Below are 288,358 nucleotides of genomic sequence, written 5' to 3' on the forward strand. Positions count from 1 at the left end.
GTGGAGGTAACATGGCAGTGCTGTAGAGTAAAGGCTTTAGATATAGACAGACCTGGAACCATGTCCTGTTGTACCATTGACCAATTGGGTGTCCTGGGGCAATTTATTGGACCTCATTCAGACCCTCAGTTCCTTCATATGTAGAATCAAAGGAGATCATGAACACAGAGCACTTAGCAATGAGATTGGCATGTAGAGATAACTGAAGCTTAAAAGCAGTACTACTGACTTTAAAAAGACATTGTTAGATGTTATGGGCTGAATGTTTGTGTTCCCTCAAAAATCATATGTTGAGACCCTGATCCTAATGTGATGGTATTTGGAAGTAGGACCTTTGGGAGGTGATTAGGTCATGAGGGTGGAGCCCTCATGAATGGGATAAGTCTCCTTATAAGAAGATGCCAGAGCTCTCTTTCCTCCATGTGAGGACACAACAAGACATCGGCTGTCTGCAACCTGGAAGGGGGCCCTTGCTGGAACCTGATTGTCCCAACACCCTGACCTTGAACGTCCTATCCTCCAGAACTTAAGAAATAAATTTCTGTTGTTTATAAACCACTCAGACTCTGGTGCTTTGTTATAGCAGCCTGAACTAAGTTGTTAGGTTAAAAAAAAACGTACAGTACTATGACACTCTTGTCAAAGATATATGGATCCATATATCCACCCAGTAGCTATATATCTATTGAGCATTTAATAACTGACAAGCACTTTGTTAGGAAAAGGGACTACAATAATGAGATTAAAAATTAGACCCTGTCTTCATGGAGTTCACAGTCTACTACTGGTGACTGATTGTGACCAATTGAGTTTAAAATCCCAGCTTTGATACCAGAGAGGAAGAGGGTAACGAGAGCCTGCAATAGTAGGATTTGATCTAGTCAGGAAGGGCAGGAAAATTTCCTAAGGAAATTGAAGTTTAGCAGAGACAGAAGGATGAAGAGGTGGTGACCAGCTGAGATGGAGGTGAACTGACAGCAGTGAACGTAACAGTTCAGCGCGTTGAATCTGGACTAAGCCCAGTGCCGTTGCAAACCTTACTCTACCCGCCACAAGTTGTTGTGATTCTGGGCTTGTCACTCAATCTCTCTGTCCCAGTGACCTCACCTGTAAAATGGAAATAATAGATTTTCTAATTTATATGATTATGAGGATTAAAGTAGGTAATATGAAAAAAATTTAGCATAGTGCCTAATATATATATAGCAAATATTCAGAGATAATACTAAAGAAAGAACAAAGAATGAAGATCCAAGTGCAAAGAGGGAACAGTATATGCAAAGGCCCTGTGGTATCATGATGAGAAAAAGGGAATGAAGTGGTGCTGTATATCCTCCTTTTATTCTAAAAGCTGCTGGAATCCTTGAAGGTTTTCAGCCAGGCTCTCCATGGCCTCCATCACTCTCCCTCTCAACCTTTGTGCTACAGTCCCACCTGCCAACTCTCACTCTGTGTACTTGTCACAAGGTCTGTGCACCTGGTGTTCCCTTTTCATAGACTGTTCTTCCCACCTGTTTTCTCCTACTCCCTTCAACTTTCAGACTAAGTGTCACTCCCTCAGACTAGCCTTCCCTGACTTCCCAAATATGCAAACCCTTAATTAATTAGCCCCCCTAGTATCCATGCTTGCTTTGCCTGATTGATGTCTATCTCATCCACGAGATGAGATATTGTCTGTTACTGCACATAATTGTGTCCCAAGCCATCAGCATAGTGGTTGGCCTATAGTAGGTGCTTATTTCATGTTGCATAATGAAAGAGAGAAAGGATGGGAGAGAAGGAGGAAGGTAAAAAAGTGGAGAAAATTGAAGTGGGGTGAAGCGGTGATAAAGTCAACTCAATTTTAGACTTGATTTTAATTTAAATATTTAAAAATCAATTTTAACTGATTTTGAGTGGAACATCTAGATATTCTAAAAACAGGGAAAACTGATTTGGAGTTCAAGAGAAAGATCTGAGCTAGAGAGATATAGACTACAGAGTTATTAGAACATGAAAGATAACTGAAGTGAGGGAATGGGGAATAGCAGGGTCTTTAGAGACAGATGGTTTGGGTTCATTACCTGTGTGAATGTGGGCAGGTTAGTAAGTCTCTAAGTCACCAGACAGATACAGAGAGATAGGTCCCTATCACAGCCAGCCAGACTCCCAATAGTGTGTTTCCCACATCCCCAGGCTGCCTCACACCCAGCTGGTCACTCAGATTACCCTGAACATTCATCATACAGAAATCATACAGATTTTGATCTTCTATTTGTTTAGCCTCTGGAGTTGATCGGGTACTTACTGATACCCAGCAGTTATAGATAGGGCTGTTTAAAAACGCATAATCATACCTTTCCCCAGCTCCCTCACTGGGTTGTTGCAGAGATCCAAAGAGAAAATGCGTATGAAAGGACCTGCAAAATATCGTGTCAAACAAATGAAGATGACATTATCATGACAGAGAACAAGTCACAACATTCAGGATGGCTTTTTCTTCTCCCTAGAAGAGAGAAATGCATTCCACTGGAGTCCATCTTCTCAGATATCTTAGTAATTAAGAACATGGGTCTTGGAAGTCAGACAAATCTGGGTTTAAAGCTGGTTCAGTTATTTCCTAGTTGCCTAGTCCTGGGTCAGGGACTTAACTTTCCTAAGCCTTTGTTCTCATCTGTAAGATGATAATAGTACCTCTTCCCAAAGTTGTTTATCAGATAATGCCTATAAAGTGCTCTGCATAGTGCCAGAAAATAGTACTTAATACATGGTAACAATTAATATCGTCTTTAGAAGTGTTCTGGAGAGCAGCAACCAAATGGAAGAATCACTGCATCTTTCCTAAATCTTTTTAGTATCCTCTCGTCTGGGCTGTATTGCTATAGATCCAAGATGGTGAGTTAGACTGCAAAGCTCCCGCAACCCAGCGGAGTTTTACTTCCCCCACTCACTCTTCAATGAAGGACATACATTAAGCGTAGCTGTCCTAGGCAAGGGGTCTCAGGAGAAAATTAGATATAATGTGGGTCAAGTTATATACAAAAAGGCAAATCCATTCCCAGCCGGTACTGAGGGATCTACACTCTTTGGGGGACTGCAGAGGAAAGACATAACTAGCATTCATTCCAGGACTGGCTCTTTTCTTATCTTGCTGTGTGACCTTGGGTAAATTATATCACTCCTTTGGTTCTCATCATTCTTAACTGTGAAATGAGGGAGGGGAAGTGTGGGGAGGGGATGGAGTTGGGAAGTACCTTTTCCCCCAAGTTTTAGTTGTTGACTCCATCCTTATAGACTAACTGATGCCTGTCCATCCTTTGTTTGACCCTGACAAATGTTTGTTAAATGCTGTCTCTTCCCCAAGAAAATTCCATTTTAAAAAAGTCATTTTCTTATTACTTAATTCCCTATGAAGTTGCTAATTATCCTTCAATTTAAAAAAAACAACCACTGAATTGATGATAAATGTGCTTTTAAAAAAGGAAAGAAAGCATTAATAACTAATTTACTGATCACTGGTGAACGTCACTTAACTGTCAGGTAGAACCACCCTGGAGCTGTTAAGTCATGTAGGAGCAGAGATTGTGAAAGGCTGTCCTGCTTGTAGTAATTAGAACCAGGTGAGGCTGTTACCGGGTCCAAGACAAGGTGTTGAGGCAAGGAAGATGACTTTATCCGGAAAGCCAGCTGACCGAGAAGGTGGCAGACTAGTGCCTCTGATAAACCATCTTATCCAGGTTTGGATGCCAGTTTCTTTTATAGTACAGAGGCAGGGAGGAGATGAGGAAGTAAAGTAAAAAGGCCATAAATTTTGCAAATATCCCCTGGAATGGCCAGCCTTGTGGAGGGGATGTGTTCATTTCTTGTTTCTTGCAGCCTTCCACAAGTGCGCCTGGTCAGGTTGTCTCCCTGTGAGCTGAACAGAGGCACTTTAACATTCAGGCAGAGGGGCAGGGTTCCGAGGCAGGCCACTATGTATGATGATAATAACAAAAGCAACGAAAAGCAAAGGTTAAAGTCAAAGAAACATGGAGTCCGACTTAGCTCTCCCCTGTTACAAGGCTAGTGAGGGTTTTTTTCTTTCTTGGAAGAAAGTTTTGAGCACTGTATTGTTATAATAACTGGAAGAAAGATGTCACTTTGGGAGAGTCATGAAGATCTTCTTGAGGGGCTGTAGAATAGGGCTTCTCTAAATATAGGTTTATTTGAGCACAAGTCATGAGTGTGCTTATGGGCATATCAGAATGAAAAACTGAAATCAGGCTTATTTCAGAAAAGAATCTGAGGGATAATGATGAAGGATGAGTAATAAGCATCCCATGAAAGACCTTAAATTCTATCCACAGGCAGTTAGAATGTATATGAGAGACACTTCGGAATTTATGTGGTTCTGGAAATGGAAGACGTTTTTCCCTCTTTTCTCTAATTGGCAGAGTGTGGGCATTTACCAGCAACTTCTCCACACCCGTGAGGAAAAATAACCCATTCAACATAGAAATACCGAATCTGAGATGTTGTGAGAAGTCACTCAGTTTAAGAAGTCACTTCCGCCAGGGAACTCCTATGCTGCTGCTGTTTGTAATCATTTCATTTTAATCTTTGCACTAGTTTTATACTTTATTAAGTAAAGAACACGGTCTTTAAATTTTTTCTACAAGTTCTTTGGAGGCTTGCTTTCTCTATTGTCCAAGTGGTTAATGCCCTCATAATTGCTAAATGCAGGAGACAATTTTCAATTGTCTTTTTAGCACTGAAGACAGTAAATACCTCCACCTCTGGCTCCTGATTCTCTCCGAGTTCCTCTCATACATTTTTGACTGCTCTTTCTTGTGTTCTTTTGTTTGTTTCAAATTTGTTATTAGACTTTATTTTTTAGGTTTTAGATTCACAACAAAATTAAGCAGAAGGAATGGAGATTTCCCATATACGCTCTGCCCCCAGCACATCCTAGCCTCCCCCATGATCAATGTCTCCCACAAGCATGATACATTTGTTACAACTGATGAACATACACTGACATATCACAATCACCCAGACTCCATAATTTGCATTAGGGTTCGTTCTTGGTATTGTACATTCTATGGGTTTGGACTATGGACAAAGAAATATTGCCTGACATTTTAGTAATCAAAGAATATTGCCTGCCATCAAGCCATCAACCACTGCAGGTTCCCGCAGTGGTGCACCCTGAGAGGAATTCAGGATGGTGAAAAACAGGATACTGGCCCTAGATATCAAAGGAATGATTTTAATGATCTCTGACTCTTGCATCTTCCCTACATAGAAAAGCACTAAACTCATTAACTTGAAATGTCTGTTTTTGTGATTAGCAGTAATCTTTTGACATTCTACTACACTCGATTTAATTGAAGTTTCTGTTTTTTTTTTAATTTATATATTTTATCTTTGGCTGTGTTGGGTCTTCTTTGCTGTCACGCGGGCTTTCTCTAGTCGTGGCGAGCAGGGGCTACTCTTCATTGTGGTGCATGGGCTTCTCATTGCGGTGGCTTCTCTTGTTGCGGAGCACGGCCTCTAGCTGCACAGGCTTCAGTAGTTGTGGCTCGCGGGCTCCAGAACACAGGCTCAGTAGTTGTGGTGCACGGGCTTAGTTGCTTCGCGGCATGTGGGATCTTCCTGGACCAGGGAAACTCGTGTCCCCTGCATTGGAAGGCGGATTCTTAACCACTGTGCCACCAGGAAAGCCCGAAGTTTCTGTTAATTAATTTTTTTATGCTTACTATCTCTATATCTTCTTTGGTGAGGTGTCTACTAAGGTCTTTGACCAATTTTTTTTGTTTTTAAGTCTTTATTGAATTTGTTACAATATTGCTTTCATTCTATGTTTTGGTTTTTTGGCCACAAGGCATGTGGGATCTTAGCTCCCCAACCAGGAACCGAACCTGCACCCCCTGCATTGGAAGGTGAAGTCTATAACCACTGGACCGCCAGGGAAGTCCCCTGACCAATTTTTAAGATTGGGTTGTTTTCTTATTGTTGAGTTTTAAGAGTTCTTTGTATATTTGGGGTAATAGCTCTTTATCAGATACATTTTTTTGCAAATATTTTCTCCCAATCTGTGGCTTCTAATTCTCTTGAAATTGTCTTTCAAAAAGCAGAAGTTTTTAATTTTAAAAACTTTAATGAAGTCTAGTTTATCAATTCTTTCTTGCTTGAATCACGCCTTTGGTATTTTATCTAAAAAGTCACTACCAGGGACTTCCATGGTAGTCCAGTGCTCCCAGTGCAGGGGGCCTGGGTTCAATCTCTGGTCAGAGAACTAGATCCCACATGCTGCAACTAAGGATCTCTCATGCTGCAACTAAGATCTGGTGCATAGTAAACAAAAAAAGTCACCAACAAACCCAAGGTCCTCTAGATTTTGTCCTTCGTTATTGAAGGGGAGCAGAATCTGTCACCCCAAAATATGCCTCTTTGGCAGGAGAATTATTTTAGGCTGATACTTTTAAGAAACAGCAAACATAGGAAAAGCCCTGAAAACTGAGTAGAAGTACAAAAGCACCTTTTGTAGGAGACATTTATATTTCTAAGGGAAATCTCTATTTGTACGGGTATCTCCCTCTCTGTACCTAGAAGAGAAGGGTGATTCTAAATCTCTGGAAACACTTATTAATGGAGAAGGCAGTGAATTAAATCTGCAGAACAACCTTACCCTTGTTTACTGTGCTTTTGCTGGTCACCTCCCATAACTGGCCTGGGTGAGGGGGTAGGGGGAGACCGCAACATCTTTCGTCTTTAACTACAGACGGCATCTAAGGTGGTGACTTGGGCCATTTTGGAGAGTTATTCAGTGTTCTTGGATATCTCCCTTGAATATAGAAGGTATACAATTTACTAAATGTGTTTGTTTTTCTCCCATTAACCTGTCTTTTCATTACGGAGGGATCTCAGCCAAGAACCTAAAAGGGGAGAGGAAAAATTATTTCTACTTCCCCACATTATCTTCTAGGAGTTTTGTAGTTTTGCAGTTTACATTTAGGTCTGTGATCCGTTTTGAGTTCATTTTTTGTGATAAAAATATAAGGTCTGTGTCTAGATTCACTTTTATTTTTTAACATGGATCTTCTTCCTACCTCTTATTGGATTTATTTCCTTAGATTTACCTCTAGATGAATATTCACTTCTTTTTCTGATTGATCTCATTCATTCACTCTCATGGCTTCTCCCATCTTCTAGAAAGGTTCTCAAATACCAGTCCATTGAATAGTTTCATCAGAGTCAACCAGGGTGCTTCTCAGTAATGCAGTCAGCCCTCTGTATCCACAGGTGTTGCATCCTCAGATTCAACCAACCACAGATCAAAAATATTCGAAAAAAATTCCAGAAAATTCCAAAAAGCAAAATTTGAATTTGATGCGTGCTGGCAACTGTTTACATAGCGCTTCCATTGTGTTAGGTATTATAAATAATCTAGAGGTGACTTAAAGTATATGGGAGGATTGCGCACGTTATATGCAAATACTAATGCCATTTTATATAAGTGACTTGAGCATCCTCAGATTTTGGTATCCATGGGGAGTCCCAAAACCAATCCCCCTCAGACACCAAGGACGAGACTGTACAGCTTCCCAGGTGCCCCTGAGATAGAAACTTCTGGGACTCAGAAAGAGAGTCATATTTAAGGATCTCTAGGAGATTCCAAAGAGCAATCTTAGCGATCACTGTTCTAGGGGAAGCTGATGATATTTACATCTACTTCTTTTTTTAAAATAAATTTATTTATTTTATTTATTTATTTTTGGCTGTGTTGAGTCTTCATTGCTGCGTGCGGGCTTTCTCTAGTTGTGGTGAGCGGGGGCTACTCTTCGTGTGGTACGCAGGTGTCTCATTGCAGTGGTTTCTCTCGTTGCAGAGCACGGGCTCTAGGCGCACAGGCTTCAGTAGTTTTGGCACGCAGGCTCAGTAGTTGTGGCTCACGGGCTCTAGAGCGCAGGCTCGGTAGTGGCACTCTGGCTTTGTTGCTCTACGGCATGTGGGATCTTCCTGGACCAGGGCTCCAACCCGGGTCCCCTGCACTGGCAGGCGGATTCTTAACCACTCTACCACCAGGGAAGCCCTACATTTATTTCTTTATCAATTCTGAGGGCTTCCTGAATTCTAGCCCAATTTTTCTAATAGTTGCTGGTCATCTCACTAGATAACCCTTAGTCAACTCAACCCAATCCTGTTGGAACTATGTATGCTGCCTATGTTTCGTTTTCAGGTAATGATGCTATCTATAACCACATATAGCCACCCAGGCTAGAAATCTCCATTACTACAACTCCCCCGCTTTCTCACCTCTATAGCTGACACAATCATCTAGATAGATGACATAGTCCTGCTGTGGAATACCATTGGAATCTACCTGCCTCTTCACTTACTGTGACCATTTACTTCATGCCTCATCTCTTTCTCAGAACACTGCAATGGTTTTCAGACTTGTCTAACATTCTGATTCTCTTATCTCTAAACCATTCTCTACATTTCCGTATGAATCATCATTCTAAGGCAACAATGTCTTATAGAACTTTCTGGAATGATGGCAATGCTACATATCTGCATTGTCCAGGAGGACAGACACTACTCGATGTGGCTATTGAGAACCTCAAACGTGACAAGTATGACCGGAGAATTGTATTTTAAATTTAATGGAATTCAAATTTATATAGCCACATGAATCTAGAGGCTACCATAAGGGACAGAGCAGTTCTACTGTGGATTATTTTATATCCTACCCTAGTGCTTTCCAAAAGCTCTTTACCTACAGGATAAGGTCTAGAGTCTATAGTATGACATTGAATGACACTCATAATCCAAACGTCTTTTCAGTTTCTGCTACCTCCCCTGCCCCCATTCCACATGTTCTACTCTAGCACTGTAGAAACTTGCTTTTCCTAAACAAGCCATAATTTTTAGATCTCTCAGCTTTTGAGCCTGCTCTTTGCTCTGCCTAGAATGCCCTTCCCTTATTTCCTTCCTTTCAAAAGTTGCCCCAACTTTCCATGCCGATAAAGAGTGTATGGGAGGATGTGTGTAGGTTATATGTCCTGCATGCATCCCCAACATAGGAACCTCCCCTTAGCCTTGACCTTTGACCTTGAACAAGCTGTTTAGCATCTCTCTGCCTGGTTATCTCATCTGTAGAGTGGGGATGATAATATTTTCTCTCTAACAGAGTTGTTGGAGGATTAGATATTGCAGTATTCAGACTCCACTGCTGAGAAAGCACTCAATAAAAAACGTATTATTTTCTGTCCTCCCGTAACGCTTATGACGTGGTATTTGAGGCCTTTCCAGGTGGGACTCATTCTCTCTTTCCTCAAGACTGTGAGCTCCTTAGCAGCAAAGACTTGATCTTGTTCATCATTGTCCTCCAGCAGCCGCATATTGTAGCTATTTGACAAATGCCTTGACTGGGGGACAGATAACTGAGTGAATCAATTATTCACATAGGGTGTCACAGAATTTTTTTTAAAAAGTACTCCTTTTGTGTGTGTGTATCTTTAGCAAGGAGCAAAAGAGGCAGATAGTTGGGGCAAGAATGAGAAAAGAGGGTGCCAACAACTTTTCTTGTAAAGCATTAAATCTTTCTTGTTACTCCCAGAAAAACTGGCGTTAAGCCTGTTGTTGAATCTGTATCCTTTCTCCTTGCTTGACTAGAGTATAGCTCTCACATTTTTGCCATTTTGACTTTCCTTTCTGGGTCCTCTGTCCCTCTCCCGCCATGGGCATTAAGCTTCCATCACTGTCACCAAGGAAACAGCAGGGATGCTCATTCCTCACAGCTCTGCATATCTGAACTCTGGTTGCCTTTGTCCACTGAGCTAACTAAATTCTTCGTGTGCACACCACTAAATCAACTGTCTTCTACACAGAACTTTAACATTATTCTACGTTAAAAAAAAAAAAAAAAGTGTAACTATTTCTTCTCTTGGGAATGGTCTTTTTCCAGACCTGTCAGTACTGTTGAATGCAGCGGACATTTTCGGTCCCTAGGAGTAAATATAAAAATTGCCTGTTTAGCCCTTGCACTGTGTGCACTGTAAGTGCGGGTCAATTTTAAAGCACTGCAACAGAGCATTCATAATGGGTTTCGCTTTTAAAAGCACTGTAGACCAAAAATAAACCTGACAAAGGGCAGCTGTAGAGTTTTAACATGTGGAAAACTCCACAGGCGGCAGTTATATAACTGGAAAGAAACATGATAAATATTTCACACCGTTAGATGAACTTCTAACTCTGACACGTGAAAAGCAAAGAACACAAAACACACCTCAACTCTCCAAAGAAGCAGAAAGCTTACACCGAGAAGAGACCAAGGCGATTGCTAAAATCTGAGTCCTGCCTTCCAGCTCGAGTCTTGATTGCTTTTTCCCCCCTTCGCCTCCAAGGCGGAGCCGGCGAACCCCATCTCCCCGGAGCGCCTACCCCGCAGGTTCGCGGGTTGGCCAGAAATTTTCCAAAGATCTCCACCCTTAGGCTGAAAACCCCCAGAGAAGTTTTGTGCCAAGGAGGGGAAGAGAGGAGTCGGAGCAAGGCAGGCGCAGTCCCCCCTCCTCCGCGCCCCACCCCCAAGCCCTGCGGCCAGCGCCTCCCGCGCCCGGGCTCCTCGCCCTGGGGGACAGCTGGCAGCCCCGCGCCGGACCAGACACAAAGCCGATCAATCCCGGCGGCGCGGGGGCGGGGGCCGCCCGCCCCGCCAGGGCTTCCCTTCCGCCCGTCGCCTCCTCCGGCCCCCTCCTTAGGACCCAGCCGACACCTCGTCCGGCTTCCTCGGCCCGCCCCGTCCCAACCTCCCCACACGCCCCCCCCCCGAAAGAAAAAGAACTGTCCAGATCCCCCCAGGTCCCCGGTTAGGCCAGACCCGCCTCTAGGGAGCCGGTTAAGAAGACGCCCCTGGAAGGGGGAAACTGACATGCCATCAGGCCCCGCCCCTCCCCTCCCCTGCAAGAGTGTCTCTGCTCCCGCCCCGAGAAGTTTAGTGCCCCCCCGGGCTGCCTCCCGCGCTTCCGCGCTCCCGCCGCCGGGACCCTCGGCTTCCGAGGAGTCGGCAGCTCCCGACCCCGCGAAGATGGCGAGGAGGAGCCGCCACCGCCTCCTCCTGTTGCTGCTGCGCTACCTGGTGGTCGCCCTGGACTGTAAGTTGCTGGGGTACCGCCACCCTCCCACCCACTCCTGCTGAGACCAGCTCCCCCAAACCTCCAGCCCCTACTACGCTCGGCGCTGGCGGAGGGCTTTCTCTGGGGTCCCGGACGGAAGGTCTGCCGCGGGGCAGCTGACTTGACACCCAGCGAGCCCAGAATTCGAGGGTGCCGTCTGCGGCGGGGGGCCGGAGGTCTTCAGTTTAGTGTAAATCTCATCTGATTTTGTTAGTTCTAGTTAGAGAAAGTTAAGGGTCCACACCAGCAGGTTCTCATCTTGCAAAGTTGGGTTGAGTTTTCAAAGACACGGAAACGTGAATAGAATGCAAAACTCACTAACTCCTTAGAAGATGCTAAGATCCCAAGATGGCATCACTCGGAGGCAGGCGCCGGCCACACGCTTAGCACTAGAGCAGGGGGCACTATTAGAATTGTCATGGCTTTTGAGGGTCCCAATTGTGCCGCTAATGTGCAGTGCACTTTTGGGACGCGTGGTGGGAGGGAATTCCTGGCTGTTGAGCCAGAATTACTTGTATCCTCTCCACCTGTACATCTACATTCAGTTAGAGGAGTCTGGTCTGGGCGCTCCAGCCAGCTGCTGTGTCCTCAGCGTACGTCAACGGGATTGTTAGAAAGATACAGAAGCTCTGATGCAGTAGCGGGAGACGTCCCAAAGCCAACTTCACGGGATGGTTCTAAACAGGATTTTCACGGATTCTGGGCTCATAAGATTTAAAATCCTGGGAATGTTTCCTATTATTTTGTTTTTCTCGCATTAACTTTTTAGAAAAAAATGGAGGAGATTACAATAGATCTTTAGCACACTTAAGAAACGAAGTTTTCCTTTTTCTTTCGTTTTTCCTTTTTTTCTTTTTACTTTCCTTTTATTTATTTTTAATAGAATGCATTATTGTTGTTGCTATTCAAGTTCTGATAATATGATACTTAAAATAACCTGCAGGTTGCGTGTCTAATAGCATAAAACAATGACTCTTTCTCGAGCTCTCATTGCCTGAGTATTGCTCAGCTCAACGTGGTGTGAGTTTTTGTCCCTGAGTGGGGAAAGAAGGTGCAAGTTGTCTCAGTGAAGGGGGCATGTGCTGACCTATATTATAGGAAATCAAACCAAGAAGTCAAGGCTTCACAATAAAAACCATTACGCAATTTTGACATATCAATTGGTATCATGTTGAACACACAGACAAAAAAATCACTAATGCCGAAAGGCAACAAAGAGGCAGACTGGAGGAATTGTAACAAAACTACTGGAAAAGTTATGTATTTCACTGACAGTCTTAAATTTGAAATAAAAAGGACTGACTTTAGTGTAGAATTATCACTAATTAAAAACAGAGAAAATTATTTTACTCTGGTATTCCTACACAGTAATCAAAATAGAAATAATACACCCTAAGTTTGAAACTGTAGCCAAGAATAACCCAGAGGCAAACACAGGCTTAGATGAATAGGCAGAATAAGCGCTTTTTCAAGCTTTGGGTAAAGCTAACACTTTGGCCCTCCTAACCCTGACTCCTACAGGGGATTAATTTGGAAGTGTGCAGGGATCTTTTCTGTATTGTTCCTGGGATGCCAAAAGGTGTGGTATTGCAAGAATGTTTTATTTGCTTTTTTAAAATTTTTATAACAGTTTAGACTTAAAGAAAAATTACAAAGATGGTATAGAGAGTTCCCATATACACCACACCCACTTTCCCCTATTATTAATATTTTACATTAGTGTGATACATTTGTCACAATTAAGGAACCAATACTGATACATTATTATTAACTGAAGTCCATACTTTTTTCAGATTTCCTTCATTCTTCCCTGATGTTCTTTTCTGCTCCAGGATCCCATCCAGGACACCACAGTACATTTAGTAATCCTGTATGTATCCTTAGGCTCCTCTTAGCTGTGACAGTTTCTCAGACTTCCCTTGTTTTGTTATTACCTTGGCAGGTTTGAGGCGTATTGGCAAAATATTTTGTAGAATGTCCCTCAATTGGTATTTCTCTGATATTTTTCTCATGACTAGACTGGGTTTATGGTTTTTTTTGGAGGGCGATCTCCGAGGTGAAGTATCATTTTCATCACATCATATCAAGGGTACATACTGTGACCATGACTTATCACTGTTGATGTTAACCTTTATCACCTGGTCGGGTAGTGTATGCCAGGTATCTCCATGGGTTACCTTCCCCCCCACTTTCCATACTGTATTTTTTGGAAGGAAATCACTATGTACAACTCACACTTAAGGAAGAAGAGTTATACTCCACCTCCTTGAGGGTGGAGTAGCTCCATAAATTACTTGGAATTTCTCTGCTTGAGAGATGTCTCTCCCCCCACTCCATTCATTCATTCATTCATCTATTTTTTTTTTATGTCAGCATAAGCTCATCAATATTTATTTTGCACTTTGGATAACAGTCCAATACTATTTTATTTATTTTAGATTGTCAGCTTTGGCCATTGGGAGTTCTTAAAATTGGTTCCTGTGTCCCTTTGACATCCCCCCATCATTGTGTATATATGTGTGTTTGTTTGTTTGTTTTTGGCACTTCCTTACTTTCTGGTCCCACAAAGTGCTCCAGGCTGATCCTGTATATTTTCTGCTCCAGTTCCAGAATCAGCCACTGCTCCAAGGAGCCCTGGTTCCTTTGACTGGAGAATGGTATTAGAAACCAAGATCTGGGCACTAGGTACATTCATTGCTTTTAGGGTGTTGTTGAAAAAACAAGAATGTTCTTCGAGGCTAAGTTTCACCCCACCGTCCTATTTTTGATTTATCCACTCAGGTTTCACATCCAGGTCCAAAAACTGTACTGAAGGCTTACCTATGTATCACACTGTTCCTAGGACTTTCCTGTATGTTTTCTCTTTTTAAGTTCTCAACAAATGCATGAGATAGAACATATCTTCAACTTACAGGTAGGGACCCTAAGGCTCAGGAAAGCTAAGTTACTTGTCTGGGCTCACTTATCTAGGCTGGAAAGAGGTGGCACTGGGATTTGAAGATCAGAGACTTTGTTGCATAGATAGCTGGCCTTCACTCTCATTTTTCTGAACACTTAACTCTTTTTATCATCTTCATTCAAGAAAAGACAGTGGATTCCTTATGCTCTAATTATATCTCATCTTCTTGATATTCATCCCAAATACGACTGTACCACTCTTTTGTCTCAATCCTAATATGTATAATATCATGCTCATTCCCATTCTTTCCTTTTACTTCTATCTGTCAATATTCTTTGTTTCTTTTTGGTAGTCAGGAGGATTGCTTTTTGTTGTTGTTACTTAAATTATGATTTCAGTGTACCTGTTGATAGATGGACATTTATTTGTGTGTTTAGTTGAATTATATTTTTCTTTCCCACTAAAATAGAAGCTCCATGTGGGAAGAAATTTCTTGATGTTTGCTCACTACTGTATGTCCAGTGCTGAGCAAAGTGCTTGGTTAATAGTACGGGTAAATATACACCTGTTGAAGGGGAAGGGGATAAGGTGGAGTGGGTGGAAGAAATGTATGGATAGAGTTAATGATTGTATTATAAATCATGAAGCCCTAACTTATTCTGCGTAGGTGAGATGTCAGAAAAGGAGTTGAATGTGAATGAGAGCAGTGTGCTGTTCTTGGCAATACACATCTGGTGGCAGCTTGTCCTCAGATCTAGACTGGAACCCAAGCCAGGCAACTTGGCCTGAGTTTGTAATCTCTCATCAACTGACAAGGACCGTGGAGGCAGAGAGAGGTTTGGATCTTCTGCAAAATTACAAGGTTCTGCCTCTATGATGGAATTGACCCAAAACAGCACTCCAGGAAACCGGTGCCAGGAAAATTCTGCCCTCTGTCAACATTGTTAAGAGCAAAGCATCATAATCAACTAGCTGAAGAGAACTGGTTCCATCTTGACATAGTCAAGATGAATGCAAAGGTCAAATTGTGCTTGCTGGTAGACCTGATAATCATTTTAAGACAGTAACAGACATGACATTAAAAAGGAAGATGTCAAAAGCAAAAATATCAGCATAAAGAGAACAGTGAGTTCCCTATGGCTGAGGACACTCATTTACCCCTCCACATGAGCAGTTCAATGAGAGAAGCCCATGTGTATTTACACACATTTGCTCTGCGCATGGTTTCTATCACACTCTCTTCCTCCAGTGGGCCTATTTGGTGGAGAAGATGTATTAGACCATAGAGGCAAGAGCCACTGTGTTTGTTAAAGTCAGAGCAGCAGAAATCTGTAAAAGCCATTGTTTAAAATAACATTTCTTTACATCCCATAACAATGTAGTGACACCACTGCTGAGCCGATACTACAGGCTACCTGTATTGCCAGATTGATGTTTTTTTAAAAATAAATTTATTTATTTTATTTTTGGATGGGTCTTCGTTGCTGCGCGTGGGCTTTCTCTGGTTGCAGCCAGCAGGGGCTACTCCTCGTTGCGGCGCGCAGGCTTTTCACTGCAGTGGCTTCTCTTGTTGCGGAGCACGGCCTCTACGCACGCAGGCTTCAGTAGTTGTGGCACGTGGGCTCAGTAGTTGTGGCTCGTGGGCTCTAGAGTGCAGGCTCAGTAGTTGTGTTGCACGGGCTTAGTTGCTCTGCGGCATGTGGGATTTTCCCGGACCAGGGCTCGAACCCCTGCCCCCTGCACTGGCAGGCGGATTCTTAACCACTGCGCCACCAGGGAAGCCCTCCCAGATTGACGTTTCGAGGAAGATGAGGGTGAGTCAGAATCTGGGTCAAGTGCTTTCTTTGGCAAAAAAAGAAAAAGAAAACTTAAAACTGAGCACTACTTTCTTGGAAGGTGTTACTGAGGTTAGAACTCAGGGAAAAAAAGCCCAACTATATTAGTTTCCTATTGTCACAGTAACAAATTACGATAAATTTAATGCCGCACAAATTTATTATCTTAAATTTCTAGAGGTCAGAAGTGTGAAATAGGTCTCACTGGGCTAAAATCGAGGTATGGGGAGGGCAGTGTTCCTTCTGGAGGGTCTAGGGGAGAATCTGTTTCTGTGTGTTTTCCAGCTTCTAGAGGCCAGCCATGGCCCCATTCCTCCAGATGCAAAGCCAGCGATGCCAGGCTGCCATATCTCTGGTTCTCTCTCTTCTGCCTCCCTCTTCCACTTATAAGGACCATTAAAATTGCATCAGGCCCACCTGGGTAATCCAGAATAATCTACTCATCTCAAGATCAGCTGGTTAGCGACTTTAATTCCATCTGCAACCTTATTTCCTATTTACCATGTAAGGTAACATATTTATAGGTTCCTGGAATTAGGATGTGGACACCTTGCCGGGGGTGGGGGGGATTATTTTGCCTACCACAGGAACCAAAATTAGGATGTGTGTAATCGGTGTTGTGGCCAAGAACATTCTAGAGCCTATGGAGCAACCATAACTCTTCCCTTTAAATTATACTTCATAGTGTTATAGATTTGCATTTTTTGAGCTGTATTTCAGATGGCATAGTGTAGTGGTAAAGAGGACGTACTCTGATGCTGAACTCTGCTCACTTACTAGCTTTGTGACTTTGTACAAGTTATTTGACTTTTGTGTGGGTTAGTTGACCCATCTGTAATGGTGACAATCCCAATAACAGTACTTACCTCATAGAGGTTTAGGGAGAAAGAAATGTGTTCACATGTATAAAGCATTTAAAAAACTGTTACTGTTGTTATTGTTAAAATTTGGGGGCAATGAAGTTAAACATTCATATTATCACTTATAATGGATTTCTGACATTTCTGAGAGTCATAGACAAAGAATAGGCTGTTTCATAAGTACTGTACTAGTTTAAACAGCCTGTTTTATTTACTTTTATTATTTTAAGAGTTTATTTTAGGGAATTCCCTGGCGGTCTAATGGTTAGGACTCCACGCTTCCACTGCAGTGGGCACTGGTTCAATCCCTGGTCGGGAATTAAGATTCCACAAGCCGTGCAGCATGGCCAAAAAGTAAAATAAAATAACTAAAATGTTAGATTAAAAACTTTAAAATGTTAAAAAAGAATTTTTTTAGAATGTGTTTTTTTAAGTTTTATTACAGAATACACACACATACATCTCTATCTATCTATGAAAAGATTATACTCGTAACCAGGTAAAGAAGATGAGGGAGACCATTTCTGATGGTGCCAGCAGCATGCACAGATGTCCCTGGGGGAGAGCGTTCAGGAAGAGGGTGAAGGAATAAAATAAGTTCTTTAAGGCCAGAGTATGGAGAGCAGGGGAGGGTGAGAGGCAGCAGCCAGGCGGTGGAGGGCTTTGTGAGACACAGTTAGGATTTTGAATTTATCCTAAAGTAAGGAGAAGCCATTGAAGGCTTTTAAACGCTGAATATCCGTCAGATTTGCATTTCAAAAAGAGAACCCAGTGGATGGAGGATAGAGAATGGGCAGAATGGGTAGGTGGGAAGTTGGAAGTGGGGAGACCAGTGATTGGAGTGGTCCAGGCAATTACTTCCTAAGTATGTCTTTTATATAGTTTACTGAAATATATACATACACAAACGTATATCATTAAACATATACATATACCCACAGAAAATTGTTTTATTATTTGAAATGTAGTTAATTAATCAGGGATTTGAGAAAAATTGTTCTTTGGTTTTTAAGGATTTTTTTAAAAAAATCATGTATACTGGAGGTGTTTCCAACTTTCTGTTCAGCTCCCAGCATATAAACGTAAAACAGTAGCTCTTTGGGTTACTATTTCTCTTCTTTCAGTGTTGTTCTCTTTTCCAGTACCTGAGTTTGTCTTCCATCAGTATTGTTTTAAGTGTTTTTAGAGTTTCACCAAGTTGCCACCCTTTGGAGGGTGACTTGATTAGCTGTGATGGCCTTCTATATTACTAAGGGTATGAGTGTGTGCATGAGAGAGAGAGAGAGAGAGAGAGAGAGAGAGAAAGAGAGAGAGAGAGGATGTGTGTGCTCAAATGAATGCCTGCTGACAGGCCCACAGAACCCTACTGAGGATCTTCAAACCAATGAGTGGGTCAGCAGTGTTCTGCAGTTTGAATTGTTCTTATGTTTTATGAGGAGAGAAGCAGAACACTGTCCTGGACCTAGTCCTGTGAAGTAGGTCAGGAACTGCTCTCTTAAAGGGAACCCTCCTACACTGTTGATGGGAATATAAATTGGTGCAGTCACTATGGAAGCAGTATGGAGGTTCCTTAAAAAACTAAAAATAGACTTACCATATGATCCAGCAATCCCATTCCTGGGCACAGATCCGGAAAAGACAAAAACTCTAATTTGAAAAGATACAGGCATCCCAGTGTTCATTGAAGCTCTATTTACAATAGCCAAGACATGGAAGCAACCTAAATGTCCATTGACAGATGAATAGATAAAGAAGATGTGGTAAATATACACAGTGGAATATTACTCAGCCATAAAAAGAATGAAATAATGCAGTAAGTCAGACAGAGAAATATAAATAGCATATAATATCACTTATATGTGGAATCTAAAATGAACTTATTTCCAAAACAGAAATAGACTTACAGACATAGAAAACAAACTTGTGGTTACTAAAAAGGAAGGGCGGGGAGGGATAAATTAGGAGTTTGGGATTAATAGATTCACACTACTATATATAAAATAGATAAACAACAAGGACGTACCATGTAGCACAGGGAACTATATTGAATATCTTATAATAAGCCTATAATGGAAAAGAATCTGAAAAAGAATATATATATATATATACTTTGTTGTATACCTGAAACTAACACAATATTGTAAGTCAACTATACTTCAATAAAAAAATAATAATTTAAAAAATATATTTTTCGGAAACAATTTTGAACGGTTCCCGAAGTACAACCACAGAACTGTATAGTGTTCTAAAGGACAGAATTCGACGAGTACTGATTAAACCATAATTTTCCTCCCAGAAATTCTGTAAAACTATTGAAAATAGAGGTAAACACTTCATTTTGCTCTGAGTAAACGGGTCATTCATGCCTGTTCAACTGCGTTCTCCAGGTCTTCAAAGGATCTCCTACTGCTGTTGTTGACATTGCTAACAGCCCACTGGGAAAGAAACTTTGTGGAGAAAAATGTCAAATATTTCCTTCTAGAAACTGGAAGTGGGGAAACGTACAAGAGGGGACTCTATGTGAGTAAATAAAGTGCTCTTGAATGATTTAAAAAAGAAAAAGAGCCACTCTCTTAGCTTTCCACTGTCTGGGCTCCAAAAGCCCTGAGCATCCTCGTGAGCATAACTGACATGAGTTTTAGTCCTTAACTAAAGAGTCTTGTCTTTCTCTCTCTCTCATGTCATTGGACTCAAGATTTTATTTGTTTCGTTGGATTTTCTATTTTGTTTTAGTCTTCAAAGTGCCTCACAGGGACATTTTGGGACAAATTTGTCTTTATATTTGTACAGAGTGAAGAAGCCTAGCTGGTCTCTCTCCTTTATGCAAGGTGTTTCCGGTTTGCTGGCTCACATCTTGTGAAAAGAGTCACCTGCTGTTTTCAGTTTTAGCTTTTCTCACACTATGAAAACTTGCTCAATACTTTATGATGGACGTGATCAAAGACAAAAATAGATCACTGTTAAATGCATCTACTTACATGTTCAACTAGCATAATTTATGTATATGGTGAATTCGAACATCACAGAAAAGTCATCAAATGAGAACTGTCTCCTTTACAGTCCTCCTGATTTTTATTCCACTCCCACTCTTTTAATCTGATTGTTTAATTGAGGTATAGTTGATGTACAATATTATATAAGTTTCAGATATACGACATTCACAATTTTTAAAGGTTATACTCGGTTTATAGTTATTATACAATATTGGTTATATTCCCTGTGCTGTACAATATATCCTTGTAGCTTGTTTATCGTATGCATAGTAGGTTGTACCTCTTAATCTCCTACCCCTATGTTGTCCCTTTCCCTCACTCCCTCCGCTCGTAACCACTAGTTCATTCTCTATACCTGTGAGTCTGTTTCCTTTTTGTTATATTCACTAGTTTGTTTTATTTTTTAGATTCCACATATAAGTGATATTATACAGTATTTGTCTTTCTCTGATTTATTTCACTAAGCATAATACTCTCCAAGTCCACCCATGTTGTTGCAAATGACAAATTTTCATTCTCTTTTTATGGCTGAGTAATATTGCATTGTGTTTGTGTGTGTATGTGTGTGTGTGTGTGTGTGTGTGTGTGTGTATGAGACATCTTCTTTATCCATTCATCTGTTGATAGACACTTAGGTTGCTTCTATATCTTGGCTACTGTAAATAATGCTGCTATGAACATCGGGGTGCATGTATCTTTTTGAATTAGTGTTTTTGTTTTCTTCAGATATATGCCCTGAAATGGAATTGCTGCATCACATGGTAGCTCTGTTTTTAGTTTTTTGAGGAACCCGCATGCTGTTTTTCACAGTGCTTGCACCAATTTACATTCCTACCAATAGTGTATAAGGGTTCCCTTTTCTCTACTTCCTCATCAATGAAGTAGCCCACTCTTAAGTTTCTTGCATGTGATTCCAGAAAAATCGTGGGGCGGGGAATGTAGTTCCAGCATATATGAGCATACCTGTATAGTTTCTTTAAAAATAAAAATTACTGTGCTTAATGTTCTGCAACTTCCAACAGATCAAATCATATTGTGTATAATATTCTGTGCTTTCCTACAAAGTATCTATTTTTACCAGTAACTAAAGCCACAACCCAAAGCTGGGTCACCAAACAGGACTCATGATAACATCTTGAAGAGGCCTTTTTAAAACCCTATGCCAAGATGCAGTAGGGTCGATCTTCTAGTTAAAACCACTAAATATAAGTAGTGAAACCAAGTGCTATAACAAAACAGAGGGAAATAAACTCCCAAACCAGTGATCAAAACTAGAAAGAGAAAAATTCCAACCGAGACCCAGTGAAAAAATCCAAAGGAGAAAAGAGTAAGGGCCAGAGAGGACAGAGACAGCAGCACCAGCTAGGATTTACAGACAAGTGAAAGCTGCTGCTATTTTTAAAGGAGAGGAAAGAAGTAATGACCATGAATAAAATTGGAACACATTGAGCTACTGGGAAAGTGCTAAATTTGAAAAGAGAGAATTGTGTTTATATTTTAAAAAAATGCTCTAGAGTCACTTTAAAATAGGAGTGGATTCTAATCAAAAGTAGAATGGACATATGAAATAAACAATGACTCAAGTGTAAATAAACACTGATCTATTCAATCCAATAATTTAATTACTGGTTATTATTATTTAATCCAATAATCTAAACACAGTGAGCTCTGCCATAAAATATATAAAAGTTTTACATAAACTGATTGGAGCTATGGTATCACTGTACTATGACGCCATATAATGCTTTCGGTCCCAGAAGAAGTCAGGTTCTTTTGTGTTTGTGCCGTGTGTGTGTGTGTGTGTGTGTGTGTGTGTGTAAGGGAGTGAACCTCTATGGCATTTTATCTAGATACAATGTTTCTCCTCCCAGCCTCCATCTCTTCTACTGTCATTGTCCTCCTTGTTCAAATGTTCTCCATGTTGCCAAACGCAAGTCCTCTCTGAAAGTCTAAGTCCAAAATCCCTTACCTCTTCTTTTTTTTTTTTTTTTTTGCGGTACGCGGGCCTCTCACTGTTGTGGCCTCTCCCGTTGTGGAGCACAGGCTCCGGACGTGCAGGCTCAGCGGCCATGGCTCATGGGCCCAGCCACTCCGCGGCATGTGGGATCTTCCCGGACCGGGGCACGAACCTGTGTCCCCTGCATCGGCAGGCGGACTCTCAACCACTGCGCCACCAGGGAAGCCCTCAAACTTTTTTTTTTGATTCCATATTCTACTTTTTTTTTTTTAAAGAGCGTATGCCCCAATGTAAGTTTTTGGTTATAAATTATATACATGTATTTTTGTATCAATATATTACATTAATTATAAAATATACATAAAATAAATATTATATTAGATGCAAACACTAATACCTTTGGGCAGAAATGAAGTGGTGGTAGCCCTATATTACAGAGTTTGATAAAGGCTCTGTAATTAAAACACTGTGGGACTGGTACATGAAGAGACTGACAGACCGATGGAACAGAATATAAAGTCCAGAAATTGGCGCAAGTTCATTTATAAATTTAGGATAGACAGGGATAAAAATAGAGATCTATCTATCTAAACCTACCTTTCTATATGTCTGTATTTATCTATCTATCTATTTATCCACATATAAAATGGTAGCATCTCAAACCATTGAGAATTCTTATTAAATGTTGTTACAACAGTTGTGCAGTGATTTAAGGTAAATTGGATCTGAACCTGATAGTGTACATAGGGATAAAGTCCAAATGAATCAGAGATCTAAATGTAAGTAAGTAAGCAAATAAATAAGACCATTGCCCACAAACAAAACAAAACAAACAAAACAAAACAGAACAAAGCATGGTACGTTCTTCTATGAATTGGACTATATATCCAAAGAGCATCTGCATGAAAAAAATAAAACACTATACACACATCAAAAGATAAATGTCTAATTGGGAAAATATATTTGTAGTTTAATCCTCAACCAAAGAGTATTATCACTGATATAACAAAGAGCCCATAAAAATGGAAAGAGAATAAAAATATAAAGAACAAAATAGAAAAATGGCACATGGGCATGCCAACACACACACACACACACACACACACACACACACACAAGCAAACCCCAGAGAGTTCCCAGAAGAAAAATTCAAATGATTCTTCAAGTATGAAGCTCTTTGGAATTCACTGGCCGTCTAGTGATAGGACTCCTTGCTTTTACTGCCAAGGCTCCCGGGTTCAATCCCTGGTCAGGGAACTAAGATCCCACAAGCTGCGCAGCCAAAAAAAAAAAAAAAAAAAAAACTGATAAGTATGAAGCTCTGCTCAACATAACTTGAAAGGTAAATTATTAAATCTTCACAAAGACTGCATCTCTTGTCTACCAGATTAGCAAAAACATATAACTCATCTGCATGTTCCTTTACTGAGGTTGTATGGAAATAGGCACTTTCACACACTCTTGATGGGCAGTGTAATGAGGTGTCTGCTCTGGAGTGGAATTCAGCAGTGTGTAGAAGAATTACATATCTACCCTTTGACTCATCCACCCCACTACTGGGAGCTTGTTCCAGAGCTGTATAAAACAGGACATGATTCATGCATAATATTATTTGTTAAAAAAAGACTGAAAACAATCAAATACCCATCAGTAGGGGGTTGACTGAATAAATAAAATGGTGTGCAATGTTGTCATGAAAAGGAATGAGGGCAGTCTCCATGTATGGATATAGTAAGTGAAAAAAGCAAGGTACAGAACTGTATAGCTTCACATGCTACATTTTTCGTAAGAAAGAAATGCTGGGAAGTTAAATGAAAACTATTCACAATGGGTAGAAGAGACAGGAATAGAACAGATTTCTCTTAATAACTTATTACATAGATTTGATTTTGAAAACTTAAAGGTTTTATTTAAAAGATAAAATTCATTAAAGCATCCATCTGTGAAAATTGAAAACAGATGGAAAGAGATGAACCTACTGTATATCAAATCAGTGATATAACCACATAGAGGAAAGAAGCTCCAGTCTGAGCTTAGAAAATAATATTCCCCTGAATAGTAGGATATACTTTAGGGATGAATAAAGCTACAAATACTTTGTAAACTAAAGTAATTTAAAATAGTGGTTTTGTTCTTTTGAAACTACTTTGTATTACAGGACAATTCAAATCAGTAATTATATCGATATAGAAAGATAAAGATTTTCATTGTAGGAAAAAAGAGATACATGTATAATGTTTTTTAAAAAGGTAAGTTAAAGCCCTATAATGGTATATTTGATTTGAAAAATCACTATGAACTCATGATGCTTTTTTCAGATGCAAGAATCTGAAAAAGAATATATATATACATAAACATATATATGTATATATATATATATATATATACAGTAACTGAATCACCTTGCTGTATACCTGAAACTAACATTATAAATCAACTGTATTTAAATTTTAAAAAATGAAAGAAAAAGAAAAATACAAAAAAAAAAGAAAGAATGACACATTTTCTGTATCTGTCTACTAAAAAGGCCTAGATGAAATCACAACCTGTATCAGTCAGCTCTTATGAAGTAACAAAACCCACCCAAATCTCAGTAGTTTGCAACTATATGCATCATTTTTGCTGCTTTTCAATTTTGGTGGCTCCAGGTCAGCTGCAAAATCTCTGCTTTACATGTCTCATTCCTGGCCCCAGGCTGAAAGAGCTGCCCCTATTTGGGAGAGACAGTCCTTGTGGCCAAGGGCAAAGGCAGGAGGCAGAGCTAAATCATGCAACAGCTCTGAAAGCATCCACTTAACATGATGGATGTCCACTGGTCAAAGCACGTCACATGGCCAGACCTGGAACTGGGGTAGGGGAGTGTATTCTGCCTGCCACGATGCCCTGGAAACCATGCGATAATAAGTGGGAAGGGAATGAGTAGTTGGGAATAATAATATAATCTATTCTACAACCCCATAAAAATGATCACAAACAGACTGTGATCTAGATACCATTCCACACTAGCAGTGACTCGGGATCTTTGGAGGAGCATCTGATTCCGTGTTTAGAGTTGGGCATATATGAGTGTGGGACATTTTGTTGCACCAGAAAGCAAGTTAGAACTCTCCGAGCTACTGAGGTTGTGTCTAAAAGACACAGGAATCAACATAAAAGGGCTCCCTTTGGCCAAATTAGAGGCAATTTGAGAATCAAAAAAATTTTTTTAAATATTGAATGCAATTGATTTAAAGATGTTGAATATATTTTTTTAATGTATTAATTATGCAGATACCAAAAAGAGAGAGAAAGTCAATTAGAAAAAAAAAAAAAAGACACAGTTACCACGCTTTGGTCACCATCTGAACTAAGTCAGTTTCTTCTTACTCTGATATTTGGCAGTCAATAATAAGGCTTTGTCCTGCTTGCCTTTATGTTTGCATATGTAACCACATCCTTAATTGACAAGGAAAAGTTCTTCTTTTTAGAATTCAAGCTAATAAATGCACAAAGATAATAGAAAAAATAGAAACTAATTATCATTATCCTGAAACTTGTAATTGGCTTAGGATATGATTATTAATGCGTAAAAACAGAAAAAATGTTGATGGGAAACTTTACAATGGAGGAATCAGTCTCTTTATCACCTGAAACCACTATTTAGTCTTAACGTCATTAAAAGTGGCACAACCAAACATTCAGTGATATAATAGGAAGCATATAACATTCCCTATGTAGTATTTTTACCATCCCTCAAAAAAAATAGTGACCTTTCCTTGAATCAACCCTCTAGACAAGCTAACTTCTTTTTGAAGGAGAGTAGATACATAGATTAAATGACCCCACAAGGCCACACACAAACTCAGAAACTGGGCTTTTCTACAGAATAACTGACCAGGTTTCTGCAACAAGTCAATGGCATGAAAGGAAAAAATAAAAGGGAGGAAAGAGCAGGTTAGCTTTAGATTAGAACAAACCAAGACAAAAAGCCTACAAAGCAAATGTAATGTTGAGACATGGTTTGGATCCTGATTCAAATAAAACATCAAGCAAATTGGACTAGGGCTGGATATTAGATTATACCAAGGAAGTATTTTAAATTTTGTTAGTTGTTCTAATGGAGTTGTAGACATATGTCTTCAATTTGAGTTGATACCTACTTAAATATTTAATAAAGAAAAAAATTTTTATATATATGATTTGCTTGAAAATTCCTCAACAACAAAAAGGGGTAGATGAAGTAAATGTGGCAAAGTCTTTATAACTGTTGAATCCAAATAATGAAATATGGGGGTTATTGTTCTGTTCTCTCCACTTTTATGTCTATTTGGAAATTTTTCATAGTAAAAAACTACTTAAACCCATAAATACAAATAAAGAGAAGAATGTGACAAATATATAGAAATTCTAATATTTTTATTCACCCCTCTGGGTTTTCTTATACATTCTACCTTAGAGTCTACTGGTTTACAGAGAAAATAAAAAGACCAAAGTGAGTCTACATAAGATATCTGAATTGTCTGTTTTCTTAAACTCCACATCTTAGCCAGGGTAGTCAATATAAGAAACCCACATTCTGTTTAAATAGCCCCCTTTTAAATCTAGTTTGTCTCTTTCACACTAATAAAATGCCTTCAGACAAACAAATGAACACCCTGCCACTAACTGGAACTCCACGATCCTGGGTTACACTGCAAAATCTGTTAGTAAATCCACTGCATAACAGCCGTTTTTCTTCATGATGTAGTGTGGATCTTTCGGTTCATTTATTTTGAAAGGAACTTTAATATTTTATTCCCTAAAATGTGAAAGGACCCATTAGGTGAGTGCATGTCATATTCATAGACTGATGGCAAGAAAAGATGAATGTAAAAAGTGAGTTGATTAAATTCCTAAATATTTAAAATTTTTTCTCCTGCATTTATTTAATGCAGGCTGACTCAATCAGGCCTTTCTTATCAAGCATCTGGCTCTTCTGAACAACAAAAGAGAACACTTGCAGCCTTCTTATAGGGTAAGGGCATATCCAGCATTTGACATTATCAACTCTTTCAAAATTGCTCATACTTTCTAAAATATTTAATGTTCAAACCCATGTCATTAATAACTTAATGTCAAGTTCCAAATGAGTTCTTTTATTTATTTATTTATTTATGGCTGCATTGGGTCTTTGTTGCTGCGAGCAGGCTTTCTCTAGTTGTGGCACGTGGGCTCAGTAGTTGTGGCTCACAGGGTTAGTTGCTCCGTGGCGTGTGGGATCTTCCAGGACCAGGGATCAAACCTGTGTACCCTGCATTGGCAGGAGGATTCTTAACCACTGCGCCACCAAGGATGTCCCCGAAATGAGTTCTTTATATGATTTAATTTCCCATAGTTCCTCGAACCCTGAAGACTCCAAAGCTCTAAAGATTCTCTAGAGAAGACTCTGGTTGTGGGGAAAAAATGGAAGAAATAGGGGCGTTTGGAAGCAACCTAGAGCCTGTGTCAGCAGCTTATGCACACTAGCAGTGTAGTCATTTATGTCAGAAGCTATTTTCAACACTTTCCCCCAATGCGCCATGAATTCATGAGCAAGAGAATGTAGATGTTAATAGAGGAAAGAGTTTCACTTCACCTTCCATTCTATTATTTCTTGGTTTTAGAGTGCAAGCAAGATTGCATCACAACCCTCTAATCGATTTTATATTTAGAGTCCTAATTATTTGAACAAACAAGTCGTATCTCTCTAGCCTGTACCATTTTACACGTTCAACTATTTATATGTTTAGTGGTGAGACACCCAAATCTGCTGAGGAATGATGAGAACAGTCAAAACTAGCCTTTTGCATTACATGGGCTAGAATAGCTGAAGAAATGTATTTTTCTAATTATTAGGGAAAAAAAGGACAAGTAATTTTGGAAGGGGGACACAGAGGTACTTTTTAATAAAGCTAAGTTACCTCACCAATGAGTGTGTAGAATAGTAATATTTTTGTTCCCAGAGGACAGTGGATTCCCATCTTTTACTTGAAGGAATATCCATTACATTTTCCCTGACAGGGTGACTCTGGGGCATTTTCAAACTGACTGGGATGATGGGCAGAATCACCTTCACTTTTTAAATTAATTTTATGAATTATATTTCTAATGTATATTTGACAGTGATACATTATCAAATTTATAGGTTAAATATCCATGTGAAATGTCTCTACTGGATGGTTCAAAGAACCTCCTTATATTTTAAACCATAAATGTCACATTTGTTCACAAAGAAACAAAAAGTATGATGTAAATAAAATGGAGCTTGGGATCCAAGGAACTAAGATTGTGTCAGTTCTGCTCTTAGTAATGATATGGCTTTAGAAAACGGCTTAATTTTATTCAGGTCTTATTTTCCTTATTTGTAAAATGAGGGAGGAGATTTGATTTAGTGATGATAATGTTCTTTATAATTTAACGTTTTATATTTTTTAATGGGGGAAATGTACCATCCTTAGCCTGTGATGATAAAATTATGTGGAGTTGTGAACATGTTTTAATTCTAAACTGCCTTTTTTAGAGTTCTTATTGGTTAAAACACAGAGTTTGTTTTGAAAAGAAGCAAGACATGGGCTCCAAAAGTGGCTTGGTATTCATGGAGCTCATATCTTCATGTATATTATGTTTAGTTTCTATTTGATGCAGTAGGCAACAGGAAGTTGCTGGAAGTTTTGATGAGTGAAACAATATGCCAGAAAATTGGTATTTGAAGTAAACAATAATTTTGACCCCTACATGTAGGATAGACAGGAGGAAAAATGTAACTTTAGCCCAGGTATTAGGTAATAGAGTCCAAGATTAAAGTAGCTGTCAAAAAAATTGTTTAAAAAGAGTTAAATCCAGAAGACATTTAAAATAGAAATTGGTAAGTCTTAGTGCTTGATTAAATATAGGGGACATCAAAGAAATCAGAACAATACTTCTAAGTATTGTAAACATGAAGAACCATAGAAATCATAGTATTTAAATGGAAAAGGAGTGATTATTGTCTATAGTTCGGGAGGCAACAAAATAGCCAACTAAAAATGTCTGTATAGACTATTGGAAAGAGGGTGAGAAGTGACTACAAATAGAACTACCATAGGACCCAGCAATCCCACTACTGGTCATATACCCTGAGAAAACCATAATTCAAAAGAGTCATGTACCACAGTGTTCACTGCAGCTCTATTTACAATAGCCAGGACGTGGAAGCAACCTAAGTGTCCATCATCGGATGAATGGATAAAGAAGATGTGGCACATATATACAATGGAATATCACTCAGCCATAGAAGGAAACGAAATTGAGTTATTTATAGTGAGGTGGATGGACCTAGAGTCTGTCATACAGAGTGAAGTAAGTCAGAAAGAGAAAAACAAATACCGTATGCTAACACATATATATGGAATCTAAAAGAAAAAAAAAAGGTCATGAGGAGCCTAGGGGTAAGACGGGAATAACGACACAGACCTACTAGAGAATGGACTTGAGGATATGGGGAGGGGGAAGGGTAAGCTGTGACAAAGTGAGAGAGTGGCATGGACATATATACACTACCAAATGTAAAATAGATAGCTAGTGGGAAGCAGCCGCATAGCACAAGGAGATCAGCTCGGTGCTTTGTGACCACCTAGAGGTGTGGGATAGGGAGGGTGGGAGGGAGGGAGACACAAGAGAGAAGAGATATGGGAACATAGGTATATGTATAACTGATTCACTTTGTTATAAAGCAGAAACTAACACACCATTGTAAAGCAATTATACTCCAATAAAGATGTTTAAAAAAAAAAAAAAAGAATGTAAAGGAGCAGAGACAATGAAGAAAAAGTGCCCAGGGAAATAATAGGCAAGCAACAGAACAGTGTCATGGATGAGGGGAGGAATTTTGCCAAGTCAGTTGTTATCTGGAGGCTAAGAAGGATGAAGAAGGGGAAAGATCAGAGTGAAGTAAGGGCAACCTGAGCGATTAAAAAGTAAAGAAAGAACAAAATTAGCATTTGAATAGAACTCTAGGATTAAAAAAATACTTTCACTGGAATTATGGTATTTAAGTCGTGTTAACATCCCTTTGTGGTACCTAGAACTATTTTTATCACGGTTTCATAAATGAGAAACAGAGGCTTAGAATGTCTTTAGGGATACAGTACTTAGAGGCAGGACTTGAAGTTAGAACTGCTGACTCCAAATCTCATTTTTTTTCCTCTGTGGGTGACAAAGTATCAGGAAAGGTAGAAGGCTGAGGAGATTCGGGGGGAAATGAAGATGCTCTTTCCTGGTGTTCACTTCAGCAACATGATGCACGAGGCAGGGAGAGAGGGAGCTTCCCTCCGTCTTGTTATGTACAGATTTAGAATCAGCACACAGTGGCCTGCAGGCGCAGTGCAAAAATGACTAATTGTTTCTATCGTAATAAGAAAATAATTTGAATATACTATTTGGAATGTGGTTCATGGTTTAAATATCTTAATGAGTTAATAAATACTTTTTGATATTCGTATATTTGCACTGTGGTTGTCTTAACATATATAAATGCCTTCCATGTTCACAACTCAAATTGAATTCAGAGCAATATTAACCCGAAGGGTAACCCATAAGCCTGCAATAAATATTTCATGATCTGAAAATCTTGTTTAAGTAAATGGGAAAAATATCCAAAAATGAGCATATTCAATATCATCAGGGATTTATTATCGAATTTAGTCAACCTAAGAGCATCACAGATCATTTTAAAGGGAAATGGAAAAAGTCCCCCTAATTTCTAGCCTTTTTTCTAAAAGTTAATATTATAAGATCTTTAAGAATGTTGAGTCCAGGATTTCTAATTAGGCTTCGGGCACTTATAGCTTAATTAATATGAGTCTCTGTGTTGTATCTTTTTTTTTAATAAATTTATTTTTATTTATTTTTGGCTGTGTTGGGTCTTTGTTGCTGCGCACGGGCTTTCTCTAGTTGCGGGGAGCGGGGGGCTACTCTTCGTTGTGGAGCGTGGTCTTCTCATTGCGGTGGCTTCTCTTGTTGCAGAGCACGGGCTCTAGGCACGCGGGCTTCAGTAGGTGTGGCTCATGGGCTCTAGAGCGCAGGCTCAGTAGTTGTGGCGCACAGACTTAGTTGCTCCGCGGCACGTGGGATCTTCCCGGACCAGGGCTCGAACCCGTGTCCCCTGCATTGGCAGGCAGATTCTTAACCACTGCGCCACCAGGGAAGCCCTGTGTTATATCTTTGAAGGTGGAAAAAACTGGGTTATGATTTCATAATATGCTTACCTTTTCAAAGATTTTTATTGAAGATGTGGATCAGAGATCTTAAAGATCATTTAAAAGGGTGATAGTACATGCCTGAAAAAGAATAAAATAGTTTTGGGCATACTGTTATTGAGAGATAAGAAGACTTAAGAGACATCAATTATCCCAGTTAAATTCATCAAAATTAGTTAAAGTTTTCGTAGCTGAAAATGTTATCCTTTGAAATACAGCATATTGTGAGTAGGAAGAATTATATTGGGCTTCAATTTGGAGCAGTGAGTAATTCAAAGTTGAAAGAGGTAAGATAGAAAGTAACAAAATTGAAAAGCCTCCAAACTGTGTAAAATAAGTCTTGAATAAATCCTGTATCCTCTCCGGTACCCCATTTGCAGTTTTGTTGTGAGGACAGGTACCACCAGTGTATCATGATACTGATTATAAGTTTCACTCTTGAAAAATTAACTTTATGGTTATGTTACATCAGCTGTATAAGTGGAGAACACTTTCAGTTTATTAAACAAAGCTTCCAAATTTCCGTTAGCTCAGAGTGTGTTCAAGGAATTCAATTGGGAACTAGCCCCAGGAGCGGTGTTCCTGCCCCAGGGGGTGTCATGGAGTTCTGTAGGACCTATTTAATTGTCACAGTGATGGGTGGTTTGTGGGGCAGGAACCAGGCTGATAAACATCTGTGTGCCAAGCCATGCTGCAAAATAATTTCCCTGTGTCCCTCACCTTTCATCCTCCATGACTTTCTCAGATTCCATTGCATGTTCATATAAGTGCAAACTTTTTACCTATGAACACAGTTTTTTTGTTGTTGCACAGCCTTAATATATATCTAAATATACAATTTTCTATTCTAATGTCCACAGTAACCTGGTTCTTTATTTTTCGGTACCATTTGGGATGGCTTCTGGTTTTCTTACTTCTCTTAAATGCAATTTAATGTTATTATTATTTTTTATGAGCTTTTTTTTTTTTTGGCTGCACACCATGGCATGCGGGATCTTAGTTCTACGACCAGGGATCAAACCTGCACCCCCTGCAGTGGAAGCATGGAGTCTTAACCACTGGACCACCAGGGAAGTCTGTTTTATGAGCTTTTTAAGAAATTTTATTTTTTTTAATATTCTACATATAAGAGAGGTCATATGGTATTTGTCTTTCTCTTTCTGACTTATTTCACATAGCATAAGGTCCATTTATGTTGCTGCAAGTGGCAAAATTTCAGTCTTTTTTAATGGCTGAATAATATTTATTCAGCTTCTTTATGCATTTGCCCGTCGACAGTAGTTTGCATATCTTGGCTATTGTCAATAAGTGTAGATTAATATCTGACTTCTTCACTGTGTCTTCTAGTGTAGTCATGTACAAGCATTTATAAATTGAAATATATATTATGTTACTATAAATTGTTTTCCTTTTATTTCTCCTTAATATTAAAGGAATATTATATTTATATTTAGTTCATATAAATATTATATTTATATAATATATAAATGTATTTATTATATATTATAAATATATAATATATTTATTATAAATATTATATTTAGTTTTCCAAATTCTGTATATATAATATAAATATATAATGTTAATTATCTATAAATTTTGTTTCAGGATAATAAAAGAGGCATCAAAAATTTATTATGGGGCTTCCCTGGTGGCGCAGTGGTTGAGAGTCTGCCTGCCGATGCAGGGGACATGAGTTCGTGCCCCGGTCCGGGAAGATCCCACATGCGGCGGAGCGGCTGGGCCCGTGAGCCATGGCCGCTGAGCCTGCGCGTCCGGAGCCTGTGCTCCGCAACGGGAGAGGCCACAACAGTGAGAGGCCTGCGTACCGCAAAAAAAAAAAAAAAATTTATTATGAAAAGAGATTCTGATAGTGCTGAGAACCAATGAGTTAAAATAAATAAGTGTAAATTACATGTATTTCATCATTGCACTAAATTCTTCAGTTTGTGGCAGTTGAAGGTAGGAAATTTATTATATATTCTATTTTTAGGGAGCCAACTTTTCCCTTTCCAAGGTCCATTTTTAGCTGACATGAGGAAAAAAAGTGAAATGGGAGAAAAACGTTAAAAATAATGACACTACAGAATGCACTGCAGGAAAACCATGTGTGCATATATGCACATTTCACCAAAATATGCTAAAGTAGTTTCTTCCTTTTATATGTAGTGAAGGTATTGCTAGTTTAGAGTTATGCAGTGTCAGTATTTTAGATTTTTGTAAAAAGAGGCTATAAACCTTTAATACAATCAAAAAATGTTAAAAAGCTTAATACTTTATTTTAATTCAGCTAGTTTTATTCATTGGTCTAGTATGTCAGGTATTGTGCTAGATTAAAAATATATATAGTTTAGGGACTTCCCTGGTGGCGCAGTGGTTAAGAATCCACTTGCTAATGCAAGGGACACGGGTTCAAACCCTGGTCTGGGAAGATCCCACATGCTGCAGAACAACTAAGCCTGTGCGCCACAACTACTGAGCCTGCACTCTAGAGCCTGGAAGCCACAACTACTGAAGCCTACGTGCCACAACTACTGAAGCCCACGTGCCTAGAGCCCATGCTCCTCAACAAGAGAAGCCACAAGAAGGAGAAGCCCGTGCACCACAATGAAGAGTAGCCCCTGCTCACCGCAACTAGAGAAAGCCTGCACTCAGCAATGAAGACCCAAAGCAGCCAAAAATAAATAAATAAAATTTAAAAAAATATATATATATAGTTTATAGTATATTTAAAATATGTTCTACATTAGGTATATAGTTTATAGTACATATAAAATACTGCAAAAGAATTTATAATACATCTGATTTGAAGACAAAACATGTTCAGTCTTGTCTACAACAGACATTTAATTATCTCCTTTTGTGTGTTAAGCACAATACAGGTACAGTTCCTAATATCACCATGTGCCAACACTACCCAATGGAAGAATCAGATATGTAAGAGACAGTTTGTAAAAATAAACAAATAAGGGCTCGTAAAAAGTGCTGTGTCATATAGGAGAATGGATGAGTATGTATAGAAGGACAGAGGGGCTGGTGAAGACTTTACCTTTCCTGATATTTCAGCGGTGTGTTGAATTATACAGAGAAATTCAGCATTTCTCAGGAGAGTATTGGGGAGCAGGGATTTGAGGCAGAGAGCCTTTGAGACTGCAAAGTTTTTTGGAGTGAAAAGAGCCCACGTGAGTGGGAGCCCCATGGTGGGTGACTTGAACATAGGGTATGGAGGGGGGCAGTGATTGGGGGGGAGATTGAAAGACAGGAGCTAGTTCTGAAAGGCCATTTGAAGGAATTTGGAATTCATCCTGAAGGCAAAGGGGAAGCCTCTGAAGGAAGCTAAATATGATCAGATTGTGTTTTCAGAATCTAACTCATGTAGGAGGGAGGCAGATGAATTGCAAACTTGTCCACATCTGTATTCGTACTTGGCTATTTCCCTCCTGAATCAAAGGAAGTGGAGTGTCTCCTGTCGAAAGCTAATTCCTTACTTGTGCTCATGATGCTCTTCTTCTAGTCTCATTGGGTCCTTTTCTTCAGCAGTTATTCCCTATCTCATATATCTTCAACTTATCTTCATTATTAACTCTTTTATCACAGGCTATAGACATGTTCAAGTCTGCAATTTCGAGAGGGAAAAAGATCCACCATGATTCTATAGTCAAACATCTTGAATTGATGCTCTACATTTATTTTCTCCATTTTTTACTGACCATTCAACCTGCGGTCAAACTGCCCTTCCCACGCCATTGAAATTGCTATCATTGTATCACCAGTAACTTATTAGTTCCTAAATTCACAGCTTACTTTCATCAAAACCTTACTTGACCTCTGAGACTTCAGACGTTGTTGATACTCCCTTCTTGCAAGTCTGCCCATCTTTGATTTCCATGACATCATTCTTTCCTGGTTTCTCTTACTTCTCTGATTGCCTTTTCTCAATCTTCTACATACTTTTCTCTTGGACTTTTTCTCTCTTATTCTACTATAAATTATATCCCCCCCTTGGAAAGTCACAATAATCCTTAGCATATTAAGAGCTCTGTAAAGTTCTACAGTAGATAACTTTGATTTAACTTGCTAACCCAATGTTTGTCAAATCTTTATGACCATGAAACCTTCATCTTCTATGAAATGCTAAAAGTCAATGGCCAATCTGAGGGATGGGAGACAGAAAAGGAGCATCAGAAAAAAAAAAAAACAGGAGGGAAATGGTGTCACAAAAGCCACCAAATGAGCCAAATCATAAAATGCTATTTAATTTTATCAAAGTAGGTTGGAAAGGAAAGTTCCATGGGTAGTCAAAATATCATTCAGAGCTTTCACAGGAGAAGTTCCTAGAGGTGGTAAGACTTAAGAGGGACCTTGAAGATTGGAAAGAATTTTAGTGAAGAATTTTAATGCCCACACCTCCCCTCCAAGTGAAGACTTATGTGAAAATAATAAGGAAGATTAAATTAAACATGTCTTGAAGATATAGACATGGCTCTGAGAAGGGTGTTTGTTAAAGTTTAAAGAGGAGTGGTTGACTTTGTAAGTTTATTCTAGATGAGCTTTCTCAGAACATAAATGATTATGGAACATTTCTTAAAATTACAGTGTATTGCTGAACCTCCAGAAGGAACTCCTAAGATACAAAGAACACTTGTATTGGGCTTCCCTGGTGGTGCAGTGGTTGAGAGTCTGCCTGCCGATTCAGGAGACACGGGTTCGTGCCCCGGTCCGGGAAGATTCCATATGCCATGGAGTGGCTGGGCCCTGTGAGCCATGACCGCTGAGCCTGTGCGTCCGGAGCCTGTGCTCCGCAATGGGAGAGGCCACAACAGTGAGAGGCCCGTGTACCGCAAAAAAAAAAAAAAAAAAAAAAGAACACTTGTATTAAATTAGACACTCCAAAATTAATTTAGTACTGTAATTCATTATGATGCTTGTATTAGTCAGAATTCTCCAGAGAAACAGAACCAATAGGATATGTGTGTGTACATAGATATAAATATATAGATATCTAGATTTATTTTAAGGAATTGTCTCATGCGATTAAAAAGACAGGCAAGTCCAAAATCTGCAGAGTGGGCCAGCAGGCTGGAGATCAAGGAAGAGCCAACGCTGCAGTTCAAGTTCCAAGGGTGTCTGCTGGCATAATTCCTTCTTGCTTGAGGGAGCTCAGTCTTTTGTTCTATTCAGAACATCTACTGACTAGATGAGGCCCACCCACACTATGGAGGGCAATCTGCTTCACTCAAAGTCTACCAATTTAAATGTTAATCTCATCCAAAAACAGCCTCATGGAAACATCCAGAAAAATGTTTGACCGCATATCTGGGCAATGTGGCACAGCCAAGTCAACACAAAATTAACCATCACAATGCTATTTTAAATCATACATCAAAACTTTTAAAAAGCAAGTAATTTTGTTTTAAAAGATAAAACTTCTCACCTTTGTGGTTATTAAAATCAGAAATTTTTATTAAATTTACTTTTAGTTGACAAAGATGTTTTTAAAACAAGAATGGTGATTTATGGCATTTAAAATCACATTTAAGGCAACTACTCAGAAAGATATTTTAGGAGTTGACTCATCATTTTTAGCATCAAATATGTTTAATTTTTTGTTGCAGCATAATATGAAAATTGATTCTCCACAGTGATGCACTAAGTGTTTTTAGTTTCAAATTGGCTGCTTCAAAATTTTTCATTGTTTAATCTTGTGCGTCTCATCCCTTAATTTAAAAAATTAAACATAGCTCTTTATATTCCATTTTCATTTTCTCCATAATTAAATTCATTTCCATTCATTTGGCAAATATTTATTGAGTATCTACTACACATCAAGCATTATTCTTAGCCCTTGGGCTATTGATAAAGAAATAAAGGCCCCTGCCCTCAATACATAAGTACATTATATACTATGTTAGAATGACAGGTTCAATGGAAAAAAGAGAAATCAAAGCAGGATTAAGGGAAGCAGGAGTTTGAAAGGGAAAAGGTCAGGTGCAGGTGAGATTGTGATATTAAACAGGGTCATCAGAGTAGACTTCATCAAGGAGGTATATTTTGAGAATAAACTTGAAAAAGTGAAGGATTTTGTAAACCTCTGAAGGAAGAGGCTTTCAGGGAGAGGAAATAGACAGAGCCTGGCCTGTTTTGAGGAAGAAGAAGGCCATTGTCCCTGGAGCAGAGCTCAGAGGGAAGAGTTAAGAAGGTCTGAAAGGCAATGAGGCCAAATTGTATAGAGCCATCTCGGCCAATGAAGGACTTTTACCCTTACTCTGGTGAAATAAAGAACTAATCCAAGGTGCCACGATCTGATTTAGCATTTCAAAGGATCACCTTAGTGTATGTGTTGAGATTAAATTCTGCAGGAGCAGGATAGCGTAGAAGGCCAGTCAGGAGTTTATTGCAGTGATCCAGGCAAGAGGCAGTGGTGCTCAGATCAGGTGGTAGCAATGGAATTAGTGAGAATGGACAGTTTCTGGATGCATTTTGAAGGTAGAGCTAATAGGGTTTGCTGATGAACTGGATATGGCATGGGTTTGGGGAAGTGGAATCATTAAAGATAACTGCAAGATTTTTGGCCAGAGCAACCAGAATAATCATCTGAGGTGGGGAAAGTGGAGCAGGTTCATAAATAAAGATGAGGTTTGGACGTAGTGTTTGAAATGTCTGTTAAACCTTCAAGGTTGAATAGGCGTTTGGATCTGAGTCCAGAGTTCAGCAGAGACACCTAGACTGGAGCTATGTATTTGGGAGTTGTTAACATCTGGGAGTGTTTAATGCCCTGAGTTTGGTTCACATCATTCAGGAAGGACGTATAGACAGAGAAGAGGAGATGTCCCAGGATAAGATCCATGAGAAGGAAACCTAGACAAGTGTATTGTCCTGGACGTTAAGTGCAAAAAGCATATAAAGGAGAAGGGAATGATGAATTCTGTGAGATTAAGGTAGTTAGGGAAGGTGTCATCATAAATCATGTATTACAAATGACAAAACACAATCCAAAGAGACTATAACTGTCCCAAGTATGTCAAAGCAAGAATTTAAACCTAGGTCTTCCCTTCTCTAGGCAGCCACTGTAATGAAGAAGTCAAGCTAGTCATTTTAAAAAGGAAGAAAAATAGGAGTTCCCTGGTAGTCTAGTGGTTAGGATTTGATGCTTTCACTGCCATGGCCTGGGTTCAGTCCCTGGTGGGGGAACTGAGATCCCACAAGGCAAGCTGCGCAGCCTAATTAATTAAAAGGGAAGAAAAAGTAATAACTCTAAAAATTCATTCTCTATTTTTATAGTCCATCCTAATACATTATTACTATGGAGTCATTTATGAAACACTAAATCTGCATCAACCCATTGGATAAAAAACAATGTGGAGTGAGGAGAGGGAGAGGAGAAACAAACTGTAGAGATTGGACCCTTGCCAGCATCGAGGCTAAGCAATTACATATTTTAATTTAATCTTTACAACCTGTAAGGAAGGCATTGGTAGCTTCATTTTACCTAAGTGGAAACTAAGGTTTAGAAGATCGAGGCTGTAGCTTGCCCAAGGCGAAGTAACTAATCATTCATAGCAAAGGGTTTCCAACCTAGATAGATCTCATTTCCTCTCTGTCAGTTCTGACTTCCTGAAGACAAAGAATGATTCTCTTTTCATCTGGAATAAAGACTTAGGTCACATTTCGATCAGACTACCCTTTCTGCACCCATCTGGACCTTAACGTTGCTTTTTGTTTGCCTTTGGATGATATTCAGTCAAAAAGCCAACCTGTGGAAGGTGGTGGTGTTGGTGATACAATACTATTTAGCTCTTTATCCCCATGGGTGAGAAGTCAGTTCTAATATCTCCTCATCAGAAACTTGAAATGCTGAGACTGACTCTACATAATTCAAAATATCTCGCTGATTCTGCCACAAATTCAGTCTTCATCATGCTGTACAGGATGTCAAAGCCATTTCGCTTGAATTATGTTATGGCAATTAGACTTTTTTTTAAATTTATTTTTGACTGTGTTGGGTCTTTATTGCTGCACGCGGGCTTTCTCTGGTTGAGGAGAGTGGGGGTTACTCTTCATTGCGGTGTGCGGACTTCTCATTGCGGTGGCTTCTCTTGTTGCAGAGCATGGGCTCCAGGCGTGCGAGCTGCAGTAGTTGTGGCATGCAGCCTCAGTAATTGTGGCTCTCAGGCTCAGTAGTTGTGGCTTGCGGGCTCTAGAGCGCAGGCTCAGTAGTTATGGCACACAGGCTTAGTTGTTCGGCGGCATGTGGGATCTTCCCAGACCAGGGCTCGAACCTGTGTCGCCTGAATTGGCAGGTGGATTCTTTAACCACTGCACCACCAGGGAAGTCCCAGCAATTAGACTTTTGCATGCCGTATTTGGACACAAATACCTTTGTCCATCTTTTTAATACTTGATCTGAATAAGGGTCAAAAATTGGATCTCTAATACTCATTTTACGACCATTCCAGGATGTAGCTCTGTAGGCCCCACTGATTTGAATGCATGCAGATTGTCTTAGTTATGTTGAGCTGCTATCACAAAAATACCACAGATTGGGTAGCAACAGACATTTATTTCTCATGGTTCTGGAGGCCAGAAGTCCAAGATCAATGTGTTTGAAGATGCGGTGTCTGTGAGAGCCTGCTTCCTTGTTGCAGACTGATACTTTTTTGTTTTGTTTTTTAAACAGCTTTATTGAGATATAATTCACATACCATACAATTCATGCTTTTAAAGTAGATAATTCAGTGTTTTATTTTAACATATTCACAGATTTGTGCAACTGTCACCACTATCCAATTCCAAAAGATTTTCATTACTCCCAAAAGAAACCCCATACCTGTAACAGGCACTCTCCCCAGCCCTTGGCAACTACGTACTGTTTTCTGTCTCTGTGGATTTGCCTATGCTGGAAATTTCATAAAAGTGGAGTCATAATATATGGCCTTTGTGACTGGCTTCTTTCACTTATAATATTTTCAAAGTTTATCCATGTTGTGTCATGTTATCTTAACTTCATTCCTTTTCATTGCCAAATAATATGCCATTGTATGGCTAGACCTCATTTTATTTATCCATTCATCAGTTGATGGACATTTGGTTTGTTTCGACTTTTTGGATTTTACTAATAATACAGACTGCCAACTCCTCGTATCCTCACATGGTGGAGAGAGAGAGAGTGCTCTCTGGGGTCCCTGTTTTTTTGTTTGTTTGTTTGTTTGTTTTTCTGTACACGGGCCTCTCACTGCTGTGGCCTCTCCTACTGTGGAGCACAGGCTCCGGACACGCAGGCTCAGCGGCCACAGCTCACGGGCCCAGCTGCTCCGCGGCATGTGGGATCTTCCAGGACCGGGGCACGAACCCGTGTCCCCTGCATCGGCAGGCAGACTCTCAACCACTGCGCCACCAGGGAAGCCCTCTGGGGTCCCTTTTATAAGGACACTAATCCCATTCATGAGGGCACGGCATCCTCAAGACCTAATCACCTCCCCCAAACCCTACCTCCTAATACCATCACATTGGGGGTTAGGATTTCAACATATTAATTTTGGGGAGACACAAACATTCAGTCCATAACACAGATGTTCATTAAATCATTTCTTTCAATTGGCTTAGTTGACTGGCCCTAAAAAATTCATTCTGGTGTTAGCTCACAGTTGGATGTGTAGGACCAGTTTTGAAATAAAAGAATGAGTCAGAGAACTGTCTTTAATAAAAGAAAGGGGAAGTTATAGTTCTTGGATTTGAGCACCCTAGAAATCAGGGTAACTAACCCTGAGCAATCTTGCCTGACAGTAGTAAAATATGACAGTTAAGCAACGCCAAGCCATTGTTTCCATGTTCTGCACTTCAAAATAAATGGTTCTTGTTCCTTTGGCTTCCTGAAGATTAATCAAGGAAGCATGAAGCAACAATAAACTGGGAAGCTTTCCCTTAGTTTTCAGATCTCTTCTGGAAGCATTTATGGTAATAGAATTTAATTAATAGCACATGTATGAAATGTAAGGGCTAAAGCTTTTATGAATCATCATACAGCAGGAGAGTTAAAAACTAAAATTTATTCAACTGTCATATTTTAAGAATTGAAATTTGAGAAAGAGAATACAATTTACTTGGTCATATAAAATCTTAGTGTTTTAGGGGCTTCCCTGGTGGTTCAGTGGCTAAGAATCTGCCTGCCAATGCAGGGGACATGGGTTCGAGCCCTGGTCCGGGAAGATCCCACATGCTGCGGAGCAACTAAGCCCGTGCACCACAACTACCGAGCCTGTGCTCTAGAGCCCACGAGACACAACTACTGACCCCATGTGCCACAACTACTGAAGCCCATGCGCCTAGAGCCCATGCTCCACAACAAGAGATGCCACTGCAATGAGAAACCTGTACACCACAACGAAGAGTAACCCTGCTCACCTCAACTAGAGAAAAGCCTGCGCACAGCAACAAAGACCCAACACAGCCAAAAATAAAATAAATTAATTTTTTAAAAAATTTTTTAAAAATCTTACTATTTTAAAGGTTGAACTATCAGACAGTTAGTTCAGGACCCTGGAGACCACTTTATTGTGGGTGGTCAAATTTAGAAAGCTAAGTAAACTCATTAATAAGGAGCAGTCCATAAGTGTGTGCCGGGATAGATTATTAAAGTTCTCACTAAGAAAAATTATACAAAAAAATCTTATCCTTGCAAATTTTACAAAATGTGCAAATTACTAGGCCCTCTTCACTTCACTCCCAGGCCCTTAGGAGGTGTCCAGGCAAGGGAGGACCCCAGAGCTTAAGCCTTATTAAACTCAGTCAGTCTGTCTCCTGTTATGTGTCCATTCTTTGTATTCTATAGATCTTCTAATTCAGAAAAAGATTGAAAACATTAGCTGTGCACTATCTTCATTTTGAGAAATGCAAAGATAACTTCATTTGCAGATTATAAATTTAACAGACTGGTGATATTAGAGATCTTTTTGATACTTTTTATGCTAGTCTCTGTAAAACATAATTTGTATTCATAGCTGCATGTTCACTCTTTCAAAACATAACTTTTACTGCATTAAACGATTGCTATTGATTCCCGAAATTCAGTCAGTAAGGTGGAGAAATAAAACTCTTGAAGTGTAAAGAAAGTTTAAAACAAACATCTATATAGAGTTGGGGATAGAGAGAGCTTAACAGATGGTAAAGAGCTGTCTTCTCACATATGTTGCTTCAGTGGATTTATAGATATCAAATGACTGTAGAATAACCATTTCATTGTCCCCTGGCCCAACCAGCCACTGAATAATCTGTTTTGTCAGTTGTTAGGACTTTCTGTGCAGATTTGCATATTGTAGAGATTCAGAACCAGAGTTCAGAATCCAGATTCAGAAGCTTCGTTTTAGCTCTTTGCTCAGAGCTGATCAAAATTCTGGAGAAGTGACTAACAATACGTCTTCTCAAAAATTGTTTACTTGACAATTATATTAGTATGTTTATTACTGCTGAGAAACGTAACTATCGAATGCTGGTGGTGGGACTTTTAATCTTGAAAAACTATATTGAAGTTTAAGAATTAGCAACTATAATTTTGCATTAAAGGGCAATGAATAATCTTAAATTAAAGTATCATCAAGTTCTCAAAGCCTGATGTACCATCTATATTTTAAGGATGTTCCTGAGACACAACCCAGACTACAAATCAATTAGTGAAGAGAGACACTCAGGTTTATCTCCCATTTTAGTATCTTGGCCATTGTCTGTTTTGATACTTGACATCTTTAGTAACGATTTCTTATTTTACACTAACAGAGTGTTAAGGCCATTGTTTTCTGGCACCTTAATCTTAGGGAGAACGAATTAGGACATAGAATGGTTAATATCCATGCCTTACATTGAGTATGTGATTCCTATTAGCATCAGTGTTGGAAGACAGCATTTCCTCATCTTGTCTGAGAGTCTGCTGGATTTGAGTTGACTGTTGTTGTCTATCTAAAATCTATAGTCAATGCCACTGGTGAACAAATTGTGTTTGGCTGAGGTTGTCACTTGGGGAGTGTCAAAGAAAGACCTCAGAATGCTCAAAGGGCTTCTTTCATGTCCTAGTGGTGAGCATCTGGTGAGAAATTCAGCTACTGATGGCTTTCTGATGCTGTTGGCCACCATTAAACATTTGAAGATGTGCTTGAAGAACATTTCTTTGAAATTTTTGAGAATTTATTTTACTGTAAGAAGTTAATTTATTTACTTCATTGCAAATATCACATGAAAAATTGAATCGTCCAGTGGTTTGGGTAATGGAAAACTGTGAAAGTTTCCCTAAATTTACTAACGCATATAGTTTTTTTTTTTTTTTAACATCTTTATTGGGGTATAATTGCTTTACAATGGTGTGTTAGTTTCTGCTTTATAACAAAGTGAATCAGTTATACATATACATATGTTCCCATATCTCTTCCCTCTTGCGTCTCCCTCCCTCCCACCCTCCCTATCCCACCCCTCCAGGCTGTCACAAAGCACCAAGCCAATATCCCTGTGCCATGCGGCTGCTTCCCACTAGCTATCTATCTTACTACGTTTGTTAGTGTGTATATGTCCATGACTCTCTCTCGCCCTGTCACAGCTCACCCTTCCCCCTCCCCATAACCTCAAGTCCGTTCTCTAGGAGGTCTGCGTCTTTATTCCTGCCTTACCCCTAGGTTCTTCATGACATTTTTTTTTTCTTAAATTCCATATATATGTGTTAGCATACGGTATTTGTCTTTTTCTTTCTGACTTACTTCACTCTGTATGACAGACTCTAGGTCTACCCACCTCATTACAAATAGCTCAATTTCGTTTCTTTTTATGGCTGAGTAATATTCCATTGTATATATGTGCCACATCTTCTTTATCCATTCATCCGATGATGGGCACTTAGGTTGTTTCCATCTCCGGGCTATTGTAAATAGAGCTGCAATGAACATTTTGGTACATGACTCTTTTTGAATTTCGGTTTTCTCAGGGTATATGCCCAGTAGTGGGATTGCTGGGTCATATGGTAGTTCTATTTCTAGCTTTTTAAGGAACCTCCATACTGTTCTCCATAGTGGCTGAACCAATTCACATTCCCACCAGCAGTGCAAGAGTGTTCCCTTTTCTCCACACCCTCTCCAGCATTTATTGTTTCTAGATTTTTTGATGATGGCCATTCTGACTGGTGTGAGATGATATCTCATTGTAGTTTTGATTTGCATTTCTCTAATGATTAATGATGTTGAGCATTCTTTCATGTGTTTGTTGGCAGTCTGTATATCTTCTTTGGAGAAATGTCTATTTAGGTCTTCTGCCCATTTTTGGATTGGGTTGTTTGTTTTTTTGTTATTGAGCTGCATGAGCTGTTTGTAAATTTTGGAGATTAATCCTTTGTCGGTTACTTCATTTGCAAATATTTTCTCCCATTCTGAGGGTTGTCTTTTGGTCTTGTTTATGGTTTCCTTTGCTGTGCAAAAGCTTTGAAGTTTCATTAGGTCCCATTTGTTTATTTTTGTTTTTATTTCCATTACTCTAGGAGGTGGGTCAGAAAGGATCTTGCTGTGATTTATGTCATAGAGTGTTCTGCCTATGTATTCCTCTAAGAGTTTGATAGTTTCTGGCCTTATATTTAGGTCTTTAATCCATTTTGAGCTTATTTTTGTGTATGGTGTTAGGGAGTGATCTAATCTCATACTTTTACATGTACCTGTCCAGTTTTCCCAGCACCACTTATTGAAGAGGCTGTCCTTTCTCCACTGTACATTCCTGCCACCTTTATCAAAGATAAAGTGTCCATATGTGCCTAACGCATATAGTTTTATGAAAACAACTTATACTTAGTGCCAAAGCATCGTTTGTTCTTCTTGTATTCAAATGATTAAAAAATCAGAAAAGGGAAGGAGCATAAAATTTTTGTGCAGTATATAATATACAAATATATACAAATATACAAAGTTTGTATATTTGTACAAAGTTTGTTCAAATTAATTCATTCACCATAAACATCTGTCCGTTAACACTTTCTCTGTTAAAATGGCAATTTGTTATAAACTCTCTGAATAATATTTTTACAACCCTAAAGATTGATAGTGGATGTGAAGTTGTCTGCAGAGTGCCTGAGAGTAGCATTGTTTGGTACTGATTTCTCCCAATGCCTTGCACAGATTTGAGAACGGGGGATGAGGGGTGGGGTGGGAGGAGGTCTGTGGAGCCGGACTAAACGTATCTGTAGGTAGATTCACATCTTGGCTTCCCTGCTTTCTAGTGTTGTGACCTTGAGCAAGGTACTTAACCTCTCTCAATTGTCACATCTGTCAAATAAGGATATTAACAGAGTGGAGTCACATCTTTGTTAGATGCTAGGTTCTTAAGGGGAAAATTTACTCATTGTCAAAATCACCGTTAAATTCTTCAGGTCATCACTAACTCACCAGGACATCAGCCATGGGTAGCTCCAAAGTCAAACATGTCTTTTATTCCTCCTTGCCCTTTGGTGTGTCTCCCCTTTCTCTGAACATAGGATGCCAATGTCTCATTAAGAAGAAGGGCCAGAATGGCCCGAGACTAGAAGAACGTGTCCGTCTGTGTGTCTGTCTCTCTCTCCCTTTCCCTTACTTCCTTCCTCTCCCTCCTCCGCCCTCTCCTCTCCCTCCCCTTATTTATTAGTTTTTGTTTGCGGTACGCGGCCCTCTCACTGTTGTGGCTTCTCCTGTGGCAGAGCACAGGCTCTGGACGCGCAGGCTCAGCGGCCATGGCTCACGGGCTCAGCCGCTCTGCGGCATGTGGGATCCTCCCGGACCGGGGCACGAACCCGTGTCCCCTGCATCGGCAAGCAGACTCTCAACCACTGCGCCACAAGGGAAGCCCTCTCCCTCCCCTTCTATGACCTATTATGGTTGAATGACAGATAGTGAGAGAGATGAGTATATTATCTAATATATCCTAATTCCTACCTCATTAGGTTACTTTCTATCCATATAAATATTTATCTGTAATAAATACTGGATGGTATTATTGTTACTGCTAGCCCTATGGATTTTTAAAATATTTGTTACTCTAATAATTGTATATAAGTGATTAAACCACATGGTTAAGGGCTTCCCTGGTGGCGCAGTGGTTAAGAATCCACCTGCCAATGCAGGGGACATGGGTTCAAGCCTTGGTCCAGGAAGATACCACATGCTGCGGAGCAACTAAGCCCTTGCACCACGACTACTGAGCCTGTGCTCTAGAGCCCGTGAGCCACAACTACTGAACCCGAGAGGCACAACTGCTGAGGCCGTGTGCCCCAACTACTGAAGCCTGCACACCTAGAGCCCATGTTCCACAACAAGAGAAGCCACCGCAATGAGAAGCCACTGCAATGAGAAGCCCGCGCACTGCGACAAAGAGTAGCCCCCGCTCGCCGCAACTAGAGAAAGCCCGCATGCAGCAACGAAGACCCAATGCAGCCCCCCAAAAAATAATATAAATAAATTTTAAAAAAGAAAACACATGGCTATTAATTTTTATTTTTGAAAACTTATGAAATAATTTATACCCACAGTTTTTATGACTTGCTTTTATGCACGGTATTCTCTCTAATGTACTTAAAAAATTATTTTTATTAGGGTATAGTTGATTTACAATACTGTGTTAGTTTCAGGAGTACAGCAAAGTGAATCAGTTATACATATACGTATATACACTCTTTTTTAGATTCTTTTCCCATATAGGTTATTACAGAGTATTGAGTAGAGTTCCCTGTGGCATACAGTAGGTCCTTACTAGTTAGTTATTAGTCCTTATTTATTTTTGGCTGCATTGGGTCTTCGTTGCTGGACGCGGAATTTCTCTAGTTGTGGCGAGCAGGGGCTACTCTTTGTTGTGGTGTGCGGGCTTCTCACTGTGGTGGCTTCTCTTGTGGAGCACAGGCTCTAGGCGCGCAGGCTTCAGTAGTTGTGGCTCACGGGCTTAGTTGCTCCACGGCATGTGGGATCTTCCCAGACCAGGGCTCGAACCCGTGTCCCCTGCATTGGCAGGCAGATTCTTAACCACTGCGCCACCAGGGAAGTCCTCTCTAATGTATTTTTTTTTTTTTTTTTTTTTTTTTTGCGGTATACGGGCCTCTCACTGTTGTGGCCTCTCCCGTTGCGCAGCGCAGGCTCCGGACGCGCAGGCTCAATGGCCATGGCTCACGGGGCAGCCGCTCCGCGACATGTGGGATCTTCCCAGACCGGGGCACGAACCCGTGTCCCCTGCATCGGCAGGCGGACTCTCAACCACTGCGCCACCAGGGAAGCCCTCTAATGTATTTTTAAAACAAACAAAACCTCTGTAACATATCGGTTTTTCCTAATCATGTTTTCAATGAAAAGTGTTCACTTAAATAACACTTTTATAGTAAATTTTTAAGTTGTGATAGTGTGAATACATATTTATTCTTAGTCAAACCAAATTATTTTGGACGGGTGATAGACATATAAGAACTTTCATTCTTACAGTGGGGGGGAGAAAAGAATCACAAAGGTTTTATTTGACTAGGAATTACTTGACTTGGAGATTTAGAAGTTATGGAAATAATCATCTCTTAATCTCATTTTATGAACTGCCAGTGATTTTGGAACACATTCATAGCTATGAAAGACATTTTGTAACTAGGTTTAAAACAATTTTTGACCTTAACCAGCGGCCCTACTTGACAAGTTTTTGTTTATTTTTCTACTTAACTTACTCAAGAAAAGTGAAGAAAGAAAATCAGTTCAAGAAACCAGCCAGCAGCCTGCCAATGCAAGGGACACAGCTCGAGCCCTGGTCTGGGAAGATCCCACATGCCACGGAGCAACTGAGTCTGTGCACCACAACTGCTGAGGCTGTGTGCCACAATTACTGAAGACCACGCACCTAGAGTCCATGCTCCGCAACAAGAGAAGCCACCTCAGTGAGAAGCCTGCACACAGCAACGAAGAGTAGCCCCTGCTCGCCGCAACTAGAGAATGCCCGTGTGCAGCAACGAAGACCCAACACAGCCAAAAATAAATAAATCAAATAAATAAATAAATAAATAAATTTTTTAAAAAAAGAATACGGCCAACAGATCCTATTCCTAACATCTGCTAGTGAAATACTGATACAAAACATTTTGTTTTCATAAATAGAGTTATTGGGTTCAAGTTAGAAAAATAAAACTGAATTTGAAGACTTAGGCTGGAAAACAGTAGAAATCTTATATATATTTTTTAAGATTTAGAGCTTTCTGTTTAAATAAGTTCAATGTAAGTGACTACACTTTAAAAAATATTTTTACTTAATTAAAGGCAAACCTTGAAGTAAATGGAATTAGAGGAAGCAAGACAGCTAGGAGAAGATGCTTAAAATCATTGGAGGAAATATTCAGCCTACCAAGAAATGCTATCTATTCATTAATTTAATAGTACTAAGCCCCGTTATAATTGTTTTGCCTTCATAGCTTTTGCAATTCAACCAATCCTTTCTTTTTCCTTGTCTGAGACACATTTTTTTTCTATTCAAATATATACATACAAAAGTTATGAGGAAATTAGTAAAATTCCTGAAGTTAACAGCTGTTATTTTCCATAGAACTTTAGAAGTGATTTTTGAAAATTAAAGAAATAATTCTCAAAGGAAGTTTTAGCAAGTAGAAAACTGGAACTGAGAAAAGGGAAGAGGGACTTCCCTGGTGGCACAGTGGTTAAGAGTCTGCCTGCCAATGCAAGGGACACGGGTTTGATCCCTGGTCCAGGAAGATCCCACATGCCACGGAGCAACTAAGCCCGTGCGCCACAACTATTGAGCCTGCGTGCCACAGCTACTGAAGCCTGCATGCCTAGAACCAGTGCTCTGCAACTGCAACAAGAGAAGACACCACAGTGAGAAGCCTGTGCACCGCAACAAAGAGTAGACCCCACTCGCCACAACTAGAGAAAGCCCGCACGCAGCAACAAAGACCCAACGCAGCCAAAATTAATTAATTATTAATTTTTTTAAAAAAAGGAAAAGGGAAAGATGATGCAATCTGGTCCTAAATCTTCCAGTCTCAGATTGGACTAATGTTTGCCTCAAATGAAAGAAGGCCCAAGACTCCTAAAGAAAATAAACATTCTCAGTAGGCAATGTGGTGTTTGAAAAGTTCAAAGACATGAAGTGAAGGGAACAAAGATTATCTTTTCCTATTTTGCCAACATTGTCCTCTCAACTGGTTTCTAGGGAATATGAATCTTCATTGTTTTGTCTAAAAAGTATACTAAAATAGTTCAAAAGTCATGAGAAATGCCAGTCATAATTGGAACTTCTCTGAGCACACTAATTTACACATTTCTAAAGGAGAAAAGAGACTCTTTCAAAGTGTACTTCGAAAGTTTCACAGAATAGTGGTTTAGAATCAGAATCACAGGAAAAACATTCAGCGATCATGTCATTTAAACGTGGGTGTAATGCACAAGGACCCATGAGACCCTAACTTTTCTCCAGCTCACTTAAGAGGATTCTGGCTTGGCCAGCTTAGTCTCTTCCCTTCCTCTGCTCTCTGAAAATCCAAACCCTCCTTTTGGACTCTACAAAATAAAATTGAGGCAGGAGAGGAGAAGCTGGAAAAGAAAGGCATGAGGGGCTGGTGGGGGGAGCAGTTCAGAGGACTATGGGACATATTCTAGTATGTGACAAAAGTACATGGAAAAGGGAAAATAGAGTATTTTAAAAGACTTCTTGGACCCCTTCATGGTTTTTGAAATATGCAAGCAAAAGAGTTATTTTGAAATTACTCTTTGGTGGCTCCAATACCTCTCTAAGACTGAGCCAAGTGGGTTACTGCTTTATACAAATATATTTACAAGGGCAGTAAAAAGGATCAGTTCAGGCCTACATTCTTCACATAGATTGGCCAATTTCCTTAGTGAAGATGTTTGCAATTTAGAGATATGTAGAACCTGAATATTTAAACAATGTTGAACAGTTGAGCTAGACATTTGAGGTTTATAGTTTTCTGAGATTTTTAATTTCACAATTAGATTTGCTGTCCAGGCTTCCAAGAGAAGAGAGAAAGGAAAAAAGAAAAAATTATCCAGAATAGCATGTATTCTTCAGGAGTGATAGAATCCGGCACAGTGGAAGATTCATTTACATGTCAAGGTACTTATAGATAAATGATTGAAAGATAAGATGCCATGTCATATGAAGGATTTTTCTCTCCTTCACAAAAGTGTAATAAATTATTTCATAGTTAAGAAATTCTGATCTTATAGGAACTTTCCAAATCCTTGAACTCATGGTTCCTTGCCCTCCTTAAGTCTATTCCTGGGTTGTCAAACCAGCCTAGCTGTAAGTCTAGAGCAGTGGTTCTCAACCAGGTAGGACTTCCCCATCCTACACTCAGGGGACATTTGGCAATATCTAGGAACATTTTTGGTTGTCATGACTTGGGGTAGGGGGCTAGGGATGCTACTGGCATCTGGTGGGTAGAAGCAGGTGATACTGCAAAGCATCCTACAATGCACAGGACAGCCTCCCACAACAAAGAATGATCTAGTCTCAAATGTCAATAGTGTCAACATTGAGAAAGCTTTATCTAGAGCTTTCCTCTGACATTACCTTAGTGTCCTACCTCTCCAGTCATAGTCTCTTAGCTTCCACCTTCCTGTTATTCTTCTGAGCCAGTCCTTGCCTTGCTTATTACCACCAATTTCTCAACCTATGCCGTCTTCATTAGACCAGTGGACTTTTCCACCAGGCACCTTTGTTAATCTGCAGTCCTTCCTCATAGTTCAGCTTGGGAGGAACGTGATGTGAGGCCCAGTACAGAACAGTAATAAACAATGTGGGCTTTGGGTATAATTTAGGTAAGTTAAAATCCCAGATCCACCACTTACTACTAATATAACCTTGGCCAAGTTTCTTAGCCTCTCAGTGCAGTGAAAAAAATGTGGATTTCATCAGGTGGGGAAACTGATAGTATCGCCACCATCAGTCATCAACATCATCATCATCATATCAGATCCCATTAGGGATTTCAGTCTTATAGATCAGTGATTTTTCCAGGATTGGAAAATCATGGAACTGTTTAGGGGGATAACAAAGGTGTTCTGCTTGCATTTTTTATCAGACCTTTATTACACAAAGTTCATAATCATTATATATTATGTATATACTATGTACATATATACTATGTATATATCATGTACATACCATGTATGTACTATGTACATTTCATAGTAAATACGTTGAATGACTCATTTCTATATGATATAGGTATAGTCAGGGATAAGTTCATAAAGCAATTTATGTCCTTACCTAAAGCACTAAAAATAATTAGCTTTTATTTGCAGGGGGCAATACCTGTGACAGTACTAGATCGCACATTAGGCTGAATTAAGGACATAAACTCTTGTTTAACAGTTGAGCTTGTGAGAGTGTGTTGTCTGAGGGGGCAGCAGGGGGGAGGGGCGCAAATAGATGCATGAGTTCTGCTTTGGGAAATGCTTAAAGGGCAAAACCACAATATAGAAAATGGAAAAAACGTACAGTTTGCCTGAGCTTTTCCTATTTTGATACTTGAAAACTTATCTGTTATGAATTGTGTGAAACTGTCACCAAACTTCAGGCTAGTTTTCTTTAATATGGCATCCCATTCAAACATGTGAAAATGGCCTTTTGCACTGTTTTAATTATCCTGTCTGTTTTAATCTTTCAGATCATAAGGCCTATGGATTCTCTGCCTCAAAAGATCATCAAGTAGTCACAGCAATAGAGTATCAAGGTAGAGTACCTTACTGATTTTCACGGTCCGTATTGTTGAAATAACTCACAGAGATGACACACGTTAGTGCCTTTCTGTTTGTCAGGAACCTCTGTCTCACTTCACGCTAACTCCCCTGCTGAAATGCTGCTCCCTGCTGCTTCCCCCTTGAGAACCCTTTCTCCACCTCCTCAGTAGAAATTTTGGACATTCCGCGAGAGACCTGATGTACAAAGAATGTCTCATTACATAAAGTATTTGCAACAAATCAAATCTAATTTGTAAAACTGGGAGAAGGAGATCTTGCAAAGTTTCCAGTCAGCTAAATTTGGTAAATGGGAATTAACACTGCAAACCCCACTCTATGTATTTAAGAGAACGTTAATATAGCCTACTGTTGGGGTATCATTTTGCTATTTATTTTAGCCTCTTAAAATATTTATAAGGGAGGAGTTGGTATTTAACAGGTGTAAAGTTTCAGTTTTGCAAGATGAAAAAGTTCTGGAGATTGCTTGCACAACAATGTGAATGTATTTAACACTACTGAACTGTACAGTAAAAATCATTAAGAAGGTAAATTTTAAGTTATGTATATTTTATCACAATTAAATTTTTTTTAAGGATCTAATAACCAAAAAGAATTATAAGCCTTTACAAATTTACTTCAAATGTTGACTATCTACTACTTCTCTGAAGGGTTTTTACCTAGAACACATTAATAATACTGGGCAACCTGAAAAATTACTGTTTCTTAAATGTGATGCTTCTTTAGACCATAAACATTTAAGAAACTGATTTCAAATGTCTGATCCCTTTTCTTTAGGCATGTCTTAGTTCCCTGCAGTTGGAGAGAGATAGGTTTGGAGTAAAGAGAAAAAGATTTAAAAAGGGGGCCTGATGTGAGAAGAATTAAATGATCTAGTATTTAACCAGTCATGCCTGGCATAGAGTAAGTTATATGTGCTTGTTAAATAATAATATGCTATAATAAGAATCAGTGAATCAGTCATTCACTTAAATAATTATTTAGGTTATTCAGGTTCTTTGAAGTCCTAATATTTTACATGATTAAGCTAATAAAACACTCTTTATCATGACGTAGCTTTAAATGGGGAGAGGTGGGAAAAAGAAATTAATGATTGGTAGTAATTTGGGACTATGGAGTACTTATAGGGAAGACAAACACGGCTGGGTGAGATGCCAAAAAGGAGACTGGAAAAGCCAGTGAGTGAGCACAGTGAGAGGACAAGATGGAGCAGGATATCCATGTGGGACAAAGGAAACAAAGTTAATTTCTCTCACTTTTTACTTTTCTGGAGGATCTTACTGTTGGGTCCAGCTGGATACCGTGGATATTCATCCCTGCCTCCCCAGGCCCTACGCCATGATATCTGAATTAGGATGCCAAGAGTATATTCTTTAGTCTTACATTACTTTAAAAAAATGTATTAAGGCGAAATTCACATAACATGAAATTCACGATGTTAAAGTGAACAATTAAGTGTCATTTATTATATCCACAGTGTTGTGTGACCACCACCTCTATCTAGTTTCAAAGCATTTCCAACACTCTAAACTAAAACCCTGTACCATTTTTGTATCACTTTAAAATGTGTGTTTTATTTTTAAAATAAATCCTTCTACAGATAGGAAATAGAAAATCCTTCTATGTTTATTGCAATCAAATGTTAGTCTTATTTACTCCCAAGTAAGTATTTTCTATTTTTTTAATCTCGCCTCTGCTCCTTTTAATTAAAAATTACATTTTGCTTCTATTTTATATGTGCTCCAATCATTCCAACTTGGCTTTCCATAAAGCAAAAATAAATTTCTATCTATCTTCTTCAACATTTCACTTTTAGGATATTTTATGCAGTAACTTAATTTTACTTAAAGTCTAAAATTTTTTTTTGTTTTTACTTTTTTAAACTGAAGTATAGTTGATTTACAGTGTTGTATTAATTTCTGCTGCACAGCAAAGTGACTTGGTTGGTTATGCATATGTACATTATACATTCTTTTTTATATTCTTTTCCATTACAGTTTATCCCAGGACATTGAATATAGTTCCCTGTGCTATACCTTGTTGTAGGACCTTGTTGTCCATCCATTCTATATGTAATAATTTGTATCTACTAACCCTAATCTCGCAGTCTATCCTCCCCCACCTTCCCTCCCCCTTGGCAACCACAAGTCTGTTCTCTATGTCTGTGAGTCTGTTTCTGTTTTTTAGATAGGTTCATTTGTGTCATATTTTAGATTCCACATGTAAGTGATATCATATGGTATTTGTCTTTCTCTTTCTGACTTACTTCACTTAGTATGATAATCTCTGGCGGCATCCGTGTTGCTGCAAATGGCTTTTTCTTTTTTTTAATTTATTTATTTTATTTTTGGCTGTGTCGGGTCTTTGTTGCTGCTCGCAGGCTTTTCTCTGGTTGCAGCGAGTGGGGGCTACTCTTCCTTGCAGTGCGCGGGCTTCTCATTGCAGTGGCTTCTCTTGTTTCAGAGCACGTGGGCTTCAGTAGTTGTGGCACTTGGGTTCAGTAGTTGTGGCTCACGGGCTCCAGAGTGCAGGCTCAGTAGTTGTGGCACATAGGCTTAGTTGCTCTGCAGCATGTGGCATCTTCCCAGACCAGGGCTTGAACCCATGTCCCCTGCATTGGCGGGCAGATTCTTAACCAATGCGCTACCAGGGAAGCCCCCTGTAAATGGCTTTTTTTTTTTTTTTCATGGCTGAGTAGTTAGTATTCCACTGTATATATGTACCACCTCTTCTTTATCCATTCATCTGTCAATGGACATTTAGGTTGTTTCCATGTCTTGGCTATTGTGAATAGTGCTGCTATGAGCATAGGGGTGCATGTATCTTTTTAAATTATAGTTTTGTCGGGATATATGCCCAGGAATGGGATTGCTGGATCATATGGTAATTCTATTTTTAGTTTTCTGAGGGACCTCCATACTGCTTTCTGTAATGGCTGCACGAGCTTACATTCCCACCAGCAGTGCAAGAGGGTTCCCTTTTCTCCACACCCTCTCCAGCATTTGTTATTTGTAGACATTTTAATAATGGTCATTCTGACCAGTGTGAGGTGATACCTCATTGTAGTTCTGATTTGCATTTCTCTAATGATTAACAATATTGAGCATCTTTCATGTGCCTCTTGGCCATCTGTGTGTCTTCTTTGGAGAAGTGTGTATTTAGGTCTTCTGCCTATTTTTTGATTGGGTTGTTTGTTTTTTTGTTGTTGAGTTGTACTAAAATATTTTATGATTTGTGTATATGTGTGTTCCCCCCAACTCATTCAGTTTTTTGTCTCTTGTCTCTATGATTTCAAACAATTATGAATTAATTAATTCCTTCTTTTCAGTACTGCTTTTCTGTATCACCTCCCATAGTGATGCCAAAAGCAGAATGAGAGTAAAGCGAGCGCTGCTCTGCCAGGCTTGTAAGTTACATGAGCAGCCTTATGCAGAGAGCACAACCCTGAGAGAAATAAATCAGAATTTAATAGCATGCTTTTCTCCACAGAAGTAATAATTTATGGTAATTCTCCAGAACTACTTTGGTAGTATACATTGTCTTCTTGCATTATGTAAGATTTTGATGATTTTTAACTTGAGCACAGAGAATGAAATCAAACAAGAGTCAACAATACAGAATCTTAGAAAAATTAAAATTCACAGTGATTCTAGCTGTGTGATTCCTTAAAGTGATTATTTTGCTACATGTTGAACAAATGCTTTTTCCAAACAAAGAATTATCTTTTCTCAATCCAAACTGGAACAGATATTTTTGGCAATGTAATAATCATCTTAATAGAAAAACTTGGCGCATTTTTCTGTTCTAATATGCCTTGCTTTGAGAAAGTATGATTTATGTCTATATTATTTTCTTTACTGTCTCAAACACAGGAAACACTTTAGCTCAAATCTGAGTAATTTGGGGGTAGATTTATGATGGTACTAAGTATGGATTTCTACCATGCCAAGGCAAGCTTATAACTACAAGTAAGAGAAGTGCCTCATGGGTAAAAGTAATAATAACCATTTATGGAACATGGACTATATACAGAGTACCATGTGCACCCAAGTATGTAAATATATTATCTCATTTAATCTTTACCACAACTTTGCAAGATGAGTAATGTTGTTCTTGTCATTTTACAGATGTGAACACAATCACATCTTTTTTTTTAAAAGTTAAATAATTTGCTCAATATCACACGCAGAGGTCTAACTTCAAAGCCTGTGCCTTAAACTACCATATTATGGCATAATAATGCCGAGGGCTAGACACGGAAAATTATGCTGGCCATGAATGTTGAATTTGGGCTGAAAAGAGAGAGGAGAGTCCATGGTAGTTAGCTTCTCAGTTCACTTGGTTCTCTATCCTCAGATGTTGACCCCATGGTTCAGTAGATTTACTGTTTCTCACAGTTTTTGAGGTCAGGGTGTTCCCCTGCTTGGAACACTCCCAAAGAACCACAAGGCGAAATTCAGATTCCAGGAAATTCAAAAATTCAAATTCCCTCTTTTAAGTCTTTGGTTAATTATCACCTTCTAAATGAGGTGAACTCTGACTACTCTATTCTTTTAAAACTGCACCCCCATTCCCCAGATTCCCAAACTTCCTGTACTCTGATCTACTCTTATTTTCATAGCACTCATGACCTCTTAACGTACTATATAATTCACTTCGTGATGTTTCTTGTGTGTCTGACCCCCTGCAAATTGTAAGATCCCAAAGGGGAGGGATCTTTGTTTTGCTCACTGCTATAGCTCAAGAACAATGCCAGACACACAGTAAATACTCAATATATTTTGGACAAATTGCATAGACCATTTCTCCACATTTTATATGGTCAATGAGATTGAGGCTGGAGTGGAGTCACTTCACTTAAGAGAACCATTGGTTACATTTTTAACATAATTTCTGCAGAGGTTTTCCATAGAGTAATGAGTATAGAAATCAGGAAGAATTCACCAAAAGGAGTGTGTGTGTGTGTCCAGTTAAATATGTGAAACAATTTGATTATTTGAGTGTAAATTTATTCCTAAGACCTAGGAGTGTGAGCTAAAAATGAGTGTGGGTGTGTGTTTAATTGCTGGAAACTCAACAAAATACGGGAAGGAAACCTATCTAGAGCTCAAGACTCCGGAAGGCCACCACCCATTCTCCTTAATCAACAGAACAGAGCCATGTTTCCTCAGACAAGTCCCTCGGCACACATTTGTCTGTGTAGCATAATTGTAAACATGCCTGTAAAATGATGTCTGTTTGTAACATAAAACTTTTTAAAACTAGGCATCCAAAAAAAAAAAAAAAAACCTAGGTATCCTTAAAAACAAATTTTGGATTATTTTTCCTTGTCTTTCTTTTCTCTATCCTACTTCCTATCTTCCATTACCTGTTATTCTATTTCTATATTTTTAGCAATGTGTGTGAAACTAAAAAAAAATTAGAAACTACATTTTAACAGAAAAATCATAATTCTGTCACACAGAAATCATCACTGGGTTAATATTTTCATACATATTCATACAGGCTTTTTGTCCATATCTATGTGTATACTTTTAATAAAACCTGGGATAAATATTATAAGTATTGCTTTCTAATCTACCATGTCATGTAATATCCTGAATTATTTTTTTTTAACGGCATTAAGTCTGCTTAACATCAAAATCAGAGGTATAAGAAGGATTTTAACATAGTTTCTCTTCTAGTCAAAGATACTGTGTTTTTTAGGTCAAACTGTATGCATTGTGGAGGAAAAAAAGTTTCAGAAATATGAAGTTGAGGGAACTCTGCCCAGTACTCTGAAATAACCTATATGGGAAAAGAATCTGAAAAATAATCGATATATGTACATGTATACCTGAATCACTTTGCAGTACACCTGAAACTAACACAACATTGTAAATCAACTATATTCCAATATAAAATAAAAACTTAAAAAAAATATGAAGTTGACACTCCAGAGAGCTGGCTGAAACATACTTTAAAAATAGTTAGAACTAGGGCTTCCCTGGTGGCGCAGTGGTTGAGAGTCCGCCTGCCGATGCAGGGGACACGAGTTCGTGCCCCGGTCCGGGAAGATCCCACATGCTGCAGAGCAGCTGGGCCCGTGAGCCATGGCCACTGAGCCTGCGCATCCAGAGCCTGTGCTCCGCAACGGGAGAGGCCACAACAGAGAGAGGCCCGCGTACCGCAAAAAAAAAAAAAAAATAGTTAGAACTAGAGATTTCCATTTGGCAACTTGAAGTAGTTGGCAGGCAAGCCCTGGGTTTTTCTTCCGTCCGTCATCTTGTTTGGACAGTTAAAGGAGGGGGCTCCTTGGGTAGTTCCAGGAATCCTTTAATGACATAAGTGCAGTAAATTGCCCGTGGTAAAGTAACCTTAGTGAGCTACATTGAGGCGGTTAAACCTGATGCCAAGATGAAATCTTTGAATAATTTTTCTGGATTGAGGTGAGGGGTGGGAGTCAATGATTTATTAGGAGACCATATTGGGTGTGTATTAATGTATTTTCAGAGAAGGTTATCAAAAAAGGGATCTGAGTGAGGATGTAGTGTGTTGAGGGACCATTTGGGGTTCCATAGCATGGCCTGGGCTGGGCTAAGTGCCTTTCTTAGGCAGTAGGGTGAACCATCCACTATTTACCTCCATCCTGGCACTCATCACCTTGGACTGAAATTACACTGTCTTACTTGTCTCTTCTACCAGACTGTAAACTCCTTGAAGACTGAGATGGGGAAGAAAAAGATAAATAATTAATCGTAGCTGCCATTTTTAAAGACTTACTATGTCCAGGCATGTGTGCTTTGCATATATTATTGTATATGAAGACTCAACAACTCTATGAGATACTATCTTATTTTACAGATGATAACTGAAGCTCAAGAACTAGGGAAAGTAGCATAGTGTCACAAAATTATTTTGCGAAATAATCATAATGCTTTCAATTCATCTTTGAATTAAGCCGACCTGTTGAGGAAATTTATGAATAAATAAATGAATGAATGTATAAAATAATAATTTAAGGATGTTAAAAATTTATTAAGTAAAATATTATTTCAGAGGGACAATTTTTTAAAAAGTATTTTTATTTATGTTCCTAGAGGTTATTTTAGCCTGTAAATACCCAAAGAAGACCATTTCCTCCAGATTGGAGTGGAAGAAACTGGGGCGCAGTGTCTCCTTTGTCTACTATCAACAGGCTCTTCAAGGTAAGATGCTGGGACTCGATAAGGTGAGAGCAAGAGAGCACCAAATACCCCAGGTTCTTTAATTAACCAATGAGGGCAGGACATGGCTGATGACTGAGAATGTGTTTCTGTAAGTGTGAGATGAAACCAATAGAGACTGAGACCCAAAACACAACAACCACAAAAACAGAGGACAGGGAACAGAAGAAGTTCACCTCCATGGAGGCCCTGGACCCCTCATTTCTCACCTCACTTCTAGAGGATGTAAGATGCAATTGTTCTTGCTGGCCCAGTAGATTAAACTCTTGCGGGAAAGGACGAAAAGATGGTGTGGGGTTAGGATGGAGGGTCACTGCTCAATTGTAGTAACTTTACCCTATTTCCATATCACCATTGAGAAAGCAAGGCCATCACTGAGAAGTTTAGGGAGTTAAGACTTAGGGGAAGGTAAATACAGCTACCCTTATCCAGTGCTTTCTTTTTTACATTTTTTATTGTTATACATTTCTTTATACTCCCTATCCTTCTTGTTGAATATATAGTAAGCTTTTAATTTAAAGTATTGGTAATGATAGATAAAATGCAATGGTGTCTGTGATTTAGTTCAAAATAATCCAGTGGTTAAAGGTGCAGATGTAGTAAGACAGGCGTAGCATTGATTAAAATTACAGTTGGGTGATGGTTTGTTGAGGTTCATTTTACTATACTCTCTAATTTTGTGCATGCTTGAAATTTTCCATTATAATTATTTAAAAAGTTGGAAATATAACTTAAGTATAATAAACAGGTTATTATTTTAAAATATGTTTTACTTTAATTTTAAAGAATTAAACAAGTGAGCAAATGTTTAAAGTTCATAGAAAATTTAAAATATCCCTGTGGTTCTTACCTGTTAAGATAGGATTACGGGCAGCAGAGGCCTAATAGCACAGCTGTTTTTACTTGAATTTTCTGTAATGCTAATCTAATGTGATACAAAACACTATTTTAATTCCGTACAAATTACTATCAAAAACTAATCCAAAGAATGTTTTTAAAGACCCCCTCACCTTCTTTTTTGTGGCAGTATCATGCAAGCCACCACACATAAAGTTACTGTTCCAGCTAGTTAAACTAGGCTCTCCAGTATCTTTTGAAGATGTGAATCTATTTATTCTAGCATACTAGAAAGGGGATGAGGCAGGAATGAGGGTTGAATTCTTTCAAATAAAATATGGGAATACGGAACTGAGTGTTCTTTTGTGAATAGTATGACGTTCTAAAAAAGAAATAGAAGTTTGAAAGAGCAGCACTCATATACAATTTTAAAATTTTTAAATTGAGTTTATTAATAGGAAAATAAATGCAGTGGTTACTGAATGAAGTGACTAGAGAAAGGTAGTATATAGAAAATTATTATATCATTATTAACATCATTGTCCTCTTTTTCTAAAAGGAGATTTTAAAGATCGAGCTGAGATGATAGATTTCAGCATACGGATCAAAAATGTTACGAGAAATGATGCCGGGAAATATCGTTGTGAAGTTAGTGCCCCATCTGAACAAGGTCAAAACCTGGAAGAGGATACACTCACTCTAGAAGTATTAGGTGATGTGCTTGTATCTGTGTGATTACTGTTCCCACCCTCATCCCCATCATCCAACCCTGGAGCAATGAGGCAACTCAGGGCCCCAGCGAGTGAAGTTATAAAGGTGGACCACCAGCACCGCTGTTCCTGCAAAATCTTGGCTATTACTCCTTCTCACCTCGTTGGCTGCTTAAATGTTAATGTTACTAACTTATTATGACAAAATCTCTTTTCAATTAAGATTCAGGTAAACTTTAATGGTCCTCCACCGTACATAGAAGCATTTTCCCTAAGAGTTTATTTTTTAACATCTTTATCTGAGTATAATTGCTTTACAATGGTGTGTTAGTTTCTGCTTTATCAAGAGTTTATTTTTCAACCATTTTCAGCATAGGTAGTAATTCTCTTACCATATAAAATAGTCTCTGGGCTTCCCTGGTGGTGCAGTGGTTGAGAGTCCGCCTGCCGATGCAGGGGAAACGGGTTCGTGCCCCGGTCCGGGAGGATACCACATGCCGCGGAGCGGCTGGGCCCGTGAGCCATGGCTGCTGAGCCTGCGTGTCCGGAGCCTGTGCTCCACAACGGGAGAGGGCACAGCGGTGAGAGGCCCGCATACTGCAAAAAAAAAAAAGCCTCAAATGAGATGATAGAAAAGCAATAAAACAAAAAAAAGTATTGGAATTAGCAGATGCAAGCTACTATATATATAGAATGAATAAACAACAAAGTCCTACTGTATAGCACAGGGAGCTATATTCAATATCCTGTGATAAAACCATAATGGAAAAGAATATGAAAACCAATGTATATACATGTATAACTGAATCACTTTGCTGTACAGCAGAAATTAACACAACATTATAAATCAACTATACTTCAATAAAATAATTTTTTTTAAATGTAGGCTGGGGAAGTATAGAAGTTATTTTGATAAAGAAAGGAAATTAGCATTTATTATGCAGCTAGTATGCATTAGGCTCTTTCACATGTGTAATTTTACTTAATCTTCACTGACAACCTGATTTTTACAGATGAGGAGATAGATGCTAAGTGATTTTCCTAAGGCTGCAGAGCTAGTAAGTATCTGGGCCAGGATTTGGATCCAGATGGGGTTAACTTCAAAGCCAATATATTTAGTTACTCTAAGACTCACTGATAGATAGTAACTGCCCATGATGACAACTGGTGGAGGAAATGATCAGTTCTTCTCCATAGATGTTACTATAAACTACTAAGCAAAGAGAATAAAACGACTCCTCTTCCTTTTTCTACATAGTCCAGGCTCTTTCTAAAATTCTAATGATGTACTTACTGTTGTAGAAGAAATTTCATCCAGAAAACCTTGCGGGAGATTCAGCTGGTGTATTAGTCTTCTGCCACATACCAAATGATCACAAACTTAGCAGCTTAAAACAACCACCCATTTATTAGCTCACAGTTCTGTAGATCAGAAGCTCAGCAAAATGTGGCTGGGTTCTCTGCCCAGGATATCACAAGGCTGAGATCGAGGAGTCAGCTGGGCTCAATTATTGACTGGAGACTCTGGAAGCAAATCTGCCGTCAAGCTTATTTATTCTTGTTGGCAGATTTCAGTTCCTTACGGTTGTAGAACTGAGGTCCCCTTTCCATGCTGGCTATCAGCTGGAGGCCACGCTCAGTTCCCAGAGCCACCACATTCCTTGCCATGGCGCCTCTCTATCTACAACCCAACAAAAGCATGTTGAATCCTTCTTGTGTTTTGAATCTCTGAATTTCCCTTCTGTGACCAGCCAGAGAAAACTACTTTTAAAGAGGTCATGTGGGGACTTCCCTGGTGGTCCAGTGGGTAAGACTCGACGCTTCCAATGCAGGGGGCATGGGTTTGATCCCTGGTCGGTGAACTAGATTCCGCATGCATGCCCGCAACTAAGAAGTCCGCAGGCCACAACGAAGATCCTGCATGCCACAAGACCCGGTGCAGCCTAAATAAATAAATAAATAAAATATTAAAAAAAAAAAGAGGTCATGTCATTAGGGCAGACCCATCTAAATAATCTCCCCTACCTTAAAGACAAGAGATTTGGGACCTTAATTACATCTCTAAAATCCCTTCAGAGTAGTACCTACATTTGTGTTTGATTGAATAACTGAGAGAACGTGTACATACACCAGGGCCGGGGAATTGGGGGACCGTGTTAGAACTCTGCCTACACAGACAGTTCTGGGTTTTCCTGGATTTAAGTAAAGTCTGGTTTACTTTACAAATCCCTGGGACCAGAATAACCTTAATTCAGGTATTCTCTGTCTTGGCCTGAATGGGATTTTAGTTTGAGTACTGATCCTGAAAATATACTCAGGTTTGACTTTGTTGGAATATAGTTGATAATAATACATGAAAATCATTGATGAGGGGAGAAGTAGAGATTGTTTATCTAGAAAAGAATAGCTGTTGTAGTAGCTAATGTAGTGTTTGCACGTGTAACAGGCAAGCCCTGAACTCTCAGTGAGTGGCTTACATAATAGAAGTTTCTTTCTTATGTAAGTAAAGTCTAAATAATTGGAGACAGAGATAGCAGTGGTGGAACTATATTGCCCTACTTAATGAAATCAGTAGGGACCCAAGCTAATGTAAGCATGACATCTTTGATACATAGCTTTCTGAGGTCACCATGGGTATTGACACCTCCTTGGTAGTGGGAGGGGGAGGGGGAGGGAATGGATGGAGAATCATACAGGAAGCTTTTATGGATCAGGCATGGGAATAGCATATATGACTTTTCCCCAGATTCCATTGGTCAGAACTCATGCATGTGATCCCATCCGGCTACAAGGGGGCTGACAAATGTGGTCTAGCTGTGTGCCTGTGAGGAAAGGAAGTGGGTCTCTTGAACAAGTAGCCAGTCTCTGTCACAGGTGTCCAATAAATTCATCTTTAGCTGGCTGTTAAAATCCTCATTTAGCTTGTAAATAACCAATGCCATTTGACTTCCATCCTCCAGTGGCTCCGGCAGTTCCATCATGTGAAGTACCCAGTTCTGCACTGCGTGGAACTGTGGTGGAGTTGCGATGTCAAGACAAAGAAGGCAACCCGGCTCCTGAATACACGTGGTTTAAGGATGGCATCCGTTTGCTAGAGAATCCAAAACTTGGCTCCCCAAGTGCCAACAGCTCATACACAATGAATACAAAATCTGGAACTCTGGTAAGGTCATTTCAAGCATTGGCCTAATAACTGTCTTGCATTTGGAAAAAAAAATATTAGAACTAAAATAATGGAGAGTAGAGGGCTGATACCATTGCTCGTTAAGTAGAGAGAGGAAAGGATAGCAGGAAAGATGGCAGCACTCATACAGAGAAGTGATGGAAAAGGCTGCCACAGGAGAGGAGAAGACAAAACAGAGAACTAGGGAGTTGGACAGGGGTCTGCACCAGGGGCCTGACGCAGGCCAAGATGGAGTCATGATGATGGATCAGGCCTGGAAAGGTACTAGGTGCAGTCTCGTATTTATAATACCAGGGAAATGCATGAAAACTCCCTTGGGAAGGGGACCCTCCTACACTGTTGGTGGGAATGTAAACTGATGCAGCCACTATGGAAAACGGTATGGAGGTTCCTTAAAAAACTAAAAATAGAACTACCATATGATCCTGCAGTCCCACTCCTGGGCCTATATCCAGAGAAAACTAATTTGAAAAGATACATGCACCTCAGTGTTCATAGCAGCACTGTTTACAATAACCAAGACATAGAAGCAACCAAAATGTCCATCGACAGATGAAAGGATAAAAAAGATGTGCTGTATATATATATACACACATACATACATACACACATATATATACACACACACATATATATCGCATATATGTCATTATTTTATATTTATATATAAAAGAATGAAATAATGCCATTTGCAGCAACATGGATGGACCTAGAGATCATCATAATAAGTGAAGTACGTCAGACAGAGAAAGACAAATATCATATGACATCACTTATCTGTGGAATCTAAAATGTGATACAGGGCTTCCCTGGTGGCGCAGTGGGTAAGAATCCGCTTGCCAGTGCAGGAGACACGGGTTCGAGCCCTGGTCCAGGAAGATGCCACATGCTGCAGAGCAACTAAGCCCATGCACCGCAACTACTGAGCCTGTACTCTAGAGCCCGCAAGCCACAACTACTGAAGCCCGCGTGCCGCAACTACTGAAGCCTGCATGCCTAGAGCCAGTGCTCCACAGCAAGAGAAGCCACCACAATAAGAAGCCTGCACACCGCAACGAAGAGGAGCCCCCGCTCACCGCAACCAGAGAAAGCCTGCGCGCAGCAATGAAGACCCAACGCAGCCAAAAATTAATAAATAAATAAATATTTTTAAAAAAAGGTAAACAAGAAGGTCCTACTGTTTAGTGCAGGGAACTATATTCCATATCTTGTAATCAACCATAAGGGAAAAGATTCTGAAAAAGAATAGAGATATACATGTACGTATAACAACACCAGAAACAAACACAACGTTGTAAATCAACTATACTTTAATAAAAAAAATTTTTTAAATAGAAAACTCTCTTGGGGATGCCCTGACCTCAGTACCAGCCGTGTGAGAATAGTGACTCTTGCCAACCTGTGATAGGATGTCTGTGTCATTAAACTCTTCCATGACTAGCTCGTCAACAATTGACTTTGTGACTTGAGTATCTATTACTTTAGATTTAGTCCAGATTGTCTGATCGATTGAAAATCCTTTCTAAGGAATCCTGTTGGAAATCTGTAAATAAGATCTTTAAAGTTAATGACATTTACAAATAAAAGTATTTTTACTGTTTTTGACGCTGACTTTTTAGGGTAGAGGTGGGAGTAAAAAAAAGAATTAAATTTGAAGCTTTTTTTTTTGGATTCAAAGTAATATGTCAGTTTAAAAATGCTGCATTTCCAGCAAGGCAGAATCACTATCACAACCACTATCAAAAGAATCTTAAAGGCATGGTAATAAAAATTTTAATAAATTTTTAGAGGAGGTATAATATTTCCTTTCATCCCTTCAATCTACAAGTGCATGATAACATTTAAAAACTAGATCCTCTGGTAAGTAATAAAGCATATTGATAAAGTGACTGAAAGATAAACATATCGGTGGATTGATGTGGCTACTCCCTGAGGAAGGGATGCTCTGGCCCTTTCAGCATCAGCAGGCTCAGTCAGCAGGTCCAAGTGATTTTACACTGAGAAATTGGGTAGAAAACCTGCAGTCACACTTGGCTATATTTACTTTTCAAATTTGTGTTTTCTCAGAGCAGGTGATGAAAAGCCCCAAGCCAAGTCTGAAGAGATATAGATTCACTTTCCTCAGCTCAACCCTTGAAATATCTGTGATGTCAAAGGGGTGCACCAGGGCAGAACCAGCATGAGTTATTTTCTGAAAAATGAGCAAAACAAAGACTCCAGTGTATGGAAGACAACGGCTTCCTTTTAATCACCAGTTATAATATCCTGGAAGATCATTTTCGGTTTTAGTCTAACTTTTGTTTATACATAACCTTGGCTTTGAGTTCATGGTGAATATCTTTAAAGGAGTCTGGCTCTTGGGACTGACGATTCCATAAAGTGAGAATACACAAGGGAATGCTTTCTATTGCACCATGTTGAAGGATACAGAAAGAACAGGTATATGGGTAGTGGGTAGGGAAAAGAGAGGAAAAGGCCGTAAATAGATCAAAACCCTGGCTGTTTTTAGGCACATATATTACATGAGGATACAAGACAATAAGGAAGTGCTCCTTAGAGGTTCATGGCCCCTCTTGGATGCAGTCAGCAGTGACCACTGTGGTACTGAGGGTGTGACAGGAGGATACTGAAGGAATGGGTCTGAGCACCCCTCTCACCCTCCTTAGGTCCTGGCAGGATTCTTGAAGGTGTCCAGAACACACTGAGTTCCCTCCCTCCTACTAACTACCTAACCAACTTCTCTCCTTTTATCCATCTATCTACCCATTGTTTCTTTCCTCCTGTCTACCCGCCTGCCTCCCTTCCTTCTTTCTTTCCTTCCTTCCTTCCCTCTTTCCTTCCTTCCTTCCTGAAACTCTCCGAGGTGCTAAACTACTATGAAGCCTGTTACATCAAAGTCTTGCCTTTCAGTTGCTTTGGCACAGAGTAGACAGAACAAGGGTTGGTTGGACTTTATCTTTTCATAATTTTCACAAATTCTACAACTGATAGAAGTTGTAATCCTATAAATGACATTAAGACTTTCCTAGGCCCTATGCTACTTCCTGGTAGTAACTCTGGCTCTTTAGAGGAAGTGTTCATTGTTTGCTGCTGCAGTGAACTCACTGTGACTTAGAAAACTGCCTTTAAGGCCAAGGAGGCCTTTATTTATAAATGGTGTTTCCTAGGACTTAGAACTACCTACAATACTTAATACTACCATGTGCTGTAAACTTTTAAAAATGCCCACTGTCTTCCTAACTGTACTACTTTTTCAGTATCACACACTAAAAAAGACACTTCCTGTATATATTTAAGTCTTTCTCTGTCAAATTAAACAGAGGCCTAGCTAATTACTCCTTGAAGACATGGCAGATTTCTGAATTCACTGTAAAGATATAAAGTCCTAGGGACTTCCCTGTGGCACAGTGGTTGGGAATCTGCCTGGCAGTTCAGGGGTCATGGGTTTGATCCCTGGTCCGGGAAGATCCCACGTGCCGCAGAGCAACGAAGCCCGTGCACCACAACTAGTGAGCCTGCGCTCTAGAGCCCGCGAGCCACAGCTACTGAGCCCACTCGACTAGAGCCCATGCTCCGCAACAAGAGAAGCCACCGCAATGAGAAGCCTGCGCACTGCAGAGAAGAGTAGCTCCCGCTTGCCTCAACTAGAGAAAGCCTGCGTGCAGTAACGAAGACCCCACTGCAGCCAAAAATAAAGTAAAATTTTAAAAAAAATGTATAAAGTCCTAAGTCACTGAAAAGGAAAGACCGACTTAATGATAAATTTAAGGAACACAGTTCTTTTGGGAGTCTACTGATAGATTTATTGTTTAAGTAAATATGTATTTTTTTCTTCTACAAATAGCAATTTAATACTGTTTCAAAACTGGACAGTGGAGAATATTCCTGCGAAGCCCGTAATTCTGTTGGACATAGCAGGTGTCCTGGGAAACGAATGCAAGTAGGTAAGCACGATATATTGGGAGGAACAAATGGTTTAAAATTAGTATGTGCAAATATTTGGGGGTGGAAGGAGCAAGGAGTAAGTAAGAACTGAGTGATTTGAAGTATAAATGGAAGGGAATGTTTAAAATCAGTTTGACATAATATTACAAAAAGCAAAGACGCTGTTTTAATCCAGCTTCCAAGCAAGACAGGAATATTTATCATTGTATTTTATAGATTTTTGAATTTTTCCAATAATTAATTTTAAAATATGCTCATCTGAGCAATCCTCTTTGAAACAAAAGCTAAGAGTCCTGTAAGTTGCTCAGAGTCAAGAATTCAGAATGGGGGTTCGAATTCCAGCTCTGCCACTTATTAACTACGGGCTCTTCGGCAAGTTAATTAACCTCCATGCCTCAGTCTCCCCAAAATTGAAGTTATAATACACTGTCCTCATAGAGTTGTTAGGAAGATTAAAATAATTAATATTCAAAAGTGTTAGAATGGCACTGGTGTATTTTGAGCACTATATAGGTACTGGCTATTTTAATGGTTGGTAATTTGTTTCAAACCCCTGAAATAGTATGTTTATACTTATTGCAGAGTAGGCTGTCCAAAAAGACTTTTTTTTTGGCCATGCTGCGCGGCTTGCAGGATCTCAATTCCCCGACCAGGAGCTGAACCCGGGCCACAGTAGTGAAAGCGCCGAGTCCTAGGCCACCAGGGAACTCCCAAGACATGTTGAATATAGTTATGGATCTAGTTTGCTATAAAACATAGCTGCCATATATTATATTCACAAAATAAGTGTCTTAGAGTTGAATAAAATTCAGGCTCAATTATCTTTTCAGATTACATGAGTTTCAGAGCAAACATTGTTTTTCATTTTACTTTTAACAATTTGGTTAAACTCGTTCTTGTATGAAAGCCGTGTTTTGAAAATGGTTGTGTAGTAGAGAGGGATGAGCTGGAGATGGCATCCGAGGGGTTAAAGGTCACTCTGGAGGGGGCTGCACCCTAGGTTTCAGGAGCTTGTCCTCAGCTTTGTGGGGTCAGAAATTCATTTTTTCAACACGTCTTGAGCTATGCAGATACGTGGGCAGTAATTTATATTGTCTGTGTACAGTTAACTCTTAGCATGATATTTTAAAGAAAATATAATCTTATTAGACTTCAGGATATCCTAAAGTATAAGATATTCAATAGTATACTCTAATTTCCACAAGTAAGTTTGAATTTCAGGGTTTTTTTTAAAATTCGGGGACACATATTATCTACCCAACCCACTCAAGTGTTGACATTTAAAGTCAAACATAAGCATTTGCTTAAATTATCAGAAAATATCCCTCTCAATGCCGCTTTGGAGTTATTAGAAAATTCACTATCACATTTTATTTTTTCTTTAAATGATCATGTTTAATTTCAGTGCCTAATTTAGTTTTATCTTAAGAAATAATATAGGTGAAGTCATGGTTTTGACATACTAGTTAAATTTTTCCTAGCATGCAGTGAATAAATACATAACAAACTTTAGATTTCTGTGTTTTGCTAGTAGTATCACTTTAATTTGAACATGATTTCCACATATCTATTCTTTCTGGTATAAGTTGACTTAAAAGTTAGAATTGCTTTGTTTAAAGCTCATCCATTGATCCTCGATGTTTTACATCCTTGGTTTGGAATTCAGATCTTTGGAAATACATAATTCATGAAGCCTCATTTCCAGTTTTCTTTGTGAAGTATCACCAACAACTTGTAACCAAAACCAGATCTGTTTACTGTTCTAAATAAATCCTTTCTGAAGTACAGAAAGAAAGTAAATCATGGGTTTGCTGATTATTCCCAGGCTGCTTTATTGTACAACTCCAGAAAATTCTGCTCACACTTAGCATTTGGTTCCTTTCCTTTTATTTTAGAATAATGATACCCTCCTTTTATTGTGGCTTTTTTATTAAGAAAGAACACACAATATTTTCATATGTGTTATTACATTTTCTCTTTAGTGAGGCATAATAAGGCGGGCATATTACTTGCTCAGAATCTCACAGTAATTACAAATGGGATGAACACAACTTACCTCTAACTTACAAGTCTTCTATCTTCTACTTTTTTGAAGAAAATAAAATAACATTTATACCATGACTTAGTACTTACTGGATAAGACAGTTTTTTTTGTTTAGAATTTGCCTTTAGCTTGAATACTTCATGGATGTCAGATTCATTGACAAACTACAGGACAGTTTTTTGTCAATGAAAATTTCAATCTAAGGGTGATTATAGCCCTTAGGTTAAACCCTTTGTAGGTGTCAAATCATTGACTATTACAAAGAAAATTGTAGGCAGTTTGGTTCTCAGGAGTTTTATTTAGTTATTAATTTAATTTTGCCTTAGATTATGATTATTGTGTAGTTCTTTTTTTCCTCTCTGCTATTTTTTGTCCAAGTGAATAAATAGATGAATCTCCACCTCCCAATACCCAAGCAAATATGAACCGAGTTTATATCAAGCAATAATTAAGGTTTCCTACTCTAGTCAAATTACTCAGCCTTTCGAAAGATTGACCCAGTTTCCTTTTTTAAAAAAAAAAATCAGTTAATATTTCAGAGGCATCTGGAAAAATTAATAACACTTGGCATTAAGAAAAAAAATTAAGACCAGGAAATTTTACGATAAGCAGACTCATTCAAATAATATTTCTTAAAAAATCATTCCCAAAATGTGCACTGCTTTAAAATATCTAAAATTACTAGTGAGAAACTGGTACCTAATATTTTCTCCAAGTTATTTAACCATATGTTAATTAATACTTGCTTTTAAAAAAAGAACCCTTTGTTCCTTTAAAAAGTGTAGGAATTTGCATATTAATCAATACATAAGAAGTGTCTAAATGACAGAAGAGTATGGCTCATGAAATCCTCATGGACAAGATGGAAAGATGTGACCCAAATTGAATGTGTAGATGGATTCACACATGGTTGGATCCCTCACCCAGAGCATGCTAGTAAATTTTGTTATATGAAGAAATATGTCTAATAGCCTGTTAAATAGTTCTTTCCCAAAGTCATGTTTATCATTTTATTAATGACTTGAATGTATTTTTGATGCAGTTCCCAGTTGCAGAAATATTAACCTCAGAAGGTTAATAATCTAATGCTTCGGCAACAGAATCAGTAACTGGAAAAACCTCACAAGTTGGTAACATGGTAGTGATTTTTCAAAGTTAGGTCCAAAAAATGCAGTTATGTTGGGTTAGAGGAAAGATGACTTAGTAGTAGCAGGAAAAAGCCTGGGGAAGTTTAATTCATTTTTAACTTAATGGGATAACAGTTTAATGGCATATATGTATGTGGGTGTGTTATGTGTGCGTATGTACACACACACACGCACAAGCCCATATAAATTCAAGAAAGAAGATGTTTCTGATACTTAGTTTTATAGAGCAACAGTGGTATGGGCTTTCTTTGGGGTTGAATGAATTTTCCGTATTTGTGAAATTGACCCAGATGACGATGTAGAGGAATTTTAAGGAAAATTTGAGGGGAGTGTTGTAGTAATACTTGAACTCACTGAATTTCAAAGCTCACTTCCAATCTGATATTTAATCATATGGATTATTGCGTCTCCAAATGCATGCAAGAGAATACCATACATTTTATTTCTGGATCATAGAACTTTTTAAAATTTAAGATTCTTGCAAGACGTAGCTCTGCTAATATTTTCAATCAATTTTGAACCGTATCCGTGGAAGTGAGTTAGTGGAACAGGCTTAAAAAGCATGAAACTATCTGTATTTATGGTATAGCTACAAAGGGGAGCTTTTATTTGTTTTGTTTTAATTTATTTATTTTTGGCTGTGTTGGGTCTTCGTTGCTGTGTGTGGGCTTTCTCTAGTTGCGGCAAGCAGAAGCTACTCTTCAATGCAGTGTGCAGGCTTCTCATTGCGGTGGCTTCTCTTGTTGTGGAGCACGGGCTCTAGGCGCACGGGCTTCAGTAGTTGTGGCACGTGGGCTTAGTAGTTGTGGCTTAGTTGCTCCGTGGCATGTGGGATCTTCCTGGACCAGGGCTCGAACCTGTGTCCCCCGCACTGGTAGGCGGATTCTTAACCACTGGGCCACCAGGGAAGTCCGAGGGGAGTTTTTTGAGCTTTTTCGATTTAATAACTACATCGGTCCATCTTTTTGACATGAATTCATGCATGGTTTATTTTGCATTCCAGATGATCTCAACATAAGTGGTATAATAGCAGCTGTAGTAGTTGTGGCCTTAGTGATTTCTGTCTGTGGCCTTGGCGTGTGCTATGCTCAGAGGAAAGGCTACTTTTCAAGTAAGTGAATTTCACTCTTTGCCAGACAGCTTCCTGTGGATATAGTTTTCTTCTGAGACACTGTTTCTCCTAAGATGTTCTAACAGACACTGGAGAATATTTTTCGTTAATTTTCCTGCAGTAGAAAATGTCCAAGATGACATGAAGGTGAGTCATGAAGCATCCCGGCGAATATAGGGAGGAAAGGCAGAGGTGTCTCATCACAACATTCCAGGAATCATCACAGAATATGTGAGAGGCACCGGGGAGGGGCATAGCGCAGCGATACCGAGAGATGTGCAATGTGGATGGATATTTATAGCACATGTACATGTATTTAAGATCCTTTTATTTTAAGTAAGGGATCGTATATCTCAAGATGAAAATTAATTTCTAGTTTTATGATAAGAAATTTCATTGGAATAAATCTGTGAAATGTTTTATCAGTATAGAACAGTGGAATGTTGAATGTCAAATTTAGCACAACTGTATTTAGAAGACAATTGTTCAATTAAAAACTAGAAACCTATTGTATTATGGTTGCTTCTGAGGTTTTTAATTCTTCAAGTTTAGGTCTATTGGAACTCGCGTTTGGTGATACAATAGGTTTGATGTAAATGGATAAGATTTTTAAATGTTTTACTCTCTTAATGCATTTCTTTACTTCCAGTCTTCAAAATTATCTGAGACCTTCAAAGTTGCACAAATCCATCAAGTCCACTAAAATTAGTGTATAAAGTAGAATTTTTAAGGATAATACATTTATAGCATGAACAAATTTTAGACCTGCTGTTTTTATAGTGAACATTAATTTTGAAATTTAGGTTTAAAAAATATCTTATATCAAAATAAAACTTAAATGTAAAGGGGGTTTCTAATAATACCTATAAATAGGTATTGTAAAATGTTTCCATGAATGTGGTTTCAAGGATATTCCCTGTAATTAAGAATAACTGCTCTGTGAATGAATAGTAGCTGTTGTGTGGTGCTCCTATCCAGTCCAGTGTAATGTAATCCGGCTGAGTCCCCCTGCTGGTCAACAGTGGAAGTACAGACAGATAAGGTTGCTCATTCAAAATTCTTGTCTTTTCTCTCTACCTGCAAAGAATACCTGTCTGAGTGTTTTTATTAAAGACTTGGTAAACGGTTTTTCTTAAAATGCTGAATTAATTAAAGATTTTACGTGAATATTATTAGTTCATTAGCTAAGAATGTTACTCCCGTTTTCATCTAGCAGAAAATCTATCTAAGAGAACCATTTTCTTGAACTTGCATTTCAGACAGGGGCTGGCAAACTATGACCCATGGACCAAATCTGGTCTGCCACTTGATTTTCTATGGCCCACGAGCTAAGAATGGTTTTTACATATAAACATTGCAGTCTATTTGATAATAGGGAACCCTAACATTGAACCCCTAAATAAGAGAAATGTTATCCCTCCAAAGAATTCCATTCTTCTAATTAGTAGACCTGTATTACAAGACTTTGATTATTATTATATTTTTAATTCATTGATAAAAATTTTTGAAAATTTGTTTTCTCTTTTGTTATGTAAGTACTTACTTAATATCCTCGATTTTACCTCTTTGCCCACAAAGCCTAAAATATTTGCCATGTGGACCTGTTGGCAAACAGAAAATGTTTGCCAACGTTTGATTTAGGAGGTATACAATGTCAGCAAGTGAGAATCAAAACTGAGAAAAAGGAATTAAGCTCAAACTCATTTTTATATGAATCTGTATCATACCCTATTAATTTTTGCATTAATGATATATACTTGTTCTTTTGTAGAAGAAACCTCCTTCCAGTAAGTATACTTTCTTAATGCATGCCTTCCCCCATATCAACTACTTTTTTGTTCATCATCCGTTTAAAGTCAAAAGTGGGAAGTTGGGTTGTTTGTGTGGGTTTAATTCTATGGGCGGTGACTCGAATTCATCAAGGAACACATCCCACCTCATGCCTAATGCCAACTTGTCAACGATGTTTAGTTACCTAGAGAAGAAATATAGTCACTAATTTGACTTTTTAGGCATTTCCATAGTACTACTTGAAAAACTTTTTCTGTGTTTTTCTAAATTTAAAATGTTCCAATAAATTTTTCCCTAAAAGTCATTTTACATTTCATTGAATACCAAATATATGTCCAACCCTGTTCTAGGGACTGATAACAGAGCATCAGTTAAATAGACCAAAAATAGACCAAAAAGCTCCTCTGCTCCATGGAGCTTGCATTCTAGTAGAGTAAGGCAGAAAGTAAACAATTACATGAGTGCAACAGTATGTCAGATTGTGATAAGTATTACGGAGAAAGATAAAGCAGGTAAGAGAACAGAGAATGCACAGGGGAGGAGTGGAAATTGCCCTTGTAAATAGGTGGTTAGAGAGGGCCTCACTGATGAGGGGACGTCTGAGGGAGTGAGATATGCAGATAAGCAGAGGGGAGAGAACAAAGGGAAAGATCTCGAGTGCCTGGAGTATCTGAGGAACAACAAGGGGACCGGTGTGGTTGGAACAGAGTGAGAACAATGCAGGGAGGAGATGAGTGAACACAAATAGTGTAGTAGGGGCCAGATTATATGGAGTCTGTTCCAGGCAGTTGTGAGGAGTTTGGCTTTGGTTCTGAGTCAGATGGGACATCATTGGAGGTTCTTGAACAGAGGGATAGCATCTCATTTAATTCTTAGAAGCTCACGCTGACTGCTGTGTTGAGAATAAACTGTAAGGTGACAGAGGGTGGAGGAAGCAGGGAGAACAGTTAGGAAACTACTAACTAATCTAGACAAGAGAAAATGGTGGCTGGTCCCAAAGTGATGGTGTCAGAAATGTTGAGAAGTGATAGGATTCTGGATATATTTTGAACAGTTTGCTGGATGATTGGATGTGGGCTGTGAGAAGAAGAGAGAAATCAAAGATGGCTCCAAGGCTCTGGGAAAGATGAAGTTACCATTTACTGAAGTGTGAAAGGTTTCAGGAGGAGCATGTTTGAGAGTGGTGGTGGAGGTAGGTAGAGAGGTCTGTCTGGAGTGCTTTGAAATTTTAATATTTGAGATGCCTGTTATACTGCCAAGTAGAGTTAATTAGTGAGTAACTGAATATATGAATCTGGAGTTTGGGAAAACATCTTAACTAGAGTTAGAAATTTAGGAGTCATTGGTACGTGAGATCTGGATGAGATCACCAGAGTCTCCAGTGTATTTGCAGTTGATTTGTGCCTGTCTTTGTATGTATGGAAATGGCAGACCCAACCTCGACTCTATGGGCGTTCCCCTCTACTCTCAGCTGCCACGCTTCAGAGACTTTGTCATCTCCTAAGTCTTTTGAAGACCAAGAAGATGCCATTGATTTCCTGTTTCTAGACTTGCTCCTCAGTGATGGTCTCTGAGCCTCATAATATCCCAGTGCAAGTCCAGGATGAGGTCCAAGTTAACAGGACTAGCAGTAGCCAGGTCAGGAGTGAGTTCTGAAAAGCAGGGTAGCCTGATGGTGGTATGGCCAATCCCCCATCGCACTCCAGGCAATTGTGAGGATTCCCACTTTTATTGAGTAAGATGGAAAGTGATTGGAGGGAGGGTTATGAACAGAGAAGAGACATCATCTTATATATGGAGAAAGGCTGGCAATGCTAGGGTGAGGGAGGTTATTCTTTCATTCAGTCCCTATTACTGTCTCTATTAACCCAGGGAGGCAATATCTTTATTCCTAGACACACCTTCCGTTTGTCAAATTCATGCTCCTCAAAATTTGTTGGACAATGAATTGGATGTTGTATTAGTCTGCTAGGGCTGCCTTAAAAGTGCCATCAACTGGTGGCTTAAACAACAGAAATTTATTTTCTCATAGTTCTGGAGGCTAGAAGTCCAGGCCTCTTTCTTTGACTTAAAGGTGGTGTTCTCCCTGTCTTCACATGATCTTATGTTTAAACATCCCTGTTTATGTCTGAATTTCCTGTTCTTATAAGGATATCAGTCATATTGGATTAGGACCCACCCTAATTACTTCATTTTAATTTAATTACCTCTTTAAAGACCCTGTCTCTAAATACGGTCACATTCTAAGGTACTGGGAGGTTGGGACTTGAACCTGTGAATGTTTGGTGGGGACACAGTTCAGCCCATAACAGGTAACTGGAACCGTAGTCACCACATAAAATTTTCCTTCCATGGAAAAAATGAAATTTGAGATTATAATGATTAAACTTTCAAAATAGTAAATGTCAATGAGTTGAGTTAAAAGTTAGTAAGTCTCTGGTTTGCATATTCCGCAAAAGTCGTTAGTATCTAGCCCTAGGCTACAAGTAGACACACAGAGCTTCACACATATAGATATTTTGTTACATGGTTTTCTCTATGAATATTGTCTATAAATACAAGAAATTCAGTTAGGATTTCTGGGGGCTTTTGTACCTTTTTTACTAAGATAAATGTTCATCTTCCTGTTGAGAAAATGTGTGGAGGTAACATTAACTAAAAGAGGATACATGTTTTAGAATTGGAAGCAATAATATAGTAAATGCTGTCTTTTATGTTCCACAAACAGGAAGAGTAGTTCTGCATCTAAAGCCACTGCAATGAGTGAAAATGTGAGTATTTTTAAAGCATATTTCACTTTTAGTATACCTTGTACTAGTGTCTACCGCTGGTCTTTAGAAGGAGCTAAATAAACGTTAGCTCCCATCCCCTGTCTGGGAAGGCAGCATTTGTAGAGCAGTGGGGCTTCACCATCCCATTATTTTCTCTCATTGTGTTTTCTATTATTAGTCGGCCTCCTTAGTATCATTAGATCTGGCATTATCAGCTCCATTTTATAGATGAAGAAATTAGGACACACATTCTCACAGTATTACAATGGCCAAGCTGGGACCCAGGTACCTTGATTCTTGTCAGCTTGACCAAGCAGATCACTTCCAGAAGATCTGTGGTTCCAGGACTCTCCTGTGGTTATTCAAAGCACTTGGAAATTTTAGGGATATGGAATATCCTCTGCTTTTGCAGAAAGGAACATTTCAGAAATCCTTGAAAAGATGCAAGAATTACCTAATTCAGATTGTTAAGGGAACATAATTTAGATGCTTGGACCCTTGTGTACTTTTGCATTTGTAAGCACTACATTGAAGCAGTAAATACCATCATTGCTCAGATTTTGTAGCTCTTTGCATGGTTATTCAGCCTTCTGGACTATTTTTCAGCAATACAGTGAGGGAAGGGAGGTTCCCCATGTTTTTAGAAGTCTAAGCCCTTTCTTGAGAAATGGAGCGCTACTTCCCTGAATTCCTTAGTACTCTGTGGCAGGGATTTGCTTAGATTTCCTTTCAGTAGAGCTTGGGTGGGGCGTGCATTTTAAACACTTAAGTGACTCTGATAGACACTAACCTTTAAGACCTACATACTGTTCCATAGACTTTTTTTCCGCCAAAAATTAAAAAAATTGTCTACTCCACAATCTATCATGGAAATCACTTTATTTTGTGGTTTGCAATACCAAAGCATATTGTTCATCAATTAGCAGACAAGCAACATGTTAACTCTATATTTGCTCCTATAATTTGTAGAAAATACTCCTTTGAGTGCGGAGTAAAACAATCTCACCGGACCAAATAGGAAGAGACACTTTGTGGCTGAGTCGGAAGAACAAAAGCTTTGCTCTTTTTCTTTGTCTTCTGCTCGGTTGCCCTCGTCAGCCAAGAGCAAGAGTGTCCAATTTGAATTCTGCCCCAGAGCAGGGTTTCTCAACATTGGCACTACTGTCATGTTCTCCTAATTCTTATATAACAATTTATATAAGAAATGACAATTTCTTCTAAGGCTTATATAACGAATTTTTTATAATTTCACATAATTCTTTCTTGTCCTGTATGTTGTAAGATGCTTAGGACCACCTGACCTCTACCTGCTAGATGCCAGTAGCATCCCCCCAGCAAACAGGACTTCTCCTGTTCTAATTCCCACTCCTACTTCTTTGCTCTTTAGGCAAACATTCAAGGATTTGTCTCCTGGTATTTAATTATTTAGTTCCCCATAAAACAGATTTAATTAAATATACGCTGGTTTGTACCTGCAAGATTCTCATAGTGGATGTATCTTTGTATTCATAAGATTTCTATATTTCTTTAAATGTTAAGTAATACATCATATTTAAACTTGTTTTTTCTTTCTTCTTCTAGGATTTCAAGCACACAAAATCCTTTATAATTTAAAAGAATTCCATCTTTGCGATGCACCAAAACCCCAGTTGTTGCACTATTAAAAGATTATAAAACTCTGCTTTGTCTTACATTTGCCAAGAGGTACATGAGGAGGTGAAATTGGTGTTTCAGTATAATCTTTATGACTGCTACATCACTTGAAATTTTTATTTTACACAAATAGTTTTGTCAGCAGCTAAAATACAGTCTGGCTTCTTGTGTCTGGACAAAGTTAAAGGAGTCAAAATACTTTGTAATATTCTGGGGCTTGTGAAATGTTAAATATCGTAACTTCTAGAGTAAGTTACTAAAAATATATCATACTGGTTGTGAAATTAATCCACAGAGCATGAAAGTGTAAGCTGTATGCACCCTCTGTGCAAGAGTCTGATTTAGAGGGTTCAGAAAATACTCTGACAGATGCAAAAGGAACCTCTGGTCTCATTATTCTGTTGCTCATTTATCACTAATATATTCACAGAAGGGAAGTGGCAGGAAGGGTCTTACACCCAAGGATTTGCACTTTTTGTTTACTTTCATGTCTGAGAACCAAAATCAACATGAAGAAAAATACCTAATGACCAGAGCTCACTCACCTGGTGTGTGCCGTTGATTTCTTCATTAAACATCAGTCTGAGAGTTAAACACAAACCCAAGTGTCTTATTTCACCCCCAGAGCTGCTTGTTGCTATTTCCCTCCCCTAAGACCCCTTTGAAGAGGATCGGTGACTTTGACATCAGAACTCGCCATTGGAACCAACACACATAACCCTACAGATACTTGTCCCTGCATGATGGTGACTTCACATCTCTCTGTCTCTAAAATTTGTGCAGTGAAGTTTTGCATTGGGCCGAGTCCCTTGCTGTTACGGCCAGTGGTTTTCCAACCCTGCTTATGGCAAAGTCAGGGATATGGAGGGGAGGACAGGTTGCCTGACAAGTAAAATGAGATGAAACGGCTCAGGGTGGCTCCTGGCACCTGGTGCTACGCTTGATACATAGAGAACACAGGAGAAATGAAATGAAAAATGGGTCCGATCATCTGGTTTCTAAACTGATAGATCACAAAGACCTCCAGCTAGTGTTACAAAGTGAAAATTCCAATGATCCATGTAATAGGGAGAGTAATTAGACTGTGTTAAAAGCATAATCATCCAGAACTTATTTTGATTATTCATTTCATATTGAAAAGACAATATGGCTAGGGCATTTCCAGTTCCAGGCAAATCTAGACGAAAAAGTCCCTCACTACCTTTGACAACTTTGAACACGGTTAAACTGCTTTTAAAGGAGTCCACTCTTTTTGCCCAATAGGCAGAGCAAATCGCCAGGATTCACGGGACAGACAGTTGGATTAAGTACTCACCAAGTGCCGAATATGTGCCTGGACACCAGGTCACTGGGAAGATGCCTGTTGTCACACTGCCCCCACTTGTCTGTGACATTCAGTGATTCTCACCAGACCTCTTCCAACAGTTTCCGTAAAGGGCCAGGTAGTAGATATTTTAAGACATGTAGGCCATATGGTCCCTGCCATAACTGCCTGTACTGTACTCAACTCTGCCATTTTTCATGTCATGGTATTGTAGCATGAAAGCAGCCACAGACAATACTTTTAAAATGGTCATGTTTGTGTTCTTAAAACAGGAGGCACAGACAGGATCTGGTCCACATGCATAGTTTCCCAACTCTTGGTGATGAAGCATGAAAAGAAAAAAAACAAAAAACTATCATTATAATTCTTAGAGCATTTTGATTTTGTTTTCATGAAGTAAAATTGTGTTTTATAAAGGTTAGGGCGTTAGTATCTTTAATAGCAAGTTTTAATTATTATCATTGTAACCAGATTTAATTTGTTTTTACTTGGGGGTTTAACCTAACTAAATCTGGAACAACTGTTTTTCAATACAGCCTTGAAAAAAACTTCATCTCACAGGTGGTTTTGTCTGATTAAAGTCTGCATTAATAAAAATAGCTGAACGTGTTCAATTTTTTAGTCCCATTTAATGGTGCAGGGGAAGAGTCATTCACCTATTGTTATTCAAATGAAACCCAGGAAACTAGTCCCTCTTACTGTCTGTAGCTACAAGGCTAACGCTTTAGCTGCCTAAGATGAGAATCTCATCTCTCAGCCTGGGTGCCTGCCAACCTTTCCAATGCTGAAAAAATGCTCTGAAAGTAAAATGTCACAACTATTTATTGAACACTTTATATATGTCGTGGAAGTGGGGGGTGGATGGAGTTGAGGCTGTATAAAATCTCAAATTCACCTCAACGATTGTATAAAGAGGGCAATGTCGTCATTTTACAGATGAGGAAACTGAGATGAACTGAGTCAGTGACTGCCAAGTTTACAAAGCTGACAAGTGAAGAGGCAGTGTCTATGTGACCCAGGTCTATCCGATGCAGGATGTTTTACACAAGATGTTTTTTCTCTGCCCCCAACATTCCTTCCTTTGAAATTCTCAAATTCTTCTCTCCTAGGACAGCTTCCCTTCACCCTGCCTAGTCTCACAGCCTGTGATACTTTCTGCCTTCCCTTTGCCCCTACCCCAGGTAAATGCCATGGTGGATCATTTCATCCCCTTGCCACAGATACCCAAATCTTTAATCTTATTTTTTTCAAGATTGAAGCTAACCACGATTTAAATTTAACCACCATTTAAATTATATTCTCTACCACTACCACCCTCCCTATCTCCATTTTCAACCTCCCATTTATTCACAGACTCCTCATTCATTGGCACGATTGTCACTACTTTTTATCTCCGGCTACTATCTCACACCTTTTGTCTTCTGCTACCTTCCTCCCTCAAGTACCCCCTCTCTTAGTAGCATTTTTTTTTTTATATAATAACAAATGTTTTTGTTAGTTTTACTTTTTAGTTTCTAATTTCTTTTTTTTTAAACATCTTTATTGGAGTATAATTGCTTTACAATGGTGTGTTAGTTTCTGCTTATAACAAAGTGAATCAGTTATACATATGTTCCCATATCTCTTCCCTCTTGCGTCTCCCTCCCTCCCACCCTCCCTATCCCGCCCTTCTAGGTGGTCACAAACCACCTAGCTGATCTCCCTGTGCTATGTGGCTACTTCCCACTAGCTATCTATTTTACGTTTGGTAATCCCAATACTGGGCATATACCCTGAGAAAACCATAATTCAAAAAGAGTCATGTACCACAATGTTCATTGCAGCTCTATTTACAATAGCCAGGACATGGAAGCAACCTAAGTGTCCATCAACAGATGAATGTATAAAGAAGATGTGGCACATATATACAATGAAATATTACTCAGCCATAAAAAGAAACGAAATTGTTATTTGTAGTGAGGTGGATGGACCTAGAGTCTGTCATACAGAGTGAGGTAGGTCAGAAAGAGAAAAACAAATACCGTATGCTAACACATATATATGGAATCTAAGAAAAAAAAAAAGTCATGAATAACCTAGGGGTAAGACAGGAATAAAGACACAAACCTACTAGAGAATGGACTTGAGGATATAGGGAGGTGGAAGGGTAAACTGGGACAAAGTGAGAGCGTGGCATGGACACATATACACTTGGTAGCACTTTTAATCTCTCCTGTCCTGAAGGCTCCTTTGCCCTCTAGTCTCCCCCTCACACACCCCATCAGTCTAACAGTTACTGCCAGATTACTCTCTTGAACAGTCAACTCCCTTCTCCCTTTTCTCCCATCCCCTTGCTGAAAACCTTTCACTCTTTTCCTTTACATAGTCTCTCACCAAGGTCTAAACATTTTACCCTGAAATTCAGGGCCTCCCCCCACGTACACACGTTGTCATATTGTCACACCTACCTGTTCAGCCACATGTTCAAACTGAACTAAGGTCATTGCATCTCAACAACCCTTTTTTTCTTCTCCTTTACCTGGAAAGCTGATTCTCCTAATCACAAGATATGTAGATTCTAGTTACTCTTCAGGACATCTTTCAAATTCCACCTTCTCTATGCAGCCTTCCCTCTTCTCCCTTCTGGAAGAAGTTTCTTTCTTTGAATTTCCATAGCACTTGGTTTTCTTATGGCACTTGTTGGTTTTATATTTCTTAATACAGTTATGTATGTACATCTCTGGCATCACCACCAATCTATTAATAGAACCACTTTGAGAAAAGAGCCACATTTTACATACATATTTATAAGCCCCAAAGTATTTAGCTGTATCTAATGTGTAGTCAGTATCCAGTAAGTGCTAAATGAATTTTTTAAGATCAAAAGAGCACTTGTGAAAGGGCAATTTAAAGAGTATTTATTGATAAAATTTCTCCATAGATTTAGAATATTAATACTGTATTTTGCAATGTTATTATAATCCAGTTCGTTATGCAGAGTCACACAAATTAATGCTCCATGAATTAAGGCTGGACAGACATGACTTTTATTCTACTCCTATTAGTTATTAGGCATCCATTTCCACACAGTCCTTAAAAAGATCTTAAAATATTTTTCTACTTTAAAGTAAGACATACTAGAGTATGTCTTTATACTTTTTACTAAGAAAATGTCAAAACAAATGAATAGTGTGTCAACAAAGGACTTGTTTAACTTCTTTAAGACTGAGGGCAGATGGTTTTAAAGCTCCATTTTATGATCTGTTTTCAATACTGAATGTGCTACATAGAAGTGCTTCTTAAAGATGGTGTAAAAACTGAGATTTTTTTATGACCTGTAGTTAGATTCCTAAAGTTGCCCCCTGCCATTTAACTTTTCATTCTCAAGCTTCCTTTCCTTCCAAATATTTAACTACCATGAATTATACTGAAGTTGCTGTAGGTCAAGAAACCTAGTTTTCTAAATTTTAGGATAACATATAGCAAAAAGAATTAGAAAAAGTTTTATATGTAAAGACATATTCATGTAACAGAATGTCGACTGGGATTTTTCCTGTTGCCTGAAGGCTGACAAGTACCTCACTTTCTAAAGAAACCCGTAACTAATTTGGGTATAAATACCTGCTTTGATGTTCATGAAGAGACAGTTGTGCTACCCTGAAATTATTACCCTGGTCCTCTCTCCTTTACCCCACCGCACAAAATCCATAAACTGAAGTGTGTAGGGATGGATTGGGGGTGGGGAGCAATGGAGAGAGACAGAATGAATTGTCCAAGTCGTGTGAGTTTGCCAAAGTTGTGAGTTCTACTTCCCAACTCACCCCCCAAGGCAAGTAAAGAGAATTTTAAAGAGAATCACCTGCAACAATTGAAGGCACATGCCAAGAAGCAAAGAGCTATTTGAGCAGAGTGAAAAGAGAGTTGGAAAAAGATATCAAGGTAGAGAGCAGGGGAAATGGTGAAGCACCTATCTTCCCATTGTGTCTCAGGGCAAGGATGTGTGAGTTTCCTGTGGTCAAGTAGGCATCTTTGAAAGTAGCTGGCCTTGAGCCTTCTTGCCAGTGTCTGAGAGCAAACATCTGAAATAAGAGTCTGTGAACTGGACCATTGAGGTGGGAGCTGAGGGGAGTTTGGAAGAGATTACCTTACCCATTTAAGGTAATCTGCATAATAGGAAACTTTATAGCCCACAGAGCCTTCCAAGAACTCATACATTAAGAATCTAACCAGAGTAAGCATTTATAAGCCTGCCACACCAAGGGTAGCAACAATCAGAAACAAAAATTCTACACTAAATGGATTTAAGTAAAAATCGCCTACAACGGAAGCCCTCTTTGGTTATTGCTATTTTTATTAAAGGGAGTACTAGACACGTAACAGGCAGGCACATGTCCATTTCCAGTTCCTGTACCTTTCCTCAACTCAAATATGCCCTTATAAGAACACCAGTCTTCTTATAAGGACACCTGTCAGACTGGACTCAAGCCCACTCTAACAACCTCATTTTAACTTAATCCCATTTAAGGGTCCCAATCCCCAAATACAATCATATTGGGAGGTTCTGAGAGTTAGGGCTTCCACATAGGAGTTTTAGGGGAACACGATTCAGCCCACACCACCAGGCAAGGGAGAAAAATGCCATTTTAAACAGCTAAAAGCCTAGAGAGTTGAGGTCATTTGTAATAACATATAAGGTGGTCCCAAATGCTAAGTGCAGGACCACTTTCTTGTAGGCTGAAGTAACAGATAAAGGCTGGAGTTTGCAAATTTGGGGCAGCCTTACCAGAAAGTTGAAGGAGCTATGAGGAAGAAGGGGCAATGGTTAACATCCATGACTCAAAGCACCACTACAGCATTCAGTTGGAAAAAAAACAAGAGCACTTCTCTGGTCAAAATTTAGCTAAATGCATAGCCCTAAGATATAGGGCATGAGTAGGATGCTTAACACAGTATCCCTGCAGAAAGCCACAAATAGAGTCCTTCTGTTTACATAATGAAGAGATTGGGATGTTCAAGCAAACTCCAAGTAGTTGCGAGACAGACAAAAAAAAATTATGAATAGGTGTGAGATTATAAAAGGTAAAATTCAACTAAACTCTGAATTGGGGAGGGAAACATGAACGGAAAGGGTCAGCCCCATCTCCACCTAGACTGGCAGGGTCGCTGTTGACCCCAGGCTGCTTCCTTGCCACAGGAAGGTGGAGTAGAGCCACTTCAGGGGAGGGGAGGTTAGACAAAGGAACAGATCAATGAGGCTTCCTTGGTTACCTTTAATGGTGCCATAATGAAACATCGAATTCTGTTTCAACGTCTACAACTATTTAAAAGTAGTCCAACTGACCCATCATTGCTTAGCTTCATTTGAAGAAAACTGGGCAGTTTCTTCCTACTACTTTACCCTCCCCAATTCCATCTCTTCACATCTTACTAATCACACCTATATCATTAGGAAATATTTGTGGATCTTTTGAAAAGTATTCCTCACCAGGTTGAGACTTCAGCTAGTATGGCATGCCATAGTAAAAATCTATTTCTCTTTTGAAGTGAGCTAACCTCATAAGAAAGGCTGTATTTTTGACTTCACATTTTTGAAGAAAACCTCTAAAGCTTTACTAAAGACAGGTATTTACTGACATAAGTCAGAGAGATTGTCAGATAGAAAAAGGCACAACTGCTTTTCCTGTTTTTAAAAAAGAATAATTAAAAATAAAACCATCTACTCTCTGAAATTTTGATGTGCTTGCTCTGCCACTTCTCTGGCACATCATATCTGCTGGACCTTCCATCAGCTGGGCAAACAACACCACAGAGCTTAATATATATATATATTTTTTGCAGTACGCAGGCCTCTCACTGTTGTGGCCTCTCCCGTTGCGGAGCACAGGCTCCGGACGCCCAGGCTCAGCGGCCAGGGCTCACGGGCCCAGCCGCTCCGCAGCATGTGGGATCTTCCCGGACCGGGGCATGAACCCACGTCCCCTGCATCGGCAGGCGGACTCTCAACCACTGCGCCACCAGGGAAGCCCTACAGCTTAATATTTTAAAGGAAATTCCTTTGTAGAACCCTCCCCTCTCTGGCTCCCAGCTCCCCCTGATCTATCCATATAGCCCCATAAAAGACACTGTGATCATTACACTGCAAGGGAAGAGGAGGGATCTGAGTTACTGGGATAATAAAAGCATTTAACATATGAGGAGATGGAAGTTAAAACACAATGGATGTTCCTGGACATATTCACAATCACACTTGAGTTTCCTGAAAAAGCTATGAAAAAGGATTTATGAACCATTTCTTCATATTCTGGGAACGGGTATAACATTCTCCGCAGCAAACATTCCTTAAGTCAGGTGGCTCCCCTCCAGCAGTAAGTCTCCGCAACAAAAAGGACACCCCTGCACTCAGAAGAACCTTGCAAGTAGTACCCAATTAATCCAAGGTCTCCATCTGCTTTGATATAACCAAATGGGAGGATCTAAAAACACAGAATTCAATACACTCAAGTGTACACCCAACACCACCAAATAATTTATTTTGAAATCAGAATTAAAAGAACATATGACAGTTGTGAAATGTATGTTTATGCTGTTACTTCTGATCAGTTATACAATTAATCTAGGACAAATTACCAGATAAATTTTACATTATTTCTTCAGGACTGTGGTTTCTCGACGACTTCAAACTTGGGATCTAAGAGGAATAAAAGGTTCAAGCTTAGCCATACTGCAATAAAGTTCATCTTCTAGAAAGTTTTAATATTTAACTCATCAATCTTCTGATTTTTTAAAGAAACATCTACATGGAAATATAACAACTGCTTAAGATTTATTCAGGACTTACAGTGAGCCAGGCTCTCTATGTCATTTAACTACAACTATCATTATGAGGAAAACAGCATAATTCTCCCCAAATGTCAGATGAGAAAGAGGGACCAATTAACTATCCAAAATCACACAGCTCATAAGTGATATTGTCAGGAGTTTGATTTTAGATCCCTGCCGTTTAACCTCTATGCTATGTGATCTCCTACCCCAATGGCATTTATCCCAGAGCTTCCCATGCACATGTCACTGTTCTAATAAATTCACACGTAATTGTCATTTAATCCTCTACACAACCCAAGTATAAATATTCTCCACTTAAAATGATCTCCCACAACAATGAATCTGTGATTAAAAAGACTTACCTTCAAATGTGAAGTTAGGGAACGTATTCATGTCTGCTTTACCATACATTTGCTTAAGCTTAAAAAGCTCCCTGTCTAGTTCTTGCTGATACTCTGGGCCAACATCAACAGGTCCTCCAGATGTCCTGTTGTGTAAACGACCAAGTTGAAAACAGATTTTAATCATTAGTTTACAAAAACAAAATTAAGTTTCATAGATCTTCTATATGTAGGGAAAAGCAGACTTTTCTGAAAGATAACAAGCAGTTCCACTTGAATTTCAGCTCAAACTATTTTAACTATTACGAGGTTTCACATAAATGAAGCAACTTCAAACAAACCTCTAACATTCAACGTCTGTCAGTATCAAGGATACTTATTAAAAGTCAACCTCTCAGGGTCTAAGCAGCAATAAGGTATAACGGCCAAGTCTGCGGGGTCTGGGGTGAATGACTGCTTCCGTTTCAGCGTCAGCTCTACAATTTGGTAACTGTGTGAACTAGAGCAAACCGTGTGAACTAAACTCTACATCTACAACTCGAAGTCTTACCTGATGGTGGCGTTGAGAGAAAGAGAGATTGTGTACATGTACCACTCAGCATAGTGCCTGGCACACAGTGAGCACTCAGTTATCTACTATCACTATGATTTAGATCAACCACCACTGGACAGCATTCAAAAACTTTAAGTCTCTATAACAGGGGCCAAACAAAGAAGCAAATTACTTCCTACCCCCAGAGGTTTTGCCATTTAGAAGAAAAAAAATAACATGTTTATAAACAATTATGCTGTAAGGGAGTTAGGTGATAACCTACAAAGACACGGTTTACCAAAAAGCTACTTGAATTGAGGGATCACTTTTGCTAAGCTGAACAGGGAAATTTCATTTTAAAAAGGTGGCATTTGTGACAAACCATGCATTTGGGTCAGATTTTAATTTGAGACATTCTAAGACTGAAAAAGCAAGGATGAGGAGGTGGTAAAGCACTGGCTGTATGTGGGGAACACTAAACAGCCTAGAGGGAAAAGCCAGCGGGACCCAGATCACAGGAGGCTGAGAATGTTAAGCCTGGGACTTTGTATTTTGTTTGCTAAGCAATAAAATGACAAAATTAGAGCTGTGCTTTGGAAAGATAAATATAGCATCATGGACCAGCAGTGTTTACACAAATTCTGTTTGTCAGAATGTTACTGCCCACTTATCAATGAATATAATAAAAAAATCTATAAGTGAAAATTCTATCAAGGCTAATATTTTCACCCATGCCTATGATAAAAGCATAGGATCTTATTTATGCTACAGATTTTCCACAAAAAATACTGAGCCAGCTCTAATTTAAGAACTTGTTAATGATGTTTCTTGCTATGGACCCAATGTTCTTCTACATCAGCATGTGCAACAGAACCTTCTGTGATAATAGAAATGCTCTATGTATGTGCTGTCTAATATGGTAACCAGTAGCCATATCTGGTATTGAGCAATAGAAATGTGACTAAGGCAACTGAGGAACTGAACTTTTATTTACACTTCATTAGAATTTGAATAGTCACATGTGATTAATAGCTATAGAGATATACAGTTCAGTTCTAGATAGAGCCTTCAACCAGATACTTTGATGACTGTTGTCCAGCTCTGGGATCCACAAGCTTTTAGAAACATTCACTCTTCCAAGCCGCCTTCCAAAATGCACCAGCTAGAAAGGAGCATTTCTTCCTATGAGTTCTCCAAACACTGAATGTGTCACTATCTTAGCATCTAACCTATTTAAACTTATATTGTATTTACTTGCTTAGAAACTTTCTACCCATCAGACTTTAAGAGTATTGTGTAGGGATTCCCTGGTGGCGCAGTGGTTGAGAGTCCGCCTGCCGATGCAGGGGACACGGGTTCATGCCCCAGTGTGGGAAGATCCCACATGCCGCAGAACGGCTAGGCCCGTGAGCCATGGCCGCTGAAGCCTGTGCGTCTGGAGCCTGTGCACTGCAACGGGAGATGCCACATCAGTGAGAGGCCCGTGAACCGCAAAAAAAAAAAGAATATTGTGTAAATGCAAAGTGGCTTCTTTCTTTGTAGCCCACCACTGTTAATAGTCCAGCACTTTGCACATGGTAGACAACCAAATAAAACAAAACTCTGAATTGATCTGTATCACTTTTCCGAAGATTTGGGCGTTGAACTTCATACTAAGGTCATCATTCATCTCCAAAACTGTGTGGTTCTATTATTATGTTGCTCCTGGACTTGCTTTATGTCATGAAGCAGGAGTCTTTTGATATTCCCAGAAATATATAAATATGGAAGTAGCATTAAAGGAAAAATGTTGTGTCTATACATTTCCCCCAAATCATGATGTCACAAAAAGGGCACTGAATTGAGAGAATATTTTGATTATGTTTTCCCCACAATTAGTTTTATGACCTTAGGCTAATCAATGTCTAAGGGGCTTAGTTTTTCTCAAATATGGTTCCTAAATGATTTCCAAGATCCCATGTACTTGTATGAATTGATTCTAGTTTATAATAAATGACACTATAGTAGGGATATATCTAAAATGGCACTAGATTTAATGGGATTCTCCCTTGGAACCCATATAAGGAAGAGAAAATTTGGGACTTAAAAAAAAAAAATCAAGATTCTCATCTTCTTCTTTGGAGCAGGTTATGAACCTTTATGATAGAGATCAGCTCAGTGAAGGTCTTAGACACTTTCAAACGCCAAGTAATTTTTTATTACCATCTCAAAACTTACATACTTTGAATATTCACACGTACACCATAGTTGATTATCTACGCACTTACTGTCGCTTATTTCTATATTCTCTAATCTTGTCCACGAAGAGTTTCTGGACAGGATCAAGTTCCTTATTAAATGCCACTGCCGTAAAACCGATGTTCCTCCTCAAAGAGACCGAGACTGCAGACTGAATGACAGAGGTCAACCTGAAGAGCCTCTGAAGAATCATGGTGATTCTGTTACTGGAAACAAGCACCCGAATGTGAAGATACTTTAAAATAGATATAATTGTAAAACACCTGTTAATATGTTATAGTGGGCATCTAATTCTACTAATTGCTACAGAACTTAAATCATACCAGAATTCAGTAAACACTAAGAACAGTCACCTGACCATAGCTCCCTTCCCCTCTCTACCCCACACTGCAAGTTTTTTGCTTCTTAACCAAAAGGCCCTGGAACCTAGCAGCAGTTAGGAACCACTCAGGCCTGCGTGTGGCTCCACTAGGGTCAGACGCAGAAAGCAAGCTCAGAATCTGGGATGGCACGTTTTCTTCTCCATGAATTTATTAGTCTTGGCTGCCCACCCTCAGCAGAAAAAGAATAATACTGATACCCAAATTAACGTACCAGGTTTCCCTGACTCCCTCAAAAGGCAAAAAGGGAGCTGTGCAGGGAGCCTGGAGACAGTTGCCTGAGCCTCAGTTTCTACTTCCCGGGCCCACAGGGAAAGAAACTGCTCTGCTTGTTACAACTGCAGGATTCCAGGCATTCAAGGACACTGTAAAAACCAAATCTAAGTCCAAAAGAACCAGCAAGGAAGACAGCAACTAGTCCAAGGGAGCCCACCAACAAGAGAGGAAAAATCAAGCAGTACAATCTAATCAGTGAAATAGAATTTGTGAAGGAGAAGAAAGTCTGAACTTTTAAAATAAGGACTTAAAGACTTCTAAGTCCTAGACTTCCTGAAGCTAAAATACATGGTCATCTAACTAAAAAATTACAGTATATAAATTAGAGGATGATCTCAGTTGAGACCTCATTTAGTGTCCTGAAAAGATCAAATGCAAAAAAAAAAAAATTGTATGCAAACAGAAATTCCAAAAGAAAAGAAATAAATAGGGAGACCATAAATAATTAGAAAAAACTGCCCAAGATGAAGAAAGGCTGATTAAACTGAAAGGGCTTACCAAATCCTTCTGGAATGATGATAAAGATTCACACCTCAATACAGCCTGGTAAAATTTCTGAACCTTAAAGTGAAAACCCAACATGCTAACATGTTTCCCATGCCACCCCCCCAAATTACCTAATAACAGCAATAACAATAAGCATCATCTCACTGACACTGGACTACTATTAAATTATAATACTACTGCTCAAAGTGTGGTCTGGGGACCAGCGGTAGTATTGCCTTACTGGTCTATAGTAATACCAAAATTGGCAATAAGCATTTAGAAACTTTTACAGCAAACTGACAGAGTAATTCATATCTGTTGAATTTAATAATACAAAAAGAGTTCATATTTTGTGTGTCTTCATTGTTTTGTCTTTCATCTACTAATTTTTCCAGTAATTCATTTTTACTGTATTCTTCAAAAATATCCACACGGGTTGAGGGGAAAATGGCCCTTTACTAATGAGAGTTGGAAAGCACTAAGCTAGACGACAATGGAGTAGCACAGCAGTTCTCAAATACAGGTGGCGGTATCCCCCAGGAGATATCTGGCAATGTCTGAAGACATTTTTGGTTGTCTTGATAGCGGCGAGTGTTACTGGCCTCTAGAGGATAAAAACCAGGATGCTGCCAAACATCCTATAACAACAACAACAATAACAACAATAGCCTGCCCACAACAAAGAAATATCTGGTCGAAAATGTCAATAGTGCTAAGGTTGAGAAGCCCTGAAATTGCACATAAAAACCACCAAAAGAAATCCTACAATCAACCAAATATCCTTCACCTGCCAGCATGAAAGAAAACTATTTGAAGAAATTAAAGATTTCATCATACATCACTCTTATACCTCATCAGAGGAAAAAAAAGGGGGGAGGGGAGACTCCAAGCAAACAACAAATGACCTTAAGGTGCCACTTAATAGCATTCTCATTTTACACAGAAACTGAGGCTTAGCGGTAAGTACCTGATCCCAGATTACACAGTAGAATTTGACAGAACACAAACATATTTTTCAAATTGTGCAATTCAGTGTATATTTTCCCCTTTGACAACGTAAAAACACACAACACTCTGCAACGTGGTCACCTAACACTTGTTCAGCCCTAGGTATTTTGCAAAGTACTTCTAGACATATTCTCTCCTTGTACCCTTATGGCAATACTGTGAAGAAACAGAGAAAGGTGTTCTTATCCCTCCTTTACAGATAAGAAAATGTTTAAGAAAAATGTTTAAATTATTCGTATTCCCACAATTAATTTGCTCTAAGTCTAACATTGCAAAGATCATGTTACTCCTACTGCAACATGGGTAAAACCCATTTTCATTTTTTCTATTTCTATCATCTAAGTACGAATGATTCCCAAATCACACTTCTAATTTTGGTCTTTTTCCTGAACTCCAAACCTATACATTCGACAGCTCTCATCCTTTCCTAAGTCCTACCGGGCCCTCAAATTCAACTTATCTAAAAAATGAACACATAATCTCACTATCAAAACTTGCTCCTTTTCCTTTATTCCGTTTCATTTTTTTCCCCACTGATTAAAGATCTAGTGAGAAAGATACATGTTATTACGCAAATAGGTATAAAATACCAACTATGATTAAGTTCTCTATTCGAGTACTATGAGGGGCCACGCCAGCCTATGATAGGGATTTGACACACTCAGAAAGACTGGGGAAGGTAACAGCAAGAAAAGGGTACAGCGTAAGAGGCGGCCTTGTGCTGAGAGGGAGCACGGTTCTCCCGTTTACAATGATGACTGACCAGCCTTTCGCTGCGATTTCGGCGCATGTTCATTGCTGAAGTCAATCCACAACTCGCCTGACTTAACCGGCTCTCTTTTTCCCTCCTGGAATCCGTGATGTAAAACAAAGCTGCTTAACCAAGTTTTAGCACCACCAACGTTTTTAGGTGGGTTGCAAACTTTTAAGATTACTATTATCCTTTCCCCTCTTACGTTCTACTTTTAAATGCTGTAGTTCAGAACAATCGCCCGCGCGCCAGGGCTGAGCAGGCCTGGCTGCAGACCGGCCCCGCGGGCATGACCTTGGCTGCCCCAGCCGGGCGGCGGGTCCATGAAGCGCCGGCCCCCCTGCCTCCCACGCCACCCTGAGCGTCAGGCTGGCCCTGAGAGCGGTATTATCAGGGCTACCTACTGAGTCTACCGCAAACTTCAAGGCCTAAAGGCGCCGAGGTCAGCAATGACTCCGGGCCAGACCGTGAAGGTGTCCAGGATACAGGCGGCTCTCTTTCAGAAGGGCAGAGGTGATAGGCATCCCAGACCTCGTGAAGAAACCCAGAATGCTCGTCCCTAGAGGCCAAGTGAGTCCAGTTACCCTCCCAGTCACCTTGCACTCGGTGCCGAGCTGCCAGAGCTACCACCGCCACCGCCGCCGCCGCCACCGTTTTACTTCCGGCCCTGGCTCCGCCCCCCCCGCCTAACCGCCATCGCAATGCATTATGGGCCGCCGTTTCAGTCGGTCGACACTCACCGGACAGGAAGCGTCTCGGAGACAGTCGGCGACCGGACGGCTCTAGGTGAGACAGAAGCCAAACAGGAGGAGGAAGTGGAGGGTAAGTGCTTCCGGGTCCCCTGGCGACGCCTCCGCCATCTTTCCTTCTCCCAAGTTGACCTGCTCTCTTTTTCACTCTCGGAAACCTTGTTTTGTACGCATGCGCACTTGGACTGGCCTTTCCCCTAGTTCAATCCCCACCGCCCCGAGTCAGCGTCCTCTTCCTTGGGGTGGTTGAGGTGTACGACTGTGCAGGCAAAGTGACAGAGTGTAAAACAAAGCGGATTGGGGCGTTGGGCTCCCTTGTGCCTCGTGAGCCTCCGTTGCCTCGGGCGTTCGTTTCGCGCAACCTGCTGGGAGTTGTAGTCCCGGACCCGGGGGTGCCTGGGAGGTGGGCGGGGGGGGTTGGAGTTTCTCTGCGCCGTTTTCGCGGGAAGGGCCCAGGGGCCTCTCACTTCGAGTCGCTGGAGCTGCGGGTCTTACCGGGAGAGACGCCGCACGTGGAGCCCGCGGCGCTGCGGTTTTCAGCCGGCTCTGGACTGCGGGCGGGGGCGACGGGGCCGAATCCAGAGCGGGTGAGTGCGGCCGCTGGGGAGGAGGGGAGCGCGGGTCCGCGCGGGCCGGCTTCGTTCCGGGGCCTTCTCCCCCACAGCGGCCCCCCCGCGGCCGCCTCTGTGTTTTGTTTCCGCTGGTCCCCGGCGCTGTGACTCCCATTTCCGTTCGTGGAGACTTGAGGGAGCCGGGTGGGGAGGGGCGGGGGAGGCTGTGCGGGGAGCGAAGGGGAGGGGCGGGGGGCGCGCGGCGCGGGACTCTGCTAAGCCGCGCGCACTCGGGGCCCCGGTCGTTTGTGTCACCCTTCGCCGTCCCCTTCCCTCACTATCCCCTGCTCGACTGTCCGCCGTGGTCCGCATTCGCCGCGGTCGGGATCTGATCCTGACGCCCCGGGGATTTCAGAGGAACATGCAAAACCATCCTCCTTGCCAACTCAGCGATTCGCTTTCACTTCGTATCCAGTTGTCTTTCTAGAATTCTTACAGTTGCATCAAAGCCATCTATTAATGTATATGGTGTCCGTTGGGTTTCTTTTAAAAACGAGGAAGTGTGAGGCAAGGGGAAAATGATGGGTTAATGTAGCTTGTCAGCTTTTTTAGTTTTTTTGTGTACTGGAAGATACGCCCGCGCGTGTTTGTATTTAGGAACCCTAGTTTGGTTAGGTTAACATCAGAGAGGACAACGCCTAATGTTGCACTGCAAGATGACGAGTAGTGATTTAGAAATACGCGCAGTAGGTCTGAGTCATGAGAGGAGCAAAGTTTTAGAAAGGTCCACTTAAGCAAAGTGAAGAACTGGACAGTGATAACGTTCTTAGGTACTTTGTTGTCTTAAATATCAAAAGAAACTGGTCCAACTCGTTCGGAACTACTTAAAGGGAATAATAATCTCTCTCTCTTAGGGTTTGATCCAAGCTTTCCAAGCTTATTTATTTTTAAACATATTCTGACACTAGGTGGACTTAAGCAGTTTTTACGTGGATTGCGTCTACAGGACCAATGCCATGAGGGGTGTATAGTCTTGAAGTAAGAAAATAATGAGCTAGGTGTTTCGTTGAGGCAAGTCATGAGAGCATGTGGAGGCTGAACACCAAATTAAAACTGTTGACTTTAATCTTCCTCCAGCTTTTATTTATGAAACTTCAAGTTTACAGGAAAATTGAAAAAATTATACAGTGAAATTATACAAGGAACACCTTCACCCCCAGGGTCACCAAGTGTTAACCTTTCTCCACTCTTGCTTTCTTTCTCCATGTGTATCCACACAGATGTATGTGTGTTACTTTTTCTTAGCTATTGACTTTATCTTTAAGAAACAAAAATGTCTTTTAATTTACTCAGGATACTTAACAGTATTTTTTAACTCGAGAGAATGTGCAGTTATCTGGTAGGTACTCCCAGATTGCACTTGTATTTATGTATCCTTTATTTATTTATTATCCTTTATTTATTTATTGTCCTTTACTGGGAAAAATTGGCCTAAACTCTGTAAACTAATAATGTGTTCCAGTGAAGAATAATCCTCAAATTTATCTGTGACTCTAAAAGAGAATGATAAACATAACTGTATTTTAAAGAATAGTAGCCTTTCCTGGAATTGTTAGTTAAATATAAATTTAGTTTGTATTCATTTTGTGAAGTGTTCTGAACCCAGGTTAGATTTAATCTAGGAGAAACCAGGGTGTCAAGGGGCACCTTTTCCTAGGGGGAAGGGCCCAAAGTAATGCTCTCTTTTCCATTTTCTTACGTATTGATATAGAATCCTGGGGAATTGTTTCCAGAAAAAGAGCTAAGACCCACTCAAGCAGTGATATCAAAGATTTGGACAGTTTCCCAAATCTCTCCATTGCTTCTTTAGCTTAAATTTAGAGAATTGAGAAAGAGGAAGATCAATTCAGGGACTGTAAGTAGCATGATTTTTTCCAAAAGCATATTGGATTCTTTTTTTTTTTTTTCTTTATTTGGCACCTTCTAGAGACTGATCTGTGACTTTTTTGGAAGATCACAGGGTAAATTTTTTAACAATCCTCTGTCTTAGTGCTTATACTCAGAGGTACCAAAGGTGTCCCTGCTGATAAGCCCTCAGGGCCATTTCTCAGCCTCTGGTTGTTACCAGAAAACTGGGTTCATCTCTTGGTGGGTGGCAAGACAAAAGACACAACCAAGCCAAAGATCAGAAGAAGAAAGGGTGTACTACTTGCAGCAAGGAGAATACCAGGATCTTCCCAAAGCGGTATCCTGAACAGCAAAATTGATGACCTTTTAAGCTAAGGGTACTTGCATATTCATGAAGGGTCTTGGGTGGTGCATGCCTATTCATGAAGGGGCTTCAGCAGGAGAATTCAGCATAGAATTGGGGCAAAGGTTGACAGCATCCATGCTTTAGTTGATTGAAGTCACAAGGGTCAGAAAAGGTCAACATTATCATCCCTTAGGTTACAGTTGATCTGGTGGTTGAGCGCTGGGGGGGGGGGGTTAAATTCTGAAAAACAGCTTAAGAAAGTGCTTCAGGCTAATCTTTACCATGGAAACAGAACTGGGAGTCTTTATAACTGATTTATTATCTTTGCTATTGTTACTCCTTAAGAGCATTATTACTGAGACCTGTTCAAGGGTAATCATTGTGGCCAGGCTTAGATTCCCAAATGGCTTAGGCCAAAAATGGCTTCTCATGTCAAGAAAGCCATGCCTGGTCCTTCTTCTCTGGGTACCGCCTACCCTATCTGCTTACAGTTACTGCTTCTTAGGCTTTCTGTTTTTCCAAAGTTCCTAGAAAATTCACTTGTTTTCTAATCTTTTTTTTAAAGTTGGTTATGGAGATGGGAGTGGATGTCCTTGTAGGCCCTGAAAATACAACATAAATGATCCTTTTAAGTGCTGTCCTGCTAAAAACCTTATTCTGGTTCTTACTTTTTTTGTACAGTTTTTATGATTTTTGCGTGTATGTGTGTGTACGTTACCTCCTTGTTTCTAACAGCTACTGTAGTTCCATAGTGTGTACTTCTTTCACATTTTCTTGTATCCGCAGTACTCTCTTACCATGGATATTGGCTTCAGCTTTCAGCTATCTCCAGCAAAGCTGCCCTTAACATCCTATTATCAATCATCGTGAGAATGTCTCTGGAATGCTTATCTGAGGGCAAGATTGCTGGGTCATAGGTATAAGCACTTTATTTGAGCAAGTGCTGCTAGATTTTTCTCCAAAATAGTCCTGTCTATACTCTATCAATAGTCCTGTCTATATTCTATGCCCCCATGTCCCTGCTAACTCTTTTCAGTATTCAACGTTCTAATCTTTGCCATATATGCACAGTATAAAGTGAATAATTTGAATGTGAGCATTTCTTCATGTCCGTAGCCATTTTGGTTTCTCTTTATGTGAGTTTCCTTTTTCTGTGCTTTACTGACTTTTCTAATTTGTCCTGACTTTTGGGGGGGTGTTATCAACTTGCAGGAGTTCACTGTGAATTCCAATTATTAGTCCCTTGTCATGTGTGGATATTGGAAATATCTGTTTCTACTCTGTAGCCTGTCAGTTAAACATAACTCTTAATTTTTATGTAAGGAAATCTATCAGTTTTTTTCCTTATGGTTTATGTTTTTGAAATTATGTTTAAGAAATCTTTTCTATCATTAGACCACAAAAAAATTCCCACCATTTTCTTCTGTTAGCTTCATAGATTTACCTTTCACATGGAAGCCTTTTAGGCTTCTGGAGTCAGTTATACAGTGTGTAATAGTTGTTATAACATTCACTTATCCAACACATTTTAATAGAGTGCCTACAAAGGGAGAGGCAGTTCAAAGTTCTTTGTATATATCTGTGAACGAATACCCCTTCCCAGGTGAGCTTGTGTTGTCCTACAAGGATAGGCCTTATTGGGTCACCACCTCCTGTTTTGCTCTAGTGCTCAGGATGAATTCCACAGTTTTACACATAGTATCTGTTAAGAAATAGGCTTTATGGGGAAAGGGAAGACTTACTAGGCCAGGGTCAGCAAGAAAAGAAAACAAAAGCCCTTCATTCTTTCATCATCCCAACCAAAATCTGCTGGGGCCTAGGCATTCTGCTGGATGTGCATGATGTGTATCTATTTCAGTGGAGAGCCCCACCCTCTTATTATGCTTTCTTATTGTAGGGGAGCTGTGAGAGCAACCTTAATAATGTGGGGAAAGTCAGATCATTTTTGTACTAGGCAGTCTAGATTTGGATGCCAGCGATTTATAGAATAAGTTGTCAGAAAACCAGCTCCCCAGCATTTGGAGATGTTTGGACCTGAGGAGAGTTACAATCCTTTTTAAAGTGGGAAAGAAGACTGTGTTAGTTTCCCAGAGCTACTGTAACAAATTACTACAAACTTAGTGGCTTGAAAACAATTTATTATCATACATTTCTTGAAGTCAGAAGTCTGAAATGGGTCTTCCTGAGCTAAAATCAGATGTTGGCAGAGTTGCACGTCTTCTGGAGGCTCTAGGGGAGAATCTGTTTCCTTTTTCCAGGTTTTAGAGGCTGCCTGCGTTCCTTGGTTTGTGGCTCCTTTCTTTCATCTTCAAAGCCAGTCATAGCCAGCCAGTCAAGTCCTTCTCACTTTGAATCACTCTGGATCTCTTCACATTCCCTCTTTCCCTCTTAAGGATACTTGTGATTTCCTTGGACTCACCTAGATAAGCCAGGATAATCTCTGTATTTGAAGGTCAGTTTATTAGTAAACTTAATTCCCCTTGGCCATGTGATTTAGCATAATCACAGGTTCTGGGTTGTTATTGTGCCTACCACAAAGACCTTGGTCCCTTGAGAAGTTGGAACCTGGGGAAGCCCCTCCCACCTCCAGTAGCTAGGGGAAGTCCGTAGGCCAGGCAAACCAACTTAAGTTCCTGGGGTCACTTTTGGACAGTTTTGGTTTTTGCACCCTGGCAGTGATCCAACAGAGAAAGAAAGACAATAAATGTAGTAAATTATTAGTATGTTAGAGGATGAGTGCTGTGGACAAGAAGAAAGATGTAAGGACAAGTAAGGAGGCCAGTGTGGGAGGGGGAGTCAGAGCAGTAGTAGAATGGGGATGGGGAGTAGATCACGTAGGACCTTGTTGGCCATTGTGAAGTCTTTAGTTTTTTTTTTACTGTGAATGGTATCAAAGGAGTGCTGTGATGTAACTTCAGTTTTAAAAAGGATCACACTGGCAGTTGTATTGACTGAGAACAGACTGCAGGGGGGCAAGGGCACCAACACAGGGAAACGTGTTAGGAAGAGGCTATTCCAGGTAAGAGATGGTGGAGGCTCTTGTTCTAGTGTATATTTGCAGTATAGAGCATGTACTTCAGTTGATAGACCTAAAGCATGACATTATGGAGCCACAGGCAGTTTAGCCTCACTAACCTCTGGATAGTTTTCTTATGAGGGTGGACTCAAAATAAGATTGTTCTGTGTAAAGCATTTGAATGTGGTGCCTGATACTCAGTAAATAATGGTTATTATTAATAGGAATGAATATTTGAATTCTTCATTTTGTCAAATCTTTAAAGTGGGAGCATGGACTCCTTTATAAACATTAAAGTACCAAATTTACAGGACCATTCCTTGCAAGTCAGAGAGTCGAAGGCACTTAGAAGTACTTTTTTAGATGTAGTAGTAAACTTAGAAAACTCTATTCTGGACTGAGAATATATATTGAGTCCAGAGACAGATTCACTGACCTACAGTGAGGTCCTAACAGCCTGAAACATTAACACCTTGGAAATGGTCATAAAGAAATACCAATATATGCAGCTATTTTATGCATTACTTAGCATTTTTTTAATTATAATGTTTTAGTATCAAGAGTACAAATGGTACAAAATGGCACATAATGTATCAATGGTACAAAAATCAATGGAAGTTTAATGTAGCAGGTAATAATTTTACACGAGAGAATTAAAAACTGAAGTAATGGTTTATTTAAAATGTATAAAACCACATCTGAAAAACAATCATAAAAAATTCTAGTGTTGGGACTTCCCTGGTGGCATAGTGGTTAAGAATCCACCTGCCAGTGCAGGGGACACAGGTTCGATCCTCGATCCCTGGTCCAGGAAGACCCCACATGCTGCGGAGCAGCTGAGCCCGTGCGCCACAACTACTGAGCCCACATGCCACAACTACCGAAGCCCACGCACCTAGAGCCTGTGCTCCACAACAAGAGAAGCCACCACAATGAGAAGCCCATGCATTACAACGAAGAGTAGCCCCCACTTGCCCCACCTAGAGAAAGCTGGCGCTCAGCAGCAAAGATCCAACGCAGCCAAAAAAAATAAATAAATAAAATTCTAGTGTGTAATCAGGGCAATAATGCACATATCTATAATGATTTTGTTACTTTATTTTGCTGTTTGAGAATATTGTACTGGCATTTATAAGAAATGTAACACAAAGCTGGGATTAACTTTTATATTATTCTGTCAGTATAATGGTTTGCAATAAATTCTGCTAAGAAGGTACAGCTTTTAGCTGAACCATTGTAAATTGTTCATCTCCATGTTGTTTTTTGTTTGGCCACACCATGCATCATGAGGGATCTTAGCTCCCTGACCAGGGATGGAACCCATGCCCTCTGCAGTGGAAGTGCAGAGTCCAAACCACTGGACTGCCAAGGAATTTCTATGTTGATTTTTAAGCTGCAGGTTTGAATCTGTTATTAAGACTGAATTGCTGTAATATAGTTGACATGCCTTCACTTAATTTTGAAGTGACCTGAATTAATTTATTGGCTGAGATTGGGCTGAAAACATCCCAGTAAATCCAAGGGAATGATAATGATGTCATGTCAGGCTAATAAACACCATTTAAACAAAAACTAGTTTATAAATATTAGTTGTGGATTTTCTTTTATATGTGAAGATTTCTTCCTCCTCTTCTGCTTATCCTCCACTTTTATTTGAATTGGGTCTTTACTTCTTGTATACCGTGTCTGCTTATGCAGATAATTTCAGAATGTCTTTCGTTTTAACTTTTGTAGGGTCAGCTTTTGAAATACTTCAATCATGACGAAAAGAGAAGCAGAGGAGCTGATAGAAATTGAGATTGATGGAACAGAGAAACCAGAGTGCACAGAAGAAAGGTTGGTATTTTTTTAATTTACCACTTTTTATATTATCAACATGCCTAATTAAGAATGAAGCCAAGGGCTTCCCTGGTGGCGCAGTGGTTGAGAGTCTGCCTGCCGATCCAGGGGACACGGGTTCGTGCCCTGGTTCGGGAAGATCCCACATGAGAGGCCACAACAGTGAGAGGCCTGCGTACCGCAAAAAAAAAAAAAAAAAATCACACTAAGTTCTTTTGGGGGCCTTTTTTTTTTTTCCAACTGACCTCAGCATTTTGGGGGATAATGTATTGCCTTTTTCCTCAGACTTACTGGGTTTGTTGGTTTTGTAGCTGGGAGGAAAAGATAGTTTTAAAGACAGTAATAAGCATAGCTGATAATGATCAAGCAATTGATTGTGATGGTTTTTCCCCCTCAGGCACTGTTTGATTCTTTTTCCTTTTGTCAGTGCTGATTACTTTTATTTCAGTAAAAATTAGTTCAGCCTGAACTAATTCAACAAATAACAGCTGTCTGGAGTACATGAATAAATGAGACTGTAACTTGCCCTTGTAGAGACTACCTTGTATTTGAGGAAACATACATCTGTATGAGCCATCACAGTACTAAGCATTTAGAGAAGTGAAAGGTATTAGTTTTTGGAATAGTAATAGAATATTACTTACTCCATTAAGGAAGGAGGGCAGTGGTAATGAGTTCTGAATCCAAGGAGAGAATATGGGTAAAAAATAGGGATTTGGGAGTCAAGAAGGTTGAGGAGGGTAATGGCTAATAGTCCTACTTTACTCTGTAAAGCAGGAGATAATAAACTGAAAGTAAAAGGACCTCAAGGGTAGCAGAAAACTGACATAGAGTAACGAAGGTTCAGAACAACTATGATGGGAATGGAGAAGATCACTAAAGTTGAGTAGGATGCTGAGTGTTGAGAGTGCAGCTGAGGTTAAAGACCTTAAATTTTTTAAAATTGTATTTTATTGTGGTAAGTATATTTAACACAAGATCTACCCTCAATAAATTTTTAAGTGTACAATACAGTATTGTCAACTGCAGGCATAATGTTGTGCAATGGATCTCTACAACTTATTTGTCTTGCATAATTGAGATTTCATGCCAGTTAATTAGCAGCTCCCCCATTTTTTCTGCGGTTACTTATGCCACCTCTTCTGCTCAGAAGAGACGTTTGGCTCTAGCTCAAAAGAGAAACCCCAGTTTAGTGTCCTCCGTCCTGTCCTCCCCCACCATGCCCTGGTACAGAAACATTTTCCTGACAGAAAAGGTCTAAAATACCTTGACATGGCTGCCTGGGAGACCTTAAATTTTTAATGGAGCTTTTCAACATGTTCGATTATGCTATTTTCTCCAACGGAAGAAACAATAGGCTGCATGTCTTTCTTAATTTTCATACATGTGCACATATAAATGTTTAGGTTGTGTGTGTATACGTACATACATACATACATTTATTTATTTATTTATGTAGCACATTACCCCAGAACTTTGCAGCTTAAAGCACCCAAATGTTATTATCGCACGAAGTTTCTCAGAATCCGGAACCTGGGGACAGTTTAGCTGGATGGCTTTGGCTCAGGGTACTTTGTGAGCTTGCAGTGAAGCTGTTCGTCTGGGCTACAGTCATCTGAAGAGCTGACTGAGGCTGGCATATCTGTTTCTGAGATCACTCATAAGACTGGTGACAGGACCATTCGCTTCCTCACCACATGGGCTTCTTTCCGTGCAGGGCTGCTCATGACATGGTGGCTGGCTTTCCCTAACGCAGATGGTCTGAGAGAGAGCCTTGGCCACAGTGTCTTATTTTTAAATAACCTAATCTAAGAAGCAGTACATATATCACTCTTAGTCCTTAGTCCTTTGGTCACACAGTCCAACCTTGGTACAATTCGGGAGGGAACTATGAAAAGATGTGAATATTAGGAGGTAAGAATCATTTGGGCTATCTTGGAGACTGACATGCACGTATTTATTTTTATATATACATACATACAAATGGTCCACAAAGTCTGAAGTTTTTACTGTTTGACCCCTTACAGAAAACCTTTGCTGATGTCTCATGTAAGATATTGGTAGTTACTGTGGTTGATAGTTACTGTTGACCTGGGGAGTAGCTATGTAAAGGAAGCAGTTATAGCTAGCTGTCTAGTTGTAGCAGATTGCTATGCAGAAATTTAGGTCCAGTGATGTGAGATCATCCACACTTTCTCAAGGGAAATTGGTAATCAGGTTTTTTATATGGATCTCCCAAGGTTTAAATGGTGGCAACAGAATATTAAAAAGTGTTTTAAATGTTGAGCTCATGTAAAATAGGTCTTTAAAAATCTGTGTTAAAGTGACATTTTAAAGATTATTGTTATGAAAAAAAGAAAAATATAGCCCACTCTGCTATAGCTGAAGAATTAGTAAAAATACTCACTTAGCCAAAAGACCCAATTATTTTACCTTAACAAATAGTAATAAGAATATGTTTACTATTATTTTAAAATAATCTTGTTTTTTTCAGTCATGACTGTTCTCTTTTATAAATTTTAAAAGTTTTAGGAATTTAGGCTGAATAGGTTCAGTGAATATCATGTGTATATTGCATTATACTTGGAATTTATGTGAAAATGGAACTTGACAAATTTTAAATACATACTGGTTTTGACAACTGCAAATGAGATTTAAACCATATATAAATTAAACATGTCATGAAACTTGATTGAATTCTAGGTTTATCAATTCAGCAAATACTAATTGGTACCTATTTTCTGTTTGGCCTCAAATAAGGATTCACAAAAGATACGTAGAATTACGTACCAGAGATTTTACCTCAAGGAACTTTGTAGAATTCAAAGTATGAAATAATAATGCAAAAGAGCCCTTAGAGAGTTTTAAAGGAAAATTATAATTTTTTAAGGTGGATCTAGACTGATTATAACCAGTAGTTTTCAGATTAGATTAAATGAAAATATTTTTGATAACTTATATTTTCATGTCTTATAATTTACATTATTAAATTGTATTAATCTTGGAAAGAGAAATTGACTAGTAGAGATGGCATACAAGTTTTGAAGAGGCTTTATATATTCCTTTCTGAGCCTAAAATTCTTCAAAATAACTTGGAAATATAATATAAATGCAAATGTTTCTCCTTAAATATTGTATATGCAATATTTGTATGTGTATACACACATGCATACATATGTATGTATATAATATGGTGTATTTGAAAAGGTGCCTTAAATTTCAAGCTAGCATTTCTCTGTGCGATGTGATTCAGTATTAAGCTTGACAACACTAGCTGTTGATGAGCCTACCACTGTGAAAGGTGTCTGTGCAGAAAGGAGTTTCAAAGGCCAGAAATGTGTTTTGGTGTTGAATTTTGTTTTCACCATATCATTGCATTAATATCCAGGGTAAGAATGTAATTGTTAACCATTATATTCTTTAACACTGGATCCTTTAACATTGTATTCTTTAGCATTGTTGAACAAACCTACACTCCAGCTGAATGTGTAAGCCAGGCCATAGACATCAATGAGCCAATAGGCAATTTAAAGAAACTACTAGAACCAAGACTGCAGTGTTCTTTGGATGCTCATGAAATTTGCCTGCAAGATATCCAGGTATTATTTTTTTCTTTTTTGAGATTTGTATTTCAGCATTTATATCTGCATTAGAAATGTTTTGTTGTTGTTGGCCTTTTCTCTCTAGCTGTGACCTTTTTCTCCATTTGACCTATATTATTATAAAATGTAAGCATTTAGAAGTAAAAAGAATTCTTTCAGAAAAATTTCCTCCACTTAAAATTATTTTTAAAAGATTGAGTAATAAATCAAACATTCTTTTTTTTACTTTGACAAATATAAAATGAGAAGTTTAAATACATTTTAATCAGAGCTTAAAACGTAGAGTAGTGAGAAACACATTGACCTTGGAAGCTGAAGAAGTGTGTCCTCACACCCTGTTTCTAACTTTTAACTTCTTTGTGCATCAGATTCCTCATCTTTTAAAGATAGTTTGACCAAATGATTTTATATTCCCTTCCATCTTTATTTGCTCCAGCAGTAAATTTTGGATAAGCTACAAAGGGATACATTGGAATGTGAACCCAGGCCTGTGTGACTCTAAAACTCTTCACTTGTTTGAGGCTGACTTTTTAATAAAGTTTTTATTGAATAATTCATTGTCACTGGACTTGACCTGTTTTTTTCTCATATGTAAAATTAAGAGACTCAATCTCTTACTTGTTTTTTAGCTCTGATATTTGTTGCTGCTCTTACAATACCTGACCTAAGCAAAACGAAAGTAACACCTGCAAAGTACCCAGCCTATCATAGGATCTCAATATATATTGGTAGAATAAATGGAAATATGCATAATTTATAGTATCATAGAATTCAGAGCTGGCCTTGCATCTAGGACATTTTGGATTTCTTCCTGTCCCCCTCCCCCTTCTCCTCCTCAAAAAGGATCTGAGGATAGTAACTTCTGTTCTCCATGTCAATTAATGCAAATATACAGTTGGAGTCAGAATGCTTGCTGCTTGTGGTAATGCTTTTGTATTTTCAGATGAGTGCTGACTTCAGAGCTGATGAACAACAGTTGAGTTGTACTTCTCTAAGGAATATGACCTGAGATCAAATACCATGCTTGAGTTTTGTCCTTGTGCCAGCTCTTAACTGAACTAGCTAGAGTGTCCAGTACCTGAGAGCCCTCTTCAGAGTTATACAGGCTTTAGCTTCTAGTAGATAATACCAGTGTCTACTGGAGAGGGGAGAAATCTTGCTATGAGGAGAATTTTTAACAAAATGTCAGGCAGAGACTGTTGTCTTAAGGAGTGAAGCTGCCACATTTGACCTGTCCAAGTGTAGGGTTACAAAGTTTGTCTTGTCTCTGTTTAAGTTAGATGCATAGTCACTTAAGATTTTAGGCTTTATGTGTATGATGTTTTTAATATTAGAAAATATGTTTGTACCATGACTACAGTATTGGCTGAATTCTTGGGAATGAGTGGGAGGAGCTTTGTACCTCCAGCTGTATGATATGCAGACACAGAGATACACATTATTCAAAATAATTACAACAGAAGGCTGTTTATAAATGGATGACAAAATGTCTAGAAGTCAGAATTACTTTTTGCCATTTGTGTGAAATGTATTCAAAAGCACTGATACTGAAAGGTACTGAAAGGATACAGAATTATGATTAAAGATATTCACAGCTAGGTCAAGTAGTAAGGTTATAAGTCCTTTAACTTCATTAACTTTATGATCAAAAATTTAGAGTTAACCCTGATCTTAAATGTGTATCATTGATTAAAAGGGAGATATGGCAAGAATTACATAAATAAATTTATATAAATTGTCCCCACTAATAAAACACCCTTGCTTATTCATGGCAGATAAATAGCATTATCTTCTACTTTAAATACTTTTACAGAAAAAATAATTGCCTTTGGCATTATTTAAAATTCTAAACTAGACTCCAGAGCTAGAGAAAACCACCACTTACAGTAAATCCTGTCGTCTGTGTTGTCCTTAATTGCTACCACAGTGGTTAAGTTATTTTCAGTTTTGGCAAAGAATTAAATGATGGGACAACTTGAATAATTAAACGTGTTCTGTAACTTAATTAGTATGCCTCAGTAATTAAGTCCTGTTTGGCACATCCATTTATATTAAACAAGATGACTGAGCTAAAATAATCTTAATCATTTTATCCATGTTTAGCTGGATCCAGAACGAAGTTTATTTGACCAAGGAGTAAAGACAGACGGAACTGTACAGCTTAGTGTACAGGTAATTTCTTACCAAGGTAAGTTACTTTTAATGTTGTTACTTAAAAGTTTAGCTCATGTTTTTCTAATATGGGAACTCAATTTTATAAGTTTTAGATGGTTGTCTAAATTAGTTAATGTGATGTTATAGCCAAATACTCATGCTTTTGATTTAATTGTTTTATCTGTCAGGATGAAGCAGATAGTATAACACATTCTACCTGCTTTAATCAGGAAAGGGTATATTACAGGGTAGTAAATAACAGGATCACAGGGAGGGCTGAAAGAACAGGTTCTAGTTGACTTTCTAAGAATGCCTCAGCCACGCTGTAGAACTGGACTGCCAAGGAAGCTGCTGCTCTGCCGGGATCTGGAAAATGCCAAATCTGAAAGCCACAACTATAGCTGTCGATTTGGAACCATGCTGCCTTTTCAGTGATTCACATTAGCCAAAAAATGGATGCCGTGTGCTTGCTTGTCCCCTCTTAACTCATCTCCAAATGGAACGCTCATGGCAGTGATTCTAGAACCTAAATCACATCTGCAGCCGTAGCTGCAAGGACATGTATAGTCTCTGCAGTTTAGCACAGAGAGAGGAATTTGCAAAGGATGTGATGTGACCCAGTCAGCCATATCCATCACAGTATTTTACTAATCTGTGTAAATACACAAGTTAGAAAATTAGGAAACCATTTTTGGTGGGTTGAATTTTAGTTTTTTTAAATGTGGCTTTTTGAGATTTCTAACCAGAGTTTTAGACTAATTTTCATCTCTGAACATATTGTATTGCTTACAATTATATTTCACAAACCAAAGTTTTCTTCACATTATGAAAATGGTAACTACCTACTTATGATCCTTAATTTCCCCAGGATTTACTATTGTTGGGAATAGGAAAGAAAATCAATCTTTGTTTTTTATCTTTAAAAGTTTAGTGACCTCTCAGTATAGGTGTGTTTAAGAAGAGTTGACTTGATGCAATTTGAATGGAGGATTAGGGGATAATTTTTAGGAAAAATCTTCTTCAAAAATTATAATTTGTTTCCTCATGTATATTTGAAAGAACTGACTTCTGTTTACACTACCTGATGAATTATAGCTGTATATTTTCTTGTAATAATGATTTTCCTGATTGAACTTCAGAATATTGAAATTGAGTTTTGTTTTTTCTTGCAAATACACTTTGATTAAATTTTTGATATAGATTGTAACTGAATCAGTGAGCAAACAGTAGCTGTTAAGTAGTATGATAGTTTTTTGCAGCTGTTATTTTAATATAAGTATCTGAGATTATTTCATAAAGGGCTAGTTTATTCTATTTTGAATATCTTAAGTATTTGGGTTTTTCTTCATTCAATTGAAAATGAAAATCAGAATTTAATGATGTGAATTTAATGTAACAAGCTTAGTGTCTGTTCATTTTTAATACATGTACTTTGTCTTCTAAAAAGAAAAGGAGTCAGTAAATAATTTTAATTTTTTCAACTTCTCAGGATAAGTAGCTACTCATACTCTCCATAGTGTAGTTTTAATTTTCTATTCCATAGTGGTACTTTTTTTCCTAATGTTTGTAGGTGGTGTGTGTGTGTGCTTGCATGCATGTGTGTGTGTATATATGCATGGTGGTGGTGGTATTCTTAAATTATTTTAGACTTACAGAAGAGTTGCAAGTGTAGTAAAAGAATTCCTGGATATCCTTCACCCAGATTCCCCAAATGTTAACTTTTACTATGTTTGCTTTATTCTCTCTCTCCCTCATCCCCACATTATTTTTTTGACCTGGTTAAGAATGAGATGTAGACATTATTCCTTCCTATCTCTAAATACATTAGTGTGTTTTCCGAAAACAAGAAATTCTTTTGCATGACCACAGTTCAGTTATCAAAATGAGGAAATTAATATTGGTACAATACTGTTATCTATTCTATCAAAGTTCTGCTGAATTGTTGTTTTTCTCATTTAATAGAAATCTGTTTAAATTCTCTAGACATAATGCTAAAAATATTTAAAATGGAGCCTTGCTCTACCATTTGAGAACATATAAACTCAACTAAATTTTTATTTGTTAGAGACTTTCGTGTTTTCACTTAGATATACTTGTTTTCTTTTTAATCACTGGTAAGGAATTGAACCAAAGCTAAACATCCTGGAAATTGTTAAACCTGCGGAAACAGTTGAAGTAGTTATTGATCCAGATGCCCACCATGCCGAAGCAGAAGCACATCTTGTTGAGGAAGCTCAAGTGATAACTCTTGATGGCACAAAACACATTACAACCATTTCAGATGAAACCTCAGAACAAGTGACGAGATGGGCTGCTGCTCTGGAAGGTTATAGGAAAGAGCAAGAACGTCTTGGGATACCCTATGGTAATAAAATGCATAATAATTATGTTAGGTAGAATAATAAGAATTAAGCTTGACATGAAAGACAGTAGGGTGAGTAGATTATCTATCTTAAATGTAGAATTTTTAGGAAATATATTGATTTTCTTTGGTTTTGTTTTTGTTTTTTTTGGACTGTAACATATGATGGTGCTGGGAATACAAAGATACAAAGAAAAAAATCTGCCCTTAGGGCATTCACAATGTAGTTGACGAGAGAGAAGATAAATGAAAAAAGATAATTGCTATAAACGTAACATGTTTTTAAGCTGTCAGTAACTGGTATAAAGAAACATACTCTTAGAATCTCAAAAGGATCATAGTGGTCTGGGGGAAAATTGGGGAAGAGTTTATTATAGACAAGGAAACTGCTAGACATTGCCGACAGGAAATGTTTGTGCAAAGCTGAGAAGTGTGAGTAGTGAGAAGATGCATTGGGTAAGGAGTTATTCTGTAGCATTGTAGAACTGTTTTTTTTTTTTTTTTTTGTGGTACGCGGGCCTCTCACTGTCGTGGCCTCCCCCGTTGCGGAGCACAGGCTCCGGACGCGCATGCTCAGCGACCATGGCTCACAGGCCCAGCCACTCCGCGGCATGTGGGATCTTCCCGGACTGGGGCACGAACCCATGTCCCCTGCATTGGCAGGCGGACTCTCAACCACTGCGCCACCAGGGAAGCCCTGTTGAACTGTTTTTGATTGATGGAAGTGACAGTTGAAAATGAATGTGGCAGTGGTATATGGCATAAGTTGGAGCAGGTAGTTTGGGTGTGACTAGGTGATAATATTTAGGTTAGCCTAGACCAGGTGATTTCTGTGGGAGCAGAAAGGAGGAGATGAATCAAAATAATGATGGGACTGAGCAACTGATTGATGGATTGTGTGAACGTAGAGAGGGGAGATTCAAGTATTGATCTAACTTCTCAAGCTTGGGTGACTAGGCAATAATAATATAAGAATTGGTTACATCTTCATTACATATTTCCTGAGCCAGGCACCATGTTAAATTCTGGGCTTTCAGTAGTGCACAGGAAAGATAGTCCATGCCTTCTAAACCTTAGTGGGGAAGGTAGGAAAGTCTGGTATTGGAAAGATTTTTCAAGGGAAAGTGTTGATTGTACTTGATTTTCAAGTAATAGTACAAATTCAACTGGAGGTCACCAGAAAGTAGTTTCAGGTGCACAAAATTTGGACTGGAGATAAAGATGTTATCTGGGACTCAGTCACATTGAATTTGTTAAAGTCATACAAGTAGATGCAGTCTCTGACGGAGAGAGATAAAATGGAAGAGAACATAATGCTGGACCTTGTCAACATTTAGGGTTGAGGAACAGGAAGTGGGGGGAAAGCTTTAACAGATAGAAGGAAAATAAGAACCGTATATAGTGCTGATGAAATTGGGGAAGAGTTTTAGATGGTCACAAGTCTTGACACTGCTGAGAAAGTCAAAGAATGCTGACTGAGTAATATCTATTACATTTGGTCATTAGAGGCTCATTGGTAGATTTAGATAAAAGCAGCTGCTGAGTTGGAGCGACAAAGGTGAATTATAAGAACTAAATAAACATTGTAGAAATGGAGAAAATTGAGTATGAATTGGGGGGGGGGCAGGTGGGAAGAATGCTGGGGTAATAAATAAATAATATTGAAGGTTCAAGAGTTGGTGGTGACCTGAGTGTATTTGTAGATAAATGGTGTGGAACTAGTGGGAGAAGGAAAGATTAAAGAAGCAAGGATAGGAGTTATTCATAACAAGATAAAAGAGTCCAGTTTGAAGGATGAGACCTAAGCCATTCCTCAAAGAATAAGAAAGCTGTTAAGACCAAGTCTAGTGGCAGTGTGGATCGTTTCATTTGCTGTCAATTTCGGTTTTTCTGTGTAGCATCTCAGTCTGGCCCTGCGCTGCCCAGTGCCGTGGTCACCAGTCCCATGTGAGCACTTGAAATATGCCGGGTCTGAATTGAGATATGCTGTAAGAGTAAAACACCCAGTACAAAAGGAAAAGAATGTACAATCTTATAAATTTTTTACCTAGATTACATGTTGAAATGAAAACATTTGGATGTATTAAGTGAAATTATTATCAAAACGAATTTCACCTGTTTCTTTACCTTTTAATGTAGCCATTAGAAAATTTTAAAGTTACATAGTGGCCTGCATTATGTTGGACAGTGCTGATCTACACAATTTCTGCCTTCAGTACTGGGGAGTTTTCCTTCATTATTATTTTGATAATAACCTTCTGTGTTTCTCTGTTCTTTTTCTAGAACTCCTATCAAATCTCCTGGGTTGATCCTCTACATCTTTTTTCTTCCTTATTTTTCATCTTCATATCTATTTGTACTACTTTCTGCCAAATTTTCTTGTCTTTTTTTTTAATTATATATTGTTTATTTATTTATTTATTTATTTATGGCTGCATTGGGTCTTCGTTGCTGAGCGCGGGCTTTTCTCTAGTTGCGGCAAGTAGGGGCCACTCTTCGTTGCGGTGCGTGGGCTTCAGTTAGTTGTGGCACACAGGCTCAGTAGTTGTGGCTCACGGGCTCAATAATTGTGGCGCACGGGCTTAGTTGCTCCGCGGCATGTGGGGTCTTCTCGGACCAGGGCTCGAACCCGTGTCCCCTGCATTGGCAGGAGGATTCTTAACCACTGCACCACCAAGGAAGTCCCTTTCTTTTCTTTATATTGCAACCTGATTTTTAGTTTCAATTTACAAGGGCTATTTATTTTGGTTGTTACCTTTCCATAGCATTCTGATCTTATATTACAGATAATCATGTTTTCTCTCCTCTCTATGTTGATTACAGTGAAGTGGAGGGTTATTATTTTTTTGTTGTTGTTTGCAGTTTGTTATTGCATTATTTCTGCTTCCTCTGGGTTCTGTTTTTCTGTTTATTTTTGGTCATCTAGTGGTTTCCTTTTCGTCTCTCAAATATCTGATTATTTTTGACCATCTGTTAATATTTAAGAGTGAATAACTTTAAAGCTAATTAGTTTGAAGTCTGGAAGGAGTTTGTTGACTATGCTGGTGAAATGGGGTGTTGGTCATTTTATTAAAAGATTTTCAAGTGTCAGCATGTATAGATCTTTTTCCTGGGTCTCCCAACTTCTCTGGAAAATTGGCCAAACACGTGTCAGGAGTAGAAGGTTGGGGTGAGGATTTAGGGTTGATGTGTGTGTGTAAATGTTGCATTCTGGAAGTGGAAAGGGAAGTGGAGTGGGTGGAGAGGGTCTCACTCTTCGGTTTGTAGACCGGTCTAAAGTGTTCCTGGTGCCTGCGTGGTGGGGAGATGCTTCCATTTCTGTCGTTTCCCACTCATGTTCCTGTGAGTTTACATCTTTCAGAAGTTTCTTTAGCATCATTTTACTAAGGACTTAGAGAAAAGAGGCAGGGAGAACATGCATGGCAATTAGTTATGTTAAACTAGAAGACCTGATATTATTTAAGAAAACAAGGCAGACTAACTATTTTCCCCTAACATGTTTTTTTTTTTTTTTTTTGCGGTACGCGGGCCTCTCACTGCTGTGGCCTCTCCCGTTGCGGAGCACAGGCTCCGGACGCGCAGGCTCAGCGGCCATGGCTCACGGGCCCAGCCGCTCCGCGGCATGTGGGATCTTTCCGGACTGGGGCACGAACCCGTGTCCCCTGCATCGGCAGGCGGACTCCCAACCACCGCGCCACCAGGGAAGCCCCTCCTCTAACTTTTTGATCCTGATACTTTTTTGTTCATGTTTACGTAAAATGTGCCTACTTGAACTTTGAAGTGTGTTTCAGGATAGCTTTTCTAACTTTCCAGAACTCCTTCTGTTTGTTGTTTTGGAGTAGTATTAAAAAATAGAGCCTCTTGCTTTCTCAGTTCCTGTCAGTTCCTTGACTTCACTTTTATCTGGACCTCCTCTCTCCCTTTCCTTCGTGTTTCGATGCTACTCAATTTCAGTTCCACTCCCACCGGTTTCTCTTTATTGTGGTCTTCTCCTCTGGAAGTCATCCTTGGCTTAGTTTGAAAATTTCACAGGTGCTTCACTGCTCCATCCCCTTTAAAGCTGACCATGGACCTTTGTATTCCTCTGCTACTGGGTTGGGCAAAACTGTGCTTTCAAAGAATACTTCCTGGCTGTGTTCAGTTTTTCGCATGCTCGGGATGGAGAGTGAGATGTTCCTTTGCTTCCCTCTGCTTTCTCCTGCACAGATGCTGATACCATACAGCTCTTGTGACTGTTACTGCTTTGTCTTCACCTGCATGTATTTTGGGTTCCATGGGGATATCATGTCACCTGGTTTAATTGTAAATGTCCATGGATTTTTGGTTTTGCTCTCTAGTTGCTTTTAGTGGTGGGTTTTGTTTTGTTTTATGTGTGCATTCAGAGAAATTTTAAAACTTTGCTGCCATCTTCTTAGAATCTTCCTTCCTTAACTTCCTTGTGAAAAAAATCAAACAAAAAATCAATTCTGTGGCTTGCAATCCTGTATTATGTTTGATTCATTTTTACTGTAAATTGGCTCTTGATAAGTACCTGAGTGTTATTTTTCCTCACTTATTTTCTTATTGAATAGCATGCATCTTGGGGGCATATAATCAATACCATTTGGATAGATGACCTTCTCCGTGCAGAAATACCTATACCAAAATTAATTCAGCTAGTATTTATTAAAATTCTGTGAGTAGAAATTCCGTTACATGCCAGGGATACAATCATGAACTATTTACACATGTTGACCATCTTTTTTATTTGTGAATTCATTCAGTAGTAAAAAAGGATGAAGAAAATGAAACTATTTGGATTCACCTTTTATAGATTTAACAAATGTACGCACAAAGCGCCGTGGTAAGCTCTGAAGATTCAGTGGTTTACAAGACACAGTCCTTATATTTAAGACCTCAAGGTTTTATGGGGGGACAGCTGAGTAGACATGCAATTAGCGTGTTGTATTGTAAGTGCTACCATAAGGGTAAGTGCAGGAACAACTAGCTTTTTACAAGAAGTAAAAGTGAGGAAAGAGTACGTTCATATTTTGGAGAATATGTCTCCCCAGAAACCCCTTATAATTTTATTTTTTCAGTGCATCAAATCATACACTACTACAAAATAATTTTTTAAAATTTGTTTAATTTACTCCATTTTCTACAAGGTAATCATGTATTTTATTCTTCCATTTGGCCCACTGGAGAGCAGTTTTGCATTTTGTTTTTCTTGGTAAAATTCCAGACTAACTGATGTAGAAATAAGTGAATCCATCAAAAATTTAGATTAAGAAATTGAAAAGGAGCTAAGGAGAAAATAGAGCATAAGAATCTTTTTTATTTCATATAATGAGTTTATTTACTTCACTTACTTGTAAAAAAAAGAAACCTGTCTGGATTTTATCTGCGTGTTTGTGTGTGTTTACAAGTTAACTGTAAATTTATATAATATCTAAGATGCAACTAGGCCAATGGTAATATTTTTCTCTTTAGATCCCATACAGTGGTCCACAGACCAAGTCCTGCATTGGGTGGTTTGGGTAATGAAGGAATTCAGCATGACCGATATAGACCTCACTACGCTGAATATTTCCGGAAGAGAACTGTGTAGTCTCAACCAAGAAGATTTTTTTCAGCGGGTTCCTCGGGGAGAAATTCTCTGGAGTCATCTGGAACTTCTTCGAAAATGTATAAAATTGAAATTATTGTCTATTTGTATTGTAGCTTAAGTTTAGTTTTATTTCTTTATAACTTTGTTTTCATCTAAATTGTTCATTGATAATAGCAATAATAATTAACATTTATTAATTGTGTAAGGTTGTACTGAGAGCTTTATATGTATTATATCATTTGATCTCGTACTAATGCCACAGATCATTACTTTCCTTATCTCTTCAGATACGAATCTGAGGCTTAGAGAGCCCCTACAAGGTTATAGAACCTAGGGTGAGGCAGAGCCAGGCTCCAAACCCAGGCAGACTAACCCTAGAATCCAAGTTCTGAAGTAAGATTCTATGCCCTGCATTTAGCTCTGTTCATATATTCTAGTTGTTGACTTCTGTTTCATCAGTCAGTCCTGTCCTTTATGCTCATCTTCTAGAAATTTAAGGTTATTTGTTCACAGGTGGCTTCCCTCGCATTCCCTTCATTATTGGGATTAAATCTTTTAAAATATCTTTTAATTGAATGGGATCTTAAGGGAGAAAGGGGAAGTGTAAGTATGCAACACACCATCTTGAATTGGAAGCCACAGATTATAGTGTTACCATGTTGCTTGACAGACATTATTATGATTAAGGCTGTCCAACAAAAAGAGCTCAAATAGATGTAAATTATTTTGCTTGAATTTTAATCCATCTTATATTTCAGTGACTGTTAAAATATCTTAGCAGTAACCCATTCCCTGACACTGTTAAATAAATCAGGAATGCTAGCCAAACCCATATAGTTTTCAGAATGTGTGAATAGGACACTCTGACTTTGTTTTATAACGGTTATGGATGAAAATGTAACTGGTAGCATTTCATCCTACTGTGTACCCAGTAAGGGGACAGATCTGGTAGAGGGATTTTTCACAATCATTTAATGCTTAGGGTTTTCATCTGCTGTTGAATAAGAAATGAGCTCTGTAGAGAAGCTTTCCTTCATTGTTTTTATTGGTAATATCTCTCTTGTGTTGGTTCTCTTAAATATCAGGAGGAGAAAAATATTTAAAAGACTTATTACATTCATTATATTTACACGGTTTATTTCCAGTTTCAGTTCCTATTAGATAAATAAGTTGAATGTTCTGGTTGAAAGTTTATCCTTGGCTTCGCAGGTTTTCTTCTCTGCAGAGCTTTTCAGCTGAGTAAGGTAAATTCCTGAATTGTTTCAGGTTTTTAACATGTAAGTTATGTTTACAGAAACATTTTCTTGTAGGGACTCTCGAGAATAGAACAAGGGCACTGTTTAGACTACAGTTTAGTTTTTCTCAAATTCATGGTTTTCGCTCTGTCTCCCAGGTCAGCACTTTTTGGTTGTTTCTCTCTGGTTCTCCCAGTGCTTCTCAAATGTTAAAGCTCATTCGGAGACTTTTCCTAGTACAGGGGGCAGAGAAATCTTGTGTATCTTTCCATCTCCTTGCAGTCAGTGGTAGAATGGGTCTTCTTCAGAAGAGCTCTGCTCTGGAATTGTTTTGTTTTCAAAAGTAACAAAGCCCCAGAGCCTAGATGAGTATCTTAGGGAATTCCTTGCTTATCTGGCCGTGGTTCTTTGCCTGGTGAGGAAATCCCATCTGGTTTGGGAATCTAATTCTCAGAATCTGGGAATGGATAGGGTGGTGTGTAAGGCTATTTCTGACAGACTTTCTATAATTCACAAGCCTTACCTCTCAGAACAGGCTCCTTTGGGCACAGTCTAGTTCTCTGGCCCCTCCTGTAGAGTGAAGTCTACAGCATATTTCTGAAAAGCATTTATTAACCCAGCATTTATTATCTTTTCCTCAATGATCTATCAAGGAGACACAGTACTGAACAGATAGAGCTCCATCTTTACATATTTGTGTTAGTTTTCCCACCTGAGCCACCAGCTTCCTGCAGCTTCCCTTCTTGTGAAACTTCATCCAAGTCCTACAATACATGGGGAAGATAATTAGGAAATGTTCCAGTAGTACCAGCTCTATGATGTCTTTCTTCGTATGAATATGTCTTCTGCCACCAAAGGCACAAAGCTCTCAGTTTGCTGAGGGTCTTATTTAGAAAAAAGAATTGCCTTATACCTTTGCCCCTTAGGGCTCTGCTTCCTTCATGTATGACCAGGATTTGAGGGCTGTATGGTCTTGGACCAGCCTTTCCAAAGCCCCTCTCTTTTTGTGTTCTGCCTTGTTATCTTGAGAGTTCCCCAGGAAACAAACCAAACTCCACTCTGAAAATCAGGGCTGAGAAGCTGATCTTACAGATCAGTAATGCCTGTGCTGTGTGGTGGTGACTCCCTTTCGCCTCTTTTTGGTCTAGGGCACTGTGTTTATTTACAGTCACGAATGGAACAATTTCATTCCAATAGCACTTTGCCTTTTCAAGTTACTTTTGTAAAATCTGAGGGAAAATATACCACAAATATAAAGCATGCATTTTTCTTCAAGAGGGACAGTGGTTCTTGGGGAGAAGGCTCAGAACTAGGAATGTGGATAAAAGAATAGTGTCTTCAATTTACTGAAAAGTTAACTATGTTTCAGGCATTGTGCTTCTTAAAAATATTTTCCTTTAATCCTTACAACCACCTCATACAGTGGTAGGTGGGGGTATCTCATTTCAATATGAAGAAATCAGTGGTGAAGTTGGTTGAATAATTTACCACAGTCACACAGCCAGTAAGTGAGTGCTAAGATCAGAACCCAGATCTGAGGCTAGTTCCATGTAATTGTTTAAACTCCCAAACTCAGGACCCCCAAAGAAAGCTCCCATCTGACAAGTAGGATTCAGATCTCTTTTTAGCTTCCCAGTCCTCTCCAGCTCTGTGTCTTTAGTTGGATCCTGGCATGGCATCCTAAGTAGAACTGTGTTGGGAGCCCAGGCCCCAGGACTCACTCAGTACACAGATGACTGCTGGTAGGTGCTATTTCAGTTCAAGAGAGAAGCATCCAGTCTATGATGGGCACTAAATAGGCTGAAGGAATATAGACTGGGAAGTGAAACTCTTGTCTGAGAGGTAAAGAATACCATTTAAGTAGGGAATAGCAACAGATGAGTAATGAATGGTTCTCCAAAGGGTCACTAGGACCTTTTACACTGTAACTCATGTCGAGAGCTGTATTTGTAGACATGTTAAATTATTTAGTTCAGTTGTGACACTGAGGACAGCTACAATTCCACTGAAAATTTGGCTGTCTTTAAGAAGAAGCATTCTAAAGTTAAAGTCGTTTTATTAAAAAATGGATGTTAGTTAAGTAAATTATGACACTCTCTCAGATCATCTTGAAGAGAAAGAGCCTTTTTGATGAAGAAAGTGTATCTAAATAATTTCATTGTGATGTATATTCTCATCTTTGATCTGATCTTTAAGATTTCCTATTTTATATAAAACATAGATAAATAGATTTAGAATAGGTATTTACATTTAGAAAACCCTGGTTCTCTGAATAACTTTTCTGAACATGAAAAGAATTTGGAACTTTCCTTCTACTTCTCTTAAAAATATCTTTTCCCTGTAAAATGATGATCAAGGATCTTTTTAAGTTAATATGCCAATAAGTTTCAGTTGTTTGATGTTTTGCTTTTTTGTTTGCTTGGTTTTTGTTTTAGTTGTGGAGCTTTTTTTTGTTTTTTTTTTTTGTTTTGAATTTTACTGGATTGGAGTTTGCATTTCTGGTTTAAGTGAAAACAAAAAATTTTTGTGTGTGTTCTTCAGATGTATTGGCAAGCCAAGAACAACAGATGAATGAGATAGTTACAATTGATCAACGTGAGTATTCATGTGCCCATAATGTGTGGCCCATTTATCAATAAGAAACGTTTTCTTTATTTAGTACTGCAAGGTAGTAAAAAGAAAAACTAATTTTTAAATTTCATATGAAGTATTTTAGATATACAAAGAAATAATAAAGTATAACCAACATCTGTGTATACCATAAGAGATAAAACTTTATATATCAGGTCTACCTGTTGTAGATCCCATTTTAAATGACTATCCTGAACTTGATGTTTATTATTCTATGCATATTTTATCTTTTTACCAACTTACGTAACCATAAACACTTTAGGGCATTGTTGATTACATGTCTGAACTTTTGGGGAAAAATGGTGCTATACTGTGCATATCCTTTTGTAACTCGCTTTTTTGTTTAACATTTATGAGACCCATGTTGATAAATGTAGCTCAATTTTATTTTCACTGCTGTATATTATTTTTAAAACTTTGTGAACATCATTGAATGAATATTGTAAGAATGCTTGTGAGATTCTCTGGTTGTAATATCATGGGGTTTCTACCCTTTCAACCTTACTAGGTAAGACCAAAGTTTTTCTCAAAGGGGGTATGTTTGTACTCTTATCAGCGGTGGAACGTGAATTCTTATTTGTCCACATTCTCCAAAATTTGATAAACCATTTTTTATGATCAAATATTTTAAAAAATAGATTTTTTAAAATAACTTTAATGTATCACTAGATTTATCACATCATTAAGTTTTTCCAAAATAAGGAAACCAACTTTCATTCGCTATGTGTTAAGATTCACAAACTATAATACAGACATCATACCTTATCCTCTGAACTTGTGCTGAGGTAATTAGACGGGCATTAGTTAAACTAATTGCATTTTATTTCTTTCAGTAATTTTTTTCACTGTTTGTATTGGAAGGAGAAAAAAAATTTTTTTCCTTGTCTTGCTTTGCAGCTGTGCAAATTATTCCAGCATCAGTGCAGTCTGCTACACCAACAGCCATTAAAGCTATAAATAGTAGTGCAAAGGCAGCTAAAGTACAAAGAGCTCCAAGGATTTCAGGAGAAGATAGAAGTTCACCTGGGAACAGAACAGGTATTTTTGCATTATCATCTGGTATTTATAAAATTTGTCAAATTATGTATATTTCGTTTTATTTCACAGTATGAAAATGTGAATATGGACTGTTTCTCTGGCGATACTTAGACAGCATTTGTAAAAAAAATTTGTGTTTTTAGTATGGCTGAGGTATGCACCAGAAGACCTGTGTGTTGTCTTTTGCCTTCTGTTAATCCGTAGCATTGTGGTCAATATTTGTCATTCTTGTCAATTTTTAGGAAACAACGGCCAAATCCAACTGTGGCAGTTTTTGCTAGAACTTCTTACTGACAAGGATGCTCGAGACTGCATTTCTTGGGTTGGTGATGAAGGAGAATTTAAGCTAAATCAGCCCGAACTGGTTGCACAAAAATGGGGACAACGTAAAAATAAACCTACAATGAACTATGAGAAACTTAGTCGTGCATTAAGGTAAGAATTTATTACTTTTCTTTAAGTATCAAACCTTTCTAAAAAATAGCTAAGAAAAAAATAGAATAAGAATTCTAGTGTAAACACTGTTATGTAATGATGTTAAAATACTTGTTTAAAAATGTTTTCTTTATATAAATAAAACTAAAATTTTTCACATTTATGTTAAAAATTACTTCTTAAAAAGATTTTTAGTAATAATTTGAGGTACGTAGAGTTTTTGAAAGATGATTCTAAGATTTTTATCTGATTTAAAAGCATGTACTATGTTTAAAACCAACATATCTAATCTTTGAGGTTTCTGTTATTTACATAACAGATGCTGTCGTTTGGTATAGGTGAACTGAATGAGTGTAAATTCTAGCAAATACATAGATATTGTCAGTTTTTATAATTAGATGCAAAATGTCAATCCATTTCCCTGTTTTTCCTTCCCCCACAATATGCCAAAATCTGAATATCCAAACTTTACATCAGTTAAATTGGAGTAGAATAATTATTTATAATTTTTCGTAAGTGGTATGAAAGTTTTTGACATAATTACTGTCATAAATTATGCTTACTACAGCGATAGAAATTCAGTATGTACACTTAAGTATCTGAGAAGTAGGATATATAGGAATTGTGTCTATATTTTTGGAAGAGTGAATTTGGTAAAGCAGTTCTGCAGTTTACCTCTGTATTCCTAAATAACATGCTTTTACTGCTACTTTATGTTTCACTGGAGCATTGTTTGTGAATTTCACACAGAGATTACGATTTACCTCTCATTATTAACACACATACCCTTCCCATCCCTTCATCCAAGTGTAATATAATTATGTGGAAGTGTTGATTAGATCAGTATTCATTGTTACAGGATCATGGCATGTAAGTACCATTACATAGTTTATCACGATTATTTTTCTTTTCCAGAATGACCATTTGTTTTCCTTAGCATACATAAGTAACTACAGTGCTTTATTTTCAATGTACTTATCACTTATTCAGTCTCAAACACTTTGCCAACTATCTAAAGATCCTTTCTGTATAATCAGTTTTGACAGTTGATGTGATTGTGTACATACAAGTCCCCTCAAAATTACAGATGAATTATTAGAATTAATAGTTAAGATGTCACTTCTCCCCAGATTGGTCTAACTTTCAATGCAGTAACCGCCTGAATAAATGTTTTCATAGAACTTGACAAGATAATTGTAAAATTTATATAGGAATATAAGGTATCGCAATAACCAGGACACCTGAAGAAGATTAATTAACAAAGTGGGAAGACTTGCTCTACAGGATATTGAGACTCACTGTAAAGCTACAACAACAGTAAGACAGTGATCTATTTGCTTAGGATAGACAAATAGACCAAGGATTAGAGTAGCTAGCCCAAATAGAACCAAGAATGTAGGAACATTTGATTTAAAGATGGCAGTGGGGAAAAGACCTACTTTTCAATCAGTAGTGTTGGGACAGTTGACTATCCATATTGACCCCTTCCTCATAGCATACTAAAAATCAATTCTATGTCGCTTGTAGCTCTAAATGTGAAAGTAAAATAGGGAGGCATCTAGAAATACCTACTTGACTTCAGTAGATGAGGAAAGACATTAACAGAGCCAAAAGCACTAACATAATGGAAAAGATCAATAAATTGGACTACATTTAAATTTAAAACTTCCGGTCATCAGAAACCATCATTAGGAGGGTGAAAGTCAAGCCACACATATCTGACGTAAGACTCTTACCTGGAATATGTAAAGAACTCTTACAAATCCATAGGAGAATTAGGAAAAATGGGCAAGAAACTTAAGCAGACATATTAGACTAGAGATTGTCCAAATGGCCGATGAACATATGCAGTGGTGCACAACCTCATTAGTAATCAGGGAAATGTATTTTATTTATTTATTTATTTATTTATTTATTTATTTATTTTTATTTATTGGCTGCGTTGGGTCTTTGTTGCTATGCACGGGCTTTCTCTAGTTGTGGCAAACAGGGGCTACTCTTCGTTGCGGTACACGGGCTTCTCATTGCGGTGGCTTCCCTTGTTGCGGAGCACGGGCTCTAGGCGCACAAGCTTCAGTAGTTGTGGCACACGGGCTCAGTAGTTGCAGCACACGGGCTTAGTTGCTCCGTGGCATGTGGGGTCTTCCCGGACCAGGGCTTGAACCCGTGTCCCCTGCATTGGCAGGCGGATTCTTAACCACTGCACCACCGGGGAAGTCCAGGGAAATGTATTTTAAAACCACAATAAAATGGTACAGTGTACATCCCAGAGTGGCTAAAATTAAAATAATTGCTTTTAAAATTAAAACCAAGTGTTGGTGAGGATATGGAGCAGTGGGAATGCTTCTACACTTTTGGTAGGAATGTAAACTGTGACCGATAACCCAGTAGTTTGTCTTCTAAGGATGTACCAGACAAAAATGTACATATATGTTCACATGGATGCTTATAACAGCATTATATATAACATCCCCAAACCAGAAACCACCCAGGTATCTATCAACAGTAGAGTGAATAAGTAAACTATAATATACAAAGGGAATACTGTGTATCCATTAAAAATGCACTGATATGGGTGAATGTCACAAACATAATATTCAGTGAAAAAAATCCAGACCCAAAAGAGTACATACTGGATTTATATAGTAGAGTTTTAAAAAAAACCAGCAAAACTAAATTACAGCATTTATGGATGCATGTTTGGGTGATAAGACTATAAAAAGAAGCAATGGAATTATTATCATGAAACAGGATTGTGTAACCTTTTGGAGCAAGGGAGGAGTGATGATGGGGAGGCGCCGCAGAGGAGCTCTGGGGTGCTGACAGTGTTCTGTGTCCTGACCTGAGTAGTTAACAGGTGACTGTTTGCTTTGTAATAAATCACTGAGCTGTTCGCTTTTGTGTCCTTTCTGTTTGTGTAATATATTTCCCAATTTAAAAGTTTTTTAAAAATACAAGTAAAAAAAGGGGGTGGGGAGAAAAGAAATCATATCCATGAAAATACAGGCATCGAGGCTTCCCTGGTGGCACAGTGGTTAAGAATCCACCTGCCAATGCAGGGGACACAGGTTCGAGCCCTGGTTCGGGAAGATCCCAAATGCCACGGAGCAGCTAAGTCTGTGTGCCACAACTACTGAGCCTGTGCTCTAGAGCCCGTGAGCCACAACTACTGAGCCCATGTGCCACAACTACTGAAGCCCACGCACCTAGACCCCGTGCTCCACAACAAGAGAAGCCACCTTAATGAGAGGCCTGCGCACCGCAATGAAAAGTAGCTCCACTCGCTGCAGCTAAAAAGAAAGCCTGTGCGCAGCAACAAAGACCCAACACAGCCATAAATGAATGAATGAATGAATGAATGAATGAATGAATGAAAGAAAATACAGGCATTGTGTACCTTTCTACTTTCTTCATTTTAGTGGGGAAACAGTGAGTGCTGTTATATGTGGTCATATGACGCATCTACTAGATTGGAGGAAGTATTAAGTAAAATTGTTAATTTAAATGAGAACGTATGTGTATGACATTTTATAACATCTTACCAAGAAACATACAATTATACCAGCTCCAGTTTTGTTTTAGAAATGTAAAACCACTTTCCCTCTTCATTTTCCTTTTTTCCCAAGTGTCTTATTTGTTACAGCCTTACATATTATGTCGAAATTTTCTTAAGAAATTGAAATGCCTACAGCATTTTAACTGGATGACAAGCATTGGTGGTTTGTGGGCTGAGATCTAAATTCTGTATTAATGTAATTGACAAAAAAGGAGACAGGAGACTATGCCCAGTGTGTTATATCTCTCACTGGGAAAGTGAACATAACCATTATACTTTAGCTGTTCTAGAATTAGGGAAAGATGACATAATTTCCTGCATGTAGTCTTTTCATTAATGGATTTTTGGTTAAACTGAGTGATTTTTATAATAAAATCCTGCTAAATGTGATCGTTTGTACCACTGGTACTTTTGCAAATAGCTGTTGCTTTTGTAACAGCTCTTCATCAAATGGTGCAAATGGGCAGTGCAGTTTTAAAATAAAGGCTCCAAAATCTGCCAGCCCAGAAAAGTTTCGACTTACCTTTTTTTTCCTATTATTGGAATTGGCAGTGCATAGGGGTAAATAAAGTCTGTTTTCCAAAGTATAAATCCAACTGTTTTATATCCATAGAAAACAGCAGTAAACCAGACTTCTAGAGTGATTTCCCCAAATGTACCTGTGCAGGTTAAGAAACATTGTTTCTTTATGATGTCCTCTTTTATGTTTTTCTGTATCCTCTCTCTTTTTTTTTTCCAAGCCCTTTTGCTTACTCTTTTGAGGCTCCCTATTGGTTTGGAGAATTTCTCTGTAAGGGGAGAGCCTTTACATATTAAAATGATAAAGATGAAAGCATAGCTACATAATAAAGGATTTTGTACGAGACAGAGAGGAAATGGACATTCCAACAATCCAAAGAATATGTGTATTAAATTTTTATTCATATTATATGAATAAAGCTATATATCAGTATAGCTTCTATTTTCTAGAGGGCTATATGTGGCAGTCATTGTGTGCTAAGCACTTTACAAAGATAATCCTTTTAATCTTCAACAATTCTATTAGTGTTAATACTGTTTTTAATGTCATTTTATAAATGAGGAATAAAAGCTTAGAGAAAATATGCCTTCCCTGTGGTCACAAAGGGTAATAAGTTGAGATGTTAGGTTTTGAATCTCGGCGTTCTGATTCAGAGCCCTTATTCTTAGGCTCTATTACTGCTCCCAAGGTTTTTTGTTTTGCTTAGTAATGTTTATTTTTAAATCAGTGTTTCATCGTAATTTTTGAAAATATGTTTTGAAGATTTAGTACATAAAATTTGAGTGCTTGGCATTGAAATTTTAGTTAATGTTCTGAAGTTTCCTTGGATAATAACATTAAATATTTTATATAGACTCAGTGTTAATTGCTATTGTGATAGATACAATACTAGTCTTCTTCTTATGGAATAATCTGTGAAATATTGTAAGAAGTCCAAATTTTTAAATTTTATTTATTTATTTATTTACATCTTTATTGCAGTATAATTCCTTTACAATGGTGTGTTAGTTTCTGCTGTATAACAAAGTGAATCAGCCATACATAAACATATATCCCCATATCTCTCCCCTCTTACATCTCCCTCCTACCCTCCCTATCCCACCCCTCTAGGTGGTCACAAAGCACTGAGCTGATCTCCCTGTGCTATGCAGCTGCTTCCCATTAGCTATCTATTTTACATTTGGTAGTGTACATACGTCCATGCCACTCTGTCACTTCGTCCCAGCTTACCTTTCCCCCTCCCTGTGTCCTCAAGTTCATTCTCTACGTCTGCATCTTTACTCCTGTCCTGCCTCTAAGTTCTTCAGAACCATTTTTTTTCAGATTCCATATATATGTGTTAGCATATGGTATTTGTTTTTCTCTTTCTGACTTACTTCACTCTGTATGACAGTCTCTAGGTCCATCCACCTCACTACAAATAACTCAATTTTGTTTCTTTTTATGGCTGAGTAATATTCCATTGTATATATGTGCCACATCTTCTTTATCCATTCATCTGTCAGTGGACACTTCCATGTCCTGGCTGTTGTAAATAGAGCTGCAATGAACATTGTGGTACATGATTCTTTTTGATTTATGGTTTTCTCAGGGTATATGCCCAGTAGTGGGATTGCTGGGTTGTATGGTAGTTCTGTTTCAAATTTTATTTTCTGTTTTGTTTGTTTTGGTTTTGGCCGCACCACACAGCCTGTGGGATCTTAGTTCTGCAACCGGGGATCGAACCCGGGTCCACGGCAGTGAAAGCCCACGTCCTAATCACTGGACCACCAGGAAATTCCCAAGAAGTCCAAATTTAAAATTTTTTTATATAGTCCTAATGTGTTTTCTCTTTTTTAAAGGTATTATTATGATGGGGACATGATTTGTAAAGTTCAAGGCAAGAGATTTGTATACAAGTTTGTCTGTGACTTGAAGACTCTTATTGGATACAGTGCAGCAGAGTTGAACCGTTTGGTCACAGAATGTGAACAGAAGAAACTTGCAAAGATGCAACTCCATGGAATTGCCCAGCCAGTCACAGCAGTAGCCCTGGCTACTGCGTCTCTGCAAACAGAAAAGGATAATTGAGCCCAGGACCTTTTGGGAGTCCAAGGTCTTTCTTAAATGTTAGAGCAAGTATTGCTCTTACCTTTATTACTGAATTTGAATCTTCTTTTATTTCTAGACTGTACAATCTGATGCATGATTTTTTTATAAATATTTCATACTCTTGTGAATTTGGATCTTTTTACTTTGAGCATATATTTTAGAAAATGTGTATGTTAAACGATCACCACAATGTCTTTAGGCAGGTTCATTGTGGGATAGTTTGTTAACAGTCAAGAAAGCTAAACTGGTCAGTATTAATGTCTAGCCCAACCAAAAATAGCCAGTAGCTATTGATGAAAAATAAATGAAAGTATCTCCAGGAAACAGTCTGGCTTAACTATTTTTTGAAAATATAACTGTTTCCCCTCTCTGCTGCTTTAGATGTTGCTTTACATAGAACCAGAAAATGGAATTTTTCACAGCTGAAGCATGTATGCCTGTTTCATCTAATCAAGCAGAGCTAAAATAGTCATATCAAATAAAATTATAATATTAATAAATTACTAAACTAAGAGCATCACGTTATTAATTTATATATTTGCAAGCAAAGGACAGTAGAAGACTGGCAGAGGAACAGTGCTGAAGAAAGAGATCCAGGTTTAAATCTGGCTTTACTCAAGCCAATTTTAAGGATTTACTGTATAGCTATTTCATAATGTCAGGCCAAGAATTTAAATTATTATAAGAGAGGCATTAAATTCTAATAAACCAACTATTACAAAAATTCTCAAATGATCTCTGCTTTCCCTATCAGAGATTTAAAAAACTGAAAAAGTGTACCTCAACCTGAAAATAAAAGTTTGGTTTAGTTTGGTTTGGTATGGCTTTCTTTTTTTTTTTTTAAATTACCCTGTAGTGCTGGTTTATTATACAAAGCAGCTTATATAAGTCCTGGGTTTCTGATGAAGTGAAGACTTTAAATCAGTCAGTAGTACTTTACCTTTCAAGACATTAGTAAATTACTTGCAAATAGTTTTAAAAGGACATTTTGAACTCCAGTGTAGGCAGTCTTTTCTTAAAACAAAATTTCCCATTTATTTAATTTTTTCCTTTGAATATTATATATGAGTGTACAGATATCTATATACATGTCCAGTTGACCATCTTATACATATATACATGTACACACATATAAATGAAGACATAATATTCAAAGCAAAGATATTTCAAAAGGTGATAACTCATTTAAAAAATTCTTTAAAAATTAAATAACTCTTACATACGTAAAACTCCTTACTTACCACAAGCCAACACTAAACAGAAATGGCTAGAAATGTCTTTCTTTTTTTCTTGCTTGCTGTGCTTGGTTTCCTTGCTTTTTTTCTTTTTGTTTTAAGGTATTACGCACGAATCATGATATGAGATACTGGTAAATAATCCTCTTATAGCAGAAGATTGATTCTCAAATATTACTTTATGTATCTTCTCCCTCATCATCGCCTTTAAATCCATCCCTCTAAACAGCTTAATAAGAGCTCAATACTTTTGACTAACTAGGAGGAAAGTGCCATGCTAATGCAGTCAAAGAGGCACTGTTAGCAGTTGCTGCCACTAGTAGCAAATAGTGGTTTGGAGAGAACCATAGGGACAGGGATCTTAGGAACAAGGAGTAGAGGAGGGCGTCTGTGACCTCCTTTTCTGGTAACCTCACATCATAATATTAAGTGTTATGCTGTACGACTGCAACATGTAATGTCAGGTCATTTATGTTTTTATTATGTCTATGTCTAAGTCCTTTAAGACCCTGCAGTAGAATCTAAAAAGAATAAAATTTGTAATTTCCATTTTTACATTTTTATAAACACATACAGAGTAGACTGACAAATTATTAGTTTAATTTGGATGCTGTGATTGCAAGGATATCTGAATAGAATAGCAATATGAAATAATAGCTCTAGTTCAGATAACAGCTAAAAAGAAGGTTTGCACCATCCTCTTATGGCCTGGGAAGTTGACAAGTCACTTACAGTTTTAAAATAATAATAATAAAATTTACTCTTCTGGTATATTTTTCAAGAGCTTAAAATTATTGACTTTTTGATTTAAAATACTTTGGGGGAGACACGTTAAAGTTTTAGCCAAGATGACAGATTTCCGTTATGTCTCAACTGTATGTATATATATTTTTAAGACAAGGAACACCCATATTTCTTCTAGATCCCTAAAATCAAACTATTATTTCTTTTTTCCTTATGTGTTCCTCAGATACTTTTTTTTAAAGAACCGCATTCTATCCATTTTCTTCCTTTTGCAGTTTTTATTTTATTCCTCATCATTTGAACAGAGACAGTTCTCATACATGATCAGGTGCTGTTTCTTTTTTCTTCTTTGCCTCTCACCATTGTTTTATGCACCATAAGTAATGAGATTAATTTCCCCAGTTGACTCAAGAAACTTCTGTTACTTTGTCTCAACTTATAAATAAACTATTTCCGTTGTCCTTATTGAGGTTGCAGTTATCAGAAGCCAAGTAGTTTTTTCTTTTGTTGAAAGATAACTTGTGTTCTGAAAGAAAATATAATTTGCTCTGCTTTTATGAATAAATTTTCCAGAGAAGAATTTACAATATATTCAAAAGGGAGAAAGATAAAATTATTGGCCATCTTCCATACCATGTAAGTACAAAAATAATGAAGTGTGTTCATTTTTGTTTTAAAACTTTTTTTCCACATGAGATTCTCATTGAGCCAACTTTCATACATATCTTGCTGGCCTTAAGTTTAGAAATTTGTGTTGGCATCAGAAAATCCAACAAATTAGGCAGAATTACTCTGTGGTTGATTGTCACATGAATCGACTCATCACATTTATTTTTGTGTCAGTTTGTGTCAGTTAATTAGGAAAAATTGTTTAGTTGTTTTTCTCCCCTGAATAAATGGTGAAATTCAACTATGATATTTCTTTAAAGGATTGTGCCTCCGAATATTTTAGGTGAGGTCTGCTGTTTTACATATTCATCATTTTATGCTACTGCCTTTTAAAAAGAACTAATGTATCTTTGAAATAGCACAAAAATGTTTTAAAATTCATAATTTCAAAACAACATGTGACTAACTTAATGTCTTCATATCTAGAGGGTATAAAAATATTGATATTTCAGTGATATTTCACTTGCTGCCAGAAAAAAATATTCTCAATCTTTTGTAAGAGGGAAGAGGATTTTTGCATACATTTTTACTCTTTAAATAAAGACGCTTGTACTGTCATAACAACAATTATGTATTTGTGGCTTTTTTTTGTAATTTTACATAAGACAGTTATTTTCTATTTTTACTCAGATAAAAAATATTTGTGCATAAAATGTAAAAATAGTAAAATGAGAAAAATAAAACTATTATACAGTATATTTCTGTTTTTTAGAATTTTTTTCCCCATCATACAGGTAGTCTCAAATTCCTGGGATATTAGGTTAGATGAAAATATGACAGTTCACATCTAGTATATAATTCCCATATACTTTTTTAAAAACTATCAATTTGGGAAGAACAAATTCCACTGAACTAAAATTAGGTGTTAGAGAGTTTAGTCTTTTTAAGAAAATAAATGAAAACCCCATCCACAAAGCCGAACTGTTTCAGAATAGCAACAGAAGAAAGGTAACACTGAGTACTTGTCAAAAGGCAAGTCGATGATCGCTAAAATAGAAATTCTTAGTAAAGTTTGTGGGTTTTTTGGTTTGTTTTGTTTTTAATTATGAAAAATGACCTCTCCCTGTTGTCTGAGAAACCAGGACCAGAGTATAGAGGGGTCAAAGGGAACAGGAGAAAAACCTGACTTACGCTTTTGTTTATGGTCAAGCAGTGATCACATTTTGACTGACATGCTTTAAAAAGAAACAGTTTGAGTGAAATAAACTGCTTTTCACACTAATTTTATCTAGTTTGAAGTGATGAAAATCATCAGTTAGGAAATTAGTGAGGTATATTTGTTCTCCCAAGACACTTTTTTTGTGTACAACTTTAAAGCTTAATTTGCAAGCTAATAAGCACATGTTTAAAAAGATTTTTACTACTGGCAAACTGATTTAGAACACGACTTTTAAAATTTCTGTGGTCTGAAGGATGACTTTTTTTTATTTCCAGTTTGTCACAGACTAAAACTTTTATAAAATAAAAAGTGAATTAATGTGGGGAGGAGGAAATGGGGAGTTGTTTAGTGGGTAGAAAATTTCAGTTTTACATGATGAAAAAGTTCTGGAGATTGGTCCAGCAATGAATATACTTAACACTACTGAATTGTACACTTAGGCATGGGTAAGATGATAAATTTTATGGTATGTGTATTTTGCCACAATTAAAGCTTATTTTAAAAAAATCAGTTACTAGGAGAATTTAAAAATTCAATTAACTCACCAAATTAACAATACAGAGGGAAAAAAACATCATCTCAGTAGATGCAGGAAAAGTATACAGTGAAATTCAACATCCGTTCATGATGAAATCTCTGGGCCGACTAGAATTAGAAGGGAACTTCCTTAACTTGATAAAGAGTATGAAAAACCTACAGCTAGCATCATGCACAGTGGTTTGTTTTCCATCTAAGATTTGGGGAAAAGCAAATATCTGCTGTCACCATTTCTAGTCAACACTATACTGAAGACTACCTGGAAATAAGGTAAGAAAAAAGAGGCATATGTATTGTAGGAAATAAAACTTCAGAATACATCAAATACGTTGAAAATCCTAAAGAATAGATTTTTTTTTAAAAAAATCTGCTAGAATTAGTGAGTTTAAGGAGATAAGACACAAGGTCAGTATACAAAACTCAATGTTATTTCTATATGCTAGCAACAAATAATTGGATATTGAAATTTAAAGCTACCATTTACAATAGTATTAAAAAGCATGAATTAATTAGGGGAAAATGTAGCAAAATTTGTGTAAGAGTGGTCCAATGAAAACCACAGAAATTGCTAAGAAATGTGGGGAAAAAAAGATACATACCATAATGGTCAATTGGAAGACTCAGTTTTGTAAATGTTGATTGTCTCTAAATCCATAATCAACTCGAAGTTCTGGCAGTGTTTTTTGTAAACAAGCTGATTATAAAATCTGTATGTAAATGCAAATGACCCAGAATAGCCAAAATAATTTGAAAAAAAAAATTAGAGAACTTGCACTGTCTATATAAAGCTTTGCTATTCTTATACAGCAAGATGTATTGAGATAAGGATAGATACGGACTAGTGAACAGAATAGTCCAGAGATAGACTCACACATATATAGCTAATTGGGTTTTGACAACGGTGCAAGGTACCTGAATAGGGAAAGGATAGTCTTTTCAACAAATGTTATGAAAACTGGATATATTTATGGAGAAAAGTGAACCTCAGTCCTTCCCTCATATCACACATAAAAATTGGATGGCTAAAAATGGATCATCAACCTAAACATAAAAAGTCTCAAACTTCTTGAAACTAATATAATATTGTCAATCAACTATACCTCAATTTAAAAGTTTAAAACCTCTCAAACTTATAAAACAACAAAATTTTCATGACCTTGGCATAGTCAAAGACTTCTTAGATAATAAAGCAGAATCATAAAGAAAAAAAATCAGTAAAATAGACTTCAAATCTTTTGAAAGCTCTGTTCTTTGAAAGACACTTCAAAAGTAAAAGGCAAAACAGGTTGGGGAAAAATACTTGCAATACACTTATCTTACAAAGTTCTTATTTCAAAGATATATATGGATCTCTTAATAAGACCATCCAGTAATATACGGTCAACGTATTTGAACAGACATTTCACAAAAGATGTACAAATAGTCAATAAGTCTATGGAAAACTGCTCAGCATTATCAGTCATCGGGAAGCACAAAATCACAATTCAGTACCACCAAATATTCCTTATAACTGCTAAAAGTTAAATGCCTCACAACACCAAGTGCTGGTGATGACATGGAACAAATGGAAATCATTCATGTCGCTGGTGAAAATGTAAAATAATAGCACGCTACGTTGGTAAAGTTAAACACATTTTTGTCACAACCCAGCAATTCCAATCCAAGGCTTTTACCCAAGAGAAATAAAACATATCTACTGAAAGACTTGTACACTAACGTTTATAGCAGCTTTATTCATAACGGTCCCAAACTGTAAACAATACAAATGTTCATCAGCAGGTGACTGAACAAGCAAACTGTGGAATACTCGTGCAATGGAAATACCACTCAGCAATAAAAAATAATGAGCTACTGCTTCACCAAGAACCCTAGAAAAGGCACATTTAAGTGTAAGAACAGAAGGCAGATCCCTGGTCACCTAGGGCTGGGGCTGGGGGATGATTTTCTGCATTGGGCACAATAAAATTTTGAGGGGTGATGAGCCTCTTCTGCGTTATGCTACAATTACATGGGTGGACAAATTTGCCAAAATTAAATGTACTTGTAAAACTGAGAGCATGAGGCTATGTAAATTGCACCTCAGTAAAGTTAAAAACTGAATTACTAGAAAGATGAAATGAGAAAGACAAAAATACCCACTTTTTAAAATTTATCAAGTTCAACAGACATAGATTACTCTGTCAAATTGCTGTAGTTTCAACGTCTGTCCTTATCTTCCTGTGGACAGATAACAAGAGCTCACTGACTGATACTCATCAGCAGACCACACTGATTTTTAGAATATTTTGTCATTAGGTGATGAGCATCACTTTTAACTGAATGATTATGGCAATGTCACTAGTGTATGAAAATGTCTCTGTAATCTGAGGAAAGCATTTTCTGATATCTGCTAACAAGGTAATTGATCTTGGGGTCTGTACTTCATGACACAACTAACACCCAATTAACACCTATGCTATCTTTAGGTGTAACAGTAACTATATGAATGGAATAGAACAACTCTTCAATTCACTTGCTTAGAAATCTATGCAAAAAAATTGTTCTTATATTCTCCATACTAAAGGAAAAGTGGTTGGTTTTACTTTATGGATAAAAGGATATGGTACACATTGCATTAGTACATCCATCAACATTACTGTGTAGTTGAACCAGAATGTTCGCTTGGCTTAGTGATTAAAGGAAAAAGTTATGCATTAAGAACCCCATAGTAGGATTCTTGTCTTCAGCTCTTAGATTATAAAATGGAGAGGATATTTTATTTTAAAGAAAATTCTTTAGCTGTGAATATCTACCCTGTTGGTCTGAAATTCATTAAGTGATTAAACAAATACAGAGTACCTAACTGTACAGAATATACAAGGCAGCATGTCAAGGAAAGAGCCAGAAGAACTAGGTTATAGTCCCAGGTTTGCCGCTGACTAGATATGAAACTGAGGGCAAGTCGTTTAGCCTCTCTGCTCTTGCATATCCTCCTGTCTAAGCTAGGATAATTGATACATTTGTCTACAGTGCAGGTGTATGGAGTGGATTAAATGGAATCATGTAGGTGAAAGCATTGCATCTTACAATTATGTAACACTAAACAAGCACAAAGTTCTGGAAAAGAAAATTATCCTCCAAAGAATACTGTTTTCTATTGTTGAAATTAGTGCTTATCTCATTTAATGATAAAATGATACAATATTGTAAAATGACAAAATGCTGTAAAAATGGTAAAATATTGTTGAATGGCTGAATGAATGACTAAATGAATAATGGCTAATTCTGATCACTTAGCACAATACCTTCTAGGTCCATCCACGATGTTGCAAATGACAAGATTTTATTCTTTGTTATGGCTGAATAATATTCCACTGTGTATCTTCTTCATCTTGACTATTGTAAATAATGCTGCAATGAACATGGAGTGCAGATATCTTTTAGAATTAGTGCTTTTGTTTTCTTCAGAAAAATACCCAGAAGTAGAATTTCTGCGTTGTATGGTAGTCTTATTTTTAATTTTTTAAGGAACATCTGTACTGTTTTCCACAGTGGCTGCAGCAATTTACATTCCCGCTAACAGTGTACGAGGGTTCCCTTTTTTTCACATCCTCACCGACACCAGTTATCTGTTGTCTTTTAGATAACTGCCATTCTGATAGGTGTGAGGTGATACCTCATTGTGGTTTTGATTTGCATTCATCGTGAATGGCATCTTATATCACTTATTTTATAGACAAAGAATAAGTATTATATTTGAGAACTCCTTTTTTTCCTATGTTTTTTTAGGATATAATTGAAATTTGGATCTGCTGAAACACATTATTGTCAGCATCAATATCGCATAGGGAAATAGATAAAAAAAAGAAATTGATTAAAAATATCAGAGGGGGAGGACGAGGGGAAGACGGCGGAAGAGTAAGACGCGGAGATCACCTTCCTCCCCAGATACACCAGAAATACATCCACACGTGGAACAACTCCTGAAAATATCAGAGGGACTTCCCTGGTGGCACAGTGGTTAAGGCTCCATGCTCCCAATGCAGGGGGCCTGGGTTTGATCCCCAGACAGGGAACTAGATCCCACATGCATGCTGCAACTAAGGAGCCTGGCTGCCGCAACTAAGACCCTGCACAGCCAAATAAATAAGTAAATAAATAAAATAAATATTTAAAAAAGAAAAAGAAAAATTGGTCTCACACCACATTCCTTATAAAAAATATTAGAAATATCTTATTGATCACATATTTTTATCCACTTGATAGGGTAATTATGTCAATTTTTTGATTCTAAAAATATATATTGAAATATTTTCTCTTTCTGACATGAAAACAATAAAATTTGTGTGGATTTTTTTTTCTTTTTTAAGAAACATACCATGGTAGTAAAGTGCATGCTCATATTTCAGTAAATAGGAGACACAGGGAAAACAGTTTTTCACCACTTCAATGCTTAATTCTTTTCCATAATATATTTGATTTTTATATGCCTTTTAAAATCAGTCTGAGAACTAACATTGTAGAAACTATTTTGCATTCAAGTATTTTCTCCTAAATGGAATTTAGGTTGTTGCACTGATTGACTCCAAATCTCATTATGAACACACAGCAACTAATACCAATGGTTTAGGTTTGAAAAAGTGAAGGGCATAAGATTATCTGTGGCATTTTGATTTTATTTATTTTTCTGTTGAAGCTATCACATTTAATACACTTTGCTGTAAACTTTATATGATGTAGACATTTTATGAAATACTGATACTTTTTTTGTTTCTAACAAAGAGCAGTTTAGATAAATGAATGACTCAATAGTTTGCAAAAAATTTTAACATGCTAGGGAAGAACTTTTCAAAGTAGAAGAAAGGAAGTGAGCATTCTCAGAAGGCATTACTAAATGTACCATGTTACTACTCTAGATTGATATACCTTAATCATAAAATTTGATTTAAAATGACCCCAGAAATGACAGAAATCAGCTGTGTCACATACTAAATTTTGACTCCAAGTTATTAGAAATAACAAACTAAATTGTACCTACTTTAGAATTCATTGAAATCCTGAAAATGCTGAAAATTTAAAAAAAAAATTTAAAGATGTTTGAAAGAAATTAGTATAAACAGAAAAATGCCCACATGAAATGCTGAAATGTGAAAAAAATGATAAAATGTAATTTTCTGAATATAAGACTAAACACCCTGTGATCCTTAATATTACACATCCATTGATACTTTTTATTGTTCTTCAAGGAAAGCACTTAATACATATTATTAAGACAAAATAAAAACTAATCAAATGCAACTTTGCAGATATTTTCAAAATCGATAAAATCTAATACCAAAAATAAATAAGCTTTTAATAAATCTATCAGTTTAGGGCACTGAATATTAGTAAATTATTTTATTTAAGGAATCTAGAACCAGTTAGTGTGTAATACATGGATACATTTAAGTTACTTCTTGACTACAGGACTTGTCAATACAAATGAAATGCTCTTTTCAATAGAACTAATGTATTATGAACACTTCTTCATTTTTTGAAAGCATCGAACTCAACAGTGTGCAATGCTCTGTTCATTTGTTCTCAGCTTTTAATTTGTGAATGAGCCACCTGGTGATCCTGTTAAAATATAGATTCCAATTCATTAGGTCTGCGGTGGCACCTGAGATTCTACATTTCTGACAAGCTCCCAGAGGATGCTAATGCTACTAGTCTGGGATGACACTCAGTGTAACAAGGCTGTAAAGAATAGAAAATATCCAGAATGAAATTAACAATGAATGTGTTTAGATTTCTCTGTTTTCACTGGCTTCAATTCTTTTTTTTTTAACATCTTTATTGGAGTATAATTGCTTTACAATGGTGTGTTAGTTTCTGCTTTATAACAAAGTGACTCAGCTATACATATACACATATCCCCATATCTCTTCCCTCTTGCGTCTCCCTCCCTCCCACCCTCCCCATCCCACCCTTCTAGGTGGTCACAAAGCACCAAGCTGATCTCCCTGTGCAATGTGGCTGCTTCCCACTAGATGTCAATTTTACATTTGGTAGTGTATATATGTCCATGTCACTCTCCCACTTTGTCCCAGCTTACCCTTCCCCATCCCTGTGTCCTCAAGTCCATTCTCTGGTAGGTCTGCTTCTTTGTTCCCATCCTGCCCCTAGGCTCGTCATAACCATTTTTTTTCTAGATTCCATATATATGTGTTAGAATACAGTATTTGTTTTTCTCCTTCTGACTTACTTCACTCTGTATGACAGACTCTAGGTCCATCCACCTCATTACAAATAACTCAATTTCGTTTCTTTTTATGGCTGAGTAATATTCCATTGTATATATGTGCCACATCTTCTTTATCCATTAATCTGTCGATGGACATGTAGGTTGATTCCATGTCCTGACTATTGTAAATAGAGCTGCAATGAACATTTTGGTACATGACTCTTTTTGAATTATGATTTTCTCAGGGTATATGCCCAGTAGTGGAATGGCTGAGTCATACGGTAGTTCTATTTTTAATTTTTTAAGGAACCTCCATACTGTTCTCCATAGTGGCTGTATCAATTTACATTCCCACCAGCAGTGCAAGAGGGTTCCCTTTTCTCCACACTGTCTCCAGCATTTATTGTTTGTAGATTTTTTTGTGATGGCCATTCTGTCCAGTGTGAGGTGATACCTCATTGTAGTTTGGATTTGTATTTCTTTAATGATTAGTGATGTTGAGCATGCTTTCATGTGTTTGTTGGCAATCTGTGTATCTTCTTTGGAGAAATGTCTATTTGGGTCTTCTGCCCATGTTTGGATTGGGTTGTTTTTTTGATATTGAGCTGCATGAGCTGCTTGTATATTTTGGAGTTTAATACTTTGTCCATTGCTTCATTGGCAAATATTTTCTCCCATTCTGAGGGTTGTCTTTTGGTCTTGTTTATGGTTTCCTTTGCTGTGCAAAAGCTTTGAAGTTTCATTAGGTCCCATTTGTTTATCTTTGTTTTTATTTCCATTTCTCTAGAAGGTGGATCAAAAAGAATCTTTCTGTGATTTACGTCATAGAGTGTTCTGCCTATGTTTTCCTCTAAAAGTTTTATAGTGTCTGGCCTGACATTTAGGACTTTACTCCATTTTGAGTGTATTTTTGTGTATGGTATTATGGAGTGTTCTAATTTCATACTTTTACGTGTACCTGTCCAGTTTTCCCAGCACCACTTATCAAAGATGCTGTCTTTTCTCCATTGTATACTCTTGCCTCCTTTATCAAAGATAAGATGACCATATGTGTGTGGGTTTATCTCTGAGCTTTCTTTCCTGTTTCATTGATCTATATTTCTGTTTTTGTGTCAGTACCATACTGTCTTGATTACTGTAGCTTTGTAGTATAGTCTGAAGTCAGGGAGCCTGATTCCTCCAGCTCTGCTTTTCTTTCTCAAGATTGCTTTGGCTATTCGGGGTCTTTTGTGTTTCCATACAAATTGTGAAATTTTTTGTTCTCGTTCTGTAAAAAATGCCAGTGGTAGTTTCATAGGGATTGCATGGAATCTGTAGATTGCTATGGAAATATAATCATTTTCACAATGTTGATTCTTCCAATCCAAGAACATGGTATATCTCTCCATCTGTTTTTATCATCTTTAATTTCTTTCATCAGTGTCCTATAATTTTCTGCATACAGGTCTTTTGTCTCCTTAGATAGGTTTATTTCTAGGTATTTTATTCTTTTTGTTGCAGTGGTAAATGGGAGTGTTTCCTTAACTTCACTTTCAGATTTTTCATCACTGGTGTATAGGGATGCAAGAGATTTCTGTGCATTAATTTTGTATCCTGCTACTTTACCAAATTCATTGATTAGCTCTTATAGTTTTCTGGTAGCATGTTTAGGATTCTCTATGTATAGCATCATGTCATCTGCAAGCAGTGACAGCTTTACTTCTTCTCTTCCGATTTGGATTCCTTTTATTTCTTTTTCTTCTCTGATTGCTGTGGCTAAAACTTCCAAAACAATGTTGAATAATAGTGGTGAGAGTGGGCAGCCTTGTCTTGTTCCTGATCTTAGTGGAAATGGTTTCAGTTTTCACCATTGAGAACAATGTTGGCTGTGGGTTTGTCATATATAGCCTTTATTATGCTGAGAAAAGTTCCCTCTATGCCTACTTTCTGGAGGGTTTTTATCATAAATGTGTGTTTAATTTTGTCAAAAGCTTTTTCTGCATCTATTGAGTCGATTATATGGATTTTATTCTTCAGTTTGGCAATATGGTGTATCTTATTGATTGATTTGCATATACTGAAGAATCCTTGCATTCCTGGGATAAACCCCACTTGATCATGGTGTATGATCCTTTTAATGTGCTGTTGGATTCTGTTTGCTAGTATTTTGTTGAGGATTTTTGCAGCTACGTTCATCAGTGTTATTGGCCTGTAGTTTTCTTTCTTTGTGACATCTTTGTCTTGTTTTGGTATCAGGGTGATGGTGACCTCGGAGAATGAGTTTGGGAGTGTTCCTCCCTCTGCTATATTTTGGAAGAGTTTGAGAAGGATGGTTGTTAGCTTTTCTCTAAATGCTTGATAGAATTCGCCTGTGAAGCCATCTGGTCCTGGGCTTTTGTTTGTTGGAAGATTTTTAATCAGTTTCAATTTCAGTCCTTGAGATTGGTCTGTTTATATTTTCTATTTCTTCCTGGTTCAGTTTTGGAAGGTTGTGCTTTTCTAAGAATTTGTCTATTTCTTCCAGGTTGTCCATTTTATTGGCATATAGTTGCTTGTAGTAATCTCTCATGATCCTTTGTATTTCTGCAGTGTCAGTTCATTTCTGACATATTTCTTCATTTCTAATTCTGTTGATTTGAGTCTTCTTTTTTTTCTTGAAGAGGCTGGCTAATGGTTTATCAATTTTGTTTATCTTCTGAAAGAACCAGCTTTTAGTTTTATTCATCTTTCCTATTGTTTCCTTCATTTTTCTCCATTTATTTCTGATCTGATCTTTATGATTTCTTTCCTTCCGCTAACTTTGGGGTTTTTTTGTTCTTCTTTCTCTAATTGTTTTAGGTGTGTTAGTTTGTTTATTTGAGATGTTTCTTGTTTCTTAAGGTAGGATTGTATTTCTATAAACTTCCCTCTTAGAACTGCTTTTACTGCATCCCATAGGTTTTAGGTCGTCGTGTTTTCATTGTCATTTGTTTCTAGGTATTTTTTGATTTCCTCTTTGACTTTTTCAGTGATCTCTTGGTTATTAAGTAGTGTATTGTTTATCCTCCATGTGTTTGTATTTTTAACAGATTTTTTCCTGTAATTGATATCTAGTCTCATAGCATTGTGGTTGGAAAAGATACCTGATACGACTTCAATTTTCTTAAATTTATTAAGGCTTGATTTGTGACTCAAGATATGATCTATCCTGGAGAATGTTCCATGAACACTTGAGAAGAAAGTGTATTCTGTTGTTTCTGGATGGAATACCCTATAAATATCAATTAAGTCCATCTTCTTTAACGTATCATTTAAAGCTTGTGTTTCCTTAGTTATTTTCATTTTGGATGATCTGTCCATTGCATTTTACTTTTTAAGTGAAGATTTTTGGTGCAGGATTCCAGAAATGGCAGAATTACCCTCCAGTTAAGATATTATTCAAGGATTCAAAAGTCGTACTAACCTTTCTTGTTCTATAAGCTGAAAAATAGCAGCTGTCAGGCAGAATTCTCATGACAAGTTCTTGTCAAATTCTCAGTACTGAAGCAGAGAAATGAACCATTGAAGAGCAGTAAGCTTCGAAAGAATTTAGCAAACAGGAAGTCAAAATCTTGCAGAGGTGAAATAATTCACCTGGGTGGATTTACAGCTGAAACATTCCATGATATGTATTTGATAAACTTTTGTGCTGCTGGGGGAGAAAAAAATCTTCCTCATATTTATTTCTTGTGAAGAAAATTAGCTTATTTCATCCCTCTTGAGAAACAATGCTATGTATCTTTGCAAAGGTAAATCAAAGTAAGGTGGTCTTCTACATTTTCACTTCGTCTGTGAAGATACCAGAGTTTCCTGTGGCTATTTGATTTTCAAGTCATTGGCAATATCTTTGAAACAGGATCATCTCAGGTGTTCTTGAATCAGCCTGTGGGACCTACTGAGAGTAAATTAGACACATCCTGGAAGCTGGATGTACTCTTTCTGAAAGTCAGTGATTATCTCAGCTTACTAAATAGCGTCCTAGAAATCTGAGGGAATTGTGCTTCGGCCATCTCTACTCCAGACACAGTATACTGGTTTCCTGAAGTAAATCTTTCTGTATTTTCTCCATTTCCCAAAAGTTGATAGCTAGAATGTCAGCTTGGTGTCTCATTGTGGTGAAGTATGAATAGGGACTATATTTCACCCTGTTCCCTCTGATTGAAATGTTTCTTCTCTTTATTCTTCCTTTTCCTCCCATTTCTCTGCCTGTCAAAAATCTTATCATCCTTTTTTGTCCTGAATCAAGTATCCCTTCCTTCTTGAACACACACACTTTCCTTGACATTACACAAACCTGATCTTCCCACCTCAATGGCACCTACTTTCTGGGCTCAGTACTGGGCCCCCTTTCTTCCTCCAACTTCACATTAGGTGACTATAACTTTTCAAATCATACATGTGATTGATTGCAAATCTTAATATCTAGCCTTGACTTCACCCAGAATCCAAGAATAATATATCCATAATAATATAACAATATCCAAGACAACTGTTTATAAGGATACATAATAAGACAGTAAATATGTAGAAGGTGGTACTTTTAAGTACTTTTAAGTTTCTAACCCACTTTTGCTCTTCCTAGATTTCTCTTCTCAGTAAATAGCTCCCCACCCACCCAACTGCTTAAGAGAAAGGACTTAAAATTTTCCTTGATTCCTCCATTTTCCTCATCCTTACATCCAATCTATCAGTAAATATTCTATCACTAATATCTGTCATTAATCCATCTCCTCACCTCCATCTACACTACTACTAACCCATTGTCAAGCCCAGAGTACTCATGAGGATTTCTGGAAGAGCCTCTTTTAATATGGTGAGTTATATTGACTAATTTTAAAATGTTAAACCGACCTGGCTTTCTTAGAATTAGCCCTGCTTGGTCCTGATGTATTATTGCTTTAACATATTGCTGTATTTTGTTTACTAGTATTCTGCTGAGGGTTTGTTTGGGTATTTTTTTTTTTCTGTTTTCTTAGGGATATTGGCCTGTACTGTTCTTTTCTTATCAGGCTTTGATATTGGGCTAATACTGACCCCATAAAATTTCTGGATAATATTGGTATTATTTCTTCCTTAAATATTTGGTAGAATTCACCACTGAAACCATCTTGGTCTGGAGTTTTCTTTGTGAGAAAACTTTTTTTTAATAACAAATTCAATTTTCCTAAATACATACAGGAAAATTAAGATTTTTAAATATCATTTTAGGTCAGTTTGGATACGTTGATTTTTTTCCCCAAGAAATTTGTCCATTTCACCTACGCTGTCATTTACTGACATAAAGTTGCTATTATCCTTTGAATGTCTACAGAATCTATAGCAATACCTTGCTTTCATTCTTGATATTGATAACTTGCTATTTTCTTGTCTTTCTTGAGTGGTCTTTTTTTTTTTTTTTTCGCCGTACGCGGGCCTCTCACTGTTGTGGCCTCTCCCATTGCAAAGCACAGGCTCCGGATGCGCAGGCCCAGCGGCCATGGCTCACAGGCCCAGCCGCTCCACAGCATGTGGGATCTTCCCAGACCGGGGCACGAACCCATGTCTGCTGCATTGGCAGGCGGACTCTCAACCACTGTGCCACCAGGGAAGCCCCTCTTGATTGCTCTTGCTAGGAGTCTATCAATTTGTTAATCTTTTCAAAGACTCGATTTTTGTCTTCGTTAATTTTTCTACTCTTTTTTTTCTACTTTATTGATTTATGCTCTTATCTTTATTGCTTTCCTTCTTGTTTGAGTTTAATATAATCATAATTTTCTGGCTTCTTAAGGGGAAAACTTATGTTATTGATTTTACACATTTAAAATTTTTTACCGTATATGGAGTTTCCTTAAAAAACTAAAAATAGAATTACCATATGACCCAGCAATCGCACTACTGGGCATATACCCTGAGAAAACCATAATTCAAAAAGAGTCATGTACCAAAACGTTCATTGCAGCTCTATTTACAATAGCCAGGACATGGAAGCAACCTAAATGTCCATCGACAGATGAATGGATAAAGAAGATGTGGCACATATAAACAATAGAATATTACTCAGACATAAAAAGAAATGAAACTGAGTTATTTGTAGTGAGGTGGATGGACCTAGAGTCTGTCATACAGAGTGAAGTGAGTCAGAAAGAGAAAAAACAAATACCGTATGCTAACACATATATATGGAATCTAAGAAAAAAAAAAAAGGTCATGAAGAACCTAGGGGTAAGACGGGAATAAAGACACAGACCTACGAGAGAATGGCCTTGATGATATGGGGAGGGCTGAAGGGTAAGCTGTGACAAAGTGAGAGAGTGGCATGGACATATATACACTACCAAGCATAAAATAGATAGCTAGTGGGAAGCAGCTGCGTAGCACAGGGAAATCAGCTCGGTGGTTTGTGACCACCTAGAGGGGTGGCATAGGGAGGGTGGGGGGGGAGGGAGATGCAAGAGGGAAGAGATATGGGAACATATGTATATGTATAACTGATCCACTTTGTTATAAAGCAGAAACACACCATTGTAAAGCAATTTTACTCCAATAAAGATGTTAAAAAAAATTTTTTTACTGTAAAAATTTAAAGCTGTGCATTTCTTCTAAACACAGCTTTAGCTGCATCACACAAATTTTAGAATGTTGTATTTTCATTATACTTCAAATATATTTTAAATTCTCTTATGATCTCCTGTTTTGCACCCTTGAATTATTTCAAAATATGTTGTTTAATTTCAAATATTAATCACAGTGTTTTTATAATTGTAAAAAGTTAGGAATAACCTAAATTTCTCACAAGAGGGTATCGTTTGAGTTTATTATGGAAACCCATAAAAATTCAATCTATTAAAAATGATATTGCATATTAAGCAACAGAGCATATAAGCAACGTTTTATTAAGGGAAAAACAGGTTATGACATAGTATTCAAAATTTCACTTTGAGGTGTACATACATCTGTATCTATACATGTAAATTGCATGTATTTATGTGGCATTTACACCACAGCTAACTTATAAGAAATGTGGATGCTGTTCCTTAACAGACATTTTTATTCTCTTCAGAATATTCATGACTTTGGGTACATGAAGGAAAGCCCAGAACTGAATTTAAAGGTAAGGTTTGAGGAGGCCTAAGTTGTTCTGTACAAGAAAGTAAGATTTTCTTGTCATTGTTTTTGACCCAGAAACTAAGAGACAAGAGGAGAGCTGACAAACGTGTCTGTAAGACCTGTGTTGCAGAATCTTTTAGCAAAATTAATACCAAATATGGAATTTTAAGATGTTGGCATTGCTATAATAGATAGAAAGGTGATAGAGATAGAGATGTCAATCTAGATCTCTCTGTCTATATGTATATATATCCTCCTCTATCGCCTTCCTGCACCTGCACAATCTCTGCTTCACATACAAATGAACTGAATAGTAGATTTGGAAGCAATTAACTGAGAAACATGACTAAATCTGAGGAGTAAAAAGCCTCTGGGCTGACATTGTGTTTGTGTGTGCATACATTTGAGTATATTGTATATGACTTTTAAAGAATTAGAAGGTAATTCACTAAAATATAAATGTTTGTTATCTATCTCTAGGTACTAGAATTATGATTTGGGGCTTTTTTTAACTGTATATTCCAAATTTTCTATAATAAAACCATATGGCTGTAGTGATACTTCCATTTATGGTCAAGGGGGAATAACAGGGTGCTATGGTCTGAATGATTGTGTCCCACCAAAATTCACATGTTGAAATTCTAACACCTAATGTGACAGTGTTAGGAGGTGGGGCCTTAGGGAGGTGAGTCGGTCATCAGGACAGAGCCCTCATGAATGAAATTCATCCCATTATAATATAAGAGGCCTGAGAGAGCTCCTGCCCCTTCCACCACATGAGGTACTGTAAGAAGTCTGCAGCTCAGAAGAGGGTCCTCCCTCGGCCACACTGGCACCCTGATCTTGGATTTCGAGCCTCCAGAACTGTGAGAATAAATATCTGTTGTTTATAAGCCCCCCAGTCTGTGGTAGTGTTATGGTAGCCTGAACGGGCTAAGACATGGGGACTGGATTTACCCTCCTTCCTTAAACAAATGTAAAGCCATAAAAAAAATATGAGACAACATTTTCCAGACCTTGGACATCAAGCAGCACCGGACGGCGATCATAAGAGGGGGAAACAAATGAGGTAAGCCCTGTGATTGCCCCAGCATACGGCCTGGAATGAGATTCCAGCATGCAGCATGGGGGCGATGGAACTGGGGAGATGCCACTGGGAGGCCAAGACAGGTAGGGTTTGCAGAACGGGGTCCCGGAGGGAAGAGGGCTACGTAGAGCCAGAGCTTGGGAGACGCGTAAGGGGTTCCCTGGGAGTCTTCTGCTGAGTGCTGATCTGTACAGATAAGTGAGGACACTACCCAAGGCTGAGGTAAGAGCCACCTGTCAGGAGCACAGGGACCAATGCTCAGAGCTCCCCCAGGGCTGGAAGAGTTGTTTCCACCAGCCAAAGAAGAAAACTTTGCAATTCATGAGGCATTTACTAGGGTACTCAGAAGACTAGGGACTAAAAGCTGCTTTGGTCCCACCTAACAAATTTTTAAAAACAAGCTTAGTCCCAGAACAAAGCTTCAAAGTCCTTATAAAATAAAAAAATAAAATATAATATAGTATTTCTTATTTGCATTATTAAAAAAAAAAACTCTTATTCTTCAAATTCCAACTAAGATGCTGATTCTCTTCTTCTAAACTCTTAGAGCATTCTTTTATGGCAATTGACACACCCTATATTTTATGGGTTTTGTCCAATTTTATTGTAAGTGGGTTTTGTCTAGTTGTACTGTAAATTCCCAGGAGGCAAAGCACCCAAGAATTATGCATATTTGTAACTATCTTGCATTGTTGTTGCCTTACATATAATCTGATTTCAAAAGATTTATTTTCCTAGGAAATGAATGAGTACTCCAATAAATGTATCTAAAGTATTAAGTATTAATTGGCTGTTAATTTGTATGATGAATTTATTTAGAAATCTACTTTTTAAAAAATGTAAAGGCTAGTAGTGTAGAAAGTGATGAATTTGGGGGTTTCTGTGATGCTTAGAGGTTCCAGTTCCAACTTTTTCCAGTTGATGTCACTATGGCAAAGGTATATCAAACATCTGGCATAAAGCAGTAGAGAGAGGAAATACAAATCTAATAATATGGCTGAATCAGGAGGAAACGTATTTTGGGGGATGTTGCTAAAATGTGGATGGGGAACAAGGCAAAACATCAGAATTCAATTCTTGGGAACCAGTGGCTACGTGAATGCATTTATCTGATCTTATAAGAGTCAGTAAAAAAGTAAACAAACAAGTCTATAACGAGTTGGGAAGCTGCTGAAATTGCTGCTCTTTGCAAAGACACAGCAGGTAGATCTCCCGGTGATCTGAACTGCCATGATGCCTTGAGGGAGCCGATTACAGCCTTAGCCTGGCTTCTAGGCTCTTTAGAATGTAGTAAATGGACCCTTTGAGGCTAAATTTCTGGCAATGGGCAGGTGTGCTGCCTCCCTCAGCACAGGAAGTCAGGACAGATAACAGAGGAAGTCCAAAGCAAGGACAATGTTGTTTATTAAAAGGAGTGGTAATGGCTCAGAGTATCTGAAAATTAACAGAAGTTGAAATTAAAACATCCACTTGGGCACGTTAGGCTCCAAAGTAAATAATAAGTCCTTGAGTTTCAGCAGCTGTTTAGGGCTTCCTCTATCTTGTAGTGTTAGTTTAAATGGCAAGGTAAAGGAACTTAAGTAACTAAAACACTTCATCCACAAGTATATACTGGATGTTTCTCTGAAATGGGAAAATTGATCTGTTTTCAGATATTACTCAGCTGTGCAGGGATGCAAACAGACGAATTCATTAGCACTCTCCACAGAGCATACCGTGATACAAGTGAGAAGCGCTCAAGCTGAGGTTACGCAAATGTTTTCTGTTATGAAACCTTGACTCTATGGGACCACAATTTTCAAGGAGAATCTCATTTCGGACCATTTCCTGTTGTCACACTTGATGTGAAAGGTGATTTTTCTAATTAAGATACTAATAAGCTGCTTTTACCTTGTTTCAAAGAACAACTCCTCTTGGTTTTTTGGTTTTGTTTTTCCTCTGCCTAAAAGTAGGAAGCCAAAGCTGTTTAAAATTCAATTTTCCGCATCAAGATACTGAGTGCTCCCAGTGAAGAAAAAGTTTTTGTGAAGTCTAAGGAATTTCAAGGCAAGACCGTGTGATGTCATCAGTGTTAAAGCTGTAACTAAGCACATCAACTAAGAATTGCTGTTTCTGTTTTAGACCTATGAACCGGTAATAGTGATGAGCATGGAGGATATTTATTTGGAATTCTGCTGGAGAAAGTCAGAATTGTGCAGCCTGACTTTCACATGGCCATCCACAGCTTTAGATGCTGAAGTACTCCATCAGTGAGAGTCATGGTGCCCAGAGAGGGGCCTCAGGCCGGGTTTTATGGGGAAGGTATCAGGCCCAAGATGGAAAAATGGGGAAGATCAGTCTCTTGATGCTCTCGTGTTTCAGAAACAGGCACTGAAACCATGAAATGGGTTTTAAAGATACAGAGAGGACCTGGGTTTCCGTGGCCTTGACCAGGACTTGGTTACAAATGGGCCTTGAATGGGATTCCTGGACTAGGTGGCTAGGAAGACACAGCTGGTTCCTAGAAAGCATCTGAGAAATACCTTCATCCCACAGAGGAGGCAGAGAGAGAAACCCCTTGGAGTGGAACACTAATAATGACCAGGGTAAAACGGAGCACAGAAAAAAGAGAGAGAGGAAATGTTGATTCTCATTCACAGAATAAAATCTAGAAAGGAAAATGGTCTTTGTGAAGCAAATTCTGTCAAAATACATCTTGTTTTTCAAGTTTGGGTTTAGAATTAACAGCAAGACAGTTGCCAGTTTGTCTGGTAGGTGTGTGTTGAAGCATTTTCTTCATCTAGAATTTCCCCAGTGATCTTTCTGGGAATTTTTTCTGTATCCCAAGGTTTCAACAAATATTGATTAAATGTCTATTCTATGCTAAGAGATACAAAAGAAGCATTTGTCATCCCTTTGTAAGGCAAATAAATTGAGATGAGATTCCTAAGATTTGGGGATTTCATGGAAGAGTAAAATTACATAGAAAATACAAGCAAGAATATACTATTTTCCTAGGGCTGCCATAACAAGGTACCACAGACTGGATGGCTTAAAAAACAGAAATTTATTTTCTTACAATTCTGGACGCTAACAGTCCAAGATCAAGGTGTTAACGGTGTTGGTTCTTTCAGAGGCCTCTCTCTTTGGCCTTCGTCTCCGTGTGTCCTCATGTGGTCTTCTCTCTGTGTGTGTCTGTGCCCCAATCTCCTTTATAAGGACACCAGCCATATTGCATTAGAGTCCACCTTAATGACCTCATTTTAACTTAATTACCTCTTTAAAGACCCTATGCTGAGGTACTAGAGGTTAGGACTTCAACATATGAATTTGGGAGGGACCCAATTCAGCTCATAGGAAAAACCAACAGCAACAAACCAACAACCCTAAATGGATGACACATAGCTTCAAACTTTTTATTTTGTCAAATCAGAAGTTTAAAAAAGCAACATATGATGCCATTATAATTTAATAAAAGAAATGATTTATTAACAGAAAACAAGAAGTAATAAGGCTATAATCAAGGAACAAAGGAATATCCTGTAAACTAAATGCGTTTAACCTTTTAAACGTCTTATAGATTTGTCCTTGTCTTTAGAACAAGTGAAATCTTGAAGTCTTTATTAGTGACTGGGGCCGTTCTGCTAAAATACGAGGACAACATTATTGTAACTTGATGCCCAAACTGAAATTTGGTTCCAGCATTTTCAAAACCTTAATCATCCTGGTGAAAACCTTGCAGGAAATGAAGACCTGAATATATCCCGAGGCCTCTTGTTTTGGGGAAACCACCAGAAGAGATTATTTGGTGATGCATATATTAAGCAGATTCCTTAAACCTGAAGAGGAGATCCTAAAGAGGTAGAGTGGTCTATGTAATAATAATCGAAAGAAAAAGAGAGAGAGAAAGAGAGGAGTGAAGGCAGGGTGACATTTGTAGAGTGTATCATATTTCTCTGTATGAATTTAAACTGTCCTATGCCTTTGATCTGCCACTCTCTTTTATGGAGATGGGGTGTGTGTGTGTGTGTGTGTGTGTTGTTGCTGTTCTTATTGTTGTTCCTGTTGTTTGAGAAGTTGTTCATAAGGGATTGGGAGCTGAGACTTGATGTTGTTGGAAATTATGTGAAGCCCGATCTTCATCTCACACAAAGAGGGAACTAGACCACTCAGATGGAATTCAGCCCCGACTGTGCTGTTGATTTCCTGCTTGTGGAGCTATTAAAACAGAATCATCCCTATTTGGAGAAAGGTTCTGGTATTTTACTAATGTGTTCTGATGTAGTTTCCTACTGAGGCCCTATAACAAATTCAAAGCCCTGTAGGCAAGTCTTTTGTTGAACAAAGGGGATATTCCTACCACCAATTATCCCAGGAAGAAATGTATTTTAAAAAAGGAAATTAGGACTAATCATACAGTCCTTAGATTAGCTTAGAAGGAGGTGGATGGACCCTGGTTCTGTTGTGTAGATCTTCTGCTGGTAGGATAGGACAGTAATGTCAGGAGACAAGCTCAAGGGTACTCTCATTGGAGGGTAAAGTACCCTCTACCCCCATGCAGTTTAGGACAAGGTACCCGGTCAGGATGACTCTTGTCTGAAGAGCTCTGAGAGCAGCAGTATCCATTGATAGCAAAAATAAAACTGCTTGTCTATTACATTGAAATTACTTTCTGTAACCTTTGAGTCCTGATTAAAAAGTCTTATTAAGGAGTGTGCTCTGTCTTATATGTGCTTTGAGCAAGTAAAGAGTTGGTTCCATGTTGGGCCCAGGTGTGAAGGATTTGCAATGTTTAGACAAGATAATATATTGATCCTGATGTAATTTAAAACCTATATTTTGTTCATCATGGATTTTTTTTGCATACATTTAAAAAGATATTGCATTAAAATATTATTTACCCCAATCTCTGAGTTTTTGGTAAATTTTGCACCTTAGTATCAGTTCTGAATTCTTTCAACTCTAAAATTCCAGGGTCTGTTTTACAATGAGACAAGGAGTTTTAAGTTTCCAAGTTCACAGAAAATGGAACAAGGGATACAACAATAATGTTTTATATCACAGTAGGCAAAAGCTTAACAAAGCACATAAAAGTATTTCATGACTGTAAGAGCCGTTGGCATATATATTAAAAACCTTCTCAGTAAATGGTAATTAACAGTGAGTCCAGAAGAAAGAAGAGAGAGGAAGGGAAAAACTACAGCCTTGGGGTGGCGATGGCAAGTCTAAATATGACAATCACACACAGATCACTGGTAGCATAAGATTCTTGGCCTGAAACTGTACATTCTGATATGATGTGTTTATGCTTATTTTTGGATATGGTATGAGGGCAAGTTGAAAATATTTCTATCCACACTTGTAATAAATCATTACTGTGGAACTGTTATGTCACATTCACAGCACTTTCTTGAGTTTAGAAAAATGTAAGCATTACAATTAAATATCTGGAAGACGAAGACTTCTGATTCCAGCTCCAAAATGTAGAGCAGTTGGAATTTACCACTCCTGTCCTCACAATAAGAAAAAGCTGAACAAATTGAAAATCTATGACTTTTCTTGGACCCATCAGAGAGTTGAAATTACAGGATGAAGTGCCATCTGAAACCTGGCAAAACAAGTGAATTCAGAGAGCCAATATCTGCTCAGCTCCACTCAAATAGAAGCTAGTAGAGCTATAAAGTGGTAGGAACACACTTAACTGGTAATTTTGATGAACTGCTGGAGACTTCATTTGGGTGAACTTGAGAGTTAAAAACTCCTGGGGTCCAGTCTAAGGGGAACTCCATCCTTTCTTGGATTTTTCCAAGAATCTCATCAGGTTCTCATGATGAATAGCCAAGAAAGATCCCTTCCTGGTTCTGGTAGAGAGAAAGAGTAACTGTTAGGAAACATGCCCAGAACATTCTCCATAACAAAAGAGACTCTTTAGTGGACAAGACTTTATCTCAACCGAGATAGGGCATTTCTCCCACTCCAGCCCCCCTCTACCCTTCCCACTTAAGAAGGAAGACAAGATCAGAAAGTCATAGCCCAGGGACATAGGCTCCACAGAAGTACTGGGATTTATTCTGAGTATAGAAAATTTATCATCCCTCACACCTTACCACCACACCAACAGTGATCCACTATAATAGAAGTGGATTGCTGTCACAATGATTTTCATTCCTAGAATTTCCTTTTGATTCCTTTCTTAGAAAATACATAAGCTGCAAGCTGCAGACTCTCTCTGAGGAGTTCTTAAGGAAACACAAAGTCAACAGGAGAGACGAAAACAAGGACACTAGAGGAATCTGAAGTCTTTGGCATGGACAGTTACACACAGCACAATTCCTAGTCAGATTAACATACAAACTCACTCCAAAACCCTATACCCTCAGCTCATATTACCTGATACATCATGTCTGGCTTTCAACAGAAAATTTCCAGACATGCTAAAGGCAAAAAAAAAAAAAAAAATGAAAAAAAGGAAAGAAAAGAAAGAAAACCACAAAGTCTGAAAGAGAAAGCAAACATCAAAACTAGACTCAGTTATGATACAACTTTTGGAATTATCAGAGAGGGAATTTAAAATAACCATGGCTAATATGTTAAAGGATCTAATACAATAACAGATGGGAAATATAGGCAGAGAGATGGAAACTTTAAGAATGAATCAATAGGAAATGTTTGAAATCAAAAGCACTGTAACAGAAACGCACAGTGCTTTTGATGTGCTCATCAGTAGGCTGGACATGGCTGAGGAAAGAATCAGTGAGCTTGAAGATTTGTCAATAAAAACTTCCCAAACTGAAATACAAAGAGAAAAAAAGAATGAATAAAATGCAACAGAACATCCAGCAAAGGTGGAACAATTTCAAAAGATATAACTTAGCCATAATTAGAATAACAGGAGATGAATGAGAATAAAGCAGGAGAAATATTTGAAGTATTTATAGCTGAGAATTTCCCCAAATTAATGACAGGCACAAAACTATAGATCAAGAAAGCTCAGAGAATACCAGCTAGATAAATACCAAAAAATCTATATATAGGCATATCATATTCAAACTGAAGAAAATCAAAGACAGAGAGAAAATCTTAAGTTTCAGAGTAGAAAAAAAATCCTTACAGGTAGGGAAACAAAAACAAGAATTACAATGAATGTCTCATCAGAAAACATGCAAGCAAGAAGAGAGTGGAGTGAAATACTTAAGCATTGAAAGAAAAAAAAAAACCCACCAACCTAGAATTCTATATCCCACAAAATTATCTTTAAAAATAAAGGAGAAATAGTCTTTCTGAGATGAACACAAATTGAGTGGATTCATTGCCAGCAGACATGTCCTATAAAAAATCTTTAAAGAAGTTCTTCAAGGAGATGGAAAATGATATAAGTCAGAAACTCAGATCTACATAAAGCAAGGAAGATTGTTGGAGAAGGAATAAAGTAAAATAAAATTTTTATTTTTCTTATTCTCATTGAGCTAAAAGAAATTATTTAAGTAACAATGTTGTGAGCGATTATACATATAAGTGAAATGAATGACAGAAATATCATAAGGGATGAGAAGGAGGAATTGGGAATACTCTGTTATAAAGTATCTGTGCTGTATGTTAAGTGGTATATAATGTTATTTGAAGGTTGACAGATTAGTTACAAATGTATGTTGCAAACTCTAGAGCAATCACTAAAAAATTAGAAGTTTAATTGCTATCTAAGAAAGGAGATAAAACAAAGTCATATAAAATACCCAATTAAAACCAAAGAAGGCAGAAAGATAGGGAAAAAAATAGAAAACATTTACAAACACGGTAGATATTAATCCAAGTATTTAAATAGTTACTTTAAATGGAAATGGTCTAAATATATGAATTAAAAGACAAAGATTGTCAAAGTAGATTAAAAAACGAGACTCAATTATATGTTGTCTATAAGAAACCCACTTTACACATAAAGACTCAAATTAAAAGTAAGAGGGTGGAGGGCTTCCCTGGTGACGCAGTGGTTGAGAGTCCGCCTGCCGATGCAGGGGACACGGGTTCGTTCCCCGGTCTGAGAAGATCCCACATGCCGCGGAGCAGCTGGGCCCGTGAGCCATGGCCGTTGAGCCTACGCGTCCGGAGCCTGTGCTCCGCAACGGGAGAAGCCACAACAGTGAGAGGCCCGCGTACCACAAAAAAAAAAAAAAAAAAGTAAAAGGGTGGAGAAAGGTACTCCATGATACCATTAATTTAAAAAAAGATGGAGTAGCTCTATTAATTACAGACAAACAGACTCTTCAGAGTAAGAAAAATTATCAGGGATAAAGAAGGGTGTTACATAAAAATAAATGGATCAATTCTCCAAGAAAACAAATCATCTTCAACATTTATGCACCTAGCAATAGAGTGTCAAAATACATGTGGCAAGAACAAATAGAACTGCAAGGAGACATAGACAAATCCACAATTATAACTGGAGACTTCAACACTCCTCTCTGAGTAATTGATTGTTTAAGCAGGCAGAAAAACAGTAAGGATATATATATAAGAATATAGTTGATTGAACAGCTCCATCAATCAATTGGATCTAATGTGACAGTTATAGAAGTCTTCATCCAAAATAGCAGAATACACATTTTTCTCAAGCTTATGTGGAACATATAGACATGGAGCACACCTGAACAAATTAAAAAATATATATATCATACCAAGTATGTTCTCAATCACAAAGGCAGTAAAGCAGAAATAAAGAACAGAAAGATGGCTGGAAAACCCCCAAGTGTTTGGAAATGAAGCAACACAATCCTAAATAACTCATGGGTCAAGGATGAAGCCTCAAGAGATACTAAAAATGTTTTGAACTAAATGAAAATGAAAATACAATGTATCAAAATTCTTGGGACGCAGTGCTTAGAGTGAAATTTATAACATTAAGTGCATATATTAGAAAAGAATAAAGATCTAAAAGCTATTATATAAGCTCCCACCTTAGAAAACAAGAGAAAGGAGAGCAATTTTAAGGCTAAAGCAAGCAGAAAAAATAAAATAAAATTTTGAGTGGGAATCATTGAAATTGAAAACAGGAAATCAATAGGCAAAATGCATGAATGCAATGAATGAAAAGCTGAACTTCAGTTAATAAAATTGTATTGTTATTAGTTCAATAGTTGTGACAAATATAATATGTTAATAATAGAGGAAACTGGGCATGGGGCATGTGTATCTCTGAATACTTTTTACTTTCTTTGTAATTCTTCTGTAAATCCAAAACTGTTACAAAAATTGTTTCTTTAAAAAATTAAATATCTAGCTTGAGAAGGTGACCTCATTACCAAGCAAGCTGGCAGAACCTGCTTTTTTGAAGAGCTGTAAGAAAACACATATATTTGGGATGGTGCAGCTCAGACCCAGCCAAGGCTCTCAGGCAAGGCATATTTGGGGTTTCTTGAGTACAAAATTGTGTAAGATCTCTAAGCAGTCACCTCCCATCCATTTCCAAATGCAGCAGGGTATAAATAAGTCAGTAGCATTTAAAAGATTAGGTGTAAAAGGATACGAAAGCAAGGATATAGAGAAAAGACAGAAAGGTTACCTCTGGAAATAGCATTTAAAAAGTGAAAGTTCAGCATGACCGTAGAGTTGCAAAAACTGCTTAGGTTAACTGCTGGCTTTTTTTTTTTTTAAATAATTTTGAAAGAAAGAAAAGAGGAACACAGACCTCATAAAATCAGCCTTAGAAAAAATGAGGTATTATATTGCTATTTCTTCTAATTTTGGTTTAAGGAACAGGAACACCCCGATGAACAGGAACTTAAACAAGATAGAAAGCTCATTTCATTCTCTTATCAAATTTGGAGGCAGATTGACCAGGGCTTGATTTCCTCATTTGTAAAATTGATGATAACAGTACCTGGTTCTTGGGCTGTTTAATGATTATTATCATCATCATTTTAGCTATTACTCAGACTTTGAATGGGGAATGGATTGGACATAAATATGAGGGACAAAAGCAAATTTTAAGACCTGGGACAGAACTTAACTCTCAGCAGGACTGGATTTATACCCCATTCTTCCCTGGAATACTGGTTAAGGGATGAGTATGATAGTTTTGGGAGGTAGCTCAGGAAGGTACCACAAGTGCCCTCAGCGCTAGGGTAGAGGGCAGACCACTGATTAATTTTCCTATTTCGTCTTACAATTTGTGGTATATCTTTGAGATTCAGGCCACTAGCTGTATGTCAGTCTCGGTTTTCAGTGTATTATGAGTTTTTACCAATGTGTTTGCAGAGATTTTTAATGAAAACTTTTGCAGTAACTGCACTAGGAGTTGCTTTCTGGATGCCCATTTTAATTTGAAGTTCATTTTTATAGCCCCTAAAAGGATGCCCTGCTGTAGTTGTTAAAGGGCTCCTAACACTGTAAAATCTGTTGATGGGCTGTCTATGTTTCTTAATCTTCCAGCAAACATTGGAATAAGTGCTCCTTTCCTGATGCCAAGTCAGAGAGCATTTGAATAGGGAACTAATAATCTGTAGGAGTTTTAGTACATTACATCCAGCGGGTCTTGAGAAGTGGGAAACAATGGAAGAGTTCAGGAAACAAAATTTCATGACCAGTATCCACCAGCTAAAGCTAAGCTACATCAGATGGGATTGCTTTTCTTAGAAAGATAACAGCCCATGTGTCTTCAGATATCTCATTTACATTGCATGCCACTTGCTTTGGAACATTATTTTCATATTCATACATCTTTGATTTTCTTATTCTACTAGTATCCCTGTCCTAGTTTCTGGATGTGTCACTGATCAAAAAGCGTTGACATCGCACAAGTGTTCAGACCAGAGATCATCTTCACTTTACAGGTAAGGAAATGCATGGAAAGAATTTCAAAGTCAAGTTTATACTGTGAGTCAGTGGCAGAGACAGGGTCCAGTCTAGATCTACCTGACTCCCCAGCTGGTGCTTTCTCTCTCACAACTTCCTTCCCAAAGTGCTGCTATAATTTGGCTTTCAATATGAGGGGCTTATGTTTCTCTGTATGATAAGCTAGCAACTTTATAGCATTCTTTGCCCAATTAGCAATTTGATAGCCAAAAACAGGGATGTTAAAAAAATCTGTAAAGCTTTTCCTAAGAGAATGGGGCATAAGATGTTCATTTACAAGGCTCTCTCAGCCAACAAATGTGTTGTGTATGTATGTGTTTGTTTGCATATTTAGACACACATGCATGTACACAACATCCACAAAACTCCCTTTCAAAAAAGTACCAAAGTGCTTTTTAATTGACAACATATAGAAATATACAGCTTATTGTTTATAAAAGAAATAAAGCTCTTAAAATCCACTACAGGAAAATGGAAAGAGTTTAAGATAATTCCAACCTTTTCATAATCGCAACCAATAGCCATGCAATGATTTTATTCACCATTCCATGTCTCCTGTTATTTAAATAGTAACTTGTCTAATATACTTAGACTAAACTCACACACCATCACCATACGCCAACAAGCTAGAAATCAATATGATGAACTCCAGCCTGACAAGTCCTCAAATATAAGACTTTGAGTTATGCAAAAGTTATGCACTTTGAGTTATGCACAATGATACATTTTCTATTGTATTAATGTTTTAAAATTTAGAACATTAACATTTCATTAAATTCAATGTAAGAAATGCATACTTTAAGAAGAGCTTCCACTTTGGCATGAATTTCGTTGAAGAAAATGTCAGAGGCATCATACTCAGAGGGAATTAAAAACAGCATGAAGCTGAAACTAAAAATAGGTTTTTAGAAAAAGTTTATTCCCTGTGGCATAGATTTTTTTTCTCCCTATAACCAATTGCTATATGGAAATTAGATTCCCCTCCATTCTAGCAACCCCCAAGGAATAAAATCATCCTTCCAACAGGGAATGGAGCTAGGAAAGATAAAGTCACTCTTTGACTTCTGATATTCTATTTTTCTGCTGCTTTCTGTACCTGCCATTACTAGTTTGGCAAAATATTCTCCCTTTGAGGTTTTAATTTTCCTTATTGGTTGTTGCAATTCTCAAGAAAGTGAAAAGACTATGAGCCTGGACACAAATTTGGAAAAAGACCCAGTCTTCACAAAGAAAAAAATCACGAGACACTTAATAAAATGCTTAGTGGGTTGTTTGTGTATAGAGTATTTTAAAATGCCACCTAATAGCCCTGAAAAGCATTGTTACAAACTCTTATGTATCAGAGCATAGTTACTATGCTTTGCAACTCTTTTGAAAAACTAAAATAAAATATTCCAACCATTAAAACTATATTTTTCCTTTTAGTCCCTTGACCTGGAATTAATACAGAATCTCCATTCAGGAGGGCCTTAACTTCACTCTTTGGTACATTCCTTCTGTTCCAACATACAGCACTAGTAGATAAAGTAAAAAATGGAAAAGTAAAAAGACATAGTTATTATACTCAAAAAAAAAAAAATTGATGTAGACTAAGGACCAGCAAGAGGTGGGAGAGCTGAAGACCCAGGACTGTGGCTCTGGAACCTGGCAGAGAGAATGGGCAGTTTGACTCTGGTAAGGTAAATTGATCCATAGAAGACAGAGGGCAGAGTTAGTCCATTGCTGAAGCAAAGGCTGATGTGGATCCCCTGCCTCTGAAATATAATTCAGAATTTCTGCTGCTGACTGTTACTTGACACTAGGGTTTCTGTGCCACTGCAGACCCAGAGAGAGAGGATATACACACACTCATGAGTAGGAGCTGCTTAAAACAAGCCGCCCTGCTGCTCAGTGACTGAACTGTCTTCTCTCCAGTGGCACCTCCTTGTGATGAACTGGTTCTGCCCTGGGGCCCAGCAGTGGCCAAACCACTGGACAGTGTGAGGTGAGCCCACTGAGAGAGTGAAAACAGAAACAAAAGCAACATCTAAAAAGCCTACAAACAAAATATTCAGAATTCATCTAGAAATATAATGCCAAGAAAGACAACTGGCAAAATCATGAGGTAAAAGTGGTTAGAATAAATTAAAAATAATAGAACTTTCTGAAAAGAAGACTTTAAAATAAATATTTTAAGATACTTAAAGAGAAAATAAAGGGAAACATATTCCTCAGAATGAAAAAGAAGTAAAATATTATGAAACAAAATAAGCATAAGTGAACCAAGAATAGATGGATATGAAATATAACTAAATAAAAAGATTAGAAATGAAAAATGTAGTCATAAATATACCTTAAGAAATAGGATAAACTACTGAACATAATGGAAGAAAAAATCTTACTTAGTGGAAATATTCACCCAGAAATAGCGATTAACGTGAAAAGCACCCCCATATCCTTATTGGAAGGTACAGAGAAAGAAAATGAGGGGATGGTGGAGAAATTATATTTAAAGAGATTAGCTAAGGCTTTCCCAGAATTGAAAGTAAACCTAAGCTTTTAAATGAAAAGGGTATTCTAAATACCAAGGATGATGAATAAAAAATAGATTGAAACAAGATATATTATAGTAAAACCCTCTAAGCAAATTTAAAAATCACTGGGGAGAAAGATTATCACATGTTCATGATTTATTATTATTACCAGCAAAGATAGATGCATAGAGACCGGAGAATAGTATCTTAAATGTCCTAAAGGCAAATAATTATCAGCCTAGACTTTTATACTAAGAGAATAATGGGTATACTAAGATTAAGAATTTACTACAGGGCTTCCTTGGTGGCGCAGTGGTTAAGAATCTGCCTACCAATGCAGGGGACACGGGTTTGAGCCCTGGTCCGGGAAGATCCCACATGCCGTGGAGCAACTAAGCCCGTGCACCACAACTACTGAGCCTGTGTGCCACAACTACTGAAGCCCACGTGCCTAGAGCCCATGCTCTGTAACAGGAGAGGCCACCACAATGAGAAGCCTGCGCACCTCAACAAGGAGTAGACCCAGTTCACTGCAGCTAGAGAAAGCCCACGTGCAACAACGAAGACCCAATGCAGCCAAAAATAAATAAATTAATTAAATTAAAAAAAAAAAAGAATTTACTACACATCCTCTCAACTAAAAAAACAAAAAAACTATAAAAAAAATGTACTTCAGCATGAAGAACATTGAACCCAGAGAAAAGTCATTGGAAGACAAGAAATAACTGTAAGTATGGAAACAGATATAATATTTTGGTGAGAGTATTACTGACTATAAAAATAAAATTATATCTCTAAGCAACAAGAAAATGAAAGGGCAGGAAAGAGGAAATAAAGAAGCAAATAAAAAGCGTGGTGAGCAGAAAAACAAGGCAAAGAAAGAAAGAAAATAAGAAAGTAGAAACAATTGCAGCTATTTAAATAACTCCAAAGGTAAGCAGATTAAACTCACCTTTTAAAATGGCTGACGTGATCAGATTGGATAAAGAAACAAAATCTAGCTGTATTTTGCTTACAAAAAGCATACTTCAGAAATTTCAAACAAAGGGATGTATAGTTATGCAAGATGTGAATACCAGGGGAGGCTGATTGGAGTGTATGGGACCTCCCTGTATATTTTTTGTGTGTTGTTGCAAATTTCTGTGAATATGTAATTATTTCAAAGAAAAAAGTTATATACTATTAAAAAAAAGGGATGGAGAAAAGATATACCATTCAAATAGAAACCTAAAGAAAGAAGTATAACAAATGAACTTACCTATGAAACAGAAACAGACTCACAGACATAGAGAACAGACTTGTGGTTGGTAGGGAGCAGTAGATTGGGAGTTTGGGATTGGCAGATGCAAACTATTATATAGAGGATGGATAAACAATAAGGTCCTACTGTGGAGCACAGGGAACTATATTCAATATCCTGTGATAAACCATAATGGAAAAGAATATAAAAAAGAATATATATATGTATAACTAAATCATTTTGCTGTACCTCAGAAATTAGCACAACATTGTAAATCAACTATCCTTCAATAAAATTTAAAAAAAAGAAAAGTGTAACAATATTAATACCATGCAAAATCAAATATAGGACAAAAATAATAGGGATTAATAAGGATCAATTGCTAATAACTGAAGGAAAAATCCATTGAGCAAATATAATATTTATGAGTTTGATTATACCTATAACAAAACCCAGACTTCTATGAAGGGAAGTCTGATAGAATTACCTGGAGACGTGGACAAAACCACATCCATAGTGGTAGATTTTAATGTCTATCTATCAGAAGCCAATAAATTAGATCAAAAATTAGTAAGGATCAGAAGATATACAGGACTTCCCTGGAGGTGCAGTGGTTAAGAATCCGCCTGCCAATGCAGGGGACATGGGTTCGAGAGCTGGTCTGGGAAGATCCCACAAGCTGCAGAGCAACTAAGCCTGTGTGTCACAACTACTGAGCCCGCATGCCACAACGACTGAAGCCGAGTGCCTAGAGCCCATGCTCTGCAACAAGAGAAGCCACCGCAAGGAGAAGCCCACGTACCACAACGAAGAGTAGGCCCCGCTCACTGCAACTAGAGAAAACCTGCATGCAGCAGCGAAGACCCAATGCAGCCAAAAATAAATAAATTTATATATAAGAAAAAAAAGATATACAAAATAAACTAGCTTTATCTAATAGATATCTAGAACTCTGCCTCCAACAAAAATTATACAGGACATTTCAAAAATTAACCACTCACTGGATCCCTGAGAATTTTCAGCAGATGTCAGTTAATATGATATGGTGTGCTCTCATTGTAACTCAGTAACGTGAGAAATCAACAATAAAATCACTTTTTAAAATACCTAATCCTAAAAATTGCATTAAAAAACTGCAGTCCTAAAAACTTCCTCCAAAAGAATTCCCAAGAGAAGATTAAAAAATATTTAGAACTGAATAATGATTAAAATATGGTATATCAAAACTTGTGGAATTCAAATATCTACATTTAGAAGTAAATTTGTATTCTGAAATACATTCATTAAAAAAAGAAGAAAGAGGGCTTCCCTAGTGGCGCGGTGGTTGAGAGTCCGCCTGCTGATGCAGGGGACACAGGTTCGTGCCCCGGTCCGGGAATATCCCACATGCCGCGGAGTGGCTGGGCCTGTGAGCCATGGCCGCTGGGCCTGCGCGTCCGGAGCCTGTGCTCCTCAGTGGGAGAGGCCACAACAGTGAGAGGTCCGCGTACTGCAAAAAAAAAAAAAAGAAGAAAGATTGAAAAGTAAGAAGTTATCTCAAGAGCAAATCTCACCATGCTGGGCTTCCTTGCTCACTCAGTCATTGCCTGGAGAACAGACTTCAGTCAACCTTTCCATCTAGGGAGATCACATAATTTATTATCTGAACCTGGACATATAGTAAACTGCATCTCAGGATGACAGATATAAGTGGCAACAGTCTTGGGAAAATGGGATGTATCATCACCCTAATCATGACCTACACTGTCCAGAACATCTCCCCATAAATCTAACTTGATTCTCTGTACCCTCATCCTCACCCACGTCCATATTATTCACTATGCTCTCCGGGTCTGCAATCAGCAGATCCTCATACATTCCATCTCTTTGATAAACGTTTTTTCACTTCCTGAATTCACCTGAAACCTGGCTCCTCTCTGGAATGAAATGTCTTCACCCTTCAAATCTCTCAAGTGGAGACTAGTTTTGCTCTAATACTGCTTGCTTCTCAAGGTGAGACTATAGACTCAAAGCTTTCCTTTTTGCTTCTCACTGCCATTTCCAAGCCATTTCTCCACCTTTCTTGGAAGCCGGGGGATTTCACCTGCACTTTTGAGGCTGAGGCTACCTGACTTGAAAATTTCCCCCCTCTTTATGGTTGTCACCTGGTAACATCTCTGCCCTTCCTCTTCCTACCTTGGGAATCAGTTCCTGGCTGTCAACTTTTATCTCCAAATCAATTCCTGTCATAATGACAAGCAACTTCAACCATCAATGTGACTGATCTGGTATTTGATGATATTATGTACTTATTGTTAGTTGTTTTAAATGTGATGATGTAGAGTGGATATGTTTTTAAAAAGAGTCCTTATTTTTTACAGATGCATTCTGATATATTTACAGATATCAAGATGTGGTGCTTGGATTTGCTTCCAATGATAAAAGAAGATTGGCCATGAGTTGATAATTGTTGAGGGTGGGTGATGTATACATGGAGGTTTATTATACCCTTCTCTCTGCTTTTGTATATGTTGAAAGTTTTCCATAATAAAACATTAAATAAAATATCTGTAAGTGTCCCAGCCAACACCATGGTCTCTCAGTTCCTTGACTTCTACTCCACTTGAACCACTCAGTGTCATGTTCATACTTAACATTGCCAACACAAATTACTGTAAGCAGATAGGGTAGGGGTCCCCAGAGAAAGAGAACCAGGCATGGCTTTCTTGAAATAAGAGAAACCACTTTGGTCCTAAGCCATCTTGTGATCTAAGCCTGGCTACAATGCTTGTCCTCGAACAGGTCTCAGTAATTAATGATCTTAAGGGAACAAGAGAATGCAGAAGCAAACTGTTATCAAGCAAGAAAAGTAACAACAACAAAGATAATAAATCAGTTGTAAAGACTCCCAGTTCCGTGGTAAAGATTAGCCTGAAGTGCTCTACCATCAGATCAACTGGAACCTAAGGAATGATGATGTTGACCTTTTCTGACCCTCGTGACTTCAGTCAACTAAAGCTTGGACTCTGTTGACCTTTGCCCTAATTCTATGCTGAATTCTCCATTTGAAGACCTGTCATGAATATGCATGTACCCTTGGCTTAAAATTTTACCAATTTTGCTTTCGGAGAGACACTGCTTTGGGAAAGATCCCCAGTGTTCTCCTTACTTGATGAAAGTAATAAATCCTTCCCTCTCCTGATCTTTGGCTTGGTTGTGTCTTTTGGCTCGACACCCACCAAGAAGTAAACCCAGTTTTCTGGTACATTACCACCTCCAAAATCATTTCTAGCCTTTCACCCTCACACTACAAATGCCTGTATTTCAAGCTTACTTATTCTAGCATTCCAGCATTCTCAGTCTCATTAAGATCTCCATCCATTGACATGACAGCAACTTTCTCACTTACCTCCCAGCCCATTTCTGCATTCACTTCCCTCCTTGTCTATCTTGAATGACATTATGGAAAATCCTTGCAATGTCCTCGACTCCTTGCTTTTTCAGCTTTCTGACTTATCTTGCTAACAAAATCCTAACACTGGCTGCAATCTACCATCTGTTATCTGTCATCCTTGGGTTAGCACTTGAGCAAAGTCAGCCCCAAATGGGCTGACTGATTTCTTTTTAAATTCATGTTTACAACATTCAAACACACTTAACGCTGTCCAGGAATCTACCAACATTTTTCTAATAAGGCTGTCTACTCACTGAAATGACTAATTCAACAGCCTCTCCTCTTTGATTAAACCTCCATATTCTCCTGCCCACCCATGTCAGCTGACAAACTCCCTCAAGTTTCACTGAAATGACAAAATCCAGCTGAGAGAAATGTCCTTACCTTCTCATTACCAAATCTTCGAAACTCCTACTTCTGCACTGGCTTCCTCTTCCTACCTATTTCTTCTTCCTTTCAAAGGCCAGTTTGGCCCAATGCACTTAGAACATTTTGCCTTGTCAAGGATTTATATCCTTTGATGAACTCCCCTCTCTCTACATTATTAACCTACCAGTTCAAAGCTGTCTGTCTGAAGATTCTATTCATTTCTCTGAAAATCTATCATACAACCCAAGGGTTGGCATTCAGCTGGTACATATTGGTATAATGTACTAATTGTTAAAATATTTATGTAGTGGTTGCTAAATAACCACTGCTTTGAGACCTCACTACTGCCATGGTTTTGTTTCCACTAGGTTACAAGCCCCAACCTAGAAGCAAGATCTAAGCTAGCACAAATCGAACAAAATTTGCATATGAATCATCTGGAGGTCTCATTAAAATGTAGATTATGATTTAGTAGGGCTGGGGTGGTGCCTGCAATTTTGCATATCTCAAAAACTCCAAGGTGATGCATCATTCTTTGACTAGCAAGGCTTTCGAGCTTTTTAGAAGCCAAGTAACAAGATTCTATGTGGTAGAGGTATAAGCAAGGATGTTAAAAATACCAAGTACAGCAGAAGGGGTATAGGTCATATTTCTGGAGCAGGACCCCACGGCCCTCTGCTGGGTCATTTAGTTCCCATATTATGAAGTGGTCCAGAAGTGTCCAGTGGTAGTAGTGTGGACTCAAGGTAGTGTGGTTTTTAAATAACTGGTACTTGAATATTTTAACAACTAGTACATTGCACCAGTATGTACCAGCTGAATGCCCACCCTTATGTCATATCATAAATTTTCAAAGAAATGAATAGAACCTTCAGAAAGACAGCTTTGTGCTCAAATTAAGAACATTCTTATAATGCCAACCAAAGATGAAGTGGGTGGAGCAAAAAGGAAATTCCTATCTTTGAAGGGGTTTAATCCCAGGGAGTAAAAGTGTTTGGCTGAGAAGATGTAGAAGATTGGTTGGACTAAGTAATTTAAGATTCCTTCAAACCCTGGATTCTATAAATCCTGCTCCAGTAGACAGCCATTATACTTCTAGTATCACCTTTAAATGTTTTGAAAATAAACTCATGGACTTCAAATTGCAGTTTACTTTATATCATAGTTTATAGACTATCAGACTTTTTCAGAAAGAAAGGTTTAAAAATAATTAATGGATTAGAAATATACATTCTTTTCCAATCTTTCTAGTTGTTTTATAATTTTCTTTTTGTTGACTTATTGCACCTGATACCTATGCAAATTTTGCAGGTTTGTAGGAAAGAAGTCAATGAACAAAAATCAATTGTATTTTTAAAAACTAGTGGAAAATAATTGGAAAATGAAGTTAAAATGAAGAATACCATTTATAACAGCACCCAGAACATTATTATCCTAAAGGATAAGTTGAAAAAAACTTTGTGCAAGATTTATCTGTGTACTGAAGACTACAAAGTACTGCTGGAAGAAGACTGAAGTAAATGGAGAGATACACCATGTCATTGGATAGGAAGATTCAATATTGTTACGATAACAATTCTTCCCAAATTTATCTGTAGATTCAATGCATCCTTAATCAAAATCCCTTAGGCTTTTTTGTAGAAATTGATGAACTGATTCTATAATTTATGTGAATTGTGAATTTATGTGAAACATCATTACAAAATACCTGGAATAGCCAGGACCATTTTGAACAAAGTTGGAAAATTTACATTACCCAATTTCCTGACATAAAATAAAATATTCACAACAATATAGTGTTGGAGTAAGGATCAATTAAGTAAAATAGAAAGTCCAAAAATAGACCACTAACTTATGTGGTCAATTAATTTTTTTTTAATTAAAAAAAGTTATTTAATTTATTTATTTTTGGCTGCATTGGGTCTTTGTTGCTGCGTGCGGGCTTTCTCTAGTTGCGGCAAGAGGGGGCTACTCTTCATTGCGCTGTGCAGACTTCTCATTGCAGTGGCTTCTCTTGTTGCAGAGCACAGGCTCTAGGCATGCGGGCTTCAGTAGTTGTGGTGCGTGGGCTCAACAATTGTGGTTTGTGGGCTCTAGAGTGCAGGCTCAGTAGTTGTGGCGCACGGGCTTAGTTGCTCCGCAGCATGTGGGATGTTCCTGGACCAGGGCATGAACCCATGTCCCCTGCATTGGCAGGTGGATTCTTAACCACTGTGCCACCAGGGAAGCCCAGTCAATTAATTTTTGACAAAGGTGCTAAAATATTATTTGAGGAAAGGAGAGTCTTTCTGACAAATTGTTCTGAAACAATTGAGTATCTGTGTGAACAAAACTGATCCTCAACCCTTACAACACATCACACATGAAAATTAACTCTAAATAATTGATTAACTGAATATAAAAGTTAAAACTAAAAACACTTTGAAAGGAAAATAAAACTTCTAAAACAGGGCTTCCCTGGTGGCGCAGTGGTTGAGAATCTGCCTGCCAATGCAGGGGACACGGGTTCGAGCCCTGGTCTGGGAGGATCCCACATGCTGCAGAACAACTGGGCCCGTGAGCCACAACTACTGAGCCTGCGCGTCTGGAGCCTGTGCTCTGAAACAAGAGAGGCCGTCGACAGTGAGAGGCCCGCACACCGTGATGAAGAGTGGCCCCCGCTCGCTGCAACTAGAGAAAGCCCTCACACAGAAATGAAGATCCAGCACAGCCAAAAATAAATAAATAAATAAATTTTTAAAAAAACTTCTAAAACAATCTTGAAGTGGAGGTAAAGATTTACTAGGATACAAAAATTGCTAACCAAAAAAAAAATGATACAGTGAACTTAATAAAAATTAAAAGTGTCTGTTCTTTGAACAACTGTGTTATAAGAAATGAAAAAGGCAAGCCACAGTCAGAGGTGGGGCGGAAATTGCAATACATTTTTCTGACGGAGAACTTGTATCCAGAATATGCAAAAAACTCATACGACTCAGTGAAAAATGGACAAAAGATTTGAACAAACATTCCACTAAAAATATAAGAATGACTAATACACACACGAGAAGATGCTCAGTCTCATTAGTCACAAGATAAATGGAAATTAAAGCCATGTTGAAATACTACTGTATCTCCACTGTAATGGCTAAAATGAAAAAGAGTGACAATACCAAATTTTGATGAGAATATGGAGCACCTGCAACTTTTATACATTATTGGTGGAAATATAAAATAGCGTGGTACACAAATCTACAGTAATCAAAACAATGTGGTACTGGCATAAACACAGGCATATAGAACAGTGGAATTGAATGGAAAATTCAGAAATAAACCTTCACATAGATAGTCAAATGATTTTTCAGCAAGGGTGCCAAGACTGTTCAATAGGGAAAGGCAGTCTTCAATCAATGTTGCTGGGAAAACTGGATATCCACATGCAAATGAATAAAGTTGGGACATTACCTCACACCATATACAAAATTAACTAAAAATGGATCAAAGCATAAGCATAAGAACTAAAACTATAAAACATTTAGAAGAAAACAAGGGAAAAGTTTGACGACTTTGGTTTGGCAATGATTTCTTTTTTTTTTTCCGTACGCGGGCCTCTCACTGTTGTGGCCTCTCCTGTTGTGGAGCACAGGCTCCGGACGGGATGCGCAGGCTCAGCGGCCATGGCTCACGGGCCCAGCCGCTCTGCGGCATGTGGGATCTTCCCGGACCGGGGCACGAACCTGTGTCCCCTGCATCGGCAGGCGGACTCTCAACCACTGCACCACCAGGGAAGCCCGGCAATGATTTCTTGTATATGACACTAAAAGCATAGGCAAAAAAGTAAAAATGGACAAATTGAACTAAATCAAAATAAAAAACTTATTTATATCAAAGGACGCAATCAACAGTGTGAAAAAAGCAACCTATAGTATGGAAGAAAATACTTTCAAATCATGTATCTGATAAGGGATTAATATCCAGAATATATAAAGAACTACAATTCAACAACAACAACAAATATAACCCAATTAAAAATGGGCAAAGGGGCTTCCCTGGTGGCGCAGTGGTTGAGAGTCCACCTGCTGTGAACATTCCTGTACAAGTCATCTTAAGGACATGTTTTCATTTCTCTTTGGTAAAGTGTAGCAGTGGAATTGCCAGGTCTTATGTAAAGCGTATGTTTATCTTAATATGAAAGTGCCAAATTGTTTTCAAAGTCGTACCATGCTATATTTAAAATTTTTCTTTTCTTTAATTATGGTAAAATACACATAACTTACAATTTACCATATTAATCATCGTTAGGTGAATAAAGTTCTGGAGTGTCGAGTACATTCACATTGTTGTGCAACCAGTTTCCAGAAGTCTATTCACTTTGCAAAACTGAAACTCCATATCCATTAAATAACAACTCCTCTTTCCCCCCTCCCCCAGACCCTGGCAACCACCATTCTACTTTCTGTCTCTATGAATTTGACTATTCTAGGTACCCCTTATAAATGGAATCACACAGTATTTGTCTTTTTGTGAAGGGCTTATTTCACTTAGCATAAAGTCCCCAAATTTCATCCATGTTCTTTTCATTTTTAAGGCTGAATAATATTCCATTGTATTTATATAACATATTCTTTATTCATCTGTTGGTTCGGTTGCTTTTACTTTTTTGCTATTGTGATGATGTTACTAAGAACATGGAGTACAAATATCTCTTCAAAACCCTGATTTCAATTTTTCTGGCTATATACCCAGTAATGGAACTGCTAGGATCATACGGTAAAAATATTTTTAATTTTTTGATGAGACACCATGCTGTTTTCCATATTGGCTGTACCATTTTACATTCCCACCAACACTGCACAAGAGTTTCAATTTCTTCACATCCTCATCAATACTTGTTATTTTCTGTTTTTTTGATAGTAGCTACCCTAATGGGAGTGAGGTGGTATCTCATTGTGATTTTGATTTATTTGCATTTCCTTAATGATTAGTGATGTTGAGCAACTTTTCATGTGCTTGTTGATCATTTGTATATCCTTTTTAGAGAAATATCTATTCAAGTCCTTTGCCCCCTTTTTTTTTTTTGCGGTACATGGACCTTCATTAATAGCCCCAAAGTGGAAAAGGCCCAGGTATCCATCAACAAGTAAATAGATCAACAAATTGTGAAATTCACAATGAAATACTTATTAGTAATAAAAAGGACTGAATTATTGATACACATAATTTGGATGAATTTTTAAAACACTAGGCTGAGCCAAAGAAGCCAGACCAAGAGCGTACTTACTATATGGTTCATTTATATGAATTTCTAGAATAGACAAGACTAATCTACAATAGTGGGAAGCAGATCAGACCAGAGGGAAGGGACAGAAAATTGATTGTAAAGGGACATAAGAAAACTGTTCAGCGTGATGGAAATGTCCAGTATCTTTTTTAAAAAATTTATTTTATTGAAGTATAGTTGATTTACAATGTTATGTTAATTTCTACTGTACAGCAAAGTGATTCAGTTATACATATATATATATTCTTTTTCATATTCTTTTCCATTATGGTTTATCACAGTATATTGAATATAGTTCCCTGTGCTATACAGTAGGACATGTTGTTTATCCATTCTATATATAGTAGGTTGAATCGGCTAATCCCAAACTCCCAATCCACCCCTCCCCCACCCCCTCCCTCTGGGCAACCACAAGTTTGTTCTCTATGAAAACGTCCTATATCTTAATTGTGTTGGTGGCCATATGTGCAATTAGTATTGGAGGAATCAGGTAACGTTCTTTCTCTGTCAAGTAAGTGAAAGTCAGTTCCACAGATTCTGATAAAGTCAATGAGAGAGTGTAAGAAATTTTCTTCCATTTTCTCTTAAATGCTTGGCGTTTTGTAAGAATATTGATTTGTTCCCTGACATTTTCAGTGAGGTGCTTGAAGACCTCCCATGGAAGCAATTCACAAATGTGAAACTTCAGGGTTTGTGTACTGTTCTCCTGGGTATTTTTTGCTGTCATTTACCCTGAATCATGTTGTAATGGTCCAGCACGATGCCCATGTTCTCAGTAATCCTTATGTCCTTTTCCCCTTGTCTTCTCATCCACTCCAAACCTTGGATTCCTGCCCCTATCTTCAATTGAGCTTCTTAGTCCAGAGTGACACCAAGGCTGACATAATTCATTACCAAATCCAAGTCCGTTGAAAATTCCCATTGTCTTGCTTAAAGTCCATCCTTCTGCACCTCAGAAAAATTTTAATTCATCTCTTCTGATTCCTTACCGCAATCCATGCAGTGATTGTGCCAGGCATCCTTTCTCTCCCTCTTCTCAAAGCTTTCTGCCAGTGACTTTGCTTCCAGTGTTACTGAGAAGATGAGGCCACCAAATGTGACTCCCTCGGTTACACGTGTTCAATCCTCCCCTTTTTTGCTTCTGCAGTTCCAGCTTTGCCAGCAACCTAGCACTAGGTAGAGACCCCTTTCTCTGTATTCACTCCTGGCGCCATAGTTGTCAGTGGGATCCATTCCACATTTATGCTATTCATTGTCATCAAGGTTTTTATTCCTTTTTAAAAATCTTATTCCATACAAAGATATTTTGGAACTTTTACACAAAGCCACTGCTTCATTTTACCAATTGTACCTATTACCACAACAACTGCGCCAATTTTCCTGCCCACCAACAATATGTGAGAGGGAGTCTCACTGCACTCAGCAGTACTATATTAGTCCATTCAGGCTGCTGTAACAGACTATCATAGACTGGGTGGCTTATAAACAACAGAAATTTATTTCTCACAGTTCTGGAGGCTGGAAACCCAAGTTCAGGATGCCAGCATGGTCAGGCTCTGGTAAGAACCCTCTTCAGGGTTGCAGACTGCCTGACTTCTCACTGTGTCCTCATATGTCAGAAAGAAGGCAAGAAAGCTCTCTGGGGTCCCTTTTATAAAGGCACTAACCTCATTCGTGAGGGCTCACCCTCACGATCTAAATACCTCCCAAATACCCCTTCTCCTAATATCATCATATTGGGGGTTAGGATTTCAACATATTAATTTCAGGGGGACACAAACATTCGGTTCATTGTAAGTATTCAGAAAGACAGTCAATCCTGGTGGTAAGAGCCTGGGCAGGGAACCCAACTATTGGGCGTGGAGTCTGGCTAAGCCAATTACTAGCCACATGACCTTGGTTAAATTACTAACATTTCTGTGTCTCAGTTTCTTCAACTGTAAAATGAGGATAATAATAGTACTACTAATATTGAATTGTTGCAAGAATTAAATGATTGGCAGATGCAAAGCTGTATAATACTGTTTAATAAGTGCTACATTCACACATTAAATCTGTGCCCAGTGATTTCTGTTGTGGATGTCTTTGACAATTAATAATGTTGAATATATATTCACATTTTTTTGTCATATTTTTTTCTTTTAGGAAAGCCTGTTCAATCCTTTGCCAAATTGTAATGGCCCATCAATATTTTCTCATTGATTTTTAAGCTCTTGATGAACTAAGACTCTTAACTGTTTGTATTTTTCTTTGTTTTATTATTTGAAAACTTCTTTTCAGTCTGCTATTTGCCTATCAATTTATTACATCTTATATCTAATTTTCTTCTATGCCTAGAAAATTCTTTCTCATTATTATATCAAAGTTTTTACTTTCTGTATTTTCTTCTTTTCCCCACCTCCAGTCTGAACTCTATTTCGGCAACTAATATAAAGTTCTTTCAGCTCTTTGGAGGAGGGTAGCAGTCTGAAGAGTGCTCATTACTTGGTTTTGGGATTGTTCAACACATAACGGTAATGTTTCTAAAGAGAGAACTTGGAACTACACCTGTAAATCAAAGAATTTGTTATCCAGTCTCCTTAAAGATGAGGATATTACTAGAAAAGTACCATAATCGTCTGAAAAGTATGTACATTTAAAAAGCCACATACAATGAATGTTAAAAAAGAAGCCTACTTCCTATGATCAAGTACTGCTTTATGTAAACTTCTTTGGGGAAATCAGCCTCTAGGAATTGTTGCTCTTGGTGCCTTTCCTTCTCTTACCATTTGTAAAGCTGAATTGAGTGGAGCTTCTGTGTGATGTCTTATCTGTCTGATAGGAGCTTCCTCATTATCTCCCTGGCCCTGTTGCAGATCAGCGCCTGGAGACAGACATATCACACATTTCTTCTAAGCTCTTGCTGTAGGTTGTCTCTAGGAAGTAATGAAAGTCCTGAATGTTCTCAGTGGGCAGGCTCCAGACCTGCAGCCCCTTGCCTTGAGCCCTCAGCAGCTGTGGAGTAGAAGCCATTATCCAAGAAATCTGGAAGGAGTTCATCTGTACTCGGGATCGTTTGACTTTTGCAAGATTTGCTAGCGTTAGCTAAGATGTTTTTATCTGAAAATCCTTTCTGTGTTATAATTCTGCTTCCTGAAGACTCTAAAAATAGCAAACACTGACAAATTATGTTTTTGTTGTGGTCTACTTTCTTTCAATCAGCTAAAGGTTATTTTGGGCTTCACCTGAGACTGTAGCTTTGCAGCTTTGTTCTCCAGAGCTGCTTCATCCTGGTGTTTGGGATATTCTTCTGGCCTTTGATACGAATCCTATTCTTAAACTGCTTTATCATGAAAAGTGTTCATTTTGCCCAGGTTTAGTCAGTTTAAGTGAATAACAGGCAGAAATGCTGCTGTCTTCAAAGAGAAATATTAGAGCAGAATGAGAATGAGGAAAGCCACCTTGCCAGAGCCTTTTTAATAAAAAGTATTCTTTTGTGTGACTGTGAGTTGCTGGGTGACCTTGAGAGAAAACTGAGTGCAGAATAAATTATTCAGAGGTGACCTTGGTTTTCAAATTAATAATCAGTTAGTTAAAGAAACATACTCAAAACCCTTGCTCTTAGTAGTCTTTAGATTACAAATCTCATTATTCTACTTATAAGTCTAGCAAACTCTAACAATCACTCTTAAAATGTTTAGTGGGTAGGATAGTGTCCCCTCCAAATTCATGTCCACTCAGAACCTCAGAATGTGACTTTATTTGGGAAATAGGATTTTTGCAGTTGATATTTAGGTAAGGATCAAGATGAGGTCATACTGGATTAGGGCTGGCCCTAAATACAATGAAAGTGGCCTTATTAGAGACAGAAAATACACGGAGAATAAGGTCATATGAAGACAGAGGCAGAGACTGGAGGGATGCTGCCACAAGCCGGGGAAAGCCAGGAGCCACCAGAAGCTTAAAGAGGCAGGAAGGATTATTTCCTAGAAACTTTGGAAGGAATGTGGCCCTGCTGATATTTTAATCTCAGGCTTCTAGCCCTCAGAACTGGGAAACAATAAATTTCTGTTGTTTTATGCCATATAATGTGTAGTCATTTGTTACAGAAGCCATAGAAACTAATATAGGGGTTTGATCCTTGGTTTCATTTACAAACTTAAACTCCTTTCATTAGATTAAACCACAGTTTACATATTTGATTACCTTTTAAGATACTTCAATTATCAAATAAACCTCAAACGTACTTAAATTCTCATAACTCTCATAATGGACTTGGAGGGCATTATGTTAAGTGAAATTAATCAGACAGAGAAAGACAAATACTGTATGTTATCACTCGCATGTGGAATCTAAAAAATACAACAAACTAGTGAATGTAACAAAAAAGTAGCAAACTCACAGATATGAAGAACAAGCTAGTGGTTACCAGTGGGGAGAGGGAAGGGGGGAGGGGCAACATAGGGGTAGGGGATTAAGAGGTACAAACTATTAAGTATAAAATAAGCTACAAGGGGGGTCTTCCTCGGTGGTGCAGTGGTTAAGAATCTGCCTGCCAATGCAGGGGACACTGGTTTGAGCCCTGGTCTGGGAAGATCCCACATGCTGCGGAGCAGCTAAGCCTGTGCACCACAACTACTGAGCCTGAGCCCGAGAGCCACAGCTACTGAACTCATGTGCTCTGACTACTGAAGCCCGCACGCCTACAGCCTGTGCTCTGCAACAAGAGAAGCCACCACAATGAGAAGCCCGCACACCACAACGAACAGTAGCCCCCGCTCACTGCAACTAGAGGAAACCTGCGTGCAGCAGTGAAGACCCAATGCAGCCAAAAATAAAAGTAAATAAAAAATAAATAAAGCTACAAGAATATATTGTACAACATGGGAAATATAGCCAATAATTTATAACTATAAATGGAGTAAAACTTTTAAAAATTGTGAATTACTATATTGTACACCTGTAACATATTATATTATTGTACATCAACTATCCTTCAATAAAAAATAAAGTTTATTAATATGGTATATCCTAAATCTTTGTATAACTTCAATGTCATAAGTTCAGTAAGAATTTTTCTCATTCCTTTCTACTAAAATCATGAGTTAAGATCAATTAATCAATGATATGTTTTAAGTTGATATCATAGGCTGAATTGTTTTTGTAATAGGCCAAGTTCTCTTAAGCATGACGAGTTTTAAGTACCAAATATTATATGTATTTTTCTTAAGCACAATACAAAGAACGTTAATACTATATGCTTGATTCTCTGAGACATCTCTAGACCTGATTCTAAAGTTTTCCAGAAAACAGCTGGTTGAGGTGGCATAACAAGTGGAAATGTTGCCTAGGATGACAACTGGATTGATTCTTCCCCAACCCAACTGCTAAGCCAAGTACAGTCACTGTATCATGGTTCCAAAGTTAGAGAAGATAGTTATTATTTCCCTGGTGTATTAGGGTTCTCCACAGGAAAAGAACCAATAGCATATACTTATATGTCTATATCTATAAACATGTATTTTATATGTATATATATATATATATTTATTTATTATGAGGAATTGGCTCATGCAATTATGAAGGGTAAGTCTCAGAATTCACCAGATGCAAACCAGAGAATGAGAAGAGCTGATGCTATATTACATCCAAAGGCCCGAGTACCAGGAGAGCCAATGGTGTTAAGTCTCAGTTCAAGGCAGAGAAGACTGATATCTGAGCTCAAGCACTCCTGCCGAAAAGGGGTAAATTCTCCCTTCCTCTGTCTTTTGTCTATTCAGATGCTAGTGGATTGGAAGATGACCACCCATACCAAGAAGGGCAATATACTTTACAGATTCAAATGCTTAGCTCATCTGGAAACACCTTCATAGACAAACCCAGAAACAACGTTTAGTCAATTCTCTGAGCAACCCTGATCCAGTCAAGTTGACATAAAGTGAAGGATGGCACCTGACATTGCCTGATATCCTTATCTTTTCCTTCCATCTACAAATAAAAGATTGCAGCTCAGACCCAGGACAGTACTATACTTAATTGAATTTTACATTTCTTTGGTGCATACTATACTTAAATGTTTTCCCAGCTAGATCCAAAACACTTTGAACTTGAGGGAATTCCTCACCCTCTTCCTAATTTCCTTAACTTGTAAGGTCCCAACTCCTACTAGATACTAAAATGACATCTAATTGGATATTGGATATTCCCTCATGGCCTTGTTGGATAATATGGTCTCAACTCCTAAAATCATTCTAGTGCCACTTGAAAAGAAAAGCATTAGAAAATGTTCAGAAGGAATAAACTTTATCGGATGCTACAGAACTAATCTAGAGTGAAGGAAACAAGAGAAGGAAAAGACCTACAATAACAAAGCCAAAACAATTAAGAAAATCGTAATAGGAACACACATATCGATAACTACCTTAAATGTAAATGGATTAAATGCTCCAACCAAAAGACATAGACTGCCTGAATGGACACAAAAACAAGACCTGTACATATGCTGTCTAAAAGAGACCCACTTCAGACCTGGGACACATACAGATTGAAAGTGAGGGGATGGAAAAAGATATTCCACGTAATTGGAAATCAAAAGAAAGCTGGATTAGCAATTCTCATATCAGACAAAATAGACTTTAAAATAAAGACTATTAGAAGAGACAAAGAAGGACACTACATAATGATAAAGGGATATAACAATTATAAATATTTATGCACCCAACATAGGAGCACCTCAATACATAAGGCAAATGCTAACAGCCATAAAAGGGGAAATCAACAGTAACACAATCATAGTAGGGGAATTTAACATCCCACTTTCACCAATAGAGCAATCATCCAAAAGGAAAATAAATAAGGAAACACAAGCTTTAAACAAGATGGACTTAATTGATATTTATAGGACATTCCATCCAAAAACAGCAGAATACACTTTCTTCTCAAGTGTTCATGGGACATTCTCCAGGATAAATCATATCTTGGATCACAAATCAAGCCTTGGTAAATTTAAGAATTTTGAAATCATATCAAGTATCTTTTCCAACCACAGTGCTGTGAGACTAGATACCAATTACAGGAAAAAATCTGTAAAAAGTACAAACACATGGAGGCTAAACAATAAACTACTAAATAACCAAGAGATCACTGAAGAAATCAAAGAGGAAAGCAAAAAAGACCTAGAAAAAAATGACAATGAAACCACGATGACCCAAAACCTATGGAATGCAGCAAAAGCAGTTTTAAGAGGGAAGTTTAAAAAAATAAAATCCTACCTCAAGAAACAAGAAACATCTCAAATAAACAAACTAACCTTACACCTAAAGCAATTAGAGAAAGAAGAACAAAAAACCCCCAAAGTTAGCAGAAGGAAAGAAATCATAAAGATCAGATCAGAAATAAATGAAAAAGAAATGAAGGAAACAATAGCTAAGATAAATAAAACTAAAAGCTGGTTCTTTGAGAAGAGTGCAAAATTGATAAACCACTAGCCAGACTCAACAAAAACAATGGAGAAGATTCAAATCAATAAAATTAGAAATGAAAAAGGAGAAGTAACATCTGACACCGCAGAAATACAAAGGATCATGAAAGATTACTACAAGCAACTATATGCCAATAAAATGGACAACCTGGAAGAAATGGACAAATTCTTAGAAAAGCACAACCTCCTGAGACTGAACCAGGAAGAAATAGAAAATATAAACAGACAAATCACAAGGACTGAAATTGAAACTGTGATTAAAAATTTTCCAACAAACAAAAGCCCAGGACTAGATGGCTTCACAGGCGAATTCTATCAAACATTTAGAGAAGAGCTAACACCCATCCTTCTCAAACTCTTCAAAAATATAGCAGAGGGAGGAACACTCCCAAACTCATTCTATGAGGCCACCATCAACCTGATACCAAAACCAGACAAAGATATCTCAAAAACAGAAAACTACAGACCAATATCACCGATGAACATAGATGCTAAAATCCTCAACAAAATACTAGCAAATAGAATCCAACAGCACGTTAAAAGGATCATACACCATGATCAAGTGGGGTTTATCCCAGGAATGCAAGGATTCTTCAATATTTGCAAATCAATCAATGTGATACACCATATTAACACACTGAAGAATAAAAACCATATGATCATCTCAATAAGTGCAGAAAAAGTTTTTGACAAAATTAACACCCATTTATGACAAAAACTCTCCAGAAGGTGGGCATAGAGGGAACTTACCTCAACATAATAAAGGCCATATATGACAAACCCACAGACATCATTGTTCTCAATGGTGAAAAACTGAAACCATTTTCTCTAAGATCAGGAACAAGACAAGGATGTCCACTCTCACCACTATTATTCAACACAGTTTTGGAAGTCCTAGCCACAGCAATCAGAGAAGAAAAATAAATAAAAGGAATACAAATTGGAAAAGAAGAAGTAAGACTGTCACTGTTTGCAGATGACATGATACTATACATAGAGAATCCTAAACATGTTACCAGAAAACTACTAGAGCTAATCAATGAATTTTGTAAAGTTGCAGGATATAAAATTAATGCAGGAAATCTCTTGCATTCTTATACACTAATGATGAAAAATTTGAAAGTGAAATTAAGGAAACACTCCCATTTACCACTGCAACAAAAAGAATAAAATACCTAGGAATAAACCTACTTAAGAAGACAAAAGACCCGTATGCAGAAAACTATAAGACAATGATGAAAGAAATTAAAGATGATACCAACAGATGGAGAGGTATACCATGTTTTGGACTGGTAGAATCAATATTCTGAAAATGACTATACTACCCAAAGCAATCTACAGATTCAATGCAATCCCTACCAAACTACCAATGTCATTTTCATAGAACTAGAACAAAAATTTCACAATTTGTATGGAAACACAAAAGACCCCGAATAGCCAAAGCAATCTTGAGAAAGAAAAGCAGAGCTGGAGGAATCAGGCTCCCTGACTTCAGACTATACTACAAAGCTACAGTAATCAAGACAGTATGGTACTGGTACAAAAACAGAAGTATAGATCAATGGAACAGGAAAGAAAGCTCAGAGATAAACCCACACACATATGGTCACCTTATTTTTGATAAAGGAGGCAAGAATATACAATGGAGAAAAGACAGCCTCTTCAATAAGTGGTGCTGGGAGAACTGGACAGCTACATGTAAAAGAATGAAATTAGAACACTCCCTAACACCATACACAAAAATAAACTCAAAATGGAGTAAAGTCCTAAATGTCAGGCCAGACACTATAAAACTCTTAGAGGAAAACATAGGCAGAACACTCTATGACATAAATCACAGCAAGATCCTTTTTGACCCACCTCTTAGAGAAATGGAAATAAAAACAAAAATAAACAAATAGGACCTAATGAAACTTAAAACTTTTGCACAACAAAGGAAACCATAAACAAGACGAAAAGGTGACTCTTAGAATGGAAGAAAATATTTGCAAATGAAGCAACTGACAAAGGATTAATCTCCAAAATTTACAAGCAGCTCATGCAGCTCAATATCAAAAAAACAAACAACCCAGTCCAAAATGGGCAGAAGAGCTAAATAGACATTCCTCCAAAGAAGATATACAGATTGCCAACAAACACATGAAAGAATGCTCAACATCACGAATAATTAGAGAAATGCAAATCAAAACTACAATGAGGTGTCATCTCACACCAGTCAGAATGGCCATCATCAAAATATCTACAAACAATAAATGCTGAAGAGGGTGTGGAGAAAAGGGAACCCTCTTGCACTGCTGGTGGGAATGTAAATTGATACAGCCACTATGGAGGACAGTATGGAGGTTCCTTAAAAAACTACAAATAGAACTCTCATATGACCCAGCAATCCCACTACTGGGCATATACCCTGAGAAAACCATAATACAAAAAGGGTCATGTACCACAATTTTCATTGCAGCTCTGTTTACAATACCCAGGACATGGCAGCAACCTAAGTGTCCATCAACAGCTGAATGGATAATGAAGATGTGGCACATATATACAATGGAATATTACTCAGCCATAAAAAGAAATGAAACTGAGTTATTTGTAGTGAGGTAGATGGACCTAGAGACTGTCATATTGAGTGAAGTAAGTGAGAAAGAGAAACAAATACCATATGCTAACACATACATATGGAATCTAAAGAAGAAAAAAAAAAAGGTTCTGATGAACCTAGGGGCAGGACAGCAATAAAGAGGCAGATGTAGAGAATGGACTTGAGGACACAGGGAGGGGGAAGGGTAAGCTGAGACAAAGTGAGAGAGTCTCATGGACATATATACCCTATCAAATGTAAAATAGTGGGAAGCAGCCACATAGCACAGGGAGATTAGCTCAGTGCTTTGTGTCCACTTAGAGGGGTGGGATAGGGAGGTTTTGAGGGAGATGCAAGAGGGAGGAGATATGGGAACATATGTATATGTATAGCTGATTCACTTTGTTATAAAGCAGAAACTAACACACCATTGTAAAGGAATTATACTCCAATAAAGATGTTAAAAAGAAAACAACTCATTTCAGCAAGGTAAGAAATGCTTTATACAAAGTGAAAAGAAAGGTGTCAACTGTGAAATAAATATTTGCAACCCCTAAAAACAAAAAATAGAGTTTTGGTTGGTCATGTGATGAATTGAGTGTATGATTGCATAACTATATGCCGAGACTCTTCTTTTCTGCCTCTGCCAGAGTCTTTGGGTACAAATGGAGTGCTGTCACATTATTCACCTCAGTTTTCTGGCTTATTCACTCCCCTGGCAACTCACCACCTCACAAGTCTCACTGCCTCCTCACAAAATCTCCCCCTCCTCTGGAAAAAGACCACTCTTTTCTTTAGCTCTGGCATCCTCACTGAAGGTGGCTTCCCCAGAGGCTGTAGTTCACCCCTACCCCAAGGAAGGACATGATTCTCCTACTAGAAAGTTCCTTAGGTTTTCTTGTCAGTTGTCACTCTTCTTCTGGCGTTCCATGCAGAAATCAGTATGCCTCTCTCCCCACTTCAGGGCTCCATTTTATCATCTGAGACCCAGAGCAGTACTATAAGCTGCTCTTAAAATCCTTGATGGAAATCATTCCCTTCGGGAGTGTTCTATATGGGATCAGACATATCCCTGGGACTGGCAAAGAGTGTGTGATCCTGTTGCCCTCTGTCTCCTCAGGTCTTCTGTCTCCATCCCAAGAAACTATGCCTCAAACATCACAGTCACAGATGAGACCTGCGTGCCCTGCTCAGCCAATCTTAGCCAGAGCCACCTAAACTATGGTGATGTGGATTTTATATATATATATATATATATATACACACACACATATACATATATATATATTATTATTTTATTTTATTTTATTTTATTTATTTTTGGCTGCGTTGGGTCTTCGTTGCTGTGCACGGGCTTTCTCTAGTTGCAGCGAGCGGGGGCTACTCTACATTGCCGTTGCGTGGGCTTCTCATTGTCGTGGCTTCTCTTGTTGCGGAGCACGGGCTCTAGGCACGCGGGCTTCAGTAGTTGTGGCTCGCAGGCTGTAGAGCGCAGGCTCAGTAGTTGTGGTGTACGTGCTTAGTTGCTCTGCGGCATGTGGGATCTTCCCAGACCAGGGCTCGAACCCATGTCCCCTGCATTGGCAGGCGGATTCTTAGCCACTGCACCACCAGAGAAGCCTGAGATATATTTTTAAAAATATGTGATTATCCGGGCTTCCCTGGTGGTGCAGTGGTTGAGAGTCTGCCTGCCAAAGCAGGGGATACGGGTTTGTGCCCCGGTCCGGGAGGATCCCACATGCCGTGGAGCGGCTGGGCCCGTGAGCCATGGCCGCTGAGCCTGCGCATCCGGAGCCTGTGCTCCGCAACGGGAGAGGCCACGGCAGTGAGAGGCCCGCGTACCACCAAAAAAAAAAAAAAAAAAAAAAAATGTGATTATCCACTAAATGCTAAGGTCAGTAGATGGACGTTTAAAGAGATGCTGAATATTTGCATAGCCTCAATTATTAATAATAATGGGGAAAATAGTAACTTTATGGTAGAGAGACCTGGCAGATACCAGCTTAACCAAGTGGATCACCTTTAATAAGATATATTATCAACATACTATACCAGCTGATGTGATGCAATAAAAAGGCACATCACCACTGTGTTTTACTTCCTCAAAACATATAACTTCAATCTCATCATGAGAAAATATCAGACAAACTCAAACTGAGGGATACTCTGCAACTATCTGATTAGTACTTGTCAAAAATGTCAAGGTCATGGAAAGCAAAGGAAGACCAAGGAACTGTCACAGATGAGAAGAGACCAAGGAGTCGTGACAATTAAATGCAATGTGAAGTCCTAGATTGGATCCTGGAACAGTAAAGAAACGTTGGTGGGAAAATCCAAGTGGGAAATGTAGTTTAGCTAAGAGTCTTGTGCCAAAATTAATGTCCCGGTTTAGATTCATGTTCCTTCATTATGTGAGATGTTAGCATTAGGGGAAGCTAGGTGGAGGGTATAAAAATATCTCTGTACCATTTTTTTTTTTGCATTTCTTCTATACTTCTATAATTATTTCAAAAATAAGATGTTAATTGTGATTACAATAGCAAATTAGAATTTAAAGTAATATATTCTTGCTGCTTGTGTTGGTATCTAAGTAGAAATATAATTAGGCTTATGGAACAGGACAGTGGTTCTCAGTAGTGAGTGTCACAATCACCTGGAGGTCTTGTTTAAACAGATTACTGGGCTTCACCCAGAAATTCTGATTCAGTAGGTCTGGGGTGGGGCCTGAAACATGTGCATTTCTAACCAGATACCAGGTGATGCTGACACTGTTGGTCTGGGGAACCACACTTTGAGAACAACTGAAAGAACATTAACTATCTGCTTCAAGTAAATAAATATGGGTGTGACAGAGACTCAATTGCTGGTCCCTTCAGCTCCTTCCCAGGCAGGTGAGATATGGACCAGGGGATGAGCCAGTGGGGCAGAGCCTGTATCCACGCTCTAACACAGATAGCCTTGAATCACAGGCTTGGCAAGGAGAAGCTGCCTGGGAGCTGGGAGGACAGAGACATGTGCACAAGATCTTTTTTGTTTTTTTTTTTTTGGCTGCACTGAGCAGTGGCTTGCAGGATCTTAGTTCCCCAGCGAGGGATGGAACCTGGCCCCCTGCAGTGGGAGCACGGAGTCCCAACCACTGGACTGCCAGAAAATTTCCAAGATCTTTTTTTAAACAACAGAGCATCACAAGTATTTAAGACTGGAGACAAATATGCATTATTCCAGAACCCTACTAAAAAATGGTTGTCTATGTCCTATGAAGTAAAGTCACCATGTGATTTTTCTGTGCTCTGGAGCTATGCAGATAGATTTTGTTTTCTTCTTTTCAAGAATTCTATTTTGATGAAGGAGGACATAGTAACTCTGTGGATTTATACCTCTAGTCATGGTATGGCTCCCATTTCTGAACTTTGACAAGAGCAGTTAGTAGTAAACCAAGGCCAGCACATAAAACATTACATTTTCTTCCTTTCAATTTAAAAAGACATGGCCCATTATAGAAAGCTAGAAAGGTAGAAGAAGTATCATAATTTCTTCACTCTGATACAATCTTGACCTCTTTTTATTTTTTGTGACTTTCTAGTCTTTGGTGCTTTGATAATTCATTTAATTATGAATGTAATTCACGCAGTTTTATATCCTATGTTTTCCCAATGAATTCAAGTCACAAATTGTATTTCTGTGTAGTCTTTATATTATCATTTTAATGGTAGCATTTCTGTGTAGTTTTCTATTATCATTTTAGTGAATACATAAATTTCCAAATGATTGTGTCCTAATTTAATGCTAATTGTTTGATGCAAATTGTTAACCTAATGCTATGCACATTTCCTGGGAGAGGTAGACTCTGCCACTGAAACTAACAGCATTTGAGCTGGTTCAGAAAGCTTGGGTGATGAGAACACAGTGCTGATGAGACAAAGCTACAGCATAGCTCTAATGAAAAAACTGTCTCCCCTCGACCAGATTAGAACTTTTGATCCACTTAGCATGATTCCAAAGCATGCCATTGGGTTACCAGGTTTAGACACACCCATCCACTATTGCTCCAGGATAAAAGTCAGTGTATTAGTTTGCATCTCTGATGATATGAAATTCATTTTCCTACAGAGAACATTTTTTACAATAGTAGCTGAAAATGGCTGAAACTTTATTCAGACATCAATCTTGTGGGAGACGTTTTTCCCCAAAACAGGAAGACCAAGACTTATGACATTTCCTCACAGGGCAATGGCAGAAAGAGATACAGAATGGAGTTTTAACATTCTAAGTCTAGATGGATATTCTAGAGAGACAATTCCTCTATATTTAACTGACAGCTCTTTTTTTGAGGACTAAAGTCACTTGCCTAATAACACATCTTTTGGATCTGCCCTTTACCATAGAACTGTTCAAGGAATGATGTATGATCCCAGGATCCACTGCTTGAAGTGAGCCACTGGTATAACTTTCCATCAGAGACCTTAGATTGCTTTGAAATTATATATTCACTAGTCAATTTATGTGATTATCATTTAAAACTGAGCCTCAGTTTCCTCATCTCTCTTTTTTTTTTAAACATCTTTATTGGAGTATAATTGCTTCTCAGTTTCCTCATCTCTAAATTGGAGATGATAGCAGTACCTATTTCATAAATTAAATTAAATGAGTTTAATATAAGAAAATGCTTAGAACAAGGCTGAAACTATAAGCACCATGTAAATGTTAGCTATTACCTTTTTTTTTTTTTTTTTTGAGCACGCCGCACAGCTCGTGGGATCTTAGTTATGTGACCAGGGATTGAACTCGGGCCCTCAGCAGTGAAAGTGTGGAGTCCTAATCACTGGACTGACAGGGAATTCTCTAGCTTTTACTTCTTTAGGACTGTTGGCAGGGAACATATCTTTTTTGTGCACCAATATATCCCCGGTGCCAAACTACAGTGTCTGGCAAATAGTGGGGCTCAATAAATGTTTGTGAATGACTTAATAGCAACAAAATATATACATGGAGTGGCTGACAAAGCTCTTGTTTCGCCTTCTTGTCCTCTTTATTTCTTGTTTTCCCCAAACTCTATAATTTAGGGATTAGGAACAGCTGGTTGCTTATGTTCATAGCCCAAACACAAAAAGAACTCAGCAGGTCTTAGAGGGAGGGCCGCAATGTCTTATAACCACATAGCTTAGAGGGTGGAAGTTTATTTCCACATTAGCTGTTTTCATCAATGAAAATTGCTTAGAACATTATTTTTGGAGTGTTAGACACTGAAAAGATTGACTGGAAATCCATAATTTTCACAGCCATGCTCTTCAAAATTTCCTTTACTCTTAAAACTGAAGAATGAAAAGAAAAACAGGAAAATATCCGTATGTGTATAGAAAGCCCTTGCGTTTGAGAAGTCTCCAGTCAAGAATTCATTTGTTACAATAACTCATGATTCCCTTCTCAGGGTTAACTTCCTGTTTCTCCTAAATTGCAGGCACACTTGCAATGTAAGGAAGGGGAGGTCAGTGGCGTTGAACTCTCACCCAGATCAACAGTCTTATTTCTGCTCGCTGGGACGGATGTCCTTCGTTCCAAAAGTCCAGCTGCAATCCGATGGTTTAATTTGCAGTGAATTTCCCTAGAGTAACAATGTTAGGTTTCACAACCAGATTAAGGAATCCTATTAGTCTTACTCAGAAGGGGAATTCGATATGAATAGTGCTAGAAAATCCAGCCATCATTTGTAATGATTGCTGTATGGGAGGTTTTTAAACTCTCCATTTAGGGAGCCAGGAATTTATCTTTCTTTTTTTTTTTCTTTTTATTTTGCAGCACGTGGGCCTCTCACTGTTGTGGCTTCTCCCGTTGCGGAGCACAGGCTCCAAGACGTGCAGGCTCAGCAGCCATGGCTCATGGGCCCAGCCGCTCCGCTGCATGCGGGATCCTCCTGGACCGAGGCACGAACCTGTGTCCCCTGCATCGGCAGACGGACTCTCAACAACTGCGCCACCAGGGAAGCCTGGAAACGTATCTTTCTTAAAAGTGAAATTAGGGACCACACTTCTTTCCACCCTGTACTTGCTGTCTTTGAAAGTAATGATGCTTCCACTCTCCACCTAAGCAGGAGGTGTCTCCTCTGGACCAAACAGACAATGAGAAGTCAGGAGGCAACAAGAACCTGGAAGACATGATCCACCTGCAGGGTAACCTCTGAACTCAGTCTGACTTTTTTGAAACCCCCAAGACTTGATCTACAACATGCTACAAACTCTGCTGTTACCATCCTTTATTTCCAATTAGATCATGAGTTTCTTATTAAAAGATGAGTTCCTGGAAAGATTGTTGCTTGATAAATCCTTTATCATGACTGTCTAACCAGATTTCCTGTCACATATGAGGGGCTATATCATCGTTGAAATGAAATCCCTCCAATTTCTAACCATTCCTGATCTGTTAAGGAGGATTGTATACTTTGATAGTTTCTCTCCTGCCTCTTACATAGAACTCAAGTTCTACTGTCAACTCAGGTAAGAACTCAGCTTTTTGGACGCATCTTGTGAATTTCATTGCAAACAGTTAAATAAAAATAGGGCATCGAGAGCTTCCCTGGTGGCGCAGTGGTTGAGAGTCCGCCTGCCAATGCAGGCGACACGGGTTCGTGTCCCGGTCTGGGAAGATCCCACATGCCGCAGAGCGGCTGGGCCTGTGAGCCATGGCCGCTGAGCCTGTGCGTCCGGAGCCTGTGCTCCGCAATGGGAGAGGCCACAACAGTGAGAGGCCCATGTACCGCAAAAAAATAAAAAAATAAGGCATCGATTTCCAGCCAGATCCTATAGGGAAGAACAAATCCTAACTCTTCTTTTTTTTTTTTGGTACGCGGGCCTCTCACTGTTGTGGCTTCTCCCGTTGCGGAGCACAGGCTCTGGACGCGTAGGCTCAGCGGCCATGGCTCACGGGCCCAGGCGCTCCGCGGCATGCGGGATCTTCCCGGACCGGGGCACGAACCCGTACCCCCTGCATCGGCAGGCGGACTCTCAACCACTGCACCACCAGGGAAGCCTGACAAGTCCTACGTCTTATAGGAAGATGTGCTGGCCATGTTTCACTGTATTAGCCTGTGTGAACCTTGGACCTGTAAGCAGAGAGGCAGCTGAATTTACTGAGATTCCCCAGCCTGCGGCTGATTGTACCATAAAGCAGCTAATTGGGTGACTCCCAGTGGTGGGGACCTGTTGGGTTCATGTACCCTAACATCAGACTGTGTACTTTCTGCCTTGGTTTATCTGAGATTCTTCTGTGTCTTTTCAGTTACTATCACAACTCTTATCTCTTTGTTTGAGTTATCATGACTGAGACTCAGTTTCTTGAGACCAAAACAATTTGACCAAGACAATGGAGCTAGGTGTTTAAGGATAAAAACAAAAAAGGAAAAAGAAAAACCCAAACCCATCTTCTACATGTCAGAGGAACTTTTACAGGAAATGGGGAGGAGACCAGGGCTCTGAGGTCTGTAGATTCATATATGAAATAAGGCGTGGTGGGTACTGGAGGGGGAAAAAAGCCCCGATTTGTAGTGTTTGCCAATTTTTGAGTATAAAATACTCCGATCATGATGATTTAAAGCTATTAATACTTTAACAACCAATTTACAAAATTGCTGTAGATTTAACAACAGATTCTTGCAAGCAAGCCAATAAGCACTTGCTCTAGGGTAACACACATGGACAAGCAGTTGGGGAAAGACCCTTAGGACTTTTCTCCCTTTTCACTCTTCCCTTCACATTTTGACCTGAGTGGTGAGAAGTGGGTTCTCAGCTGGAGGAGACTAAGTTATCTAAAAAGGAGTGAGGAGAAATGAGCGCAGCAGATAACTACTGTTGGAGAGAAGCAATGTGCTGCCAGTTGAGAAGGTGAATAGAGTATTCATTCATAAGATTAGTGGTGGCCGGAGCAGATACATTGGGGGATGGCTTTTTTTTTTATTCTTGGTAGACTTACTTGAGAAATAAACATGACACACCAAAGACTCCCTGCTTATATCCTACTTGTACATTTTACCCACTAGAAGCTCAAATGAGTTGATAATTTCTATTCATGGTATGTAAGTAGGCCAGAAGTTAGAACAATTCCAGTGATACTCATATTGTATTCTGAAGGAGTTCAGGACCTGTTGCCCCAAAATATGCCACTTTGATATATTGATTACTTTCAGCTATAGGCACTTGAGAAACAGCAAATGCAGCGAGACACTTTCTCTGATTTCCCCTTATCTGCCTAAAGACAGATGCTTCAAAAGGAAGGCAGTTATAAATCTCCTCTCTGGGAATTTCTTCAACCAGGGAAGATCTGCTCTGATCACAGGAGAGGAGAGGAGAAGTGGAAACCACACTCAGGCAAACTTTATCAAAAATTATCAGGTCTCCCACCTGTTTTTCTAAGGACTCATTCATCTTTCCTAAAAATCATTTACTTTCCTTTAAATGTCTACATCACCCCTCCACCTATTAAGACAATATATAAGCTCTCATATATCACTCTTTTTTGGGGTATTTTTTTTTTTCTGTGATGCCTCCATACATGTAGTACTAAGTTAATAAATTTATAAACATTTTCTCTTGTTAAAGTACCATTGTCAGTTTATTTCATAGGCTCAGTTTTTGGACCTAGGAAGGTAGGGAAAGTCTTTCCTCCCTACAGTTCTACAGAAATGATTTCCTTTCACTCTCATTTTGTATGACTAGAACCCTCTGGACTTGTACAGCATGGGAGCCCTGTGTGTAAACAACATAGAAGAATTAAACCTATTGGTTACATATACCATGATGTCAGTTATTTGATCAACTTTTTTATCTTAGTGATATTAACCCGTGTGGAATAGAGCTTTGATTGATGGACTAGGTAGTCAGTGCAAAGAACAATAGTGTAGATCAATCTTATCTGTCTCGACTCCCATTTTTAAAAAGCTTTTAAATGAATTTTTAATTGTAGTAGAGGTTGGATTTACAGAAAAGCTCTGAAGGTAGTAAAGAGAGTTTTTGTCTATCCTCCACCCAGCTTTCCCTGTTATTAGCATTTTACCTTAATATAGTACATTTGTCACAATTGGTGAACCAATGTTAATATATTATTATTAACTAAAGTCCATACTTTCTTTAGATTTCTTTCATTTTTCCCTAATGTCTTTCTTCTGTTCCAGGATTCCATCCAGGAAACCACATTACTTTCAGTCATCATGTCTCCTGAGGCTCCTCTGGGCTGTGACAGTTCTCAAATTTCCCTTGTTTTTGATGACCTTGACAGTTTTGAGGGGTCTAGTTAGGATTTTGTAGAATATCCCTCAGTTGAAATTTATCTGCTGTTTTTCTCATGATTTGACGGGGGTTATGGGCTTTGAGGGGAAGACCACAGAGGTAAAGTACCATTTTCATCATATCACATCAAGGTACCTACTATCGACACAACTTATCACTGTAGTTGTTGAATTTGATCACCTGGCTGAGAAGTATTTGTCAGGTTTCTCTCTTGTAAAGTTACTCCTTATTTTGACCCTTATTTTTTATTCTGGGAAACGATGACTACAAAGGATAAGATATGTTTCCTGCAATGCTCAATGGCTTAATCCATGTATTGAAGCTACTTTACTCTGGATATGGCTCTTAAGCTTAGCTGGCCATAAAAGTTGCATTGCCGTTTTTATTTTCTTTTAATTTTCTTTGGCCGTGCCACACAGCATGCAAGATCTCAGTTCCCCAACCAGGGATGGAACCCTTGCCCCATGCAGGGAAGCCCAGAGCCCTGAACGCTAGACGGCCAGGGAATTCCCGCATTGCCATTTTAAAAAATGCACATTCCCGGGTCCTACTCCTGAAAACTCTGATTCATTTGGACAGGGAGACCTTGGGCAGGAACCCACATTTTTAACAAACAGAGGTTATTTTAATATAGTGGTCTCTAGACTACATACACTTTGAGAAAATAGACCTACGCTGTAAAGGGAAATTAAGAAAATCTGGATATACTCAGAAATAGCCATTTCCATTTATGTGATGCTGGAATAGAGGAAAATTTCATTCTGAGTTGCCCTTTTTGGCATCACCCCAGGGCATAACATGCAATCAGGATCTAACCCAGTGCTTTCCCCCTCTTTAAAGCACTTTTGTACCCCCGCTGGATGGGCAGTACCACTTTCCAACATGCTGCGAGAGCATTTTGTTAAAACCAACATCCTATGTTAATGCAACTATTTGTGGGCTTACACAGCAAAAATAGATGAAGAAATACATCCTATATTTCAGTGGGAAGAAAAATATTATTATTAAAGAAAACCTCAACTGACTAGCCACATTTTTATTCTGTGGGGATAGCAGAATTCACCTCATGGAAAATCATATGCTTTGGTTTAGAAAAACTACTTAGTGGGCCCTTTGGTTATAAAACAAAAAGGCCTGAACCAAGTCTGGGCTTAGAGAGGAAGTAACAGAGCAACTAAAATGGTGTCCTCCCTGGGGATGGAGAGAGTGACCCAGGATGGCAGCTGCTAGGTGGGCTTCCAGAAGGAGTAGATGTCAGATCCCTGGAACTTAGGGAAGACGGGGAGGGAACCGGCTGAAATGACATGATGGAAGAATGGGAGGTTAGAGGAGAAAAAGTCATCGAGAGATGCCCTGGGGCGGGGAAAGGTAGATCAACTTTAGCATCAGGGCTGCTGATTCTACCTGCTGCAAATTATTCTCTTTTGAGAAAAGATAAACTGAAGCATAAGAAAAGTTGTAAGAGTTTGAGCAAAAGTCAATTTGAATTGGACAGCATCCAATGTAGCAGATAGAAAGGAGCTCTGACGAGCTGTACAAAATGAGAGACTTATTGGCAGAAGGGGGAGAGGTCAAGGAAGTTAGACTAGACAAAAAAGCGGGTGGGTTATTGCAAGGTCACCTTCCTTTAGAGGATGGCAGGGTCTATCAGGCAGGTGACCTCAGTAGTGCAGATCAGGAGATTCCGGATGAACTGGCTTAAGATTCCATTTCGAGAGAGCTGAAATTGTAATTAAGTCTTGTTCGTGATGCGGAGCTTAGCATAAATGACTCTGTTTTGTGCCTGTTATCTTGTTTTTAACAATCCTAATCCTTCATGCCCTAGAGCCTCATGTTAGTAGGTCACCTTCTGGGGCTCAGGAACAGGGCAGATCAAAGAGACCTAAAGCAGCATCAGAAGGTAGATTCAGAGAGCCAGCCAATGTTGGAGGAGCAGATGAGCAGGATTCTGGGTGTGCTGTAGCACCCACATTTATGCATGGGCTTGGAGTTATTTGATCTGGACCCATTTAATGACTGGAAGACTGAAGGCCTTTCAGTTATGAGTAAGAGACACCCTAAAGGCTCCCTAGTTTTCCTGCAGATCTGAAAGAGGACTCTTGAAGGAAACTTTGGTAACAGATGGATATCTCCATTTCTTCCCTCAGATTATATTTGCTTAGTTCTCTGCGATTTTTATTGTCAACCCAGTGCTAAATTTTCAAATAAACTCGTGCTCATGAAGTGGATAGTATTTTATCATATATGATTTTGTTCAGTTTCATCTGGTCTAAATACAAAGTGGATAGAATTTATTTTTTCTATTGCTGACAGAAAAATTCTCTTGCACGAACCTATTTCCTGATACAGACAAACAGTGTTGAGTAAGGCCTGGTAGTCTAAGTATCCCCACAGTTGAGAAGGATGGATAAAATGACTTCTGCAATGTAAGTAAGAAACTAAGATAAAGGGTAAGGCAAAAGAAACCGATCTATCAGCTAGCAAAAACAAGATATAAACATGGAAATGAAAAGATACTTCTTCCCCTAAACCTATAGTGCTATGTATTATTTGAAAAGAGTAAGTAGCAGGAGAGGGAAATTTGTTTTTAATCCTTTGGGAAATGTTTGTGCATTTTTGTGTGTATGTGGGGAGAAGGGATAATGAATAAAGGAGAATATCACATTAGAATAACGTCTCATAAACTGGTTGCCCTATTACTTTTAGTCTCTAATAGCTGACAGGGAAGCTGGTGAGAATTTTGCGAGGATAGAAGTTTGACAGAAAGCAACAATATTCTCAAAATTTAATGTTTTCATTTTATTGTTTTAATGTTTATCTCTTTGGGTTTTATATTAGTTTCCTATTGCTGCTGGAACAAATCACCACACACTCAGTGTCTTAAAACAACATAAATTTATTATTTTTAGTTCTGGAGGTTAGAAGAGTCACACTGGGCCAAAATCAAGGTGTCAAGAGTGCTGTGTTCCTTTCTGGAGGCTCTCAGAAAGAATCTATTTCCTTTAACTTTTCCAGATTCAAGAGGCTGCACACATTCCTTGGTTTATGGCCCCTTCCTCCATCTTCAAAGCCAGAAGTGCTTTGCATCACTTGGTCCTTTTTTTCTGTAGTCACATCTCCCTCTGATTCCAGCTGGGAAAGATTCTCTGCTGTAAGGACCTATGACAGATTAGATTGGGTTTACCCAAATAATCCAGGATAATCTCTTCACCTCAAAGCCATTAAGGTAATCATACCTGGAAAGTTCCTCTGCCATATAAGGTAACATATTAACAGGTTCTGGGAATTAGAACGTTGACATCTTTGGTGGGGGGGGGGGTAGTTATTCTGCCTACCACAAGTTGGGCATAGATTTCATCGTCCATCTCATCCCTCTTCCCACCAAAGTCACTGAAGAAATTTTTTAGTGCAAAGCCATGGACAGGCTTGTAGCGAATTAGAATTTCATGATTCCTTGCATCCAGTGGGGAAAAAAAACTTAGGGATTACGTTAAATTGGGATTTCCCTTTCACCAGTTATTCAAATCATCTCATCAGATAGCTTGGGGTATTACTGATGATGAATAATTTGATTCCTCATTTAAATCTTTTCCTTGAATTAACCCCTTTTTTTTTTTTTTTTTTTTTTTTTTTTTGCGGTACGCGGGCCTCTCACTGTTGTGGCTTCTCCCGTTGCGGAGCACAGGCTCTGGACGTGCAGGCTCAGCGGCCATGGCTCGTGGGCGCAGCCAATCCGCGGCATGTGGGATCTTCCCGGACCGGGGCACGAACCCGTGTCCACTTCATCGGCAGGCGGAGTCTCAACCACTATGCCACCGGGGAAGCCCGAATTAATCACTTTTATAATTGTACTTTTCTACTTCAGCTTGAAATATATACAATAGTCATGGCTAGTGCCTTGTGAGGAGGATTTGGGTTGTTTTTTCAACCTGTCACTAGAAGATACCTTTTGAGCTATCAGACCAACAAAGATCAGGGGAGAAGCACTTCTAGTAAGTTCTTCCCAGATTTAGAAAACCACAACAACCAGCATCCTCAGGAGAGGAAAAGTTAACTTAGAGGCAGGAAATTAAGGACTCTCTTTAGAGAAAGAAAGGGTCATTCAATACTCTAGAGCAACACAATCCAACAGAAATATAGCGCAAGCACATATGTAACTTAAGACTCTTTAGCAGCTATATTAAACACAGTAAAAAGGAATAGGTTGAACTTTTTACTATATATCCAAAATATCATTTCAACATGTAATCAACATAGGAAATTATTGATGAGATTAAAAACATTTTTTTTTTTGTATTAGAAATTTGGGATCTTCTGTGTACTTTACACGTATAGCACACCTGAATTCAGACTAGCTACATTCAAGCGCTCACCAGCTGCATGTAGCTGCTAGATAGAGTCTACCACACTGGACAGAGCCAAGTAGAAGCTTCTTTCATTTAAGAAGCATCTTTGAGTAAGCTTGTTCATTGAGTCTTCATAGCATTCCCTACTCTTCCTCCGATTCAAAAGCTTGACCCCCTTAGATCATATGGTGGTCACTACTGTCTGTTTCAACACGGATGTCCCACAGCTTTCTCCCCTGCCAATATCCACTAGAGAAACAGGAAGACAAGCACTCACTTCCCTAGTCTTCTTTGCAGCTGGAAGTGGCCATTTGACTATTCAGGTCAATAAGAGGTCAGAAGAATTACGATCAAGGGTCTCTGGGAGCTGGTACTGTTCCTTCCTTCTAGATGCTCTGAATGCCATGCCTGGAACTGTAACATCCCAGAGAATCTCCAAGACACATGCCCGGACACCATTAAATAACTGAACCAATGTTCACAGCCATCCCATCAGCACCCCGTTTCTTTCTACTGAAAAAAATCAATCCTTACTTATTGAAGCCACTGTTCATAGATTTCTCTTTAATGTGCATCTTATTTCATCCCTAAGTGATACAAACAGCTCTCTGGATCCTGCTTTGCACAAACTGCACTTCTTTGACCCTGGCTTCCCACTAGTTCTGACAATGAGGGGCACTAGAAAGAGGCTGAGAAGTAAGGGGAAGGAAAAACGACTCCTTTTTTTTTTTTTTCTCCAATTAGGATCATCCTGAAATACCTAGGGTGGTTTCTATTTCCTGAATGAATAAACCCCTTGCATTCTCTTCTCCATGTGGCAGGAGGAATAATAATTTTAAAACATAAGTCAGATCGTATCTACAATGGCTTCTAGTATCAATAAAAATAAAATCTAAAGTCCTTGCTTTAGCCTGTGAGGTTCTGCATATGTGCCTTTGTGCTCCATCCCTGACATTTCACGCTGTCATTCTTCCCCTTGCTTTCTCAGTCCAATCACTCAGAGCTCCTCAGTCCTTCAAGTCAAGCCATCCTGACACATGCTGCCTTCACCAGCTCTGCACTGGCTTTTCCATCTGCCTGGAATTGTCTTCTGCCAGATCCTCACCTGGCAGCATCTCTCACTCGCTTCAGCTCTCTGCTCAAATACCATCTTATTGGCAAGGACTTCCTTCAGCACCCATATCAGACAAACCTGCCCCTCTTGATCCGTTCACCCTGCTCCATATTTTTCCTCCAGCACTTCCCCCCACCCTGATGTTTTCCATGCTTAATAGTTTATTATTCATCTCCCCCAACTAGAACAAAAGTCTGTAATGTTAGGAGCTTTGACTATTTCATTAGCTGCTTTATCCCTATTATATGGAACAGTTCCTGAGACAGGAATCACAGGAAAAGGATGCGGGGGAAAGTGGAGATAATGTTAAATTTGGATGTGGTGATTTTCTGGTTGCCTGTTGGATATTCCTGTGGACATGCCCTGCTGACAGCCAGGGACATATGAGTCTGGAGCTAATAGGAGAGATGAAGTTAGTTGAATTAGATTTGATTAAAGCCATGGGTTTAGAAAACATCCAGGAATTGTTTATAGAAAGAGAGGGGAGCCAGGACGAAATTGCACAAGACACAAATATCAAAGAGAGATACAAAGAGGGACTTTGCAAGGAGATTATGAATGAAGGTCAGATTCAGATGGAGAGAAGTGGTGACTCAGAAACCATGAGAGGAGAAATCGTCCAGGGGAGAGTGATGAAATGCCTCAGTGATATCAAAGAAGAGATCCCAACTAAAACTGCCCTTTTGGTTTGGTATCTAAAGATGCTGGGTGTCAGTGCTGGGTGGGAGCTTTTGTGGAATGAACAAATGAGAGTTTTTAGAGAGCCAGATTGCCATGGATTGAGGAATAAACAAGAGATGGGGAACTATGGGCTTCTCTTTCAAGAACAATCTCTTTGAAAGGAGAGAGAGGTTTTCTAAGTGAGGGAGAGACTGAGCCAATAGAAAATTGCACTTTTTTTTTTTAAAGATGAGAGATGTAGGGACATGTCACACAGCATTGGAAATCAGCAAGTGTCGCTAAGAGCAGAGGTCAGGGCCAACTTAGGATGCCTCTGCACTCTGCATGGGGACCATTTCCAGGCTCAATGTTGAGCAAATCTGGGTCCACGGAGGAATCTTTGCTGAGTCTTTGACACCAGTTATGACAGAAGAAGCCTTTTGAGGAAGTGTCCTTTTGAGATACCTGTTCAGAGAGACTTTGGACTTCCCTGCTGTTCTCCGAGGCAGGGCTGACCCCTTACACCCTTGTTATTGGGTGGAAACCGTCCCGCCTCCCAATTTTGCAGATATGGTGTCTAAAGAACTTGCAAAGACTCATATTTTCCTCTTTTTATGTCCTCCGTACGAGCTTCAGGTCGCATATTCAAATAATCTTGGAACAGACAGATTGGTAAAACCAGAATCCCCCAAGATAAATATGCAAACCAAGTTCTAGTAATTTCCAGAGTGGTGGTTAATAAAAATTGTTAAACGAGTGAACCTTGTTTTGTTTTAAACTCTTAGATACTCATCCAATTTGAGACCTGATAACCATCTTAACCTTTTTTTGTGAATATTGATGATATGCCTTGATAGAGAGTACACCATGAGTGTATAATAATTTCACAAATCTATAGTGGTGAGAAATATCTCTGCATAATGTATTGTTCACTGCTGATTTGAGGCCGAAGTGTGGTAAAAATCAGTTAGAGTGGTTGCCCCACACTTTTTTCCTTGGGCCCTTGCGACCGCACCCTGTGTACATTAACATAAGAACAGGGAGTGTGCATCCATGATCTTACTGGTTCGCCAGCAATCAGGTAAGAGAGCTCTGCTATTCATGAGAGTAATAACAATTCCTTCTGAGGACTTTTCTGGAAGTAAAAACCAGCTTAAAGCCAAAACAAAACAAACAAACAAAAACAAACCCCCTGCCCCCCCCCCCAGAGATCTAATTATGAAGCCATCCCTAGTAGAAGGTATATTAGTTTCCTAGGGCTGCCAGAACAAATTACTACAAATGGGGTGTCTTGAAGCAACAGAAATGTATTCTCTTACAGTTATGGAGGCTGGAAGTCCAAAATCAAGATGTCAGCAAGGTTGGTTCTTTTTGGAGGCTCTGAAGGACAATCCGTCCCTTGCCTGTCTCCCAGCTTCTGGTGGTGGCCAACAATCCTTGGTGTTCCTTGGGGTGCACCTTGATCACTTCATTTTCTGCCTCCATCATCTCACGGTTTTCTCCTTGTGTGTCTCTGTGTTCCTGTGTCTTCACATGGCTTTCTTATAAGGACAAAAGTTATTGAAATTAGGGCCCATCCTAAAGCAGTATGACCTTCTCTCAACTTGATTACATCTGCAAAGATGTACTCTATTTCCAAAGATAATTTGCATCCACTTGTACCAGAGGTTAGGACTTCAACCTATCTTTTGTGGGGGAGACTCAATTCCACCAACCACAGAAGGCTATTGAGAAATAGATATTTAGATGAGCTCAGCAGAAGAGTCCACACTTAGCGTGCAAGGAATGAACTTTGTATACTAAGTAAAAAATTATAACTTTTGCGCATTCAAGCTTTGGTCAAAGCTGGGATCTCTCTGGGAAAATTAAAAATCCCACAGATTTCTTATATCCTGAAATTGTGGGTAGTGGAAAACAGATTTGTCCACTCTGTCTGGCACCAATAACACTTTCTTTTCTTTTCAAATTGGATAAGTCTGCCTTGGAAACTGGAAAGACCAGTGAAAACCACTCTTAAAATTTCACAAAATTCTTAAGATTAGTCAAAATTGTAGCCATTTTCAATACACTGCACCTCGGGAGAATAACATCTTCTGAATCAGAATATCCAACTCTCAGATTGCCTTTTTATGTGCACTGAGGTTACAAAGCATGTTCCTGATGACCCCCATCCTCCATGGTGCCTGAAACTCTTCAGAGTTTGTATAGCTTATTTTAGGAAATTTGCTATGCCTCAGCCTTTTACATTTGTGCCACTTACATGATGAATAGTATTCTGAGTGTTAAGGTCTTTCAAAATCAACCAAATATTTCTTTCCTTACAGTTAGAATGATTTGGTTCTCAGAGTTATGCATTACATTAGTTTCTTTTGGCTGCATTTCATTTTATAATTTTTTAAATTCTTTACAATATTGTTCATCTGTGCTATTATTTTCCTTGAGTTCAAAGATGTCACAGCAGACAGAACTCTTTCCTGAGCTGAATTTCTGTCACTAGGGACCTGCATGTTTTTGGAGCTGTCTAGGACTAATAATTTTCACCATACCAGCTGTCACATATAATTCAGTCTCCTAAATTCCAATACATTGGCAGAATGGGTGAGCAGTCACTTGAAAGAAGACTTTTCAGTATCAATCTTTTCCCTTTATATCAGCGTTCAGAAATTCCAATTAAAACATTTTGGGAAGCAGAAAAAATTGGTAAGTAATGGAATTAGATAGTGCTTCCCACATTCCCCTTTCAATTTGATCTGCATTTAGAAGGAAGTTAGGACTCAGTCCTTATTTCCTTAAGACTTGGTATGTGCAGAGCAATGCACTGGAAACTGTGGAACTGACAGAGGATCCCTGCCCTCAGGGATCTGATTGCCTCAATTCCCAAGAGTAAACCAATGGTAAGAACAGCAGAATGTTGGCGAGTGTGTTAGTTTCCTTTTGCTGCTGTAAAAAAATACCACAAATTTGGTGGATTAAAAAAATTATTATCTTACAGTTCTGGAGGTGAGAAGTCTGATATGGGACTCGTGGGGTCTAAATCAGAGTGGTGGCATGGCTGGATTCTTTCTGGAAGGCTCTTGCCTTCTCCAGCTTCTTAAGACTCTTCACATTCCTTGGCCCATGTCCCACTTCTGTCTTCAAAGCCGGCAAAGGCTGGTCAAGTCTTTCTCATGTCTCATCACTGACACTGACTTTTTCTGTCTCCTTCTTCCACTTTAACAACTTTTGTGATTACATTTGGCTCACCCAAGTAATCCAGGATAGCTTTATTTTAAGGGCAGCAGATAAGCAACCTTAATTTCATCTATAATCTTAATTCCCCTTTGCACGTTAAGCTAACACATCTGTAGGTTACGGGGAATAGGACATGGACATGTTTAGGGGACCATTCTTTAGCCTACCACAAGGAGCAAAGGTCAGTTATGTGTCCTCTTCTGATCAAAAAGATAGGAGGCTTTGTCCAGAACTGTCCTGCTTAGTAAATATATTTTACTGAGTCATTCTGGCGCTGGGTGGAGTGAGAGACAACTCAAATCTCACACTATGCCCAGTTTTTGCATTATCTATCTCCTCCATCCTCCCCTAAATCTGAGCATGGAATTGTGTAGTCTTTTCCTTTAGTTGGTCAATCTTTGATTTTTACCTAGCAAAACTAAACATTTGAAGAACAGGTATATTTCAAGTGGAAATATGATTAATTCTTAGAAATAGTTGACCCATTTGGATGGAAATGAACAGTGGAAAGAAGTTCTTTCAAATGTATTGCAAGAAAATACGATGCGGTAGTGACATCCTCTATATATGTAATACCATTTTTACGAAGATCTCTGGTTGTTTTCTTATATATAGTTTCGTTTATCTTTCTGCGGTAGATCTTCTGTACAAATACTTGCCCAGCAACCACGCTACCTATCACGTACACAGCCGTGGCCACAGTCCCACTTCACAGAATATGTTCTCAGCCCTGCTGAGTGGGCAACAGACCCCCGTGGCCTCACCCCCTGGGGGGGTGAACACCTACTCCATGAAGCCCATTAAATTTGCTCATCTAGGAACTTAGAATTGAGATTCAAACACTCTGTTTATCCAACACAAAGAGTGTCTTAATCTATGAACTTTGGTTAATAATAACGTATAGGGCTTCCCTGGTGGCACAGTGGTTAAGAATCCGCCTGCCAATGCAGGGGACATGGGTTCGTGCCCCGGTCCGGGAAGATCCCATATGCCGCAGAGCAGCTAGGCCCGTGAGCCACAACTACTGAGCCTGCACGTCTGGAGCCTGTGCTCCGCAACCGGAGAGGCCACGACAGTGAGAGGCCCGTGCACCGCGATGAAGAGTGGCCCCTGCTCGCTGCAGCTGGAGAAAGCCCTCGCACAGAAACGAAGACCCAACACTGCCAAAAATAAATATAAAATAAATAAATAAATTTTAAAATAATAATAATAATAACGTATAAATATTGGCTCATCAGTTGTAACAAATGTACCACAATAGCGCAAGCTGTTAGTAATGGGAGCACCTGTGTGTGTGGGTAGGCAGGTAGGAGACCCGGGAACTCTCTGTACTCCCTGCCCAATTCCTCTGTAAAGCTACAACTGCTCTAAAAAAATAAAATCCATTCATTGGAAAACCAAAAAGCGCTGTATAGCCAGCTTCTTTGAGGCTCCAGGTACGGGGATGACTTAAATTCGGGCTATGTGACATAAATGGAAGGTATAGGGAGCACAAAAGCTGTCAGCTATAGCAACACATGCTTCGAGGGCAGGAACAGATCCCGATTTCTGAAGCACATACAGCGTAGGGTCCTCTTCTGGACAAACAAACCAACTAAGCCAAAATGGAGTGTGAAATAGAATATCTATTTGGAAGAGGCCCTGCAAGTGAGAGATCCTGCAGCTTAAGCTTCCCGAACTTTATGATTAACCTTCCTTGGCTTGTGTGTGTGGCCAGGGTGGGGGGCTGGGGTAGGAGAGGTGGCTGCAAAGAAAGGAGGCCTGGAGAGGGAGGACGGGATGGAGAGAGAGGCAGAGGCTAGCCTCCCTGAGATATGGAGAGAAAGTGCATGAGCTCCACTTCCCTGTCTACATTCCATCCTCTAATGAGATCCAGATTTGCTACCAACAACTCATCCTTTCTGGTTTAAGTTAGCCTGTTGGAACCAAACAAGCAGCAGACCCAGAATTCCCTGGGAAGAGGGGAGAAGGCGGTTGGAAGTGGCTCCATTTTGTCAGTAGCCCAACTGAGGCAAAAGGCAAAGTGGGGAGTGGCCCAAGGCACATACTTTTCTCTCCTGGAGCCCGCTTCTCCACCCCTCAGTCCAGGGGTCCCTTCTGTCTCTTCCCAGTGGGGGTGGCACCTCCTGAGAGAGCCAGTGCCTTGGGATCTCATTACTTATTCCCTGCCCAAGTTACCGTTCAGGGAGCCCTTGAAATTCAATTCTGTCACCCTCGGAGACTGAGAATAATGCATTTAGAGTGAACAGGGGTAAGTGTCATAAGATGACACTTTTGACAGTATGTCCAGAGGCGGCTGTTCATTACGGTTGGTTATTGAGACCCTCACCTACCTTCTACTAGAGTGATTTGCAATAAGGGTATTTTTTGAGACTTTCCCTCCGGGAAGTTTCTTTCACACTTTGATATGACAAAGGAAGTAAACAGCCTTAATGTAAGCAGATTTCAACTGTAGGCTCCTGAAGCCCCAGATTTAAGTTACAATTGGACAGTGTGGCAAAAGACACGTTAACACACATCAGAGACTTGTTAGAAAGAATGCATGCGGTGAGTGGTGGCCAATTATTCTAGCGTTACCCTGGCTGGGGCGTTTGCGTTTTGTTTTATGCTGTGGCATTCTCGCTCGTGATGGCCACTGTGTATTTGCTGTTCAAATCCATGGAGGTAGTTTAATCCCTTTTCACTACGTGTATCTTGGCAGCTGCTAACTGCAGACTAAGAACAGAATCTCCAAGGGTAGAGAGAGAAACAATTTACATGACCATTTCCTGTGTTCTCAACGCACTGTACATAATAGTAAATTTGAATAAAGTCTCACTTTTTTTTTTTTTTTTAAAGCAATCACAGTGCTTTCAGGTCAGTGCTGAGGATCTTCTCTACGCTAGCACAGAAGTCCGGAAAACAATCCTGCAAAGGAGGAATAATCTCTTTCCAAATGGAAGCAAGGGGAGATTAAACAATGTGCATCCAGTTGGGAAGTGTCAGACCTAGAAGTCGAGCCCAGGTTTCTCTGACTGCAGGGACCTATTGCCCATTCTGTTCAACCCTCCATCATAGTACTAACCATTGCCTTCCCAAATGGGGTCCTTGAGCACCTAGACGATGTTATTCATCTTTGCACCTGTAATATCTATCTCAGTGCCTAGCTGTTCAATAAGTGCTTCTTAAATAATTGTTGAATGAATGAATGAATGAATTTTAACCCCAGCTCTGACTGAGTGGCTAAGACTGGCCTCAAATGTTATCATCTGGGCATTTTGGTGTCCTTTCTTGTGCTGGAGGTGCTTCTTTTTCTTTTTCTTTTTTTTTGGAGGTGCTTCTTGAAAGTTAATGCATCTCTGCACAGAGCCCCAAGTAGCTTTGTGGCTCAGATCTGCCTTGGCAAGGGCCCATCTGTAGGAGTCAATGTTGGGACTATCTAGGGAACAGATTAGTCTGATGTCACTGTCCCTTTTTGAAGGTCAGGCTGTTGCCTCCTTGTCAAGAGTGAGTAATTTGCTTTTCAGCTTCCCTGCTTTGGTACAGAGTGATTTGGATTTGTGGGTGAGTGAGTCAGCATTTGGTTAATCAACCATTCTACATGGCATCAATGTTTTTGAATTTTTGAAATAATTTTTGTGGATTATTCCCTGTCTCTCTCTCATTTAGCACCTCCTACACCTTGGTAACTTCGTCTTCTGGCACTGGTTCTTCTTCAAGTTCTCTTCCACGTTCCCTTTCTGCCCCCTGATAAATCTCTGGAGAAAAACTGCTTCTCAAGATTTCTCTGTCAAATGGTCTCTGGTAATGAGAATATAGCTGAGTTTTCAGATCGTTGCTATGGAGAAAGTGTGTCTTCTCATTGCTCTATTATACTTGGGCATGTTTCTAGTCTGAAATCTTAGGGTGACACTAAATTTGCACTCCCTAAAAGAAGTCTACTGTCTCTCAATTATATAAGCAAGCTTAATTGTGCTTTTTTGGGGTTTTATTTTTATCAGTTTTCATGTCCTGCTTTTGTCGTCCAGTGTAACAGGTGGCCTCATATCTGTGGTTGAGATACAAGTCCTAATTTCTCTCTTGCGTCCACACTGACTGTACTCTGCTGCCTTTTATGTGGAAAGATAACACTCCAATCTTAGACTGATTCAAATAAGTAACACCAAAACGACCAGTGTGTGAAGATCACTGGTTCCTTCCATACTCCTCACATTTAGAGGCTGTCTTCTGCTTCTACTTCTAACTAGTCTTTATTTAATTAACATCATTGAGTGCTCGGGCATTAATAGATTCTAGAACTCGACTTTTTTTCTTTTTTTTTTCCAGCAGAATCCTTTCTTCAGTGGAAATGGTATAGAAACCTAAGAGTAAAACCAAATAACTGAGGTGGGAGAAAGGGGCTCAGAGCACTCCACTTCTCTCCTTCCCTGTGGGTGTCCCTCGGGCTCACCAAGACAGCCTCTTGGACTTGCAGAATTCAGCTGGAAACCCACTTTGAAAATTGCCACGATGATGAACAGACTACACACCGCCTTCCCTTTGGGAGCTCACAGTTGAGTGGGGAAATATTATGTACTTAATGCAGAACTAGCCGTCACACAACTTGATAGTTGCTTTTAAAGGTAAGGTAGACCCTGGAAGGTGACACAGTATGGTAGATAAGACAGTGAGCATTGGATATGGGGTCACCATCCTGGTTCTTCAATTCTCTCAGTGACCTCAAGCAAATTTGCAAACCTCTCTAAATCCCAATTTCTGACCTCTAAAATGAAAACAATACTACCTACTTACTCTTCCCAGCGTTCTTGAAAGTCTTAGGAATAGAATAAGGTATAATGACTGGAAAGTACTTAACTCAGTGCCTGGCATGTTATAGATGAGGGTGTTGCTGAATATAGTACTCTTGAAAATAACAGTTAACGTTGAGTGATTTCTATGTAGTAGAGCTAGCTTTACATGAGTCGTCTCAGTGTCTTCACTAAACTTGTTTGTGGGTATCTTACAGATAAAGACACTCAAAATCTTGCTTAATGTTTTATTCATTTGTGCTCCTACTCATTCATTCAACAAATAGTTTTTGAGAACCTCTTAAATGCTACATGCTGGTCTACTTCTGGGGGATACCTCAGTGATCTCTGCCTTCATAGGCCTTGTGCTCTCATGGAGGAAACAGACAATAAGTAAACAGGTATATTCTTTGGATGGCAGAGTAAGTAAACAGAAGTAAATGTCTGAGAGGACGATCAGGTGTTAATTTTGATGTTTTTACCTGACCGTCAAGGTCTGGCTTGGCTCAAGGCATCACTCCTCTTCTATCCTCTGAGTGCCGAGATGATTAGTTTTTCCTGGAGTCTCTGGCTATGTCATATGTGCCACATTTATCAAGAGCTGTAATTTGAGCTTCCCACTTCAGCTCTTCACAAAGGACTTGCTTGGAGATTCTGTACTTGTCACCGATTCAGTCCATCCATATAAACCAATGTCAAGTGTCTTCTCCTCTGGGAAACTGCCCTAACTCCTCCAGATCTCCCCTGCACCTAGTAATTAACCTTCGCTATTGCAATTATTTGTTCACATATCTCTCCTCTACTATTCTCTGTGCTCTTTGTGGGCAAGGATTATCTTTATTTAATCCATATTTATATCCCCAGAATCTAGCACACATAGCACTGAGTTGTTTTAAGCTAATTAAGACAAACCCTGATAGAAGATCTATAGATATATGTCCATATCTGCAAATGTCCATACTACGGGAAAAATTACAGCTGAATCTTCCCATATATTTATTTTTCTCCATCCACCTCTCCACATCCTCTGCCTCTGGCAACCACCAATCTATTCTCTATCTATAAGCTTTTTTTTTTTAAGGTTCCACATATAAAAGAAATCATACAGTTTGTAAGTCTTTCTCTGTGTGACTTATTTCACTTAGCACATTTCCCTTGATATCCATCCACATCACAAATGACAGATTTCATTCTTTTTTATGGCTGAATAATATTCCATTATATATAAAATACATAAAATAATATATATATATCACATTATATGTAATAATATAATTATATATTTAACCACAATTTTTTATTCATTCATCTGTCAATGCATACTTAGGTTATTTCCATGTCTTTGCTATTATAAACACGCAATGAACACAGGTGTGCATATATGGACATTTTAAGAATATTGATTCTTCCAATTCATGAGCACAGAGTATCTATTTATTTGTGTCTTCTTCAGTTTATTTCATTAATATCTGTAGTTTTCATTATACATATTTTTTACTTCCTTGATTAAACTTATTCCTAGGTATTTTATTCTTTTTGATGCAGTTGTAAATGGGGTTATTTTCTTTATTTCTCTTTCTTTATTTTTCTAGTTTGTCTACTTGAGTATGGAAATGCAGCAGATTTTTATGTATTGATTTTGTATCCTGCAACTTGACTGAATTTGTTTATTAGCTTTTGCTTACATGTTTTATTTCTCAACATGTGTTTTGTCACCTGCTGTTTAGATGCTGAGGCAGGCAACTGAGACTCCTGGCTCTCTGTGGCTGGTAATGGTGGTGGTCATTTGGTATTACTAAATAAACCTTTGTTTGTTGCATTTATCTATTTGCATAAACTGATTATTATGTGCTATTAAGAAATATGCTCATTATTTCAAAATTCTTGCTCTGGAGTGTAAACATCTTTATTTAGATATAGATGATGACAGGCAATGAAACCTGCCCTAAACGAATTGGTTAATCAGTCTTGTTTCCCCTAGAGAATTATTTTTTAGTGCTCTACTTATATCTCCTTTCTTCAGTTCAGCTTAGGATCGCTCTGATGAGATTAGTTATAATAATGACTAATTTAGATCAACCAGCTGAATCCCTACATACATGGATCAGGGATTATTTACTTGCTCCCTGAGCTAGTTTTGGAGAACAGTTTTGGAGAACACTGGATTGTTCACTGTCAGAATCTGTTCTTGGTTGAGGCAGACATAATGTAAAAAGTGCCCTTTGCCTCTGTGATGTTTGCTTCCCCAACCTGTTATGCATGTTTCATCAAAAGAGTCATTTTGTATCTCCTATGAATGAAGTGCATTGATGATCTCTATTTCAGACTGTAAAGGGCCAGGAAAGAGAGAAACTCTTCAGAGTTTACCCAGCTCTGTGTTGGAGTAACCCATGATGGACTTAAAAATGCCATTTGTCTATGAAAGCAAGCTACCACAAGTCAGAACCAGACGCAGATATGTGTACTACAGGCAGAATAATAAATCAGGCACTTTTGTAAACAAAAATTCTCTAAATATTTTCCAACATGGGTAAAGAGGAGAGTCCAAGAGTTGTGACGAAAATAGGTGGTGGTGGGGGAGGACGTATGGAAGTCTGTGCTCAGTTTCTTTTTTTTTTCTTGAATTTTATTTTATTTATTTTTTTATAGAGCAGGTTCTTATTAGTTATCCATTTTATACATATTAGTGTATATATGTCAGTCCCAATCTCCCTGTGCTCAGTTTCTTTGCTCTTGCTCCAAATATCTCAACTTTGGCCCCAAACTTGTGTAACTCACATCACTAAACAAACTGAAGATTACAGAATTCTCCCACCTGAGAAGGTGGTTTCTGGGCCTTGTCTCATCCCTCACCCCATCAACAGCAGCTCCTCAAATTATTCTTCCTCATCACATGCAGCATCCTCTGAGATGTATACTATTTAGCAACGCCTTTCTCCATTTCAGTTCACGTCTGGTAAGGTTTTCATTTCCTGAATCATGTTTCAGTGCCCCTTATAGATTACAATCCTAGAAGAGGTCTCGTGGCTCACTTAATCTCCCTCTGGATAAAAATCTCATTTATGTGATATATTTTATCCTTTAATTCTTCAAACCTGTATTTTTCACATTAAGCTTCTATCAGAGTAGTTGGTACTGAAGTCCTGAAAATCCTATACTCTGTCTTCAGTTGGCTCATGGACCCCCATCTCTGAAACACAGCAGACAGATCTCATCCTCTGTTGGCCCCATCTATACTCCACTGGGCCGTAGGCCTCACATTTTCACTATGCAATATGGTCCACATGGCCTTGCATCCACAGCCCATACCCCCACCCTCTGGGATCACTTGTCTGGCTATGGGGCCATGTGACATAGCCCTGTTTGAACCACACACTTGTCATCTCCTCAAATGACAAAGGGGGAGCCTTTGTCGTCCCCTCCTGTGGGGCTAGTTCTACCTGCAGCTGAGCTGGATCCTCATAACCAGTTTGTATCTTCTTCTCAAACAGGGAAGCTTTACCCAAAACACTCCGCACAGGCCACCTTCCTGCTGAGGCCTGCTGGAACAGTTGTCTTCTTCTCTCACAGTATAAACCATCTCAACTCCTTCAGCACCAAACCATGGACTTACTTACACTTATAGGACCTCCCTGCTAGGCCCATATGCTCACCATGCTGCTTCAGACTCCAAGGACTAACTCCACCAAACCCCACACCTCTGTTAAACTCTATCTGGTTAGTCATATATTATCTCCCCAAATCTTACTCTATTCTGCTTTGTTTACTACACCATCTCCTCACCACCAGATACAACTCCCTGAACCTATTTATTAAGTGCATGGGAACTCCATCTTAGGTGGTGACAACCACTGTTTATTCTCAAACTCTTTTTGCCTTTATCTCTTTCTCCTTTGCACCTCTCTTACCTCATTCTCATCTACTACATATCCTTCATTTCCTCTCCCGAGCATGAACTGTGTCCTCTAATGATATTGCTTTATTTGCATCCCTCTCAAGTACAGGATATTTATTTATTCACACCTCACACTTCAGGTTAGAGTGCCGAGTCACTTGCTTCTTGCTTTCCAATGCTTAACTCAGTCCTTTATTCCTCTGCTCATTTATTAAAATCCTAGCTCCTTTTCGGCCTGTGGCATCTGGCTTTTCTGTCATTTACCCACACTTTGCTCTCACTTTGGTTGTTTGTTAATTTTTCTACACTTGACACCAAAACTTCTTCTCTAATGCTATTTCTGTCATCATACTTCATGATGTCAACATGCCTTTAATTACTCCAACTTCTCAGTGTCTTTACCTCACCCTTCCTAGTACGTTTTCATCCACTCTTTCTTAGCCACATGGCTAGGAATGGTCATGATTTGAACCTTGTCTTCAACAGAAACATTGCTGTGAACATTACAAGTTTGAACATCCTATTCTCCAAATATAACTGCTTATATTTCTAGCTCACTTGCTTAAAATACCCCATGGAAACAATTATTTTCTCTCATTAGGATGTAAAAGTTAGTTTTTCTACATAACCAACTATCTCAAAACTTAGTGGATTTGAACAAGAGCCTGTTACCCAGCTCATGATTCTCTATGCTGACAGCCTGGGCTGGGTTCAGCTGGGAAATTCTTCAGTTCTTGGCCAGGCCCAGATGACCTCTTGCCTATACTTTCTCATGCATCTGTGGTCAGCAGTTGTGATGACTACGCTGGCTGATTTATTATGGTCTCAACTGGGAAGACTGGGGCTACTGGGATAACTGAAGTCTCTCTCCATGTGGTCTCTCCTCCAGCAATGGGCTAGCTTGGGCTTGTTCATGTGTAATTAGACAAGTTCCAAAAGCAAAACAAGAAGAAGCATTCAAAGCTCTTGAGGTCTAGGCTTGGAACTCACTTGTTCATCACGTCTGCCACACTCTCTGGATCAAAGCAAGTCATAACGCTACCTCAGATTTAAGGAGTTAGAAAATAAATTCCACCTCTTGATAGAAAGAAATGCAAAACACTGTGACCAATTTTCCTATATAACATTTGGATATTTTAATTCACTGACTCTCTTTTTATCACTTCTTGGTTTTACTTTCCTCCTTACCAGCTTATATGTTTGAATTCATCATTGTAATCACTTTTTTGAATCTACACTCAAATGACTTATTCCCCTCTTCATCCAGTACAGCCAATTTCATAAGGCTACAGCCCTAGAAAACCATTCCCTTTTTCCTTGCCTGCATACATGATGCTGAATATTACTGGGAAAAAAACCCCAAACATGTAACTGGGCTAAATTTAGTATTTGTGGATGGAGATCTGCGTTGCTTTAATATTCACTCTTCTTATTTTCTTAAATAATCCATGGACAAGGGGGCTTTGACGTTTTGTTTTCTCTCTCTCCCTGTTCTTCTCTACTGTAATAAAAAAAACTTGGGCAGCATGAAAGGAAGCTGAACTCTTTTATCTTGTATCACTTCAATGTTGCCACACAAGTTTCTCCAGAGGCATGCTGTAATTATGTTTGATTGGGTGATAATTTCTGAAAGGCAAAATAATTTTTTCAGCTGTTTAGATAAGCTTAAAAAAAAAACCCTCTAAAATTTGATATGTGTTAGGCCTGTCTTGGACCCGTGACTTTCCTTGGAGCTGACCCAGTGAGCAATGACCCTCAGGATGCAGGCAAGTTCACCACCATCAACAAGCAAATCATTCTTCTCTCTCCTGTGCCTTCAATCTGATATTTCATTCTACTAGAGAGTAAGAACATCTAGTCTCAAAGCTTATAGAAGTTGGTGGTTGCCTGGCAACATCATTCCCAGCACAAGTTTGTGGCTTTCTAAGCAGAGGAGAAAGAGGAACTTCCTTTCTCTCTCAGCTCCCTGGGAGCCTCTTGTTTTCTCTTATTATGCTGATCTCTGGCTGATTGAAAGCATATAAGATGATATATGTAAAAATCCTTTCAGACAGTCAAATGCGAATACAAATTTGGATTATTATCTCTCATTAAAACCCATTCTAATCCCCAACTCCTTAGTGCAGTATCTTTGCAGCCAGGATATGAATCACTGGTCTCCAATTTCTGGTATATTCTTCTGCTGCAGACAGAACTGCAAATGTCAGCCCCAACAAGCAGATGAACCGCCCTCTAAATTCTTTTGTTCTTTCTCCTAGACATAAGTAACATCTGTTTTTCGGCCTGTTCTTGGCCCCCTGTTTCTCACTTCCCAAAGCACTGCAAAACTGGTTGTTGGAATCTCTATTTGTGATTGCCCCTCTATTTCCCAGTGAGTTTGATCTAGCTAGTTGGCTTATTTTAGCTATTAGTGCACATTCTATTTGTTTAGCCACATTAATTCTTTCTCCTTATGTTGCATGCTTTTAAAACCTTTGTGCTGTGCACTTGCCAAGCCAAAGCCAAGAGTTCTATAAAGTCACCTGAAAATTATGAAAACATTGAATTGTTGGGAGACAAATCTTCATAGATCTCTCACATTTCTACATGTCTTGTGAGCAGAGCTGCCTTTATTCCAGGCTATCTTTTCAAGAATATTTGTCTTGGAAGCTAAAGATAGTATCTTCCTTTAAGGAAGGTTTGCTTAATGCTCGTTGTAAAATATATGGGTTTCCTTTGTTTGGGGTTCTTCTTTAACACACTCTGTGGCTTACATAGGTACTACCTGGCTCTCTTCACATTGTCCTGTGGGAACTGGGTCTCCAGGAACTGATGCAAATACTGATAGTTTGGCTACTGCCATTGCTCTGTGTAGTAGTCCTTTGTCTCTGACCCAGGGCTCTTGGGTCTATTGCTGGCATCTGTGAAATTGTGGCAGGATAACTTGGCTGGAAAGTGAGGTAAAATATCAGACCCTTTGCAGCTCTAGTGAGGATCTTAGTAGCTTGATGCTCATTAGTTTAGGAGATATGTGTGTTGGAACATATTTAAAACTGGTCTGAAGATACATTTCTTTTAAGGAACATTAAAGATTAATTAAACATTAGAGATTTTAGAGGCCTGAGATACCACATGAGTTTCTACCAAAGCAAGAGCAAATCTGCGGTTCTGTCTGTGCAATTATGGTCATAGCATTTTATTAAAAACTTTTTTTTGAGATTTTAGTTTCCAGTAAAATTAAAATTCCTTCGCTGGCATTCAGTAACCAAGAAAATACAGATTTGGCTTACCTTATACTTCTACATATGCTCAAAGCTCCAGAAAACTCAAATGTTGAAAGTAACTAATCTACTTCACCAGAATAATATTTCTATCAGTGGATGACATGCTAACCTACTGGCCATCCCCCCAAACCCTGGTAGTCTGTTAATCTTTCCTGTTCATTATCATCCACATCCAACCATTAGTGTTACAAATATCTCTAGTCTCTTAAATATGTTGCCTATTCTCAACTCCATCAGAGCTCTACTCATTGAATTATTGCAATAGTTTCTTAATTGGTTTCTCCAATTCCTGTTTGTATATTTAAAATCCATCCTCCAAACTGGGCTCAGACCATTGTGATCCATACAAAATACAAAACTAATGCCATTTAAAACCCTTTAGCAGGGCCCCTACTACAGAGAATTGAGTCCTGCACCTTTGGATGACCTCCATGACCTGACTCTATCATATCTTTGGCCTCATGATCATTTTATGTTCTGTCAGGACAGTATGGCTAGTGAGTAAGAGCAAGGGCTCTGGAGTTGAAGTTGTATTCTGGTTGCTTCATCTATGAGCTGAGTGACCCTGGGTAAATTTAACTAATGTTCTATAATTTTGTTTCCCATCTGTAAAATGGGACTAAAAGGAGCACATACAAGCAAAAAATACAATTTTCTTTTTCTTTTTTTTGGCTGCGTCGGGTCCTCATTGCGGCTGCGGGCTTCTCTCTAGTTTTGGCGTGTGGGTTTTCTCTCTCTAGTTGTGGTGCCTGGGCTCTGTAGTTTGTGGCATGCAGGCTCTCTCATTGAGGCACGTGGGCTCAGTAGTTGTGGCGTGCGGGCTTAGTTGCCCCGCAGCGTGTAGGATCTTAGTTCCCCGACCAGGGATGGAACCTGCGTCCCCTGCATTGGAAGGCGGATTCTTTACCACTGGACCCCCAGGGAAGTTCCCCAAATAAAATATTTTAAATAAAACATTCTGTAAGGTGTCTGGCACATAAGAGATGTTCTATAACTGGACCATTTGTTTCCATCATACGTCATGTTATTTTTCAACCCTTTGCCTTGCTCTGTTCTGTTTTCCTTTGCCTGAAATGTCCTCTCCTTCATCTATGGCATAGTGACTTAGAGCAGAGGCTTTGGGATGACATTGAACTAGGTTTGGATTTAGGACACTTTTGTGTATTGTGTGACATTGTAAAGAGCTTAGCATGGTGCTCGAAAAATGATTATTATCTTATCTTACTTATCCTTCAAGATCCAACTCAAGGGAAATCATCCATGTGCCAGTTATTTGGCTATTTCTTTTAGCTCCCAACTCACTCTTCTGTAGTTGGCTTTGTGATGCTGGACCAGGACTCTGCTTTGCCTGCAGGCTCCCTGTTAGACTCTTCCTCTAGGGGATGGGAGAGGGAGACTGCAGGGCTGGAGGAGGAAGAAGGGACTGATTCTCCCTGTTTGTTTTCTGGGTGCTTCCCTCAGGCTGTCTGCTCCTAGGAGCCAGCAACACTTAGTCACATAGCTGTGATACCCTAGAGTTCTCTTTTTCTTTTAATTTATTTTTTATTGAAATATAGTTGATTTACAATGCTGTGTTTAATTTCTGTTGTACAGCAAAGTGATTCAGTTATACACATATATGTATTTCATACTCTTTTCCATTATGGTTTATTATAGGATATTGAATATAGTTCTCTGTGCTATACAGTAGGACCTTGTTGTTTATCCATTCTATATACAATAGAGATACCACATGAGTTTATCCATTCTATACAGGTTTATCCATTCTAATACAATTCAAACTATATACAATAGTTTGAATCTGCTATTCCCAAACCTCCAATCCATCCTTCCCTCACTCCGTCTCCTCCTTGGCAACCACAAGTCTCTTCTTTAAGTCTGTGAATCTGTTTCTGTTTCATAAATAAGTTCATTTGTGTCATATTTTAGATTCCACATATAAATGATATCATATGGTATTTGTCTTTCTCTGTCTGACTTGTTTGACTTAGTATGATAATCTCTAGGTCCATCCATTTTGCTGCAAATGGCACTATTTCATTCTTTTTTATGGCTGACTAGTATTCCATTGTATCTATGTACCACATCTTCTTTATCCATTCATCCGTCAATGGACATTTAGGTTGCTTCCATGTCTTGGCTATTGTAAATAGTACTGCTATGAACACAGGGGTGCATGTATCTTTTTGAATTATAGTTTTGTCTGGATATATGCCAAGGAGTGGGATTACAGGATCATATGGCAATTAGAGTTCTCTTCTACATTTTCACAGGGCAGAGACCAGGGTGAGGTCAGTGAGTCAGCTGCCTCAGGCATAGAATTCAAGGGGGCATCAAAATTCTCAGGAATCCAGGTAAACTATATTTGAAAGCAATACTTTTCAAAAATCAAAATTAAATGTACAAACCATGATGAACAAAGTATCAACATTTTAGAGATCAATGTCATGCCGAGGCATCTTAGAGCCTGAGGCTAAAGGAAAAAATGTGCTCCACTGGCTTTAATAGACACAAACTCATCAATAGTATCTTTAAAATATACCTTTTTGCTTATTTCAATTAAAAAAATTATTTATTTTATTTATTTATTTTTGGCTGGGTTGGGGCTTCATTGCTGCACGCGGGCTTTCTCCAGTTGCGGCTAGCAGGGGCTACTCTTTGTAGTGGTGTGCGGGCATCTCATCGTGGTGGCTTCTTTTGTTACAGAGAACCTGCTCTAAGCGTGTGGGCTTCCGTAGTTGTGGATCGCGGGCTCTAGAGCGCAGGCTCAGTAGTTGTGGTGCATGGGCTTAGTTGTTCCGTGGCATGTGGGATCTTCCCGGACCAGGGCTCAAAGCTGTGTCCCCTGCATTGGCAGGTGGATTCTTAACCACTGCGCCACCAGGGAAGTCCGCTTATTTCAATTTTTATTGAGAGAATTACCATGTTTGACCATTTCTCCTGTCCAAAGGATAATTTTGAATTAGCCTAAGCCGATATGAAATTGTACTAAATTAGGTCTGAGTATAAAAACAGCATTTAAATTAAAAATAATATTGTGAATTTTAATACACCAACTTTTCAATTTTTCATTATTTTTTCAAGCTACTTTAATGTTCTGGAAAAATTCACCATTTAAAAAATACATAAAAGCATGTATATTGGGGTGCACAAGTTTTCCTTTCCTTTTGCCTCAGGCTTCAATATGGTTCGTACTGAATATGACTAATACTACTTTTTCACTTATCTGGTTCAGAATTTTATGTTAGTTAGCTATTCTTTTTTTTTTTTTTTTTTGCAGTACGCGGGCCTCTCACTGCTGTGGCCCCTCCCGTTGCGGAGCACAGGCTCCGGACGCGCAGGCTCAGCGGCCATGGCTCACGGGCCCAGCCGCTCCGCGGCATGTGGGATCTTCCTGGACCGGGGCACAAACCCGTGTCCCCTGCATCGGCAAGCGGACTCTCAACCATTGCGCCACCAGGGAAGCCCAGTTAGCTATTCTTTATATTAACTTCTCTCTGTTAAAATAGCTGATGTGATTTATCTTTCCTGAATATACCCTGAATGATGCAGCCTCCAAGTATGAAATGACTTCTTCCTGTTCTCTTTCTCCCTTCTGAGCACTTTTCCACATTTGTACTTTGCTCACTTTCTGCATCACATGAAATCCAGTTCTCCCTCTCCTCCACATACATTCATCTCTTCCTGTCCAAATTCAATCCATTCTTCAAGATCCGTTCACATGTCATGAAGTCATTCTTCATCCCCCACAAAATGAATATGTTTTCTCATTCTATTGGATCTTAGAGCCGTTTGGGCATTCATGCCATCACATTCTGCCTTGTCTTGTTGTTATTTGTGCATATTTCTTATTTCTCTGCCACTGTACTTCTGAATTTTAAATCTTTGAGGATCAAGGGCTGATCTCCTTCTGGTCTTATTCATTTTTGAGCTTTGGGGCACTATGCACAAAAAGAGTGGGAGACATAGGTGGGTGATGAGACGCTGGGCTTCTGCACGTGGTGGGAGGCAACATTATGAAGGGGAGCAAAATTTGCCACCCCGAAATGTGTCTCTTTGGTGCGAAGATTAATTGAGGCTGATTTTTTTTTTTTCTCTGTTTTGTTTTTGTGTTTTTGGCCGTATGGCTTGTGGGATCTTAGTTGCTCAACCAAGGATCGACCAGGGCTCTTGGCAGTGAAAGTGCCAAGTCCTAACCACTGGACCACCAGGGAATTCCCAGAGGCTGATTTTTTTTTAACATATTTATTGGAGTATAATTGCTTTACAGTTGTGCGTTAGTTTCTGCTTTATAACAAGGTGAATCAGCTATACATATACATATACCCCCTCCCTCTGAGGCTGATTATTTTTAAGGCCCAACAGACTCAGGAAGAACCTTTGACCTTCCCCCTAACTGCCTAAAAGAATGTGGATAGAAAACCTGTTAGATAACTATAATATGAACTAGGTGTGTAGACAGGGAGGAACCTAGCAAATTTGTTTGTTAAAATTCCTCTCTGTGTCAGTTGTCTTTGCATGGCCCAGCGAACATTTGTTTACCAAACATTTATTTTTTCCTCTCCATGTGAATTGCTTTCCTCCTCTTCAAGTCCCAAACCACTACTCCAACGTGCTCTTTTGTCTTTAGCATACAATGGTATTTAAGGTGAGGGTTCAGTCATTCTGGCAAGATACTCAGTTTTCCTGGGTCTCTCCCATGTATACATGTTACTAAACTTTTGTTTTTCTCCTGTTAATCTGTATCATGTTAATTTAATTCTTAGACCAGCCAGAAAAACCTAGAAGGGTAGAGGAAAAATTCTTTCTCGTTGACAACTGTTAGATGTTTAATTTTTTTGTTTGTTTTTAACATTCCCAATGCTCTAAAAGCTTTCTTCCTTTTTTTGCCATCTCAGTCTTGGTGCTCAAGTTTGATCCCTAAAAGGGGTGATTAACTCCTCTTCTTTGCTTGGCCTGCTGAGCAGAGAGTGCCATTTAAAAGTCAGGAATAATCTCTCCCTGGAGTTAGGAAGAGAGGGATTTCTAGGAAGTAGAAGATCCCTATGCGACATTTATCTATGGGAGCCAACTAGTCCTGCCATAAATGCATTATGAACACATCATTTTCCTCACAGCAGAGATGGGGTGTTAGCCAGACTCATTAATGAAGGGGCCAGTGGGGATATTCTGCTCACTTCTATAGCAATAAAAATACCTCCCACAAAATTGAAACATTAGGAACTGTCCATCCCCAGCCTTCTACAGGCCCCGGTTTTGTTCTTTTAGAAAAGTCAGAGCCCACTGAGACTGGGGGTATCATGTCAGAACTTTGTTTATTTATATAGCCTAAAGATGAGATCTTCAAATTGGAAACTGACTGATTTCAGACTACAAAAAGAATTTTCCAAAAACAAATCCACAAGGTCAAGTTTCAGAGTCACAGAAGGGGTAATTTAGACAAACTTGGCCAACCACAATAGAAGATGGCATATTAAATTACTGCTGTGGAAAAGAAATTTGCATTTATAGACCTCAGGCAGGCCTGGAACCTCAGATGTAGTTTGAACTGAGAGCGTGCCCTGAGAAGCTTGCATCTTCATCATACTATCTGCTGACCCACTTTAAGCAGTTTTTCCCCGAAAGGTGGAGGGAAGAAACAGAGTAATACAAATGGTGGAAGAGACTCTAACACCTTGGTGTATTTATGTACCCTAAATGTGCATTACTTTCCCTGACGAGGGCCATGGCTGATTTAATTCTTTTTTTTTTTTTAATTTATTTATTTATTTTTATTTTTGGCTGTGTTGGGTCTCCGTAGCTGTGCTCAGGCTTTCTCTAGCTGTGGCGAGCGGGGACTACTCTTTGCTGCGGTGCGTGGGCTTCTCATTGTGGTCGCTTCTCTTGTTGCGGAGCACAGGCTCTAGGCACACGGGCTTCAGTAGTAGTGGCTCGCGGGCTCTAGGGCACAGGCTCAGTAGTTGTGGTGCACAGGCTTAGTTGCTCTGCGGCATGTGGGATCTTCCTGGACCAGGGATCGAACCCGTGTCCCCTGCATTGGCAGGCGGATTCTTAACCGCTGTGCCACCAGGGAAGTCCCTGATTTAATTCTTAACCTGGCAGCATTATTTATTGCAGAATGGATGAGAGACCCGAAGTAACAGAGTGTGTTCCTGGCCCTTTAAATTACAACTTCAGAAGCTCACTGGGATTTTCTTTTAGAGTCAAACACTTTAACCTTCCTTCATCACTAAGATGCTCTTTGCATACCCTGGTGTAGTTAGTGTAGGTAAAGACAACCAAAGAAAATAAATCCGTACCTCCCTACATTGATTTCTTTCTTATTTCACTTTTTCATTCATCTATCCATTCGTCCATCCATCCATCCATTCATCCATCCATCCATCCATTAAAGTACTTACCAGAGCATACTATAATGCTAACACCATGCCAGGAACTGGTAAGTAGCACAAATAGGAAATACATAATCTCTGCCCTCCCTCTCCAAACCTTCAAGCCTGGTGCAATTAACATATTCACAGACTTTTGGAAGGCTCTCTTAAAGTGATAGGCCCTCAAATGAGAAGTTTTAGATTTTCTCCATGAGCTAAGTCAAAGCATCAAAAATTTGGACCTGAGAGTTTCATGAAAAAACTAATGGTGCTTATAAGTGGCTCCTTATCTTAAAAAAAAAAAAAAAGCCAAAAACAACAGTGGTTTCAACCAGGTGTGATTTTGCCCTTCAGGGCACATTTTTCAACGTATGGAGACATTTTGATTTTCTGGACTGGGGAAGGGGTGCTATTAGCATCTAGTGAGTGGAGACCAGGAATGCTGCTAAACATGCTGCAATGCCTAGGACAGTACCTCCAACGCAGAATCATCTGGCCCGAAATGTCTGCAGTGCTGTTGTAAAAACGGTCTTTTAAACCAATACAGCCATAAAAATTCATTTTTTTTCCTGTTTCAGATCAAGATGGATAACTTTATTTTGAAAAACAATGTTACACTTGCTAGGTTTATAATTTATATTTCAGTTTCACAATGATAAGCCATAACTGGAATTTACATAGACCTTGACTACAGAACTTTCTTTTTTTTAACAGTCTTTTACTTACCACATTCCATGTTGGAAAAGACGGAATTTTATTTGTTTGTTTGTTTGTTTGCGGTACACGGGCCTCTCACTGTTGTGGCCTCTCCCGTTGCGGAGCACAGGCTTCGGATGCGCAGGCTCAGAGGCCATGGCTCACGGGCCCAGCCACTCCGCGGCATGTGGGATTTTCCCGGACCGGGGCACAGAACCCGCGTCCCCTGCATTGGCAGGCGGACTCTTAACCACTGCGCCACCAGGGAAGCCCAACAAAACGTTTCTGAATCCCCGTAGTTCTGCCTGGCACTAGCTTGTGAGCGGGTGACTCCTGATCTTCAACTTCCTGCCTCTAATGGCCTCAGCAGACATTCTGTGCTTCTGCCCCAGTCACCTCTCTGCCTCTTTCTCAGAAAAGTCCTGGGAGTTTAGCTTACTTACTTGAGAGATACAGAACCTGCAACCAAAAAATAGGGCTTAATCAAGGTCACCCAGCAGGGATGCAACTGGGCTTTCTGCCTCTCTCCCACTGGCTCATTACTCACTAACCCCTCAGGGGAAATGTAGAATGTAAATCAGAAATGCCCATCACCTATAGTCCACTAAGTGTGTGAAGGTTAAGTTTAGTCAGGCAGGTGATTTATACTTGCTTATATCCTTTAAAACCAACCTTTATGGAGAATGAAGAAAGCTTTCAGCTAGGATGACAAGGAAGGAAATCAAATATTTTAAAAGCTCTGTTGTTGTTCTTCTCCAAGTATGAAAATATTATTCGTTTAAAAAGTCTGTATGGGCTTCCCTGGTGGTGCAGTGGTTGAGAGTTCGCCTGCCGATGCAGGGGACACGGGTTCGTGCCCCGGTCCGGGAAGATCCCACATGCCGCGCAGCGGCTGGGCCCGTGAGCCATGGCGGCTGAGCCTGCGCGTCCGGAGCCTGTGCTCCGCAACGGGAGAGGCCACAACAGTGAGAGGCCCGTGTACCGCAAAACAAACAAACAAACAAACAAACTTGACCTAAGTAGCAGCAGCTTTTATGTTAGTGACCCCACTGAGAAATGGAGATTGAGATGGTTAGCTTTTTTGCAATGGCTTTGTTTTTTGAGCATGACAAAATACTTGCTTGCAATTAGTGTAGTAAAAGGGGATGTAGACTAGTCTAACATCCAATAGTTTAGTCTTTGATGATCTTCACCCTCTTCACCTCCTCCCTCCACCTCCCCTTGGCACCTGGGATTGACCTGTATTCTCAAGGGAACCTGCCTCAGAACTAAGTTACATGGTCTTTCTGGATCACCAGCTTTTCTTTAAATTACTTTAAAATGTAAATGACTTTTTAGTGGTGAATAAATTTGATTTAGTGGTAAATAAATTTCTTCTGCCTGGGTTAAGGAAATCTGAGTGCCTGCTTTCGTGACAAAACAACTCAGCAACCAAGTATGTTTGTTAATTATCCTTTCATCTGAATGTTGCCTGCCCTAATTTCTTATGCTAAAAATGACATATCTAGTAACCCCAAGATAGGCCTTCTAAATGTGGCTCTCCCGAAAGCTAAATAACTTAATGATGCTTTTTCTTCTGGCTGAAGCCAGCGTTCTCTCAGGGCAATTCGTAATTGTTTTCTGCTAAAAAGCATGACTTGGTTTATTAGAATGGAACTTAACCCAGTTTAATATGCCAAGGCATGGACAGTCAATGGAATATACCGAATGATTCAACAATATGACTCAAAGAAAACAAAGGCCAGTGGGTTTCTGTCTTTATAAGTCATACGTTAAACATTAGCATTCCAGAAGACAGCTCAGTGGTTCTTTGAAATAACCTGGAGTTAGCAAACATAGCCCAATTTTTAGCTGTCTGTCTCTTGTTCTAATAAATCAATGAATTATAGGTTCAAAAAACAGAGCAAAATCTCTGAAATCTCAGAGGTCGTGGCAACAGTAGTCACAGTTGATATTGAAATAAACTGAATCGTATATATATGTTCATACATGTTTCTTTCTTTTTATTTATTTATTTATTTTTTAAAGAGAGAAGGCCTACAGTTTCCAACACATTCTCAGGTAGCCCATGAACTAAAAGAAATTTAGAGCCACCTCTCTGAGCATCTGTGTGATAACTGATATTTACCATTCTAACACTGGAATGTAAAGTCCACAAGGGCAGGCATTTTGTCAGTTTTGTTCACTGCTCTCTCCCCAGTACCTGGAACTCAGTAGGTCCTCAATAAATGTGTTAAATAAAGGAACAAATCACACAAAAACATTGTAAGATCTCAGTGTTCTTTCTATTAACTAACTAAACAAAGACCAAATTTTATTCAATAAGAATCAAATGTTGTTGATTGCCTCTTTTTTTTTTAAAATGGGTGATCCAAATCTGATTAAGGTCGATTAAGCGGAATATTCAAATAGCTGGAAACTCTCATTTTGCAAATATTTGGCTAATTGGCAGTTTCTCCGCTTTTCATTCATTCATTGGCTCATGTTGTCTAAGAAAATCTGTATTTTTTTCCTTTACAATTACTTGCTCATTTGTCACTTTTCTGCAAGTTTGGACAAGGCTAAGCAGTTCAGTCAGCCCTTCCCTTTCCCATTGCCCTCAGAGTGCCTCCTTGTGGCTGTCGACTGAAAAAAAATGCACAACCTAAAAGTTGAGAATTATGTTTTATTTGGCAGACTTTCTGAGGACTTCAAGCCCGGGAGACAGCTTCTCAGATAGCTCTGAGGGACAGTTCCAAAGAGGTCAGGGAGGAGCCAGGATAGATAGGAGTTTTTGCAACAATGACCAGGTAATCAAAACATCAAAATATTACTGTTCATTAAAGAAAACCATGTATATCAGTTAAGGAATGTACTGCTTTTCTACCTATGGGAAGATGCAAGAGTCTGGGCTCACTGAAATCATTCCTTTGATATGCACCTTAGCTATCTATGGCCAGTACCCACTTCTTTCTCACCCTGAGTTCCTTCAGGGATCACTGTAGGGACGGCTGTACTGGTTTGATGGCTGTGACATTCTTTGTTACTGATATGGCAGGCAACATTTTCCATTCACGTGGCAAACGTTTTGAAATTTCACTCATTCATCCATTTATTTGTATATTACCTGCAAACATGTCAACAAAAATGTAATGATCCCTCTGCTGTTCAAGGATTTGGAAATGCTATAAAAGAAAATTTTTGCTTTTCTCTCCAACCTCTGCCTCCACTTCTTTTCTGGTCCCCAGATGAGTTTTGGTGCCACATTTTTGGGCAACAGAACATGCATTTAGGGTGAGTTATAAATTTTAATAATTAGGGAATAATTGAGAATGCCAAGGTATATGGTATGTCTGTATAAGAGTATTTAGAATAAAATGTATTTGTTTTCTTAACAAATACAATTTATTGATTTTTTTATTTTAAAAATCAAATGATAAAAGATATAATAGTAGAGATGATAAAAGATTAGTAGTATAGAAAAGTAAAAAGTTTATGTTAAAGTACTCCATGCAAATTGTTTAATGTTATTGCCATACTGTAGACATTAATGAAAGTTCAAAATTAGTGAGTTGAGGGGAAATGAAGGGGTAGTTAAAAGTAAGCAAACTGGTAAGAAGCATATTACAAAGATCATGTAAAAAGTGTGGGCTTAAAAAAAAACGCACAACGTAAAAGCTGTGAGTCAAGTTTATTCATTGTCTTACTGAGGGCTATAGCCCAGGAGACAGCCTCTCGGTGCTGAGAAACTGTTCCAAAGAGATAAGGGGGGCAGGTCCGTATATATGATTTTAGCGAAGGGGGTAATGCAACCAAGCACACCTCTAGAAGACTGCTGCGAGTCGTGAGGAACAGACATCTTAGTTAACGGTTCTAGTGCATTTCTAAGTATGGGAAGATGCAAGAATTGGGGTTCATAAAATTTTCTCTTGAAATATCTAACACTTTGAAGGGCTGTTCTGCCAGTTTTCCCAGAGTACAGAGTGCTTCATTCCTGAGCTCCACCCTGAACTCCTTTCAGGTTGTGTTGAAGGTCGACTGCAGTGGCTAGTGATTTCATTCTTGTATCAATAGAACCAGATGGAAAGCAACTTTTTTTTTAGTTGTGTAAAGTACAGGGAACCAAAGATGTCTATTTCCTTCCATTTTTGCCAAATTAATTTACTCTTACAAGCTGCTAATAAAATACATGCTAACAGTGAATCTAACTTTTCTTTCTCAGTCTGTGGGTTATCTGGTAAATTTCGTTGTTCCCCATCAACTGCTTCTTTCTTTATGTTTTGTGTCATTTCAGTTTAAATTGATTCAAACTGGGACACTTTGAGGTTTTCATTGGCAATAGCTATTGCGTCTCCATAAGAGTATTTAACTTTTTATAAATAGTGTCCACAAGGTTTATTATGATAATCATCCAAAAGAGAGACCAGCTCATAAAGACTCTGGACTTTGATACACCCCTACTAACTTCTTTTAAAAAATCTTGTACCATATAATACTGGTTTTTAAAAAATCTTTTACCTTGAAATAATTTTAGGCTTACAGAAAGCTGCAAAAATAAGAAAGAACACTCCGTATACCCTTCATCCAGCTGCCCCTAATGCTAACATCTTACATGTACTCATAGCACAATTATAAAAATCAGGAATATAGTGCCGTTTCAAATTTAAAATAACGTGTCCTAGCTGATGGTGCCATTGTTGCTCTTTTCTTTCTCATTGCATTAGATTTCCACTTTGCCACCTCAGAAAAGGTAAAACCAAATTTTGGAGAGGGATCCACATATAATAGGCAGTCCTGGGAAATAGGCTCATTCTCTAACCCTGTGCTTATTTCAGCTGGATTCTACCTTCTCATTAGCATGGGCCTCTGTGATGCTGAATGCCACTGTTTTAGCCTGGAGCTCAGAATCTTGGCTTGTTGTTTCTGTATTAAGAACTCTCAAAATCTTCTCATGGAGGCTTATATTAATCACCTAAATCTATCACATGCCCATGCATATGCTCTACTTAATAAGAGGTATAGCTCCTTTTTAGTTAATACCATTCCTTTATTTAAAAAACCCATATATATATAATGGAGAGTATATATGTATATTATATATACATTACATGTACATTATATATACATATATATGTATACATTACATTATACATTATAACATATATTATATAATGGAGATAATATGTTCAGCTTGGACATTTATTTCAAGGTGGTTCCAAACTCTAGCCTCTGGTTTGTTATAGTGATTTTCACAATGCTTAGATAATGGTGACTATTTCAAACGGAAGGCAAAGAGAAATATAAATATTTCTTTATAAAAAAGTCTGAGAAGATTCATATGAAGGGTCTCATTTCTAGCTCATGGGTTCTTGTCAGTGTATGTCTCCAGCTTTGTTTTGCTGTGTGTGTGTGTGCGCGTGTGCGTGTGCGTGTGCGCGCGTGTGTGTGTGTGTGTGTGTGTGTGTGTAAAATGGGTGTGGCATCTTACAGGGAGCTCTTGGTTTGAGGTCAGTGTCATCCAGCCCTGCTGTCTCCCAAATCAGTGGCAAACACACAGGAGTGGTTTCGTGTTCTTCACAACAATAGACAAATCCTTCCTGGGATGTTCTTCCCTGGGGAGTACAAGAAAAATCCATTAGAAGTTTTGTGTTGAACTTTCTTGCTTACAGAGGTTTGTTGGCAGAAAATGCCTTGATTTTATTGACTGAAGAAATGAAGGAAAAAGCCAAAGGTGAAAAGTTCATGGATCAGTTTGCTATTCAGGGTGGAAAAGATTTATTTACAAGAGTCACATATGGTATCTCTAAGCTCTCTCTACTTACCTTACCATACTGCTCCCTCCTCACTCCAAAAAAAAAAAAAAAGAGAGAAACCCTTTGTGGTCTGTTGTCCGGGTTGTTTAAATACCCATTGGACCCTCACAGCCAGTGAAATGATTAGAAATAGCTGGGTTCTGTATGGCAGGGGCAGTCTGAGCCTCTGGCCCAGCGGAATTTAATCTGAAAGGGCTCCGCGCAGGTAGTTGAGAACGGATAATTACTTCATTAACTTCTGGAAGGTCTACAGCATTTGTGTTGCTTTCTGAAGACTCCACTCCGCCACAGGGAGAGGAAAGACAAGATCTACCCAGGCCATTGTGCCTGCCAAGCTTTCCTTTCTTTCCACTACAGGAAACATTATACTGGTTGTGGGTAAGATCCAATATTTTATCACACTAAGGTGGGGAGACTTACCTACTGGGCAGCCAGAGAAAATATTCTCCAGCCTTGGCTGGTCTGTAAGCCCAGAATTTTCATTCTATTCCCCTCAAACTTTTGCCACTTTTAACCAAGAATTATTTTGATCAGTGTTATTTTCTTTCCTTCAAGTGAATCCACCCATATTTGAAAGTTAAATAGATTTATGTGCAGTGAACCATATATATTTGCCAGACTTCTCTGTAATTTTTAGGGAATTTTAGGAAAGATTTAGGGGATGGTACAGAGAAAAATATTATTCAAGAGACATTGGATTGTTTGGGAAAAGTCTCTGTGCAACTGAGGTCTGTTATTGTCAAAGTGATTAAACCAGCAAAGGCAACATACATTAAAACAAAAAATCATGTAATTCTGTGTCTGAAGCTAGCAGCAGGATGCTTTTCCATCCATTACTGTCATCGAAATATTTTCATCTTTTGCCGCTGGACATTAAAATGCGACTAATCCACCATCCACAAAATCCATTAGCATAAGCAATAAAAAATGAATGGTCAGATGACTCAGTGATAGCATTGAAATTAGTTTAATAAAATGTAGATATAATGAGACTACTGGTGTCAGAGCAGTTTGCATCATAATGGAATGAACTGTTTTGGACTTTAATTCTGGGTTCTTTTATATATGGCTATTGTGCTTTTTTTTTTTTTAAATAAAACATCTGTGTTCTGTTACTTTTTTGTTCTGTGGGGTTTTTTTTCTTTTCCTCAAAGTTTTCTGATGTTAGAGTTTTGTCTACTGTTTATTACAGGGTAAAGAAAAAACTCCCTCTAGCTCTCTTTTGAGTGAATGAGAGAATTATTTCTTCTCCTAGGAAAGCACAGGCTTTAGGCCATCTGCCACTGTGGCTTTGCCTCTGACTTCCTAGATAACTGCTGAGAACCAAGCCCTTCCAGTCTTTTTTTTTTTTAACATCTTTATTGGAGTATAATTGCTTTACAATGGTGTGTTAGTTTCTGCTTTATAACAAAGTGAATCAGTTATACATATACATATGTTCCCATATCTCTTCCCTCTTGCGTCTCTCTCCCTCCCACCCTCCCTATCCCACCCCTCTAGGTGGTCACAAAGCACCGAGCTGATCTCCCTGTGCTATGCGGCTGCTTCCCACTACCTATTTTACATTTGGTAGTGTATATATGTCCATGCCACTCTCTCGCTTTGTCACAGCTTACCCTTCCCCCTCCCCATATCCTCAAGTCCATTCTCTAGTAGGTCTGTGTCTTTATTCCCATCTTGCCCCTAGGTTCTTCATGACCTTTTTTTTTTTTTCTTAGATTCCATATATATGTGTTAGCATACGGTATTTGTTTTTTCTCTTTCTGACTTACTTCACTCTGTATGACAGACTCCAGTCTTGACATCTGAAAGGCCAGACCAAGAAGGTAAGCACCTCCCAGCAGGGCAGGGACCCACAGCAGCTGAGACCCATGGTGCAGCTGCAGCTTTAACTGAGTGTCACCTACAAACTGGCTCTTGCCATTGGTACTTGCCATCTACCTGTATAAGGATTAAGTTCTGAGCCGCTGCCGCTCCTGGCCTTCAACACCCCCTGAAAGGAGTTCGGGGTGGAGAGCAGAAATGAGGCACTCTGTACTCTGGGAAAAACTGGCAGAAGAGGTCTTCAGATAGTTAGATATTTTCAGGGGAAGATTTTATGAGCCCAATTCTTGCATCTCCCCATATCTAGAAAAGCACTAACGTCCTTCATGGTGATGTCCACTCCTCTTGACTAGCAGTGACCTTTACTGGAGTAGCAGAAACTTTTGCAAAAAATATGTACTTGATTGCATGTACTCCCCATTCACCAAAATCACATATATACTGACCTTTCCCCCTACCTCTGTAGAGCAGTTTCTCAGAGCTATCAGAAATGCTGTCTCCTTGGGGCTTCCCTGGTGGCGCAGCGGTTGGGAGTCTGCCTGCGGATGCCCCGGTCCGGGAGGATCCCGCGTGCCGCGGAGCGGCTGGGCCCGTGGGCCGCTGGGCCTGCGCGTCCCGAGTCTGTGCTCCGTGGCGGGAGGGGCTACAGCGGTGAGAGGCCCGCGTACCGCAAAAAAAAAAAAAAGAAGAAGAAAAGAAATGCTGTCTCCTGGGCTCTAGCCCTCATTTTGCCCCAAATAAAACTTAACTTACAACTCTCATGTTGTGTAATTTTTTTCAGTCGACGTGAGACAACAAAGTTCTTCCTTTAAAAAAGTGGGGGAGAATCCCACCACAATATGTAGTTTCTTTCCTTACTTTTTCTTGAGTTTTTGCCTTTTAGACAATAAAACGGTTAGAACCAGATAATTTTTTAAAAATTTCTTCTAGTAAAGCATCATTAGTGATTTTTAGTCCCAAACTGGCCTCTTTGGCCCTTTCAACAATTGTATGCTCTGCTGTACATCATAGCGAAAACTAGGAACAAAACCTCATTCTTTTGGCTCAACAAAATCATATTGGGATTGGGGTAGGGAATTTCACAGCATGAAGATAATATAGGATAGTTATCTCAGTCCCTATCTGTGTGGCCTATTGAGAAATGACTTTTTAACTTATTAGCAACTTGAAGTTGGTCTTTTTCTGACATAATTTGAAAACAATAAATAATGTATTTAATGCCATTTTGCTGTGATTTAACATGAAATTGGCCTTGGCAGTCCAACATTTGCAGTTGTGTAGAGTAATGCCTCTGGCGGGTGATCTTTTCCTAGCAGCCTGTGTTTTCCTAGGAGAAACAGTGAGAATTCTCTCACTCACTCAAAAGAGAGCTAGAGGGAATTTTTTCTTTACCCTGTAATAGACAGTAGACAAAATTCTAACATCAGAAAACCAAACAAAAGCAAAAAAAAAAAAAAAAAAAAAAAACCCAAAACCAAAAAACCCAGAAAACCTGAACAGAAAAGTAACAGAACACAGATGTTTTATTTAACAAAACAAAACAAAATAACCACAATAGCCATATATAAAATTCTATTGTTCTTCATTTATTTTTTAAAGACAGCCATAAAATCAAGTGGAATGCACTCCTCTTCTCTTGGAGGTAAAGATGCAAAATCTTTAGCTGGAAACAATTTTAGAGACTTGTAGAAGAGTCCCAGGGCCAGGCCCTTCATGCACGTTGGCCTCGGTCAAGGGATGCTCACAGAGTATGGTGCTGATGTCTCTGCTGAGAGTCCACTGTTTTCTGGATTATCTTTTGGCTTGAAGAAGATTCTCCTTCCATATATGCAGACCTTTTATGACCTAAGTTTGAAATGAGCCAAGAGAGACCAGACATGTGCTTATAAATCTCCATTGAAATTGGCTAGGTGTGATCTCCAGTAACTCATCTTTTTTGGCCCATTTCCTTGTACACAGTTTTGCTTCCTCAATTCCTAAAGCTTATTAAAGATTCTATTGAAACACTTACACATATACATGTTAGAACCTGCTATCTTCTAAAGATCTTTTTTCTGTTCTTAATTTGGCACTGTACCCTGCTGGTGTCTTATACTGTACCAAATCTTATCTAATTTTTTTGTCTTATATCGTCCATCAAAGTTAGTATTTTAGCAGGAAAAAAAAAAAAAGGTTCTATACTGAATATTGCCTTTGGTTGGATCCTCCCAAGGTGTTTCTATTTCTCTGAGTTTGTTGTTTTCATCTCTCCTATTAAATATCTATATTTCATGGTGCAATTCACCAAAGCTTTTATCATAACTTCTAAGCTGAAGTAAAATTCTTCAATAATAGGTGTAATTTTCATCAAACAATTGCTTTCCTTTTCTTATTGTTGGAGCTCTATCACTTGATATGAAAAGATTGCTGGCCGGAGATAAAACCCTCTGGTTTGGAAAAATGAATAAAAACGATGGAAGCAATTTAGGAGCTTGTTTTTTGACACACAAGCTGATGAGAAGCCTATGTTCTCTGCCAGGCCCTCCCAGCCCATTTCTGACATGGAAGAAACTACCATAGGAAATGGACACAAACATAGACATTTTATTTAGACCCAGCCAACGTACTATGAATAATATTTAAAACTATTTAGTCTCCGAGCGTATCTTGAGAGAGCAAAACAAGATATACAGCTCTGCTGTTTCTCTCTAGTTTTTATATAATATTTAAGTTTTCCCCCTTCCTCTCATTACTCCTCCTCCTTGCTCCTTCCTCTGTGCTAGTTGCCGAAGTGTGTCAACTCAAATTCATACATTTTTTTTTTTACATCTTTATTGGAGTATAATTGGTTTACAATGGTGTGTTAGTTTCTGCTTTATAACAAAGTGAATCAGTTATACATATACATATGTTCCCATATCTCTTCCCTCTTGCGTCTCCCTCCCTCCCGCCCTCCCTATCCCAGCCCTCTAGGTGGTCACAAAGCACCAAGCTGATCTCCCTGTGCTATGCGGCTGCTTCCCACTAGCTATCTATTTTACATTTGGTAGTGTATATATGTCCATGCCACTCTCTCGCTTTGTCACAGCTTACCCTTCCCCCTCCCCATATCCTCAAGTCCATTCTCTAGTAGGTCTAAATTCATGCCTTTTTAAAATAAATACTCATTGAACAATCATCACATGTGAGACCCTGTTCTAGGCACTAAGGCTTCATCAGTGAACAAGACGGACAAAAAAATCCCGACTTTGTGGAGTTTCTATCGGAATGAAACAAGGGCAATAGCAAATAAAAGAGTAAAACATATGAGTCAGTACCAAGAAGAAAAATGGTGGTGGGAAGGGGTGTAGGAAATGCTGGGGGCAGGGAGGGAGTGTAGTTTTAACTGGCATGGTCAGGTACGACATCATCCAAACAATAATATTTGATCAAAGACCTAAAGGAGACAAGGACATAAGATGAATCGTTAACCAGTGGCTTTTGACCTGAGCAACTGGGAGAATGGAGTTGTCATTTGTTGAGAAGGGAAATGCTAAATGAGGAGCAAGATATCTGGAGTTTGACATTGAATGCAAAAAGGGTGAGACGTCTGTTAAATGTTCAAATGGAGAGACCAGAGGACAGCCTTGATGAATTGGGAATGACAGACGCAATGTCATGGAACTTCTGAGAGACGAGGGCATAAAAGGCAATACAGTTTCTGCCCTCCTATTTGGGTCATTCACCCTGGAAACCCTGCCGCCATGCTATGAGGAAGCCCGGGCCGTATAAAGAGGCACCTGTGGAGGGGAACTGAGGCTCCCAGCCCAACTCCAAGCTGAGAGCCAGCACGAACTCACCAGCCATGTGAATGAGTCATCTTGGAAATGGATGCTCCAGCCTTCAGTTGAGCTGCCCAGTCGATGCTGTGTGGAGGAGACCAGAGCCTTCCCACTGGGCCCTACCCAAATTACTGATCTGTGGCAAAGTAAAAATTGTTAGCGTACAAGCCATCGTTTGGGGTGCTAATGGTTGCAGACTTAAGAGTGGGACTACTTTTTTTTTAAAGCATTGCATCCCCCATCTCTGGCATTGTCTGAGTGCATACAGTAGGCACTCAATAATTGTTTTACATGAATGAATGAGCCAAATGAAGCAGCTGTGGCCATCTCACAAATGAAAAGAGGGAAGTTAGAGATCACTTTGAAAGACTCCTAGTTTGGAGAAACAAAGTTCAGTTTCAGAAAAACTCAGTTCATGGTGGTTAAGAACTGTAGTATGCTCTGAGGTGTGTAAAACACGTTATCCAAGAATACTTCGTTATCTAAGAAAACTTATTGACAATAAGTGATTTACTTTGGAAATTAAAACCTGAGTGATGATAGATATGAGATGCTATGTGCTGGTTGCAGGAAGAGGTGGAGAACAGCTTCTGTTGCTTAAATAACCACAGTGGAGCGTCATGTTCTGATTTGATCTGCAAATGTATTCTACAAAGTAAATATATATAATCAAAGCAAGGGATTTAATAAGTGATTTCTGCTCCAATTTTTCCTACATGCAGAAAATCTTACTAATATAGGGCCCTTATGCTTGTGAGTTAGGGGACAGAGAATAAGAGAATGGCCTCAGGGACCTTTCAAGAATTCTCTACAGGAGAGTTATCCCTGAGTGACCAGCCTAATAGGGAAATGGTATGTATGATGTGGCCAAAATTAGTCTCTCTTTTTTCATTTCAACTTGGCGATACATGACATTACCCAAGTCCCTTAGTCTTGTGGTATTTTGAGAGGGCACTCACATACTCTACTGATGGGAGTGGGAATTCCTTTTTTTTTGGAAAGCAATTTGGTATTAAACTAAAGAGATAAGAATTAAAAATACCCTTCTACTGGGGAGGGAGAGAGGGAAGGAATGGACTGGGAGTTTAGGGTTAGTAGATACAAGCTATTACATTTAGAATGGATAAACAACAAGGTCCTACTGTATAGCACAGGAAACTATATCCAATCTCCTGGGATAAACCATAATGGAAAAGAATATTTAAAAAAATGTATACATGGGTATAACTGAGTCACTTCGCTATACAGCAGAAATTAACACAACATTATAAACCAACTATACTTCAATAAAAAAAAAAAAATACCGGGGCTTCCCTGGTGGCGCAGTGGTTGAGAATCTGCCTGCCAATGCAGGGGACACAGGTTCGAGCCTTGGTCTGGGAGGATCCCACATGTCGCAGAGCAACTAGGCCCGTGAGCCATGGCTGCTGAGTGTGGAGCTTGTGCTCCACAACAAGAGAGGCCGCGATAGTGAGAGGCCCGCGCACCGCGATGAAGAGTGGCCCCCACTTGCTGCAACTAGAGAAAGCCCTTGCACAGAAACGAAGACCCAACACAACCAAAATTTAAAATTACTAAAAGCATATATGCAAAGGTATTAACAATACTTTCCTCTGGATGGTGGGATTATGAGTGAATCCTTCTTCTTCCTATATTCTGTATTTTCTGCAATTCACATGCCTTGCGTTTATGATCACAATGCATGTTATCAAAACAAAAAATAGGAATCTGGGCCTGGGACTCAGGGAAGGGGTCTAGGTTTAAGCTATTGCTTTGCACGTGAGGTATTACCAATACTTTCCAGGTGGCTGAGATTACTCAGAGAGAGTGTATAGGAAAGAAACCCGAAGACAGAGCCTTGGGGTCCACCAGCAACCAAAGCAGTGATTTTTATGATCTTTCCTGACTTGTGTAGTCACTGTAGGGGAGGGAGTGATCATGCAAAATGCATGATCTTAATTTGGTCTCAGATTTCTAAAAATAACATACAAAGCAAGGAAACAGTGGTGCAGCCTTCTCAAGAAACTTAAGGATAAACAAGCTGCACTTCAAATTTCAAGGTCCTAGAAAATCGGTTTTGAACCTGCTAGAACTCCAGGACACTGTTCCCATGTGCTCCTGCTGAGGAACTGACTGGAGGGTGAGCTCCCTCCTACCTAAAGATGTCTAGGAATAAAAGACTGATGGAGAGATCCACATACTCAACTGCAGGGCTAAGACTAAAATGGGGGGCGGAGGTCATGGGCTGAAAAAAAACCTGTCAACACTTACGTACAGATAAAGTAGAACAAACACAACCAAAAAAATGGGAGGAGAGAGAGAAAAGGGGGAAAGGAGAGTAAGACCACTGATTGTTGTATAGATAAGTGGGAGGCAAAGAATATCATTTAGAAAAGACAGGTAGCAAAAGGTTAAGAAAAAAGGGATTAAGAGCATTGGAAAAAATATAAATGTAACAGTAACTACTAGAATAAAAATACAAAGCTTCCTATAACTCCCCTCTGCTGACAGGCTAAGAGTCCTTCCCTCATAGAAGTAAATATAATACACTCAGTAACTATAGGAGATATGAAAGAATTGAGAGCAAACATAGCAGGCATATCATAAAACTGAATGGGCCTAACTTGTGTCTTAAAAGATTTTCAAACTGGCTCACACAGCAAAAACCCAACCCTGTGCTGTATACAAGACACACACTTAAAGCACAGCAATTGAAAAAGCTAAAAATAAAAGCTTGGGCAAAGGTTTACTGGGCAAATGGAAACAGTAAGACAGCAGGGGTTGCAATCCTGATAGCCAAGTAGACTTTAAGCCCAAAACAAAAGAGATAAACAGAAAATTCAGAGTTATTAAATGGCCATTGAACATATGAAAGAATTTCCAACTTCACTCATAATAAATACATATGAATTAAAATTATATTGAGGGATTTCCTTGGTGGTCCAGTGGTAAAGAATCTGTCTCCAATGCAGGGGACTCGGGTTTGATCCCTGGTTGGGGAACTAAGATCCCACATGCCGTGGGGCAACTAAGCCCGCACGCCACAACTACTGAACCCGTGCGCCTCAACGAGAGAAACTAAACCCGCACGCCACAACTAGAGAGAAGCCTGCATGCCCCAATGAAAAGATCCCACACGCCTCAACGAAGACCCCGTTATTATAAAGAAAATAAATAAATAAAAAAGAAAGAAAAAAAAAAAAGAAAAAACCTACATTGAGATTCTGTTCTTCATCCATCAGGCTTGCCAGGCCAAACTCCCTCAAAATCCTTGAAATTTGGCCTGGGCAACTACTACTACAATTTTATTTTGTAACACTTTAGTTTTGTGTAAATTATCTATTGATTAATCTCCAGACCATCTGGAGAATTCTTTCATTATACCTTAATTTGAGAATAAGATTATAAGGCATTATTCTTTTCCTCCATAATTATATACAGTATATGTATACATAATTGTGTGTATATATATACATATATATGTATATATATACTTAATTTCTTTTCATTAGCTCCAAAATGATCAAAGCTAAAGGTTGCAACTACTGGCATTAAAGGCTGGCTGGCAGTAACATCGTATGTTTGAGAAGGTTTGGTTTCATTTCATTACTGTTATTTCATTACTGTTATATTAGGACTAATTTCCCCCCATTAGCTACCTCTCTTTGGGTCAGGCAAAATGGAACTGTTGCTTATACATGTAAACTGTCAAGTTAAGCATCTTCATATAGCAGTCATGTCTAATTGCCCTGAACAGCAAGAGGGAGCTGAGTATTTTGTTCTCCTCAAAATAAGACACAGTCAGATGAGTTTTAATTGAGTCTGTTCATACTGCATAGTGACATGATGAAACAATTCTGATTAATTTTCTGTGCTTAGTGTTTGAAAGGTTGCTACTTAAGGCTAAAAGGTGCTGGCTGGTTCTCATGTTCCTGTTATCAAGCACAGCACAGCAAAAACACCAGGGTCAACGTGTTCTTAGACCTTTGGAATAGAAGTTGACCAGACTTCTCCAATTAAAAATCATGCACAAGGCTTCCCTCGTGGCACAGTGGTTGAGAGTCCGCCTGCCGATGCAGGGGACGCGGGTTCGTGCCCCGGTCCGGGAAGATCCCACATGCCACGGAGCGGCTGGGCCTGTGAGCCATGGCCGCTGAGCCTGCGCGTCTGGAGCCTGTGCTCTGCAACAGGAGAGGCCACAACAATGAGAGGCCTGTGTATTGCAAAAAAAAAAAGAAAATCATATACAGTACACATGACATTGTTTTAAAATAGATATAGAGCAGAGGTTCTCAAATGGGGATGATCTTCCCCCCATAAGGGACATCTGGCAATGTCTGGAGACATTTTTGATGATCATAACTGGGGAGTGCTACTGGCATGAAGTGGGTGGAGACCAGGAACGCTGCTGAGCATCTTACAATGTTCAAAACAAGGAATTACTCCCTACAAAACATCAAAAGTGCCACGGTTGAGAAATCCTGCTTTATTGATAGCTATCAGCTGGTCTTCTTTTATTTCCCTAGAACTTTTCTCTTCATATCTTATTAAGGGCTGTTACAATCTGTCAGTATGTTTGTGTTCCCCCAAACTTCACATTGAAGTCCTAATGCCCAATGTGATGGCATTAGGAGGTCGGGCCTTTGGGAGGTGATTAGGTCATGATGGTGGAGTTCTCATGAATGGGATTAGTGCCCTTGTAAAGGAGGCTCCAGAGAGGCCCTAGTCCCTTCCACGTGAGGACACAGAAGTCTGCGACCTGGAAGAGGGCCCTCACCTGACCATGCTCGTACCCGGATCTCAGACATCCAGCCTCCAGAACTGTGAGAAACACAGTAGCTACCCAATAGCTTATAATTTTATTATAGTAGCCTGAATGGACTAAGACAGGGACAAACTTGAGGACGACGATATGGCAGCAAAATAGTTTGGACCAAGTAAAAACTGAATTAGGTCTATGAAGTATTTTACTAGCACTGGGAGTTGCCTGTTGGCCCCAATTTCCTGCTCAGACTTACAGCTAAGACACCACAGGTGTGGATGCCCAGCATTAGAATGTTCTTAGCAGTCTTCCGATGACTCAAGGATCAGAAGGTTGTTACCATGGAATCATTCACACCAGCACAATGGCGCTCCTCCAATAATGTATTTATTTACATGAAAACACCGTTTTATACAAATTGAAGACAAATCTCAAAGGGTTTGTCTAGGCTTGCCTTCCACATTCCCTGATTTTGTCCCTTCCACTTCCATTTTTTGGTTTTTTTTTGGTATCATAAATAAAGTGTTTCAGACTGCGTGAAAGAAACGGAATCTACCTCTTCTTCCCCACCCAAAATTACTTTGAATATTTAACATCCATAGTCATTCTTCAAAGAAAACTCTTGCCCGGCATCATTTTATTTAATTTATTTATGTAATACAGTGTAGAAAGCTATCATGGTCATAAGCAATGATTCTGTACAATCATCCTGCAGAAAATTTTTGGGGAGAATTCTTGGTAATTGGAGACCAGCAGAGCAATCCCATCCCACCCTCCCCCACCTGTAAAAGTGCTTACAATGAACAGGGATTCTTTTATTTATCAAAGATCCGAAGATACGTGGACAAAAAAAAGTTTCAATTCTCAATGCCTAATGTGTGCACATAAAACAGGCACAAAGAAATAAACGTGTATCCTCATAATTCCTATATAACAAATATAGCAGAAGCAGCAATCTGTACAGTAAAATGCCATTGTGGAAAAAAAAATCCTCTAACTCATTTGGAATACATAAAAATGTTTAACTTTAAAATGCATAGTGATCAGGAAAAGAATACTTAGGCAAGAGAAGCAGCTAAACTCCCACGTTCACATGAAGCATCCCCCATCGATTCTTAAAGCATATTTCAAAGTAGGACTTAACTGGGTCACAAACCACAAGAATAATATACAACTGGCTAAGGGGCTATGTGATAAATAATCAGGAGGGAATCTATTCATGCACTAGTTCGATACAGCTAAATTCTTTACAGTACACAAAACCCATTAATAATGTAGTGGAGAGACCGAAATATGAAGAGAGAGAATACATTACTGATTTGTATATTAATTCAAGTTCAGGCATCTACTTGTGTTACAGCACAGCTGTCGAAAGGCGATAATGAGTAAATAATAAAACAGAAGGGTTTGTTTCTTTCCACATTATTCTCTAAATGAACACCGATGGGTTGTGAAGCAATGGTTTTGCTGTCCAACTTCAGAGGCTGCTGCGGTGGTGGTCTAGTTCTGCATCTGCTCAAAGAACTTGTAAGTTGGGTTTTCGTAGCCATTCTGCTGCATCTTGGAGAGGTGGCGCTCCTCTGGGGTCACAGCAGCGTCAACCTGCAAAGCAAGAACGAGGACAAATGCGTTAAGAAAAGCAATCTTTTAAGAGTGCACACGGAGAAGCAGTAAAAAGATAAGGTGCACTGTACTCTTTTCTTGCCAAGATTTGAGAACACCCACAGTTTTCCCTCTTTCTTCACCATTTTGACATGGAGCAGAACGCCTGTGCCCACCAGTTATGCAGATGCTCCATCTATCACTAGGTGGCGCTTAAAACCTTGACCTGCTGGCTTTGCTTGCGAAGCGCTCATTGGTTGCTTCCCCAACTGAATAGTAACTGGATACATCTAGGGCAATAAATATTTTTTTCTTCCCCTGTTGGCTCGAAAAAAGACAAAAGGCTTCCAGGAAAGACTCCCTTACTTGAAAAGTGTGGTGTTAAGCTAGAAAAAAAAGCCAACAGTATTACGGAGAGAGATTCAGCAAAGTAGAAAGGAAGACTGCTGAATATCTCCCCGAGCTCGTTTTAGTTTGTCTCCGTGTTCACTAAATTTAAGATGTTAAAGAAAGACTCTTTTAATTAAAATAATGATATAGGTATATCAAAAGATATTAAAAGACACAGAAAGAACATGCTGTTCCAGATTATTATTTTTTAACGTAACATTAAGATTCTAAAAGTATGTCATCCGAAGGTTTAAAGAGATTCCCTCTGTGATATGGTGGTTCCCCTCCAAGATCAGGCCAGCAGTTGTAAACTTGTGTTCCTCCCCTCAGTGTCACTGTTAGGCCAGAGCTACACTTATTTACTCTCTGCAGGCTGGGCCAGGTGTGTGTTGGGGTGTGTGGGGAGATGTTTAGGTTTCTACTATATTTGCTGTACCTCAAATAGTCCACAGACGAGAGGAAGCAAATACTTAACTCTTTGCTGAATAAATGAAAGCTTAGTTTTGTTATAATTGCTTTAAAACTTCTGTAAAACCAGTGGAAGATGGAGAAAATCAACACAAATTTAATCAGAGTGAAGAAGCATGTCTTCCACAGGAAAGGGTAAGATGTGCTGTCCAGAAGTTGTTTTTTCTTTCAAAGGGATGTTTTCTATTCTGTACATGATGAGATCGGGGTCCCTTCATCATTTCCAGAATGCCGCAGGCCTGTTCTCCACTGTCCAGTGCTGCAAAGTGACATCTAGCTCCTGAAGCAGCTTTTCCCCCTGAACCCGACGAAGGACAAACACCAGAGAGTGGGTGTGTTGGTGCTAGGGCACTAGGTCTAGGGGATGGAGGGCGACTGATACACCATGACTAAACCACACCGGCTAATGAATAATTTAGACCGAAAGCATGGTGCAGTCACTATGGAGTCTCCTCAGTAAACCAAACATAGAACTACCATACGACCCAGCAATTCCACTTCTGAGTATGTATCCAAAGGAAATGATATCACTATCTTGCAAAGATACCTGCACCCCAATGTTCAGTGCAGTATTATTTACAATAGCCAAGACATGGACACAAACTAAGTGCCCATTAATGGATGAATGGATCAAGAAAATGTGATACACACATGACGGAATATTATTCAGCCATAATAAAGAAGGGAATTCTGAAGTTTGCGACAAGATGGATGAACCTTGAGGGCATTATGCTAAGCAAAATAAGTCAGAGAAAAAGACAAATACTATAGGACTTCACTTATATGTGGAATCTAAAAAAACCCAAATCATAGATACAGTGAGCAGACTGGTGGTTGCAGAGTTGTTGAAATGGGTGAAGATGGTCGAAGGACACAAACTTCCAGTTATAAGTTCTGGGGGTGTTATGTAGAGCATGGTAACTATAGTCAACAATACTGCATTGTATATTTGAAAGTCGTTAAGAGAACAGATCTTCAAAGTTCTCATAACAAGAAAAAAATTGTAATTATGTGAAGTGATAGTTGTTAACTAAACTTATTTGGGTAATCATTTCACAATATATACATATATCAAATTATCATGCTGCAAACTTAAAACTAATAGTGTTATATGTCAATATATCTCAATAAAGCTAGAGTAATCTGGTTCCCCCAAGGTTACTTTGTATGACTCCACCTCATGGACCAATTGACACCTTTCAGTATGGTCATGAGTTGGAATGATCACCTTGGCTAATCTCAAGGCAGCTGGAATAAAAAGACGTAAAATTCCCCTCAGAGGACACGGCTCAAATGGATGCTCACCATCGCTGGCCCTGGGGGAATAATCACTGGTGTTTTCTCATCCCTTTCTCCTCCTTTGATCTGCTCTGTTGTCAACAAATGAGGTCACCTTTCTTTAATTGGCAATCGTGTCATTAGCCACTAACTTGTAAGTTAAAACGCCATCATTAAAGGTCAGCTTCCTGGTGGGCTTCCCTGGTGGCACAGTGGTTGAGAGTCCACCTGCCGATGCGGGGGACATGGGTTCGTGCCCCGGTCTGGGAAGATCCCACATGCTGCGGAGCGGCTGGGCCCGTGAGCCATGGCCGCTGGGCCTGCGCGTCCGGAGCCTGTGCTCCGCAATGGGAGAGGCCACAACAGTGAGAGGCCCGCGTACCGCAAAAAAGGTCAGCACCAATAACAAGAGATTTCATTCATTCTCCAAATCTGCTTGCAGGAAACAGCCTGTCTGCAGCCCTATGCCATTTGAATTTGGGCTTCTTTTTGCGCTGTGCCACCTCTTAACTGAGATTTCAAAGAATGTGGAGATTAAAAAAAATCTTGCCAAGGAGATCAAGCACAAAGCTGCTATGTTTCTGAGTGTAGAAGAAAACATAGAGCTGCTTGATTGTTGGAGTATTAAACTTGTATCTCCCCCTGGAGCCAACGTCAACCCTCATACTGGCTGCGTTCATCAAGGACAGGGGAACACCTGGCAACTTAATAGTTGATCTTCTCTTCAAAGGCCAAAGCCCAACTCTTTAAGAGAGCGCTGCCAGTAAACGCGAGGCTCAGAGGCTGTATGCAAGTCAGGCAGCTAACTTTCCTGTCTTTTCTTGGCCTCTTTTCTACTTGCTAATCCTCAGGACCCTTTGCCACTGGGAGGGCAGCTGTTCGGCCAGTCCTGCAGTGAGGCGGCTTGGCCCTCAGGCCTCAGAGGGCTCAGGAGCTACAGGAGAAGGGACTGCCTTTACAACATGGCACCCAAGGAGTGTGGATTGCATCTTTTTATTCCCAACCCCTCGAGAGCTAAAAGTGAAACACAGTACTCATGTCCATGGATAAACCTACCACTGAAGGAAGGGCAGCAGGTAAGGGGGAGCCTTTCATCCCAACAAGCCTCAGCTATCTGTCACTCACTATTTCCCTGCAAACGGAGCTGGGGGAAGATGTAGCCAGTGGTGCTTATTCTGGAAGAAACCACAGAACAGTGGAGTGGGGGACAGGATCCCCATCTGCTCCCCGGGGCAGGAACATGTGTCACTTGCTGAGATGAAAACCCACCCGGCACAGCACCTCTGAGTGTCCCCTATCTGGACTTTCTGGACTTGATGGGAGCAGTGACTGATCTGAAGTCTTCATCTTTGTTAGAGACCCCGGGCCCCTGAGCTGCACCCCACCTTGGACTTCCACGGTCACTGCTGCTGACACACACTGAGAACTGAGCCCAAAGAGCCTGATTCATCTGGTCCTAATACGACCTTGAGTAGAACTTTTGACTACTGTTTGGCTAATGCCCTCTTCCTACCCCTTTCTCCCTGAACTTGACTCTTTGGAGCTGTTTATTCCTTCACTATATCCAGAAGAATTTATAGCTCAACCACTAGACTGTAGACATAAAATCTATTCGGGTCTCTCCTTAATTTCTAGATACCCCTGCCATCCCGTTTCTCGTGTAGGTACTTTAAGCTTGGAGGAGGGCCAGTGGACACTGTATTTTAATTTTATTATGTATAGTAATCAGCAGGATGTGTGTTGATGGGTGTCCCTTTATGCATGGCCCAACAACAGAATCCCGGCCCCTAAGACTTCCCATTTCAGGTCATCTAGGTGGACAAAGAATGGAGGATAAGATAAACTAAACATGCAAAATAACCGGAGAGTGTAAGAACATCAGAAACACCAGGAACATGGGAAGGAAAAGCACAAGCAAAGAGAACAGCAATGATGTTTTCAAGCTAATGGTTTACCCCTTCTAGTAACCTTGCAGTATTGGTTTTCTACTCTACAGTATACATGTTCATTTTCTAATTATATTTCCATCTCTTTATAAGTAGTTCAGTGATATTTAGTGCCTACATCAAGTAATTCTTCAGGCATGCCCTGGAACTCTCCCGCTATGCTGAGGACTTCCTTGGACCTTCCAATTTCTCCTCCTGCAGTTCACTTCCAGCCACCTGAAGATTTTGAGTCCACCTTCACTTTTTCTTACCATTGCTTCCAATTTAACCTGACCAATCTGTCTGACTGCTATAGCGGTGGCTAGGTGCCTCCACTAAAGATTGACTTTTTGCCAGGAAGAAAGGACCCATAAGGACCTATTTTTATAATGTCACCAATCTGATAGCACATTCATTAGAAAGAGTCATATGCCATATCTCCATAAAAAGCTAAATAAGCAACTCTCTTCTTTAGATCATTCATGAGATGACTGGGGGCGGGCATGGGAGACTTCTGGTGTTCTAGTTATCAGATCTGTGAAAGGAAAATTTTTTCATGTTCTTCAATAAAGAGAATTTGTGCCCCCCCTTCTTATTAAAGATGAGAAGTAGTGGACATACTACTCCAATATATATTTTAAAATATTCAGTGTCAACTGACATCAGTGTAGAAAAGGCCTGTCTGCTACTAAACAGAACCTGGGGTCAATGGGCTTTGCAGAACCTGATTACAGCAGGACAATGGTGGGTAATTCAGCAGGCGCTGGGATACTCAGCCACCAGAGATGGTGCACACGTTTGGAAAACAGAACAACGGAAGGCTATCTTGTCACTGCTTGAAGCACAAATGAAGCACTGTCATCTCCTTGGGAAACCGTGGCTAATGACTTACAGACTGAATCTCTGGCCCTATGACTAAGCAAGTCACTAAATCAATATTTATTGCTTAGTTTTTCCAAACAAAAACTAGCAACTGCTCATTTCCACCGGGTAACGATTCTATTAATAAAAGTACTGGGCTTGCTTTCACTTCCACACCTCTGTGATCTTCTGCAGGAATCTTTTCCTCTAAGAAGGAGCGATTTCCTGGACACCAAGGCTTTTGTCGTGATTTCTCCTTCATGCACGGATGGCGTGAAGTGTGACTGTATTCTGTTCTGACAGACTTAGACCCATCCATCTGGGAATACCCATTTACTCATTTTTGTTCTTAGTGAAATAAGGTTACTCATTAATGAAATAGGTTAACCAGAGCTGGCAATAAACTTATTTCCACGTCCTTGAGGGTGACAACCTGCTAAGACAGGCAGAGAAATGTGTGTGGGAGGATCACTTCGTTCGGCGTAGATTCTGAGAGCAATCATGTTGAAACCCCCCAGCACCCTGCATCACCCAGACCACGTGAGGCACCCTAGGTGTCTAGGCTGGGTTGCAGCTCTCTGTGTCCAAGTGCAAAACCACCACAGCTAGACTATCACCTTCCTAAGGGCAGGGATGACGACGAGCACCTTAGATGAAGTTAGCCTGAAGTTCCTCAAGCTCCGTGTTGAACACTGGCTCAACACGGAGTTTGAGAAAGGGTTACCTAAGGAATGGAGAGAAAGGAAGGCCTTTCCAGGGAAAAAGGGATGGTTTCCCGGCTCTTGACAACATCGTTACTTTAAGGAAGAAGGAAGTGAGAGGAAATGAAGAAAAGAAACACAAAAGGAGGTGGGGCAGTCACTCTAGAGGTTCCTAGTTGCTCTCAAGTAGCTAACAAAATAAATACCAAGAGAAGGGCTGATCGACTGCCTTCCCTACAAGGATGCCTTCTGGTTTAAAAATTAATTAATTTTTTTTCAGAACTCATGTTAAAGCATCAACTGCTCTAATATTCCAAAACCAAGGAGACTTTTCTTGCTAACTAACCAAAAGAAACATTTAACCTAGGCAGCTGTAAGAAGGCTTAAAAGGCGACCAGTGAGAGACTAGTGAGCTTGGAGACAAGGAGATACCATTTTCTACTCCCTAAGGTTTGCTTAGACAACAAAGAGGCAGGAGTGGTAATACTATATATACATCAGTGATTCTCAAAACTGACTGCATGTCTGATTCAGCTGTGAACATTTTCTACACTCAGATTTCCAGCCTCTTATTTAGAAATTCTGTTTTCCTAGGTCTGGGGTGGGACCTGGGGAATGTGTCCTTTGAAATCAGTACCCGGTAAGTCTCATGCAGAATCATGGCAATCACGGCAAAGAGCCCCTGAGATGCCTTATTTTACCGCCCAGCATCACTGGCCTCTGTTATGGGCGGAACTGTGTCCTCCCCAAATTCTGAGGCTAAAAACCTGATCCTTAATACCTCACAATATAACTGTATTTGGAGGGTCTTTAAAGGTGGAATTAAGGTTAAGTGAGGTCATTAGTGTGGACCTTACGCACACTAATCCTTATGCACACGAATCCTTGTCCTTACAAGAAGAGGAGATTAGGACACAGACCTGCACAGGGGAAGGTGATGTAAAGGCACAGGGAGGCCACCTATGAGCCCAGGAGAGAGGCCTCAGGAATTGTGAGGAAATACATTTCTGTTGTTTAAGCCACGCTGTGGCTTTGCTATGGCAGGCTGAGCAAACCAGTATAGGCTCTTTGTCCTTTGGCACCAAAGATGGGCACTTTGATAAAAAGGAAGCCACCGCTTGGGTAGATTCATCAGTTCAAGGCCATTAAAATGTATGATTATATTAAAAAAATTTAAATGGGCTTTTGAATTATTCAAGTATGAAAACAGGTTGTTTTTTTTTGCTCAAACATGCAATTAAAATGAAAAAAAATTGTTTTGAGTAGAAATGAGATTACTGATGCTAATAATGCTACTAATAATACATCTTATACTGTTTCAAAGGACAGAAGCTCAGAAATACTACTATGAAGAGCAGCGCCCCACACTTCATGACGTCGTCATCGTCTATTTATGTGCTCACCCTCCTATCTGTCAATCATTCAGTTCTTATACATCTTGCCACCTATTTCCTGAATTCATTCATTTCACTGTCCTTTAGCACATCTACACCAGGATGGACATGGAAAACAAGACTCAAAACCAATTTCCATCAGCAGCTCCTGTAAACAAGGAGTCTGGATGTTCCAAGTGCTGAACTAAATGAGGTTTCTGGCTTTGCCACAAACTTAATTTATTTAAACTGTTCCTGCCCTCCTATAATCAAGAATGGTTTGGAGCACATTTCCTTGGGGTTAGTGAGAAGTTTAACTCACTGGAAATATCTGAACTTTGCTCTGATGGAAAAAGCAATGGACAGGATGTGGGGAAATCTGTACTGTGAACTTGGCTCTACGGAATTTGACATTGAAAGGACATGTCTTCTGTCTGGGTCTGTTTTCTCATCTAGAAAATGAGAAGATCAATTAATTGATTATTGAGATCTTTTCAGCTCTAAAAATTCTAAACTTCTCAAGATGTATTAATTCACTTTCCGTAACAGTTTCCTAAAAAATACATATACTGTGAGGTTCCTCCCCTAAACCCTGCATTTTAAATGCATATGAAGAACTTACTTGCACATTTAATTTTATTTTAAAATATTTTGTATCATGGGTTTAAGGCATCATATTTGAATCCCGCAGCTTACTCTATTTTGTTGGTGTAACTCGCTACCTCTGTGCTGTACATACTCTTGTTTCTCACAGGTTGGGGTGTTTGGACAGTCTCAAGTAGATGTAATTGTCACTTTGTGGGTCTTCTCTCCACCTCCAGTGCCACTGCACTAACACCTTGAAACTAAGATATTTCAGGTGGATGTGCAGGGTGACAGGTTAAAGGTCTTGAACAACCTTGTATATTTCACTCAGCCTTTTGGTATAATGTGATTTTCTGTGAGACTTTAAAGGTAAGACTCTTTACTGAAAATTATTTACTATTACCTGGCTTGAGTTAGAAATGAAATTATTTAAGATAAAAAAATCCAGGAATAAGCGTGCTTAAAATTCTTTTTTTTTAAAAGCAGGCTTCCACTTCCTTTTTTTCATTTGTGACTTCTGCTGTTATTTTTTCTTTTAAATGTCTGTAATCACAATATCTGTAATCACAATATCCGTAAGCCAGGCATTACCATTAGTATTATTTTGATATTTCAATACAAATTATAAGAAGTTGAGATAGCAGCATATATCCCCAATGTCTCGATCACAGTAGTTATAAGTTGGAATGAATAAAAACCAGAAGCAAGAAAATAGCTGCAACTTGAGCAGCAATATGGATTGTTTGTTCAAAGAGATACTTGGATGATTCTTCGTCTAACACCCAGCAAGATTTTCTTCATAGTCTTTAACTCCCACCTGCAAACATGCAGCCACGTTTACCTACCTCCACCACACCATGATGGATGGACGTGTACTGTTTCTTCTTTAGCATCACCAGGGTGATGACAATCACTGTTGCTATGACAACACCGCCCACCATGAGTCCAATGATTGCACCTTTGTTTGAACCCACATCTTCTGCAAAGAACACCTGGAAAACAAATGCAAGAGAAAAGATTGTAATTGCGGGAGATATCTGGATGAGGTATGTGAAAAGTTTCAGTATATTCAGTATATATTTTATGCCGTAAGTTTGAGTTGTTGGTCACTCAATTATTTGGTGCGTACTTGAAAAAAAAATCCACATTCTACTTACTAAGAATGACATCTGTAGTCTAGAGAATGATGTACAACATGTGGCTTCCCCAGTTTTAGGAAGTCCACTTCGCTCCATCCCCCACATGTCTCTAGAAAGGCAAAACAGAAGCCTGCAGGGACCTGAAACCCTTTGACAGATGGAACATTCTGTAAGAGGGGGACGGCAGCTCTCGGATCTATCAAACACTGGAAAGGCACGGATCGTGATTATGAAAGGAGGTCAGTATTTTCCCAGTCACAGCAGGTTTAAATTGGGAGACCTGACGCATGACCACTATGCCTTAGGTGCTTTTCCAAACTATAGATGCCCTCATTTCCTTAGAGGGACATTTTAAATACATAGGAACAAGCATTCTGAAACAAAGGCATTAAACAGAAGAAAAAAGGCATCTTGTTACCTACTTTCAGCCACAATAATTCAGCAAGACACTAATTAACCTTGAGAAGCATAATGCTTAAAAGGCACTTATTTCAAAGAGAAGAAGTAGTAGGCAACAAGATAGGAATTTTAATAGCCACACATTAACACATGCTTTCTTACTATGTTGTCCCTGGCAACTCAACTAAAAATGTTGTTTTATTCTTGATGTTTATTTGTGTTAAACATGAAAAGAATTTAGAGAATACTGTAAAGAAGAAATTTATTCAGTGATAAATTTATTACACTACATTCCTTCATACTGTTTATAAATGCAAGTCATTATTTTTTCAACTTTACTTGAATGGAATTATAAAAACACACTGCAACTTTTATCATTTTTTATGTAAGGAGATGATCTTATGACAGATCATCTGGCCCAACTACTACTGAACATATACCACATTTGCTATGTAAATTAATAAAAACAGCTCCCTAAATAATTCTTTTAGTATAATCTCAAGACAGTAAAATGACTGACTGTCATGGCTAGAACTAACATCCTAGCAGTCTGAAAAGGCAACATGAAGTACAGCAAATAAAACAAATTTCTAAGAGTTTTACTTATGGTATATCTGCAACAAAATTAGAAACTGTTCATAATTATACCCCTTTCTAAACAAATATGCTCACTCAACATATTTATAAAAAGCAAACCATTAATTAGCTCACGATAGAAGTATGAGGTAATCAGAAATGAATGCAAGTCTGGACATCTTCCTATGTCTTTAAGAAAATACTGTAATTCTGTAACATTTATTGCACTAATTATAGTACATTATTTCATCAACTAGTTCAATAGAGGGAGCTGATTCTCTCAATTGCTGCTTCTGCCATTAGTCACGGTCATATTACAGGAGTTAGTGTAATTGCGGAGATGGGCTTTTATGACACAGGCACCAGAAAACGCAAATCCACACATTAATCTTCAGCTCTCTGCCCCACCAGCTTCCAAATCCTCAACAGATTCCACAAGTTGTTGTTAACCTCTTCAGCATCAGCCAGATCAAGAGTGCCCCTGATTCTATAATAACTGACACTGGATTAACTTGCCAACGAAAACCGCACTTCAAAAAGTTCCCTGTGCTTTTATCAAAAAGATTATGGGAGTTAAAATGCAAATCTGAATCTCAAGTCAATTTTGAACTTGCCTCAATTGTTTAGAGTGAAAAGAGGCATACACTATACTTTATAGGGGTTTCTGTTGGAGTTTAATACTTGGATTTGCAAATTTTATTTATGAATAGTGGAAAGACAGTTTCTCCTTGAAAGGGAAAAACACATGTATACACACACACAAACAAAAACAAAGTAAGTGCCTGAGAGAGTCCTTCTCAAGTATTATTACTGATTTCAGAATTTGATTACCACTTTTGTTCAATACTGAATGTGCAACAAAATTGTCTTCTTTATTAGTTTAAGCCACTTACTGGGCTTATTTACTCTTAAGATGGGAGGACCCCTAACATAATGCAGGACTGATTTATCTGAAGCTTTCGGTAAAGGTTTTTATGTAACCTTAAGGGAGATGGGTGCCTTTTGATTTACTCCAATTCTAACATTTGGGGGGAAAAAGGGTAATTTTGTCTGAAAAGGAAGCCACAGTCTTTCTTGCCCAAGCCTTCTGCTGAACACACTGCTGGGAACATAATGCAGTCTGGCTCACCTACCCCTCTACCTACCTCCAGGGAGTCCCAACCATCCCACTCCCGAGGAAAAATTTAAAATGTGGGGAGGGGAAAGAAAGGAGGGGTGAGAGAGAGGCGACGAAGCCCAGGGGAAGAGTTTACAAATGTGAAATTAAGCCAGCGGCCGAGAAGCTGTTCTGTGAACCCAAGCAGTGTTTACACGTGTTTTATCTGAGATTTCCATCCTTCACACAAGCCTATTATAAACCTGATTTCCTAGAAAACAGACAGGAAGTTTATTAAAATGGCTGCTAGAATACAAAGTAATTCCACTTTAAGCCCAACGTGGGCTCAGCTGCTTTCTAGACCTAAAGAACTACTATATAAAGAGCCTCTTTTTCTTTTCTTCACGTTTTCATGATGCTCCTATAGACAAGCGTTTTATTTTCGTTTTAATCTTTTCCTTGACTGGATTTCTGACCCAAGAGGAACGAAAGTCATTTGACAAGACAGAGTGGCCTGAAGAGGTAGATTATGTCACGTACCAATTTTTGATGATGAACTTCATATCCTGAATCATGTCGGAACTCTGCATCCATCTTCACTTCCGAAATCTCTTCCGTCTTGATATTTGTCAACCCCGAACCTGCATGATACCATAAGCATTATACCATAATCAAAATACGCAGGCCAGTCCATTTGTTTTATCTATAAACAATAACATTACAACACAAAGCCTACCAGAAACTTCTTTCTAGGCCTGAAGTTAGAGGAAAATGGATTAATGACTTTCTTCCAGAAAATGACACCCTATATTTAAATCCTTAACCACTACCTATTTTAAACAAAAATAAATTAAAGATTAAAGAAATTTGCACTTCAGGCTTCTATTGCCTTTAAACACATGCTATAATTTTTTTTTTTTTTTAAATGGGGAAAAAGACAGAAGTTAAATGCTAGTTGGGAGGCTGGAAAGGATTTGCTCCTAGAATATACTCGCTTGCTTTAGGTGCTTATTGTTTAGCCTATTATATGTCTTTTTCCATGTGCTCTCATTCCTTCAAAAAAAATAATAAAAGGCTTTAAAAATGAGCATTAATTACCTGGCAGAACAAAACTGCTACTTTAGGACTTTGTTCCAATTACAAATAAATTATGTTCATGCATCTATGCAGTGAAGCACTGTAAAAATCATATCATTTATTTAGTTAAGTGATTTAGTTATAGATACATAATGTAAATGGTTCATCTGCTGAATAAAGAACTGCAGTACATAATGTTTGAAAAATGCTTCTGTGGGACTAACAATTTCTAACATGCTAACTCTTCTTTCTCTATAAATTGCTATATGATTCTTACACTAATTGTTATAATGAATTTAATTTTTCAGATAGTAATTTGAAGCTTAAAATCAAAACGCAAAGTAATTTTTAAAACAAAAGGTGAAATTACAAAGTATAAATATCGTTTCCACGTTGCAGCATTTAAATATCAAAAGTCAGAATTTTAGGATGAGAATGGCTTCTAAAATCATCTCTTCTCTGGTGTTCCCACCCAGGGGTAAACTCTCAGCTCTACTTAAACAGAGACGAATTATCAGTTTGCCTCCATTTTTGGACAGCTTTGTCTACTAGAATGGCCTTTCTTACATTAAGCCAAAATCAGTTTCCTTATAACTTCCACTCTGTTCAACATAGAGCAAGCCTAAATCCCCCTTCTGCACTGTAGCCTTGAACAGATCAGACACCCAAGGAGAGGCATCATGTTCCTGCTGATTCTTCTCTTACTTGGGCTACATGTTACCAAGTTCCTTCAGCTCCCATGGGACCTGATTTCCTGCTTTGGGTCTATCAACTCTTACATCTTGTCTACAAGGTGCTGTGAACCTTGTTACACATCTTGCTGAAATTGAAAAGCAATGTCCACAGCGTATGACGTGCCAGTCTAACAGCACAGTCTACACAAAGAGAAACGAGGATAATTTTACAAGATCCAGGGAACCCACGCTGGTTGTGACATATCACTGATTCTTGGTCAACTATTCAGAAAGCTTCCATTTAATAACCTACGTGAAAATGGACCCAAGATCAATGTCAGTCTCCACCCGGCATGTAGATTGTGATGCTGTCTTCTCTCCCTTCGGCTTGTCACAACTACATTTTCTTATCCCTATCTTCCAAGTCCACAAAGATCAGGGAGAGGGGTTCTACGATCTTACCCTCAAGTTCTCCCAGCCCATGATTTATAAGAACTTGGACTTGAGTAGAGAAGTGTGGTAGTTTAAAAATATATCCACAAATTTGTGGATGCTCCTCCCAGCAAGAGGTGGGATTGGGCTTCCCTGGTGGTGCAGTGGTCGAGTCTGCCTACCGATGCAGGGGACACGGGTTCGTGCCCCGGTCCGGGAAGATCCCACATGCTGCGGAGCGGCTGGGCCCGTGAGCCATGGCCGCTGAGCCTGCACATCCGGAGCCTCTGCTCCGCAATGGGAGAGGCCACAGCAGTGAGAGGCCCGCATACCACACACACACACACACAAAAAAAAGAGGTGGGATTTAATTCCCTTTTCCTCAGGTGTAGACCTGATATAGTGACTTGCTTCTACTGTTAGAATATGGCAAAAGTGATGGGGTATGACTTCTGAGACTGGGTCATAACAGGCAGCTTCCTTTGTATTCTCTCTCTTGGATCACTTAGTCTGGGGAAAGCCAGCTGCCATGTTGTGAGGACACTCAAAAGTTCACATGGTGAGGTACTGAGGTCTCCTGCCAACAGCCATGTGAGTGCGCCATCTTGGAAGAAGACCCACCAGCCCTAGCCAAACTTCAAGCCCTCAGATGATTGCAGCTGTGGTAGATGTCTTGACTGCAACCTCCTGAGAGACCCTGAGCCTGAAGCACCCAGCTAAACCATGTTTGAAATCCTTGAAATTCATTATAAGAAGGTAAATGTTTGTTTTTAAGTTGCTAAGTTATGGGGTTATTTATTGCATAGTAATAGATAACTATTACAAAGGGCTAGTGCCTTGTTTTCTCATCTTCACCTGATTTGGACTTGCCTTTCCTTTAACAAAAGACCATCCTGTTTAATATACACATGAAAGACAGAAGCACAATCAAAGCGGGACAGTTTTCCATTCTCTCTCATCTTTTAACTGGTCCACTCACTGACTGTCCCGATTCCTAACCCCATCCCAAGAGCTGTAGGGCTCTCTATTCTTATTTATGTTTTTGCTTTAAAATGATGAGCATTTTCTAATAAGTTTCATCTTATTCTGACCTCTAATCTTCCTGATACAAATGTTTATTGGGCTGTGACACTAATGACACTTTTATTTCTCATTAGTTGTATACTTTTATCTTTCTACAAACCCTTTTAAATCTGAGGTCCCTTTAGAACCAAAGTGATTTCTTTATACCTTACCCTCTTTCTGTCATCGGGATCTAACAGTGCAATAGTTAAAATTATATTTCTGAGATCTTAAGAACACTCTCTTGAATAGTCTTTCCTTCTAGAAAAACCCACACTCTTTCTGAAAGGACACAAAGATTACTTTTAATAGTCAAAAAATTTCAAATTCCTGTAGCAAGTCAGAACAACAGATAATTAATTATAGCACAATAGTTTGCAGGACTCAGCGGAAAGAGCTCTCCCTAGTTCATTTTTGTACAGCATGTATAGTCATTCACTGAAAAGCCTTTCTATATATTAAGCAAATGTCATTAAAAAGGGGAAAAAATTAATAAGCTTGCACCAGGAAAATGTCACTGATAATAAGCTGAAACTGCATATAGTGATATGTGATGAGAAGTTTTAAATAAATCGCAGGGACCTTCACTTACAGTTTTACCACATGCATTTTCCGAGTTGTCCTGATTCCACTCTAAGCTCTGACACCAGGCTCTCAGTAAGAAGGGAAGCATGTTCATTTGAAGAAGGAAAGCATGTCCTTCAGGAAACCTTTCTCAAAGGATCTGGTTTCCTTTATTAGGACTGGAGAAGCGTGGTTAAAATTATAGTGGAAAGGGTAAGTTTTCCACCCTGTGAAGAGTCTGCTAATGTACAGACATAGCTCAGAGATACTGCAGGTTTAGTTTCAGACCATTGCAATAAAGTGAATATTGCAATAACGTGAGTCATACTATTTTTGGGGGGTTCCCAGTGCATATAAAAGCTATGTTTGCACTATACTGTAGTCTACTCTGAAAAACAATGTGTGTACCTTAATTAAAAATGCTTTGTTGCTAAAAAATGCTAACCATCATCTAAGCCTTCAGCTAGTTGTAATCTTGCAATAGTAACATCAAAGATCACTATCATAGATCACCATAATATAATAACAACAAAGAAGTTTGAAATAATGCGAAATTACCAAAATGTGACACAGAGACATGAAGTGAGCAAATGCTTTTGGGAAAATGGCGCCAATAGACTTGCTCACTTCAGGGTTGCCACAAACCTTCAGTTTGTAAAAAATGCAACATCTGTGAAGAGCAATAAAACGAGGTATGCCTGTATTTGTCTCCTTTATTCTGGTCAAATGGTGTTACTTGTCCTTCAGAGTCTATTTCTCTCTGGAAATAAGCCCAGGGGAGTAGCTGTAATGGTCACCATCCCTAGAAATCACCACTGATATTAAAGGTGTTCCTTCCTTGACACTACATTCTAGAAGTTACTGTACCCTGTTATTTCAGATATGGAAGTCAAGGAGAAGTCATTTTCCTCAGTTGTGATTATACAAAAGCCCTTTCTTTACTTGTTTCAGAGTGACAGCAGTGATTATTTAAAAAACAATGACATCAATTGAATAACATGATGTGACAATCCTGGAAAGAGTTTCTAAGTTTGGAAAATCTAATGACATAATTGAGCACGTTAGACTCAAACACGTGGTCTCATAAAGTGTGATGATGAAGAACCGAAAGTAATGCTAGAAAACACAGGGGGAAACTGGTCCAAATGCTCAAAAGACTCACTACAAGCACAAAAATATAGAGCATACGTATGTCTTAAGACATACGCAGCAAATAGGACTGTTCATAAACATACCTTAGCTAGAATCTCCCTCACTTCCTATCTGAGCATTCTTTCCCTACTATGGCCCTCTTCTATTGGGGAACCCAAGACTTACAATAGTATAAGAAAGGAAGTTTGGCCCAGGCCATTCTCTCATCTATCTGTATAGAATATTCCCCTCTTCTTTGACAATGGATGTGCCCAAAACCTATCTTAAAGCTCATCTCCAGCAAGTGCCCTGATTAACGCACCCCTTGGTTAATGTCCCATCTGCTCAAATCACAAACAAACATCACAAGGTGGTTTACAGTTTATGTTACTTTGTATTTCCGTGCCTTTCTAATTCCATCTCATCTTTCTAAATACACAAAGTGTGGTCTTTCTATTCAAGCTCCTGAGAACAGGGGCCTTATTACTTAATTTCTTTTGACCCTCCAAAGCAGTTGGAAAGTCTTTGTGAAATATCAAAATGAGCTATTGCTATTGTTACAACAAAGACTTTAGAAGGAGCTTCTTCCCATCTGTATGTTACCTCTAAGTATTCTCAAGCTCTTCCCTTAAAACAAATTGTTTTTGTTTAAGAATGTATAGAAAAGTCCTTTTCATTTTAGATTTTTTAAAAAAGGTAAAAAATCAACTTCAGTGGTGTTACCTCTTCCTGGGTATTTCAATAGGAACATAATTGCCCAGTGTGCTCAATGTAGCAACTTAATAAAATTGGTTGAATGAGCGCTTCTAATTCACATTTCATGCTTGTAGATGAAAAGCATCTCTTCCTTTAAAAATAAAGTAGGAAGTGCCATAAAAAAGGCCCAAGGCAAAGGACCAACCTAAGCTGGTATCAGCTGCAGTTAGAATGGAACGGACCCTCACTCAGCCTTGGGCCCTACCAGTGGGCTGAGCAGGCTGGGGATGTGTCAACTGCTGGTTCTTTGAAATTTATTTGTGTGACACTGGCAATAAGGAAGACGTTAGAAGAGCTGAAACTGGGTCTGACTTACTATAATTTAAATTTCTCTGAAAAGCCCTACAGAAAGAGATTCATAAAATCAAGGAGATTGGCTGTCAAGATGTGTCACTCCACGGCCCCCGCTGCTCTGTTAATTATAGCGCAGAGGCATGAAGGTGCCACAAGGCAGACACTGAATTTCTCGTCAGTGATTGTGGGGGGAAGCAGATGGAACCTGAGCCTGTACTGGCAGAGAGGGGCAGGGGCTGCTCCTGGCCCGGCTGCTGACTGCATCTCAACCTGGGAGCAAAGGTCAAACTCCTTGTGTTAACATCTCCATATGAGGTTAATGCCCTGTTCCTAGTACCGCATGGGGACATTACGAAGATACAGAAGAAAACATTTATGGGTAGGTTTGCACTGTTGGGAGTAAAATCTCCCCAGAGTATATATAGACTTGTCAATTCAGTAACTTCTCTTTTTGATTCATTGAACGCAATGGGTACTTATCAGTTGGGCGAGGTAGTGCATGGGGTCAAAACCAGGCATGTATGTGCTTTTGTTGGGTGTGACATTATTCTTAAAGCTAAATTTGAGACATAGGAAGGTGAAAGTGTGTTTCTTCTTAATGCTTGGGAAACTACCAAAAAAAGAAGTGTCCACAGGGAGATCAGCTCGGTGCTTTCTGACCGACTGGAGGGTGGGAGGGAGGGAGACGCAAGAGGGAAGAGATATGGGAATATATGTATATGTATAACTGATTCATTTTGTTATAAAGCAGAAACTAACACACCATTATAAAGCAATTATATGCCAATAAAGATGTAAAAAAATAAATAAATAAAAAGAAGTGTCCATATCAGTGTTAATGGGAATTTTAAGTACTATAAAAAAATAAAGAACTTGTATGGAAAATTAGGCACATACCTCAGCTGCGTTTTAGACACTCATCAAGAATAAGTATATATAACCCACAAAAGATAAAATGGAAATACTTCTGGGCTCTAAAGATATTCCAATTCTGATATTTTTAGGAACTCATGTCTACTTGAAGAACTGACTCAAGTTTGAGCCCAGTTCAGTTAGAAATGGACCATCCGGATACCAAACAAGAAAGAAAGAATGAGATGTTCCAGCAGTAACCAGGTCGTCACCAGCTAGAGTCTGCATCTGTGTAGGTTTCCATTCTTGAGGACCAACAGGCTCTACAGAACCCTCTCCACCAGAAAATCAAAAGAAAAAAACAAACGTTGGAAGGGCTCCTTTTTATTGTTTCAAAAGGAATGCTCAGAAAGCAAAAAATTGATCGCCTAATTAGGAACTTGGGAAATGAAGTGTAAGGAAAAGCAAAGGGGAGTTTTAAAAAGTTTGGTTTCCATGGTCATTTCAAACCCTGCTTCTCCATATCTGCAATTCAGAGAGGCTGACCCCCAAGAAAGGGGCTGCGTCTGTGCAAGCGCGAGATGCGGAGGGGCGGAGGGTCACCGGGATATACCTGGTCGAGTGGTCAGTCCTCGGTCGGCGGCAGGGCGGGCGTCAACAGGCTCGACTGGGCACAGGAAGCAAGATACACGGAAAGCAAACAAGACAAATCGAGATGGTAAGTCGTGGCTCCTGAACACAGCGCAAGGAAAAGCATGTGCAATACACAAGTTATAAAAAAAAAAAAAAAAGCAGCTGGAAAAGAACCACAGTGAGTTAATCCTGAGCATCAAGGATGGGAGGGGTACCACTTCAAAAGGCTTATCGCTCTTGATGTGCCAATCCTACTCCTTAGTTTTCTAATAAATGTGCTCACCAGGATAAGATACGCGGCAACATCAAAGAAGAGGGGCTGGGAGTGTGGGTTTTCCTCTCAGCGAATTTAGAAATAGTTTCTTGGCTTTTGATTAGAAATAAAATACATTATGCCCAGCGCAGTGGAAAATCTTAAAGATACCTCCTTTTACAACTATCCAATCTTATCTTTCTTTTAATCTTATTTTATTTTACAGTTAATTAACTACAAAAGGACTCCATTAAATCGCCAGGAGAAATGCAAATAGGAATTTATCAGGAGAGGAACGTTTCACCACATAATCGGCCATTTAGCGAATCCAATTTGTTCCCAGTTTGAGGGTAGAAGAGGTAAACCAGAGTTTCCTCCCCCTCTCTCTCTATTTTTAAAGACTGGTTTCTATTTAATAGATGACATAGAGTTGAAATGTGTGAAGTGCAAATACTTCCTTTCATATTTGTCGACTTTCACAATTTTTCCTTTGCGAGTATTCTGGGTCTGACCCAAAGAAAACATTGCAGTCAGCACAATAGTGCCCACTGTTGTTGACCATTAGCTGGTATTTCCAAAGTGCTTCTGACTCTCAGAAAATATTAACTTGAACTTACCCTGGTCTTTGAAGAAACAGGCAAGGGAAAGAAACAAAGCTTTTAGGATAAATAATGGACAAGGGGCCAGTGAAGCCATGAGGGAGGATAAAGCCTCTTGGGTAAGGTCTGGGAAATATAAAAGTAAGAAGGTAAGGAAAAGTGAGCAGAGGTGTCCATGGGAAGAGAAGGTGTGCTCGACGGGATGGCATTTGGATCAAAAATTTCAGTAAGACCATACAGCTTACTGATGCACGCAGCCCGGGCATTCAAAAATGGGATTATAAGCCCAAGTCGATTTTGAATGCCACACGTTAGCAGGGAACAGTAAGGGAGAAGAAAGTGGCAGCAAGCCAAGTCTACAAAATAGGAAAAAAAAATGTTGCTGAGAATACCAAGACATTTGGATGTATCCAAAGAAAAAGGTGGTTTGGTCCTTTATCATGCAGCCTGGCAGCACCATAGAGGAGAAAAGGAGGGCGGAGGCATCTAAACCCAACATTTACAATGCAGGCGACTTGGGGCAAATGATCACATCTGAGGCTGTTTCTTCACAAGTAAAATAGAAATAATAACTTATCTTCTAATTGCAATGAGGAACCAAAAATTTTAAAACTCCATTTCAAAAACTCTCAAATACTATAAAACTCCATTTATTAAATATCCTATTTATGAAATATTCTATGACAACTATTGTGAGGATGAGTAACACTCTATTCGTGTATCAGATTAAGACATACTTCCTTCTGCAACTCACAAATACATTTGAACAATACTGTTTCTCTGTATTTCATCCTTTTTCCCATCCGCAACAATGTATGGTGAGGGACTTTTTATTACTCCTTATAAAATGGTGTTAACTGAAGGATTGTTGTACTTTTTGAGAGCTTCCTGATGACAAGAGCCCCAAATGGTGCTTCAGTTGAAGGTAAGAATGTACCAAAGCAAACTCACAGAGCAAAAAAGTAACTTAAAGTGATTACCTTCATCAATGGTTAAATCATTAGAAACTGTATTCCACTCAGGGGAAAGCAGTTGAGTTTGTGGTTTAAATTTGGACTGAAGATGTGGTAGTCAGGCTAGTCTCAGGGTCCATTTTAATGCCACCACTTGTTTTCTCTGCGCTCTTGGGCAAACCTCCTTCTTTCTGAGCTTCTGTTTTGTCACAAGGAAGCTGGGTTTTTCCAGGGCTCAAATGTGCACACACATGCCAAAGACCCTTACAAATGATAAAGCCCTATTCCATAATTACTCAAGGGAATATGGAAACACATCACATGCGCATAGATAAAGGTCTGAAAGATATTACCACAAAAAGCTGTCATTAGTTTATTCTGGGTGAGGAGATCATTCCTAGAAATTTCTCTGCCTTTCTGTTTCAAGGTTCGTGTATTATTTGAAAACAGTAATAAAACTATATTTTTCAGGAAGATAAACAATAATAATTTTAGTGACTTAAACTGCAGTCTGCTTTAACAGTGTGAGGCTGATTTAATATGAGTAAATATTCAAAAAATAAGTAACTCGTGTTCAGTGATCAGACATCAATAATTAAAAGATAATTTCATCACTGCAAAAAAGAATATACATTGACAAGAAAAAGGAGTGCATTACTCCCCAATCCAAAATAAATACTTTCTAATTTTTCAAATGGACCATTACTAGTTGAACCAGCAAGTAACTTCAATATAGTGTTCAAAACATGTTACTTTGGCTGTTTAGTAAGTTAAACATTAGAAACAGATTGTCTTAAAGAGTTAAAATAGGCAGAAATATGTTATTCTACTGCCATCAGCAGCTCTGAATCAAATAGTCCCCTATAAAAAGAGAGAAACAAAATGATGGAAGCGCTAGGACTTTTGAGTTTCTTAGCTCTGGCATTCCTTGTAATAGACCAGTTCTAAGCTAAATGCTGCCCAGCACAGCCTCCCCTCCCCATCAGGCCTAAGGTGATGGAGGAATCAGCAGGAAATCAGTTTTACTCGTAGATAAGAGGGGCCTGAAAAGCCCTGGCTTGCAGGTTTGATGAAAGACATTATTTAATCTCAATTTCCCCATTTAAAGTGCTTTGTTCATTGCTGCTTTATGGCTAAGCGAAAATGTACGAGAGGGCAAATTCACAATGCAGTTACACAATACTATGTTACAAGACCTAGTGTGCCTCATGAAGAATATTATAGTGTTTTGTGTATGTATTATATACACAGACAAGCTGACTGCTGGCCACAAAAACTTTCTGGTGGCCACTGCATTCTTCCTCATCTTCAGGCTGTTCTGGTCAGGCAGTCATGAAAATGCAGAGCAAACACAAATGCTATCAGCACAAAAGCTTTCAGCCAGATGATTTCACAATCCATGAGAACAACTGTTTTATGAACAACAGCTTCACTTCAGTTTAGCCATTTCAGTTTTGTGGCTCAACCACAGAATAACAATCCCTGAAGGCAAATCGCAGCTGGTCAAAGAGCCTAAAATATTGGAAAACTGTGTTTGTGATATGCTTATTTTTTCAATATAAATTAACAGAATGCTTGAGTGTCTGACCCCCTCTGTGGACTTGACTGATTGTTCTTGAGAAAAACAAATTTTTGGTAAGCGTTCGAAGCTCTGATGATGATAAGGGTTGCATGAACAATGAAAGGAAATCCTTTGAGAATTTTAGATATTTTCAATAGCTTTGTGTGCAAGCACATGTCTGTAAGATTAACAAGGAAAAGGCTCTGGGGAGAGGGAGAAGAGGAAGATGGGGAGAAAGGGTAAGATTTTAGGACTGTTATACGGCTTGTTATATTCATTAATTTTAAGGATATACTGTTTGGGTGTTAGGGTGACTCTCTGAGACAAGCTGGTAAAACCTCTCTAATATGATCCTGGTTCTATTTAAAAACAAACAAAATAAAACCAACCAACCAACAAAAAACTACCACTGAACATTTACTACATTCTAGGCACTTTGCTAAGAGTTTTCCATACCATCTCATTTAATGCTCACACCCTGTCTCTGAGTTAGCAATTATTACCAACTTTATTTTACAGACTAGGAAGCAGCCCGAGAGGCTCTGTGACTTGCCCAAATCACGTAGCAGCGCTGGAATTTAAACTCTGATGCACATAATTCTGTAGTGTGGGATGTTGATATGATGGGAGAAGGAGGGTGGACATTACTGGCTTTTAGTGGCTGGGGACCGGGGATGCTAGATGGCATGCACAGGGCAATCCCACACAAATAAAAATTGTCCTGCACCCTACACAGCTTCCTAAATTCCTGTTGGACATTTATGTATTTACGATTATGTGAGTCCAAAACCTAATTCAGCTTTATATATAAACACAATGCATTTCTGCACAGTTCTTACTGTAGATCTTCCTGGAGCTCACCATTGGATAAAATGAAGAAAGAAAAACTAATTCAGGGCCCCTGTATCAGTCTGCATCTGTATTTGTCACATCCATAAGGGGGCAAACACCTGACTGCCATTGTTTCCACTGGTAGTCAAGCCTGAACACTCGTTGAAACACTTACTATAAATTACATCCACGGTATTGACTCCCCTACCAAACTCTGTCAGTTCAGTTTAAGATTCATTGTTAGAGAGACTTTTCAAAATGTTATAAAAGGAGTGGTGGTCTGATGATGGTGAAAACCAGAACTCAAGCTCTGAGATCTTACATATTATTGCCTCCAATACTCTTATGTAAGATTTTGCTGTTTGTCAATAACACCCTTATTTAACAAGAATATTAGCTCTTTTTTTTTTTTTTTTTTGGCGTTACGCGGGCCTCTCACTGTTGTGGCCTCCCCCGTTGCAGAGCACAGGCTCCGGACACGCAGGCTCAGCGGCCATGGATCACGAGCCCAGCCGCTCCGCGGCATATGGGATCTTCCCGGACCGGGGCACGAACCTGTGTCCCCTGCATCGGCAGGCGGACTCTCAACCACTGCGCCACCAGGGAAGCCCTGAATATTAGCTCTTTTGATGAGGCCTAGGCAATGTAATAGCTGTATCTTGGTCAGGGATCCAGAGGCACTCAGTCATGGACTTTGTCCAACTGGGCACCTACCTTGGCAATACTCAAGGGCCCTGGTGTGTGTGTTCAGTCCATTGCTGTTCTGGGGTATCTCCAAACCGTTTTTGTTCTTGACCTTCCAAAAACTGATCACCTTGGGTAAACTGATCACTTTGGGGAAACCCAGGATAAATCCAGTTTTTTTTGGATTATTTGGCAAGAGAAGGAGAAAAAAAAAAAATCACAGCTTGCTTTCTAACTTGTACCATCACTGCCTTGTTTCTTGTTTGATTTGAGGGAATTCTTAAGGGGCAGAAGAACAGGAAAACAGTTGAGAGTGCTGACAATGGCATCAGGGGTGGGATTTCAGGAAGTGGCTTTAGTGAAATGAAATAGTTCCTTTTTATATTTCTACGTAAAAGGAACAGTTAGCATTATCCCATTTTTTTTCTAAACAAAATGGATCAGTTTGGCTACTATTTAAAAATTTTAACATAAGAAGCATGTTTAAATATTGATAGAAGGCGTATAATTTTTAGTGGAGATCATATATATGCCTATGAGTACACATAGAGTCAAGATAAAATGCTTAGGGCGTATAAGAGCAGATTTATTTAACTGCGGTATTACTTATACTATTAATATGATAAATGCAAAGCTAAATTTAACTCATTAAAGACACCAAGGAAACATGTAGGCTGATATTCATATATAAAGCAGTTGAGCTCTCAAGATTTGATGGAGAAAGGGAAATTCTGAAATTCAGGAAGTGAAGCACCTTCTGGAATGTTTATAACATTTTGCTATTCTCTATTGTGGTCTGTGGTACCAGGCTCATTGCATTTCACCGTATTCACTAAATTTGAAGAGTTAACATAAAACAGGGGCTGGAGTGTCTTTTATCTTCATTAAACTTTGCACAGTTCACATTTCTAAAGGAAATACCAAATATGACAACAAACATCCACATTAATGTCTGTAAATTAATTTTACTCTGCTGCTAACTTAGCTTACGTTGTGAGCTTTCTAAATTCCTTTCCATAAATTTTACCATAAATAAATTACAATTCGCAGTACAAATTTGTAGTACAATTTGTAGTACAAATTACAATTTGTACAAATTTATCCTCTATTATTTGTGTGTGTGTTCATAAAAATGATTAAGGTAAACTCTAAAGTATGTTTTATCCTACTTTTCCAAAATCAATAAATAATGGAAAATATTAAATGGGAACTTTTCATTTATAGAAAATATATATTTAAAAGACGTGAAAAGGTCTTAAATTATAAGAAATTGATATTTAATTCTTTATAAATTATAATTTTAGAATCACATTGGAGATGAGTAAGTTCTCAATGGCAGAGGCAATTTTTAATAAAAATAGAGAATAATCTATGTATTTAAATTTTTCCATAAAAAGCTAAAACTTGGACATAAGTGACAAACTACACATTTAACATTATTTGGTATAAAAAGGGCATTAAGGACTGCAATTTTCTACCAAACAAAGTTTGTTAAGACTCCATACATGTTACCTATTTCTCCATCAATTAAACAACACAGTATCCTAAAGGAAAAGAAAAAAAACTTGTGTGTGTTCAGTTTACAAAATGTTTACAAAATTCAGTTTACAAAATTTTTCACAAAAAAATCTCATTAGAGACTGACTGATGAGGATTTTAAATGACCAAAATGTATTTATCTTAAAAAATGACAAAACTAGCATTCTAGTAATAATACAATTTAATAGGGAAGTCACCCAGATCTTTGATAACTAAGTATCCTTAAATTCTTTTCCTCTATGTTAGAACTATTTTTATAAATGGTAGTCTTAATTATTTTTATATTATAAATAACACTGCTGTTTATGGTCTGATAGTATTACTAGAAGGTACCTTTTTCCAAATTAATGAAACACATTTGGGGTGATTACTCATGTTATGGAAACAGTCCATATCAAGATTTTCTGCAATGGTTCTTTAAACAAAAGCTTCTCGGGCTTCCCTGGTGGCGCAGTGGTTGAGAGTCCGCCTGCCGATGCAGGGGACGCAGTTTTGTGACCCGGTCCGGGAGGATCCCACATGCCACGGAGCGGCTGGACCCATAAGCCATGGCCGCTGAGCCTGCGCGTCCGGAGCCTGTGCTCCGCAACGGGAGAGGCCACAACAGTGAGAGGCCCGCGTACCGCAAAAAAAAAAAAAAAAAAAAAAAAAAAAAAAAAAAAAATTAAAAAAAGCTTCTCCAGTGCACTTATGGTCTAATATTGGATTTATATTTAGTCTGAGGAGTAAGTGATTGTATTTTGAGGTATCCATACTACATATATCCATATTTATTACTGTCAAAATATTACTGTCAAAAGTTGCTTCTTTAACAAAGAAAAACCACAGATAAAATCCTATGTGTTCTCGGGCTTCCCTGGTGGCACAGTGGTTAAGAATCCACCTGCCAATGCAGGGGACACGGGTTCGAGCCCTGGTCTGGGAAGATCCCACATGCCGCGGAGCAACTAAGCCCATGCGCCACAACTACTGAGCCTGCGCTCTAGAGCCCGCGAGCCACAACTACTGAGCCCGCGTGCTGCAAATACTGAAGCCTGCATGCCTAGAGCCCATGCTCTGCAACAAGAGAAGCCACTGCAATGAGAGGCCGGCACACCACAATGAAGAGTGGCCCTAACTCGCTGCAACTGGAGACAGCCTGCATGCAGCAACAAAGACCCAACGCAGCCAAAAATAAATAAAAATAAAATAAATTTATTAAAAAAAAATCCTGTGTGTTCTTGAAAAACAAGGTATTAGTATCTCGAAATCAAGGTGTTCCTATGTTCAAAATTTTATACTTCTGAACATGTAAAATGATATGGAATAAGACTAAAAAATTCTCTCTCCTAAATAGATATCATTTGAAAATTTCTGCTAAGAAATCCCTGTGAATGAAAAGTACATAATCCATTGTGCAAGTTTGTTGACAGAGAAAATCTTGCTTTTCTGAATTATCATAGAAGAAATGTTTAGGTCAATGTGCTTCTTAATTTTGACAGCTGCCTTATATTTAACTTTCCAAACACAGAATTGTATAACTCTTAAGCAAATTACTTTTCATGACATAAGTGGTTCTTTATCTTTGCCTTTAACATTTAATGTGATCTGAAATGTAATGCACTAGAATAAATAACCAATGAAGACTATTTTGGTGGCTTTCAAACCTCCAATTATGCAGGCCCCATCAAAATTTCTCTCTCTGGGAATTCCCTGGTGGTCCAGTGGTTAGGATTCTGTGCTTTCACTGCCGAGGGCGCAGGTTCAACCCCTGGTCGGGGAACTAAGATCCCGCAAGCCTCGCAGTGTGGCCACAAAAGAAAAAAAAATTTTCTCTCTCCACTGAGTGAACTGTGATTTCCACAGTTTTATCACATGTCTGTTTTCTTCAGAGGTGTGCATTCTAGGTCACTGTCTCATAAACACTAATTGAATATTGTGCTTTCATTCCAGAAGCAACAAAATACCTCTCAGTGAGAAAGCACTTTTAAAAATTCATATCAAAAGTCACCTCTTAAGAACACGAGAGAGATTATACAACCAGACTGAACACTTGTTCCCTCCTGGGCTTCTTACCTTCGTTTTCTGTGTTGGCGGGCACGGAGTCGACCCCAAAAGGATGCCAGGGCTGGAGATCATCCAGGCTGAACTCTCCATTCACGGGAAGAAGCTCCACAGTGGTTTTGGTTTCAGTCAAAGATGGCATGAGAGCATCATTGCCGTAACTGATCCTTGGTTCGCTGATCATGTTGGCCAAGACATCGTCCGAGTAGTTCTGCTCTTTCTGAAGCAGCTCATCTAAACAAAACAGAGCCATGTCTTCGGTGAATAACAGCAACCATCACAACAGAAGGAGCAGCAGCGGCTACCAACTGCTGTCTGCCAGGCACGAGTGTAACTACTTGACATGCATGATCTTATTTACAGCCACAAGGTGGGTACCATTATCGTCTCCAGCCTACAGATGTGAAAACTGAGGCACACGGTAGGTAAGCCACTTACACAAAATCATAGCTAGCAATGCCCAAGGTGGGATTTGAGCCCAGGTAGAGTGGCTTAGGCCAAGGCTGATGCTCTGACCCGCTGCACCACTCCCCCCAGTGGTGAAACACCTTGAGAGGTCAACGGCCATTCTGTTCTAGTCTGCTGTGATCACAGAGGAATGGGAGCATGCTTTGGCGGGGTGTTTGCAGTGGAGTGGCGGCAGTATGCAAGGTACAGTTTCTTTCAAGCTGAAGGACATATCCAGTGAGCCCCTAGTCTTTCCATGAACATGTGTTAAGGACAAGAAAAGCGTGATGGGACGCCTGCCTGCTCCATTCTTCAACAGTTCTCATTGTTTTGCCTTGAAAAAAAACCTGTCTTTCTCAAAGGCTCCCAGGTGCTGCACGATATATGTTCTGAGGCAACAAAGAAGGCCAGTTTTGGCTTTGCAGACGTGAAGCTCTGCTCCAGCCTTCTCTTCTGTGGGATAAACAGCCCCGCCTGCCAACATTTCTCATGGCTCTCAAACCAAATATCCTGTCTTTCTCTGCTGCGTCTTGTTTGCATCTCGTTTCAAAAAATACTATCAGTTACCCCTTTTTAAAACTGACTAAACAAAATCAACTTTATGGAACATAATCAACCTATCTGAAGTTCTTGTAGACCAGTGAAAATTCCCAAATTACACATTTCATTATTGAAATGCATTTTTACTGGAAAAAAGAGCTGGGAACATAACTCTGTACTAAGTGCAACTGCAGTTTTAAAAACTGAGTATCACAGATCTGTGATTCTCTTATTATGTTGCCAAAGATTTACCAGGTTTTTCTGTGTGACGTATTTTTAACATTAGAGACTTATAAATAGCATGTGTGCTATCAACAATAACACTAATCAGAACTTTTCACTTTCTAATCATACCTCTGTCAAGAGTTTACTGTATTATATATTTCAAACCAATCACTGGTTAGTATTATTGATGTAGAAAATGAAAAAAGTAAAATCAGGATTTAAATTTGATTTGTAACATCTTACTATTATCCTTCACATTCTCTTCTAAATTCACAAAAAATTTATCTGAAAAATTAAAATTCTGTTCAAATATATCTATTAAAACAGTCTGACAGACTAGCATTAAAGTATGAGATTAATGTCCTTCTATGAAGTCAGTTTTATTGCAAGATATTTTAAATGATAAAATCTCAAGCAAATCGGTCCTCTTGAAGTCTAATTTGAGTTATAATATATATCTATTTGCTGGGGTACCATTCTAAAATTCAATATTTGATGCTTGCAATGACCTTTCCCATACAGATAAAAGGCCCACATTACATTTCTTCCAATTTTTTCATGTCTTACAGAGTCATAGGTAATGGCTAATAACTTAGCCAATGTCTACTTTAATAAATTAAATGGGTCTTTTATATAAATCTTATGCTTGTGACTGTTAAGTAGTTAAAATGTAAAGAGAGGATCTTCTGGAATAATTATTGGTGCTTACATGTTCATCTTGTGAGGGAATGAATAACCTTTGCCTGCAGGATCAGCTCCTGGCCCTACCTGGTGCCATGTTGTTCTTGGTGTCTTTGTGGCATTTACCATCACTTAACCTCTTCCTCCATCTGGAATTTTTTTCTCTTTGCCTTGTATACTCAGTACTGAGCTTATTTCCTGTGATTTCTCTGAGTAAATCTCTGCTCATTTTTTCTAATCTCTTCGCCTCTGTCATTTTCTTCTTGTATCTCTTTCCAGCTCTTTCTTCAGTTCTTCATTTGGAAATCCCATCCACTCTTGAAATGCCAAGGACCCCCTACTTTTGGTTGAATCTGAAATGTATTTCCCCGGCTCTGACTTCTCCCTCCCACTCTAGTGTACATATTTCTAACAGTTTGCTGGAACTATTAACTTAGATCTTCCATGAACTTAGTATGTACAAAACTGGGGGGCTTCCCTGGTGGCGCAGTGGTTGAGAGTCCGCCTGCCGATGCAGGGGACATGGGTTCGTGCCCCGGTGTGGGAGGATCCCACGTGCCGCGGAGCGGCTGGGCCCGTGAGCCATGGCCGCTGAGCCTGCGCGTCCGGAGCCTGTGCTCCCGCAACGGGAGAGGCCCCAACAGTGAGAGGCCCGCATACCGCAAAAAAACCCACAAACAAACAAACAAAAAAACCGAGCTCAAGGCTCTCCTCCTGCCTTCCCATTTTCTAATCATGGCAGAACTATTCTCCCAGCCACAGGCGTGAAACCTTCAGCACCATCTGTGACTCTATATTTTTGTGTCCCATACTTGAATTACTGACGGCTCCTTTTTAATTCCATTTTTGGATTCTCTCTTATTCATTTCTTACTCCTCTTTTCCATTACCCACCTCCCTTGAGCCATCATTACTTTTTGCCTGGATAATTGTGATAATTCTCTCCTCAGTGCTCTCCCTCCTCTAATTTTTATCCCTCTGTTTCCCAGATCTTTTCCTGATATTAAGGAATGGCTCCACCCTATTTCAATGGCTTCTTGGTTTCTAATAACTTAATCCCAAACTCCTCTGACAAATGTTAAAGGCCCTCTGGGATCTGGGCCCACCACATCTTTTTAGCCATGAGGCTCACAGCTCTTTGCTGTATACACCTGTGATATTGTGATTTACAATAAGAAATATTTATTTGGTCTTTATAGGCACAGAGGTACTAAAACCCTTGGAACTTCTTAGGTGATGTGACCTATAAAGGTGTCTTTTTACATTAATGAGGTGACTTCTGAAAAGCTCCTAGGTCACCTAAGGATGGGGGCTTGTCACCAGGGGAACTAACAACATGCTTAGAAGGTTAGAACTTTCAGCCTCACCCCCAATGGCCAATGATTTAATCAAACATGCCTATGTAATGAAGCCTCTGTAAAAACCCCAAAGAATAGGGTTCACATTATTTACAATAGCCAAAATATGGAAGCAACCTAAGTGTCCACCACAGGTGAATCGATAAAGAAGATGTGGTACATATACACACAATGGAGTATTACTCAGCCATAAAAAAGAATGAAATTTTGCCATTGGCAACAACATGGATGGACCTATAGAGTATTATGCTTAGAGAAATAAGTCAGACAGAGAAAAGACAAATACTGTATAATATCACTTATATGAGGAATCTGAAAAATACAACAAACTAGTGAATATAACAAAAAAGAAACAGACTCACAGATAAAGAGAACAAACTGGTTACCAGTGGGGAGGGGGAGGGACAAGATATGGATAGGGGTTTAAGAGGTACAAACTACTATGTTTAGAATAAATAAGCTACAAGGATATATTGTACAGCACAGGGAATATAGCCAACATTTTATAATAACTATAAATGGAGTATAAGCTTTCAAAATTGTGAATCACTATGGTGTACACCTGAAACTTATATAATATTATAAACAAGTATACCTCAATAAAAAAAGGGAAGAAAAAAATTAAGTGAATTTAGCAAGGCTGCGGAATACATGGTCAATATAAAAACTCAGCTGTATTATATACTCACAACAATTAGAAAGCAAACATTTAAAAAATATGCTATGTAAAAAAAAGAATAGGGTTAGGAGAGCTTCAGCATTGGTGAACACGCGATGTGGAGATGTGGGAGCGTGCTGGGCTGGGAGGGGGCAGGAGAGCTCTGAGCTCCTTCCCACATACTCTGCCCTAACCTTCTCTTGTTCCTGAGTTAAATCCTTTTTAAATAAACCTGCTAGTTTATTAAAAATCCAGTAAGTAAAACATTTATCTGTGTTCTGTGAGCCATTCTAGGAAGTTAATAGAACCTAAGGAGGAGGTGGCTGGAGTCTCTGATTCACAGATGGCCATCAGAAGGCCAGGTGACAGCCAGGACTCGAGACTGGTTGTGGAGGGGAGTGGGGTGGGCAGTCTTGTGGGACTAAGCCCTTGCTTGACCTGTGGACTCTGACGCTACCTTCCAGGTAGTAGTATCAGGATTGGGTTGAACTGTAGGACACTCAGCTAACGCTGGAGAATCACTTGTTGGTGTGGGGAGAACTCCACACATTGGAATTGGTGTCAGAATCATAATACCACATCTGAACGGTCTGGAATACTCTCAGATGGGACCATGCATTCCCCTCAGCACACCTTTGCTCTCTGTTCCTGCTACCTGGGAAGCCCATCTCTGCTTATATAAACTATAATGAACTCTTCAGGGCCCAGCTCCAATGCCCCCTCTTCTACAGCTCTCCTCCCAATAACTTTATGAGGCAGGCATCATTACCTTTACAGAACATGAATCTGAGGCCGGGAGAGGTGAATGGATTCTTCAAGATTCCATGGCCAGTAAGCATCAGTGCTGAAACCCAAGTCCTGGGCTACATAACACCAACCTCCCTGATTTAACCCCTACCTATCCAGGGTCACTCTAATTCTCATCACTGGACTGTTCATTTACAGAGTAGATGGAGAAACCAGGCATTATAAGCATGACTTCCATAATGTCTTCCACATTTACCTTGTAAGCTGACTTAAACACCATGAGCCCTATGGAATGGTTACTGCTTTTGTCCCCTCAAATAGGCATTTCCCAGGCATGGGAGCTGGGGGGAGTCCTGTACCCATCTCAGCCATGGCAGTAAAAAAGATAGTGTAGGGAACTGTCACACTGGAAAATCTTACATCTGTGCTTCATAAAATAGGCACGGCATTTTAGATTGCAGCAAATCATGGTGTGCCCCCTTTTCTCTTTTACACTGTTGGCAGGAAATTTCCTCCAAATGGCTGCTAAAATGTAGAGCCCCATGGTGGTTAATTTTCCTGGTTTATTATATTCATTTTCAGAAAATGAAAGAACAAAACATTCAACAAACATTACATTTTTGGGAGACTGAGAAGCACTTAAGCTTTAAAAAAACTTTTGGTACCAAAGCAGAAATCCACTTTCCTATCTCTCTTTAACACAGGAGATTTAGAAACAACCACCTTTGGTCATCTCACTTGGAACAATGAGGTCAGTGTTGGGTTTAAGGGAAGAAAAGAGGGTGGAAATGATGGATTACTGTTAGCTGGAGTAGGATTCAATTTTCTGACCATAAAATGTCTAAGATGGCAACCTACTTCTTGACATTATTAAGGGCTCAGGATTTTACCAACTGTTAACACAATTGGCACCAGGCAATTTCTCTTATGATAAAAAAAAAATTCAAAGCCAAATATCATTTCATTGTTCATTCTGAGTGGGACTTAATCTTTGAATTTTGTGGCCAGACTAACTACACAGAAACCACACTTCTACTATGTCGGTGGCCCCGATGGATTTTTATCTGAATTAATTTAACATTTTATTACAATGCTTTGATGGCATATATTGGGATGTCAAAGCTTTTAAGCATCTACATTTGCCAACTGCTGTATTAAACTAAAAGGCACATTCCCCCCAAGACTCTTTATTTTCTTAAAGGCTAACTGATACTGCCCAAAATTGCAGCAGTTACCTCTGTAGTTAAATATCTTCTGTAATACCCAAGCATATGAGCCTTGCAGTTAAAAGTGGAAATACTTAACTGAATTCAATGGTGGTAATATTTAAACTACAGTGTAAACAATAAAAAGATGTTTAATTTCAAATATTAAACATGAAATGAACCCCACTGTATGTTGCCCTCTTAAAAATGTTTCGAGGATGTATATCAAGCATACTTATAGTAAATAAGAGAAAGAAAATGAAACACCTCACCACTTCGCTATCATTGAAAATATTTAAAATATTTTAAAGAAAGCAACATCAGGGCTTCCCTGGTGGCACAGGGGTTAAAAATCCGCCTGCCAATGCAGGGGACACAGGTTCGAGCCCTGGTCCGGGAAGATCCCACATGCCGCGGAGCAACTAAGCCCGTGCCCCACAACTACTGAGGCTGCGCTCTAGAGCATGTGAGCCACAACTACTGAAGCCTGCGCACCTACAGCCTGTGCTCCGCAACAAGAGAAGCCACTGCAGTGAGAAACCCGTGCATCGCCCCAACTAGAGAAAGCCTGCACACGGCAAGGAAGACCCAACGTGGCCCCCCCCAATAAATAAATAAATAAATAATTTTTTTTTTTAAAAAAGAAAGCAACATCAAAAGAGATCCCCCAGTGGTGATTTCAACTTCAAATGACTAACATATTTTGTTTTTGTAGAAGCAATAGACTTCCATGATAATTCATTTTGAGAGAAATGGCCTCATAAAGGACTATGAATGGGAAACAGATGAATCCTAGATAATTCACCTAATGCTCTTCTTTTAATTATTAATCCACTAGGCAAACTCCTTCTAAAAGTTTAACTGCCATATTTTAGGTTTCAAGAAAATGAAGTTTATAAACATTAAATCAGTTCTTCTACAAGCTTCAGTTGTAATTACTGAACTACCTTTTCCATCCTTTAAACACATTTGGGGTGGGTGGGAAATGTCCTTCACATAGAGGAGGTCCAACCTCAGTCTTTTCCCTTGTGAAATACGGCTATTAAAGGTCTGATCTGGAGACCAGTGAACATGCTCAGGCTTGCTGGTTTTTCTACTGTATAGAACTGACCCTGCCTCGCTATCTTCATTTTTCCCCAATCTTCTGATTCTTCTGGTTCCTAGTGGAAAAATACACATTTATCTGCAGCCTCTTCCCCAAATGGAAATTTTCTATCAACCTTGTCTAACAGAAGAGTCTCACATGATCAATTCTTATATTTTAACAAATGATTACTTATGCATTTAAAAGGACTGAGGATTACACCTCTATACAATGCATCCCTCCACCATGCCACCCCTGCAACTGCCACAGCTGCACTGGACGTATTTATAAAAGGGATGTAATTTTTTCCCCATCAAGAAGCTCTACTATAAATCTGCTGTCATCCATTCTAGGCATTTTGCCCACACCAGGACGATGAGATCAGATTTAATTTTCCAATCACAGTCTGTGCATGTCTGATACATGGCTTAGCATATAACTGCCACGCTGTTCACTATACTTAACATCACCATGGCCTCTGAAACTCCCTAAGCCTTGGTTCCTCATCCATAAAATTAGGAAGTTGGATGGATGGTCTTTGTAGTTTCTTCACTTTGAATCCTGTTATCTATAATCTTGCTGTGTGGGCATCCCCTGAGAGCTTGTCGAAATGCATAATCTCGGGTTCCACCCAGAGCTAGGGAAACAATCTGCACGTTTAACATGATCCCCAGGCAATTTTTAAAAAACTGAAGTACAGTTGATGTACAATATTATATAAGTTACAGGTGTACAATATAGTGATTCACAATTTTTAAAGGTTATACTCCATTTATAGTTATTATAAAATATTGGCTATATGCCCTGTGTTGTACAATATATCCTTGCAGCTTATTTTATACATATTACCTCTTAATCCCCTACCCCTATATTGCCCCTCCCCACTTCCCTCTCCCCACAGGTAACCACTAGTTTGTTCTCTGTATCTGTGAGTCTGCTTCTTTTTTGTTATATTCATTCGTTTGCTGTATGTTTTAGATTCCACATATAAGTGATATCATACAGTATTTGTCTTTCTCTATCTGACTTATTTCACTTAGCATAATACATCTGATCCCAGGCGAGTCTTAAGCACATTACAGTCTGACCACTGCCACGAGGTCTACAAAGGCATCAGTACAAAATGGCCTGTTATCCCCTTCCTACAAGACAAGCCTCAAAACAAAAACAAGGTGTGAAAGGTGAGTATGGCCAAGAAACAATATTGCCAGAAGAAACCTTGCTGCAAAACACCTCAAAGGCATGTTCATAAACCCAACCCACCCTATGGCCTTGAAGCTGTCATTCACGATAACATTTTTCTGAACCAGGAAGCCACAGGAAAGGAAAGACTAGTTATGAATTTCCTTTGTTTTGCCAGACTATTTGTCAGGCAGGAAATTACATAGGAGCCAGAGCAGGAAAGTGTTCAGGAAACAAACAGGTCATTGTTATTCAGACCCTGAGCAAAAGAATGTACTTTAAAAAGTAGAGGGCACCAGAGGACATACTTCACTGCTGTGCTCTCCCCTATAAAGACTGAATTTACGTCTTAAGCATGGACTGACTTATAGTTCAATGGAGCAGAAGTTGTTTGAAATGCTGATTGGGGGAGAACCTATGTGGTCTTCAAGTGATTACTGCACACGGCTGGGATGTTTCGATCAGCGTGTGACTGGTGCAACAGCAATACTGTGATGGAATTGTGTCATGCTATGACATCTTGATAGCATGAGATCAGTGGCACCAATGACGCCTTCCATGCCTGTGGCCTTTACATAGCTGTTAGCTCATTTGATACCCACATCAACCTTCATAATGGGATTACTACCCTCAATGACAGTTGAGCAAACTGTGACACCAACCTTGAGAAATACATGTAAAGTTATCGGTAACTGAACTGGGATCTGAACACAAGTATCCCGATTCCTAGTGCAACCTTCTCACTATTCCATTGGAAAAAAAAACATTTTATGGAGGACGTGGCTATTTCACTTTGATTAGTAACAAATATTATAAAAATACATCCACATCTATCATCACAAGCATCCTGTTTTGCATACATTATTTCTGATCGATTTGGAAAGTGATGAATGTAATGATATCTTTTTTACATGTGAAGAAACCAAGGTAATCAAAGAGCCGGCGTCCAAGGTCACAGAGTTTCTTGATGGTGGGGCAGAGCTGAAAGGCCAGGTGTTCCCAGCTACACAGCCATGCACTGCTCCCTTCTCTAAGTGAGGCTTACCTGTCACTCCTGTTTTGATGGTCCACCCTCAGCAGCAGTTTCTCCTCTCACCCATCTCCCACTTCTTTAGATTTCCCTTTCTCTGGTAGACTGGTATAAATATGATGGCCACATGAACTGGTATAAATATGATGGCCACATGAACTGTCATTACGTTGCACCGATTGAGTCAAATTTAAGATATTTAGACTGCTTTGGATTTTGAGCGATTTAAATTTACAAGGCTGCCATATTTTCCAACATGAGGAAAAAATGAGATATAGTATCACAAAGCAAAACTGTTCCACAAATCTAGTTTTTATTTTGACCTCCCAGAAAACTGGGTCAGTCCTCTTATTTTTAGCTACACTATCAACCCTGAAAATCTCTCACGGTCTCAAAATTCAGACTCCACGTCTGAATCTGGGTTTATTTTTCTTTAGTAGTTTCTTGGACAGAGATTTTAAATGGAGCACGCTTTGTCCACTTATGGCAACAAACTACCCCTGAAGGTGATACAAACATGGCTACACGTTACTTGTGAGAACAGTCCTTGTTGCAAGTGACATTCTCCTGAAGCATCGCTTGTCTCGCTTAAAATGGAGCATACAGAAGAAGTTCCTTTTCAAGACAAATTTCGTTTTGACTTTCAAACAACGCAGATCAAACAACTTAGACCTACCAATGGCCATCAGAAATCAAGATAAAAGTCAGTCAGGCTCCCTGGTTTCTAAAAACAGAGTAGAGTTCCTACTTCATGTTTACTTGTGGAACTTGAGCCAATGACCTGATCTTATTTCCAACCACAGTAGGAGTCTTGGTCCCGCCTGGGTAGTCAGGAGCCTAAGCAATCCTGAGGGGAAAACTCTTCTAAAGTTTAAGGTAAAAACCAAGTTTACATATTACAGAAAGAATCTCAAAGTATGCTGTGTTGAGGGCATAATTCACATATATAAATGTGCCCTAGGTTTGAAGAAACAACACATAGTGAAGAATTTCGGTGTAAAGGGCTGATCTGTAGCACCAGCTTTAGCCTGTATGTGTATGGATGTTTTCCTCTGGTTAATACATATAGTGAAAATGCATATATGTCCATGAATGTAAGCAGATGCAGACTAAATGTCCTCTGCAAACTAAATTAAAATAAACGTGATTTTTATGTCTATATCCCTTAAACAAAAGTCAATGATTTCTTATGGCCTTCAACCTAGCAAGACAGTTGTCTCTTCACATGTTAGAGGAAAAACTGGCTGTCTTGGGGTAGTTGAGAGATGTATACTTTTATGGCTAAGCTCAAGGAGTTTCAAAGTTAATTATGATTATGTAGAATTTTCTCTTCAAAATTGTCTTTAAGAGCCTAACCCCTGCAGCATCACTTCACTGTGATTCCTCCTACATAAAAATGTAGTTTGCTGCTAATTATGAGTCATATACATTCAGTGCAAAGAAAACAAAAGAAACAAAAATTCACTTGCCATCCCACCAAAAATAATTTTTAACATAGTTTTATCCTTTACGGAATCAATTATTTCATCTCGTCCCCTCATCACTTTATTATCTAGTTGTTACGACTGTGGTCAAGGAGACAGAATTTTGTGAGATTACTGACGAAGGCCCCTGGAATTGGAGTTATCAGATTTGAGGACACAGAGAGACGCAATCAAAAGAATCCGTATTTCTCCAGTGCCATTCCAGAGTATGTATTTCTTTGTTCTCTGGTAGGTTGTTCTGCATAGTTCGTACAGTTTATTGTTTGTTTCTTTGTACTTGTAAGTTCTCCGCTATACAGTAAATTGGAAACATGAAATAAAACCTGAGGTTTGCTCTATCTGGGTCAGTATCACATTTCATTTTTTAAAAATTGCTCATGCTTTTAGTGAGCACAAGAAAGGATAATGTGGAAGATTATTTTAAAAAAGGACTCAAATGACTGTTTAACTGCTCTTGCATACATTTTTATAAATGCAAAGTCATTCTGGCAGCTGTATACAATCTGAGCACATACTCCCCTGGAGCCTTCGCTGTGGATGCTGGGGCATTCTGGGCACCAACCCACAATATCCCCCCTTTTGCTCCACCTCAGCTCTAAGCCAACTAAGAGAGAGCAGCTGGAGATCAAAACATCACCTTTACTTCTGATAAAGGCCAGGCCCTCACCAGCCCACAGGATGCGAGTCACATATAGGGCACACGGCTTGTCAAGCTCTGTGCAGACTGCATTTCAGCTCCACCCTGTACCCCCAGCTGCACGTGACAAGGGAGGGAGTCTGAGTGATGCCCCTACCACTGTGTCCTGTCCAACCTGCGCACTGTAAGCAGTGGTCCTGTCTGATTGGCACCTTCTCCCAAACTCGTGAGAGAAATCTTTCTTACCTGGGTAAGAGACACCCTATGGGCAACAGTGCCCCTCTCAACAGCTAGTAATCATTCTCTGCTATGCTATGAAAACAGTGCACACTAATTGATTCATATCTGATAAATGCCTAATCGACAGAACTCTATACAGGCATACAATAAAGGCAATACTTCGCTTTACTGTGCTTTGCATTTTTTTACGGACTGAAGGTTTCTGGCAACCCTGTGTCAAGCAAGTCTATTGGTGCCATTTTCCCAACAGCATTTGCTCACTTTTTGTCTCTGGATCACATTTTGGTAATTGTTGCAATATTTCAAACTTTTTCATTATTATTATATTTGGATGGTGATCTTTGATCAGTGTTTTTTGTTTTTTTTGTGGTACGCGGGCCTCTCACTGCTGCGGCCTCTCCCGTCGCGGAGCACAGGCTCCGAATGCGCAGGCTCAGCGGCCATGACTCACGGGCTCAGCCGCTCCGCGGCATGTGGGATCTTCCCGGACCGGGGCATGAACCTGCGTCCCCTGCATCGGCAGGCGGACCCTCAACCACTGCGCCACCAGGGAAGCCCGATCAGTGATTTTTGATGTTACCAATGCAAGAAGATTACAGATCGATAAAGGCTCAGATGATGGTTAGCATTTTAAGCAATAAGGTATTTTCTAGCTGAAGTAAGTACGTTGTTTTTTAGACACAGTGCTGTTGCATACAAAAGACTACAGCATAGTTTGAACATAACTTTGACATGCACTTGGGAAACCAAAAAATTCACATGACTAGCTTTATTGAGATATTTGCCTTATTCTGGTGGTCGGGAACCGAGTTTGCAATTATCTCTTAGGTATGCCCGTATTTTGAAGGATGTAAGGTATCGGTTACCAAGGCTGGCTAGCTCATGGTAGAAAGTAACATTTTCAACATCCATACATAGGTGATTTCACTCAAGGAGCCTAAGATTTATGCTGGTAAGTACAAGGCGTGCAGGCAGGGGTGGATAAGGTCAGCGCGAATCACAAGCGAGGATGCTCCTGTTCCTGTAGACAGCGTATCATGTTTGTATGCGTGGCAGTGCACCTGAAAGGTTTATTTATGCAGGTTGAAAAGAACCACATCAGCCCTCTATGCTCTTCTGCACACTGGCCTATGTTTGTTTTCTTTAACACAAAATGGTTCTGCAGTGAACGTTTTTAGAACAGCAATGGTCCTTTCTCTTCTGCAGTAGTGGACTCACGGGATCCCTTAACAATATAGGGGGAACCAAGCCTGGCGATGGAAAGTGCTTGGCATCTGAAGCTTGGCGATGGATGGAAAGTGTCTGTCTTTGGGGAAGCATTAATAGAGCAGATGTGGAGAGGGTGAAAGGACTCACTTTAAGAAAATTAATCTGGAGTCAAGAAAATTAGAATCATTTTATTATTAATTAATGAGCTCATTCATTTATTCACCTGTTCAGCAATCCTACGTCTTCCAGGCCAGGGCAGGAAATAACTGCCTGGAAATAACTAAGGCAGTTAGATGGGCATAAAAGTAATTCCTATACAAATGCTATGGTAAGGGGTATAGACAGAGCGAGAAAGAAACAAACTGGGACTTTGGGGTGGGGGAGATAGTGATATTACAGCTTCGCTAAGGAAGACAGGCTACTGTTCTAGTATTTACAAGTGCATGGATCAAGGCACAGAGGATGGGCTGCCCAAGAGCTGGGACTCTTCTGGTTCCTGGGACACAAGGGAGGTGAAAAGGGAAGCAGCTTAGACAGAAGCTAGGGGCTTTACATTTGTGGGATACACACAGGGCGAAGGAATATACTGACCTGCACGAAGAGTAGGCCATTAGCAAAATCCAGACTATGGTTATTCCATGGGTTGAGTGGCCCGCAGTTCAGTAATACATAAATTATAAAGAAAAGAAAAGGATAGAGGGGAAACCTGAGGATTATAAAATCCTAAAGAGACATGTCAACATTAAAAAAAAAAGGGGGAAGAAGATAGTGGGCAAGGATGTACACTAGTGATAAAAACTGAAAGATGTTTAAGAAAGTGATACAAAGAACAACAGTGTTACTTTGGAAGTAGTGGGAGGTGCACCAGGGAGGTTGTGACTGGGATAGGGTGGAGGTGCTATTGGGTGGCTGGTAATATTTTTATTCTTGACCTCAGTTTTGTCCATCAAAAGGGCAAATATGGGGGGAGAAAGAAGGTTCTATTTAGACACGTTGAGTTTGTGATATTCCAACACATCATGGTAGAGAGGTCTGGAGCCCCTGGAAATATGGGCCTGAAGAGCTTATGGAAAGACTGAAACAGGCCCACTGGGAAGCACTGGGATGAAAATGGGAGTTTTCCCATTTTCCCAGGTATTTTAGTAAAAAAGCCCACATTAGATTCTCCCAGAGGGATTTATCATACGTTGAATTCTGCTAGATAATGAACAGTTCCATCCACAGTGAAGTGTTGCATCCTCACTAAAAATTCTTTACAGTGTTGAACTGTTGTGCTTAACAATAACATCAGATTGGTGGTTACTGTTAAGAACGACATGGAGCAAAGTATTTTGCATCCAGAAAGCGTCACAGGTCTTCCCCTCACCCCCTCTTAAATCCAATCATTTCAGTATGAGCACCCATGAGATGATGAAAAAAAAAAAAAACAACCTTATTTTTTTTATTCTGCAAAGAACACGTGAAAAAACTGTGTAGGAGATAAAAAATAAAGTAGACCCAACCCTTTTGCTAATTTACCTTTGAATATGCTCTCCCTTCAGACAATGATGAAATGAAATGGGGGTGCTGTTATTGAGGCCAGCCAGCTCTGCTTCAAGTTCCCTGTAAGCCACGAACCCTGGTGCCAGAGGTGTGTTCCACTGAACATGGTGGAAAATTACCCCAGATGACCACTTCCTCACCAAGAATGGATAACCCATTTTGCTGCCTGAGACAACTGTTTCCACGATATACTCCTTGCTGCCTTGTAACAGGGATCTTGCCCTAGTCTTTCCTTCTAAACTGTTTCTAATCTCCGCACTTTCTAATCTCAGCACTAGACCTCGTCCAAGCCCCTCATGCTTTTCCTGTTGAAAACTTACATGGAATTCTAGTAATTTCCCTTCTTCAAAAAAGTTGCTTAAAAATGTTATTTTCATCTCAGCAGAGTCCTCCTCCACCCTGCTCTGAAAAAGTCTCAACTCAGAAATAAAAAAACAAAAAACAGACTTCATCTTAAATTATGATATACTATATAAAGAGTTATCAGTTTGGTCTCAGATTTCTATTTTTTCCCCTTTTACACAATCAGATTAAAAATATAACTAGCTTTCTCTGAATATACAGTATCAAATCATGATCATCTTCAATAATATGTAAATAACTAACCTCAAAATTTAGAGCCCTCTACACTAATTACCACAGGGCTCCAACAATCTTTTGTGTGTGTGTTTGTGATATAAGCAGTCTTTATTCGAACATACTATAAGCTTCAACAACAAATTAAAAAATGATTCACCTTATGGTGCATTTATCCATGTCTTTTCATCTTCCAAGTGTAGTAAACATTAATTAACCTTGGCTAATTAAAACAGTCATGGTTTACAAATTTACTCATTAATCAGCCTCAAGCAAATGCAAAGGATTTAAAGCCTTTCACAATTCGAACCAGTTAAATATGGAAATTATTTTTTTTTAAGTGAAGAGGTCATAAAAAAACATGCAGTCCTTTGACTTAAATTTGAGAGTGTTTTGGAAAGAAACTTGGACAATTTTTTGGATTTGTAGAAGTCAAAGGAAATTAAAAATAAAACTGCCTGGGACTTCCCTGGCAGTCCGGTGGTTAAGACTCTGCGCTTTCACTGTAGGGGGCGTGGGTTCCATCGCTGGTTGGGGAACTAAGATCCCCCATGCCCGTGCGGTGTGGCCAAAAAATATATAAAAAATCAAAAAAACCCTGCCTGGTATGGGTTGAATTGTGTTCCCCCTCCAAAATATACTGATGTCCTAACCGCCAGTGCCTCTGAATATCACCTTATTTGGAAATGGGATCTCTGCAGATGTAATCAAGTAAAGATGAGATCATACTAGAATAAGGCCCTCAGTCCCAGATGGACCCTACAGGAGGCAGGTGGGCTCTTGGTCATATTGAAAACGACACACAGGCAGAGGTTGGAGTGATGTACCTACAAGCCAAAGAAACGTCAGTGATTGTCAGCCACAGCAGAGGCAAGAAAATGGAATGAAACAGATACTCCCCTAGGCTCTTCAGAGGGAGCATGACCCTGTGGACACGCTCATTTTAGACTTTTAACCTCCAGAATGGTGAAAGCATAAATTTCTATTGTTTTAGGCCATCCAGTTTATGGCCATTTGTTCTGGCAGTCCTAGGAAACTATTACACTACCCGTATAAGAGAATATTAACCATCTGCTCATGAGATAGCCATTTCTGACTATAAATAAATATGCAAGAGTAGAATGTAGATTTTTAGTGGGCCCTTTATTCAAGGCTGGGATAAGTGGATTGGAGAGGAGTGAAGAGCTCTATAATCTAATAGTCTAATTTGGCGCCATCAGTGCAGAGATGTTTTCCCTCTGAACACCAGAAAGTGCTTCAATGGAGACCAAAAGGTTTCTCTGTTTCAGCTCTCAGCATCTCTATTCCCTTCTACAGGGAAACCATCCACTTCCTTTTCTGGACCCTCACTGGCTGCACGGGAATTCTGGGTACCAGTGTCAACACAAGCTCAGCAAGGCAGTGGAAGGGCCTCAGTTTCAAAAACCTCGTAAACACAGAGGTTATGTTATGTTCTTTCTAAGAAGCTGGAAGCTGAATTGTCCTTGGCAGCACAACGCATGGCAAATGCCTGGCAGGTTTCAGGTTTTATTAACTCTAGGGTGATGAAAGCATAACCCTGTCTCATGCCAGAACTGAGTCTGCATATGCCAGTATGACGTAGGTCATATCTCCATTCAGCAGCTAAATGGAGTGATGCTCAAATAGCTGGAGTCATCTATAACATTCAGCATATCAATTTTAACTTAGAGTCCATTCAACAAGCTGGATCTTAATGAAACTTCTCCAGGGGCCTAAAGTTTTACTTTTATTCTTGTATGAAATATGGATGATTGGAATAGAATATTTTACAGAATGAATGTTTACTACAACTAGGTTATTTGTGACTTTTGGCTCAAGACATGAGAAAAGATGGCTACCAATACCTGGTTGTGGATTTATCCTGCTCTACTTTGTTATCCTATCTGGTCTGTCCTTATGCCTCAACACTGGGAATGCTTGGCTTTCGTCACTTAGAGATGAAGAGAAGAATATGGAGAAATTAGTAAAAGAACATTTAAAAATCCATCAAATCAATCCATGTCAAGTGTATGCTTTTTATATATCAAAGAGGTCTGTACTTGAAGTTCACAAAGAGAGAGTAGAAGGCTGCTGACATGAAAACTGGTTTCAGTGACTTAGGGTAGAGAAGCAGGAAAAATGTCTTTCATGGCCTCCCTTGACTTTCTGAGGATGAAAGAACCCACATGCACTAAATAGATGATGGTTGCGGAATACTGAAGACGGGGTACACTGGATCTATCCAAAAACATGGTGTAGCCAACTATTATGGACTGGATTGTATCCCCCCCCCTCCCCCAAATTCATATGTTAAAGCCTTAAGCCCTAATGTGACTGTATTTGGAGACAGGAGCTTTAAGGAGGTAATTAAGGTAAAATGAGGTCATAGGGTGGAGCCCTATTTCAACAGGCCTGGAAGATCTCTCTCACTTGTGTACAGAGAAAACGCCACGTGAGGACCCAGCAAGAAAGCAGTTATCTGCAAGCTAAGGAGAGAGGCGTCAGGAGAAACCAAACTTGCTGAGACTTTGATCTTGGACTTCCAGTTTCCAGAACTGTGAGAAAAAAAAAATTCTATTGCTTAAGCCACCCAATCTGTGGTATTTTATTATGGCAGCCTGAGTTGACTAGAATGCCCCCCTAGTCATACCCAGATCAAAGGAAGATCAGTCAGAACAGCTTTTTCAAAGAGATTTTGCTGCTTTCTTCTTCTTCTTTTTTTGGAAAGGTAATGGCTGAAGATGAGAAAAGGAGTGTGAATTACCAGTGGGTCACCAGGGATGAGCAGTGAATTTTATGTCCTGCCCCTTTCATAAAAGTGACAAGGAAGTGATTTCTTCCAAATGTGACACAGTCCAAGGTTGGAAAGTATACTTGACCTTTGGGGCTTTTCATTTTCTGTACTTTTTCTGGCCATTTGCCAAGAAAGTTCTCAAGTGCTAGCTGCTCTGCTACCTGCCTTCACTACAGGCAGAGGGAAAATTCCAAAGGACGATTTCCTCACACATCTGGGACATTTCCAGTTACGTGGTCTACTTGCTTTGGGGGAAAAAAATAGATGGTGTATGATTTTTATGCCAAGTCTCCACAGGAGATACTTTAAGTAGCAAAGGAATATAATTTGCATTCCTGTATTATCAAAGAAATACATACACTGCTGCTTAACAGAATGAGATGCTCTTAGGTCTGGCACCTGAAGTTGGTACCCAGCGTGCCTTGTCTTGGTAATTTTTTTTTGTCAATTCGCTATGGAGACACACACTTCCTGAGCTAATGTTAGGCTCTCTGACAATCCTCCAAGATTAAGCTTTTACCGTTTGTCATTTACAATGCTGACAACTCCAGGTGTATTTTGTCAATTTTCCCTTTTATCCTTTATTAAAATAATATCACTTTCGATTTGAAGAGAGCCTAAATCAGTAGTTTCTTTGAGTAAAATGTCAGTATCAATAATAGAAAGTGAAGAATCTAAAGAGGGAAGAAAAGATTCTGGTAGGTAGAGTAGTAAATTCACAATTTCTGAAAGCAATAAAAGAGCAAATGGGGGGCTTCCCTGGTGGCGCAATGGTTGAGAGTCCGCCTGACGATGCAGGGGACGCGGGTTCGTGTCCCGGTCCGGGAAGATCCCACATGCCGCGGAGCGGCTGGGCCCGTGAGCCATGGCCACTGAGCCTGCGCGTCCGGAGCCTGTGCTCCGCAACGGGAGAGGCCACAGCAGTGAGAGGCTCGCATACCGCAAAAAAAAAAAAAAAAAAAAAAAAAAAGCAAATGGGGAAAACATTAAGAGAGACAGCATTTGCTGACTGAAGCCTGCCCTATTCTTGTTCATTTCTTTTAGACATAGTTAATCAAAGTTAATAAGCTGTTTATGCCAATCCCTTTTCATAGCTAATGAGAAGTCTTAACGTGGATAAAGAAAACAGCCACCAACCCTGTCACAACTAAATAAATTCTCAATGAATTTGAACTTCAAGGTTAATAATGCTCTTCACTTTAATATTTTAGATAGTCACTGCTTTGGAAATAAGCACCACTAGAAATCCACATGGCTAATTTTCAATGACAGCAACTGCTATTCTTCGATGTTTAAGACCAACAGAAACATAATCTAAGCCTGTAAGAATCCTTGTATTTTTGGTACTTCATATAAACATGAGTTTTAAAACTTTTGAATATTTAAGAATCACCTGGGTAGGGTAAGGAAAATGAAGATCTTTGTAAATCAGAGGTGGAGCCCAGAGATCTGCATTTTTAACAAGAATGCCCCAACATTATTGGGCATCACTTGGCCCCAAGAGCACATGGCTTCCAGAATAACAACTTCCACAGGGAGTGCACTGGATGAGTTCTCAGGTGCTTTTCACACCCAAGGACTTACAGCAACCAAACCAGCAAATGCCAGATACTTTCCTCTGTCCATGGCAGATGTACAAAGGTGCAGAAATCACACAGGGCAGTGAAGGAAGCCTAAGCTATGAGCTGTTGAGTCAATACACTCATCACACTAGCCTGCTCTGTTGGTGTGGACCCATCTCTTTGTTTTACATCAAAGAGATCTAGAAAGCAAGCAAGGTCTTTCTCATACATTCATACAATATTTGACTTACTGGACAGGAAATTAGGCCTTTTTTTGTGTATAACTTTGTTTCAGTAACTCTGCAGACAGTCTCAACTTAATTCCTCTCTTATACCCAAAAGAGGTACTTCAGGTATAAGAAAACTTCTCCATCAAGATGGAAAGAAGGAACTGAAGTGTTGAAAATTGGTTTTCTGCCAAAAGGAAGGCAAGAGAAATAAAGCAGAGACTTAGCCTATAAACTTGAAATCCATTCCGGCAAGGCCTGAGTACTAGATTAAAAATGTACTTCCCCCAGACCTCATCTATTCCTACTTTTCTTGAAACAGCTTCTGTTTTCTGTTTTCCTCATGGTAACTGCCATTGCCAACAGCAATCTGGAAACTGTTCTGATTAATTCTTAGCAGAAAACCGAGAGGCTATTCCTGTAATTATTATTATTATCCTCAAAACACTTAAATTTGGTTGGTTTGCTTCAAGTGTTCATTCTCAGTATTAAAAAAAATTGCCAAGAACTTGTTTTGACAGATGACAACACCCTAAAAAACAGGAGGAGGGAAGCAATAGTGCTTTAGGAAGTATTTCCGTTCTTTTTTTACAGAATAGCATAGAAATTGAGATCTCTAGGGTTACAGTAGACTATAAAACCTTGGAAGAAAAAAAACAGAGATGGTCTAACACTTTCACTGATCATTTAGACTCGGGACTTAAAACCATTTCCACCTAAGTTTCTTGAAATGCTACATTTCCAGCCAACATCACGTATTGCAACTTCCCTACAATTTTAGGGGCACGGAACACCAAACTGAGAGAAATATAAACTGAAGAGGAGTCAGTTTATAAATATAAACTGAAACGGGAGCCAAGTCTGCTGCATGTCATTTGTCCTTTCTTTATAGTTATTTTAAAGGCAGTGATGCTTATCAAAAAATATAAATAGTCCTGAGGGGTTTCAAGTGACAGTAGAAATGTCCCTCTCTTCTCCACAGGATATCCGGAGGGATATGGTGTCAAATTAGAGAAGACTGTACGTTTTAATTTATTAGGGAGAGGCAACCAGTTCCATAAAAAGATTGTACCCATCTAATGATCAATAGCTTATGAAGTTCCTTTTCACTTGCCCCCGTTATGACAGGGTATGACAGGTTTAAAAAATTACCAATTTGATAATTAAAAAAAATTATGTTTTGATTTTTAGTATTTAATCATGAGAAGTGTATTTTTTCATCTAAGACTATTCAGCAATTATGTATCTTTTTCTATAAATGGAGCTGTTATATTTATGAATTAAATATATTAACTTCATTTAGGTTTTCACCTTAAATACTTCTTGTGGTATATGGTTTTTTATCATGTGGATTTAGGACATAACAGTATGGGTAAATCTAAATGGCTTATTGGTGGGCTAGAATAGATCCTCACCTGTTTACTAACTTTTTGTAAGTTGAATACACTCTAAATCAGTAATTCTCAAAGTTCTGCATGCATCACAGTCACCTGGACAGCTTGTTAAAAGCTAGACTGCGAATTCCTCAACACAGCATTGCTGATTCAGAAAGTCTGGGGTGGGACCAGAGAATGTGAATTTCTAGCAAGTCCCCAGGGGACGCTGATGCTGGTGATCCAAGAATCACAAATCTTCTAACTGAAGAATTCCTTGAAGACACGTATTTGTAATACTGGCTTGTACCTAGTAATTTGTTTCAGGAGAAACGAATGCACAAGAAATTTGATTCACACCCTCAAAGAGATTATAATTAGTACAGGATAATTAGTTGACATGTACACATCAAAACAACAGCACACACATGTAATATATAATGATCATTATAATGATCAGAGTACAGATGCTTCGTGTTAATTAAAGAATTAAAGGGAGAGGTGACACGAGAGTTTGGGATTTGGAAGCTCAAAAAGATCTCAATAGGCCAAAACTGGGCAGGGGTATTGCAGGCAGATGGAGCAGAATATGTAAATATATCCAGGGCTGTGGACGTAAGATCAGCCTTCTTGGAAGGTTAGGCTCATGAAGGAGAATAAGGGGAACAACTATTTGCTTTGCCTGTCCAGGGTTATTTTATTATTATTTAAAAAAATTGAAGCGTAGTTGATTTACAATGTTACGTTAGTTTCAGGTGTACAGCACAGTGATTCATATATATATATATATATATATATATATATATATATATATATATTCTTTTTCAGATTCTTTTCCCACTATTTGCTTTGCTGTTCAGGGTTATTTTGAGAATCAAATGAGTCTTAAACAAAAAAGAGAAGAAAAGAGAGCACCTACCAAGCACCGGTGCGGTACCACGGACACCTAAGGAGACAGGAGAAACCCCCAGGGACCGGGTAGGAAGTGGGGCGAGTGAAGGGGGAGGAGAAGTGGAGGCGGGACGGGACTGGTGTCCCTGAGGGGCAGTTGGGAGAAGGGAAGGGATCCCACGTCCGAGGTGGAAACTGGGGGACCATTGGGAGGGCAGAGGATCAAAAGGGAGCATGGTCAGGTTTCCCCTGCCCACATGGGCCCTGGGGAACCTGCTGAGATCCCGGGCCGGATCCTCTGCCCACCGAGGCCCCCTCCAGCCGTGCGGGTCCTGAAAAAGTGGGAGGGAGGGAAGGGGGAGCTAAAGCAAAGGCTGGACCTCCGGGACCAGCACCCTGAGGGGCGGCTGGTGGAGGGGAGGACGACCTACATCCAGTGGGACCCACCCGTGGTTAGGGGTCCAGCAGGGACGGTGAGGGAGGGGCGCAGAGGAACAGAAGGGAACGGGGCCAGCGCTTTCCCTGTCCACTTGAGCACTGGGGAGCCGGCTGGGCTCCCGGGCCTACTCCTCTGCCCTCGGACCCTCCCTCCCGCAGTGCAGAGCCCAAGCCCTGCCCCTACACCCCAACCCAGGGCCCCACCTCTACACTCGGAGACCCCCTCTGAGACTCCCTCCAACCGCATTGGGCCTAAACCCCACCCACACACCCTCACCCAGGGCCTTACCTCCAAACTCCAGAACTCCACACTCCAGAGGCCCTCCTTTGGACATGCTGCCCCTCCCTTTCTATGCAGGTCCTAAGCAGAGGCCCCGCCCCACGCTGAAACGTCACCCCCCACCCACCTAGGTCCTGCCCCACCCTAAACCCCGCCCCTGCCTAAGTTCCACCCCTGCCTAAACTCCGCCTCCATAGCCAAGGCTCTTCTTTCTTTTTTTTCTTTTCTCTTTTCCTCTTTTAGATTGGGGTTCTCTTTTACCTTGTTGATTCATTGTTGTTGATTTTTTAATATTTTTATTTTTCCTAATAAATCTTTTATTTTTCTAATTTTATTTTATTCTTTATACATTATTAGTGATCACTCCTTTTGGCCTGTTGCCCCCCCCCCAACCCTTTTTTTTCTGCTGTAGTTTTATTTTAGCTTGTTGCAGTTGTTTCAATTATTGTTTTATTTTATCTAATATATTTTTTATCTTTCTAATTTTATTTTGTTTTTTATTCTTTGTACGGCTCATTTTTTTCTTTCTTTTTTTTTTTTTTTTTTTAACCATGCCATGAAGCTTGAGGGATCTTGGTTCCCAAGCCAGAGGTCGGGCCCAAGCTCCTGTGATGGGAACTCCAAGTCCAAACCGATGGACTAACAGAGAAACTCAGACCCCAGGGAATATCAACTGGAGTGAGGCCTCCCGGACATCATCATCTCAGTACCAAGACCCAGCTCTATATAACTGCCTGCAAACTCCAGTGCTGGACATCTCAGGCCAAACAACTAGTTTGGCACGAATAAAGCACCACCCATTAAAAAAAAAAAAACAAACAAAAAAGAAGAAATGGAAAATTAAAAAAGAAATGAAAAAAAAAGTTACATACGAAGGAGCAAGGTAAAAACCTATAAGACCAAATAAATGAAGATGAAATAGGCAACCTACCTGAAAAAGAATTCAGAGTAATGATAGTAAAGATGATCCAAAATCTCAGATACAGAATAGAGAAAATACAAGAAACATTTTACAAGGATCTAGAAGAACTAAAGAGCAAACAAACAGTGATGAACAACACAATTACAGAAATTAGAAATACTCTAGAAGGAATCAATAACAGAATAACTGAAGCAGAAGAACGGATAAGTGACCTGGAAGATAAAATGGTGGAAATAACTGCCAGGGAGCAGAATAAAGAAAAAACAATGAAAAGAATTGAGGACAGTCTCAGAGACCTCTGGGACAACATTAATGCACTAACATTCGAATTACAGGGGTCCCAGAAGAAGAGGAGAAAAAGAAAGGGTCTGAGAAAATATTTGAAGAGATTATAGTAGAAAACTTCCATAACATGGGAAAAGAAATAGTCAATCAAGTACAGGAAGCACAGAGAGTACCATACAGGATAAACCCAAAGAGAAACACTCCGAGACACATATTAATCAAACTATCAAAAATTAAATACAAAGAAAATATATTAAAAGCAGCAAGGGAAAAGCAACAAAATAACAGACAAAGGAATCCCCAAAAGGTTAACAGCTGATTTTTCAGTAGAAACTCTGCAAGCCAAAAGGGAGTGACAGGACATATTTAAAGTGATGAAAGGAAAAACCTACAACCAAGATTACTCTACCCAGCAAGGAACTCATTCAGATCCGATGGAGAAATTGAGACCTTTACAGATAAGCAAAAGTTAAGAGAAGTCAGCACCACCAAACCAGCTTTACAACAAATGCTAAAGGAACTTCTCTAGGCAGGATACACAAGAGAAGGAAAAGACCTACAATAACAAACCCAAAACAATTAAGAAAATGGTAACAGGAACATACATATATCGATAACTACCTTAAATAAAAATGGATTAAATGCTCCAACCAAAAGACACAGACTGGCTGAATGGACACAAACACAAGACCCGTACATATGCTGTCTACAGGAGACCCACTTCAGACCGAGGGACACATACAGACTGAAAGTGAGGGGAGGGAAAAAGATATTCCATGCAAATGGAAATCAAAAGAAAGCTGGAGTAGCAATTCTCATATCAGACAAAACAGACTTTAAAATAAAGACTTTTACAAGACACAAAGAAGTACACTAAATAATGATCAACGGATCAATTCAAGAAGAAGATATAACAATTGTAAATATTTATGCACCCAACATAGGAGCACCTCAATACATAAGGCAAATGGTAACAGCCATAAAAGGGGAAATCGACAGTAACACAATCATAGTAGGGGACTTTAACAACCCACTTTCAACAATGGACAGATCATTCAAAATGAAAATAAATAAGGAAACACAGCTTTAAATAATACATTAAACAAGATGGACTTAACTGATATTTATAGGACATTCCATCCAAAAACAACAGAATACACTTTCTTCTCAAGTGCTCATGGAATATTCTCCAGGATAGACCATATCTTGGGTCACAAATCAAGCCTTGGTAAATTTAAGAAAATTGAAATCGTATCAAGTGTCTTTTCTGACCACAACACTATGAGAATAGATATCAATTATAGAAAAAAAAACTGTAAAAAATACAAACACACGGAGGTTAAAAACAATATGTTACTAAATAACCAAGAGATCACTGAAGAAATCAAAGAGGAAATCAAAAAATACCTAGACACAAATGACAATGAAAACACGATGACCCAAAACCTATGGGATGCAGCAAAAGCAATTCTAAGAGGGAAGTTTACAGCAATACAATCCTACTGCAAGACACAAGAAACATCTCAAATAAACAACCTAACCTTACACCTAAAGCAAATAGAGAAAGAAGAACAAAAAACCCCCAAAGTTAGCAGAAGGAAAGAAATCATAAAGATCAGATCAGAAATAAATGAAGAAGAAATGAAGGAAACAATAGCAAAGATGAATAAAACTAAAAGCTGGTTCTCTGAGAAGATAAACAAGATTGATAAACCATTAGCCAGCCTCTTCAAGAAAAAAAAGAAGACTCAAATCAACAGAATTAGAAATGAAGAAGGAGAAGTAACAACTGACACTGCAGAAATACAAAGGATCATGAGACATTACTACAAGCAACTATATGCCAATAAAATGGACAACCTGGAAGAAATGGACAAATTCTTAGAAAAGCACAACCTTCTAAGACTGATCCAGGAAGAAATAGAAAATATAAACAGACCAATCACAAGGACTGAAATTGAAACTGTGATTAAAAATCACAATGCAAATCAAGCCCAGGACCAGATGGCTTCACAGGCGAATTCTATCAAACATTTAGAGAAGAGCTAATACCCAACCTTCTCAAACTCTTCCAGAATATAGCAGAGGGAGGAACACTCCCAAACTCATTCTATGAGGCCACTATCACCCTGATACCAAAACCAGACAAAGATGTCACAAAGAAAGAAAACTACAGGCTAATATCACTGATGAACATAGATGCAAAAATCCTCAACAAAATACTAGCAAACAGAATCTAACAGCACATTAAAAGGATCATACACCATGATCAAGTGGGGTTTATCCCAGGAATGCAAGGATTCTTCAATATATGCAAATCAATCAATAAGATACACCATATTACCAAATGGAAGAATAAAAACCATACGATCGTCTCAATAGATGCAGAAAAAGCTTTTGACAAAATTCAACACATATTTATGATAAAAACCCTCCAGAAAGTAGGCATAGAGGGAACTTTTCTCAGAATAATAAAGGCTATATATGACAAACCCACAGCCAACATTGTTCTCAATGGTGAAAAACTGAAACCATTTCCACTAAGATCAGGAACAAGACAAGGTTGCCCACTCTCAGCACTATTATTCAACATAGTTTTGGAAGTTTTAGACTCAGCAATCAGAAAAGAAAAAGAAATGAAAGGAATCCAGGGGCTTCCCTGGTGATGCAGTGGTTGAGAGTCTGCCTGCCGATGCAGGGGACATGGGTTCGTGCCCTGGTCTGGGAAGATTCCACATGCTGTGGAGCGGCTAGGCCTGTGAGCCATGGCCGCTGATCCTGCGTGTCCGGAGCCTGTGCTCTGCAATGGGAGAGGCCAAGGCAGTGAGAGGCCCGCGTACCACCAAAGAAGAAAAAAAAAAAAAAAAAAAAGGAATCAAAATCAAAAAAGAAAAAGTAAAACTGTCACTATTTGCAGATGACATGATACTATACATAGAGAATCCTAAAGATGCTACTAGAGCTAATCAATGAATTTGGTAGAGTAGCAGGATGCACAAGTAAGGCACAGAAATCTCTTGCATTCCTATACCCTAATGATGAAAAATCTGAAAGAGAAATTAAGGAAATACTCCCATTTACCACTGCAACAAAAAGAATAAAATACCTAGGAATAAACCTACCTAAGAAGATGAAAGACTTGTATGCAGAAAACTACAAGACACTGATGAAAGAAATTAAAGATGATACAAACAGATGGAGAGATATACCATGTTCGTGGATTGGAAGAATCAACATTGCGAAAATGACTCTACTACCCAAAGCAATCTACAGATTCAATGCAATCCTTATCAAACTACCAATGGCATTTTTCATAGAACTAGAACAAAAAATTCCACAATTTGTATGGAAACACAAAAGACCCCAAAGAGCCAAAAGAATCTCGAGAAAGAAAAACGGAGCTGGAGGAATCAGGCTCCCTGACTTCAGTCTATACTACAAAGCTACAGTAATCAGGACAGTATGGTACTGGTACAAAAACAGAAATATAGATCAATGGAACAGGATAGAAAGCCCAGAGATAAACCCACACACATATGGTCACCTTATCTTTGATAAAGGAGGCAAGAGTATACAATGGAGAAAAGACAGCCTCTTCAATAAGTGGTGCTGGGAAAACTGGACAGCTAGCTACATGTAAAAGAATGAAAGTAGAACACATCCTCACACCATACACAAAAATAAACTCAAAATGTATTAAAGACCTAAATGTAAGGCCAGACACTATCAAACTATTAGAGGAAAACATAGGCAGAACACTCTGTGACATAAATCACAGCAAGATCATTTTTGACCCACCTCCTACAGAAATGGAAATAAAAACAAAAATAAACAAATGGGACCTAATGAAACTTAAAAAGTTTTGCACAGCAAAGTAAATGATAAATAACATGAAAAGACAACCCTCAGAATGGAAGAAAATAGTTGCAAATGAAGTAACTGACAGAGGATTAATCTCCAAAATTTACAAGCAGCTCATGCAGCTCAATATCAAAAAAACAAACAACCCAATCCAAGAATGGGTGGAAGACCTAAATAGACATTTCTCCAAAGCAGATATACAGATTGCCAAGAAACACATGAAAAGATGCTCAACATCACTAATCATTAGAGAAATGCAAATCAAAACTACAATGAGGTATCACCTCACACAGGTCAGAATGGCCATCATCCAAAAATCTACAAACAATAAATGCTGGAGACGATGTGGAGAAAAGGAAACCCTCTTGCACTGTTGGTGGGAATGTAAATTGATAGAGCTACTGTGGAGAACAGTATGAAGGTTCCTTAAAAATGTAAAAATAGAACTACCATATGACCCAGCAATCCCACTACTGGGCATATAACCAGAGAAAACCATAATTCAAAAAGAGTCATGTACCACAATGTTCATTGCATCA

The 288,358-nt window shown here is 39.0% G+C and overlaps 4 protein-coding genes across 11 annotated transcripts in view; 2 read left to right on the forward strand and 2 right to left on the reverse strand.

Moving 5' to 3' along the window:
• Positions 1-10,844: 10,844 nt before the first annotated feature.
• JAM2 (junctional adhesion molecule 2) lies at positions 10,845-79,816 on the forward strand (the record flags this gene model as incomplete). 2 transcript variants are annotated; one of them, XM_082654430.1, is made up of 10 exons in its annotated part: positions 10,845-11,117; positions 51,572-51,637; positions 58,742-58,849; positions 60,264-60,416; positions 63,375-63,577; positions 67,443-67,542; positions 71,739-71,846; positions 73,618-73,633; positions 76,366-76,408; positions 77,990-78,022. In XM_082654430.1, the coding sequence occupies exons 1-10, from the start codon at positions 10,895-10,897 to the stop codon at positions 78,020-78,022; spliced, it is 1,053 nt and encodes a 350-aa protein (XP_082510556.1). In that variant the 5' UTR covers positions 10,845-10,894. The 2 variants fall into 2 exon arrangements, with proteins under 2 accessions (XP_082510556.1, XP_082510555.1); XM_082654429.1 differs by lacking the exon at positions 73,618-73,633 and having other exon boundaries at positions 10,846-11,117; positions 77,990-79,816.
• A 6,050-nt stretch (positions 79,817-85,866) lies between these two features.
• ATP5PF (ATP synthase peripheral stalk subunit F6) lies at positions 85,867-93,058 on the reverse strand. Of its 3 annotated transcripts, none has more exons than XM_082654318.1 (4): positions 92,939-93,058; positions 89,327-89,503; positions 86,549-86,673; positions 85,867-86,052 (listed from the first exon to the last, which is right to left on the reverse strand). In XM_082654318.1, the coding sequence occupies exons 2-4, from the start codon at positions 89,488-89,490 to the stop codon at positions 86,015-86,017; spliced, it is 327 nt and encodes a 108-aa protein (XP_082510444.1). In that variant the 5' UTR covers positions 89,491-89,503; positions 92,939-93,058; the 3' UTR covers positions 85,867-86,014. The 3 variants fall into 3 exon arrangements, with proteins under 3 accessions (XP_082510444.1, XP_082510443.1, XP_082510445.1); XM_082654317.1 differs by lacking the exon at positions 92,939-93,058 and adding an exon at positions 92,795-92,907; XM_082654319.1 differs by lacking the exon at positions 92,939-93,058 and adding an exon at positions 92,603-92,765.
• Positions 92,918-129,070, forward strand: GABPA (GA binding protein transcription factor subunit alpha). 4 transcript variants are annotated; one of them, XM_082654314.1, is made up of 10 exons: positions 92,918-93,020; positions 100,503-100,604; positions 104,062-104,206; positions 106,313-106,397; positions 108,483-108,728; positions 114,198-114,392; positions 118,092-118,145; positions 119,079-119,219; positions 119,462-119,654; positions 125,572-129,070. In XM_082654314.1, the coding sequence occupies exons 2-10, from the start codon at positions 100,528-100,530 to the stop codon at positions 125,798-125,800; spliced, it is 1,365 nt and encodes a 454-aa protein (XP_082510440.1). In that variant the 5' UTR covers positions 92,918-93,020; positions 100,503-100,527; the 3' UTR covers positions 125,801-129,070. The 4 variants fall into 4 exon arrangements, with proteins under 4 accessions (XP_082510440.1, XP_082510439.1, XP_082510442.1 ...); XM_082654313.1 differs by lacking the exon at positions 92,918-93,020 and adding an exon at positions 93,231-93,534; XM_082654316.1 differs by lacking the exon at positions 92,918-93,020 and adding an exon at positions 94,195-94,328.
• A 103,568-nt stretch (positions 129,071-232,638) lies between these two features.
• The window catches only part of APP (amyloid beta precursor protein), a 275,180-nt gene continuing 219,460 nt past the window's right edge, over positions 232,639-288,358 (reverse strand). The window contains exons 14-18 of one of the 2 annotated variants that reach the window (XM_082654427.1): positions 260,355-260,576; positions 251,860-251,913; positions 244,945-245,045; positions 242,040-242,186; positions 232,639-233,613 (exon numbers count right to left, since the gene is read on the reverse strand). In XM_082654427.1, coding sequence (XP_082510553.1) covers positions 233,512-233,613; positions 242,040-242,186; positions 244,945-245,045; positions 251,860-251,913; positions 260,355-260,576 — 626 coding nt within the window. In that variant the 3' untranslated portion in view covers positions 232,639-233,511. The remainder of the gene's footprint in view (positions 233,614-242,039; positions 242,187-244,944; positions 245,046-251,859; positions 251,914-260,354; positions 260,577-288,358) is intronic. The other variant, XM_082654428.1, reaches the window with a different exon arrangement.

Source organism: Grampus griseus (assembly GCF_964374135.1).
Source record: "Grampus griseus genome assembly, chromosome: 5".
NCBI lineage: Eukaryota > Metazoa > Chordata > Mammalia > Artiodactyla > Delphinidae > Grampus > Grampus griseus.

Excerpts from the sequence above, each read along its gene's own strand:
- ATP5PF (XM_082654318.1), bottom strand. The coding sequence starts at position 89,490 with ATGATTCTTCAGAGGCTCTTCAGGTTGACCTCTGTCATTCAGTCTGCA. Across the intron at positions 86,674-89,326 it reads GAATATAGAAATAAGCGACA|GACATCTGGAGGACCTGTTG; the intron begins GTAAGTGCGTAG and ends TTTACACAACAG. Across the intron at positions 86,053-86,548 it reads CCCTAACTTCACATTTGAAG|ATCCCAAGTTTGAAGTCGTC; the intron begins GTAAGTCTTTTT and ends TATTCCTCTTAG.
- GABPA (XM_082654314.1), top strand. The coding sequence starts at position 100,528 with ATGACGAAAAGAGAAGCAGAGGAGCTGATAGAAATTGAGATTGATGGA. Across the intron at positions 114,393-118,091 it reads TCTGGAACTTCTTCGAAAAT|ATGTATTGGCAAGCCAAGAA; the intron begins GTATAAAATTGA and ends TGTGTTCTTCAG. Across the intron at positions 119,220-119,461 it reads TTCACCTGGGAACAGAACAG|GAAACAACGGCCAAATCCAA; the intron begins GTATTTTTGCAT and ends GTCAATTTTTAG.